This window comes from Lonchura striata, chromosome 5 (genome assembly GCF_046129695.1).
Source record: "Lonchura striata isolate bLonStr1 chromosome 5, bLonStr1.mat, whole genome shotgun sequence".
Taxonomy (NCBI): domain Eukaryota; kingdom Metazoa; phylum Chordata; class Aves; order Passeriformes; family Estrildidae; genus Lonchura; species Lonchura striata.
Genome location: NC_134607.1, coordinates 58,595,513 through 58,849,573, shown reverse-complemented (window position 1 = coordinate 58,849,573; position 254,061 = coordinate 58,595,513). Strand labels below are relative to the sequence as shown.

General features: G+C 41.6%; 3 protein-coding genes across 4 annotated transcripts; 2 read left to right on the top strand and 1 right to left on the bottom strand.

Annotated features, from left to right (window-relative positions):
• Positions 1–17,212: 17,212 nt before the first annotated feature.
• Positions 17,213–157,476, top strand: SLC2A13 (solute carrier family 2 member 13). Its single transcript, XM_021539109.3, has 10 exons — positions 17,213–17,874; positions 43,599–43,758; positions 47,562–47,770; positions 80,954–81,062; positions 112,421–112,584; positions 116,641–116,761; positions 129,137–129,262; positions 149,540–149,661; positions 149,782–149,934; positions 151,087–157,476. The coding sequence occupies exons 1-10, from the start codon at positions 17,328–17,330 to the stop codon at positions 151,311–151,313; spliced, it is 1,938 nt and encodes a 645-aa protein (XP_021394784.2). The 5' UTR covers positions 17,213–17,327; the 3' UTR covers positions 151,314–157,476.
• An 8,456-nt stretch (positions 157,477–165,932) lies between these two features.
• On the bottom strand, positions 165,933–179,494 carry REDIC1 (regulator of DNA class I crossover intermediates 1). 2 transcript variants are annotated; one of them, XM_077783138.1, is made up of 12 exons: positions 179,475–179,494; positions 177,252–177,387; positions 175,840–175,972; positions 175,282–175,348; positions 174,636–174,836; positions 172,567–172,673; positions 169,524–170,047; positions 169,212–169,284; positions 168,507–168,567; positions 167,862–167,922; positions 167,088–167,170; positions 165,933–166,550 (listed from the first exon to the last, which is right to left on the bottom strand). In XM_077783138.1, exons 2-12 carry the CDS (start codon positions 177,352–177,354, stop codon positions 165,933–165,935), a joined length of 2,031 nt encoding a protein of 676 aa, XP_077639264.1. In that variant the 5' UTR covers positions 177,355–177,387; positions 179,475–179,494. The 2 variants fall into 2 exon arrangements, 1 of the variants encoding a protein (XP_077639264.1); XR_013339955.1 differs by lacking the exons at positions 165,933–166,550; positions 167,088–167,170; positions 167,862–167,922; ... (5 more) ...; positions 177,252–177,387; positions 179,475–179,494 and having other exon boundaries at positions 175,288–175,371; positions 175,840–175,880.
• Positions 179,495–190,952: 11,458 nt separating this feature from the next.
• ABCD2 (ATP binding cassette subfamily D member 2) lies at positions 190,953–230,001 on the top strand. The gene is made up of 10 exons (XM_021539108.2): positions 190,953–192,040; positions 193,363–193,543; positions 197,995–198,116; positions 200,931–201,099; positions 204,182–204,276; positions 205,700–205,845; positions 216,440–216,585; positions 223,151–223,235; positions 223,950–224,075; positions 225,650–230,001. Exons 1-10 carry the CDS (start codon positions 191,117–191,119, stop codon positions 225,858–225,860), a joined length of 2,205 nt encoding a protein of 734 aa, XP_021394783.1. The 5' UTR covers positions 190,953–191,116; the 3' UTR covers positions 225,861–230,001.
• Positions 230,002–254,061: the final 24,060 nt, after the last annotated feature.

Sequence of the window (254,061 nt, the reverse complement as noted above, 5' to 3'; positions counted from 1 at the left end):
AGCCACAACAGCTGTACTGAATGAGGTGAAGGAAAATTACACAGTGTAGTAGGGGTCTTCTTTAAGGGAAAGGGTATAGATCATAGGTGTAGCACCTCCTTCTTAGTCCCAAAGCCAAGTCAAACTTAGAAGTAGTCCCTAAGCCTGTTGTCTGACTGCTCTTGGTCACTGTCTTGAGTCTCACTCCAGCCCCTTGGGGTAGCCAGGGCTCCATACCAAGTCCCTGTGTTAACCAGCCAGCACAGCTGGTTTTGAAGGCAGCTGTGATGGTAGAGATTCAATGCTTCAAATCTTAGTGCTGATTCCTGGTAACAAAAATATTGCCCTGAACTCAGTTGTTTCTTTTTCAGCCTTTCATTGAAAACAACTCTTTTAAATGGTGAAGTGAAGCACACAGGAGAAGGGTGTCAGGTGCCTATTATTGGGCATCACAGTAAGATATTCAGTATCATGAATATGCTCTGTTTTTTTCAATAGGACATTCAAACTGCTGAATAGATACTCAAGAATATGTTTAGGGCTGCTTGATCCTCATGTTTTCACTACTGTACTTCACAGCTAAATATTATTGTTAAATGCTGTTAAATGCTGTTAAATGTACACACCTATTCACAATTTCTTGACTATGCTGCCTCCCAACATGTTTTCAGTGTCATCTTCAGACAGAAATGTAAGTAAAATATTTGTACTTAAGAAATATATCTGTGTGTATAGACTGAAAATTGTGTCATTGCCAGAAATAATTAAAGCTGGAAAAAAGAAAACATTTAAAATAAATCTTTCAATATGAAATGTAAGAAAAGTGATTTCTTCAGCTTTGAAGGTGATTGATAATGTCATATAAATGCTTACATGTGGGAATGAGAAATCATAAACTTCTCAGTGTTTCAGAAAAAAAGCATAATAGCTTGCAGCTGAAGTTTCCAGCTGGAAGCTGTAATCTTGAAAATGAAGATTTCCACATGTGAGGTAAGTTTTCTAACATGCATGCCCTGTCCAAGGACTTAAAATGAGATTAGACAGATTTCTAAAAAACTATTGAATTCTATCAATTTTAAAATTCTTTTGCCTGCTCAGTGCAAGGAAGTCTAAAAGAACAGAATTTACCCCTATGGCATTTGTCTGTATGTTCTGTGACTAAAAATACTCAGTTAACCCACCACACCTGCACATGGCTTCCAGAAATTAAACTTGACTTGAAAGTCATGGGGCTATGCATTACAAATTCATTATGTGTAAATAAAATTTCAGAATTTCATAGTATTTTTTTTAGTTAATTACATCACCTGAAACTTTTTTTTTCATATATTGCCATTTTTAATCAGCTTTAAATGCTTTTTCATTCATCCCAGTATCTGGCATATACTAGGTTAATTTTCTTTTTAAAGTCAGAATGTCTGTATCTCAGATGTTGATAGCAAATAGCAGCTGTAATGCCATATTCTTATATCGAATCAAGAAGGAAAATGCTGTTAAATATTTGTAATACTTAAATGTCAATATTATTAGTCAGAAAGAATGTTACCTCTTACAGGCAAAACTTCCTGACCACCTTTCTGCAAATTGGTGTTGCTGTTCTTCAAGCCTTGAAAGTAATGGATGGTAGCACACAAGGTCTGAAGCAATTTATACATTCAAAATCTCTTATAAAACAGTTTCTAGAACTTAGCTAATAAAACTGCTGGCACACTTTTGTGTTTGTTTTACTAGCCTAGGATGTTGAAGGATAGTTAAGTTTATATTTGGCCTGTATCATTTTGTTCAGGTAAAGCCAGTCCCAAAAGAGATTGACTTTCATTGAGACATAGCCTTTTTTTATTAAAACTAGTGGTAAATTTAATACCACTTGTCACATGAACTTCAGCAATAGATTTTAGTGCAACAGGTAGGTTCAGATACCAGATCATAACATTTAGGTCACCCTGGAGAATCTATCTGATGCCTTTACAGCTGACTTCTGTTAGGAAAAGCCAAAAGGGTCCTAGCACATGCTACAGCTAAAGGAACGTACGCTTGAATTACAAAAAACTATCTCCACTAGTTGCTTCCTTCTCTCTCAGTTGTGGTGCTTTGAGTCCCATCTGAAGGATGTTTGAGTAGCTCTTTTTTCAGTTATATTTGAGAATATATGACAAGTGGGGCATAAAACACACCAGTTACTTTTTTTTTTTTCATCTTGTTCTTTTTGTCAGGCCTTGAGCACCCTCACCACTGCTGGGTTGTCTGCCTGTGCTCAAGTTTGGTGCCTCTGTGTAAGCTTGGTTCAGGTTAATTGTGTTTAGGTGAGTTGTGTGAGAAACTGTGAGCAGCAGGTCCTGCAGTCTGGACCTGCATTTCAGCTCAGGCCCCTGCCCTTGTTTGTGCCTGAGTTATGTCACAGCCACTCCATGTCCCCTGTCACTCTGCACTTCTGGGCATGACCTTGGATCAGCATCGTTATCATGAACTTGTCCAGCTATCAGTGACTCTTGGCTGTCTTGGTTACTGGCTCACTGGAACTGATCCTGATCCTGGCTTGCTGACTTAATAGTCCTACTTAGTCTGGTAGATTGATGCTCTGGACCCTTGGCTGTGGTTACTGTCACTCAAGCTACTTTACTCATCTTGCTCAAGTACTGGGGGACAGCACCCTTGGCTGTGATGTTCCTATGTGTACCTGCCTTGCTCTCTCCCTCCAGTCTGGTCTCCCCTTCCCTGTGGATCTGTTGCTAGAACTTTTCTCACAGAATAAGTATAATGCCTTCATTTCTGGTTTTCTTTGGTGAATGCTTATCTTATAGTAACTTAATACTTTCCTTTAATGTAGTATCTTCTTTGGCCCATTATCATATCCAAATGTATTTCTGAACATTTACAAGCCTTGTTGAAAAGCCCAGGACTTTTTTCCTGCAGGACAGCAGGTATGAGCAAATCTGAACTTTTAAATACATATAAGTAGTAATTGAAGCAATTGTGACTTCTTGGTTGAATTTTTTTAATTATCAGTCCCCAGGATGAATTCCTGTTGCAGAACATACCTGGTGTGGCAGTTCACAGTTATAACACCACTGCTTACAACAGATGGAATCCCCTGTGCAATTGTTTTACTCTGGTTCATCAAATATAGACAATTTGTGGCCACAACATTTCTCATGACTGAATAAAAAGGAATTAATAAATTACTGGCACTGAGAAATTTGAGGATCCACTGTTACTATTTTCAGGCAAATCTTAATGGAAGATATGTTGCTAATCTGAAGTTGGGGTGTGTTGAGTGGCTTACATGAAGTGCCATAAATGGAAGGACACAAGACAAGAACCAGCAGGCTACTAAATATCTAGAGATTCCGTGGTACCTGGGTTGCCTATTCAACCTGCCTTCATTAATGTGGTGTTCAGCACTGCATTGACGAAGCCTCTGTCTGAAAGGCAAATTAGCCTGAGTAAGGCTCTGGCTCAGGTGGCAGGGTGTGCCCTGCTCTAGTTCATATATATGTACTCAAACCTGCAGCATGTGCTGCAGATGTACTCTCACTTCTTCAGATGCCAGTTAAAGCTGCTCAGTGCTGCCCATTGGAAATAAAACATGGCTGTAACTGTTAGATTTCAGTTTGTCATTTGTCTCAGTCTCAATTTTTCCTGAAAATGTCAGTAAATTTTTTCAAAAAGGAAATTATAGAAAAATATGTTGATTTGACCATGTCAGTAAGCACATACCCCATCCCTTAAATCTTAGGATGGAGACCAGCTAGGTCTTTGCTTTGAACTCGGGTGAGATGATCATGGCTGACAGAAAAATCGCACAATCAGATGAGTTGGAATAGACCCTCAAGGATCTTCAAGTCCAGCTCCTGGCCCTGCACAGGACAACCCAAGAGAGTACCTGAGAGCACTGTCCAAACACTTCTAGAACTCTGTCAGGTTTGGTGCTGTGACCACTGCCCTGGGGAACCTGTTCCAGTGCCCAGTCACCCTCTGGGTGAAAAACCTCCTCATATCCAACCTAAACCTTCCCCAACACAACTTCAGGCCAATCAGCTGTCTGTTTTGAGATTTTTTAAAAAGAGACAAAACTTTTCAGAAGGGAAAAGTGATTGAGAAAAAAGTTTTTAATAGAGACTGGTAATCTTCTCAGCTGCTCAGAAGATTAACCTGGTGTGAGTATGCCCTAGTCCAGAAAGTGTGGCCTCAAGCAGGTGTTTGTATTGCTCCTGGGCAACAGGTATGCTTTGGTGCTTTTCATAAATTCGTTTGTTTTCTCAAGGGGTGGGTCAAAGTCTCTCTAGAATGAAGAGTTCACCCCTTTCATCAGTGAAGAGACCTTAAATCAATGGTCCAACACACCATGTGACCAATCAGAAGATACAGCTAGAACAGGGTGTTGACTCTTAATGTTGCATGAGAAAGGGAGGGGGAACAGGGTTCCTAGAGAGCAGTGTACCCACACAGGCATCTCAGCACCTAGACTCATCTCCCAGAAGAGCTCCAGCTGTCCACCCAATGTAATAGGGTATAAAGTCAGGTCCCATCCCAAGTTACCAGTCCTAAACATCTTTCCTCTGAGTCTGAGGCTGACAGTAGTAGATTTGATGGCCACAGACAATGTAATACCTGTGAGGAAAGAACATTGCTTGTTTGAAGTCCTACCCCCAATACAACAAATCAGTGGTCTACTTTAAAAGGTTTATTTTCTTTCATTAGGAATTCTTTTCCTTGAAGATTTCCCGCACCCATGGGGATCCTCTCATCTCCTCTGTTTTCCTAGGTCTCAGATACTTTCTCTCATGTCTGTTGATGAACCCTATTACCCAAATCAGTTATGAGTATTTGATGACTAAACATGAATTTTTTGTCCATTCATGTAACTCCCAAATAACTGATTCAGAAATTTCAAATGACAGGCACTGATGCATTAGTACTACAGAAAGTTCCAGTGTAATTTGCAGTGCTTCAATGCCTCTCTTCCCTGATAATTTTTCATGAATGAATTTGAGGAATCAGCATGCCTGTAAAAAATAATCCATCTCACAGCTTAGAATAGAATTTTCCTTCTATTTCCCTCATGGGGAACAAGGAGTTATGTTTAGCTAACATAACTGCAAACTCCATTTTCCCTATCTCTGTTTTTGCTTAAATGATAAACTTTCAGACCAGGATCTGTTTTCTAATAGTGATATTTTCTCAAAAACCTAACAGTGTTTTGAGGCCCTACTGGTCCCAAAACATAATGTAATACACACAGCAAGCTTATTAAGGAAAATAGAATGATCATTTTGATGCTGAAGTAATATTTCCTGTTCAAATAGAATTTGTCAGCACACTGGTTCATGCAAAATGTGCTGCGTGGAGGTACAGAAGGAATGGCATTGTCAGAGAGATAATTTTTGTGTCGAGAGCTGCAGACAGACCAGTCTGCAGGGACCAAAGTGCATCTGGCTGGAAGGAAGCTGCAGCTGAGGAAAGCCATTTCTCATGAGGAGGCTGATCCCTGTAAAGGAGTCAGAATCCAGCTCACAGCTGTCTTCATCTCTTTGTCCCGTAACAATGGTTGCAGAAACCCAAGCCTGGTTTGGTGGTTCCCTACCCTCTTCCAGCAGCAAGGAAGGGCTGGAAGGGACAAACAGGAGGCCCAGAATAGTGCATCATGTGCACAGGTCAAGTGGGCTGCCCCTTTCCAATGGGCTCTAAACCCTGCACCCACATTAAGGGGTGGTGCAAGGGCATCCAAGTCTTTACCTACAAATGGCCACTGGGATAGTTGATCTACTCCCATGTGCTCTGCATTGGCTCCAAAAAGAAGATGTGGGTGCTGAGCCAGCTTGTATCCTCCAGCAATTTCAGCCTTCAGGCATGGGTTGAACTCTCAAGTTGGGAGGGTACTAATAAATGCTGCTCCTGCTATCTGAGTTGGTGAAGGCTGCTGATGTTCAGAGAAAGAAGGTTCCATTCCCTTGTCCCTGCCTCATAGTGGAGCACAACACTAGAGAGCAAAAGCCAGATGTATTGTGCCTCACAAAGGGCCCAACTCACAGAAAGGCTTGGGAGAAATCCTACTGGAAAATCCCCTGTAGGCCTGGATGTGGGGCTGACACTTGGAGGCAGATCTAAAAACCACCCATCTGGACTGTGTGTCCCTGCAAAGAAACTTAGAAAATATCTGTCCTGTGCTTCAGCAGACTTTCTTAACCAATACCAGCCTGGAAGCTCTTTGATACACAGCTTCACCATCAGATTACAAACACATGGTGTTGAGGTTTTGAAGCAATGTCAATCCCAACAGCAAGAGGGAGTAGAGAGAAGGATTGTACCACAAACAATTGCTTATTTATTCCTCTTCTTTTTCTTCAAATTATCTTCAGAGTTTTTTGCCTCAAGAGCAGCTGCTTGTTGATTGACTCTCTTGATCTAACCCAACTGAGCTGGAATCAGTGTCTAAAACTCAGATTTCTACCTGTTTACTCACCAGATCTTTTTTCTCCTGTCTGTCTTTTTTTCCATCTTCACTACTTTAAAGTTTCCAGAACTATTTGTTTTATTTTGGTTTTTTATTTTTATTCTGACTTCTTCCTACTGTACTTCAAGATTTTTTTTCTTCATCTGCCATTTTTAACCTCTTCTGTTTATTTTTATTTTTTTCCCCTCTCACTCTTACATTATGTTATCTACAATAGTGCTATCAATGCACACTTCTCTAATTGCCAGTTTTGGAGAGATGAATGCAAGACAAATGACGTTACAATGATGGATCTTTCTCACTTGCCATTGGTCCTACGAAGTAACCACCTCATTATTCACAGAACTGTATCTTTGATAACATTGGTAAATATATTCACCAAATTGTGTTCCTTGAACAGTTCTTGTTCATTTAGAGAAGGTCCACCTGTTTATCATTAGAAAAATATAGACCACTTAATTTCCCACTTATTAGGTATTTCCCTCTGAAATCAAATTATCACAAAGATTAGCATACGGGTGCAGATTTGTAACAAAAATGTAAGTTTAATAATCTTCAGTGTTGAGAGTAAGCACACACATTTCAGTATAGCCAAACCTTTCACACTTTCTTCATGTGTTTACATTCTGATGGTCTTGTGAAGAATACCAGTGTCATTGCACAACTCTAGATGCAGTCCTTAGTGTATTCTGTTACTCCCCAAACCTGTACACTTACATGCCTCCCTGTGGGCTGTTTGGCTGTGCTCTCCTAGGACATATCTACTTTCGATTAATAGTGGGTACTTGCCATTTCTGTGTTAGCTGCTCACTTAATGTCAACTATGTGTGTTACTGTCAGAGCTAGAAGTTCCACGTATCCTAAACTGCACTGTCAATGTCTTAGAGGAAACTGAATGCTACACCATCCTTTTTTACCTCATCTATTTCATAGTAACACATTATACAAAAAGTAACTTAGTCTCTATTGACAATACCCTATGTTGCATTCTGTAATTCAATACCTCACATTTATGTTGGTATTGCATGTGGGACTGTGCCCCTCAGGGACATCATTTTCTGTAGTAGATCCTTTAGTACAGGCAGCATGCCCAGTTGCCTACATCAAGGTGGGTATTGACATAGGCAATGTAAGCAGGAGTGTTTGAGGCAGGAGCTACAGCTGCCTACATGGTCAGCAGAGAAGCTCTTCTGCTCTGCTAAACAAAGTAGCACCAGTGAGAGAAGTCACATGCTTATCCATAAAAGGTGTAAGTGCAAAATTGTAGATCACTTCAGTCTCTGTTTTGGAGCAACCAAGAGGACCTGAACCAAATCCTGGGAGTGGCTGGGGATACATTGCTCCTGGGACCATTCCCAGCAGGGAGTATGAACATGGCTGCACCAGTTGTGGCTTCCTATCTCACACCGTCATCCAGTGTAGTCCCAGCACTTCTTGTACCACATTTGCTCTTGGTGATGTACAAACACCTTTTGTACAGAGGGCAAAGCTGTCTTCTTATCCAGCACACCCCTATGCTCCCTCAGGTGAATGTCCCAGGAGTAACAAAGAATGCCCTGTCCAGGAATCATCCAGGACTGACCTACAGTTCCCTGTATCTTGTCTTGCCTTTAAAAAATAAATGTAACATTAACCATCTTGCAGTCAGCAGGGCCTCTCCTGCTTGCAGGATTTTCCATAGATGAGAGACAGTGACCTTGCTGGCCAGCAATGTCAATGCTCTTGAGTGACCACCACCTGATTCCATGGGTTTGAATGCCCACGAGACATCTCAGTGCTCCCTAACTGCTGCTTTCCCACTGCCCTTCTGTTCCCCACCTGCAAAGACCAGACAGCACAATTCACATGTGCCAATTAGTGCAAAAAAAGCTGCTGATTACTTCAACCTTCACTGTATTGTCTCATCCACCTGTCTACCCATGTTATACCAAATCTATCTCTTTTTACCTTACTACCCTTTATGTCCCTCATTAATTTTAGTTCCAGATGGGCTTTAGCTGCTCCGATTTTTCTCCTCAGTGCCTAAGCAATGCTTTTTTTTCCTTCTTCCTGCATATTCCCTCTCTGTATTGTAGTTCACCTGGATGGTCCTTACCTAGCTCATGGGCTGTCAGCTGAAGCATCCATTGTGCTCCTGAAAAATGGTATAGTTCTCTCAGTAGCTCTCAGTAAGTCTTCTCTAAAAACCAGTTAGCTCTTCTGGGGACTTTTCCTCTTCACAGCGGCTTCCCACTGGCTATTTCCTGAATAAGTCAATCTGCTCACCCAGAGTCTTGTGGCTCACCTTCCTGGCTCTGCTACATCTGTCACTTCATGACTGCTGCAGCCTGTGACAAACCACCCACAGCCTGACCAGTGCTGTGACCCCTCTCACCCCCACTTCCCTGCTCCTCAGCAGAAAGCCAAGCCAGCATGAACAAATCAGTCATGACTGCCCTGCTCTTGTGCCAGGAAAATGTTACAATTGCACTCTAAGAACATCCTGGGTTGCCTGCCCAGTGTTGTGCTGCCCTTCCAACAGACAACCAGGAGGCTGAAATCCCAAGTGAGGCTGATTCCCCAGTGAAGGGCTCCAAGCTGGAGGCTTCAGCCCCTGCCTCCCCCGAGTCTGCAGTCTGTAATCCTCATCTACCACAACATCCCCCAGGTTGCTCTTTGCTGTGATCTTGACCCAGAAACTCTCAGCAGGTCTGTCTCCAGCTTGATACCTGGGCACTTGTCAAGGCATTTGTCAAGGAGCTCCTTAATGTAAAGCATAACACCCCCAGCTCTTCTCCACCTGTCCTTCCTAAATACTGTGTATCCATCCATGGGCACATTCCAGCTGTGTGCAGTGCACCACAAAATCTCTGTGTCCCTGACCACAGCCTGTGTAACTGTGCCTGGCAGTGCAGCTGCTCCTCCTGATTGCCAGGCACTGGACATCACTGAGGGCACCTGAGGGAAGATTTGGAGTGCCTGCCTTTAGATGCAAGCAAAAATGGGATGGGCTCAAATCTGCCCTATTTAGGCATATAATTTGTAGCTGTAAAGAGAAGCAGGTGCAGAAATTTTGCGTCATTAGTGAAAACAGCCTGGTACCTTGGAAAGCTGCTAGAAAGAGGTCCTGTGTATTTAACTCCCATTCTTTCACACAGAGCACCGTCAGAAGTACCTCCTACATATATCCAGGGCCATGTGTTGCTAGTGCCATATTAAAAGCAGTGTCCTCACTGAACTTGCAGATGCTTTTTAAAAGTCAGTGGCATTGCTTTGTGATGGGTATTAGTGACTGTTCAACAATTCCTACTGGCAGCCTTAACCTTCCCAGGGGATTAGTACATCCACATATCAAATGCTTTGAAGGGGTCAAAATCACTATTAATGCAATTTTCAAGAGTCTTTAATGTTATATTTAATATTATCACCTTGGCTGCTATGCTGCTTGTCAGGGAATTGTTAAAATTTCTAGAGGATTTTACAGAAAACATTTCACAGAGGATCTATTCTAAAGTGCAGCAGATTTTAATACTTAGAGAAGAACAAAATAGATTTTAAAACCCCATCCAGCTACATTGGTAGAAATAGGACTTTGGAAGTACAGACAGAGAAAGAAATAAGCAAGGAAACAATTACAAATGACAGTGTGCTGCAGCTACATCCTCTTTCCCAACAATGGAAAGTGCTGGTTTTCAACTTCCACATCCCAGTATGATGCCTGGCATGTGACAGTCAACTTTGGGCACCCTCTGAATGTATTTTGCCTTTGTACAGGGAATTTACATGGTACAATTTCCTTCTCAAAGTAGCTCATCTCTCATGGTACAAACCTCTCAGAAAAAATCCCACTAAACAAATTTTGATGGATTCATAGTCTGTCAGATCCAAAGGGTCAACCAACTTAATGAATCAGTAACTGGATTCTTCCTGGTCTGATTCCAGTTCCATTTGCAAACTCGAAAAAGGCACTTCTGTACAGTGTCCTGCTCTGAGGCAATGCAGTATCAGGGCTGACTGCAAAGCCAGCTTTTAACTTGCAGCTTATAGGAAGTTCTTGGAACTTCAATTTGATGGAAATATTTTGCATTGATGAGGTTAGAGTTTATAAAGTAGCGAATTCATGCCAGGTCAGATGCTACTTTTCCAGGGATGGAGAATAGTATTTAGTCATAAATAAGCCTGAAAGCCTTTCTGATTTATTTTTCATTAAAGAATAGACAACTGATGTATATAATCCATGGAAGGATTTGGTTTAGAAGTACTGTCCACCTTTTACAGAAATGGACTCTCATAAATAAAATTTGTTTAGTGAACAATAGAATGAAGGAGGTTTGGACCAAACTTAATGGGTCTGCATGTAGCTCTCTTCTTCCTGTATATGTCTTCCATGTACACCAGATGCTAGGTGTGTGCTGGAATAGAACATTACTCTGATTCCAGAAGTCTGAACTGACTGAGAGATGGCCTGTTGTTGTTCTGGGCTTACCTGCAGCATTGAGGAGGTTTCTGTTTGGCAGACAAACAGCTCTGTGTTGGCATACATCAGTTTGAATATACAGTGTATGAAGAGCATTCCTGGTATTGCTGGAATCTCATGGGTAGTGTTGTGCCAAGTCCTTGATTTTCATGTTGCCAGGCGTTGTAACTAAATAATTATAACTTTCACAGGGTAATAATGACTTCATAAGGATTGTAAACTGGCAAAGCATCTTTGCAAGTACACAAATGTAAAAAATACAAATTGTGCAATGATAAAAGTCTACATCCCCCTCCACCCCACTCCCCATTTTGCACTGCCACTGGCTTTTAGGATGTGCTGGGCCCTAAATTTTAGAGCAATGCATTTAAATGTGTAGCCTGACCCTCACACCTGGACACCTGCACAGAGGTCAGTGCACAGTTCTCTATTTCATGGCCACAGATGCAACCATTGGGGCACACTGAATTTAGCAGCACGTTTTCACATGTGTTGCTGCTGCCTGTACCAGAGACTGTGTTTCAATCAAATCTTGTTAGATCTTCCTTTTGACAGCGAAAGGAAAGCCAGAAAGGAACTCTTCTCCTGCCAAAAACTGAGTCCCTGCTCTAAAGCATAAAAAAGTTTTAGATTTTAAAAATAGAATTTGAAAAATGTGTTTCTTACAATTGCATTTTCAATAGAACTGAAGTGGGTTTGCTGGAATTCATATTTATAGAAAGAAAGAGAGTGAAATTATGCAAAATGTGAGCCCAGATGATTACTCTGGTAAGGTTACCTGGGATTGAAACAGCCTGTGATGTGACGTCTTAGCAAACTTAGCTGTACTGCTGCCAGTCTGTCAGGCAAAGAATGCTTCATCTCCCAGTTTGTCAGCTTCTTTCTGCCATCAGCTATCATCCATACCCTTCTCCAGTGCTAAGGCTGCAACTCTTCCTACTTTTTAAGCAATTTATCTCTTAACACTTGACCAGTAGGATTAAATGCATGGACAGCACGTTCCTTATTAATAAATGATGCTACTTTCATTTTGAAAGGATTTTACAGAGAAGGTCAATAGTGATGTCCCAGTTTACAGTTTCAGATAACTGCAGTAGAAGGTAAATAACAGGCTAAAATAGTCTCACTGCAGACCAGGACACTCAGGAATAGAAGTACTATATAGCAACATCCAGTCACTGAGAGGTTGTGTATATGAGAGGCTACTTCTATTGAGATATTGGAGAAGAATCTAATCAGGATCTGTAAATGAAAACCCAAATCAAACACTGGAAGGATTACAAACAACTAAACTGTATTGAGAGCTCAGAGATAGCACATTCAGATAAATGAATGACTCTGTCAAGATAGAGAAAATGGCTGGAGAAGGACACTATAGAATATATCTTGAAGTGTCTTCTTTCCAAAGAGACCAAAAAACATTGTAGTAAGATGAAGTTTGGAACAAAAGGAAGTCTTATAGCAATGCCCTGCTTATTTCAGATAGTTTCTAAACTCCTATTTTCAGATCTTGTTTTTCTCTTTTAGAGAAATCCTTACAGTCTCAACATTGTTACCCATACATGTATGCAAACTCAACAAAGTGGTGTGATCATGGGTCAGGGTTTGTGTGTTCTCAGAGGAAGAAATACTTCAGTAAAAAGTTGTACCCCACCATGGCACATTGATAATGTAAAATTCTGTGTACAGAAAAGGTTTCTGAACCTTGAGACTACAAGCAAATTTAACTTGTAAGAAAAGGTTCTGTCATTGCTTTTCCAAGGTTTCAGACATTATATAAGCTGCTGTTATAAACTGCATTTGCAGATTTTTTTTTGCATATGCATCTATGGGATTTCACTCAGCCCAGCACAGTAGCATTTCTCAACTCATATAGCAACTCATAACAGTAACAAATAAGAAATTTGTTCACGAACCTAAAAACAAAGGGGGTAGGACACTGTATTGCTGAAAGCCACATGAAGCTAAAGACCTCATGCCCACCCCCACAGCACCAACTGAGATGGGAAGAATTCTTGGTTTGAGGATTTGCTCCTTGTATTACTCTTTTTTTTTTTTTTTTTGGTGAAACTAGTTTTAGGCAAATAATATAACCATCATTGATAAAGTTGACCTTCTTTTGCCACAGAATCACACCTTTTCTGCCTCACTGTCTGTCTAGCCCCCTGGCTCTTACATTGTTGTCTGCACATCAACCAAATTTCCCTTAAGAATCCATCTTTTCTCTATTGAACCTATAATCTCTTTGAGAGGTGAGAAAGAGATTTCCTGGGTCCTGAGTCCTGTGCTGAATCAAATCCATTAATCTGGCCTCCTGCTTGCTGGGTGAGGCTACTGACCACCAGGCTATCAACAGACCTACAGCATCTCTCTGTAAATCTTGGCTGGCCTGAAGTCACCAGGAGATTTCAGCACTCATCCAGCTACTTCTGAGTGTCTGCAAAGACAGGAGCTAACTCCCCTGTTCTGGTCTGGCAGAGTTCTGGGCACATGTACAAAGTCCATGGTAATTTTCTGGAAGACATTTTCTGATGTATGCCATGTATCAACAACATAAAAGCAGTAAAATCCTGTGATTATTCTTGCTCTCTATGAAACACAAAACTTTGAGTTTTTGAAAGCTGGACAAGTTCTTTGATCTACTTCACAACATCCCAGCAAACAATTGTGCAAACACACCTTAAAGGAGACAATGAGACAGTGCTGTGAATCTAAACAGTGTTTCAATTAAATATTCAATCTCTTGAAAGCATAACATGATACCTAAAATCCACTCAAATTCTTATTTGAATCTGATGCCCTGTCTTAGGTTACTGATCATATCTACTGCATTTTGAATTAATGTGAAATAAGTCAGCTTTTATAATGAAATGCAGTAGTATAGAGAGATGATCACAATGATGAAAATCTACAAACCAAACAAATCCTCCATCTTTCTTATGAAGTCAGTCTTCAGTGTAATGCATCTCAAAGCCCAACTTTTTGTTGTCTTTCTTCAGGGAATCCTTTTAAGAGAGAAGCTTGACAGCATGATCTGATGAGAAATTATGTCTGTTTGTACTTGTGTTGGGCCATCAATTGAAAAAAATAAAGGCTTTTTGTTAGCTCTCTTGAGTTTCTATTAACTGCAACATACAGAATGCCTCCAGCATCTGCTGTGGCTATTAAAAAGACAGGTTGTTTTTGTGACAGCCAGCTGTTGTGACAGTATTCTGTAAAAGCATTCCTTCTATCTGGCTAGGGAGTTGGTGTGAATGTTTTCTGTTTCATGCACTCTGTCCCACATTTTTATTTGGGGCTTACATAAAAAAAACTAGTGAATGTTATGCTTGTCAGGCAAGTCTGGAGACTTCTGGAAGATTACAGCTTCTCTCCTGCTTGTGCTGTAGAAATGTAAGCCAGTCTGCTCATGGAGAGCCACTGGGCCTGAGGGGACAGTTCCTGGTAGCCCACCTATTTGATCAAGGGAAAATGGTTGATGTAATCTTTTTGGATTTCAGTAAAGTTTTTGATACTGTCTCTCATAGTATCCTTTTGGACAAAATGTCCAGGATTCAGCAGTTCAACCAGGGTCCAGGATTCAGCAGTTCAACCAGGGGAAGTGCCAGATTCTGCATCTTGGGTGGTGCAACCCCGGATGTGTGGACAGACTGGAGAATGAGACTGGAGAGCAGTGCTACAGAAAAGGACCTGGGGGTCCTGGTCAATGGAAAGTTGAACATGAGTCAGCACTGCCTTGGCAGCCAGGTGGGCCACCTGTGTCCTGAGGGCATCAGGCACAGCATTGCCAGCTGGGCAAGGAAGAGGTTTGTCCTGCTCTGCACTGGGGTGGCTTCATCTCGAGTGTTGGGGGCAGTTTTGGGCACTACAATATAAAAAAAGACATTAAACTATTAGAGAGTACCCAAAGATGGTGAAGGGCCTTGAGGAGAAGCTGTATAAGGAATGGCTGAGGTCACTTGGTCTGTTCAGCCTGGAGGAGACCTCACTGCAGTTACAACTTCCTGATGAGGGGAAGAGGAGGGACAGACACAGATCTCCTCTCTGTGGTGACAGTGACAGGACCTAAGGGATTGACCTGAAGTTGTGCTGGGGGGATGTTTTGGTTCAGTATTAGGAAAGGGTTCTTCATCCAGAGGGTGGTTGGGCATTGGAACAAGCTCCCCAGGGCAGTGGTCACAGTGCCAGCCTGACAGAGTTCTAGAAGTGCTGGGACAATGCTCTTAGGCAAACAGTGTGACTCTTGGGAATGGTGCCATGCAGGGCTCGGAGCTGGGCTTCATGATCCTGGTGGGTCCCTCCAAACTCAGCACATTCTGTGATCCTGTGATAACTTCATTCCTGATGCTAGAACCTGGAACTGTTTCTTGGCTTTAGTACTGGCTTGGCCCCTATTGGTCTTTATCAAAATAAGGAATGGCCGGTGCCAATCATACCCTGTTACCCAAATATTGACTAAAAATAACTGAATGTTAACATGCATTTAATTATTATCTAGTTCAGTCTTCTCCCATGCTCAAACATGCAAGCTCACCTATAGTATCTAGAAATCCACCACCACATGTGTCTCTAACTGGATTACCTATATAGACATCATTATACCGTTATTATAATTCATTTTAGTAACTACAGCTCACTATTTTATTAAGTTGATATTATCTGGACCAGCATTAGTATGTCACAGCTTGCTTTGAGGCAGAGGCAAACCACCAAATAGGCTATGTGCAGCTGGCCATGTTGGACTTTGCTCCCTCTTCTAATTTGTAAATTCACATGGCTGTGACTAGTACTGCTCAGAAGGTGTGGGCTGCTAACTGATACAGTTAATTACCAAAATTCTCTGGGTACTGGCTGGCCTCATTATAAGAATCTCTACAGAAGACAGTTAAGTCAGAAGGAAAATTTTGTTTTATCCATATACATGCCAATATACAAGAAGTACGAATTATGTGATATTATGGCGTATCCTTTTCCCCAAAAATGCATTGCATCTGGAAGGACCTTCAATGCACACTAGCAGCAGAGCTTGCCTGGGTCCTCATGGAGCTGGACACCTCTACCTGCTGACAGGATCCGCCAGGCTCTGCATCCCGGCAGAAAAATCCCCAAAAAGACTGTTTAAAGGTGGAATTAGTAAAACACGATGCTCTACCTCAAGCACAAACACGAAAACAAGCTCCAAACTCTGCTTGTACATGGTAAGAAATCTGTCCCCCTCTGAACAACTGCTGGAAATTTCCTTTTTTTTTTTTTTTTTTTTTTTTTTTTTTTTTTTTTTTGTAACAGAATCACAAAATTGTTAGGGTTGGGAGGGTCCTCTGGAGATCATTCAAGGGTTACCTAGAGCAGGTTACAGAGGAACACGTCCAGGTGGGCTTTCAGCGTCTCCAGGGAGCGAGACGTCCCTGGGCAGCTTGTTCCAGCGCTCTCGCCACGCTCTGTGGTGGCAGCGCAGCGCCGGCTCCAGCTCCCGGTACAGCTGGCAGGGACGGGGGCGGGCTCGCTCAGAGCCCCCGCAGCGACAGCCAGGGACTGCAAAGCCATCAGGGCTTTTTGGAGCTGTGCAGCCCCAGGGCCCTTCCTGTTCAACGTCCTGAAAAGAGGGAGAGCAGGGGAGGTCGGGACAGTATCAATCGACGCTAACGATCTGAAACCCCGCAACTGAGCTTGGACAAAGAGAGCCGGGAGATCCCAGCAGTGAAAATCTGCTACTTCCGTGCTCGGCAGCAAGCCAGCGTCACCCAGTGCTGCAGAAAACGACAAACGCGGACGCGGAACGCTGTCTCCGTTCAAGCGATCCAGTTATTAAATCAACTGCGATCCTTACGCGTGCCTGGCACCCGGACAGCGCTCCCCAGGCAGCGCGGACACCGCGCAGCGCGCAGGCGGGCAGCCCCGGCCGGCGGCCCCCTGCACCTCATGCAGACGGGGGCTGCCAGCGGGAACAGCTCCGCGGGCTCGGGGACCGGCCCCCGGGCTTGCGTGGCGCCCACCCGCCCAGAGCTTCCTTCCCGGCTTCCACCCCGACTTCCTTCCCGGCCCCAGCGCACACCACCAGCCCCGGCGCCCGCCACTGAGCGCGGCGGGGACGCCCCGTGCGCAGGCGCTCCGGCCGCGCCTGCTCCGTTCCGCGAACGGCGGGGGGGCGGCCGAGCCCGCCCCTGCGCCCGCCGGGCCGCGCTCGGCGCTGTCCCCGCCTGCCTCCGCCTCCAGCTCCGCCCGGGCGCTGGGAGCGGCGGCAACTTCCCCTCAAGTCCGCCCGGCGGCGGGGGGACGATGCGACCCAGCTGAGCGCGGCCCGGGAGGGGCGGGCGCGCTGAGGACGGGCAGCGTCGGCAGCAGCGGCAGCCCCGCCGCCCTAGTCTGAGTAGCCCGGGAGCCGCCCGCCTCAGCCCCCTGCCCTCCCCCGGTCGGGGCGGGAGCCGCCGCGGCCGTCCCATGTCCCGCAAGGCCAGCGATAATGTGGAGTACACGCTGCGGAGCCTGAGCAACCTGATGGGCGAGAAGAGGCGGCGGCAGGCGGACGGGTCCGCCGGCTCGGGCGCGGCGGCGGGCGAGCGGAGCCTCATCGCCGCCGAGTCCTGTTCCAGCCTCAACAGCGCGGCGTCGGGCGGAGAGCTGGAGCGGGCGGCGCGGCGCCAGTTCCAGCAGGACGAGACCCCCGGCTTCGTCTACGTGGTGTCGGTCTTCTCCGCCCTGGGGGGTTTCCTCTTCGGCTACGACACCGGCGTGGTGTCGGGGGCGCTGCTCCTCCTCAAGAGGGAGCTCAACCTGGACGCGCTCTGGCAGGAGCTGCTCGTCTCCAGCACGGTGGGCGCCGCCGCCCTGTCCGCCCTGGCCGGCGGCGTCCTGAACGGGCTGTGCGGCCGCCGGCCCTGCATCCTGCTGGCCAGCGGCCTCTTCACGGCGGGGTCCGGCGTGCTGGCCGCCGCCCGCGACAAGGAGACGCTGCTGGCGGGACGCGTGGTGGTGGGGCTGGGCATCGGTGAGTGCCGCACCGCCCCGCCCGCCCCTCTCCCGCGGGGACCCGGCTCTTGCCCGGCGGGAGCAGCGCTCCCCCGGACAGGTTTAACCGAGCCGGGAATCGCCCGTCCCTGCACGCCCGCAAACCCTTTGCGGTGAAGCAGAAGGCGAAGTAGTCTCGGAGTGCCCGAGGTCGGGGAGCTGGCGAGGGGAACACTTGGCTGAGCGAGGTCCGGGGCGGGTGTCCCATGGCATCGCAGTGCAGTGTGTGTGCTTGCCCTCTTCGATTTTATCACAGGTGGTGTAGTCCTGCCCCGTTGCTGGGGGAGTTGTATTTGTACGAGGAGAATGGTCTCGTATCCTTTCCGCGGTTTCATGTTTAGGGTGGTCTGTCAGTGTCAACCCCGCACGCCGCAGGCTTTGCATTTGAGGGGGTTTGGGAAGTCAGGAGCGAGGAGATCACGCCTGTCTTTCTGAACTCTACTACTGGTAGTTAACACCTCTCTACAGGTTCGCCGCATAGCTTTACTTGGGCACTAAAGGAATGCCTCTGGGGCAAAATGAGGTGGTAATCTCCCTGGTCTGAATAAGTTAACGCTTGCTTTGGAAGGCTTTGGATTTCATTAATGATATACTGAACGTGAATTGCTGCTCTTTATTTGCCTTCCTATATGGGTTGCAAGCAGTGGGTTCTCGTAAAACTTTGTAGTTGTCCCAAGGAATTTGCAGTGATGAGGACTGTTTTCTCTGACCTATGAGACTGTATCCTAAATAGCCCTCAAGCTTGGGTTGCTCTTCAGCTTCAGCTGTCATCCTATCTGTCAGTAATTGAATTATACTCATAATCTTAGATGGACTGTATGAGGCTAATCAGAATTCTTGGACTATAGTAGGTATAATCTTGCATCCCTTTCTAACTGAAAGCACAAGAACAAATTGAGAACTAAAATTGTTTTCGTCTGTATGGCAAAGTTATGTTTCTTAGCCATTGGATAATTTTTTGAGTCCTCGGGCTTGTTATAGACACACTTTCTCTGATGCAAATCCTGGCCTTATTAAGGAAGAAAAGTTAGTGAGTCATAAGGGCTGTCAGAAATAAAATTGTCTCCTTCAATGAAAGGGCTCATGCTGGTTTTCCCATACAGCAACATCGGTTGCAGTTTTCCTACCTCCGTTGGATGGGTTTTGAATGCTATCTTTCTGCATGTTTTTTGTTTTATCAAGACTTCAGACTGCAGAATGGTGATAATATTAGTCATGAAGTTCAGGAAGCAAAACTGAATTTGACTATGAGATTGCACACATAACAGGAATTTTGATGGCAATATGTAGTACATATATTTAGTACTAGATACCAGAAGTACCAAATGTGATGTCTTTTTGTATTTGTAAAGCTTGTCATGTTCCTTTACTGTAACTGGTTACAATGACAACTTCAGGGTCTGTAGAGAAATGAAATGGATGGATGGTTTGTTTGAATCCTGTTTGTGGGTATTTTGTAGAGAGATACATATGCATATTGGTATTGTCTGACAGTAGTGCAAATAAATGATATTCGAGTTGTTGGAGAGATATGAGACCTGGGACTTCATATAATCAATATATAACCAAAAATGAAAACTAGGAGCCCTAGATCTCTTGTGTGCACTGGGGAGAGTGATCTCTCTTTGGCTTCTATCCACATCAGGGGCAGAGGTGGTGGTTCTGCTGGGACTCTGGAGAGCTGAAATGAGAAATGTTCTGAGGATTTTGGAGCACAAAGACAATAATTTGTGTTTTAAAAATGTGATGTTTTCTGGTTTTTTTTTTTTTTTTTTTAATCACTTATTGCCTTTCTTTATGTGATGAAGCTCAGGGCCAGAAACAAAGCTTTACCTGAGATTGCTGTGACTGAAGCATGATAAGAGACTTCAGGAATTGCAGAGTCCAATTGTAACACGGTTTGTTTTACAAAAGAAAAAACCTCTTGTGGTTCAGAGCTATTCTCATATAGCAAGCTGGAACAGTCTCTACATTAAATCCCCCACCAGAGGGAGCCTGGATAATTTAATGAAGGCATTAGGAATTGGTGGAAGTTTTTCTTCCCTTTCATTTCTGAGACTTCTGACTATCATTTTACTGCCCAAACTAAGCCAGAGCTTCGAGTGTTGGTATGAGAAATCTATTCAGTAACGTGACACTCCAGCGATAATACAAACTGCTAAAATATGAGGGTGCAGTGGTGTTGTGTTATGAATGCTTTTCTACCTGAAAGCCAGTAAAAAATTCTTAATTGTGCATAATTTTATACATTTCTTAGGTTTCTTTCCTGTAGCTCTCTGCAAATTGCCCATCAAGACATCTACTCCAGATACATGTGGAGTTTTTTGCATTTACTAAGTGAATTACTGTGTTATGATCAGTACTGTGGTGCTGTAAGAGCAGATGTGGTGATGTTCCTTCTGCCCTTGCTGCTTGCCGGGTAGATCAGTGTTAATTTTGTCTGTGTGAGAAAATGGCTATGACTGTGATTTATAAAGGAATAAAGTTAAACTTTCAAGGATGAAAACCAGAGGATATACACTGAAATGAGGAACTTCTCTCATTTGTCTGTCTTGTCCATTTTTTACCATTTTCCTTAGAGCTTTTTTGAAATGGAAAATTTGTCCTTTTTCTACAGCCATTACAGAATGAGATGTTTCTGGAAATAAAAACTTTCTCTCAAGGACAAGGCTAAATCCTCTTTTGTTGTAAATGTTGAATAGATTTTTTATGGTGGAAGCAGTTATGTTCCCTTTCTGCCCTTCTTCCCCTCAGTATTAATACAAAATATAGAGAATGCATAAAAAGGGAAAACATGTTGAGTATGAACTTAGAATATCCTTAGATCTTTTCAGATCTGAATTTTTAAATACATAGTTCATGTCAGGTCCAGGCTAAATGGCTTAAAAACAAGGTTATGGCCATTATTCCTTCCCACATGCCCATTTCCAAACATATCTGGTGTCCTGGACTCTTTAGGAATTTGCCTGAGCCACATGTCAGGAATGCAACACTTGGACAGATACTCATTACAGAAAATGGGGGCAAAATCCAAACATTTAGGAAATTGAATTGCATGTGCTTGGTAACACTTAGTATGAGCTTAGCTAGGTAAAGAAGTCATTGGTACAATATGTGTTTGGACCTTTGGCATCTGATAATGGTGAAGGCCTCCTCCTGTTGTCTTGGCTACTGTAGTTTGGCTATTGTGCTTGACAGGAAAGCCAGGTTCTTCACTTGGCTTGTATTTGGTCTGTCCCAAAGCCTGTGGTTAGGCCAGAACTGAAATATAAAAGCAAAAACAGGGCATGACTGGAGATGAGAATTATTTCTACTGAAAACTTGCTGTCTTGAGAAGGAAGGCAAAGAGTGGGAACAGAAATCACTGGGGCTAAACCAGCAGAGACTAGAAAGGATAAAAATAAACAGACATGTTTGCAAAATCACTTCTTTCTTAGGTTGTGATCAGTCCAATGTCCTAATTTGCCTGAACCCATTGGCCATGGTTTGCTAACAGCTCATCTGTCTGCAATGGGAGTTGTTTATCTTTCTGTCATCTGGGGATGCTGCAGGTTTTAAGCTTACAGCTGGTGTAGGTGGGTGTTGGCATGGTGCTTCAGGTAGTGAGCTGTTCAGGTTACTTTTTCAAGAACCCTTAGATAACACCTGTGGAAGGAAAGCAGTTTGAGCAGAGTTCAGGAAGTGACAGCATTAAGCTTGCTCCTCCATAACTGATCTCTCTCTTGATGTACAGTCATTAGCTGGATAATTAGATACTCCTGTCTTGTTTGGCATGCAGAATGAATGGTGCTCATTTAATGATCAGCCTTTCAGGGTTTTGTTTTCTTGCTGAATGTGTGGCTTAGACTTTACTTAATGCACATATCACCCAAGCTCTCATGAAAACAGAGTTAGGATTATAGTATGTGTATTTTACTGAGTCTGCAGTGCAATGGGGACCTGCTTGGTTAGTGCCTTATCTTCTGCTTTACTCCTGTCTTTCATACATGAGGTTTCTTCTTCAATGCAAGCCTACAGTGCTTGCTTTGTGCTCAAAATGTCTGTAGTATTTTTTTTAAGGCTATATTTGAATCTGGCATATGTAGTGCTCCTGGTAGCATCTTTTCACTACATAAGTAGGTCATTTTCTGAGCAGAGGAAACAAGACTGTACACAGAATTAGGCAGGAGTGAAAAGTTCTGGCATATGGTTGTGGCTCCCCTGGTGGGGCTGGCTTCTTTTGACAATAAGGTTCAATGCCAAATGACAAAAATAACCAAATTTATCCAAAGGACTTGCATCATGTAGTACAAACTCTGTATGATAGTTGAAGTGGTTAAATAAAGGTCTGCCATATAATTTGGACTACTAGATAATGCTTGGAAATACTAGAAAATAACTGGTATGACATGTTGCTTATGAAAGATTAGGATATGTGTGCTAGTTTTTATTACTACTTTTTTTTTTTTTTTTTTTTTTTTAATACAACTGAGCGTTTTCATGTATTTTTCAGTGTATTTTTATCTTGGAGAACCAGATTAATCTTCTCATCCTCCCTCAGCAACCCGATATGGGAAGCTCTGAAGCTTCAGTCTGTTTTTGTAACTGAGTGTTCACTAGCTGTTTTTTAAAGGAGTTTACACCTTGGTACATCTTGGAGTCACCTTCAACCCCAAATATGCTGTGCTGCTTCTGACAGATGCTTGTAATTTTCAGTCCAGAGGTACGTAGGCTATTTTTACCTCTGGAGACAGTGGTTTGTAAGTATAAGCTGGCAGTAGGGATGGATGGGTTGTTGCAATTGGTTCTTGTGCTGTCACTGCCCACAGATGGTCACCCAAGCTTCCAGGATCTAAAGGTACTGACATTACTGTGTGTGCTCAAGATTCAATCTTTGTATTTTAAGAGCTTAATCTATTCTTGTGCAAAAGCATCTGGAAGGATACATTAACTTCTGATTGGAGCTGAAATATTTCAGGGTACCAGGATTAATTTAAGATTAAAAATGGTATCTTTTGAAGTCCTCTAATTTTGTGTGCCTTGGACAGGATACTACGCTCAGTTCTATGCTCAGTTCACTGTCACATCAACAAGCACTGACTCCATTATTGTTTTGTCTGATAGTATAATACAAAAATCAGCAATTTGCACATGGATGTTGCTACCTTATATTTAGTGACCATTTCAGAATAAAATATTAAGTACACAGAGTTATATCTAAAATAATTTTTGATTCTTCTGGACACTCTTTAAAGTCATAAGGGAGGTGTTTTGGCTTTTTTGCTATTGTTTTTATTTAACTTAAAGAAATTAATTCCCATAGTTCATAAACTTTGTATTTGTTTTCTGTCTTTAAAACATGGGAATTTTTCTAAAATAATTTTCCCTGTACTTGGTCAAACTGTTCTATTAAAACATAATCCCTGTTGGATTATAAGTATCTTTGTTTATTCTGGAAAAAAATAGAAAGCACCCATTTCATAGCTGACATAAAATTAAAGTTATGGTCTTCTACTCCTGATAAAAAGGCAACTTGAAGGAAACACAAATGTTTCCTTACCTTGAAAAATTCATGTGGGCACTGTAGGTGCGCTTATTTTCAAAATACTTTGTTTGCTAAAGGAACAGGAGACCAGTGGCATCCACTTACTGTGATGTTAGAGACATCATCATTCAGCTGAAACTCTTGGGTCTGAGTGACTTTTTTGGCTGAAGTTTGCACCAGTCTTGTCAGCAGAGGCACAAGTCAGAGATATTGGAGGACAGTCCAAGCAGCAGATTCAAGGTGCTCACTTCTGTCTCGTACTGTGCACTGTCAGAACTTGCACTTAATTTTTGTTCTGAGCATACTGGTCTGTACTTTGCCAGTTGTAACCTGAGAAGCAATGAAAAATGTGAATCGCTGAAAAGGAGGTGCTGAAAAGGTGGTCTCGGATTCAGTCAAAGAAAGAAACTGGGAGTTTCTAGCCAGGCAGACGCCTGGGAAAGAGCTGGAGAAGAATGTAAATAATTCTTTATCTCTCTTGTTTTTCACATTGTTTATAGTTAAGTTCTATCACTGTGTGTCAAGCACTCTGCACCAATGCTGTGGATTGTTTTCACTTCAGAACCAATAGATTTGGTCCTTGCGAAGCTCTGTGTAAAAGAGCAATGTATTTTGAATAAATCGGAGTTTCTAGTATTACAGTCTTCTGAGTCAGAGTCTCTTCATTCCTGTCCTGCCTCAACAGCGACAAAAAGGTCTTTTAAATTATGTTTTTCCTTATCTCATTATCAGTAGACTTCAAGATTAATTATAGCAGATGTGTGCTCTTAAGTGGAGTTTTTTAGAATACATCCTTTTTAAAAATACATTAATTTCTTTTAAAAGTAGTATTTTAAGAATCTTGAGGATTGTTACATTCAAATATGGTAAGCTTTTGGGTTGCAAGTCCTACAGAAATCCTGAAAATTGGTGATTTCTATTAAGATGGTTGGACTCAATGTGAGAAACTGTGGCTGTGTGGCATGTTGACACCACAGAGGTATAATGGGCCTGATGGATAGCTTTGTTTGCAAAATTGCTTTATGGGTCTTCATCAGTGGGCTTTCACATCTGACCTGTACAATCAGTGTTTCTGGTGTGAAGCTTGTGAAGAGCCTTGGTCTGCACTGAGCTGCTGGAAGCCTGAAACCAGTGACTTATGGACATCAGGAGAGCAGAGTTCTGCCTTTGAGCTTTTCTTTGCAATTATTATGCCTGTGAACAAGTATCAAGAGAAGCAGTTGTTATTTCTGTTGTAGAGATCTTGTGTAACATGGCTCTGGATGAGTCTGGAGCCATCTGATTATTTTAGTTAAACTCTGTAAGTCTTTGATGCAACTTGGGTACAAACTCTTCTAAAATTTATTTTGCACATGATAGTTCTAGAAATTAAGGTTTAAAAGCACACATTCCTGTTCTTACCATTTCTGATCTTCCTCTGACTTGTTGTCAGATTTAGACTGGTTTAGTAAAGGATTTATTCAAAGTAAATGCATTTTCTGAAAGGGATTTTTTCATAGGTGGTTTATTATTTTGGCTGTTTATATACCCAGTCACTGAACTTAGGTTTCTTAGCTCAGACAGTCTGTCCCTCCTTCCTTCACAAGTCCCTTCCAGACATGCTGCTGGCACAGGTAAAATGCCACACTGTGACTCCAGAGCCCTTCCCCACCTATCTAGCTAGCTGTGGATGGGCCACAATACCCTTTCAGCCATTGGGTTGGCCACTGTGTTCCCACCTCTCCCTAGGTTTGGTTTCTTATTCAGCTGAACAGTAAGGGTGTCTGCTTCTTCTGCAGTTGGGGACAGACTTACTTTTGTGTCTTCCTCCCTTTCAAATTGCAGATTCTTGTTTGAAGTCCCCATATGTGCCCTAGGGATTGCACCTGGGTTGACTTTCTTTGGAATTCTGCCATCATTTCATGTGGGTGTGTGCTAGTGAGCTCAGACACTGAAGCAGTTGTGTAAATTTAATAAATAAAAGAAATAAGTGTATATTTATTGATAAATGCAACTTTTTGCCTTTACCTTGGGCTTATTCTTTAGTTGTCACTCAGGGGTTTTCCCCCACTTCTCTGTAGATGAGATTACAAGACACCTGAGTGTCTTGTAATCTCATCTACTCTCCTGAGTTACAAGACACCTTCCAGCCAAAAAACTTTTCCAGGCAGTGTGGAGTACCACAGGAATACCTGATGCTTTTAGCACATGGGCTGTTAGACACTGCAAGGCTGAGCAGTCTTCAGGGAGAACTAAGGAGTCCCTTTCTTCTCCCTGAAGGCCTGTGGCAATTGCTTCAGATGTCAGTTCTAGAACTTTCTGGTCTCTTTTCAACACTGTATTTGAAAAGATCTAAGTTCCACAAGTCTCTTCTCAAGTGGTGGCTTTGAGGAGCTCTCTAATCTAATGGACAGCCAGCCAAGTACAGACAGCTACATGCTTAGTTGTTTCTGAGGCAGGAGTCAAGTGGTTGTCAATCTCCAGATGATAGACACAAAACCAGGAGATGCCAGAAATGGTGGAGAACCTGCTATATAAACAAAAATGTATAGCTAAAATTAGTCCCTTGTCATCACCATATTTTTGTAGTCTAGACAAAATAAAATAGTTCTAGAAACTTGGTACCATAAGTGGGAGCCCTATGGCAAGAGTTTGCAAGCCTTTTCCCAGAAGTGGGAGCTTCTGCCCACTAACCTGCAGAAACAAGAAGTAACAGCCCTTTTGTTTCCCTTTTTATTTGTTTAGAAGCCTCATGTATGTGGTTTTCTGTACTGTAGCTTCCCTTGAAAGGGAAGCAAAACCAGTGATTGTGGTTTTAATGTGTCTATGCGTATAATCACTTCAGAAAAAGATTGTTTTCCAGCAGCTGGAAGTATTCAGGATGTGTTTGTGTTTAGCCACAGCTCTTCTACTTTGCTGCCTTTCTCTGGAAATACAGGGGCATGCATTCTAACTTGGAAAGAGCAGAAAAACCTGCCTGGGGTTACACAGTTTGTATTGCCCATGCTGTGGGGTGTATGGCCTTGTAAATAGGGAATGTGTTCTGGTGAGTGCTGCTCTGAGAAGCATCTACTGAATTGATTGCTGCCATGTGCCAATGGAAGAATCTTTTAATTTCTATTTGCTTATAAGAAATTCTCTCTTTTCTGTGCAAGAACCCTACAAAGACTTGACCAATCTCACTTTCTTAGTAACACTGGATAGTTCTCTAGGTATGTTTTTGTAGTTTCAGCACTCCTACTCTTGGTTCACCAGATAAGAACTTTGAACTTAGGCCCACTCGAAGGTGCCAATAATTTGAACGTTAAATCCATCTTTAAGGAAGTGTTACATGATCCGATGCTGAAGGCAACGAACTTCTGAGTATGTTGCAATTTTTTCTCATGCTGTTGTAGCATAGGTTTCACATTCCAGCTGTAAAAATTGTCAACATTCCAATTGTAAATATTACCAGGCATTATGAAAAGGGGAAAAAAGCTACTATCTTAAAGGTACCTAAAGAAATTCAGAAACAAAACCTCTTTATTGAAGCGAATAAATATACTTAATAAAGTACTTATGAGATTTTTATAGGAAAAGTGGTAGATAATTAAATTATGATGAAAGCCATGACAAGAAGGCTGGAGCAACTTCAGCAATCTAGAAATATAACAAGCACAGGGCCTATATGAGGTGTTGGAGCCAGAGAATATTTTTACTGCCTCTTTGAACATCTTACTGGAGTGCAAGTGGGAACAGGGAGAGCTGGGAGTCTAAATTCTTGTATAGCTGGTAGAGGATGGTGTACCAGAATCCCAAAGTCAGAGACCTCAAGTCATATTTAGTACTCCTTTTTTCAATAGGTGATAGTAGGAAAGAAATACCCATTCTTATGGCATTTTTTGTATGTTTAAGGTTCAAGTCAGTGTGCTTTATTTGCTGTTCCTAGTTGTATGAACACCTACTCTGCCTGTTATTTTGAATTTACTTTTCTGCTTGTAACTGCCTACCTAGGAAGCTTTGTTTATGAGGTTAAGGAGATAAAAATCATAGGGACCCACCACTAATACTCGCTCTCTGATTTGCTTAGTTAATTTTTTTAGGATTGTTGGTTGGAGCTCTGATGGAGAGTGTGGAGAGTCTAACATCTGTGGAAGGCAGTGTGGTAATGGATGAATTGGAGCATGCTGAGCATAGAGGAAATAGTGGATAAATCCAAAGCTGTGTGTACTTTAAGCATGCACTTCAGCAAATGTTTGCATACAAGTGACTTTTTTATTTGTTCACAGGTCCTTGATTATTGAACTGTTGAGGTCAGTAGTAGCTATGTCAGCACAGGAATGGGGAATCTGCCTGAGGGGAAAAGGTAAGACTGGTTTTATTCACTATGGAGTTCAGCTAAGTCTTTTGCCTGGTAGACTCCCTGCTCCTGCATTAATCATAGGTGCTGCTGACCTCACCAGTCCAATTCACATTGGAACAGCTTGGTACAAATGAAATCCAAAGCCACCTGGGCAATTTCAGGATCCTGAAAATAGAGGTGGAAAAGGCTAAAATGTTGCACATAGGCATTCATGATGTTTTATCCCAAAAAATCAATAACTGTGAGAATATTTTGAACTAGTACTTGTGTCTGGTTTTGTGCTGTGTGTTGTTCTTAGGAGGAAAACAACAATTTCTCCTCTTAGGAGGAGAAATAAAGCACAGAACCTTCCTCTTGCAATGATTGACTGGTGTGTTCTTGGAAAAACTAATCGGTGCATTTAACAGAAACGTGGGCACACATTGAGTAGAGCATTATACAAATAATGTTAACTTCTCTTTTAGTGAGTGGGAATGTACTTTACTAAGTTCTTTGACAATTTGGATGAGAAGATACTATTTATCATAAAATCTAACATTGTGTAGGACACAATATTTGTTTGCACCTATGTGATCTATGTGATTTCCTTTTGCATCTTGCCATCCTGCAGGTTTAGGGCTTCACTCTGCTCCTGGCCCCAGTCTGCAGATTTTCTAGCTGGGCTACACAAAATAATATAATGTTCATCAGCCTGTGTGCTTCTGAAAAAACTGGAGTTTCATGGCGTATTTTTTTAGGTCATGCTTTCTTGTTTTACCTTCTGTTGTGTCTCTGATGGTGACTTTAGAATGAGAAGAGATTCTGTTTGTGTTTTGGCTTTGATTCTGCCTACTCTGTTCCCACTTACTCCTTCCCTTCATTCAAAAGCTGTCTGTTCTGTCAGTCTGCAGGCCTCTCCCTGATTCAAAGTTAATTGCTTTTCCTGACATCCGTGTAATATCTGGACTATTAATCATTATCCTCTTAGATGTGGAGTGTTTCCTTGCACAGGAGGAAACAGTGCTCCGAGCTTATTATGCAGAGTGCAGAGAAGGCTTCTCCTCATAGCTCAAAACCAGCAGTTCCTGCCTCCTCTGTAATATCAGTTGGATCTTTAGCAGGATCTGAGCCACCTCTTTAGAACAGTTGTGCTTAATCTTTCAGAAGCTAATTCTCAGTAATTCACCTTGTAGTGGTGAAACTTCTAAGGGACTGTGTGCATGTTTTCTGGTGTTCCTTGTCTAGAATATTAACATATTTCTGACTGACTTAATAAAGCTTCTGCTCATATGTTCCCTTGTGTCTTTGATCCCTGAGTATGGATTTATGTGTGTAACTGTTTCAGATGGGTTGTTGGGACATCAGTCTCTATGGCAGTGTGCTGGTTGGATGAGGGCAAGCCATGCTGCCTGTTAGCCTGCTGTCTCAGGCTTTGGTATTCATTCTGCTTTTCTTCCTGGAGACTCTTCATAGGATACACGGAATGGAGCTGTGCTTGTGTGTTAAGTGTGATGGAGGCTTGTTATGAACTACTTTGCTACAGTCAAACTAGTCAGTTTTCCAGTTTTTGTAGCTACAATGGCTTCTTACCCCCCAAGTTTCTTCAGGGAATTTCATTTAGGCTGGGAGGTAGGGAAATCAGTCCTTGTACTGGTGCATAGAAGGAGGAACTGGAAGTGTGAGTGCTAAAGTGCTATTTGAACTTCAGTAATTCATCTGCCATATTTGTCTTTCCTGGCCCGTGTTGGTGAGAAACAATGTCTGATCCTGGCCTTCTAGACAGCCACGATGGGAAGTGGGAAGGAATGCAGACATCTGGAGAGTCCCACATGTGCGTGTATGCACAGAAAGAATTGAGTAATGAAATAAAATTATATTGCTGAGTATTTTAATTAGGAGTTGATTGTATTTATTTGGTGGGAAAAAAGGAGATTGAAGATAGTTATGCAAGAGGATACTGTAAACCAAGTGTACAGATTTTCAGGATTAGTGTGTTTCAAACAGATTTTGCAGCTGTGCTCTGGAGGACAGAAGATATGAAGAATGGCTTTGGGGCATGGGGCCATTCTTTCTGCTTTTAGTGGCTGATACTGCTAACTAATAGAAACACAAGCCAAAGAACACTCAGAACAGCTGTGAAAAGCAGACAGAGTAAAGCAAACACTTCTCAACCTATTATTGCTTTAGGGATACATGAAAGGTAGATCTCAAGATGATGAGCAGCAGACATTTAAAGTGCTGAAAGTACACACTGCATTGGAAGTATAGTCCATGAGAAGCTTTTCTAGCTGTTACATTAATGCAGTAAGTTACAGGTATTAGGGAGGAGGATTCTGTTATTAAGGAGATTATCTTTGGTGACAAGAAGAGTAGCATTCTGCTATAGCAGTTTATTCCCAACCTCATTGACAAAAGCCTGTCATCAACATGTGTGCTTTGCAATGGATAGTAAAATTTTATGGGGAAAATACTGTGATTTTATTACTTACTTATTATTTTCTTACTATATGCAAGTATAAATAATACTAACTTGGCAGGTAGTGACTAACTTGGGTAGTGACTAATTCAGAGATCCAGTCACCTATGAGCTGTTTTGTGCTTCATTGTAGGTTTCTAGTGCTTTATTAGAAGCTATCACAACTGGTTCCATTCCTACTCACAGTTACTTTATTAGTGCTCAGTTTAATGATTCTTCCCCAATAGGTAATTAATTCTGCTTTCTGATGTTTCTCTCTTGCAGTATTATCAGCAGTCCCTACCTTTTGTTTTGGGAAATAAGAAAGAGGAAATAGGCCAAAAATGTTTTAAAATATAAATAAAGTCATTTTTACTTTTGAGTGGAAATTCAATTATATGTAGCTAGGTTTTACCATAATTGATGTTTCAATTAAATCTTGCTGTATGAAGATTTAATTAAATACTTTCATTAAAAAATCAGGTGAAATGTGATATAGGGAAAATCAAGATGGGAGATAGTAATTATTTGATAGAGTTTCTTTGGAAAGAGTCCTGTGAGGATTCAGATATCCTTCCCTGCTCTGGTCTAAGACTTTTCAGTTATCCTCAAGTATGGAAATTTCTTTATAAATTTTTCTCAGTAAAAGTGGAGTAATGCTGTAATCACAGGGCTTGCAAAATTTGTTTTTCAGAAAGATCCTGGAGTTAGTTATTTTTCTCAGTAGTAGCTCGTGCATGAATCTATTCACTTAAAGCTTGAACCTTAAATGAGAATGTCTTGTCACTTTGAAGGAGAATGTGGATTCATTTTTAACTATAAACTTTTCAGTTTTAAGGATGGAATCCACTTATAAGTGGGAGCAGGTATGAAGGAGTTAAAGTTTACTACTCTCTAGTAGCTGTGCCTCAAGTACAAAAAAGCTGGGTCACTTGGAGGCTGGCAGACAGCAAACTGAAGCAGTGGAGTATTTCATTGCCCAGCTTGTTATCTGACAACTTACACTGATTTATTGCAACTTGTGTAGTGCAAGTTCCAGGAAAAGCAGATTTTATCCTAGAGATAATTGCTGTATCTGTGTTAATTGGAATGGGACTGTCAGATACACTTTTTAAAGATGCAACTCCTAATTTTTCTTAAATTTTCTCATTTTCAATATTCTCTCACTGTATAGGGGCAACACAGCAGACTGACAGATAGGAGAATCAGTGCAGTGTCCTGAGTTGCAGAATGGCACTTCAGATACTCATCTTTATTTCCTCTTTATCTTGAGGTTACCTAAAGTTATCAGAATCTTGTATCACTTAATGAGGTTTTCCAAGAACAATGCAGTGCTTGCCCAGCTTTTTCTGTAGGCTGACCTGGAACTCTGCCTGAATCCTCCCCTGCTACTGTGCCTGGAGAATGAAAATAGGGCAGGAAAGAGCTGCTCTGCAGGGGACCTCAGGAGTTGTGCTTGGTGCTGAGTAAGCAAACGTTGAAGTGAAGCAGCTGTTACAGAATTACATCTGTTGCTTGGAAAATGACTGTCCATCACAATGCATCTAGAGAACTGCAAGTTGTCAAAAATTGAAAGCATGAGAGCAACACTTCCCAGAAAGCTCTTTGGCAGTTCATTTCCCTGACAAAATTTAGCAGTAATTTCTTTCCACCTGCAGCATCCATCCACTCCTGCTTGGTCCCTTAGATGTTGGTAATGGAGTAGTTGATCTGTTCTTTTTTTCCTTTTAGCACTTGACACTACTGTCTTGCTTTTCTCCCCCTCAAGTGCAGCAGCCTCATTCTTCACTTGTACCTTTTTGGTTTTGGTCAGTATGAGCCACTGGTGAAAGTAAATACACATCAAAAGTGTGTAAAGTAACCTTGTATCCCTTGACAGCTGGAATACTACACCATGAATGCTGCAATTGTGACAGTCTAGGAGAGCAGTCACAAATCATTTCCATGTGTAAACCTGTGTGACATGAAGAAGTTGGCTTATCCCTCTGCTAAGAGCACTCTAATGCAAGATCCTGGTGCTTTTAAAACCCTCTCTGAGAATACCACTTTTCTTGAGAGATTTTTACTTGGGATTCCTCCCTAGGATGCTCTTCTATTACAGTTGCATTGCACTGGCACTGAGCAGCTGTTATTGAATTGTTAGCAGGGAAACTCCAGATCATGAGGAGAAGGACACTAGATATCACATTTAAATATCTAGTGGCAGCTAGAGTGAGCTGCTTCTCTTAAAGCAAAGAATGTGCAGCACTGCTTGGCTTAACCCATGTGCACTGGGAAAGGCCTTACTCTCCCTAGCATGCAAAATGTGGGTGCTACAGAAGGTGCCTTGAAGAAGAAATACTGAACTGATTTCTACCACCCTCCAATACTGCAAATATTTTCCCATATTGTCAAAAACAAAGGAATTTTATTATCTCTACACAGATCACTTGTGTTTGTAGACACAAGCTTGGTTGTATATGAATATGCTAGTGTAGAAAGAAACTGAGCATACATTACTGTCATGAGTGCTACTTGCATTATAAAGGCATAATTGAAACTTAGATTTTAAAATCAAGCCTTAGGCTGTAAAAGGCTTAAAAGGCTTTTGTTTAATTTTTAGAGTAATAGTTACAAAACCATATAACTGGTACCTATCTTGCTACCACTCATGCTGTTTTCTGCACAAGTGGATAAATATAGCAATTCCTATAAAAATATAGTTCTGTGTGTTGATGTCTGCAATGTATTTACCCATGGCAAGTACAAAATTACTGGGAATATACATTAGATAGATAGTATTTTTGAATGGCTTTCCTGAATAGGGAATGAAATAATTCAATGTTGCTTTTTCTCTAAAATGTTAGTTTGTATCTCTAAAACACTAAATTTGCAATGAGATTAGTCTTTCTAATTTTTATTTTTCTTTTAATTAATTGGAAGTTGTAGGTAAGAAAATGTGTTCTTCTGCTCATCTTCATCTGAAGCTTCATGTTTGGAGACAGTTGCTAGACTTTAAACCCAGTGAAACCTAAAGCAGTTTACAGAGAAGTTAACCAGTTTCACTGTTTTGAAAGCTGTACTTGTAGAAAGAGGCACTGTTAAAAACAATTTAGGTCTTAGTTGAAGAGTATAACTACAGCTTTCAGGTATAACCTACAGGCATGCTTTTGGCTGAGTTCAGCTTCCAACGCTTGTTCATGTTTATATAGATGTCACTTCTCTTAGAATACTTTTAAGTTGGGTAAAGCATCACTGTAGTAGAAATAGAGAAAAAATGGCATATAAGCAGAAGTGTAAAGTTAGAAAGAAACATTTGTTTTCTGTATAGCTTTCAAACCATTACCCTTGTCCTCTGAAAATAAAATTTTTCTGCACAGAAAATATGTGCTAATCCTTGAATCATTCAGCCGTTTGTTCTGGGGTTTTTGATGTAGGATTGTTTTTTTTTTTTTTTTCAACCGTGTAAAGATTGTGTTTATAATGCTGACTTTCTGTCATATATGAATGGCTATGCAGATGAGACCTGACAAATCTTTCTAGGTCATTATAAAACCATACTTCCCTGCTGGAAATTCCAGTTTGTGTGGCTAAGTCAGCAGAAGGAGACAGATTGGCACCTTCAGCCTCTCATTTAGTGCTTATGATGATCTGTGCCTTAGCACAATTCTATGACAGCCACCAGACCAAAAGCCTGCAATGGCCAGTTGGGGTAGCTGAGATGGGGATGCTCATCCAGACCACCTGCCTTGCTGGACAGGGAGCAGCCAGTGGATGGGGAAGCAATTCCACATCTGGCTGGGGCTGCCTCAGGACCTGAGCACCTTCAGTAACTGCTGGTTCTTCCTAGGTGTGAGTAGCACATGCAGTGCAGTCTGCTGGTGCTGTAGAATGTCTGCAGAAAAACACTGCTTATCTCAATTAGTATTTATTTAAACTGAAACCACTCTTGAAGCAGATCAAGTAGTGTTTGACTTACGTGTTCATACAAGCTGTCATAAAGAAAACTACTATGTTGTATTGAAAATTTTCAAGTGAATATAAAAAAAAATGCTCTTATTTTCTCAAGTGAGAAGTTTTTGCCATGTGGTAAAACTAAGTGTTGAGTGGTATAAACATGTAGGCTGCTTTACTCTTTCACAATGAAAGGTCTGCATCTTACATTGCAGTTACAGATTTTTGCAAATAGTTCTTGATCAAAATTAATTCAGAAACAGAACAAATTAGAACTTTTTCATAGTTGTTTTTGGTAGCTTTGACTCACTTCTAGGGTTGATGGTTATTCTAGTATTGCTATAATGATTCAAAAATGCATTTCTCCATGATTTCTTGTATCTTTCTGAAATGAGATCTCACAGATACGAGCTACAGGCACAGATTCCCAGTATGGCATTCTCAGTGGGATACTCAGGGACACAGACAGCTGGGTGGGGTTTGTCTGTGAGTTTCACAGCCTGGATTAATAGGAACAGATGGTAGCCATAAAGAATGACTGAATACAGGTAACAAATTCCAGTTTACTGGGAAGTGTAAATTGACATCTGTAGTGCTAGGTGTGGTCATAGGCTTGGACGGTTGCAAAGAACTTTGCTTCACATTTTCTGGATAATTATCTTGATTATTTTGCCTCTGGTTAATTAAATCCCACTCACTGATTTTGTCACTCAAGATAAATTTCCTCTTCACATTATTTTTTAAATTATTATAACCTTGAATAATCTCAACATAATTTTGAATAGAAAAAGTTATCTGTTTAAGAATATTTTCTTCCCAAAATGAGCTATTCCACAGATAGTGCTAATGTTGGGTTTGAATAGGACCCCAGATTAAGATTAAGATGGTTCTAACACTTAGAATCATAGAATATCCTCAGTATTTTTTAAATAATGGCCTGTTTGTTATTAAAGATTACTACATTATTTTTATAACTCCTAAACTGTTTTCTTTTAATAAACTGAAAAAAACTAAGCTTTATTGTAATAAACTTTCACACTGTAGCCTGTATATGGTTCTTGTCTGTCTTCCCTCAAGTGTCATGGCTCACTTATTTCCATTTCATAACCCCCAGTTTCCAGATGAAAAATATTCCTTGACTTAAAGAATTTCAGTGTAAGAAAACCAGAACCTGATAAATAGTACCTCCTTGAATATGCTTTGTTGAATATTCATGCCTCTTTATTAGATATGATTACCTTAGGCTATTCTTCTGAGATACTGTCCTGGAGATGCCAGAGAAAGGCCTTAACACTTTAATTAGGGAGGAATTGTATTCTGTGTTGGCATGTTCATTTTGTTATGAGCTGGATTTAATTCTGTGTCTTTTGAACAAGGGAGAGCTTGAAAACTTGAAACTACTCTTGTGGAAGGCTAAAGCTATCTTCTTGGGGCATTGCATTTACTATATGACAGCTGTGGTTGTTTCTATTGGATGCAATTTGAGGTTTTCTGAAGTGAAGAAGGATTTTGTGGTTTTGATCCATGCTGATAGCACACAACAGTAAAAAAGCCTTCTTGTGGTCATTAGAAAGAATTATTTATTCAGGCTCATTAAGATATGATTGTTTTATAAATCTGAGACAATATCAACTAGTGAGGAGCTTAATTTGCATTTCTTCATATTGCTTTGGTCCTTGACTCCTTCACAGTTGGATGCCACATAGTAACATAGGATTTTGGTTATAATTGCAATGTTGATCACACAGATTTGGGCTGGTGGCTAGTTAGGGATGTAAAGGTCTGGAATTACTTCATCTATTAGATGCTCAACAGTACAGGTTTTTAGTTATGATGAACCAGCTCTCTACAATTCAGTAAATTAGTGTTCAAGTACCAGACTTAAATGAAGGCTGCTGATGTTGAGCCCCCATTCTAGAAGAGATGGACGTAAGTCTGTCCATTACTGTGATCTGTGTTCTCATGTGATTTTAGTGCTGCTGGTTTGTCCCACTGCCCTTGTGCTTTCAGTGCTCTCCTGTAGCCAAGTACAGATGTGCCACAGCTAAGAAATTGACTTCTACTAATCTGACATAGGGGAGATACTAAATGGGGAAGTGTGCTTCCAGTCATCCTTGAAATAACTTTCAGTAACCAGTTATAAACTGCTGATAATGCCTTTACTAGATATGTGCAATGGGTGGGAAGCCAAGATATTGGAGAGGACTTGAGCTTTCATTGATATTCACACTCAAATACAAGCTGTGCAATGAATATTTTAACTTTATCTGCTAGGGAGATGGTTAGTGTACTAGAACAGCATTCAAATGCACTGCTTTCTCAAGTATTTCCTATTAGCATGTTTAATAAGGCACTCTGTTATCCCCTTAGGTTGGCTGTCATTACTGAAAGCTGAAGTGTTAACTGTAACAGCACAAAAGGACTCTATGAGACTATAAAAAGGCTTAATTTCTGATTAAGCTGAGCACTATAATTGTAATATATTAGAATGGGAGGTGGCTGATTGTTGATAGCTTCTGTATGTGTGTTTGTAAAAGCTTTTAAAATAAGTATCCTTTGCAGTTAAAATGTGTCCCTTTTGTCAGTGATGGGTTTATTTTCTCCACAAACTATGTACATTCATTTTTGTTCGATGTAAATATTATGCAGTTATTGTAGAACTTTTCAGTTTTTTCAGGAAATTAACCAACATGTTGCCCCTGTCCTCCTGAGTTTTGCTACTAAGATGTGAGCAATATTCTAAAATTATCAGTTGGTGAGAATGCTGGTTTTGTCACAGTAAAGCAAAAACCTTAAAGTATAATTTTGTGGGAACACAACTGAAAGAAAATACTCAATTAAAGTCTTCTTGTCTATATAATGTGACATATTTCTGGGGTCAATCCTATTTCCAAGGCACTAAAGTTAGATTGTATGTCCAGTATCCAAGATGTAGGAAAAGTACCAGATTTCCTGCAAAGTTGCTGTGAGAAAACATTAACTCAGCTGTAGGTTGGGAAGTTTCCCCTTGTCACCTTAGGAATTTGCTGTTATTTATACTCCTGTCACACCCCCACAAAAACTCACCTTGACTTTGTATTCAAATTTTTTTATGGCATAGCAACCTCTGCTAATATTTAATTCCTAATTCTCTTTGCCATAAACTTGCTTCTTCATCAGGTTTGCCTCTATAAATCCCCTGTCTGTGGAATCACTTGCTGCTTGGAATCCTTACCATTAACACAAACCATTATGGTTTCTTCTTAATTAAGTGAATTTTAAAGTTCGCAGTATTAAAGTTTAACATTTTAATGAAAATTTGCTCTTGCAAGATATATGAAATATTTTACCTTGGTTAAGTACCTCAGTGCAGCTTTATGTGTTAATGAAGGATGTTCTGAAAGGAAACTTTAGTTTATGCCTGTTCATTTGGAGCTCCTAACAACACAAATTTTTATAATAAGCTGTGTATGTTCTTTGTTTTTAATAGAGATTAATTGCTGAGTTGCTGTACTCTGAAAGAGGATAAGAGATTTCTTTGCACTTTTTTTATGATTCCTTCACATTTTAATTTTGGTTTCCACCTGGACAGTCTGGAGTCCCATGGTGGTTCAGGTTACTCCATTGTCATAACTAGTCCTGCCTGGGGGCCAGTATAGTCATCTTTGTGAACTGTTTAAAGGAGATAAATGGTACAACCCCCTTGAGAGGCAAGTGGATATCCTTCCAGCTGGTTGTAATCCCTGGTTTGCTTCGTTTTCATGCAAAGGGTCAGCACAAGCTGGACAGGAGGGACAGATACAAAGAGATATCAGCTCCTGGATATGCCTCCTTAGCACTTCTAGTTAACTGTCAGTCCTCTTTATTACTAAGCATGAAAGACTAATTGAGTTGCAGTAACAACAAAAGTTTGTCAGAAACCCTTCCCTGTGCTTTTGCTGCTCCTGACACTGGTTATTGGCTGATGCCAGTGAAAAGACTGACATTTACATTTCTACTACCTTAGAGCTCCTTTATTGTGCTAGCAGTAAAAGTGCATCTCATTCAATAGCCTGTCTCCAGATTTTGTTGCTCATCTGTTGTTCTTATGATGCACCTTCCCTCCTATCGGCTGGAGACATGACAGGAGCTGTGGTGGAAAGCCTGATCTGGACAGGGTACATTTGTATCTGTCTGATCTTGCACAAAGAAGTCTTTAAAATTATTCCATTTCCTTAGCATTAATGCTCAAATGCATTTTACAAACAATAACTTGGATTCCTTTTTTTAGTCCTTGTGTTTTCTACTGTAATCCTATTTCTTGAAATATAATTCTAATTATCATAGGAACTCTCCTTCATTGAACTTTTTATTTCTATTGTCAGTTGGTTTGTTGACTTAATTTCTGAACTTTTTAATGAATTCTTTATGATGCTTACATGTTCATATTGGAAATACTTTCTGGATTATAAAGTGACTCTAAGATGTCTTTTCGCACCTCTGGTCTGTTGATTGTCTTAAAATTGTCTCTGCAGACTTGTCTCTGCTTTCTACTGGTAAGTCTTCAGATTATAATAGGAGCCCTAGTAATTAGTCTCCTAAGTGATTTTAGGAGTGGAAAAACATTTAATATGATGTTTTCAGCCCATTGTGCATCTGATGCTTCCCATATAATAATTATATGGATCTTCTGGTCAAAATTTAAGGAACCTTCTGTTACGTTTTTTTTAAGCTTTATCCTTTAATGAGATCAGAAAGTTCATGCCTTGGGTACTCAAATGGATAAAGACTGGACTTCCCTGCTCTCTTTTTTCACATTTCATAGCTGTGGCGCACAATGTAGAGCTTCAGCCTTCTCTGACAGATTTCCAGTTAATTGTTTTAATTTTCTTTTTTTTCATGTCCTGTCACTTATCAGCTCTACTAGTTAGGTAGTAATATACTTGCCTACAGTCAGAATCTTTTATTTGGTATGAGCAATTTAACAGTGAGAGCATATTAAAAAATGTCATCTAAATGAAAGCATTCTCATATGAGGGATTAAGGAAAGATTCAATTTCAGCTATATTTGTTTTGCTAGGAAAGCTGTTCTTTGTTTTCAAATTTCTTTTATATCTGGCTATTAAAATAATTACATAACAAATACTCCTTATGCATTTTAGAGATTTTTATACTTGGCTAGTGCATTGCTTCTGACTATGCCTTTTCAGAAGAACTTACTCTCCTGTGTTCTAGTGTGTCTTAAATGGAAATCAGAGGAGGAAAGTCTGGAGAACATAAACGCATTCTACGGCTGCTAAAAGCAAATGAATAATGCAAATTTGAATTTAAATGCAAACTTGAGAATTTAAAATATTATTTCTTTAAAGTAATGTGATTTTTTTCTCTTATTTTGTTCAGTTTCAGAATAGCCTTTTTTCACTCTTGGTGTTTTTTTCAAGAAGAACGTTGTTTTTGTATATGAATGCTTGCTGTGTGACTGTCAGATGACCGAGGAAGGCTTTCCTAATTGCCTCCTCCTGTTCCCTTAAACCTCCTGCTGTACTTTTTCAGACTCAAAGTAGTAAAGCATATGTTTTGATATTGAAATTATAATTGAAAATATGTAACAAATGTGTCTTCTGAATTGAAATTTTTGCTTGAATGTTTTTAACCTGTAGGTTTTGGGGCACACAGTAGAGGAAGTAAGGTCTGAATAGAAATCCATAAAGGCTGTTTTTAGACAGCAAACATTGTCAACACATTTCTCAGGGCAAGAAAGCTGGCATGGAAGCTGCAGAATTAGAGAGTCATTTTTGGTTGGAAATCCACAAATGACCATCAAGTGTCAATGCCTAACAGAGGATGGTTCTGGGCAGCCTGCTGTATCTGTCCCTGCCCCTGCTTGAGCAGTGGTTAGACTAGATGATCTTCAAATGTTTCTAGCAGTCTAAGCAATTCTATGTGATTTTGAGCTAATACCCTAAATCCTTAGGTTTCCCCGAGAAATCTAGTGCTATTTATTGCAGCTTTGATAATAAATAATTTCAGCTATTGTATTAATGCCAGCTGAATAGCTGATATCACTGGCTAGCTTGTGACAGGACTGTTGGGGTTGTGCAAGCTTCCTTTTCTCTCTTTATTCCTGTAGTCATCAATCTGTGAGAAGAATGCAGCAGAAACAATTAATCTGTTGTCATGATGCCTCTTGCTCAAGTCTTTTTACAAATACATGTTAACTTTTGTATCACCTCTATGTTATGCGACAGGTTTTAGTTTCACCTGTAAGAGGCAAATGTTGTAGCTGTGGCTACTAGTGGTTCTAGCAGTGTCTCAGGGCTCGTGGTGTGCTCTGAACAACAGTGAGAGCTGCTGGTCTGGACAATGGTGTGGCTCTGCTTTTTGGATGCTTGAGAAGCATTTTTCGCTGGTATACTTTGAACAAGATTCCTCTGGAGGTGGTGGTAGAATCAGTATTCATTAAGAGTTGAAAGGGGGTAAAAGGTAGCTTTTTTACAAAGCATATATTGGTTTTGTTTGTGCACATCTTTCTGACTGCTTTATAGTAAAAACCACATATAGGTGTTGCCATCTTTACGTCTCAAATTAGCTTCACTACATCATTATGTGTGTCAAAGACACAACATACAGTCCCAAAGAGCCTATGGGAAGATGGCCACACCACAGTGGGGGAGCAAGCAGGGGCATTGGAGGTGACATGCCCAAGGTAAAGGGTGGCAGGGGGAGCAGGAAGGCTCATCCTCACTAGGCCAGGGCTGCCACAGGTGTAGGGCCCTGCCCCTCTGCTCCAGTGGCCTCACATGAGTCCTCGGTGGCTTTTGTTTGCAGCAAGTGGACTCATGCCCGCGCTTTCCCAAAAAGGATTTGCTGTTATATGTGTGCAGTCTCCATCACTTTAATAATCAGTATTTCAAATACTGACATGAAATATGGAAGATACACCCCTAATGGTGGGCTGGGCTTGAAAATTCACTTCTCTGTCAAATACTATACAAAAGACTATTTGAATGCTTCTTTCCATGGTACATTCTGGTTGCCTTTGAAAATTGTTGAAGAAATTTTTAATGCTCTTTTTTCTTCCCCTGACATTTTTATTTGGGTTTTTTATTCTGTGCTGGTTGCTCAGTTGATAAGAAAAGGAAGCATTGGCATGTCCTGGGAGGATCTGCTGGGAACTGGGTTATCATGCTGAGAGGCTGCTGTGAGTGTTTACCTATCACAACAAAGGGTCTTCTCATGCCATTTTATTATTGAACAATCTGTATTCCTCGCTCGAGCTTTTGGAGGCTCCCAGCAATCCTGCCAGGCTAACCTTGTTGCTAAAGATGATTTTGTGCTCTTAGTTTGGCGAGTCAGCTGGGCAGTGGATGTTAGCTAAAGCCTCTGTCATCCCATGATGAAGCCCTTCTACTGTGACTCAAGTCAGGAACCATAGCTGTGCTTCAAGAGCCATGTGCTTGCTTTTAGGTGACCCTATTTCTTGATGGGGCTCTGACACTGACCCGTGATGGTGTGGGGGTGTCTGTATGGAGCTGGTAGAGCTGCCCCAGGCTGGAAGATGTGTTGTGTCTGATGGTGCTTGGCTGTGCTCACTGTGCTCAAGTTGCATCACAGCTGACTTCAGTCAAAATAGGTTTTTGAGTGGCTGCTGCCAGTGTATTTCTAGTTTTAACTAAAAAAAATCACTGTTGCTTGTTGTAAGGAACTAGGGATTTCAACCACCAAAGCATGTGCCGCACCCAGGTGTGCTCTTCATACACTGTTGTACTGTTTTTACAGTTTGTGTGTGGACATTTCTGTCTTTTGCACAAATGACTCGTTGTCTAGTTAGTAGGAAATAGGACAGAATAAAAAGCAGCTGTGGTTTAGCATTAGTTCTTGATTCCTTATGGTGACAGAGTTTTTTGCATTGAATCACAGAATGGATTGGAAAGAACCTTAAAGATCATCTAGTTCCAATCCTTCTGCATTGTCAGGGAGGCAACTCTCTAGATCAGGTTGCTCAGAGCCCAGCCAGCCTGTACTTGAAACAGCACATGGAATATTTTTAAACTAAGTCAAGAAAGAATTTGTTCTATAACAGTAATGAAATTACACAATAATAATAACAATAATAATAATAATAATAATAATAATAATGCTTGGCCTTGGTTTTGTTTCTTGTTGTGGAAACTATGCTCAAATTCTTTTTAAACAGTTTTGTGAACACCTGATGACTTCAGTTAGTCACTTTGACTTATGTGTGCTTACTTGGAACAAAGCATTTCTTTCTTTTGAAACTATAGTTATATCTATTCTTTTATTTAATTTCAGTGTACACACAATCTGAATTGAATAAATTTATTCTTTGTATCATTACATCCAACCTTGAAATTCCAATACAGCTGCTAGCAACCATTTACTTTTTGTATGCTTCTAGAGTTTGTTAGTTGCATTTTTGTTTTCATCCTTTGAAAGTCAGAAATCAAATTGTCCAGCTTATTTTATTTAAGTGTGTGCAGATTTTGCCTTGAATAGAGTTAATTTTGTAAACGCGAAGTCCTAAGTTTAAATCCAAAATGTAGCCCATACTGGCTGCTATGAGGAATAGTAACTCTACACCAGCTGAAACCAGCACATTCTTCACCCTTATTCTATCTAGATTCAGTTCATTCTTATTACCCAGGAACCCTCTTCCCATTCTTTGATGTAATACACAGATATCATTCCTGTAGTCTGTGGACCACCCCTGTGAAATGTCTGTAAAGTGCCCATAAATGTCCATTGAGTTCCTTTAGTCCATGACTTTGGGCTCCATCTGTTAGGGTGGTCACTCAGGGCAGGAGAGGTTGTGTTTTCTGTGGAGTTACTGGGCACCAAAGCCAGCTCAGTTTGGGTCTCTGCTTGTCATGCCCAGCCTTGGTCAGAAACTCACCCTGTGTAGCTGCTCGCTCACTCCCTGCTGGTAGGGTGGGGGAGAGAACTGGAAGAGTAAAAGCGAGAAAACTCATTGGTTAGAATAAAGACAGTTTAGTAGGTACAGCAAAAGCTATGCACACGAGCAAAGCAAAGCAAGGAATTCATTCACCACTTCCCATGGGCAAGCAGGTGTTGAGCCATTTGCAGGGGAGTAGGGCTCCACCATGTGTTACAGCTGTTGGGGAAGACAGAATCCACAACTCCTAATGTGCCCCCTTTCCTCCTTTGCCCCTAGCTCTGTATGTTGAGCATGATGCCATGTAGTCCGAAATATCCCTTGGATCAGTTGGGGTCAGCTGTCCTGGCTGTGTCCCCTCACATCTACTTGTGTGCCCCCAGCCTCGATGATGGGGTGGGGTGAGAGGCAGAACAGGCCTTGGCTCTGTGTAAGGAATAAAGAAAACACCCCTGAATAGCTAACACTGTTTCCAGTACAAATATGAAACATAGCCCTATACTAGCTACTAGGAAGAAAATAAACTCTGTCTCAGCCAAACCCAAAATAGTACTTTATGATGAAAAAGCAATGTACTATCTCTTTTGATTTAATAACTGTAACTTAATTTATTCTTGTAGGTGTAGCATCTATGACTGTGCCAGTGTACATTGCAGAAGTGGCCCCACCACACTTACGAGGCAGATTGGTCACCATTAACACTCTCTTCATCACTGGAGGGCAGTTTTTCGCAAGCGTCGTCGATGGGATCTTCAGCTACCTCGCGAAGGATGGATGGAGGTGTGTGAGCCTTCCTTGCTAAAAGCAAATTGCCATAGTTGTGATTTGGCTGACAGCTATTATCATTCTTAGTGGTAAAACAGAATTTACATAGGAAGTGATAAAACTGTATAGTAAAATGGAACTTCAGTAATTAAATCTTGCCAATATAGATCCCTACTGCTTTTGCTTAAGCTTAATACTCACATTGTGTGCAGATTTTTTGACTTTGCTAAACTTTAAAGTGGGAGAGTAATAAATATGCATCACAAGCATGAATGATTGTCATGATGTTTATGAAGGTAGCTTGCCTTTTGCATTTACAATAATTACATGCTGATTTTTCAAAAGGCAAATTTCCAGTAAGAAATATGGTATATGTGCAAGATAGAGGTGAAGTATGAATATTCTTAATCTGAGCAGTAGTAATCTCTAAGAATTAAAGGATATTGTAGCATAAATTTAGAGTTAAAAGTTCATGTTATGAAATAATAAAAATCTATTTTCTAGGCAGCACAAACCCAGTTATCTCAGCCTCTTCTATGTCACATGCTTCAGTTGTGCAACCTCTCTTAGTGATCCATTGTTATTCCTGGTTTGTGGCTTTCTCTTGTATTTGTAGTCTTAGTGCAGCACAGTGTGTGAAGTAGAGAAGAGCAATAATTTCTGCAGTCTGCGGGCACGTGCTGGGTGACTTTTGCAGTAATGCTGTGTTTTATGTATGTGACAAATACTGCTCTGTTGGATTGAGTGGAGTGAAGAAACAGGCTACCACCTCAGTGATGAGGTCTCCAAGTATTCCAGCTGCAATGCTGGAGCTGTTAATTGAGTTTACCATCCTCAGCTAGTTTATTGCAACCTAAGGCTGAGCAGGGAAGAGTACAGATGGTCTGTCACCTGAAAAGATTGGCCAGCAAACATGTGGGGAGAAATCACAAGTGTCTACCCCTGAGTCATTGCATATAAGAAGGAACATTGCAGCAATTATTGTATCTCTTACTGACTGAATGGCTTAGCACTGGAGTGCTGTAACAAACAATAAGGAATTTTAATTTTTCTTGGCTCTGCTTATTCTTGGAAATGCTGGATATTAAATTAAAATAAACCAAAGAAAACAAATATTTAACATGACCCTTAGGTTAGCTTTATAAACCCTGCTAATGTTATCGTAATAGTATTGCAGCAGTATGTCAGAGAAGGAGAAATGTTACAGCAGACTTATTAAATTTCATGTTGGATTTTTTCAGGTCTGCTAGACATCTGGCTTCAAACACAACGTCTTGTAATCTGTATAGGAAAGAACTATATTAGATTTCTGAAAGCTGGCTCACTGTGTGAAATGTCTAAAATTGCCTGCTTTTACTCTAAATTGATTATATCAAAATGGCTTGCTCTGAAAAATTTCACCAACTCTAGAACTTGCAATGGATGTTCCCTGTCAACTAAACATTTTCCTTCTGGCCTGTTCTTTTTACTCAGCTTTGACCAGAATTTTGCAAATTGGAAACTAACTTCAGTGAGGGAGCACTGTCTGTATGTTTCTTGTCTTGCCTGTGATAAACAATCCAATAGAGTCCAATGGGTATGAATCAAGCTTTCAGGAGCCTTAATTGATTTTGCCTCCTAAGATGATTGCAGGCACCCAACTGCTTAGTTCTGGAGGCTCTGCTGCATTTAAGTGATTGAAGGACTTTGGAGGAGAAGAAATTTAAGCAACAAGAGTCTGAAGGACTAAATCTGCATACTTAGATGCATGAAAACGTACTTCAGCATGCACTTTGACAGGATACAGCAGTTGTTTTTTAATCTCTATGAGTTTGTTTTATGCTTCATTTGAAATAGAAAAGGCTTTCTAAATATCACTCCAATAAAGATATCAAATCTACAATTTGGTGAGCTTCAATGGTCTATGTATTTTGTGCACAGCTACCAAAATGTTTGTGGAGAAGGAAAAGTGTAGGAATAAATGAGGCCATTATTGAATGAGAGCATTAGTGAATGAGGAAGGAGAACATTAGTGGATTAGTGACAGTTAGATATGTTGACTGAAGACAACTCAGCTAATAAGCCTTCCACCAACTTTATGGTTTGAATTTATTTTCTTTCTTATGCTTTTCTTTTTTAACTAATAGTGAGCTATATAATTTTTTAAAGTGTTATCAAAAAAAAAGAGAGCTGCTAACTGAGCCCTTTCCTAGACCAAGTTTTGCTTGTATGACCTTTGGAAATTTTGACTGTTTTTAAGAAGAACTTGTGGGCTCAGCTGGGGGTGGGAAGACTGGTCTGAATGCTCATTGTCCTGGGATGGCCATCCACTTTGCATTGCCTTTTGGGTATTCTTTTTACCATTCTCCACTTTTTTGCCTGTTGTACTGCCCATGTTTTTCTTTGTTAAATCCACAAATGCCTCTAAGAAGGCATTTATAATGTATTTTTCCTTTTTTACTCAAAATGCATTTGAACTTGACAAATGCATTTGGTTCATTGCCCTAACATAAGGTTTGCAATAATAGTTCTCTCCTTTCTACTCAATTAGCAATCTGATGCATGCTTTATAAAAAGATCTAGGTAAGAGGTTGCAGAACCACCTGTGAAATCATGCATCCTGGGGTGTGGAGAGAGGAGCTAGAGGAGATTAGCAAATCTCCTTAATTTCCTGACTGATGTCAAGGTATGAATTTGTTTATGAGTACAGGCTACTTCTATATTCAGAGGGACTGGTTTCTGGAGGTGTTTAACGATTATATCCACTGATGTGAAAGCTGTGATAACTGCAATAATGTACAGGTGACACCAGCACTGTTTGAAGTCTTTAATGAAAATGAAAATAATCTGGGTGAGTGTAAATGGAAAAAAGTCAGATTTAAAAAGCAGAACAAAATTATACATTGTTCTGCAGTTCTTTTTATCCTTTTATTGTTTTATTGAAGAAATATAAAAATGTGATGTGTATAAACCAGAGCCACCCATGAAAATTTGTGGTGTGCTTGGCTTGCACAGCCTTTTCCCTCACTTTGGATGGAACAAATAACCCTGCTTGAGTGTTGCCACAGATGTCAGTGCAGATCCCTGGGAAGCATAACTGTGCTTTTACCAGTGGTAATTCTCTGTTAAGTAGAGAAATAGCCTTAATGCTGTAAATAGTAACCCTTGGGCATCTAAAATGCAGTTTTGATTTAAAACCTCACACTGCATCTGACTGAAGATTTAAAATCAGTCACTCTGAAAGATCTCCTGTAAATTGCTGTGCTGGTGAAATGAATTTTTTCCAGTGTTTTTGCTTATTGTCAGAAATTTTCAAAATTAAAACTGGCAAATGTGTCTATGTCTATGTACTACTGACCAAATTATGCATTGTTTTCTGGTTGTTTTTTATTGTTGTTGTTTGTTTGTTTTTAATATGTTGATTAAACAGCAGGATTTCAATCTCATCTTTGTCATCAGCAGTACTTGGTTTTCTCCATGCATTTGCTTTTTCTTTCTCTTGATTATTGTCACTGAAGGGTTTATCAGTTTCCAAACCAGTGTAATATATCAGGTTTTTTATTTAGTCTACCTTAGTGTCCTCAGGACCAGTGATACTAGAGTCAGTGGTGGCAGAAGTTACCATGTCCCTGAGATTCCCTGGAAATGAAAGAGAAATCATGTTTTCTAGAATACCTGCAAAATATTATCCTTGGCCCCTTAACTTACAGTGAGAAAGAATACGAGGGGTGGGAGATTTGATCTGTAAATACAGCTTGACTAGCTGTAACTGAATCTTCTAATAGTGTGTTTTTGTAGGCAAATAGTAAATATTTATCTATTTTCTTATTTAATTCCAGGTACATGCTGGGCCTGTCGGCTGTACCAGCAGTTATACAGTTTCTTGGGTTCCTGTTTCTTCCCGAAAGTCCCCGCTGGCTCATTCAGAAAGGCCAGACTCAGAGGGCACGCAGAATTCTGTCTCAAATGCGTGGCAACCAGGCAATTGATGAAGAGTATGACAGCATCAAAAACAACATTGAAGAAGAAGAAAAAGAGGTTGGAGCAGGTATGCTGAATACTTGTTGGCCACTGTATCTATCAATGAGAAGATAAAAATCAGAAGACATGTTGACGTTGTAGCCTGTGGGAGCTTGATGCTTTTATTTATCAGTTTGCTCTTTGAAGTATTTCTTGTACTGATAGCTTCAAAAATGAAGAATTTCTATGATCCTGCACTTTCAAATTAGGTTCTGATTTCTTAAGTGAGGGAAGAGTAAAGTTGTGTAGGATTCTAAATTTATGCCACCTACACTTATGTGAGAATTGTTTTCAGAAAATGGGTAAGTTTAAGAATGCACATCTTCAAGAGTGAAAATAAATAAAATAAAGTTTGGTTTCTTTCATCAGTGGAAAAGGCCAAACAGACACAAGAGAGGTCAGAAGGCATTGTACATGCCTCAATTATCCAGCAAACTGCATTCTAGACAAGAAGCCTTTGAAAAGATGTACAAAACAAGGGCTTAATACAGAGATTCTTTTTCTGTAAAAGCAACTTCTGAAAGTCCTTTTGATCTGTCCTCAAGAGAGTAAGGCACCTAAATCAGATCCTTTTTTTCACTCTTTTGAATCTTTTTGTCATACTTGCTCAAAACTTTGTGTTCATGTGTGTACTTAAAAAACAAGATTACCATTTGATTGACTTTCTCTACTCTGCCTATTTTTTCTGTGCTTTATGTCAAGTAAGACTCTTAAGTAAGAGTTATCCTTGACAGGAAAATACTGTAACTTTTTAGAGCTGGTGGAAAGAAAAATGGATGTTACTTTACATCTGTGTAACCTGAGATTCAGCATCTGATAATACCTATTCTCACTGCCTTATTGAGTTTGTCTTTGAACCTTACAATAAATAATTATGTGTCTGGAAAAAGTTATTTGACATATATAGTTGAAAGGTTTTTAAAATATTCATCACTAGTGTGAAGCACAGCTGGGTTTTTTTCCTTACATTATGTTTTTGAGGCTTTGGATACCTTTTTTTTTCCCAGTTCTTTGGGGTTGGGAAATGAAGTTCATGAAAGCTAATTTGATAAAAAGATGAAGAGGGTATTCATAGAACAGCTTGGGCTTAAGAGTCCTCTGCTTAGGACTTCTTCATTCTAATTAGGGATTGGGCTATTCACTTCTGTGGAAAACCACTTAATGTCTAGTATTAAAGTTTAACACTTTGTAGAAATAAAAGGAGCAGGCATTTGGTCTACTCAATCCCTTGTTTTTCATCACTGGGCTATAGGCTATGACCTTGCTTATTGCTCTTAAATCTTCTGCCATTATGCTTTTTGACAATTATGAATCAAATGTGGTGTTGTAGGTACAGTAGGATTGGCTCCATTGTTAAATAAGTCCTTTATATATTTGTAGTTTTGACTGGGACATTAACTGTGTCATCAATCAATGAGATTGTTGTCAGGGATATGCAGGTCTCTTGGTTTCCCCACACACTTTCCCCAAAACTTAATGTGTTCCTGGAGTTTAGTTAAATCAATCACATTTCTTAGGAGAAAGCTTGGTGACAGACAATCAATGTTTTGCTCTCAGGTAATCTACAGCTTCAGAGTTGTTACCCAAGGGCATTATAAAAATGAGGGTAGTTACAAGTATATGCTGTCCCATTTGTTATAAATTCTTAGCAGTCAGGCATTGGAAAGCTATGGTCACTTTTGATTTTGATTATAATTGTATTTAATCTCATTTAACTCAAGACCTTCATTGTTATAAAGAGGTATGTTGTATGTCAGCATCAAGACATACATTGCTTTTGTTACCTTTCTGTGACTTACAGGTGGTATATACAGGTGGTGTTAAATTGTAATTGCTTTCATTTCTTGAGGAGTTGTCTGGATCCCCAGTATTGAATTTTGCTTGTGTAGTGCAAAAGCAACTTTCTGTTCATGGTTTCATTGGCAGGTTTTCAGGTACTGACAACTTAAACATGTACATCTGCAAAGACTTTGCATTTTATTTTGCTATGGGTATATTGCTATTAGTTTGGGTAAGGTTTTGGGGTTTTTTTGTGTGTGTTTGTAGTTTTTTTGGTTTTTTTTTTTTTTTGGTGGGGGTGCTTATCTATATTAATGTGAAAATTTTTTTATTAATTTTTCCTATTTGTGGCAGACAGTGTTTTAAAGTGCTAATTAATAGCAATGACAGATGACTATAATTCCTATCAGAAATTTTGAACCTCATTCCAGTTTCACAAAAAACTTTAATAAACCTGAACTGGCAGTGTGTGTACATGACATTCAAGGAAAGATGATTTTGCATATTGAAAATCATCTGGCTTGCTTTTAGGTAAAAGTGCCATTTCCTTTGCTGTCTTTTTATTTCTTGAGAAAGGACAGATATTCTTTTTCATTGACTGATGCACAAGCATCTTTGCCAGTTCCTTAGGGCATCACTTTCTAAGTGAAACTAAGGCTGTGTGTACTGCAAGGGAGTAACACAATGCAGCCATAACACATTCTCCAGTCCCACATTGAGGAACTGTAATGCCTCTTGTAACTGTTTATCAACTGTTCTCAATCACTGAGGAGTGAATCGTCAGAAACTTCATCTGTATTGTTTAAGCTATTTTAAAGTTTGGCTTAAATATGTGTCATAAAACTAGAGAACTTAATTGCATTTTTCACATGGTCATCAAGCAGCATCTGTCTTCAAAATGAAAAAAACACCTTCAGCAACAAACTTCTGCTTCAGAAGTCTTCTATACAGTTATGGGATACCTATTCAGTGAATGATTCACATTTCTGTGTCCTTTCCAATACATTCAATCAAATTAATGCTGCTGATACTGATAAGCAGCTTACATTTTTTTCATTTTGAGATTGGCATCAGGAAAATAATGTATCTTTTTGACAAATACTTTCCTCATGACTGGTTATACAAATGACATTTTTTCATTTTTTTTCTGGCAGCCATGGATACTGCTTTTGTGTGCTCTGTTATGTACTTGCAGTATGACTTCTGGTGCTGTACCCTTGCATTTTCTGAAATGGAGGGGAGGGCATTGCATTCTGCAGTAACATTTCAAGACAAGTCAAATCTTTGTCATCATCTAATCATCATCTGTTAACATCAGCTCTCAGATGCTGTACTGCAAAAACCAGGCTGGTGATAGGAAAATTGGAATTAAGAAGATTTTAGAAACAGTGTTCCCGAAGAACTGAGCATAGTAGTTTTAGTAGTTTATAGGTGCAGAGTGACCTTCTCCCTCAGATATGCTGTGAGTCTCACAGATTCCCAGTGCTTGGCTTAAGTTCTGAAGCCTCATGGGGAGAAAAGGGAGAGAATGGTCAGAAGGGGTTTGCAGTTGAGAGAAAGATCAAAGACATTGCTGGGAGAGTATTCTGGCACACCTTTTCCTAGCAAAACAAGTCTGACTGCTGAATTGTAGTTTTTAGTACAGTTAAGGCAGAGTTCTGTAGTGCACTTCAGTTAAAAATAGGCAATCAAATCATAGCAATGCAGCTAAGCACTGGCACAGGGGCTTAATTGCAGAATCAAAGATCATGGCATGGTTAGGGCTGGAAAGGACCTTAAAGAGCATGTAATTCCAATCCCCCTGCCAAGGGCAGGAAACCTTCTACCTGGAGACTCATCCAGCCTGGTCTTGAACACCTTCAGGGATGGGAAATCCAAAACCTCTCTGGGCAGCCTGATCCAGTGCCTGAACACCCCCACAATAAATTATTTCCTTTTAATAGCTAATCCAACTGTACATTCCTTCATCTTATGGCCATTCCTGCCATCCTGTCCCTACATGCCCTTTTAAAAAGTCCTTCTCCAGCCTTCTTGTAAGCCCCCCCAGCTCTAAGAGCTCTCCAGAGCCTTCTCTTTTCCAGGCTGAACAGCCCAAATTCTCTCAGTCTATGTTGACAGGAGAGGTGCACCAGCTGTGTGGTCAACTGATTCTCTCGATTCATTCCAGATCCACATCTGTCTTGTGCTGAGAGCCCCAGAGCTGGCTGCAGAACTCCAGGTAGGGTCTCATGAGAGCAGAGTAGAGGGGGAGAATCACCTCCCTTGACCTGCTGGTCACATCTCTTTGATGCAGCCCAGGATGTGGTTGGCTTTCTGGGCTTCTGGCACACACTGTTGGTTCATGTCCAGCTTTTTTGTCCAGCAGCACTCTCAAGCCCTTCTCTCCAGGGCTGCTTTCAATCCATTCTTCACCCTGTCTTTGTGCTTGAGATTGCTGTGACCCTGCTGCAGCACCTGGCACTTGTTGAACTTCATGAAGTTCTCACACACCCACCTGTAATTCTTGTCAGGATCCCCCTGGATGATATCTCCTTCCTCCAGCATGCCAACTGCACCACACAGCTTGGTGTTGTCAGCAAACTTGCTGAGAGTGCACTTGATCCCACTGTCCATGTTGCTGTCAGAGCTGACGCTGTACTGATCCCTGTGGATTGTCACTCGTCACTTCTGTCCACTTGGACATTGAGCTGTTGACTACAAATCTTTTAATGTGACCATCCAGCCAATTTTTTATCCATTGAGTGGTCCATCCACCAAATCCACATCTCTCCAAGTTTGGACAAGGGTGTAATTCAGGATGACGTCAAATGCTTTACACAAAGTGGATGATAGTTTTTACCCTTCCCTTATCCACCACTACTGTAAGCCCATCATAGAAGGCCACCAGGTTTGTCAGGCTGTGAGGATAGATGAAGTAGCTTGTGTTTTTAAGCAAATTAAAGTGTGGGATTTGTAATGTTAGTTCTAGAGCAAGCACTTAGGTGTGAACTTAATGTGGTGGTTTGTGCATGAAAATAAAGCTGTCTAGCAGACCTTTTGTAAAAGTTTTACTTGTTGCCAGTCTAGTAGTCACTTCTGACTGGAAAGAAATAATTATAGCATCCAAGTTGTGGTGTTTTCAATAGATTGTTAATTTTACATATGCTGGACAGTACTACAAAGTTCAATACAAATTGGAGAAAAGTATCTGTTTGTACTGTCTTTTTGGGTGAAAAGTGTCTGCAAACTGCATGGCTTTTCCTCCCACCCCTGCATGTAGCTGTATTCAGCTGTGATGTGTCAGGATGCATGGATGGTACTTCACACAAAATCAGAAGTGATGTTTGGTACTAACTTAGCATCCTGATGAAATGAATGTCATTTGCATTAAGACTAGACATTTATTTTTGTGTGGATGAAGGCTGTGTAACTGTGAATTGTAATTAGGAGAGCAGTGTTATCTCCCCCAGCCTTATTTTTCCCACATTTCTTTAACCTGTGAATTAGGGTTGAGATTCTTGACCTTATCTGCTCTGCATGTGCACCTTTGCCTTTTGTTATCCGTTGTTATCCATGTACATGTGTCTGCTTCTGATCATGAAGTTGTCTTCTTTGCACATGTTACGCTTACTGATTTTGCCATGTAAAACTGCTGGGGCTCAGCAGTGCATGGAACCATGCTGCTTCTGTGAAATTCAGTGAGACATTTATAAAATTTGTCATTGCAATTGTTTAACCTTCCATTCTGTACCAGAATGTTACATAATGAGCACTGCTTCTAGATTAGGCATTTTCCTGTGCTTTCATTATTTAATGCACTTTTGTTATAGCTGAGCTTTTTTTGTGACACCAAGAAAGATGCCATTCTTTCAGTCTTATAGACTTGACTCACTTAACATTTTTGCTGTATTTCCTATTTCAGCAGTGAGTCAGGCTCCTTTTTAACGTTTTGTATTTCCCTGTTGGAGATAAATGTGTTATGACAGAAAGGTAAAACCACCTCATTGCTTTTGGGTTTCAACTTGTAATTTTATCCATTTAACTGAGAGTTAAAATATGACATTATGAGGCAGGAGATCTGGACCCTCAGTCTTTCCTGGTTCCAGTGTTTCTATTTCTTGCATCTTTTCTTCTTAAGTAATATTTTAACTTGTTATATTCCTGGTTGTGGCTTTGGCTGGAACCATTTTATATGCATCTTTCTAGGGAGATACTTAGAAGTTTGCAGTTTTCATTCTTATTCGTAATTCTTCTCTTGCTTCTGGGAGTCTTTTTTATGCCAAGGCCATTGCCTGACATGCTTGATGTTCAAAAAGTGATAGCCATGCTTATTATTATTGTACATCAGCTGTAATCTTATTTAATGAAACGTGGTAATACTGGAAATGGTGGTTAATGGCCAGTCTGAGAATCACAGATCAGTTGTATGTTTTGGAACAAGCTCTGCTTTGCCTGAATTCCAGACAGATTTCATGTATGGTAGTCCTAAAGGGCAGGAAAAGTAAAACTTCCTCTAGGCATAGGGAAGAACTGAAAGGCAGGACATTTTCAGGTTTAATTTAGTTTAGTTTACTTTTGTTAGATCCACTATGAAATTTCTGGAAATAATACACTTAGCTTTTTATTGACAGCATTAATAAGCTTTTTATTGGGTCACAGCTTCTGAAGCCTACAGAGAATTCAAGCTACAAGTCTGGAAAATAAAATTAAAAATACTTCATCTTTTATCAGTTCAACAATAGATTTGATGATTAATGAATTTGCTTTAAGCCAAATGACATTATTCACAGATTGAATCTGAATTTGCTTGTATTTGTGTAGTTCAGAACTGCTGCTCTTCTAAGCTTGATTGTGGGACTGCATGTCTGGAAACAGTATTGGAATGCAGCACTGAACATTCTGCTGCACCCCATACTTTGTTTAGGAACAGGTATCTGTTTTGGGAAAAAAAAAAGGGTTTCAGAGTGAAAAGATGTTGGAAGAAAAGACTACTAATTAACATCCTTTTATCAGAGACAGTGGTTTTTCTAAATCAAAAATTGTTTAAAGAAGAGGCAGTGAATATAGATAGTGTGTTTCAGTGAAATCCAAGTGAATAGGAATTTGTTATTTGTGCTACAAAACCAAACAAATCCCGATGCTTCCTCCCATTGCCCTTTGGACAATTTAAAATGGAATAGCTTATTTTTCTTTCCTAATATGAGCAGCCAAAATTAGACATTTTCGGCTGGCTCTCAAGTATTAAAATTATCTCTGTTTCATGTTTATTGTCTGTTTGGGATCGCTGCAGAAATTTGTATTTATAGAAAAGTATCTATTTCTTTTAATACAAAAGCTACTTGTTTTTGGACTTAAACAAGTTGTTCCAACTGACTTGACCTGGATGAGCTGCTAGAAGCTAATGGCTACTGGCCCCAATTTCCATGTCTTTTCAGAGCTCAGTTCAGTGCTGGAAAGTGATAAGCTAGACACGTTTTTCGATTTTCTAGAAGTAGTGCTTGGACTGTTATAAAAAATCTTCTATATAATAACATAAATTTCAAACAGTATTTCTTAAATTTACAGTAGTGCCTTCTCAGTCAGAGGAAAACCCCCAAAATAGTGTGGTGTGTGAAATTTTGGAAAAGCTGGACAAAAGATTCCTGCAAAGTTGAACTTGAAGGGCTTGGTGGGGCAGGGGGAATATTCTTGATCAACAAAAAGAAAAGTAGATGTGTATAACATGAGTAATAGTAAAAGAAACAGAAAAAAATTAAAAAGAATCTGCCAGTGTGCTGGAGGGCAGCTTGGGTGTGAACTGGGGTGCCAGCAGTGTGGTAGCTTGGTTGTGTTAGAAATGGGAAACCACGGCTTTGAATTTCCTGCGCACTCTTGTGGGAGAGGTGGGCACACACTGCCTTCACAGTACATTTGTGTTTTGGGGCTTGTTTTTTTTCTGGCATGGTTACACTGATGTACTTGTTTTCCATCTGAAATTGTGCATCTGCTTTTTCTATTTCTGTATATCTTTCTTAAGGAGTAATAAAATTATGGTGCCTCTAGAGCTGCTAATGGCATTCAAAAGCTCAGTTAATTAGAAAAGGGGGAAAAAAAAAGCCCTGGTTCTTCATAATTTCTCTGCTGAATCCAGCATCTGCTCTGAATACACAATTCTAAGTCAAATACTCCTGCCTGAGCCTCCTGTTTACATGCAACAGGGATTCAGACAAAATATACAGTGTTATGTGAAAATGTTAATGGGTATAGGAGGAAATTTTTTTATAGACTGCTGAGGAATATTTTTAACGCTTTGCTACGCTTAGTTCTATGGTTCTTTGAGCTAGCTCTTAGAGCAGGTTCTGTTTCAAAACTTGGAGACAATCTTGCTGCTTCTTTGCTCTCAGACCTTGTGAAGAAACTCTAAAAGAAATTTAAGGATTTTAATAACAATATTGATATGTAAATGCTCCAGACAGGTAGTTGGGCAGTCTTTATCTATTGGTTGCACTTTAGCCTTCTCAGTATAATAATAATTTTTTTTTTTTGTTTTAATAATGTTGTTTTGTAGTGTTGTATGACTCTTCCTCTGCAGCCTTTTATGTGACAGGCTTTGCACAAGGGTGGAGCTTGGTCCACCCAGCCGATGTTAATGATTCTGTAATAGCAGTAGTTTTGTTTTGATTCAGTAGTCAGGTGAACCCAGTGTTTATACAGCCTGTTTAAATTAAAGGATTTTGTTTATAGGAAGAAGGGTTATAAACAGTGTTTGTGCTTACTTCTTTTACATAAGGTCACATTCTGCTCCTACAATATAATAAAGTTTTTTTCTTCCTGGAGACCTTCACCCAAGGTATTGTCTGCCTGATTTTTGTCCATCCTCATTTTTCCCTTTTCTTTTAAAATAATAGCAGTGGGTGTTTTTGTTTTTGTTCTTGTTTGGTTTTTTTTTTTTTTTTTTTCTCTCTGCTGCTTTCCAGACACTTTGTTCTTCTAGTGAACTTCAAGAGTTTGGTTCAGAATAATCAGCTGTCCTTGCACAATGCTGATAGTTAATGTATTCATTCATTGAACTTTTTGGTAAATCTTGTCAAACAGTGTGACATCTACCATAACTAGCATGCTGCCAGATGTGGATTGTGTTTTGTTTGACAGAAGATGGATTTGAGAAAAAAAAAACAACAAAAGCTTTAATGTTGTTTGTTGCTGTGTATGTTGCTGCTGTGATTTCCAAACGACCTGTGCTTCTTTACACAAATATTTTCAAGCTTTCCTTGGAAAGAAAGCTTTGCCTTTTAAGAAAGCAAGTTGTTGGGATTATTACTTTGAAAAATAATTGAAAAATTGTATGGTACTTCCATGTTGGCTGTTTGACTAGAATCAATGTATATAGGCCTAGTGCTGTCATCTAGGAGAGAAGAAACAGATTCTTTCTTTACATTAATTTTGTTTGACTGTAGTTTTTAGAAATGGTGAACCAGTTCAGAATTTTGTTTTATTCATAACTTTTTGGGCAAGAAAATGTTAGAATTCTGCTTTCCTTTTCGGTTGTGTGCCGTTTGTTTGGGTTTTTTTAAGTCATATCCCATAAGCCATTGTGATGCTCAACAACTGTAGTATGGTAGCCTTGCTCTTGAGCCAAATTCCTAGGAAAGAGCTTCCACTGTGTTTTATTTCACACCAGAACAGGAAGGGTAAGATTAACCTCTTCCTTTTATCATCTGGATGAATGTGTCTGGGGGATTTCTTCTTGTTGTTTTTACTATGAATTCTTTGGAAATCATGGCTTTCACAAATATTGAACTGTATTTCAATCATATTCTAGAAATACCTGCACAAAAAGCTCTGATTAGCTCAGCTAACAATTCAGAAAACAATTAAAGAAAAAAAAAAATCTGTATGACTGGTCCCTCTCCACCCCTATTTTCAGGTTTTCCTTTTCCTGAAAAAAACCAACCTAACTTCTCTGCAACAAAAATCCTACCCCTTCCATCAACAATTCCTTCACCAAAAACCACCGGTCATTTTTTAGCAATCTCTTTTTTCCCCCTCAGGAAACCACTATTCTGTTAAATATCTTTACTATGAGGAGAGGATCACTGTTCCTATAGTGGTCAGTTTGTGTATGTTTTTTTTCCTTTGAGCAGTTAGAGTAGTCAGAGGTAAATATTGCATTTATGGGTAATGGTGGTTTTGAAAATTTTTCTTGTTGAGTATTTCTATTTAAGAAGAAATAATGTTTTCTAAGCTGGTATAATTTAATATCTATGGATATTCAAATATTTTCCAAAAATCAGATGGAAAATGTTGTTATGTAGTCAAATAAGTTATCCTGCAGTGCAGCCATGGTGATTTATTAATTAATATTTTTTAATCCAATATTATGAATTATATTTAGAATTGTTCTGTAACTTAATGTGGGGGAAACTTGAATTTTTTTTTCCTTTTCCCAGCCACACATAGTGAGTATTCTATTCCTCCCTTAGATAGTGGACTTCAGGCCAAAATTTAGCACTTGTAAACCTTACATGCTGTTATTTTTCCCCCACTTTTGTTGCAAGGAGACTGTAGAACTGCTGAGAGCTCAGATTGCTGTATTGCATGTAAGAGCTTAAATATCTCCAGTTGGGCATGCTGGATGTTTACTCTGCCTTTCCTGGTGAAATGACTGGTTCTCCCCTTTCACATTTTATTGTAGAGGTCACAAACCAAGCATCTTGAGCTTGTGCTGGTCCTGGGGGGTCTGTGAGCCCCAGCCTGTGAGCTGGGGCTGGGAGGACTTCAGGAACATCTTTGCCTTGTAGAACAGCACTTCAGTACTTTACAGGAATAGTTTAGAGCTTTCTTTTGGTACTAAAACTGCATTAATATATTTGGGTTTCTATTAGCATTGGATGTCTTTAAATTTTTGGTGTGCATTCTCCTTGGTGTCAGTGGCTTTAAAGAGAACAAAAATACCATTTATTAGTATGGGTTTTGACGTGTTTCCCATCTTTTATTGAACATGGAAAGGTTTAATTACAATTATTTAATAAAATGGCACTTGATTGCTCTGAACATTACATTACTATTGAAGTAAAAGTTGGCAAAAGTATACTTGAAATGGGGTTGATTTAAGAACATTAATAATTTTAAGGTAATTCTGTCCTTTTGAGTTTATATTGAAGTAATCAATTTTAATATAAATGTTCTATAACTATCTTCTCTAACACAAACCACATGTGATTTTTCATAGTAGCTGAGGTGGATGTAGCTTATGTTAAAAGTATGCAAGTATGGATGTGTAAATGAATAAATTATGTCTTCTGTAGTGTATGATATAGAAAGTAGATAATTGAGGCAGAAGACTTCATTTTTAGTTAAAGCAAATATACGTTTCTATGGCAATAAAAAAGCAAATTTAAAATGTAGGTGGTTCTGACTGTTGCTGGTCTAAAATAAAGGTGGCAGTTGCAGAATAGTACATTCCATAGCCAAAAATATCCAAGAAAAGAAAAATACATCTATATTGCCTTAATTAGTTTGCCTTAATTTTTAAAATTTTTTTATTGTAAGCTCATTCCAATATATGTACTTTTCCATCCTTTAATTTTTCCTTTTTTCTACTGTGTGTGGTAAATAAATATATAAGATGTTCATATATGCAAATCTTTTCTCAAATAGATTTTATTAAGTATATTTAAATGGTGATACTACCTTTGCATCTTTCGTAATCTGTCAAGACTTTAAATTTTTAATGCTTGTGAAATGATGATTATTTTTAGTAGTACTCAAGAGATAGGAGGCATGCGATTCTTTTATCAGAATATAAATTAAAGTAGGATTTACCAAAGAACACAACATTGGTGGGGTGGGTAGGGGATAGCAGGTTGCAAATAAATAGGGTAGAACATAATGAGAAGTGATAATCCTACTCTAATTGGAGTTTAGGATAAGAATGGAGACACTATTTCATTCAAGACTAGGTCGTTCAGGGCTTCACATCCATTGAAGCACATTATTAGAACAACCCATTATAGAATACCCAAATATCTCCTATTCATGAGTGAGTTGCCTCAAATTAATCATCCTGTCCTATCTGTCATATGTATATCATTCAAATCCATAGCCTAGACTACAGAGAACTCAAGATTCAGTATATGTGGAATTTTGTCTTTTAAGAAGGGAGTATGGGCAGCCTAATTTGTATATTATAAATTATATTTTGCAGCCAAAATTTCCTATTAAAGGATAGTGTGCATACATAATAAGCAAGTGGTATCTTTTTGGTCACTCATACATTTTGATTTTTTGTGCCATACTCTGACAGAGCTTTACAGGAGCTCAAATTCATTTAGCAGGATAGGAACATGTGGCACTAGTCCAAGGTTGAAACTGGGTCTTTCAGTTGATATAATGTCAGATTTCATAAAGTTTCCTTTTTTAACAACAGTCAAGATTTTCTTAAAGTTATAGCCTGAGAATATTTTGTGTGAAAATATCAACCTAAATTTGCAGAGATTCTGGCATTATCTACTAGGTAGACAGTGATTTCCCTCATCACAGTGGGTGCTCACATGGCTGTCCTTGATAATTCAAATAATTGGTGTTAACTATTCAAATACAAGAAATTAAATAGCTTGAAAAGACATGGGGTTTGTGCTACCTGGTTGCTGCCTGTGGTACTGGGATAGTGGATTTGTGCTCCAGTTCCTATCCAGCAGGAACAATCAAGACCTAAGCAAAGGGCTTTGGATATCTGAGCTGCTGGTAGCCAAGGAAGCTGTTGGTTTTGAATGCTTTATCACAGAAAGACAGCCAGTTTTATATTATATAACTGTGAACAAATTCACCAAATTATGGTTGATGAATAATTCTGTAAGCCTAGAAATAATGTATGTAGTCCAAGGCTGCATCATGGTATGTTGACATGCAGTATTTGATGTAAATCCTAGAAATAAACAGAAAGACATATTTTTAAATGTAGCTTAATTTATTCTATATTTGAATGCAACTGCAGTGTAACCAAGCAGCATTACAGAGGAGATAGAATTTTGTTGTTGTTGTTATTTAATTGCTTTAAGGCAATTTGTGTGTATTTTACAAATTTGAGATTTTATCACACAGTTTAGTGTTCTGTTCTGATCCAGGAAACATTCCCTACTATCTGCAGCCAGGTCTGTTGTGCTGTGAAAGCTTGGCTCAAAACACAAAATATCATCTGGTTTGTCTTTGACAGCTCCTCCCAACTGTGGCTGATGGAGGCCAAGATATTCTCTGTTCAGATGCAGGCAGATACATTAAAAACATGAATTCTGAAAAACCTTCATGGGTCTTTCACGGATTTAGATGCATTTTACTAGACTGCAATTTTTAATGAATATGTTAAGAGACGTGGCATCACAAAAAATATTTTAAAATGAGGTCTTCTAATATGCTTTAATTTTATATTTTTCTTCTTTTCAGCTGTTCAATTTTAGCTCAGCAGTTTCAAAGCAGATTTCTTTTATTGTGACTAGGATAATTTCAAAGTCTTCTTTTCCTCCTCTGGTTCTTCCTACATGTATTAATTTTATTTGGTGATAAAACTTTCCCTTTAAGTTTTAAATGTTTTTGCAAATTTGAATATTGTTTTATGCTAAAATCAACCTTAGAACCACTTTTTGCTTATATTTCATAATAATGATATTGAGATACTAGGGTTATATTAGACAAAATTTGTGAGTTCTAATAGCAAGACATAACAATAGATAACTACTCAGTACTTTTGTGTAAATCCATATGTATGATGTAATATAAAAAGTGTAATATTTTGATGCCATGGTGATAGGCACAGTAGTTTTTTCAAGTTTTTTGTAGCAGCTTGTAATAGTTGAAGTAGCTGCAAAGGAAAAAGTGTTATCTGCAACTTGAGTTCCATTGAGAATATAGGCCTTGAATGACTTACAAACTCCTTTTATAATAGAAGGTGCCTTTAGGGCTTGAATTGAACTAGTGCATCACAGCTAAACTTTACCTGTAGAATAAACTTGGATTTGACATTTAAATTCATTCAGGAAGGTTTTAAATTTATTTGTTCAATTGGAAGAAAAAAATTGCTAGTGGCTTACTTAAAAGATTTAATTACATGGAGTACAGACCCGTGTTTTTCTTTAGGGAGTGTCTGTGTGGGTTTTTTCAGTGATTCATTTTACTGTGTAGTGAGAGCAGAGAATGTTTGGTGTAGCCTATAAGGGCTCTGTATATTTCCCTACGTTATATTTCTTAGTAATAATGTGTAAGAACATCTGTTACTACAGTAACTGCACCACTACTGTGATAATAGATCAGCAAAGTTTTTGTGTTCCATAAAGTAGCCTGTAATTGTGAGCTACTGGTGAGTCTTAGAACCAGATTTTGCCCTTTCTTCTCTCCTTAGAAAAAGCATTTCTTGTTGAACTCTAATGTTGGAAGGCACAGCATGGCACCAAACTCCTTAACAACTTAAGCAAACCACTATTTTGTTCCATTTGGAGTGTTTTGGACAGAGGGTGTGTAAGATGGGCTGGAAATAAAGGCTTCAGTTCCTCTTTTAACTCTTCCTCTGGGTACTGGATAGCCTCTAGGTAGTGGTTCTCACTCAGCTCCCAGTTCATGGGAGATGAAGATCAGCTTACTATTTTACAGGATAAATTGTTGAGGTGTTGTGATTTAATTTCTGGTAGAATTGGGAATAGACTCAAGGTATCAAGTCCTCTGGCTTCCGCACATTTCTGAGACACAATATACTTCACATACTGTAGGTGCCACCTAAGGAATGTGCCTACACCATTTACTATTCCTGTTACATTGCAATAAATGTGCTGCTAGATGACTGTTTTTGTCTCATTTACTACAGATGATGAAGGGACTCAAGTGACTGCAGGCAGATAGTTGCACATTTGGGTTTTCTTAATTAACAAAGTGCATGTGTTGGCAGCATCAAAAGAGCATTCAGAGTAATGTTAGAAGGACATGCAGAAATGAAGTGTTCACATTTTTATGGAAATGAAAGCATTAAACTGTCTGTAATTCTGCTCATGTGTTTGCTTCTGTAGTCCTATTAGCTGTGTCTTGGTTCGGCAGGAGTCAACAGCAAATGTCTAGGAAAGAACAGATCTTGAGCATTAATGGTATTTTAGCTAAGTAAATATCACAGATATATATCTGTATCTATTTCTATTTATCTGTGTACACACACTAGTTTCTGGTGATTTTGGATTTATTATCCATGAAACATTCTGGTCACATGTAAACTTTTAGTACATTATGCCTATTTAAATGCTAGCTGTTGGTTAACTCCAGTATGGAATGTGAATGTTTGATTCTATAACTATTTTTTTTTAATGTGAGGTTTTTTCATCTTTTCATGTGTTCCTATGCATTTAATCTGGTTGGGTTTTTTTAGGGTAATAACTAAGTTTTCCAAAAGTTTACAGGAACTAGTTTGGGTATTTTGAACAGATTTTTTTTTTGTAATTTGTCTTCTGTTAACAAAGTTCTTCAGTCTGCTTCAGAAAAGAAGTATTTATTGTTTTGCAATATGATTAGGAAATGCCTCTATATAAAAATTATGCATCTCTTGATTTCTGAAAGACTGTATTTTCAAAATCCTTCATGCAGTAAATTTCTGCTAATCCCACTTTACAGAGAATGAACAGACAAGGGCCTGGCACCCAAGGAAGTTTCTAAGGATTGCCTGAAGCTTGTGATGGGATTCCCACAAATACCCCTGGCAATACTAAACCATCCTCAAAATTTGAAGCTGAAGTATAGGAGCACGCTGTGTGCACTTTGAGGGGAGGGCAATGGGTATGTGCCAGCCGTGGGTGGAAGCTCTTCAGAAGCTCCAAGCGTGGATGTTGACAGAGCTGGCTTCATACCAACACTTCTGTCAAATGTACCCACGTGGGTGCTGCTAAACTGAGCAGTGTTCAGGCTCTTATTCCATGGTTCTTGAATAGAGTCCCGCTTCATTCAGGGTGACATTCTCTTGTACATCATTGTTTGGAGGCAAGTTTGAGTAATCTCTGTGCAGGTAAAACTACAACAAATTGTCTCTGTGTTGTTGCTGGATCCTAGGTGCTGTGGGGGGGATTTCTCTGTGGTCTGCACATCTCACACAAGTCTGAAACAACCAGAGGGGGTGGGACAGGGGCTGTCTCAGACATCTGCTTCAGCTGGCTTTACTGTTGTGTTTGAAGCTGGTGCTTTGACGTGTGTTCTTTCACAAGCTTAGGGTGCTGTAATGCTGTTCTCAAGTTTTTTAGAAACCCAACACCATCAGTGGAGCCTGTTCCTGTGCTCTCTAGGTGTTAGCTGAGCTGCCATGCAGAGAAACAGTAACACTTACATTCTCTTTAAAAATTAATACTAAACAACACAAAGGGAAAAACTTAAGAAGCAATTGCCAAAAATTGCATTAGATGGCTAACTAGGTCAATGCATCCCCAAAGACAGATGCAGACAATCACTTGCATTACATCTTGACTGGTTCTGAGGTGAAATGTAATTTATGTAAAAGGCTGTCTAGTCAAAACTGGAGTCGCAAATTAATCCCTGTTGCATGTTTGAAATACAGACCTCCTGAATGATGAGTTCTAGGGAATGCTTGTTACCCTGTCACTTTTAGTTGATTCCTATGTCCTGCATTTTTTTAACCCGTTTTTATTACTTCTTGAGATTTTCCATTGGCTTTTCATTTCTTTAAATGTTATGCTACTTTGTCAGGATAGGTATTGCTTGTTTCTTCTGCTGCTTCAGTAACAATGACTAATGAATTGGTATCTGCAAGGCATGATTAGGAAAAATTGAGCTGAGGCTTACTACTCACAACTGCAGGTTTACAAGTTCGGTGGTACCTTAGGGAAATTAGAACTCCAAATTTTGCCCACGCTTACTTTTGGTCCGTATCTGTCATGTCAGCCTACATTAAATGAATTTTCTTTTCTAACTTGTTTACTGGAGGTTAAATCCAGAAGGGTACAGAGTCATGTGCATTAGTCATTGAGAGCAATGTCCTAAACTTTGCCCCCATGTTAGCAGGAGGTAGTGATCACCTCTGTGTTTAGGCTGGTTGTTTGATGCTTTCTGTGATAGCATTGTGCTATCAGGTAACATTTTTGGTGAAATAGTTTCCATTTAGTGGAATGCACCATTTGTGCATGAGTGATGTGGTGGTGAATCTCAGTATCTTACCCTGAGTTAACTTAATTCCCAAAGGATCAGTCTGGGCACTTTGCACATGCTATGACAATGTTCCCATAATAGAAGAAAAAATTTGGACTTATAGAAGCCACAGCTGAAGTTCCCCAATACTCTGAGAGTCTCTGTAGTCACTGAATATGAACAACCAGATTCTGAAAAAGAGCCGGGAGAAGGGAAGTACTTTTTCACATATTAAAAGTGTAGTTTAAATGGCACTGTACTTATTTCCCCTCACAAGGTTAAGTTATTTAATGAATCTTTCTGTTCAAAACATTTTTGGGATATCCATATCCAGAAAGATTTTTTACTTCTGGGACAAGCAAAACCATCAGATGCTCTTCTTTGGTATACATAGGAGGGATGGGTGAAATGTTAATTCTGAGTACATATTTGTATACATTTACAGGTAAAATTTACTTTTTTTCAATTCTTGAAATTTTATATGTGCACTCAATGCAAGGAAAATGCAATTTAAAAAATGCATTTTTATACTGCTTTTAAAATGCAGTATATGGATTTTTTCTTCTTTTATATATAAAATATGAAGTGCACTTCAAGAAGTAACTGAATTATTTGAAAAGTCTTGCATTTACTCAGTTTACTTTTTTCTTTGATGCCAAATCACTGGTATCACAGTGTCGCTCTTTGAGAAAGCAAGAGCAAGTAAAAAAAAAAATTGTGCTCCTCTTATTAACTGAAAAGTTATTATCATGATGGAATTTGTTTTGGTTTTCAGTTCTTTAGTATCTGCATGTCTTTGAGACTTGCCTTCCAGCATGTACCAAATGTGAACAGTGAAAATTCACTTTTTCAGTGACAGATTAATGTCTTTATTACCTTCTTAGATATTTCCTTCCATTCTTGTAAAATAAGGGAAGATCTTGGGGATGCAGATGTTAGATCTGTATCACAGTACTTGAGACTGGAATAACTTACTTTGTTTTTAGTGTAAAGACTTTTCTTGTTTAAAGTTCTACAGTGCATTTGTAGAAAATTTGTAATCTATACAATCTTTGCAGTTGGTCCTTGTAGGGTCATGCCACAGGGAGTTAGTGTCATTGATGAACTTAGAGCTTATAAAGCAAATATCTGGGTTTCTGGAGGAGTTTAGTATACGTAGAGTGTAGTGTTAGGAAGGGCGTTAAGAGACCTGGTTTACATGTTGAAATTGGGTAAGAAATGCTGAGCCAGGATTGTTCTCCTACAGCAGTATGTGTTAGGAGAGCTACCTTGGATGAAGAGTCAGGATGGTTCAGTGTCACCTTGCACAAATGCGAGGGCCCGCTGGCAGTCTGAGATGGTCACTCAAGTGTTGATGTCTCTTTTCTAGACACAACTATATGTTTTTGCTATTATTATGCCATATCAGCTGCTTTTGAGAGCAGCTCTCTACCTGAGGCCTGGGAAGAAGCATGTCACGTAGGTGACATTTGTGATGATTGTCTTTGTCCACTGAGAATAGAAGAACCTCTCATTTTAAATCAGTGTCATTGCAATACCATCTATCAGACGTGAATGGTGAAGTGAAATACTGCTCTTTCAATCACAGAATTGAGTTGCTGTCCTTCAGTGAGCAAGGTCACATGTTTAAAATCTGAATTTTTTTGTTGTAGCACTGGGGGATGACATTACTTCAATTTCTTCTAGGTGTGCTCAGAGGTTAGTTTACAGAGTGAGTTATCTAGAAGAATCAGTGTAAAAAAAGGCTCTCTTCTTATAATAAATAGTATCATGTATCACATCTTTGGAGGCTTGTGCTTCATCCATAAAATTTGCGTTATATGTGGTGGATACTGGTGGAAGGCTTGAGCACACGAGTGAGGCATGTGGCAGGGGGTTGTTGGGTGGTTTTGATGTAAGCACTTGGCAGTGGCACAGGATGACATCTGTAGAAAGCACAGAGGAAAGAGCAGTTGCCTGACTCAGCTGCAAAGCTTCCTAGTGCCGGAGCCAGATCTACCCTTCTGTGTCCTTTTCCAGTAAGGGCAGCATGTGTTGATATCCTTTGTTGGTATGTGTGTGGGATCATGCCTCTGGATCATTCCTCCCCCACAAGCTTCTGCTTCCCCAGATCTTTTTGTTGAGGATCAGGGTTTTTTTTTAAGAGGATTTGTTGTTTTTATGAATTTTAAGTGTTTTTTCTTATCGAATGTTGCTGGATCCCACATCTTTCCACTGTCTCTCTTGTGGGTGGTGACTTATGGCCTAGCCTCAGTACTCATGGCAAACCTTTGTGCTTTTATTTAATAAGTGATATTGGACCACTTCCATTTTCATGTTATTCTAAACAGGTAGAATATATTGTGTTGTATTTCTGCAAAATTCTCCATTCAATCACATGGCTTTCTGTATCTTCTGCATCCCCTTTTCTGGCAGCTGCTGCCCCAAGATGCAGAGTAACTCCAGCTGCTGCTGGGTGCTGCCACATCTGGTCTAGAAGTGAAAGAGCCAGCATGTCACCTTCAAAGGTCTGCAATGCACCTGGAAGCAGCAGCTGTAAATGCCCTGATATGCTTTGAGTCAGTGTGGGAGAATCAGTTGTATTTTTGTGGCACAAGTAAACACTTTCTCTTAATCCCTCTCATGTGACAGCAGCAAACATTTTTCTTCAAAACTGTGGAAAATGCAGATTAAATTATTGGCTCATTGAAAAGATTAAATTGAATACTATATGTGTTATGGTTATTTTGTAATACTTTATTAATCCTTTTTAAGTAGTGTGTTAAATATAGTTTTAGCTTATAACATAATGTTAAAATAGAAACTATGAGATGTAAGATATTTTTTACTAGCTCAAGAAAGGGATAAGATAATCAAGAAACTTTTCACACAGAGATAACAGCAACAGGATACCTGAAGAGTTACAGCCTCCTTATCAGAAAAGACAAACATTCTTCTACTTTCACTCTATCATTATGGAACCACCAGGATTAAGGGGAAGAAGTTGACAAAAACCAGAAAAATTCTTAATTTGCAAGGAATTTATGCATCATGTATGAAATATATGAATAAGCAACAGGCTATTGCTTTTAAGGGTTATCCCTTTGTTCACAAGGCATGTTTTTGGCAGCTTAGTGCTCACAAACATTGGACATCGGTAATTCTTTGCTTTTTATTGTCTCGTAGTGTCCTAATCCTAATTGTCCAAAATTTTATTACTCTAATTTTATTACTCCTTTTATAACTATTTTATTACTAATAAACTTCTAAAATTTTAAAAAACAAGTGATTGGCATTTTTCACTGCTGCTTAAAAGCACAAGTTCCTTCTTTCTGTCCCACTTCAGTGCTGGCTCTTGCTCAGCTGCTTTGGAAGTTTTGAAGGACTATCTTAATACTACAAAGGATTTTTTGCAACATGGAAAAACTAAAAAGAATGTCATCTTCAGTCAGTTGTTAACTGAAGTCATCATTATCTAAAGCCAGTAGAGAGTCCTCTTTCCTGCAGTGTTTGTGACTGGTGAGGGAAGCATGAGAGGCAGAGGAGCGAGGCCTCATGAGCTGCTGTGCAAGGCCAGAGCTCTGCAGGGTGCAGTGGGGAGGGGGCCGGGAGCTGCAGTGATGCTGGGATGCTGCAGGGGACAGTGAGGGTGGGATGCCTGCCTTGAGACTTGTGTTTCAATAGTCAGAAGGTCTATGCTGGTCTGACAGAAGAAAATTTGGTGTTGTCGCTTAGGAGGAAGTAGAATGATTTGTATTTGATGTGAAGGATTGTATCTGAAACTATCACATTTAAAATATATTGCAGTAACATTGATATGCTAATCTCTTCAGTGTTCACATTGCTGTTGGCTTTGTAACAATAATGTGTACCTAAATATGTTTCCATTGGAAAAGTTTTTTTCTTTCAACTGAAAGCATACTTTTGGTTTCCAAAAGCTTTCAGTAGCAACATGGTGAACACTTCTTTAAACCCATTTAAAAAAGTAAAAGCCAATTGACTGAACCTTGCCAGACCTCTTCTGAGCAACCTATACCAAAATTATAATTTTTTTTCCTCTAATAGTATATTGGTTGTCCTTGAAAATCAAGAATGAAAGAAGAGGGCATAGAACATAACCAGCTCTTAAAACTTGTCTTTATTTTTCTGCTGTTGCTAACCCAGCCCTCATGTTTTATATCACTATTTACTAGGCTTGTTTAAAAATATGTACAGCCCTAGTAAGGGGAATAGGACCTTACAATTCTTCTGCAAAAAGAAAAAAAATTGCTCTGCAGAAAAAAAGCATTCTTCTGTTTCTTGTCAAAAGCTACGAACAGTAATGATGAAGGACATGATGTGCTTCTCAGGTTTTATACTGAATATGCAAAACTAATAATAAGGAGGAAACTAAAAAAAGACAGGAAAAAACTCCCAAAACTCAGACCTCTAGGGAGCTGCTGCACGATTGAATACATTGTGCTAATGTTACAAAATACTGAATTAATTTTGTCCTATATTTCTTCCAAATTAATTTTAATTAAAATGTAATAGTTCATATGAGCAGTTTATAATTGCTTTTTTCCTAGTGTGATTTGTACAGAATCATTCTAGCTGCTCTCAGTAGAAGATGCATTGACTGCAGCTGCATTAGCATTTTGCCTTTGAGCAGCAGGAGCTCTGCAGTGAGTCTCTCACATCTCCCATTGCCATCCCCACATAGTTTTTGATAAGATCAAAATGTGGTGTCAATTCCCATGGAGTAACTTCCTCCAGGGAATGTTAAACCACAGTTCTGCTCCAGGGATTCATTCTATGTGCTTGGATTCTGTTGGAGATGTGAAGGTTTAAATCAGTGATAATCTCAGGGCAGCTTCTAACAGTCCATGCACGGCAATATTCTGCTTAGGGGACTGGCCTAAATCTAGTTAGACATAAAACCTAAAAATGACATGTCCTGAACATCTCTGACCTCAGCTTCAAACAGCTTTGACCTGGTGATCCCTGCTACTGCTCTGCCTTACTTGCTGAGATGCACACGGTCATACTGCTTCCTAAACTGTGCAATGCCCAGAGGAATTAATTCTCTTTACAAATGAGTGATCTTCTCTGTTAAAATATATTGTGTTGTTTAGTGTGCAGGCATATTGTTACCTGAAAGATAATTGAGGGCAGGGGTTATGTGTATCCTTCTCTTACCTCTGTCCAACTTAGCACTTCTCCAAGAGTAGGAGGATTTCATAATATTTTCTCTCCCTAAGGGAATTACTTTCTTTTGTGGTGGAATTCATCTCCAAGTTACCAGGCAACAGCCAAACTTTTCTTGTAGCTTGCTTGTAGTTGAGTGTGCCAGATGCAGAGATCAAATCGTGTCTTAGTATTACTCTGCAAGTTTTACTTTATTTGATTTTAAATATCCACCATTCCCTTTAGATGAATGTTAAGGTACTTGAACAGTGATTAATGTATGCATTTGCTGGCTGGTAGTTATCTCTGGCACACTTGCAGAAATGCATTTATGACTGCAGACATATTTTGCTTTTTCCTTCTTCAATGATTGTCTGCTGGTGTCTTTTACCTGGCTGTGTAGGTACAAAGTTCATAAAGCTGTATATAAGTGGAGAATTGAAGTTAATTAGCTTCTCAGATTAGCAGTGGTGATTTGTCTTAGTGACTAAGTGACATCTCAGAGAAAGCCAGCAAACACAAAGTCAGTGAATGGAGGTATTTGGAAATCCAATCTAAAACACTGGTAGCTTGAATTCCACAGCTTTTTTTCAGCTTTGCACTCCCTATATTTTTGTTTACAGTTTTTGTTTACAAGTTACAAGAATTTTTCCTTCAGCCTGCTCAAAAGGCTGGTGGCAGCTGGCAGAAGGCACAGTTAGGCAATGATGCTTTTGCTGAGAAACATGAAAATATTTTCTGTATCCACAGAAAGATGCAGCTGCTTCTTCTATCTGACACTGAAAATTAACTTTAATTGTTTCCTGACCCAATCCAATGCCAACCAGACTGTTGTAACTCACTGGTGATATGAAGCAGATTTGTCTTTTACATTCGTCACTCTCTGCAGCCTCACAAAATCTAAGTTAAGTAATTGCCCTCTCCCTTTTTTAGTTAAACAGGACCTAGGACTTGATTTTTTTTTCCTGTTTATTTTAGTGCTTATCCTTTAAATATCTGTTTTTCATAAGAAGTTGTTTTGCCTCTGGCAAGTGGTTAAACATCCTGGAAAAGTAGCTCCTGTGCATTGTAGGGGATATGCATATCTGAGTAAAATTCTGTCTCTTCTCTGTGCCACAGGTAATCTTTATGGCTGGTCATGGGTGAGAAATCTACAATTTGCCCTGGAACCAAAAAGGTTATCTGAAATTTCAGCTATGCTAGTGGTAGTTTTTCCTTCAAATTTAGACATGTGCTTCTTGGGACACTGAAATGCTATTTGGTAACCACTTGTTGCTGACCACATACTTCCACTTGGATGTTCAAGAGTATTTGATGTTTGTCTGCAGCATGTTTGACTTCAGGTAGTGTAATTTCTTTTAGATAATGGTTAACTTGGAAAGGGTTGAAAAGCAGCATAAAAATCTACTTCACTGAAATTATGAGGAAATATCCCAGAATTCCTGTATCTTCTTGAAAAAATGGGTCTCAGATCTCTAAATAATTTAATACAACCTTTCTGATTGTCCTTTCTATCGAGAACTTGACTATCTCTAAAGGTCCTGTTCCAAACCCCTGCCATAGGCAAGTACACCTTCCCCAAGACCAGGTTGTTCAACCCCACATCTAACCTGTCCTTGAACACTTCTAGGGATGGGTTATCCACAGCTTTTCTGGGCAACCTGTTCCACTGCCTTACCACCCTAATAGTAAACAATTTATTTCTTATATCCAATAGAATTTACACTCTTGTACTTTAAAACAGTCACATCTTGTCCTTTCACTCCAGACCCTGGTACAATGTCTCTCCCCATCTATCTCATAAGCCCCTTTTATAAATTAAAAAGATGAAATACGCTCTCCTTTATTTCTTGGTCATATTTCATACAGTTATGGAAGTCATCAGTTTAGTATTCTACACTTGCTGTTTTCAATATTGATCTGTATCTTCTGCAGAGATTACAAATTCAGGGTAAAAGCTGTCAGTCAAGTGTGACTGACAGGTTCTTGATTAATGAAGCCTAGTACTGAAACTGCAAAACATCAGCTGTTGGCAGTATGGAGATGACTGAGTTTTACAGGATTTGTATGTAATGATGCTTTTCAGTCACTGTTATTTAAGATTACCATGAAAAGTGCCAAACCTACTTTTTCATTAGTACTGGTTGTAATAACTAGTACCATCACAGATCTTAGGAATGATGTATGTTTCATGTACAAATCTTGTGTATGACATCTGAAAGTTCTCTAATCCAATCCTTAATCAAAACAGAATAAATTAGAGCAGATTGTGCAGGAACTTTATCAGTGAAGTTTTTGACCATGACCTGTTTGCATCTCTCTTTCTGTGTTTTTTCATTTCCATGTTACAAAATAAGCAGATTTCACATCTGGGCCAAATTTACTCCATCCCAACTTACCTGTTTCCTTTGTTTTACCCTTGCACACCTCTGAGAAGCCTGGATCTATTTTCTCCTTGCTCCTCTGCTAGGTGTCTGTAGACAGCAGAACCTTTTCCCTTTACATTCTCTTTCAAAGTGGAATGATCCCAACTGCTTCAGCATCTGCTTGTATGTCATGTGTTTCAATCCACCCACCTTGGTGGTTCTGCTCCAGGCTCAGGCAACACTGGGATGTGCTGCTCCTGCTGCAGGGCTTGCAGCTGCAGGGTAGAGAGCAAAAAATGTTTTCTTGACATGCTGACAATGCTCCTGCTCCTCCTCCCAGAATGTGATTGGCCCTCTGTGATGAAAAACGTGGTAATGGTTGCCTTAGAGCCCTGGGTGTTTCTGATATGAGTTGGTTAATACTAAAATGCAATAAATTAACTAGTACCTTGAGGTAAGGTGTGATCTTGGGCTGCAGTTTGGTGAAATATTTAGATGTGTATCTGTCACTCTGTCTTCAGTTGCGGCTTCCGGGGGTCCCTTGTGGCTGTCCCCCGGGACCCTCCGGCTAGCTGTCCCCTCCGGGGCCGGGGTTTTCCGCGGTCCCGCTGCCCTGGGCTCACCAGGCAGGGCTGGGTTAGCACGGTCCGAGCTGCGGCGCTGCCTCAGTCGCCGCTAGGATTTGAGATAAAGAGACCCAGAGAGACCAATGGTATGCTTGTCCAGAGAGATTGTATTGCCTGAAGCGTTGCAGGGACCAAAGGCCCCGGGCTATTGCCCAGATACAGTTTTATACAGCAAAATTAGAGATAAGGTCTAAACAATAGAGACAGTGTTCAGCTAAGGCACATCAGAACCACCCCAGGGGCCAGGTCCAATAGGAACTGCTCAGGGGTGGGGAGAAGGGGGTTCACAGAGAAATGCTGAAGCGAAACAATGGGGCATACATAAGTGTATCTTTTCCTCAGTTTCCCATTCCCAAGGCCTTTCTAAAACCCTTCCTCCACACTACCATGCCAGCATGATAGCAACATTCGGTGAAACTCAGCTATGTGCCCAACTTCAAATGCTTTCCTTAAAATAAAAAAGTTGAAGCAGTTTCTTAAGACGTACTATTTTCAGATACTCACTGTTTTGCTGTGCTGTCTGTTAACTATATATCCATTGATGGTGATGTCCTGTTCTTAGGAAGCCAAAGTTATAGCACTTTAACCTACTGTGACTTTGATTTTTCTCTCTTTTCTCTCTAGGTTTTGGAATTCAGCTGAGCTGTGCTAAAATTGTATTGATTTCAAAGCAGATTTTTACAATCTGTTTAAATGTGGATCTCATCAGTATTTTAACTTTTTTTCTTTTTCTTTTTAATGAAATTCAGATGCTGTTAGCATAAGAGTTTAAAAAAGTGAGAGGATTTTTTTAGGTGCCTGGATAAACTGGGTTTTTACACATTTTTTAAGGCGATGGTCTAAGCTAAATATGCTATTAATAAGGCAAAATATTAGAGTGGACAACTGATTGTATTAATAAATTCCCATGGAGACTTTCAGTGACCTCCAGGCTCCTTTTTCAGTTCTATTAAAATTTCCTTTTTCCCTGTTCCCTCCTGGGAATGGGTTCCTGAGTCTCATTCTTTTGAAGGGCAAGAAGTATAAATATGTTTTTACTGTTAAACTACTGCCTTCAGGCAGAAATAAAGCTATTTCATTTAGAAACAAGGGATAGAGGGGGCAAAATAATATCACTAAACCAAGATTTTTGGCAGAAACAAATTGCAAAAAATGTAAGGCTTGAAGTGTATTGTCCAGAAAATAAAATACAATATCTATATAGGTGTTAATACAGTAACAGCTGGGAAGATAGGCTTGAGAGTAGACTACTGACTAGGGGGGAACTCTTGAGTCATCAGCTTTTTTGGTGCTCTTTTAATTGAAAAGGAATAGCAACAGCAACACACACCCCTAAAAAAATAGCAGTCCTGAAGCTGCCCTGACTGCAGTTTTTTGTTAAGTCCCTTTCCTCAATTTAAAAGGAAAAAAAAAAAGCATTCTAATTCCAGGTTGCTAAATGCTCTGCCCTGTACTTCACTAGTTGATGAGAGAGTGGGGTGGGAAGCCCTTCAGGCTGTTACAACGCTTGGCTTATTTTGGTTGGTGCCTGCGTAATGCTCCTACGTCATCTTATCTTTCCTCCTCTGCTTTCTGCAGCTTTAAGTGAGGGTCACATAACTGTTCCCTGTGTAAGGCAGGAGTTCTGGAGCAGACCCTAAAAAATAAATGCTGATTTACAGACTGCAGCTATACACAAGTCTGCCTTAGTGTTTGCTGCCTTATTTCTAAGGTATTTTCCACAGCCAGAAATAAATCGTAATGTGATCCTTGCTTTTCTCTGTTCCCAGCCCAATTTTCATGTCAGTGAAACAGGAAAACCTTGCCCTGACTCATTCCCCCACTCCACAGGTCTGACAGTATCACAGTGCAGATTCTTGTTGGTCACTGTGGCCACTTCTCTCAGCTCTCTCTGGCATCACATAAATGGCCACTCTTTGTTGTCTGTTTTGTTGTGGTTTCTCTAGTTTTAAAGGACTTAATCACAGCAGATTCTGTTTTCTATAGAGAACAAGTCATACAGACCCAAAACGCAGTCCCTTTTTTTTGCTTCCCTACTTGCTACTGCTTCTTGTTCTATTCAGAGGTGCTATTAATTGCTGCTGCTTTTGTGCAATCACTCAGTCATATAGATTTTCCATCACCAAAGCTTTATATCAAAGAATGTGGTATCAAAGAAAAGATTTTTTCCTTTTACAGATAAAAGAAAATGTCTTTATTTTCAGAACTCCCAAAGACCAACTGAACTTGCTGTCAAAACAAAAAAAAAATCTATATTAGACTTTCTTTTCACAATGTGTGGATTAAAAAAGATCATTTGAAAGAGCATTTATTTGAAATCCAGGTTTCCTGAGCAAACAAAAAAAGCCCTTCCAGTTCATCTAGGCATGGGAAACCTCCTTGCACCACCTAATTTTCTAGAATCTAGGTGGTTATATCTCATTAGCTTTTTTTTCCCCTTTTTGACCAAGCTGTCTGGTTAGAATAGAATCACAGAATGGTTTGAGTTAAAAGGGACTTTAAATATCATCTAGTCCCAACCCCTCTGGCATGGGCAGGGAATCTTCCATAAGACCAGGTTGCTCAAAGCCTCATCCAACCTGGCCTTGCACATTTCCAGGAATGGAGCATCCACAGCTTCTCTGGGCAACCCCATTCCAGTATCTCACCACCCTCACAGTAAAATATTTCTTCCTAATAGCTCATCTAAATCTCTCTCTTTTTAGTTCAAAACCATTCCTCTTAGTCCTACCACTATCTGCTCATGCAAAGAATCCCTCTCCCTCTTTTCTATAAGCCTTTAGGTACTAAAAGGTTGCCATAACATCTCCCCAGAGCTGAACAACCTATTTTTTCTAGGCTGAACAACCCCATCTCTCTTGGCATGTCTTTGTAGGAGAGGTGCTCCAGCTCTCTGGTCATCTTTGTGCCCTGATCCTGCTGCTGCTTTGGACCTGCTGTGCTTCAGTGTTTGTCTCGTGTGGGGACCCGAGAGCTGGACACAGCACTTCTAGTGAGGTCTCATGAGGGTAGGTGGGCAGAATCCCCTCCCTCACCCTGCTCCCACGCTGCTCTGGATGCAGCCCCAGACACTTTTGGCTTTCTGGCCTGTGTGCATATATTGCCAGGTCATTTTTCAGCTTTCCATCCAGGAGAATCCCTAAATCTTTCTTGGCAAGGCTGTTCCAAATGAGTATTTCTTCCAGTCTGTATGCAAACCATTGGATGGTTTTGTTGTGGAAAGCTGAAAAATGCTAAGACTCAGCTGTTAGGCAAGCTGACAGTATTTTTCCCTTCTTGGCTGATGAGAATCTGTGCTGTAAGAAAAAAAGAAGGAAAAAAGTCTCAGGCTTTCTCAAAGGGTTAACAAACTATATGAGGTAGGAATTTTCTTGTAGTGCTGGGAGTGGTTCTTCCAATGTTACTGGAAACATTATTAGATAGTGAGGAAGAGCATGGTACTAAAGTAAAATTGTTTTGTATCTTCACAGGATAATTAATGCAATTTTGATCTTAAAGCTAATTCTATTTTATTTTGATTTGTTCAATTTTACAGAAAGGAAAAATTAATGAAGTTGATACTTCTAGGATATAATAATGTAATAGGCAAGGGGAAGAAAAGTGAACTTTAGTATATTATTCTTATACAGGGAATAATACCTAGCTATAAGTGCTTTAGAGTAGGAGTCATAGGTGAAGAGAGATTCTGCAGGAAGGTTCTGCAGGTGATGCACAGAAAGCTGGGCTGGAAGCTGTCGTTTTGTAAGGAAGGGAAAACCAGAAATAATTCCCATGTTTTTCCTTTGTTATTGAGATCACCAGCCCAAACTTTCTTTCCTGGTCCCTGCTGTAGACCAGTTCCTTGAGTGGAAGAGAGGGCATTTGAATAAGAAAGATCCGGAAAGCTAATCTGAATTTTTAGATTAATTGATGCTAAACTGGTGAGTGGCTGTGTTGTTGCTTGGCTAAGCCTGCCTTTTTTGGAAATGCAAAGAGTACAAAATGCTGGCAGGAGCCCTATAAGGTTTTAAGCTGTTGCTACAAGCTGTTACCTAGATGAGCTGGCAGAAGAATGTTTGAACCTGCAAATGACTTTGGCAGGGCCCAGTCTCTAACCATAGATTTCTGGCTGCGAAATCTGTCCCGTTATTCTACTAATAATTTGAAGGATGGGGAATCACAAGGTTTCCAGGCACCAGATGTCTGCCTGCCTTTGCTGTGGGACTTTTAAGTTGGTTTTATGTCTATACTATAATTTCTTTTTTTCCTGGAAATGATTGCAGTCCTTTTTGAGAAGGAGATATTAAGACTTCATTAATACCAATTTTTCTACTTTTTAGCTTTCATTATATAAGCTCAGTTTAGAACTAGGGTTTTTGTTGTGTTGCCTTTGAAAATCATCTCATCTTTTAGTTGGCTGTGGATCTTACCCAGGCTCTTATAAGTGCCATACAATCCATTTTGCTCATACAGATGAAAATCAAAATGCCTTACCAGGTGATTCATAATTCCCAAGCCTAACTTGGGAATTATGCCTAGTAACAAAGATAACTGCTAAAATATAGGAAGCTGCCATTAAAAGTTTCAGATAACCAGTTATAAAATATAATGTTTGGAGTATCACTCACTTTCAGAAGTAATGTTTTGACAAGAACAGCTTCTCCTTCCCTGTTTAGCTCAGTGTAAGCTAATAAGGGGTTTTTTGGATATGAAGCTAAACTTCCCAATTCTATTTTTGCTTTTTGCTTATAAGGATGAATTCTATTTTGGTAGACAGATTGTGCTATGAAATATGTACTTGGATCACAGCAATCCACTTCGTGTATCACCACTTCAAGCAATGTCACCTTCAGCAGTATCCTTGTTTTTCCATTGCTCTTTATCTCATGTTGTTGTTTTGCATAGAGGAAGGTCCATCTGCCCTTTACTTTAGCATGTTTTGAACCTTTGTAAATATTATGTGTTAAAGAATTTTACCTCAGTTAAAGTAATTACCAGAAACAACAGCACAATAAGTCCAACCAAATCTGTTCTCATTAAATTCATCAAGGCATTAGGAGGTCTCATTATTCTGACTTCATTTTTATTTACAGATTAGAAGAAGGAAAACAGGCATCTTGGTGTTTTCTCAAGTTCAAATCAAGTGATTCTGATGCAGTAATATGTCTAAATATCTTAGATGAAAAGAAAACAACAACAATTAAGGCAGAAGTATCACTAACAAAAACATTGACTTTTTGGAGACAAATACCTATTTTGTTCTTTATAAAAATTGCCAAATATTTTTTTGCTGTGGCATATGTTTAAATAATCTGTTTCCTTCTAGTTCTATGGGCAGTTAAGTTGTTCCATTTTTTATAGGTGTAATGGTTTTATTGTTTAGTGCTATTTTAATCTGTTGTCATAACTAACAGCATATTTAACAGTTATCAGAAACTTCTGAAGTACCATTTAAGTTTTCCGAAGACTTATTTTCAGGAGAAAAATGTATTTAATTTGTTTTGGTTTTCATTTTTTAGTTGAAACCCATTTTCTGTTACTAAAATCCATAGGATGCATAGAGTTGTTTATTTTTAAGAACATGGCAACATATTAACTCAACAATATGGATGGAAGGATTGCTGATAAGAAAATGCAAATATAGTATAGCTGGTTTCAAATCTAGATAGTTTTAATAAAAAGTTTCACTCTCATTTGCTGTTATAAGACCATTTATTTCACAGTCAAAGTCCTTTGGGCTTTTGAGTTTGTGAAGCTCCTTTAATACAGAGATTAGCAGTTTCTTTATTTCTTTCATTCAATTTATTGGTTTGTAAACCTGAAGGCTGTGGATTTTATGAAAGAAAATCCTTTAATTTTGTGTATGCCTATTGGTATGTGGTGGTTGCCATGGTACATATTTGGAGCAAAACTTTTTAAATGCAAAGTTGAGTATTATAGTTTTTAGCATAATTTTTCTGATAAAATTAAACAGAAGTCTGAAAAATTTCAAGTACTTACCAAATTTAGCTTGACTGGATGTTCTAAAGGTCTAATGTGTAAAATTCTGACATAAAGGTCTAAATTTCACCATGTGGTCTCAGCATTTCTGCAGGGCTGCACTTCAGATGCACAAACTGATTTGTGTGATGGAGCTTTTTGAGTTACTTTTTTCCAACTCCTTCTGAATTGCAAACCATTGTCTGAGAGCAGCTGCGGTTTTTTCTCACTCTACATTTTAGTTGCTTCTTCCCAATTGTCTTGCACAATGCTCTATTGTGAATAAAGTTTTATAAACATCTATCAAATAGCTGAGTGGTTCAGGAATTATTAAAATTCTTGCATCATCTCCTTAGGACATTTCTGCCTCCTTTCCTAACAGTCCCTGCTGTAGAGTTCCAGCTTATTCAATGAGCAGGATCATTAATGATGTCAATTGTCTAAAATGTCCCTTGAAAATAAAGATAGATTTTCAGCTCAGTTAAGGACCTTATACAGAGTTTATGAAGAATGAAAGATCTCTCATAGGCATTCAGCTGCCTGGATTTACAACAGATGCTGCAGAATCAGTTGCCAGATAAGTTTTTTAAGTCCAAAGACTTGGTGCTCAGGTGTGATGCAGGGCATGAGAACCTTAGGGCTGTTGTTTGTGAATTAAACTTCATGGGTACATGTATTAGTAAATGTTTTTTCTTTCTGAAATTTGAGCTCTGGAATACTGCTAGCTAGCAGCTGACTTTGGTGCTTTTCCACTGAGGAAATGCCACTTTTGAGTATGGAATCCTTGTCAGCCCACTGAGCTCATGTGTCTTGCCTGAGAATATCATATGAAATCTATGGATTGACTATATCTGTCACTTGATTTTACTTGGAGACTTTTTGAGGTAATGATGTGGCTAAATGGCAGGACATGTGGGACTGTGTGCTGTCTGAATGTTAGTACTACTTCGAAACCAGCTAGAAATTTTTTCAGGCTGTATTCTGATATTAAAGGAACAAAGTTAAATGATGATACAATTAATATATGAATTAGAAATACTATAATTTTAAATGAAAATAAGCTTTTCTTAAGCAGGTCTGATGCTCTTTCAATGAAGAAAATGTTATTTAAACCCTCTTCTTGTCCAACTCTTGAAACTCTTCTTAGCTTACCAGCTATCTGAAGCTGAAATTCTGCAAATAAATTCTTTTTACTAACAGACTCATATAAGGTTTTTTACTAAATCAATAATTCTGATATTATCTGTATATTCAGAAAACACTGAAAATATAAAAATGTCGATCCCCTTCACCTCTCTTTTATTTTTCTTTGATGGCAACTATTTTGACTTATTCATATCGTGATTAGATGTTCTGAGTGAGTATACTAGATGTGACAAGCTGTATAAAACACAGAATTTTTCACCAGACTGTACTAGTGAAAAAGCACTAAAAACACTACTCTAGGCATAGAGAAGTTCAAGTAGATTCTGTGGTCAGGGATTTTAAATTTTTGCTTATTATCCCATAGCCTTCTGTATTATTGTTTTTTTATTATTATTAATAGGATATTTTAAAAGTCTTAGAGTTTAGAGCTTGTTAACCAGAAGTGTTTGTGCGTTTTTTTTTCTTCATTGAATCTTAAATTCAGCCTTATGCCATTGCTACCAAAGGTATAGAATAAATGTAATTAATTTCTGCTCCCTCCACTGGCCTTTGAACTGTGCAGAATAGATCTATCCCGTGCCTTCAAAGTACCCACACCTGCAACTGGTCTGTGGAAATTGGGTCTTTTGGGGACTAAGGAGAACACTTCATCTCCAGTATCTAGACCTGAGCAGTGAGTAATGGCATTTCTGAAATAACCTCTCAATAACTCTGGAAGCTTTTAGAAAGGAAACAAGAGTGATGTTATGTGGTAACTTTTGAGTACATTCAGTTGCAGCTGATGTGTAACCTGTCAGTGTGATATAAGGAGAGCTGTACATTTCACACCAGTAGTAGACACTGTACAAAAATGGTTTCATTTTTTTGCTTGGGCTTCCTGATAATACTCTTTGTAGTACAGTGCAGAAAAGCAGAACTGAAATGACCAAATTGTTCAGAAATAATTGAAATAATACAAATTTGCTTGAAACTAAGGTGCAAAGTCTGCTATGCCTGGCAACATTGTCTTGACAGCGATCACTTAAGAACTATTATGTATTTTTTTTGTTGTTGTCTTGTTTTTTTTTTAAGCTGGACCTGTGATCTGCAGAATGCTAACATACCCTCCAACTCGAAGAGCCTTAATTGTGGGTTGTGGTCTGCAGATGTTTCAACAACTGTCAGGGATTAACACCGTCATGTATGTATTTCCCAATTGCTTCTTTTTATAAAGAATTAGAAAAAAAAAAATCAGTTAGACCATTAGCAGTATAGATGGTCTTCTGGACAAAGTCTGAAAGGTGAAAAATTGAGTGTGAGAGCTGGAATGCTGGTTTGAAATCCAGATGTTGACATATTTGGCATCACAGTAAATGGGTGCAAGAGGATGTTGGTATAGGGTAAACATTTTTATGGACATGAGAATACAAACTATGCTCTGAGAGATGCATTATTGTGTTAGGGTTTATGGTCAAGGCTATGTATATCTGGACAAGAGAGCACATTTATTGTTTGAATATGTGTGCAAATAGATCACAGTAAGGTGAGGGTTAGATTAACCATGTAAATTAGGTGGAACATTACTGTGATGTGCTAAAGGATGCTGAGGGAAGAAACATTTCCTGTTTTTACAGGGTTTTGTTATGTGTATGAGGACTCAGTAAATGTGAAAGTGAAGAATGATGTATTGGGTTTTCTGGCAAGCTGTCAGCACATAACAGGAGTAGCTCTTGACAAATGTGCAATGTGCAAGGCCTTGTTTAAGATGAAATTATTGTTGGGCCACCCTACAGGACTAATCATAATGAATATAGTTGCCATATTGTTTTAAGAGCGAGTGTAAAATATGTTGCCATAACATTTTACAGAGAAAATTATGCCTAAGGGAACATACATGTTAGGAAATTGTTAAAAGAAACAGCTTAAAGGATAAGCTTTTAGTGATATCAAGAGCTACCATATTAAATGTTAGAGTAAACACTGCCATCTGCCATACTGGAAGAAAAAATGCCCCAGACTGAGTGTTATTAAACTGCAAAGGAAGGAAATCTCTAACAGGTAAAGAAAGACTTCATCAAGTAGGAATTGTAGGCCAATGTGGGAAACACTGGGACACAAAACTGCTAAGTTATGTGTGAAAGCCAGAAGAAAGGCACAGAAAGAGCTTTGATAAATTTTTCAGACACATCAGAAGCAAGAAACCTAACAGTCTCCAGGACCAGAAAGGATCAAGACATCAGCAGTACACTAGCAGAGGATAAGTATTTAGCACCAAATCTCACAAAGACCCTTTTTGCATTTGTGTTAATTATAGAGGGTATATGAAGCTTTTTTCACTAGCGTCTACTTAAGATGTCTCAGGTAGTCTGCTTGACACTCAAGTATTAGGGGAAAACGTCTATAGCAAGCTGATTAAAAAATTACAAATTAATCAGGGTACACTCAACAGGTCTCGAGTAATTTGCATCCATAATCACTGAATTTGGAAATGTAGTATAATTTACATGAAGCTACAGCCCAGAAAGTTTTATTTCTGTCTTTGTAAAAATTAATTAAAACTTCATAGAATCAAATAAGCCGTGTGTTAATAAATACAAAAAATGATCTGTACACGTCCAATATAAAACAACAAAGAAGAGCCAGCATGATAGTTGTAGACAGATTACAGCTTGCTTGGATGTGAGTCCGTGGTTGTGTTAGAACTGTAAATCCCACGTGGATTAACCATTTTAAGCAACCATGACAGCTGCAGCCAAAGAACTTACTTGAAGAAATCATATAGTTATAAGTAGGTGAGAAGTCCTGTCAGGTAAATAACAATTTAAGGTAGGAGAAAAAAGGATGAGAATAGAAGATCAGTTATCACAAACCAAGAATAGACTCCTACGAAGATCTATATGAAGATCTTTGCTGCTTTAATAAATCTGTGAAAGCAGCTAAACAACAAAATAGCAGCTTAGATTTATACAGCATTGACAATATAAAGATCCCCCAAATCTGTGAACGTGAAGAGTTGTGAGAAGATAATGCAAGATAGCAAATTAGTGGAATGGCAAGTGCATTAACTATACAATGTTATTCAATAATGCCTGCAGGAGGGAACTGAGTAACTAACATGCATGGCAGTCTAAGTTGTTACTGCTCAAAAAAGAGGGCTTGCAGTTGCATTATTGTTCTATACAAACATCATGACAACATCCATGGTCCAGCTGGAGTAGTGCAAACAGCTGCAGATGTCCTTTCTTTTAATAAGAGCAAACCAGGTTATATGTGGGGAAAGAGATACCTGTGTTTGAACAGGATGATGAGAACTCTGCAGCTTGGAAAAGAAATGAGGTCAGAAGAAATACAAGAGGTATATAAAGCTACCAATGTTATGGACAGGATGGGGAGAGCATGATTACTCATCATTTCTTCTAACACATTTTTGGTTACTCCTAGCTCTTACCCAGCAGTAGGTTTAAAATAAGCATTTTTTCATGCAACACATAATTACATATTGGAACTCATTGCCACAGGATATTACAGATGCCAAATGTAGAAATACATTTAGAAGTTAATTAGGGAAACTTACATAATAAGCGTTATTAAAATGTTACGAAATGTGGTGTGCATGCAATCTCTGGCCAAGGACAGTCATTCTCACAATTTGGATCTTAATACTTTGAGATGCTCTATTAGGCTAGAACAAGAAATGGACAGTTCACAAGGCTTATGGCACTGGTAGGTTGACTGTTTATTTTATACTGACTATGGTTTAAAATCTCAAACTGCTTTCTATATAGGAGGTTTTACAAATAGGTTGGAATTGACCTAATTTGCTTGTGGATGTGTAGGAGGACAGAATTACAACTATAAAATATGGTTAAATCTTAGCTTTAAAATAATAAAATGCCTGTAATAAACACATGAAGGCACTGTTGTTAAAGGACTGGATTGTCAACCATTTGCTATATTCAATTTATTTCAATATTCCAGTATAACAAAATTTTTAGTTATCAGGTATGCAAGACAAACATTCTCCTGCAAAAGGACATTTTTCAAATATAAGTAAGCAGCTGTCTGTTGATGGCTTGCTTGCATAGAAATCAGTAAATGCCTTTTAATGCTGTAATTAGGTGGTACCTTAAGGTACTGTCAGATTGTATTAACTCTCTAAGCACTAGTTTTCTCTTCATAATGTTTAGTTGTGTCCTTCTGGGATTGCTGTTCTCTTGCAGCATGAAAGCAGGCATTGGTTATGGTTGGAGGGTCTAGTATTGTGTGGACTTTCCTTCAGTGGTTTCTCAAAAACAGATATGGAAAGTATTTTGACAGCAGATGTTCAGTGTACCTTTGGTGCTACTGTAAATCCTTGTTTGTTGGCCCTTTTTAGGCCATAGAAGAGGCTGATGACCCCAACTTGCAGTTGCCTGGCTTTCCATGGCAGAGAATTGCCTCTGGTTGCTCTCTGACCACTTAACAGGGCAGCTCCCATGATAGGCCCTGACTTGTTCTAATCTTCTGACTTGAAAGTTCTGCTCTTTCTGCTATTTGTTTAATCTTGTATTTTACTGTAAGAAAAGTGAGGCTATCAGAGTGAATTTGTGTGTGTCTGAAAAGCTCATTTAAACCCCCGTAATCAAATCACAAAAGGACATGAAAACATAAAAAATAACACAATTGTAGAATGATTTAATACTTGCCCAGTTTGTATATGCTTTACTGAGTAACTCATCAATTTTAGTAAACAAAAGCTTGAATCAAAAATTATGGGTGTTACAGGAATTTTGCAGAGGTCTAAAAATAGTCACTGAGTGTACCCAGTAGAAGAAGCGATGCTAAAAAGCTAAAATTACCTGCAAGAAACATATGGTGATAATAAAAATCTAGAGCTTCCATGCTTAATAATTCAGTATTCTGGTATAAATTTTCTGGTTAAAAACTGGATATCAGTATTGAAGCCAGTGAGAGCAATGAAGTCCATGTGTAGGTGGAATTCTCTTCAGGATGGGGAGAGGAAAACCAGAAGAATTGCTGTAAGAATTGTTGAAGGCTATGCTCAGCCTTTTTAATTCTGCAATAAACTGATCTGGTTTTTGCGCAGAAATAGTTTCATATCATATTTGAATCACATTTGTTATACACATGTGTGTGTATAACATCTAGCTGTGAGGAACCAGAAACTAATCAGGAACAGGATGTTACTGAATGGGTGAGAACAGTATGTGGAGCAACCTCTGCATTGAGGACGTAGATCTAAAAGAGAAGCAAAATGTAAAAATAGGCTAAGGAGGTTGTGACTGTCACAGGAAAAAAATCTAGCATGATAAATTTAGTCAGCAAAAGAATAAAGCTTGGTGACCTATAGCTTTGATTCCTTTTTTTCTCCTTAAGAACAAGAGTATTACTGATGTCTGATGCAGTGCCTGACGCAGAACAAATGTTTCCTTTTTGTCCTGGCTTTTGCCAGCTTAACTGACCTCTTAAAGTCATACAATTTTAGACAAGCATCTCTTATCTCTCAGACATGTGTGAGCAGGTCTGAAATGGTTTAACTTCTCAATTTCTTACCATTCTAGTGTTTCCTCATGTCAAAAACAGAAGCTCATTGTTTCAAGCCTGGAGCCCAAGTCTGGTTGGCAGGAGACTGAGAAAAGCCTTGTGAAGAAAGTTATATTCCTTCACAGGGAATGTTCCAGGGGAGTAGTTACTAGAAATTTAATATAGTAATGGTAATATATCCCAGAACTTGGTTAAATCAGTGATGTTAAGATATTTTCAAGCCCAAAGTTGCCCATAGTTAAAACCTGGGGGAAGAGGATCATTTTGAGGTAAAACTTGAAAGTAATTTTTCCGATCAGTTTCTTATTAAAAAAAAAAAAAAAAAAGATAAAAAATTGAGGAAGTTCCTTTTTTTTTTTTGGGGGGGGGGGGTGGGTAGAAGGAAGAGGGGACTTGAAGGGTTTGAACTGTTTCACATTGTGTAGTGAAAACCATCAATGGATGTTTTATCTCATGTTCCTGCAAAACCAAGACTTCTGAAAACATTTCTGGTAATGTGAAGCTTTGTAGCAGTTAAAATACTTCCAAACCATGGGGAAGAAAGATTTTGGAAAAAATCCCAAGTTATCTTGAATGCTAGGCAGTAATTTAGCCATAATTGGAGGGAGTTCAGTATTGTCTTGACAAAATTGCTTGCAGGTGGTATGACCTGTGCTGGAGATTCTGCTGCTCTTTGAGAGGTTTGTTGTCTGTTCCCAAAGACTGCCTGTGCCCTCAAGACTATAAATCTGAGCTAAGATTGAAGAGACAGCTGTATCATCTTGATTATTCTTACTCTCACAATACTTTAAGTGGACTTGATGAAAGCCAGAGAAAGTACTTTGTTCTGCAGTTGAAACACTAAGTTTGATGTGGTACTAATTTTGTAATTGGCCATTATCTTTTCACATTGTGTTAGAAAAACTTTCTGCAACAGGAAAGTGGTATAATGTGTCAACAGGGAAAGTATATGGCCTTCAGCATTTTTGCTAAGCTATTTTGAAGGTGTATATGATCTGTTATTCCTATTTAATAAAATGTTTTTTTTTTATTTCTGAGATATCTTTGCATCTCCTAAAAGTGAATACACATCTAAAATGTATTGCTGCTTGGATTTGATCCTCAGATGATTTTGAGCTCTACCAGTGTTGCTTTTTTTAATTTATGCAAGCAAACAAAAGACCAGAAAAAAAGGATGATAAAAAGAATAATCTTTTTTCAGCTGGCAAGAAATAGGGAGGGGAATGAAATACTATATGGAGAAGGAAAAAAGCTCAGAATAATGAGAGGGGGAAAAGAAGCTGGATAATAGAAGAAAAAGACAAAAGAAGACAAGAGGAGGTTATGTAACAAGTGGAAATTTAGGGTTTGAAGATAAGAATATTCGAACAATTAATATGAAAAGTGAAAAAATATTGTACTGAATGTGAATGAGAGAATGAAAGAAAATAGGAGTGAGACTGGAAAAGAAGTCAGGATACTTCTGGAGTTGAATAGAGACCAGAGAGGAGTTTAGTGGAAAGCCCATTTCCCATTTAATTGCAAGGTCTGTTGTGCAGCAGTTTGAGAGCTGACACCTGATAACACCTCACTGTAGCCTCAGAACCCGCCGGTGCTTCTGCTTGGCATCAGTGTGCAGCTGAATCCCCAGAGGGGTGGTGAAAGTCAAGACCCAGAAACTCATCTTTAAATTCCAGTTTTTTAACGTCTTCAAAATGAAATACTGAAGAGGGAACTTAGGATAATATCTGACAAATATTATCCTAATATCTTTTCATTTCTTAAAGATCATTGAATAAATACCTTATTTTGTGAATTACTGCACAAGTAGTAGCAGCCTTCTCCACTCTTTCATTATCGGCAGCAATATAGAGATTTATAATTAATTACTAAATGTATTTATCAGTTATGACAGATTTATATAATGATAAGCTGGTCGTTGAAATGAGGTTTTCCTAGAGCATTGGTTGTTTTGAATATTGGAAAGTAGTTGCTGAGATCTGTAAACAGAAGTTCTACTGGCAAAAAGTAATGGTGATTCACATTTTTCTTATTATTTGTATTCAGGCATTGACTTTTAATGTGAAGGTTTCTGTTGTGCTCTCTGACTGTGCATTTTAAACAAAATCCAGAAAGTAGCATACTATATTTAAAAAAAAAAACAACAGACAAAACAAAACCCGAATCTGACACAATGCTAAATGTCATCCAAGTTGCACAGCAGTTACTGAAGGAGAGCATCTTTTACTGTACTCTTGACTTAAATTCAAATTGGGCACAGTAACTCCCAAGCAGACTGCCATGTGGCATTTATTTTTGGATGTCCAGTAACTTGTTGTCTCAGTTTTTCTTGAGTTGTCTCAGACCCAACTGGGCTTTTAAGTTTGACTAAAGGAGGGACTATTGCATTATTCCCAGATACAAACTTTGTAGAATTGTCAGGATAATTGAAAAGATTTGGTAATTGACAAGTCTAATTTTCTTTGATGACTTTATGACATTAAGGCTGCTGCCTGGTTAGGTTTTCATCCTTCAGTATTTTGTTGTGGGTAAACTGTCCAGTTTATATCTTTCTTTTAAATTTTGCATTTTCATCTTAGACTTTAGGATATGTTTAATAAAACAAAAATAAACTCTATGTTGCACATCCACTTGCTTTTCAGATAATAATCCATTAGAGATTTTTTTTATTAGGTTTTCATAAATTCTTCCAATAATTTTTTTTTTTTAGGAATGACCCTTCATTTCATTTCCTTCATATTGCAAGATGTGCAAACTCATCATGTAAAATACTTCAGTGGCATATAGATGCTTTTTATATAGGCTGCAGATATTTTTGGAAGAACAGCTAAACAGAAGTCTAGTCTGGTCAAACATGCTAGGTGAGGTGAATCTCCCATTACACCAGCTGTCTCTGTTGTATGTGCTATACAGAAATAATATGATTAACTTGTAACAATTCTTGAGAAGAACAAATTGTAGTTAATAAGCAAAATAATTTCATATTACTCACTGTAAATCATTCTAAATGGGAGTTTATGGAAACTGCCTATATCAGTTTAATAGTACTTGAAAAGGAAAATGAAACTCTGACTCAGGCTTTTTGAAAGTTTTTCATTTTCAGCAACCACTTTTACATAAACAATATACTGTTATCACAGCTGAGCTTGTTTCTTTTAAGTAAAAGTATAAAATATATTAAAAAAACCCAACTTCAAATATCTGATGGTCACCAAGTTGTACATACTGAACACAAGTTTATTGTGTACAAACAGGCTTATGCAGTATTTTTTCTAAGCCCTGTAATTTAGGTGATAATGATTTTTATTATCATTATTACTAAATTTTAATTCTTTTTCTCCCAGTAAAATTGTAGGTCTGAACTGAACAATTAGTTTGTGAAAATGTGTCCATTAAGTTTGAAAAATTGTCACACAACCTATAGAGGGAAGCAGTGACTTTGGAACTCAGATTTGGAGGTGAAAGTGGCTGGAGGTACAGAGCCCTAGGCTGGGCAGAAGCAGTTCTTGCCAGCAGTTGAGATGCTGGTTGTGTGGGTAACAAGAAATGTAGAATTCCCTTTCATCACATGCTCTCAGCAGGAAGCCTGGGCAGTATTTACAGCAGCTGTGACTTGGCAGAGCCAATCCTCTGCATCCCCTCTTTGTTTGCCTTCACCTCTCCATCAGTGCAGGCCAGGGAGGAGCCCAAACACAGTTTCTCTGGACCTTGCTCTGATGTTCTTCCTTCTTCTCAGTCATTAGTAAATGCTGATGTGGGGAGGGAATACCACCAATAAGGGGAGTGTGCCAGAGTAAATCTGCTAGGCAGTGGCTGAAACACAAATCTGGTCATGACAGGGTGCCAATAGCTTTATCCCTTGCAGGTAGTAGTGACTTGGTATTCAGAGTTACAGAGAGGGATGGGAAGAGAAAACAGCTGGGTCATACTGCTGGGCATCCAAGGTGGCTCTGCAGCTGTGCAAGAACAATGAGCAGTGTAGGGCCTTTGCCTTTGTTCTGCTTCTGTGCTTACCAACAAACTGCACAATTTATTGACCTGGAGGGATGTGGGCTGCAGAAGGCAGCTCAGTAAACTTGAACAGTTTTTAAGGGAGTTATATTGCTAAAGTTTCTGTATCATTTACTGTGTTTTAAAGATAGCTCCTATGATTTAGAATTTTTGTTTAAAAATTGAAGTGTTTTTGTTAAATATTCTTTGTGTGTTTATCGGGTGGCCTGCAAAACCCTGGAAAGCTTAGGGGTTTAATGATTTAGCTCCAAAGGCTGTATTTTATCAGTTGAAATAATTGTAAGAGGGTAGCTAGGGTACAAATAAGAAACTGAACTTGCATTAAAAACAAGTCACCTGTGTGTCAACATTGCTAGCAATAAATCCACACTATGCCAAATTTCTACTAAAATTTTAAAAATGAAACTAAAGGCATTTTTTCCTGTTGTGCTGCCCTGGTGGTTTAAAAGTTAATATGAGTCTGTTTAAAAGTACAGATTTGTAATTTACCATAAAACAAAGAAGTTAAAAGTTGAAATTTTGTTTATTTGGCCAAAGCCATACATCAATCTTCAAGATTCCCTCTTAGGCTGAAGCTACTCACTGCAAATGCCATTTCTCTGTGCATATTGTGTTCTTATTCCTTTTGAAATAGAAAAGGAAAATCACAGCTTTATGCCACTTAAAAGGAAAAAAAGAAAGATGCAAAACAAAGCAGTGAATTGCAATGGAGTTATTAACTAGATTAAAGCTATAAAATACATATCCTGCTTAAGCTGCTTGCCATGTTGATCAAACTAACCAGAGTTTTTGGAGGATAGTTTTTACAGGTACATCCTCGTTCTAACTGTTGGAGATCAAAGGATAGGTAATTCAGGTATAAAAGTTTTGAAGGTTTATTGGAAGATCAAGGAAGTATTTAAAGGTGCTATGTAATGGGACTAATGGGATGAAATTATGTAAAATGTATAGTGATTAGTAGAACATAGTTCAGTGCTTAGAGGTACTGTATTGAGTGTCTCAAGGGAAGTAGGAAACAATTGTAATTTCTAATTGCTTAAACTGTTACAACAATAGAGAAAGTATTAGCAATAACATACTTAGGGGTTTGGTGTTGAGATTAGTGGACAAACAATAACAGATTAATATAAATTTATAAGTAAAGGTTTATTTCCTTTAAATTAAACTTTTATGCCCCACATCTTCTGATAATTCTCATAATCTATCCATTTATTGTTTAAAAAGTAGAAAACGAAACACATCCCCCACCTAAAACCTAAACTTAAAAAATCCTAGACCACCGAAAATATCAAATTATATAGAGGTGGATTTATTTGTATTGTAAATTTTGTCAGGCTAAAAAATAAACAGTGAAAAACCTGAAATTGCACAGGAGGCAGGTTCAGGGTGCTGATGTGAGGTATTGTAATGGGCTTTTAACCATAGGCTCTCATTCTCATTTTTGAAGCACTGGAATTTTTTTTTATTTCATAAATCTTTTAAGTATTACTGATTTTCCTTATTTGGTGCTGAATGTCTGCTTAATTGAGAGAATTTTGTGGTTTTTGGGTTTTTTACCTCCAAATCTGGACCTTTAAATACATGAGTTGAAGAATGACCACATGATATATTTTCCTTATTTACTGTATTTTATGAGTTCTATCCTGGGTTACTGGTTAGAAGAATATGTACTAAATAATGCAATAGCATGAAAGTAAAGTAAGTAAAAGTAAACCTCATCATGTGACATCTGCAAATTATTTGCCACAGTTGGGATCCATCTACTGATGGTTTGGTAATAATTCTTAAAATGCTGCAGGTGTATTAAAAAGGATTTGAGTATTAACTGATACTTCAATTAAAAACAAAAATAAGTCTTCAACAAAACCCTAAATTAAATGCCTTTAATAAATAGGTATTTTTCAGTGTAATGCTTTTACAGAAGTAAATTCCTTGTAAATTTTGTGTTGACTGTTACTAATACAAAGGCTTGTATTATCTTTATTTGGAAATCAAAGTTTATTTTTATAACATGTTCAAAAATACTTATTCAAAGCACTGTATAGGAGTTAACATGCCAAATTACTTTAAAACAAATCCTGCTATCTATTGTCTCATATGGCATGTGTTTTGTTTGTAGTGGTGCCTGATCAGAAGGGACTATATGCAGAAGTGCACAATTTTACCCCCAGGTTTTCATTTATGAAATCTGTTTAAAAGCAGTCAAAAGGTTGAACATTTATTTTAAAACACTGAAAATCAAGCCAGAGTCCTGTTGATTGTACTATTTGTTTTACTTTACTGTGGTTTTCTTATTGGTAAGTGATAATATCTGTTCCTACAACTCTTCAGGCTGCAAAAGCATATTTAAATAAAGACGGTCGCTTTGGATTTAACTGAAAACCAAAGTATTTCTTTAAAGTAGAAATATATTTGAATCCATATTTTCTAACATTTCTTTAGATGTTATTGAAGGATTTGTGTATTTAATAGAAATTTTTCCACATTTTTCTGCTTTTGATTTCTACTCTCCCTTTTGCCTGTAGTGAATTCATAACACTGTTTGATTTCAGTCTGTTGCCTTAGTAATAACTTTCAGGACACAAATGTAGTGTTAATTTCACTGCAGGGCATGCAGGAGAAATTGTGTGAAAATGTCTTTGCCTTACATGTGGTACATACACAGGGTAGCTGTTAAGTCAGATAAACGCATCTCATTTGGTTTATTCATATGTAAGGCCAAGTAATCAAATGAAGTTAGAGCAGTGATGCTGTTTTTAAATCATTCATGAATGATTGCTGAAGGAAGTTCCCTAAATAGCACTACTGGTTTGTTTGTTTTAATGTATTATTTGCCTAAACAGCTCCTGGAGCACAGTTTGGTCTCAACAGTTTTTCTTCTGTAAACATTTCTAAACATCTTGTAAAAATTCCTGTTAATGTTTAATATGCATCAATGTGTTGAACTGTACATTCTTCTTGTCTCTAGCATTTATTTTGAGACCTGTCAGGAAATCGGATACCAACCACTGACCAATTTATTTTTTTTCTATAAAGCACAATAGAATAATAAGGGGAGGGCTTGGTTTATGTTGTAGGTTTGCTCCCTTGGCAAAACCTAGAGGCCACATATTATTCAGATATTGGACTGTATTTGTAGCAATAAGGAAGTGTCTTCTTCTTAGATGAAAGAGAGGGAATACAGAAATGTGAAACAATTCGAAGTTCACAATGTAATCAATCTCGAAAAGACACAAAAGAGTAAAAGGTCACCTGGTTAGGTGCTGCCTGATACAGCAACATGAACAACCTCAGTGAAATGTATTACTGATGCCATTCAAACATAGAGTAAGAGATATGATGCCCTTTAGATCTGTTTGTTCACCTTTACTTTAAGAGCACAGGAACCAGTCCTGTAAATTGGATTCTTTAGAGTCTGTCAATAAGAGTTAAGCTGCCACAGGCTAGTCAATATGCCTTGTGCCACAGATTGGAGACCTGAAAAAAAAAAGAAAGGTTGAAAGGTTATGTGCATTGCAAAGATTTGCTATAAATGAAAATAATCCAGAAATGAACCGTGAATAAAACATGGTGGTGTCTAAAAGTGAATCCAGACCTTGTTACTGGGAGCAATCTGCAAAACAAACAGATGGTTGCGGTGAAAATGGGCCATACAGAAGGTGTGATATGGAGCACAGTCACCAAATTGAAAGAAAATAAGAAATCACTGATGAGACTCTTAATTCCTCAGTGTGGGGAGGAAGAATAATGTCTGTAAGGCCAGCAAGGAGGAGAGTCCAGGGAGGGAAGGGGAACTAAACAACAGCTGGGTTCTCATCTTTTGGAGGGGCTGGTTCTCTCCCAGAGGGTTCCAGCAATCGGGTGGTGTCAGAGCTGGAGGGGGGCCAGTTGAGGCTAAGTCTCTGCAGGTGAGAGGGGTCTCACCTATGACTGCTTAAAATGTTTGGGGATTTTTTTCTCCAGAGTTCTAACAGTCTGGGAGAATGATTCAGAGAAGGATTTTAAAACATTTAAATCAAAGAATAAAATCTCTTTTTGATATTTTATTTCTTTTTATTAGTCACTTGCCCAAAACATGTTTTGCAGACATCTTGAAAATAGGAAAAGAATGTGAGAGCAGATTATTATCAGCAACATTTCATATGTTAGACCAGGGGAAATTGGAACAGAGATGTACTGGACTGCTGATTAAAACTTCTACTTGTTGGAGGCCTCTTCCTCACGTAAACTTGAATCTTTTGGTCAGTTATGAATGGAAGAGGCTTTTTTTTTTTTTTTAGAAGAAAGAAGGAGATCACTGTTAGAAGCCAGGAGAGGAAACAAAAAAAAACAGTTAAGACAATTTGGGCTTTCTTACTCTACTTCCTCGGTTATATAATTTAAATTGTATGTTTATAGACTGGGGAAAGAGAAGAGAAAATGAGCTGCTAAAATTTAATGTTTTCAACTTCAGGTCTTTAAATAATAGATTTAAATGAAAGTACTGAGTTAGTTCTTGAAAACAGGAGTTGACAAAAGCTAAAATTTTCTGTTACTAAAGGAATAGCTATTGTCCTTGCATGTTGGTGAGACAGAGAAGCAGGTAAAAGTACTGAAAAAAAGTGTACTAAATGACTTGTTGGTGCTGTAAGGAACATGCTGGCATGTAAGGAATCAGGTAAGATCTCATTTAAACTTTGACCAATTTGGCTATTTTTAAACAAAGTTTTGAATGTTACTTTTTTAAAATCTCCTCCATTCTACATATGAGCCCTTAATGAAATGTGACGACTGAAACTGTGTACCCATAATTTAATACAGATGACAGAAGAATTTGGCCCAGATGAGATACAAACTAAAATAAATCCTAGCACTACACTAAGCCAGCAGCTCTGTCCCATTTGCACAGGAATGAGGGAAGAAAGGGAAGCTTATCAGAATGAGTAGTGTAAATTATGCTTGTTAGTGATGGCATGTTCCAGGAATTTTAGATTTTTCAACCGTCTTAATATTTGAGAACCAAATTTTGTTTCAGATTGTGACACATGCCTGTAATGTCACTAATTTACAGTGGAAATAAAAGAGAGGATACAATTAATATTTTTCTGGTTCATGTAGGAATGGAGAATGACTTACTAGTGAAATGGAACAGCTCTCAAGGGAAAAATGTATAAATTCCAAGTAATCTTTCTTTCTTTTCTATTTCATATAATAGTAGAGAAATTATGTGTGTTAACACATGTATAGTTTGAATATTATTAAATATATTACAAATCTATTACATCTATTATAGTAGTCCTCTCTATCTTATATGCCTTATTAGAGTTTTGAGTAAGTAAAATTAGTGAAAAACCTCATTGTGTTTTTCAGGGCATATGGTCCTATCTTAAATGCTTTTATATTACTGCAAACCCCAGTTTTTTATGATTCCTGTCACATTGTGGTAAACCAACTCAACCCTGCCATAATTCTGAACAGAAGCAGAATCAGGATGTATCATAGTAAAAGAAAAAACAAAAACAAACCAACCCCCTTTCCCCCCACCAAAATCACAATTGACTTGGAACATAGGCTCTGCAAGATAATGGTCAAGTCTCCACAGATATTGTATCTCACTATATATTGATTTATCATATATGTTAAATTAAACCAGCTAGAAAATAATTTAAACACATGCCCATATTGCCAAATCCCTTCTCTCCTGCAAACTCTTCAATGGTCACCTCTTTAAGCATCTTTGAAAAGGAGGATTTTGCTGCCCTACCCTGTGCTCACTTGAGCAGCTCCAGTGGCTTTTCCTTGCATCAGTGGAGGAGATGCCACCATCTCTGCAAACTCTTCAGTGCAGAAATGCACATTAACCAGGCAATAAATATGGGTAAGCAGTTTGAGATTGTGGACTTCTGTCCAATTTTGGAAATCTTAATTCCCTTAACTGTGTAATGTGCTACTGTTGACAGCTGGTGTTGGAAGACTAGGCAATGCTAGGGAAGCAAATTAAAAAAAGGACGTACAGAAAGAAGAAAAGCTCATCAGCTGGGATGGACAGTGCTTTAAAATGTCCTGTAAAGCCACTGCTGGAAAAATAAATTAATTCCATGGTTAGAAGCTTGGCTTAATTGCCCATCCTCTCAGCAAAATCTAGGAGCCCTGTATAGGTTTTTGCCTTTTGAAAACTGAACAAGCAGCTCTTGGTCATCTGTGACAACACTTGAGTCCTCATTTCTGTTATGTTTTGTTAGGGTATGCTGAAGCAAATGGTTTTGTAAAGAAAAAAGATTATATTGTAGAATTTTTTTTTCCTTTGCAGGTTGCTCTAAAAGCTGTTCTGTTTTCTATTAAAAAAATAATTTTTTGGTTGTTTTTCTGAGGGAATGTTACTCCTGAGACTTACTCAGCTGAGGGACAAATGAAACTAGTAGATTCTGCAAAGAACATGTTATCTTGCCTCCAGTCCTTCTTAAAATTACTTCAAAATCCTTCGCTATACACTTTCAAGAAACTTTAAGCACATTTTCTAATTCAGACTTGCAATTTACTGGCCTTAAGTGACACATTTTAGCTTCCTGTTGTGTGTATATTACAATAGTATTCACACAGAGATACAATTTCATTCTTCTGTATTTTTCTAACTCAAACAAGAGACTTACCTGAACTATTACCTTGGAAAAAAGATTGTGTTTCAGCATCTGTACAGCTCCTGATGATGACTCAGAGGAGTCTCTTGGTGCTCTGAGTATGTGCAGGGTCATGCAGGGTGGCTAGAGCTGTATGGCTGTCACTGGCCTGGGCAGCTCCATGGTCTGTCTTTCATCTTCTCTTCCAATATCAAAGCTGATCTTTTCAATAAATCAGTTTCTGGGTTTTTCTAACAATGTAATCTTGCAGTGATTCCATGCTTGCTGCACTGTAAGCCATCATATACAGGAGCATTGAAATATATTTGCTATACACCTTCTAATATTTTTATTTTTTTAAGTATTTTTGTCTTAGATTCTGTGCATTGGTCTATTGCTTCTTCTCTCTAAATAAAGTTATGAAGAACTTATAAGCAACCAGTATTTATGACACCTCTCTAAACTAGATGTTCTCTGTAGAGAACCCATTTGGGGATTTATTCTGGTTTCATAAAAGACATTTTCCTTTCCTGACAGCAAAATTCTCTGTCTGGAACAAATTAACTGCCATTCAAGGACTAATCTCTTCCTCCATGGCAGAAATTTCTTCCTCTGTGGCACTGCTCTTCAGACTGACTGCTGCAGTCACTGTCATAGATACTCCCCAGAGGTTTCAGACCAGAATCACATCTGCTGCTTTGAGTCACAACTTCATCCTATCTGGTGGGATTTCAGTGTTCATTAGACTAATTAATGATTAGGTGCAGCAATATGACATGGCTTGGCTGTTTTGTCATGTCAATCAGCTTTCTCAAAAATTCACAGTATCAGCTATTTTCTGAATGTTTGGTTTTGTGCAAGATTTTAAATAGGCAGCTTTCTCTTGTTGACACTAAGTTCAGAAGTGCACTGCTGTCTGGTATAATCTCGTTTGGGCTGTTCAGAGGTATCTAAACCAGCAAAACCTACTTTTGTAGAAGGAAACGTTTGGGCAGACGCCCCTCTGAAAGGGGGATCTTTACCTATGTGAAATTAGAGGTATTATGAGGAGAGAGGAGCAAAAGCAGGAGAATAGGAGCAAAATGTAATGCTAAAATTGAATTACTTTCCTCAGAAAAGCAGAACAACACATAGCACTGAATTTGCTGCTGCTTCATTGTGGCCCTGTGGTTTTCCCTCAGAACAGGTTATCCACCTCTGCTTAGGTACTCATACTGTTTTTCCAGGTTTTTAAGAAAAGGTGTTTTGTAATTCTTTTCAGGATAAAAATGCCTAATTATATTGTGTGCATAAGTAATTATTGTTTATGTCTATTATTAATCTGTGGATTGTTGTGGATGAGGTGATTGAATGTGTCCTCAGTAAATTCACAGAGAACATCGAGCTGGGTGGGGATATTATCTGCTGGAGGGTAGGAAGGCTCTGAAGAGGTTCAGGCTGGATGTCATGAGGATTATACATTTAGAAACCACTGTGTGTCTGAGTCAAATAGAAGCCATTGATGGTAGTATGGCACTGTCTTCATTGAAGAAATTAGGGTGATGACCCATCTCAAGGGCAGAGGTTTACTAGCTTTTGGAGAAGATTGAATAACTCTAACCTGGTGGTGAGAAGGCATAGAGCAAATATTTATCTATCCATCAGGTTTTGACCCTGCAGTTTTCTAAACCCATGTTTTCTGCAAATCATGCTTGAAGTCTGACTTGGCTGGGAGAGCGTGACCAAGGCTTCAGGAGATGCCACCTTACCTGCAGGATCAGATTTCCCCAGCAGCATTAAGAAAGGCTTCTTCTGGTTTCTAGTCTTTCTAGACTAGTTTTCCCAACAAAGTCAGCTAATTTTTTTGTGAATTATGCAATAATTAATTTGTTGTTCTTGTGACACAGCTGTTGAGAAAAGTTGTATTCCATGATGTATCTGCAGGTATCTGAAGAACAATGAAGAGTGGCTACAAGGCACAGTTATTTGCTGTGTGCATACTATTACTTAATACAGTTTAAATGTGAAATTTTTGAATTTTGCAGCTCACCTAGACAGGTCTGACAGATAAGTATTATTTAAGGGTTTTTTCAATGTATTTTTAATATATGTAGTCTCTGGTTTTTTTCCATGCCTCCCCATGTGAGAACATGACTAGCAAAAGTTTACATTCTGTCAGTATTCCTTTTTCAGAAGCTACCTTTGTATCACACACTTTTGCCTCTTCTCAAAACAGTGTAAGTTCTGTTTTTCTCTGGTCTCCTCTTATGTGGCACTCTTTATGCCTATAATAAATGCTGACAGCTCCCAGCTCAACAGTTATTTCCATCCAATGCAGACTGTTACGTCACTCAGATTTCTGAGTGCCAGTCTGAGATAAGGACTTGAATGAAAAGGCAGCTGTCATAAGGTTTGTGTCTGAAGAAAATGTTACTGTGTCTGCTAAGGCAGCAGGAGCATCTAAAGCAAGAGCAGCCTTAACCTTCAAGGGGTGTCCAAATCCTCAGCATTCAAGGGCAGAGCACATATTCTTTTGGCTTCTCTCAGTATTCCTAATAAATATTGTTTTGAGAAGGTGAGAGGTGGTGCTTGTTTCTTTCCAACATGAAGATGCCATGATGATCCAAGCTTTCAACACCCACTGCTCCAGTGTATTTTGATTAAGATAAGTATGTTGAGTTTGGGCTTATTCAACATGCAGGTTTCTGCCAGCCAGAGGTGTCCCTGTGGATAGCACAGGTTACTGTAGCCACTGGGCTAGGCATAAAGAGCTCAAAAGCTTTAGGGTTTTTATGTTCTTTGCTTGTTCTCTGTAGAGGACAGAGCTGGCAGGCAGATATGCTGTGCAGTTGTATAATTGACCACTCAGGGAAACTGATGTTTCCTTTCTTTGTAGTAGCAATCCTCCCAATACCAGTTGGGTATTGAGTCATGCCTCTCACCTATGTTATCTACTGAAAGCTCTCAGCCTTTAATTTCCTTTTTCCTTGCAATGGAAGTTCTCTTCCTGAAAGGGGTTCTTAAAAAAAAAGGCACCCTTCTCAGAGCAAAATCTTTGTGAGCAGTAGAGGTTCATGGTATCAATGTGCTGACATGGTCTCAAGTCAGGGTTTAGTGGTGCTTCCTCATTATCTCATCCCTCCCCATCTGTCAGCATCAATTTGGGTTTTTTGCCTTGTGTTTATATTGCCTTTATATTGCCTTGTGTTTATATTTTTGGGAGAGGTGATTTAATTGTTCTGTTTCTGAACAGCACTTAGCACACTGAGTCCTTCCCAGTGCTGGAGACAGATATTTCAGTAATGCAGTCAGCCTTTAGGAATAAAGTTTTGTGATGCACTGCTTCCAACAGTGTAATTTTGCAGACAGTTCTCTTTTAAGTGTAGAATATAATGATCTGATTTCTCCCCTCCTCTTTCCCCATAATTGCTCTGTCTTTATCCAGGCTTTCCTTCCAGAAGGAAGGTCATAGTCTTGCACTGCCAAATGTCACAGACAGCAGCTTCTGCACTGGCTGCAAGAGTCTCATTTCTCTAATAAAATCTTTCCATTTAAAGGAGAAAAAAAAATCCCACATAGTTAATCCTTTGTATTTATTGCAGTGAGAGAAAGGAGCTTTGCTGATGATATGTGACAACATTTTTAATAAACGAAGCTCAGATTTTAAATTCTTTGTGAGAAATAGCTACATGGCCATTTTTTTTGCCAGTGCAAGTAAAGTCTGTCATTTGCAATATCAGTGTTGGTGTTTGAGGGTACAATACATATTAGAATTTTACTTTTTAACCCCAGAATATTTGTATTTGATATTGCAGCATGCTATATTTTACAGTGATATATTTATCTTCTGCAAAGAGTGCTAGGCTCTCCCCTGGTCAGGAGCCATGGGCCTGCTGAAACCCCAGTGGTCATGGAGTTTTGCATGCTCTAGAGAGGTGTGGAGAGTCCAAGGCTGAAGCTTGAGGTCGGTCTGAGAGGAAAAGGTAAAATTCTAGGGAAAAGAATGCACATATAATATGTGTGTTGTAGAACTAGAAAATAAAACTGCAACTTAGCTTTAAGAGATCACTTTTGCAGAAATTTTGTTTCAAGAACTTTGTTAACTTAACTTTTCAGCACATTAAAATGTGGAAAGAAACTACGTTGTTGCAGGTATGTAGTTTATTAGAAATAAGTTAGGAGGAGCAGTGAATCTGCACGTGTGAAGAGTCTTGCTACTGCATATGTACCTATTGTTTTTCTTTTGTCAAGGATCCCCAGACAAACTTCAATTTGAGAAAGTTGGTGTTTTCCTCTTGGACTTGGGTGGATTCTGGGTGTTATTCTTGATGCAGTAAGTAGATCCTGGGAAGGAATTAAGCCCCAGTAAGAAGCCAAGAAGAATGAAGACAAAGGCAGCAGTCAGGAGGAAAAGCCAGACAGAAAGACAGTCAAGAAGCTGGATGAATAGTGGGGTTTTTGTGTGCTTATATATCTATTAACTGTCTCTTATCATGGCCTAGGAAATATTTGAAAATTAAAATTGTATTTTATTAAATGTTTTTTTGTATCAGATAGTAACACACCGTTGATTTTTTTTGTGGGATTGTGTTCTACATTTTTAAAGTCTGGCTTTTTTATTGTGAGCCAGTCACTGTTTGGCTGACCTTGTGTGTGACTAATCCAATGCCATCCATGTGATTGTACCTTTTAAAATCTTGTGAACCCTTACAAATCACAAAAGGTGGGTTATGGCAAAACAACATTCAGATTTAATGGCTGGGAATATAGAGATGACAAAAAGACCCAGATTTCCTATGTGCAGAGGTGCTTTACTCTGAGTGGGAATGAGCAGAACAAAGGCAGTGTCATCCTACTAGTCATTCACAGTCACCTGCTGACAAATTGAGCTGTTTCTGACCTTAAAAAAAGAGAAAGGAAAAAAATAAATGAGAAGCTAAACTACTAGGTCCTAGTCCATGAAACAGGTCTGTTAACTCTTCAATAAATAAATAAAAAAAATTTTATATATATATATATATATATATATATATATATATATATATAAAATAAATAGTTTCATAAGTAATTTGATCCAAACATTTTAGGCCATATCTGAGGAAGTTAATAGGGTCAGAAAAAATAGTGCAAAATATCAAAACAGTCTCCCAGCATTTAGGTGAATTACCTTTATTGAGGACTATTCCCACTAAAAGGGGAAAAGCCTATTCATGGACGGCTTTGCTTGAGGAGGTTTTTTACTCTTCCCTTGCCTCATAGGCCAAGTGTGTCTGCTCAGTGAACTGCTGCTGATTCATATTTTTGTAGATCTCCATCTTCCATTTGTATTTTGTTCTCCTCTTGTAAATGAAATCTTGCTCAGGACTGCCAATTGTAATTTCCTCAGGCAAGAAGATCTTTCTTTTGTGCCAATGAAACTCATAGAAATTTCATATATGTGATGGGTTCTTTCATCTTGGCTTTACTGTTCGTGCTCTTCTGGGATTAATTTATCTTAGCCACTTTGAGAAGAAAAGGATTTTTATTCCAGTGTTATTTCTGGAGTCCTCCTCAGGAGACCAACAAAGCCAGAGCAGTGAGGATACACAGTCAGAGTGCTCAGGTGCCTGATGCAGAATGCTTGCTGAAGCAGTCCATCATCTGTCTTGCATGCTGTGATGGCTCAGTTGTCCTCTGTCACTGAGCTGTCAGGTCAAGATGCTGTTTTTAGCTAAGGTTGCTATTTCTAAAAGGACCTCTTAGAAGAATTGACTGTCTGAAAGCTGATGCCTGTTGCCCTGTAATTGTTACTTCATTAAAATATTTCAGTTACAATCCTTATATGCCCCTAAGTTCTCTAGATACCTGACATGGAAGCTGTCAACTATAAAGTAAAATTTTGTTCAATGTGACATTTTAGAGCAAAATCCCAGTTGTGGGATTTGAGTTAAAGCTGTCAAGAAGACTGGCTTCCTCTTGAGACCTTAACCAACCCATCTATATTCTCACATGAATTTCTATACAGTTCTATACTTCAATCTCAATAAAAATTTCATTCTGATTTCCAAGTAACCTGTCTAATCAGAAGTGAAAGGTATTTGCCAGATTAGCATTTCAGTAGAGCCTACTGGATGAACTGTGAATATAAACTGAAAGGAATTAATAAACATTGCTGCCTAAAAGCACTGAACACATCATCACCATCATCATCATCAAAGACAGAAATTAATTCCAGAAGGAAAAATCAACATTATATTTTGCATTTTTGGTAATACATTTTTGCTGGAGTTTTAGATTATAATCAAAACCAGGTACAATAATTACTCTTTTGAATGCATTAGAGCTGAGTTACCTTCGCCTCAGACAACATTATGCTGTTTTCAACTAACTACATTGTTAATATAAAACCTGTAAGATTGTTCTAAACAAACCTTGCATATGTTGCCATTTATTCTTATGTGCTGAGAGTGGTTGAGTGTTGAAAAATGTGTATAAAAACAATTACTGTGTCAAACACAATCTCACAGATAAGGTAATGGCACAGTCAGTGTGGCAATAGGACTTTTTTCCTGTTTTCTGATTCTATGAATTTGAATATTTGACTTCTCTGGCTTTCTGTATACGTTATGTTGTATTTTATATACTTGCTATTGTTAAATAAAAAAAGGGAAAAAACCCCACAATAACTAGTGTGTTAGAGAAGTCTTGAAAGTGTAACTTTTTTTTCCTCTTCCCCCATTCAGGAGTAGCTGAATCATAGGAAGATTCAGAAAGGGAGACCATTATATCCATTGACAGCAGTAATTACTATTGGCATATGAATACAGAAAAACATAAAGCTGTTTCATTAAATGAAAAATTTTGTGGTAGCTGGCCTCCAGGCTAATAAAATGTATTTGTGTAATTATTGCATTTTAAACCCTTATTTGAAAAGTAGGATAGTGCTGCACTGAGTGATGTAGAAATGTAAAGCAGAATAGGTCTTGGTTCAAGTGATTACAGTTAGAAATTATCAAATACAGGAGTGCAAGCAAAAAGAGAAGAAATATAATTAAAGTGTGAAGAATAATTAGATAAAATAAAATGGGATAAATAAGATACAGTGCATTGATTTTATAAAGAAAAAATCTAGCTGTAGAGCAACCAGATACTTATTCTTTGAACAAGTAAGTGATTTTGATAGAACAAGAAAATGTTGAAAATTTCTTTTATCTAGAAACTTTTGATTTTTTAGTTCAGCTTTAGTTTGAGGATAGGTGGCATTGCTTAAGAACTATAAAATGAGTAAAAGTATAAGAAAAAATGTTGTTACAGAAGGTTGTGAAAAGAAGCTATTGGAAAGACTAATTAACATTATTCATTTCACTGTAGTCCTGTTCATACTTTCACTGAGTTTGATACTATCAGAAATCAGATCTTTCATGTTTTAAAGTTATGTTAGAGCTCAAAGAGGGAAACTTCCTACATAATATGCAGCAGATGACCTTAATATGAAAAGTGTTATTTTCAATACTGTTAAATCTTGGTTTTATTGTAAATATACATATTAAATGTATATGTTGATACATTGAAGTAGTATTAACATAGGAAATTCCAGGGCCTTCTCATCATACTAAGGTGTGTATAATAAATCTTTATTTCAGCAGCATATTTTGCTTAACTCCCAGTGGGGCCCTTTGCTCTGTACCTGGCTGAGAATTGTAGCACCCTGGGTGCTACTGTTTGGTACATTAAATTCATTTCCAATAAGGAAATATATACATCAGTGGGTATGAAACAAATTGTGTAGTGTGGTTATGATTAGATTAATTTTTCACTATGTTGTAGCATTAATATACAACTAAAGAAATGTAATTATTCTTCCTTATTCTTTGTTTCCATTTCTTTAATTAAGTAAGAATACGTTCATTTTTCTTCACTTTGCTCTTGTGCTTAGTGTTTGCCAAGTGCAAGGCTTAGTGCTGATGCTATTACTGCAGCCTTTTGAAGCATTTTTCAAGTACTTGTCATTTGAGCACATAAATGCTGAAGTTGTGTTGAGAATTGTTGCATGTTATGTTCAAAGCAGATCCAGTCTGTCAGGTTATTCTTTCCAGAAGAGGCTCCTCATATGGAGAGGAAAATGACCTTGACAACACTTTCTTAATGAGTCTGAAAGGTAGCAAAAGACAATTCTAGCTTCTTAATACTTTAAAAGAAAATATCTGGATTTAATTTTTATTAATTGCCCTGAAGAATAACCTGAATAACCTCTTCATCTCCCCCTTTTGGACATTTCCCCCTGTCCAATTTATTTCTAAACTGTAACACAGACCTCCACAGTGTACTCGTAGTGAGCATAAGGAGAACCGATCAACACCTGCTTTGTCTCCATTTTCTTTTCTGGCTGATTTCAGGTATTATCCACACATGAATCTTCTCATGAGAAGCATGAAAAGGTATTTAAAACTTTGCAGAGAACAAATATGAAGAAATTAAATTACATCTCCAAGGTTACAAAGTCATAGAACTGAGATTAATATTTAGATGTTTTTATCTTGGCATTGAGCTCCCATGATGAATTCTGGAGGACAGAGAATATAAATTTAGTGTAGTCAAGCTGTCCTTCCACATAGAATAATTGGTCTGAATTGGATAAGCTGCCAGGGATTTAAAACTTGGCAGCTTAATTAGTTGCGACAAGGAAATGATAAACATGAAAGCAATCTTTACCTAGAGGTAACAAAGGAAGACTGTGGATGTGCAAAGTATTTGCTCAAAGCAGTTGAACACAAAGACTCTTCTGTATCTATCCTTTATTAGGTGTTTCCTAACAATGATTTGTTTCAGAGAGAAGGTAAAACGTATTTTCAAAAGGGACTCTTAAACTAGCATAGAATCTTTTCAGCTGTTTATTGACTTTGTGTTGAAGTTTTCCTTCAACTTTATCTAAAGTTTTGTTTTATATGTATTTTCTAGTGGCTTCATTAAATTTTAAATGCAAAGTATATATAAATACTACACATAAGACAGCAGTAAATGGTGATAGCAAGTTCTCTCCTATGTGGTTGTCATATACTTAAAGAACAGCGTAAGATGGTCTGTATAAATTTAGAATGGAATTTCCCTGTTGAATAGAAGTATACAGAGTGTAATACACTCCAGGGATTATCAAACAAATCTGATGTGCAGCGTATGGTTCACAGATTAAAAGGTTACTATTCTGCACTGTAGAGAATGTAGCTCTATTACATTAGCCTTTAGCTCTGTATTACATCAGTCTTTGCTCTGCTTTATAAAGCTGTAACAGTTTTGATGTGGTGCTGAATTGCTCTGTTTTGTGCTGAAGAGAAGAGCAATGTGATTGTCCCTTTCAGCAGGTGGTGCATGCACAGCACCTTGCTTTGCTGCCCTTGTGCTGGCTATGCTGAAACATTTCTCACAGCACATTAGAAATGTATTGCAGCCCTCTGCTAGAGTTTTGTTTCGTAGCTGCTTTAATGACAATTATTCTTACCATTTATGAATGGCAACTGGTGCAGATGTCACCAACTTCACAGCACTGGTGAAATGTTTTTGCACTCACATAACAAATAAGAAAGTGCAAGCTAAAAGCTAAATCCTTGGAGGAGTGAGTAAATTCAGTTTCCTCAGGTAAAATTGCTGAAAGAAGCTCAGCTTCTGCAAGGGGTTCTCTAGTGGTACTAAAAGCTTGTTCTGGGTCTTTACAGCTGATATATTTTTCTATTAAGGGTTTTGAACTGGGAATTATAGTGGAATTCTCACCTCTGCTGTAAGCAGAGCATCTCTACAAAGCATAGTCAGGACACAGAGTGAAGCAGCGTGGGTAGAAAGAGGTCTAATGGAATTCTTGGGCTAGAGCATCAAAAATTGAGACTGATGCTTTGTTTATTGGCAGAAAAACAGAAATGCATAGTTGGGATGCTTGCAGATTCATTTTTAGTAAGTGAGAGGGAAAGAATGAGGCTATTCTGATAAGCTTTACTGTTGAAACTGAAGAGGAAGTTTCAAAAGCATCATCCAAATGCTGCATTCAGGTAAATTAATCATTCAGACATCAGAAATTAAATCCTTTGAGTTTTTTGATTGTCATTTATATGCTGTGTTAACATAAATCCTATGTTTTTATCCAACCTGAACATAAAATAAAAAAAATCTGTCTGCATTGGTGATTCCACCATAAGACATTTTTTGGGTATGCTGTGATTTTTTCCTTTCTCTGCTAGAACAGATGGGACAAAGGACAACAAAAAAAAAAGTGTAATACAAGCAGACACTGCTGAATTAATATTCACACTGCACATGTTTAAGTTTGCTGTGCAATTGCTTTTGTTTTCTAAGCAAGGCGAATATACAAGTCTGTTGAGATCTAGATGATGTGCAGTGTATGTCTGAAATATATCACAAGGGTAATATTTGGTTATATGAATATTAAAACCTGAGACTTGATTTAGAAATTTCAAATAAATCACCACAAGTGAGTGGCAGGGATTTGAAAGACACTGAATACCTGCCATTTCTTAGAATTTGATTCCAGAAAAATCTAAAAATACTAATTCCTGAATGCAGATTTAGAATGGTCAGTTGAGGTTGTCAAAATAGGATATTTTTGCCAAAACTTGTACTCCTGAAAAGGATCTCATCTGCCATCACAAATATGAGCTCAGATGGAGTAACTCCAGAATTATGCTTTTGTGTTTGTTTTGTAAACAGTCCTAAGATGACTTTTGGTAATATGGGTGCATCTGTGCATTTAAGTCCAGGGAAGACTTTTGTGCCAGCTATTTCCCATAAACCTTTTTTTTTTTTTGTTTTTAACAGAGGACATATGCTTAAAAATGTTACTAGTAAGGGCATTGTGCCCAGTAGTGACTGCAGCTACAGTGTACTCATGTGCACATATGCATGCTGCCATTGCTCATTGCTCATCGTGGAGTTTTCCCTGAATGAATGTGGGATTGGTGCCAATAGGTTTTAAGGGGTTTTCTGTGTGTGTGTGTGTGTGTTTGTGTGTGTGTGTGTGTGTTTCTGGTGCTGTAACGGGCTACTTAAGAATGAGCTGAAAGTGTATATTTAATGTAACGTTGTTAAAGAAGGCTTCCACCATTTATTCCAACATCGAGTGTCGGTGCTGGGGTCATCACAGGGGCTTTAGGTGCTCCTCCCTACCAGTGGAGCAGTGCCAAAGGCTGCTGTGGCTGCTTGTTCTCTGTTTTGCTCTTTGTTCTTCTACCCCACCCTATGAGCTAGGGCCTTTCCCAGCCTCACCTTGCAGAAGAGTTTTTTCTCACTGAGCCTTTAACTGTTGGCTTTCTCAACTCTCCGGCACTTTGTCCAACCCTGTGTCCCTAGCAATAGGGTCTGAGATTGGTTATATTTTTTCCATTTATTTTCTTTTCAGAAGGACAGTTTGTCATCTCAGTATCTTTACTTGTGGTTAAATTACTTTTTTCTGTTTTGCATCCTCTTGCCTTTCCAGAAGTGCAGCCCATTCTCTGGCTTTTCAAGCTGTGCAAGAAAAGCATTTTTAATCCAATGTCTTCTAATTAAAATTGAAAAGCATAGAATCCTAGAATGGTTTGGGTTGGAAGAGACCATAAAGACCACCCAGTTCCAGCCCTCCACCATGGGTAGGGACATCCTCCACTAGAGCAGGTTGCTCAAAGCCCCACCCAACATGGCCTTGACCACTTTCAGCTTTCAGGGATGGCATGTCCACAGCTTCTCTGAGAAACTGTTCCAGTGCCACACCACCCTCACAGGAAGGAATTTGATCCTAATATCTAATTTAAACCTACCTTTCAATATCCCATTACTCTAAGCATGCTAGCTCCTGGCTCTTGTGAGACTTTTTTTTTTTTTTTTTTTTTTTTTTTTTTTTTTTTTTAGTGCTATGTACATTCTGCAGGTCTATTGATTTTAATGAGGACTGATTTCATTTTTTGGGATCCCAGAGAACTTTCAGCAGGCATTAGAATACCCTGGAATATTAAACCTGATTTAAATTTAACTGAAATTGTCAGAATAAATGAATAATTGAACAAGGTATGTTTTGTGAAACACCTGGGGGATTTTCTTTCCCTGCTTTTATACTCAGTAATTTGCAGACAGCACTTATCTGCATTGAGACTCGGAATGTCATTATTCTGCTGCAGGTAGTACTGGTGGATAGCTGTGAATACTCATTCTTCTTCCTCCTCTTTCCCAAAAACCCTAGTGGTCTCCATTTATAAAACAGGGATGACAGTGGTAATTTTCTTTCATAAAGGTTCTGGTGAAGAGTTAGGCACTCATATACTGAGTAAAGGCACTAAAGACAATGTGGAAAAGTTGATATTACTTTGCTCTTTGTTGCAGTGCAAAACACACAAGTGTTATGGACTCCAACCTATTTTTTCTGTGCTGGAAACTGAACGCTGTTTTAGGAAGAGAAGGAGGATGATAAAGACTTTGTTCCCTCCAGTGCTTTCATTAATCTTCAGCTCTGCCTATTACTTTTCAGTTTACCTCTTCAATAGATTTTAACTGCAGGGTTCTGTCTAAAAAAATTACAGAACATTATTTTGCAGACTGATGGATAGTTTGGTATTATTTTCTTGCCTAATATTTTTTTCTTTTCATAAATAGATCCAGCTCTTTGTATTTTATTATTTTTCTATTATGAAGAACAAAACAATTTCTGTCCCCTAAAGTTTCACATGAGACCTGTGAAGGACCCACATGAGTAGGTGAATTAAGTGAGGGTGAAAAGTACACTGACTGTTGGCAAAGAGGTATCTTGTGCAGAGCAAATAAGTTAAAAAAAAAAAAAAGTTTGGATTTTTTTTTCAATCTCACAGTACATACTGCAACAGTATTTTCATCTGACCCAACAGGTGTGTGACAGTACTGTGGTAACTTAAGGAAGTGAATTTCTTTGTGTATCTTGATGATCTTAATCCTTAATCCTTTTTAATCCCTGTCAAACACTGGTACACTTATTTTGCTTAAGAGCTATAGAGTTTAGTCTGTTTGGACACTAAAAAAAGTCCTGTGTTTTCTTAATTACCATAATTACTTGGTAATTTTGAAATAATTTTCACATATGTTGTACATGGATAACACATGCTGAATCAAAGAACCTGTTGGATGTATATATTTATCTGTCAAGCAGTACTAAATTTTGAATGTTTGTATTACCATAATATAATTGTATGATTGTAATAAGTGGCATTTACTATGTCATTTCAGTCTGTGCTGAAAGCATTTGTAACACAATACACCATTACTGCCAAACAGGGAATTTGAAGGTTTAACTTAGTTTAAGTGTACAGTGGCAGCTCAGCAGGTTGCCTTCCAGGTAGTGATTCTGAAAAATCCATTATAGAAGTTGAGATGATATGGCAGCCTTTTCCTTGAAAAGCTGCTCAGGTTTCTCTAAAGAGAGATTAGATTTATTCATTACTTTTACAAGAGTTATAAATTCTGTCTAAAAAGGCTGAAATCCTGAGGCAGAAACTTTGTTGGAGTGGACTTAGTACGACAGGTGGAGCAGCATCTTGTGGAAGGTGGGGACACTCAGAGCAGTGATGGCACCTTATCAGCAAACATTGATTTTCCCTGGGAGCTACAAAGCCTGGCAGGGTGGGCAGCTTCCCTGCTGCTGAAGATGCTAAGCTGGGAACCCTGATGCATCCAGAGCTGTCTGTAAGATCTGCTTGAAGGGAGGAAATTATCCTTTTCTTTAAACCTTCAACATTGTACCTTTTAAAAATCCTGACTTATTAAAAGGAAAAAGGGAGGGAAAGTATTTTCGGGTTCTTAATTTCCTTCAATACTTTGCATTTTCAGTATAGTCAAAGGATTACTCTGAAGAGGCTTGAATGTGGATGTGTTTTTGGTTTATTTTTCTTCAATGTACTGCAGCTTTTGATATAACAATTCATAATGTTGAATTTCTTCATAATTTTGACATCCTCAAATATCAACTATATTAAAAATCTTTCTGTGTATGTCCAACTCAGTTACTTTGTGTGGCTTTGTAATTGCATGTATTTATTTACTTTCTAAGATACAGTATTTGCTTTAGTATTTCAAGGATTCACATGTTTTAAATTTTCTTTATGTTTTAGAAAATAAGCTAGGATTGCCCAACTTTGTCACTGAAGCTGTATTCCCTGCAGGACTTGCAGTATTAGCAGTGTTTGTATAATACCACAATTTAACCTTTTCCTACCATGTAGGTTTTGTCCCTTGTCAGGAAGAACTTGAAAAGACTGATGTTTTGTTACATTAATATACAGGCAGGACTGCACAGACTTATACAAAAACATAACCATACTAAAAAAGGTGAACTTGAGCAAATATATTTAGTAGTTGTTATAATCTGTGTAAGTGCCCTTTTAAATTTTGGAAATTTGGTTGCTATGCTGTAATAACTATAAACATCACTGCTCAACAGCTAGGCTTTGGTAGTTTAGCATTTGGATTTGCAGATTCTAAAGTTCCCTGGTTTGTTTACCACAGGAATTAAATATGCTGTTTATTTATGGACGAATAGCAAACTTCTCTTTGAAAATATGTAACCTGTGAGTGCAATAAGCAGTCAGAAGGAATGATGGGGGCAAATGGTACATGTTTGTATGGATTAGGCAGTAGACATCTACATGCTTATATGTGATTCCTTATCCTTTGCACATTTTTTACTGCATAGACAGTACATTTTACATTGTTGTTGACAACTGGCAATTTCTGACTTCCCAGTAGAACTGGGTTTTAAGGAGATTTAGGCATGTTGAGTTAAATTTGTCTTCCTGAAACCTTGTGTGATGGAAGTAAATAGGAGTTTCATAGTAGGTGTCAGCAGGCCAACACTTGACATTTGTTATTTTCCTGCCCTTATGTAGAAAAAGAAACATGTATTGGGAAATCAGAGTCGTTTTGGTGGCTGAAACAGTGCAGGTCTCTGTACCTTTTGACAGTTAGTGATTTAATTTAGGGTGCCTTAGGACATGAGGACACGTTAATGTTTTGATGTCTATTCTTCATGAATCTTCTCTCCCTAAGAATCACAGCCTGGCTGGGTCTCAGGTGTGCAGCTCTTTGACAGGAGCTGAGCCTGCCTGAGTCCCTGCAGTCACCCAGGGGTGGGCAGAGACCAAGCCTGGCTCAAAACCACGTGCAGGGACTGGGTGCTCAGTCCCAGCAGCTCACCTGGAGGCCCTGGTTGTGTAGGCATTGCCTCACATGGCTGCACAGGAGAAGAGGAGCTGGGGAAATCTAAATGTCTTGTGGGTGAGGGGGTAACATCCAGCATAGTCATGGTCAGTTACGGGTGGTACTGTCTTAAATGGCATGTCAGCATATTACCCCATCATGGGTTATTGATGTAAAGCAAACAGCAGAATGTGCTTGGGATAGAGGAATGGGAACTGCTAATATTCCTGAGGCTAGCACATCTGGGTGTTAAGACAACAAGGGAACATAAAGCAAGCTACATATTGACCAGAGACCAAAAAAAAAGAAGTTTTTATATTCTTGATGGTTATTCCTGTGTGATAGCCTGTTGACTGTGAGGTGTAAGAGGGCTGGAGTATTCAGTATTTGTCAGCAAAAATTAATACAAGCTGTTCTACAGCACCAACAAAAGTACTTGTGTTTCCTTGGGCATTTTTTTAGCTCTCCCTGAGAACATGGGCACAACGTCTGTGTTCATTTGATTGCTGTGAAAAATGGTAGAAGGCTTCCTCTCTCCTCCCTTTTAATTTTGCTCAGTTCAATTTTTTATGAGTTATTGTGTGTGTGGAACAATTGATTCCATTTAGAAAGCAGTAGAACATTCTGTCAAATACTCCTGTTGGGTGCAGATTCACATCCCTGCAGTGTGGTGCTAAGGCATTTCAAAACAATCATTTTTTGGTTAAAACAAAAGCAATGCCATAGAGAGAGTTTTGTGCTCTTCAGTGGCACTCAAATGAGACTGCAAAATCTAAAACCAGGAAGATGCAAGTGTCAACTTGCAGCATCTTGGATGCTGTAGATTAATTCTGTATGACCTTTAAGAGGACTGAAAAATCTATTTGATTTTGAGCTGTCTTTCCCTAGACAATATACAGACTGCTAAAATCCCAAAAAGAGCATAAAGCAATGGATGAATATGAAAGGCAGATTAATTTAAATTAAAAATGCAAACCCTGTTCCTAGCAGAATATGATTGACCACTGAAAATACAAACAGCCAAGAGAATGGCAGTTCATCTCTTGATATCCTCCAGTCAAAACTTTAGTCAGGTGCAAGTTATGCCTTGGTTATGCTTGATTTCCCAGGGTGATTGTGTGTCAGTCTTTAACTGCATTATTCAAGAGGTCACACTTGATATTTGTTATCATCTTTTTCAAATTGAATCAAAAACTATTACATGAGCCAAATTGAAATGAATGGTGTTCTTATTTGTTTCTCCCTCCCTTCACAGGTACTACAGTGCTACCATTTTGCAGATGTCGGGAGTAGAAGATGACAGGCTTGCAATCTGGCTGGCTGCACTGACAGCATTTATAAATTTTATTTTTACCCTTGTGGGAGTCTGGCTTGTTGAAAGAATGGGTCGCCGGAAACTTACACTTGGTAGCTTAACAGGTGAGTGTCTCATTAGTGTACTGTATTTTCCTCATTGTTATTAATTAAAGGAAAATAAAATTTCAAGTGCAATTTTTTCCGAAGTACTCCTCTTTAAAATTACAGTTTTGATGCCATCTCCTCTCTGAAATCTTACAGGTTTTCAAGTCTATTAGTAAAATACCACAACTAGAGGCTAATTTAAAATTGACAGGTGATTCTTTTTTCAGGTGCTTTTCTTCTTGAAGCCGTGTTTGACAATGTTTTCATTTAGCTTTTTTTTCCAGTTTAAGGAATCAAATGCCTGGAACATCACAGGTGGTTAGTTTTTAAATCTTATATATAATTTTGGGCTTATTAATTGGAATTCAGAACCACTTGATGAAGGTGTACCAGAGAAAGCATATTGCATAGCCATTGCAGCACTTTGTACAAAGTAATGCAATTCTCTGCATAGTTACCTCAGAGACAGTACTGTAAATACCTTGCATACATTAATGTGATTTTAATTCACCTCCTGTATGAGATACAAAAGACAGAATTCTGGGGGTTTTTTTGTCCAAATACTCAAACACCATAACTCATCACATAGTCTTTTCTTAAAAGCATGGAAAGGCAGAGCAAGCAGCCTTCCTATGTTCAGTGTATCCTGTTGTTAGGATGGTAATTCCCTACTTGTTCCCGCCTTATGTGCTTGTTTTTGCTGAAGTGATCTGTGACCAAAACTTGCCTCTGGCTGAATGTCTGGAAGGTTCAGATGTTTCCAAGAACAGAGTTTTGTAAAGAGAAACTCTTCCTGCTCCTCTTGAAATAGTGTTCACAAGTTTTTAGCTGTAAAGGTTTAATGTCTTCATATTTTGTGCTGCTGTTGCTGTCAAGGATCCAAATTTCTAGTTAGTGCAACCCAGCAGAGAGGGATACCAGCTGCCATGTCACTGGATGTGCAATTCCCAGCTCTCAGCCGTGTTAATCTACGCTTGAGTATTTGAATGTGTTTATATATAGGCAGAGCAGCAACAGCACAGAGACAAGAGTTGTTTGGTACACAGTTACTCAAAGCATGTTTCTCACATTTTAAAAATATGAAACAAAATCTCACATTGCTACTTTCAGTCTGTTTCACATCAGTTACAATACATCTCCCCTGTATGTCTTTCTGTGCCTCCAGAATGTTTGTGGTGTGGATCCCTCCAGGCCTTGCACTGACACTTCTGAATCTTGGGTGCTGCCTCTCCTTTAATGCCTATTGAAACAGAGGATTGATTGATTGATTGATTGATTGATTGATTTGTTTGGCCACAGTAATTTCATATGTCTGGCCAGCCCCCTTGAGGAGCTTATTGCTTATTTGGACCCAGCTGTATAGCTGTGGTAACCAACATGGACTTTTCATATTTTCAGAGCTCTTTCCTTTTTGGCTCTGCTTAACATATTCAAAGTTTGTACATACGAAATGTAGATATAAATGTCTCTTACAAAGCATGTTAGTCATGGATCAGAGGAGAATAAGACACAGAATTATAATAATGGAGCATAATGCATTTAAAGAGTTATTTGTTAATGATGTTTGCACACAAAGTAATTGTAAAAATGGTCTTTTTTTTGTGGCTGGTTGCTCGCTGCCTGTCTGCAGTGTCACTTGAGCCAAGCTCTAATGCTTGCTGTGGTTTTATCCTACAGTCCCTCCTTAAAGGATAATATAAATAATGACAGTCAGGAAATCATACATCATCCCTCTATACTAGTTAGAATTTTGTCAAGCAACATTTGATTTAGCTAGTGGTGGATATGATGTGTTTTCCTTAGCAAGGGGGCTGTGTAATAGAATGATTACTATATCTACTGATGGATTTGTTTTCTGTGTTGAGTTTTCCTACAGGGTAAGCATATCTTACTGCTCTACTTTGGTTTGCATTTAAGGACATTACAATTTACACTGAGTTATTACTGGCAGCTTCTCTGGTCTTTGGGGAAGCCAGGTATACCCCAGTCTCCCATTGCATACAATGAAAACAAAACTACTGCTTTTGCCTGCTGCTGCTGCAAGGATGAGGGGCTTTGTTTTTTTAATAAAGGCTAATTGATTAGATGTTTATTAGATAAAAAACTACAAGTATAATCAGAGAGTAACAATAATACTTTGATTAAAAGCTAATATGCTATAATTTAATTTTGTAATCTTGTGCAACTTTTCCTGCTTTCTGAAAACACTTGGCAGAGATGTTTTAGATTTCATTATGTATGTCTTTATCATTCTCAAAATATTAGAAACTTTTGAAAAATGGAAGCTTCCAGACATCATTATGAAAAATTATAGTAAATTTCTGAAAAAAATCCCACTGTTTTAGTTCTCTAATTACTGATTTGTCTCAATTTCCTGTCCATTTTATATCTTTCTTTATATTATCTGTATAATTTCTTTATCTTTCTTCTGCTCTTTTTCTTTCGCTAATTTTTTTTTTTTCAAAACTGTTAGTTGGAAAGCATGCAGGAACTCTGACAAGCATATCATTAATTTTATTTGTGTTTTATTCTTTCCCTTCAGAAATTTTCAATTTGAAAGGTACTTGGTCATTGTACAATTTGTATCTCCTTTTGTAACAGAGGGTATCTAAAATATCTTCAGGATATTTCCTTTTTCTTTTTCCCACCTGAGCTAATGATGTACTGTGATTGTTTGGTTCAATTCATCATACAAAAACATCCACAGCATGAAAACATATTAAACTTCATTTTCCAAGTTTACATATTCAGTACTTTTCCAAAGAAACAAGATACTTAGATACTGGAAGTGAGAGTTAGTGTATTTGGTTAACTTAAAAGACAGAGCATATTTAGAATGAATATAAGTAAGATTATAGACCCTGTCTAAATATATTTGCTGTCTGGTTTATGGCATTTTGGAAGTACAGGATATCTAGTGCAATATCCAGCCTGCCCTGGAAACTGAGATTACTAGTGTACCTATCAGCCATAGCTAGAAGAGAGCCAAGTAAGGAATATCTAATGGAAGGTGCTTTCTGCACATATAGTTTGTGATTGAGTTTAAGCTCTTAGTTGCCTCATTTTGTGTGGTCCAGCCATTCCTGCCTGTTGGCTGTGGCTGCTGCACAGCCATATTCACAGATAACATTATTACAGAAATATTGGTACTTCAGATATTTTTATCTCTGAGAAAGGTTTTCACATACTTTGGTGTGTTTTTTCACATACTTTTTTCACATACTTCTGGTGTGTTTGCCAGCTAGGAAACTTTTATGCAACACAGATCTCAATGAGTCATCAAGTGGCAAGAGGTAAAGTTTTATAAGTCTGAGTTTGAGGCAGTTGCAGTAGTATCATGAGTAGTGAGGTTTATCTATCTTCATTAAAATGATACAGTATATTGTGTGTGTGGCAAATAAGGTAGGAAAACTATGAGTTATCTTCCAGTAACTCATAGTGGTTAACTCAAATGGCCTGTTGCACAAAATGTGAATGTTTTTATCATCTTCTTCTTGTCATTTTGTCCAGTTTGTGCACAAGGTATTTATTGGGGGAAACGGAAGCAAAACTATGGAAGGGGATTTTTTGAAACAATATATGTTGCACTTTTTGATGGTGTTGTTATGAAAAGTTGAATTTCTCTAGTTTCACAAAGGGAAGTAGAGTCAATGAAAAAGCTGATGCTACTTTCTGTTTTACAGAAAAGCCTACAAGTCTGGGTGTGGGAGTGGAGAAGAGTATGGTGATTTCAAAGCCACTAATAAATTGCACCTTTACAACATTATTTTCAACACAAATAATAATAATACCTGTTCATTCAAGCAGTCATCACAGATTAAAAGAGTCTCAACCTACTAATTTAATATCTGGACATGAAAGCTGGTGCACTTGACTTTAATATCGAACCTAATTTGGGATGTGGATGTCGCAGAGGGTACTTTTCTTAGGTTCTCAACTCCTTAGGGAATGCTGTATGCATAATATGCATAGTGATGGGGTGCCTTGCTTTCCCAAGCAGAGTTCAGTTCAACAGAGAACTATTTCATGTGCTCTGGAGAAAAGTGTCACATTGTTCTTTATCTGTATTTTTAGGTACTGCTGTAGCACTCATTATCCTAGCTTCGGGATTTTTGCTATCAGCTCAGGTCTCGCCAAGAATCACACTTAATCCAACAGATCCTTCACATCAAAACTCTACCTGCACAAAATACAGGTGAGATTTCATGGTCATTCATCCAATCTTCTTGAAGATTGTTTCCAATTAATTGTTACAACCTAGTGTGATTAACAGACAGTTATTCACAAAGTCTAATACAAAGAACTAAACTAGACAGCTAAATTTCAAATCCTAACTTCCCTCTGTAGAGAAAATTAGGCTTTTTGATTAAATTCTCTGAGTATTCCTTTGGAATTTCTTGGTCAAAGTAAGGTGGTTAAGTGACAAATTCCACATATACCTCTTCTAATATATCATGCCTGCTACAAGCTACAGTGTACACAAAGTCGGGAATATTTTATAAGGAATTTATAAAAATACTTTCTGTTATTCATCTGCTTGTCATGTATGACAGCTTTAAACACTTCAAGAAGATGTGTTCCTTGCCTGTTGTTTTCCTGAGCAGAAAGAAGTAATGATCAGATAATTGCATACCAATAAACAATTACAAGAATGTGCAGGTTTTGACCTATTTTCCATATGCAGTCATGGTTTCAAATAACATTAATTCTGGGGGGGGGTCTAAGAATGTGTCATTTTCTATATTTTATATTTTATTCACATGTGAGTGCTCTTATGTTCATTTAGCTGACAGACTAGAAAATTAACCTATTCAGAGAAGACTAGTTCACTGGCTGAAGAAATTATGTTCAAAATCTGTTTTTTGGTAGTAGAAATAAATATCATTAAATGAGAGGTACAGTTCTAATTCTGTATTAATATTGGCTAGAAATATGGTTCATGGCTTTTCTTATGCCAGAGCAATGTCTTAGGTGACAGACTGCAAGAATCTGAAGATTTATAGAAAACTATGGAGGGGATGGAAGGTCTTCACTGAGTGTAAATAGTTACAAATAACTGCAACACAGGATATAACGATTCCTATACTGAAAATGTATATTTTTACTTGTTTTCTACCTCAGAGTCAGCTATAATTTGCAATTTTTGAGGTGGTCCTGTCTACAAAATGGCAAGTAGTCTGGTTAAAAGAGGTAAAGGGGGAAGATGCTCTCCTTTTGGAGTCAAATTACATTAAAAGAAAAATCTGAGGAGGACTTGCCTAGTACTTCCGTTAACTGTTTGGAAAGGGTGTCTGGAGAGAGGACATGCAGCCTTTCCAGAACTCATAATTCATTATTTAATAAAGCTAAATGGATAATGTAACTTGAAACAGTATAAAATTTATGTACAGGAAATATGGATAGTCCTACTTTAAAAGAATGAAAAATTTTCAACAGAATTTTCATGTTCCAGTTGACCACAGCCAGTCAGGAAGAAAATTTTCATGGCTTTCATGGTGTGCACTTCTGGGCAAAAGCATGAAAAATTAAAGCAGATAGTTCTCAAAAAGGCATGTTGTTTCATGCATTATTGGAATACTTGTAATGTGTTGTGATTTCTGTTTCTGATGTGAAGTGGGCAAAAGTAGATAAGATAAAAATTCAGATGTTCTGGAAAAAGACCAATAAAATCATTTAAATACTTTCATTTGAGAATATTTTGAAATAGAAGGAACTCTCTTTGTTTGAAGATCAAAGATAATGGAGGGGAAAATAATGAGCAACATATGGGAAAGCTTTTTTTTTTCTATTTTAACCTTATGCTAAACTTTAGTAGAGAGATGCAAAAGCCAGGAGAGCTGAAAATAAGAAATGGATGCATTTGCCCACAAAGCACAGAATTAGGCTACAGCATCCAGTATTTAAAAGGATTATGCAAAAAGGTAGGGATTGGTATGCCTCATAATAACTTTCACACTTGTATACCTAAAACTGTATCAATTTTTATGCTTCAAAACATAATCAAACTGTGATCCAGATGGAGCCAAAAGAATTCCTTCAGCATCATGAATATTAGTATTAATTGTTTCTGAAGAGCATGCCATACAAACATATATTTGACTTGGAAAAGGCTGTTTAAGGTCTGACTGTGCATGCTTTCTATGCACATTGACAATAAACTGAATGAAATATAAAATACTGCTTTTGTCATGAGAAAGTAGATGGTGTTTTTAGCATTCCACTTGGGTTAGAAGCACATCAGTATAACATGCATGGTCTTGCAAGGAAGAGGAGACTGGGGACTGCAAACCAGAGAAAAGCTGAAGGCTGAGCTTTACATTGTGACTCACCTCTCTCTCCTTTTTGGGCTTGGAGGTATTCCCCATGACAAAGTTGAATCATAAAGATTCCCAAACCTGAGGATTTGGAAGTAAAAGTCTGCTCTGTATAACATCAATCTTGCATATTTTCTTTGCTACTCTATAATGGGTATCTTTACTGTACAGATGCCCACTGTGTAGGGCAGCAAGTGTTGCTGTAGAGACAGTTACAAACAGAATATCCAATCAAAGTAAAGGGAAGTAAATTAATGACAGTGGTCCCTTGCTCCTTAACCCATATTTTAGTTAGTTCTAGTAAAACTGCTGGTGTCTCAGATTGCTTAGCATTGTATCTTGCAAATCTTCAAGAGGTCTCAGAAAGTTTGGGAAAAGCAAAAGGCAGCAGGATTTCAGAAGATGAACACATCATGCCATCTCCCTGTAACTGCTTTAAATATTGCCTGCACAAATACAGCTCGTAGTTCTCTTCCTCTTATGGGCCACAGTGCTTCTCTGAGCTGAGGTAAATTTAAAGTCTAAACCTTTGCAGGCTGGGCATTTCAGAGTGTCAGGCTGTTTCCTAAATATAATTTGTGTTTGTCTGTGTCAAAATGTATTTATTAGTTATAAAAACGTATAATTTATTTTGCTGACAGAAGTTTCACTGCTACTGTGCAGAGTAAAAATGCTTTTTATGTTAGTAAATCCATTGGGTTAAAGTGTGAGTGTCCATTAAGGAAGCCTTAGAGCTACTACAAACAGTTTGTTTGCTTGTTGTTCCTTCAGATCCATATTCCTCTGCACAGACTAATTCCTATGCTAGAATAACAATGAAGATAGAAAGACTAGCAGATAAAGAGCACAGTCATTGTCCTAATTCAAAAAAGCACAGAGCTTGAGTACTGTGTTCCCAAACAGCTGTGCCATACAAATGGAGTTACAAGGCACCTGTACATGGCTGCAGAAAACAAACCAGTCAGATATGCTGTGCGTAAAATAAATCAAATAAAGTATTTTCATTTGGTTTAGAAATGTACAATATTATAGTTGAACAGCCAAAAAATAATTCATTAATCTGTGAAAAAAAATTGAATCATGGAAATACCTCAACTTCAACAGAGCACTCCAAACACTGTAATTTGTTTTGCCTCCTTACAGCTGGAAGTGGGTGTGTACCTCACTGAGGAGAGGCAGGGTTAATGCTCCTCTCTACACCATCCATTAATCAAATTTCATTTTCACACTCGGTTGTATAAGGTTGTGTAGGTATTTGCAGTGTGACCACCTGTTTTATTTGATCTTAATCTCCTCAGCAGCTGTAATTGTACTTATCATCAAGGCCACAGAAATCTCTAAGGTAAATTTAAGAATACAAAGCAACACCATTCCAAAATCTGTCACCTTAGAAGTGAAAAGATGAACTATCCATTCCTATGATTATTCTGACTACTAAAACTCTATAAATGTTGCCACTTTTACTGGGAACTTGGCTGATTTTGGAAGGAGGTTTAGGTTAGGGCATGTGTATTAGCTACCCTCCCACCTTTTCCCAATCTTTAAAGAATCAGTGATGTGACTGTTTTGGACATTGAGCCATTTCTGTAAAATGACTGCAGTCCTGCTGCCCTGGACTCTTGTTTTGTGTCTGTTCGTGTCTTTCTCTGCACTTCTTGAAACTTGGTCTGCTCTAGAAGACATAATGCAAGCCTGTTCTGCCTAAGCAATATTTTTCATGTCAGTTACTATACAAAAATGGCAAATATTGTGTTAAGCTTAGGTCAACTCTCATATCTTAGGGAAATGATACCTGTGCACACAAAGTTTCTCGGAATCCTTCCTGAAGAGATTGTCTTCAGACTGATTAAAATAATACAGGCAGTGCCAGCTGTGCTGGGCACACAAGGACTCTGTTGTTCATTTTTGAATTAGTCACCCTCACATGGTTCATGATATTTTGTACAAATACACACCACCGAGATGAAGGCAACAATATTTAGTACTCCAACATAGCCATTTAGTAAGATAGATAATGCACAGAAATATATATTTTCTTTATGAATGTAGCAGAAGTATGTAATTGTGATCAGTCCTGAAAAACTCAGCTAACCTAGTAATTGAAGCTGGTTTTATTGTATTTAATAGCCTTAGGATGCATATAGTAGGTGTATTAGGTATTGTATTTTATTTTATTGAGAACTCATTGACAATCTGTGATTTATCAGCAAACTAGGCATTGCTATTTTTCATAATGTCACTGTATCATGGAACCAGTATTTGTTAACTGTGATCTCATTTTCTCTTTCTAATGTCAAAGTGCCTGAGCTACTGGTTTTCTGATAACTGAGAATTGCAATAATAAATATAGTAATGTGTTTTGGCCATTGAGGTCAGAAAATTATGAATATATAAAGAGATAAACATGTCGGAGAATGCTTTTGCCAGTTCTTATGAAGTATAGTTAAAATTCTAATAGTTTATGTTGCAGAACTGTGAAATGACCTCAACATAGTCTTGAAATTTATTAAGTAAAACATATAGTGATATATTGCTTAGAAATTATTTTCCCTGTGCTGTCATGTTGGTCTTATCAATCAAAAGTTGTAATTTAATTTTAAATTATAAAGGATAGGAAGGAATATGTCAGTTCATGTAGTAAGCATCTTTAAAGTGAGTGAAAAACAATTTTTGTCATCAATTTAAAAGATGATGATCTTTTAAAAGACAAAGATCTGAAAAGAAACTTACCTCAACTATAATGCCTGAGTGCAATGCAGTTCCTGTAACCATTGTTAAGTTTTCCACGTGCTTTGACTCAAACTCTGCATTAGTGAGGAAGAAAGGTGTTATTCATATAGTAACCTATTAAGACTTTTAGCACTTCACATCTTGGCTAGTAATTCTAAGACACTGCTGTTTAACAAAACCCAAAACAATTCTTAGGGGATGATTTTTTTAAATTTGAAAATATAGTATCTACATGTAGGGTCTCTTTGAAAAATAGTTTTGAAAATAAATTATGCTACAGAGACAACCACTCTGTCCAAAATAAAGGCATGTGTAAGTCAGTTGTTTCTGTTCTTTATTGTCAGTGTTTCTCAGTTCCAGGAATAAATCATGAAGCTCTGTAGTTGGAGGCTCTATAAATTCAGAAAAAATGATCATCAAAGACAAGAAGCAATTGATACCTATAAGAAAATAGACCGGGACACTTCTCATCTGATGTCAGCATTTCAGCAGTCTGCTGCCAAGGTGCTTGTAGCAGAAGGGGGATTGCCCTGATGATCTAAGGACTAGGCAAGGTTTGTAGAGTCATTATGCTCATAGTACTATGATAGGTGAGGAGAATAGATGAACCTTCACATCCTCACCACATCTAAAGCACAACAGCAAACACCAAGAGGATGAGAACAATTTCTGTGGGGCTATGTAAATTATGTTGCATAGTTGAGGAATGGGAGCCTTTGTGAAGAAGGTTTAAAGAATGTTTGAATAAAGCTGATGTATTTATATGTGGCTGGCATATCAGGAAGGGCAAAGATTCAGGGCTGGTCTGAAGTTTTAGGAAGGACACCAAAGAATCATTCCAGTGGAACAGATGGAGCAGGAGCCTGATTTGAAGATGAGAAAGGGTTGATCATTCTTGAGCATAACTGTGATTTAGATCTGTTGGAGTATCTGTGTGGTAAATTTCAGAACTGCAATTAGCATCCAAGTACTGTGATTATAAATTATAGCTTTTCCTTATGGACACCACTAAATAGATAGATGTGTTACCTAGCAGAGTGTTGGTAGAACTTAGCAAATACATTTCTGTTGGTTGGTCTCTTTTAATAGCAGGAAAGTGTTCCTGAAGTCCAACTGGATTTTTCTAATTTTTTGTTAATTAATTTGTTTCCTATGTCCCAGATACAACAGATGGAAGTGGTATCTGCAGTTAGCACACACTTTAGCTGCTAAAAGCATTCTTTATATTGTTGTCCAGTTATATGTAACCTGAATTTAGTGCTTCACTTCTGGAAGCAACACAAGAACCATCAGAAGTATAAAGAAAGGGTTGATTTCATGCCTGAGGTGCAGTGAAGCCTGTGCAAACAGCAGAAGCCCTCAGGTGCAACCATCAGGCAATTTTAAACATGGTCCTGATACCTAACTGAGATGAGTTTGTGTATAAAAATGAAGTAAGCCATTTGTCAAAAAATCCCAAAGATCCTTAATTGTATATATGTCTGAAAGTATCAAAATCCTAACATGTCAACAGAGCTAATAAGTCTACTGCAGTGTTTGTCCAGAATATCTACCTTGGTTAGATATTTTGTTGTTGAGCTCAACACCTTGGCTCTTGGGAGTCAGCAGTTGTCCGTGTCCCTTGGCGAGTCCAGCTGAGCAGGCCTGGCCTGGGCAGTGATACTCAGCTCAGCTGCCTTGGCCGTTTTCTTTTGCTCAAGGCTGGAGGAAGAAGAGAATTGTCTTGTAGATAGAATACAAGAACATAAGCAAGGAAAGCTGGATCCCAGCTTGTTGTTCTGGAGGGAGATGTAAAGGAGCATGCTAAGGCAGGCAGAGACTGTGTACACAGCCAACCTTGAGAGCAGAGTGAGCTGAGGGTAGGATGTAAAATCCACCTGGCCTAGGGTCATGCTTCTAGCGTGGCAAACAGCAAGCTGGAAATAGGAGAATGCAGCACAAAGTGGCATTCCTTCAGCCTGCAATGATTTGCAGCTTATATTCTCTCTGAGTGGAATGTGCTTATCCTCAGTAGGTACTGCAAAACCCTCCTGGCCCTACATTGAACCTTTCCTGCCTGAGTCAGTTTTTATTGTTCCTGCAGTTCTGTGAGGAAAACCATCTTCAGGAATATGAATATTTGCATCATACAGAGCAGGAGCAGTGGGTTTAAAAAATGCACAACAGTGGAATTTACTCTGTGGACAAGACAGGACATGAGCAAATTGTCTTCAATATAATATCTCAGGTTGGAAGGGACCCATGAGGATCATCAGGTCCAACTAGCATGTAGCAGATCAATCAGATTTTCCCATTAAAAGTCTTTTTCACATACTCAGGCTGATTCTGCAGCATATACTCAGTGTGAATGATGGATCTGAAAGTGGAAAGAGCCTGTCCACAAAAAAAGTCTGTATTTGGGGATGTTTTGATGCTCTGAGAGGCTGTTCTGCTACTCATGCAGTAGAATATTGTGAAATCAGGTGCTACATTCTGTACAGCTACACAGTCCAGAATTCATGATCAGGTTCAGTTTGCATTTCTGTAGCTGGACAATAGGAACATACTGATATATTTTGTAATTGGATAACAGAATATGGAGAGCAAAGTTGAAAGTTCATTAAAATGTGGCAAAACATTAAAATTGATGAATTTTTTTTAATTGAGGTTCAGCTTGAAAAAGTCAAAATAGTATGAGAAAAAGAAAAATGGTGCTTGCAGAGCAAAGGCACTGGGCAAAGGTCTTTTATTGCTAAATTACTCAACAAAAAGTGGCAAGGTAAAGCTTGCAGCTCAAATTACAAGACTTCTGAGACTTGTAGGAGAGTCATTACTTATAAGGTCATTTTGCAAATTTAAAGTGCAAAATGTAATGATGAAACAAACATAAATATGGAGTATTCTTAGTGGAGAGGGAAAAACAGTTGCAAACCTTTTATCAGCACCTGCAGAATCACTTTGGCAGGTCAGAGATTTTATTCAATATTTCTAGAGACTGCATTAGAGCCTGGTAAACTGCACTGTTAGGAAGAAAGAAAACAGTAATTTTGGTATCAAGAAAAATGTACACAGCTAGCCAATTAGTAATTCATCCATGTAGTGTAAAACCTCTGTGAGAGAGGATGGCATTGTGGCCTTTGTGATCAACCTCTACCCTCAGGAACAGTTAATAAGGCAGGCTGATCCAGAGCAGAGCATTCTGAAAGTTGCTGCTGCTCACGCTGGCAAGAAATTGCTATCAAAGAACCTCAAAATTGGAGCTGTCAGCCTTTCTGGATATCAGTTTTCCTGATATTCCTGTGGAAAATCAGTTTTCCACAGATTCCTGTGTGGTTGGATGAAGGGAACATATGTTGAGCATGTTGGCAGAATCAGAGAGGAATCACAGGGGATATCTACTCTGCTGACAGTCTGTCAGCTCCTCAGTAAACATGCTGTGATGTTTCAACAGGAGCCCAGAGATCCCATTCCATGGCAGTTCCCATAAACGGAGAGGCCAGGCTGCTTTGTTCTGCCACTGACCTGCAAAGAAGCTGGGCATTTTTGGGCTTCTGGAGCCTGGGAGTCCTGGTTGTTGTTATTCTGCCTCATGAGCTGCAGCAGCTGAAGTCCAGCCACTTGCCTTCCCTTGGGTTGCCTAGGAGTCCAGCTGGCAAGCAGGGAGTGAAACAGGCTCCTTGTAAAACCTTTCTGCTCTAGTGCTGCCTGGTTTCATCCAAATCAAATAATCTCAATCTTGGGTTGTCAATCTTACCACCAGCCTACCTGGGAATTTTGAATTGGCTTTTCACAGATGAGTTTGTTTTCAAGACACTACCTCATAAACTTAGCACAAATATCAATATTCAGGATAACTAGAGGAAGCATATCTTCTGTTTATAATTGGATGCAAATTTTCTTTCCTACCTAGGCATCTGAGTGTACTCTCATATAGAGCTTTCAAGGCCATAACTGATCTCTGGTGTAGATTTGAAGAATTACCAATATTTTAAAAAATTAATCCTCTGACATATATTTCAATATAAATATGTATTTCAATATATATATATTGATAGGACTGATAAGGTACTTCTGAGGACAGAAGCTCTGTAGAGATAGTTTCATGTTAATAAGTATTAAATAGTGCATTTCTTTTCCTGGTATATTCTATGTCCTATATTATTTATATCACTATGAGCATATATGTTGGAATAAGTGCTCAATTTCAAATTGTTAAAATAGTTTAGCAGATAATAATGGGGCTAGAGGGAAGAAGAGCATAAACCTGAAACTACTATATATTTTACTTGTAGAGTGAGCAGCCTCAGCACATGGTATCTTTGTTTTTAACTGCTTCTTTAAAAAAAAAATCTTCCTTACTTATTTCATGTTGCATCTTCTGTTATCATTAAACTTAGTAACTGATAGAGGTTTCTTTATTATGTTATTAAACAATTTTAATGTATATATGCTGGGATTTTGGAGGAAAAAAACACTGGTCTTCATCTTGGAAAAAGCGATTACTATGTACCTCATCAAAGACAACATAAAATTTTATATCAGTGATAAAATAGGGCACAGAAGAATGCTAAATGTTCTGAATAGCAACTGCCTGCTCTTAGTCTGCTGGGAGTTAGATTTGATGTGGCTTTAGGTTTTGTGTGTTAGATTTCTGTTTCCTCTGGCATAAATTAGTCTTGTCTCAGAAGTATGAAGTCAGAGTGAATTTATGGACTCACTATATAGGATGACAGGAAACCCTAGCCCAAACATAAAGGGTTTAGAAAGAGCTGTTATTTAATTGTTCAATCTGAAAGACAAGCTTCAGAAAAAAAACATAGAAAATAATAATTTTAAGTTATTTAAATTGTTAGGAGTAACTCTGTATAACCTCTGACATTTGGCAAAACATGAACTCCAGCAGCCTTTATTATGTTGAATGCAAACAGGAAGACCAGTTGGATTTGTTGGTGTTAATGGTCCTTTCCAACCTAAATTATTCTACAATATCCAATAAAGCCAGTGGATCAGCTGAACCAGCAGCCATGTAGACAGACACTGGAATCAATACTCAAATCTCTCAATTTTTTTTCTGGATGGGAGGTAGGAATAAGTAAGATATCTTGTGCTTCCCACTCGACTGGTTCCTGATACAGGCACTACCTGAGGTTATGTGGAGTTACCAGCAGGATGGAACAGACAGTGCAAATTCAGCTCTGCTGTTCATCTCTGCATTGATTCTTGTGCAGACGCTGAGGGACACCAGTCCCTGTCCCGTCCTCCACTGGTAGCACCATAAAGATGACCCTAATCACTGTGTCTTTTTAGAAATTCATGTTGCTTACAGGCACTTTGATAACATCATTTCAGTGAAAAATGTTCTATAGTTTGAAAATCGTATGTCACAATCCTGTTTGATATCATTAGATTCTTTTCAATATAAGAAAATATTTTAATTTTATACATTTTTTGTGTTATTATTGCATACTTGAATACATTTGTGATTTAAAAAACGTTTTCATTCTCTTGCAGTCTACTATTCCTATAAACTCTTGGTTATTGCCCACTGATGTATTAATATCAATGTAACAAAATGCAACTGTCTCATTACTGTAATAGGGATATTGTCCTTGCCTTTGAAAATTGCTAATTGCAGAGTTAGAATTTTCTCATTTATCTTGGCTAGAGAATAAATGTTTATTACGGTTAGATAAAATTATTGACTTTTATCTGAAAGTTTTGTTTCATCTCCAATGTAAAAATATTTTCTGTAGTCTATATCCCAATTAAGAGCAGATTTAATGCAGCTTTCCTAATTAAAAAACCCCAAACTGTTTAGACTGGAATTTGACCAATCAGTTAAGCAGAGGAAGGTGTGTTAAAATAGATTTATATTCTAAATGTAGACAACATAGAAATTCTGCAGTAATTTAATAATTTAGAAAGAACACAATAGCAAAGAGCACACTGAAACTTAGGAGAAATAGGAATATTTTCTTAACGCAGTGCAAGCCCTTTCTTTGCCATCTGCCATGTGAGCTGACCTTACAATTATTTTATAAACATTATAATACAGAGTCTGAATAACTAGATGTTAAGCATAGACTGTTACACCTTTTATATCCATAGAATCTGCTTTACTTGAAACTTTGTTATACTGTTACTTCTACTTTTTCTCATAATGATTAAGTAGTTCAAGCAAGATATTCCTTAATTCACAAAGTCCTTCTTACACACTCAGAAAATTATATTTCCTTGTTTTTGTTGTTACAGGACTGTATGTTAAAGCAACTTTGGTCACCTTAATTATATATTTCCATATGTTATATTACAAAGTTGAATTTTATTTTCAAATTTCCAGGCTTGCTCTGTGTTTTACAGTAACTAATTCTTTCTAGTTTTTGTTGCCTAGAGTTATCCCTTAGATATTCAAGGGCTTTACTGGTGAAAATGTGTCTGAATCTAAAATGGCTTGCAGGGAAGATAAATACCTGTGTGGTTTAATCACAGGAGCAATGAGCGAGTGTTTGCAAGGCTTTGTGCCAGCAGCTTTCAGGTAACTTGCACTGCATGGAGAGCTTTGGAATTCCATTGTAACTCACATACCTACATCCCCAGCAGTCAGATTTTAGAGACAGATTTTAGTCTGACTCCTCAGTGAAGTATCTGTAGGGCCCTTGGTGTCTAGGCTGCCAGCAGAGTCAGTGGGGATGTGGTCAGTGCAGCCAAGGGTATCTAGAGAACAGTTTTGCTCTCTAGTCCCTTGAGCAACTAACACAATGGCATTGAGGAAACTTGGCCTCAATGTTAGCATCTCGTGCTTATTGAGGTTCCCAAGGAAATCAGAGACATCTGTACAGAGCTGGCAAGTGTGATGCATGGGAATAATCTGCAAGAGCACTGCACACTCTGCAGTGACAGGTAAGGGGCAGATGGGATATTTTTGGACGCTAAATGCCTGTATGTGAATTGCCTCCACTGACATAATGACTCCTTCCATCAAATGTAGTGGAAATTCAGGTGCCAAGTTTGCTTATGGAGACAGGTGGTATTGTGATCTCTGACTGACTCACATCCATCGATGCTCCAATTCTAGTTTGGTTGTTAGGTATGATGTATGGTAGGACAAGGGGGAATGACTTCAAACCAAAATGGAATGTTTAGATTAGACATTAGGAAGAAACTTTTTTATTGTGAGGGTGGTAAGCCACTGAAGCAGTTGCCCAGAGAACTTTTGGATGACTCATCTCTGGAACTATTCAAGGTCAGGTTGGATCAGGCTCTGAGCAACCTGGTCTAGTAAAAGGTGTCCCAGCCCATGGCAGGGGGAATTGGAACTTGATGATTTTTAATGTCCCTTCAGTCTCAAGATATGCATTACCAAAATGTGTTACAGAAGAGGTTGAAAGCAATATGTGATGCTTTTTGGAGAACTTATTGGTCTTGTCTCCAACACTGAAAACTTAGCTATGTGCATTGCAAGACTTAGTAAGAAATGCTGTTGGTTTTGACATCCACTAATGAATGAAGTGTTGCTTAAGTTTTTTTCTCTTTTTGTTCTCTTTCAGTTATTGCAATGGATGTATGTTAGATCCAGATTGTGGTCTCTGCTACAAATTGAATAAATCAAGTGTTGTTGAATCTTCATGCATTCCTGTTGATAAAGATTCTACAATGAAAGCAGCTTGGGGCAGGTATGTCACTTGTTAAGATGTTTTAGCTTTGTGCTCTACAGAGAGTGTGTTTTATGCTATTGAGAACAATTTTGCTTTTACAAAAAGTGTTAAATTCTTAAGATGTTCAAGGAAGAAGATAATTTGGCATTGTCAAAAATGGGTGATTACTTCCTAACAATAAATAAAAGCCTTGACCTGATGTGTGCAGACTTTTTGGTGTAATCTGTCACTTAGGAAGCTTGGCAAAAGTACACTAGAAATGAGGAAAATCACCTTTCCTTAATGTTTTTCATTCCCTAGTTATATACTTAAAGCCCTCTGAATTAATTTTATTTTTAAGTGCATTAATTAAACCACACTTTTAATATTGGCCTACCATAGAAACAATTACCTCAGCTGAATTAACTAAAATTAGCAAAACCTGAAAAGTTCAAATTGTCAAAAGCATGGAGTTTGGCCATAGATTTCTGTGATTCTGTGCCTGAAAGGGGTGTCATGCCATACGTTGCACTTGAGTGTAAAAACATGTGCATTCATAGGCACAACTGCAAAATACATCACACCTCTTTCTTGAGCAGCACAAAAACTTCCTGTGAAGTCACAGCAACCTTCAAGTTTTCTAAAGTACTGACTATTCCTAAGGAATAGCTTTTTGAGTTGGAACATTGTCTTGTCGAGGCTTTATGAATATTTTGGTAATGATTAGGGCTTGTATTAGGGTTTAGAATGGTTCAGAGGCATGAGGGAATTATGTAATTACTTCTGAGAAAGCCACCTCGACATAATTCATCTCAGCTGCCCACACACCATGAACATACTTAGGGAATAGGCAAAGGTTTGTGTGGTGGTTTGGGCCTCTTTTTTCTTTTTTTTTTTTTTTTAATTAACTTTCATACCTGTTTCTCAGAATTTAAACCAAACTGTCTCAAAGACACCGAGTCATATTGGACAGAGTTCGAAAAGTATGAAACTATCTACTCATTGTAGAATCACTAATTTAAAATTACTCTAAAATTGCCCTCATTTTGATTTCAGTACCATTAGGCCTAGTAATTAATTCCGGATGCAGGAAAGAGAAGCTTATATTTTTTGTAATTCTAATTTAAAAGCACTGTGATTATTTTGGGGTTATTACAGTTAATAAATAACTGTGAAAACTACAAAATCTTATCTGACCTGCTTGTTCTGTGAATAACTTTAATGTCACATTATGGAATATACCCCTTGCATATTGCCTGATACCCTGATATGATCTGCAGCATGTGGACTCTCATATTTGTAAGGTAACAGATGTGTCTTTATACTCCAAGTCACCATTCATTTCCTATATGCTGTAGTTTTATGTAGATTGTCACACTAGAATGCAGAAAGATATATATGCAGACAAAAACTTGTTATGAATAGTTGATAGATAAAATTGAACTTTATTTCATTAGCCAGTGCTATTGTTTAGCATAGTAAATGTGGGCACAAGCAATTATTTCATATTCATGGTTCAATCTCACATAGACTCTTTGATGTACAGCCTATTGGAGCAAATTAGATAGGGAAGAATAAATATTTCATTTTCATATTGCAAAATGCAGTCTTTCTGTGTGCAAGAATTCCATACCATGTGGACCCTGCTTGAAATCTTTCAAAAGGAAATGAATCAATTTTATATACGTTATATTGGTAGTCACCACTGTGAAAGTCCTGCCTAAAGATAGAAAACCAATAAAATATCCTGATCCTTCAAGCTGTGCAATGTCAGGTGTCCCCTTCTGTGCCTTCCAAGCCCTGTGGAAGAGGGAAGCATTTTGCCTTCTTTTCCTTCTGCTCCTTCTTTTCAGGTATGCATGTATTTCTGCTTACTGGCCATGGGGAATCCCCATAGGTTTTTGTTTCCAAGGGCTCACATTCACATACCACCCCCCAGCTCCATTTACTCAAATCCTGAATCTGCTTTACAGCAAAATCAGTCCCACAAAGCCATAGGATCTCCCTGCCAGGGGAAGATTACTGCAGGGAAAGCAGCATAGTTCCATCCTCAGCTGAGTCTCAGAGCAGCCAGAGGCATCTGTATCCCCTGGCAGCACAGGGAGAACAAGTGCCTGAGACAAGCTAACAGCACTGCTGAAGGAAATTGCAGCCCTTTCTTTCACAAAGTTACTGTGTCACAAGCTAGACATACAGGGGCTATTATTTTAAAAATACACATGGCATTGTGGTGATCAGAAAATAGTATAATAATTGGAGAGATGATTTTGTGAGTTATGGAGAGCTGATGGCCATAATTACCCGTGGCCTCTTTTGTAACTCTTATGTATCCTGATGGCTTCACGCATCTGGTATTGGATGAATGAGTTTAAATGTCTTAAAACCTCCGGGGTTATGCTTGGCTCATGGAAATCCATTTTGTCATTAATTTTGCTCAGGAGAGAAGAAAGACCTGAGCTATTTGTTTGGGACTTGTTGGAACTCAGATATCTGAGCATTAGAAGAAGCAACAGCTCTCACAACGTTGATGAAGGAGTTAGAGAAACAGCTTCTCCTGGACTCAGGCTGACAGCATTTTACTGCTACTGTGATCCCATCTTGTTTATGATTTCCCTGCTGGAAAGCTGGGTGCTGCAGCCATCTGAACCCCAGCTATCCTGACATTTACTCAGGGGCTTATCTATTCCTGGTGGTAACCTACCACCAAGGTGAGAGGTGCTCAAAAGCACTGACAGACAAGGCCTTGTCATGTGTTTTTTAAAGCTCTTTGCAGCCATGCAGACTGACATAGAAAACTTCTGTTTATGTATCTATAGCTTTGCACTGTTTTTCACTGTTGGTCCCAAGGTATTTCGATAGCACTGATGTAGAGGGCAATGCTTTGACTATTACCATAAAATACTGTAATGCATTTTATTTCCAAGACATTTCCCCAGTGCCAGCAAGGTGTAGTGGATACCACCTCCATTGCTAATTGCATTTATTTGGTTACGGTATGTTCTACATTGAGAAGTTCTGGGGAAGGGAGGGAAGAGAGCAGAGATTTCAGTCTCCTGTGGCTGCCAGCAAGACTGTTTATGTTGCTGTGGTTGTCATAGAAACCCAGGGAGACAATTAAAGCATCCACATATTTTTCAAGAAGAATATAGCATTTGGGTTCTGTTGAGCATTGGTAGCTCAGTGGCTGGCAGTGGCTCTGGGGGAGAGACTGTGCAAGAATAAATATGACCAAGTCATAGCTTAAGCAGTATGACTAATGTGCAATGGGTGTGCCTGTAAGGATCATGCATGTACCACAAGCAGTAGAGATGTATTTTTCAGTATTTAATCAGTTACATAAGCGTGAATAGTATTAGAATAACACAGAGTGGAGCATCTTGCCCAGGGCACCAGCACAGGCAGGTGTTTTGCTGCCCTTGGTATTTCTGAAGCAGTTAACAAAATAGCTGTTGACATGCAAATCTTGCTGCCTCCAGCTGTGCCCAGGGACACATAAAGGATGGTTCTAAGACAGTGAGCAAGAATATTCTTAAATTATTTACTTTGTAGCAAAAGAAGAAGAGCTGTGTCTCTTCTTTCAGTGTGATCTCACGGTTCTGCTTTGGGATTCTGTTTTCCAAGATTTAGGGAAGTTTTGCACATAGCAGTAGCCACAGAAAGCCTTGCAGTTCTGTTCTTCATGAACATTGAATTATGAAATCCCCATGAATTTAATAAAAAGCATTATCTCACTTGTACAGATGGGGTTGCAACGAGAATGTTCCCATATGAAGTTCAGGTGGCACAACAGAGGTCATGGGCAGAGTACCTCTCTCAGCCAGGACAAAATGTAGAGGTGATTGCTTTCAGGGCTGTGCTTTCTGAACACAACCCAAAATCTAAGGGTTTTCCCCACAGTTACAATTACTCCCACGGTACTCATAGAAATTTCTCTCTTGAAATTTCTCTTTGTGTAATTGCAATCAATTCTCCTAAAGGTCAGCCAAGAATGAAGAAACTTTAAATTGCATTACTACCCTTACAGATGAAAGAATAAGTGCAAGGGAAGGAGGTACTTACAGTGCCTTGATGTGACATTAACCTTGACATAAGTATGTTGTCAAGACGACAGCAGGCCCACAACTGAGCTGAAACGCTCTCACGAGCAACTCTGAGCAATCTTCCTCTGGAGAGAATGATGTTGATTTTATACAGTAAACAATTATGAAGAAATAATAACATCATCACCAGATCAGAGACAAGCCTAGAGCTATCCTGTCCACACAATTAGCTGGCAGGTCTCCACAGTCCCCGAAGGAGAATGATTTGGAAGAGAAATCTATAAAGAGAGAGGAGCTGTGTGATTTGCTGTTTTCAGCCGTTTTTATTAACTTTGTTAGAGGAACATCTCTGTGCCAGGGGAGTTTAATGCTTCATGGAGAACCCTGCTTTTCTCAATATAAAGAAGCACTCCCCTCTCTAAGGGCAGCCAGTGCAAAGGCGAGAGTGCAGAAGAGCTCTGTCTTTGGGAAGCTCTGTTTTCCTTTAGCCAGTGCTCTCCTGATCATCTTCCTTCCATGTAAAATTAATGGCATGTTTACAGATGCTCAGTAATGCTGTTATGTTTCACTGTGTGCCTGTTGCTCATATCTGCTAGTTTGCTGAGGGGTTTAAATGTGTCTTGGAAACCCGTTTGGGAGAAAAGTGGGTTTGGATTGCCTGTGCAGTGAGAGGAAGCGGGTCAGGCAGGCAGTCAAACCCTCTTTCCCAGCTTCAGGAGTGTGCCTAATGACCTTGGCATCTGAACCTGGATGCTAACTAGATTCCACTGATTAGAAAAAATAAATTCATGGGAGTTCATTAGCTGGATTCTCAGACAACAGATTGGTTTATGTCCAACAGGGGACATGCCAGTGTCTGTCACAGACTTGAGAGTATTCTGGGGAGCTTTACATTCATGCAGTGCTACCTGTTGTCTAATGCATAACAGATGAGACTCTTAAAATTATTAGAATACTTTTCCTTTGTAAGAACATTAGATTCTTCTAAAAATACCATGTTACTTTTCCCTCTTGTAGATAAGGCAGACATATAAGTTTATTACACTCACTTTGCATCATCAGATACATTTGTAAAAGTTCCTGTGACTACTTTACCAGTGCAAAAAGAATGTATGTGCATATTTACACATTTGAAGACTGAGAATCTGTTTTCAGTACATCATGGGAAGCAGCATTACAGACCTCTGCTGTTACCACAGAAAGATTAGCCCTAGAGCAATCTTTCAGGAATTAAATACTCTGATGTCCATGGGTAGATGTGGCTTGTTTCGTCATGCAGAAAGTATTTCTAGAAGGTTTTATTGCTGAAATGATTATTTGAAGCCTTTCTACAAGGGTCAGCATTGAAAATTTATGCTTAGTAATCAGCAGTAATTAGAAGATAAACTGGTATTTCCCTTACCAAGTAGTCAGATCAATAGATGAAGATTATATATAGGATTATGGTTCTCATATTTACCATGTAAAAATGGTAGTAAAGGGAGTAAATGATTCAGGAAAGTAGCAGGATCAAGAGAATATTCACATCTTCATGTATGTTGGCAGCACTCAGAAGAGTTGTGATAATAACCAGTAGTCTTAGAGAAACTTCTTGATAGACAATATGGTAAATGTTTGCTAAATTGAAATATTCATAACTTCATAAATTCATAAAACACCCCCTCTCTGCCTCAATATTGTTTAGAAAAGAAAATCAAGATATCTGCAGAATTGTATTCTGAGTATCTTCCCCGGTGGTAGTAAATGTGAAAACCTGGAGCAGTTGTGTGGCAGGGCACAATCCTATTTGTCCTGTTTGGGGTATGTACTTCAGCACAATAGTATCAAATATATATTAGTGATTTGTGTGAAAACAGAAATTAAAAGAAGATCTGAAACTGATTACAGTCTTTGTCAACCAAAATTCCAAGGCATGAGGTCTTTCCTGGGAGGAGGTTACCAGACATGTAATCACAGTCTAATGGTTGCATATGCCAGTGTGATTCGTGAAAGGGATGTAGAAGAGGAACTGAAGAAATCTCGTATGCATATTTTAAAGCCATTTCTGCTAACTGGTAAGAGCAAAGAGGAAGAATAGAAGGATAAAGTAATACAGAATACTGTGTCCTTAATCCTTGATGAGACTGTCTTATTGGTAATGCAGGAGTAGGTAGTAAAATAAGGGGAAATGTTATGTTTAGATCCTTCCAGCCATTCTTCCTGCTCAAATCTTTAAAACATCACACAGTAAAATTATTTTAAAAGGAAATTGTTTCATGGTGGAGTTGAAAACCATAATAAGCTCCTTTAAAGCATATATAAAGATGGTGAAATCTATATATGTACTGAAATATTTTAAAGGGTGTAATTAAATAATTGAGGGTGGAATTTTATTGTAACTTTAATAGAAGATAATCTTGTCTTTTTTTAACTGTTTAACTTGCTGAAGAGGGAGACATTCTTTTAGCTATTGTTATAACATAATTCTATTTTAATTTAATGCCTGTACAAATAAAGTACTTTGTATATTGTAGCTGCATTTTAGGTTTAAAATAATGACCAGAGTAACACAATAATCTAACCTGAAACTGTTTACATTTCTTTCAGATAATTACTTAGAAATTTCTATTAATAGCTCTAGCACAATATTTATACTGAACCAGTGGCAAATTCTGGATGTTTGAAAAGTCCTGGTATGAAGTGAATGTGTTCTGACTAGGAAATGTTTAGTTTTTATACCAAAGGCAGAATTTATTTGTTGGAGACACCCAGCACAAAATAGGATTTTAAAGCAAGGCTGGTTAGTTTGAAACATTGTCTGTACATTTGTTCTCTACCCATTCCTTTTTATTGCACTTTGCTGCTAAACATGCTTCTGAATCGTACTCCAGGTTACTAGTTAAAAAGCATTCTGGTAGGGATTGCCAACTGCTGTTTGGGTTACTTGGTACAACTACTTCATATGCGTGTAATTAGAATATAAAAAATATAAAAAAGTGGCCCTTGAGTTAAAACACTATCTATCAAATTCTGGTGTCTGGAAAAAATTGTGTTATTTAAATGGAAAAATGTTTGAGTCAGTGTTCTTCGTTTTAGAAGTGGTCCAAAGAAGAAGATTATATGGTGTTCAAATTTAAATATACATCTGCTGAAGAAGCAAGCCTTCAGCTTTTTTCATTCATTCTCTGGTCAGCTGAAGGGGAGCTAAAAGGAAAATATTCTTGTTCCCTGTTGAAAAAGCACGTTTGCTTCCATCTGATGAAGGAGGTAGGAAAGCAAAGGAGAAAAATGCCAGTGTGTACAAGAGAATTGTCAGTCTCTCATCAGTGTGCTTAGTGTATGAGGATAATTCCTGCAGCTTTTCTCTCTCCCTTATGAAATGTACATTAGAGAGTCTTTTACTGCCCATAGGAGCCTGCTGCTCATTAGCTTCTCCAGCTGCTCACCTTTGGGACAGAGAGAGCATCCATGCCTCCCTCCTGGGGCTGTGCTGGGGCAGGGCAGGGCCCTGCTCTGCTCATCCCTGGGCATGCCACAGGGGCAGAGCAGAGGAAGCCTGCAGGGAGCTACTGTGGCACAGGGATGGGCATTTCCCCTTCTGCCTTGGAGTGAAGAAAGGCCACTCACTCATAGCTGGGAGCATGTGGGGTCTTTTTCCTGAGGGGAGAATTTCCAATAGCTGTTTTTCACATTTCTTTGATTATTGACTCTGAAGTTTGAATTTAAATAAAAATAATTTGTGAAGACTGTCTCGTTGGATTCTTTAGGCTTTTACACTGTGAAATGGATTTACTATAATTAAGTTTTCTCTGTTTGGAGGGCGGAAAATATTTTGGAAAGACCTATGTGATAGAGGATTTTTACTGATAAAGACCATTCAACAGGGCCGAACCCAAACCTCCATACAGCAGCTTGTATCTTTAATTAGCATCGCTAATGCACATCTTACATACCTTTATTCCATACTAAGTAGTTCTTCAATTATCACAACATTGGATACAGTAAAATTTTTGTATCTTCCCTTCTTAAAAGAATGAAGTTTTTAGAGTTTTGGTGTTGTTGTGGTTTTTTTTGGGTTTTTTTTGTTTTTTTTTTTTACTTTTGAGGGAAAATAAATCAACACATTTCTGCAGTAGGACTGTTGAATAACTCAGTATGTTTGATAAGTTTAAGTCATAGAAATTACTGTATGTGCTGTTTGTATGTGTGGTTCATTTTTTGAGAATGGAGGCAGGAACATCAATCCCTCACTGACACAAAATGAACTGGAATTATTGATTCCTTTGATTTATTACTTTAACTCAGCTCTTTGGTTAGTGCAGGCTAGGAAGTGGGCAGTCTGTGAGGTGGCAGGTCGTACTTCCCACAGCAGCTCTTTGGGCATTTCTTCCTCCTTGGAGGGTGCATAGTCTTCCTTTTGTCCTGTAGCTTTCCACAGCCGTCAATCAGCTTTGCACAGACAATAGTAAGGGACATGTTTGAGATTCTGCATGATTATTGAGCTCTTCAGACCTGTGATTCAGGTGGGGTGTGTTCCCATTTAGCATATCTTCTTGGAAAAATAACTATCCTTAAAAGCACTTTTTAATGTAAAACTCTTTTTAGATGTCAGAGACCATGAAAGATAGATAATTACTTTGATTTCTGCTGAGTTCTTTGACTGTCACATCCCAGACTATTGAGATGCCTATAACAATGAAGACCTTGGTATGCAAAGTTCATAAATTTCATAAACCAGCAATAATTAAACCACTTACCATATATGTATTTTATAAAATTAATTAAATTAGGCATGGGTTTTGCACCTGCATGCACAAATCAAAGCAGAGCAGCACTCTATGTTAAGTGCTTGCTCTCACAAATCAGGCATGAAATAATTATCTTGTTTTAAGTGTTCTTAGAGCCTTAGGGCTCCATTTTCAGTTGCAACATTAATGATTTGCAGTGAATTTTAGGGTTGACAGCAGAGGAATCTTCTTTGGAGAGTTCTGTTGGGTGATTTAATTCAGAAGCTCCCCGGTACAGCAGGCATGGGTGGGGATGCAGTGCTTCATTCCCCTTCTGAAACAGGTTTGTCTGAGCTTTTTAGGGCAGAGCTGTTGCCATCTACTGGAGTCAGGGAAAAGCTCTGCTTAAATAATACTGTTTCATCATCTATTTAAAACAACAAATGCAAGATCTGAAGTATTGTCTGGCTGGATTTCAGTTGTGATGGCAAATAGTTGCTGGCAGTAGTTAAAATTTAATATTTGTGTCTAAATTGCTGTTACAGAAAATGAGTGTCACAGTTCAGTACTTAGATGGAAGGTTATGATGGTCAAAATGTTATTGTTAGAACTGTTGAAATACAAACTTTATGTGTATGTCAGTAACGAGAAATTAAACAGAGCAGGGAAGTGCTAAAAAGGCATGCTAATGCATGTAATATTGATCTCTATTTTAAACTCCTTGTCTTTATGTGGTCTTTTGTCTCAGATTCAAGAAGAAAAGCAAATTTAGAAAGTTCCCCCTCTGCCACTTACCTTTTGTTTCAGTAAAAATTTCCAAAGGATTGATACTTTATTGTCCTTCATTTCCCACTGAAAAATGTGATTAACTGAGGTTTTAAGGTATTAACAGTGCTATGGAAAATTCTTTCTGCACAGTGCTGCTTTGGCTGGGAGGTACAGGGTCTGCTGCCTGGAATAAGTAAGAAACTGTCTGTAAGCCTCAGCAGTGTGCCTGCAGACACAGAGCAGACCCAGGCTGTGTTGGAGTTGTGTCACCACATCCCATCTGTGGTTTGAGTTTGGGTTTGGGTGGGATTTACTTTGTTTTTCTCAATTGAACTATAAAATCTTGCCATTCCTCACTAACTTCACATACCAGGTTTCAACATGAAAGTACAGTTTTTATTGTGCCTGTGTATGTCTAAAACTTTGGGGTAGTTAAAGCTATACATTTTTTTCTCTTTATTGTTTTCTGAAGTGTTTGGAAGCATTCAGAAAAGAAAAAAGATTGTAATATAGAACCTATTGCATTTGGAGGATGTACTTCCAGTGAATTGTTCTGAGTTACCTTGATAGTAAATTATAATAACTGGTTTGATTTCTTTGGTCTTTAATTACCACAGTCTTGAAAATGCTTTTCACAGTTGTAACTCAAGGGATGCTTTTGACATTATGATATTCCTTTGACACTGCCACTGGCATGTGGTGGACAGCACAAGCATCAATAAAGGTTACTTTTATCTTTAAGTAAGAATAGGAAGTCTGGATGGAATTTGTTTCAATCAACTTCAGATTTCTAAAATTGTGACCTTGAGCTGTCTTGTAGTTCCTTGACTAATGAAGTAGAAAATGTTCCTTTTTTTCCTTTGCAGGTGGTCTTTGCCTGTGTTTTAGAGAACAGACTTTCTTATGCCATGCCAGCAGTTCTTGCATGCTGTTCTGCTAATATTTCTTCAGTTAATATTAAAATGTTGATACTTATTATTATTGAGCCCTACACTTAGCCCTTCCCACCAGTATTCATTGGAGAAATGTCTTTATTTAGCATTCAAAAGAGGCAACACCTGGGAGAACTGATATTTCTGCAGTGATTAGGCAGCTGGTTGATATTTCTGTTATAGACAAAAGAACTTTGTAAATTATAATTATTAAGAAAATTAAATGTAAATTCAGGTGAAAAAACAAATGGGATGAAATATCAGGTGGATATTTATTTTATGGTAAGCCTGCATGAAATTCCAAAGTGTTGCATTTGACATCATAATCTTTAGACCAGTTTGTTTCAGTAATTTTACTATTAAAAATAATAAAATAGATAATTTTATTATATTGATAATTTATTTATCACTCATTAATTTTAATGAGTGGTGATAAATATTATTATTTATTATATAAATTATTATTTATTATCTCAATTCTGCAATCAGAGAGATTAAAAGCTTTTAAATCTGGAAAGAAGAGCTAGAAGTTCTCCTATCCTATTGCCCCAGTTCTATCAGTAGTTTGATTGCAGCCTGGTGCTCCATCTATAAGCTCTCAAACATGCCAGAGCAGGGATGACCCAGAATTTCCACCAAAAACACAGGAGCAGCAGAGCAGCTGCAGTTCAGGGAAAGACCAGGAGCACCGAGGTACAGCGAGGGGTCTGCACACAAGTGAAATTCTTACTGAGCTAGTCTATCACAGATGTTCAATGCCAGTGTGTCTTTAACAAAAAATACAAAATTTTAGAAGCATTTTTGTCCTGAAAGAGCTCCAACAGAATGAAGCCTGCCTGCCTGTAGGCAGGAATAGAGTGTCTAAATCTGTCTAGATTTTGCTAGAAAGCCTTGGGCAGCACAAGTTATCTCCAACAGCCCCCAAGGTGACTGATAGACACTTTCCAGTTAGTGCTCATCTCTGAAATTCCCTGAAGGTTTGCCTTTCAGAAGAAATGGCCAAATCATTAATGAGCACTCCCTCCTTTCAGAGGAGTAGGGGAAGCTGGCAATGACTGGATGAAGCCAGACTGGATGTGCACTGCTGAAATGGATTGTTCCAAAAGTGAACTATTTCTGTATAACCACAGAAAAGCCACTAAACAATCTTTAAAGCCCATTCTGGGATCACAGGGAGTCCACAAGTGTTTCTCAACCATGATGGCTGCCAGGAGGGAAATAATAGCTGTTTCCAGAATGTTTCTGTCCTACCTTTTTGCTGGTTGTCATGCAGAGACAGCTTTGTGCTTATATTTTAAATCTGTGAAATGGCATCTACTTCACAAGTAGTTAAATATTCCCAGATGTCATTTCCTACAAGAGTTTGCCACGTGCCTGTGCCCTTACTGTGCAATGAGATGTTTCTTTACAGTTTGATTGCAGTGAACATGGTTAAATGGAGCTTTTGTGGCAGCCATCAAGGTGGTGGGAACAGGAATTCTCATGTCCCACTTGTCACTCTGTGGGCAAGTGATGTCACTGAGCCACAGCCCCATCACACACCTCACATCTCCATCCAGACCTGCACAAGAATATATGAGTATAAAAGTGTTGTAACACCCAAATTGTGAGTCCTTCCTTCTACCACATCATGGAGTTTTTCTCACTCCATCTGGTAGAATGCAGCATGTTTCTTATATTTTTTTTTATTACTGCTCATGGCAAAGGCTTCAAAATGTTGGGTAGTATCACTTCCATCATACTTACTCAAATTTCTAAACATTCTTTGCTGATCTGGACCTCTGAAAGTTCTTCAAGAGTTGATAGTATCTGAAAGAAATAAATAGTGGGAACTGCAGCATTTAGCTGAAGTCTTTAAGTATGAGAATTAGGACTGAACTAAGCTGTTTCTTTATCTCTTACTGCATCTTTCTTACTCTGAGCATTGGCTGAAATGTTTTAAAAACAGCACTGGAATCTGGGAGGCTTCATGACTTACTGAGGGTGCTCTGCTGGAGCCCACCTTTTATAAAGCATTTTTAAAGTGGTTGGGATTCTCATGCACATCATTAGTTTGGAAGCAACAAGAAATTGTAGGACATGTCTTGAAAGAGAATAAAAGATTTAGGGTTTGTAAAGTTGTTCAAGGACATGAACAAATAAATATTTGTGATGAGAGGTGAAATCTCAGTGGATCACTGAGCACAATTGCTTGTAGAGCCACAAACCTTAGCAACAGCATATGCTGAAGGCACAAACATAAGATTTTTATGCATACTAAGAATATTTCAGTAAGAACTTTCAGACAGTTTAGTGATTGTGAAACACTCTGTGGTTATTTTTAATTTTTTAATCAGTGTATTCTACATATGAAAAATCAGAGAAAGTTACTGCAGATCTCAGTCTTTAAAGTACACAGATCTAAGTTTTCTCTAAACCATTGGAGTGTGTCCTTGACAGGGGGAAAAGGGCAAAAATCTTATATTGCTTACTGTTGCCTTCTGAACCTTACCTGAAATGGTTCATTCTTTAATTGTTACTTTTTAATACACTTTTTTAGCTTGCAAATACATAGAATTATGCTTCAAGTTGCAAAAAATATATTCTTGTGTCTTCTCATGAAAACACTCTGACCTATTATCTAGTGATTGAAGTAGTTGAAATGATGACAGGCAGAAATGCATGAAGGACAGTGACATTCAGCTAAGATGCTTATGCTCAAAACTAATTAAGTTTTTGCATTTTGATCAGCTTTTAATTTGAATTCTGCCCATTAAAATTCTGTACTTATGACTAGGTATTTGTTAAGTGAACAGTTGATTATGTTTCATAGTTGCATGACCTCTCACAAGTTCCTGTGCTATTAATATAATATTTGAATTATTTATGATTATGAAATCATACAATTTAATTATTACTAGTTAATTCTAATTTTTATGGGAGTTAACCAAGTGTGTCCAGTCAGAATCAGAATTAGAATTAGGAAAGGACACTATAGAGCACAGAGACATCAGATGGTTCCTGACACTTTTTGTGACCATCTGATACTTTGGAAGAGTAGGAGAAGGCTTGGAAAGAAAAATATGTCAATCTCTGTGTAGTGTGATGAAGATAATTTTGTCTCCTATAACAAAAACCTGGTATATATGTATTCCTGCTCCCAGTTTTTGAGTGTACTGTCAGCGTGTACTGTCAGCTGCTGTGAGGTCTGAAATGGTTGGGCTTTAACACTGGGTAAGAATTATTCTGCATTTCCCTGGTTTGAATCTATTTCTCAAGGTAAGGAGTGCACAAAAGATGATGGAGAAGCTTGTTGGACAGAGTTCTGGCAGTAGCAGAGATTTGTCTCTCTCTCCCCTCCTGGCAGATATGATGAAGAATGAAGCTTGAAACTCTTGGGGTGTGACAGCAGAGTGGGGAATTGTAGCTGACAGCTTGGAGGTAGCCACAAGGACTTGCAAGGTGCCTGTATAGGATAAAAGAAGTCTGAGGCAAATCCCAAACTGCACAACTTTCCCTGGGAGATTAGAGTTATCTAATCCACCAAAGGTGCTTGCTCAGCCCCACAGCTCAGGGGTGTCCAGCTGGCACTGTCAGACAGTCGAGTTTCTTCCTTTGGCAACAGACACAACAACTGTGTTGTCCACACTTCATAATCCACTGATAGGTGGCTACAAAAGTACTGAAATGTCCAGATCAGTAAACAGTTAAGAACCCCTTTGATGTCATTCTTTTTGGGCAACTATTTGTCGTGGGGAAAAATTGCTTCTGTTTCCAGGCTGTCGCTCAGTCTATTCAGACTGAATAACAGCTCCAGCAATCAATTTATCAGGCAAATTCAGATGCAGTTGCAAAGCTGAAATTTCTCAGCTTGTAAAAGTGTTTGAATTCAAGCTTAAAGATTCTTATGTAAATAAATAATAATATTAAAAAATTAAAAAATTATGTTCATCTGTGATCAGATAGTCAGGACAGAAGTAAATCAGAACAGTGTGCTAGGTTTCTTGCAGGTGTGTGTTCTGACATGACTGAGAATCATGGAATCATTTAGACTGGAAAAGGCTCTTAAGATCATTAAGTCTGTAGTTAAAGTGGATAGATCCTGTATCAGGGGGGGTCAGGGTGATAAAGACTTTTTCCATCCCTTGCAGATGCACCAGTCATCTACTGAGGTACAATTTGCTGTCTTTGCTGTGAACTAAACTAATTTTCCAGGTTTTTGAAACATATACTAGTATTTTTTTAATTCTTTGCCAGTTATAGCAAAAGGCTTCACTAAGTGTCCCAAAACTCTGTATGTTATGCAATGGACGTTAAGCAATGTGTGTCTGAATCCCATGAAGTTTTATGGCAATAGGTTTTCAAGGCTGTATCTGTTTGTTCTTTTCTGGTTGTATGGGATTTTGTTGGTTTTTTGTTTTGGGGTTTTTTGTTTGCTTGCTTGCTTGCTTGTTTGTTTGTTTGTTTTTGGTTCAGGGATTTTTAGGTGGCTTTTTGTTTTTCAGTTGCTATCATCTGGTGTAAGAAGCTTCATCTGTAAATTTTTAGGTAACATCTGGTTTAATGGATGAATTATTTCTTTGTGTAAATGTAAAGTCAAAGTGATAAATGCAAACTTCTTCAGAGAGGTGTGGAGCTTCTGAGGCGTGGACAACAGTAGCTATGGAACTGTGGGAAAGCTTAGAAATTATTGATTCAGATATTAGTCAGGTTTAAAGTAATCTGTTTGCCTTCAGGTTGAGTTTCAGTTCACTGATGCTTTAGACAGTAATCTTACAGTGTGTGTAAAAAAGGAACAAGGATTTTTCCTTAAAACAATATGCTGATTTATAGTGAAATTATTCCTCATGGTTTAACTGGTTCCTATGGGTTGTGCTAATGTAGCTATTTTGGATGTACATGGGTGGATTTGGGAGGCCACTTGATGGACAGGGTAGAGGCGGTTTCCAGAGTTCTCCTCAGTTACGTCTGACTGCCACTAAGTTGTGATACAGTCCATCTGGTACTTGCTAAATTCTGCCCTCAAGGGTAGCTGGGGGTTTGTTCAGACAACTAAATACCTTTTGCAGAAGATGAGGGGCTTGAACTTATGAGAACTAATCCATTTGTTGAGATTCAAATTCTTTTACAGGATGAGTAATTGCTTATGGATAAATAATTTAGTTGTTCCCAAGCATCATCCACAAAAACCTTCATCCATCCAAAGAGCAGCTACTCTAAATTTTGTCTCTTTTGTCCTCTGTCATTTCTGTGACAGACTTCAGTTGAAAACATGACTCAAAAAACTTGGCATAAATTTATATTGTTCAGTGGATTGCCATTATATGAAAGTCAGCACTGTAAAAATCCTTGAAGGAGATTTTTAGTAAATCAAATATATTTGTTTTACACTTGAGACTTAAATTGGCAAATTGTTGATTATCATCGTTCTGATAACCCAGGCACAAAAGGCTGGCATAAGAACAGTCCTTAAGTAGTTTTACTTGTGATAGAACAAAGAAATGGGGGATTAGTGAAACTGTGAATTAACTATAAAATCTTTGTGTGCCATCAGCACCTGATGTCAAAGTTTATCTCAGAGCGGAATGTGCAATTTTGAAATATGCTTGTTCTAGCAAGCATTTTATGGAGGTGGATGATCACATTAATGTTTTTCTTCAAAAATAATTTCCTTTTCCTGACTTGATTTGAATTTTGACATTCTAAGATTTTTGAACTAAATCTATTTAAGATGATTCTGATCGCTTAATAAGTCAGCAGCTTTCATATTAAAAATATATGAACTGTTCACAATTAAACAATTCATGCAAAAGCTGTATCTTTAGGGCTAGTCAGTCCTCATTGTATAGCAAAGCAAAAATTAATGGATATTTGAGAAGAAAATCAAATTGGATTCTGTCTTGTGCCTGTGCTATGTCTTGCCCAGCCATTTCTCACACTGGAGTTTTCAGTGTCGGGCTTCAGAATTACTGTACAGCCAAAATGGCTCGAGTATTACAAAAACTTACATTGATTATCCAGGGAAGTGATTTCATCCTGTTTCATCCTCCTGCTATTCGCAATAATACTTTAGATTCCCCACACTGGCTCTTTTCTTACCTTCTTTTATGTGCCATATGAAGGTAATTAGAGGAAATGGGGAGCAAAACTTTAGTTCTTTTGAGTTTCAGACCATATCTGATAGAGGGTGGATTCTGTGATTTTGAAATAATGCTTGTAATTTGAAAACCTACTGATCTCCTTTATTTTCAATCAGTTGAATTTTTTGCTTCAATTGTTGGTAGGTCAGGCTTTCATTAATTACAACTGATGTGCATCTTAAGTAGCCTGTAGAAAACACTTAGCCAAAGAGACTCAGAGTAAAGGTTTTCAGTGTAGCATTTTCATGTTTTTGAAACATCTGGCAGTAATTTCAGAGGCTATGATGTGGTGTGTCTTCACTGGTTATACCAATGTGACTATTACTCAGCATATTGGTACATACAAACTTTGCACCAGCACCTGACTGCATTTCACTTGTACCATTTACAGGGAATTGCCTGGATGGTCACTTAAAGTGTTGCAGCCAGCAATTTAATGACTGAGTGAGCACCAGTGACAAGTGGCATTCCTCAGGGGTCAGTACTGGAGCTGGTGTTGTTTAAGATCTTTGTTGATGGCAGGGACAGTGGGATTGAGTGCACCCTCAGCAAGTTTGCAGACAACACCAAGCTCTGTGGTGCTGCCAACATGCTAGAGGGAGGGGATGCCATCCAGAGGGGCCTGGACAGGCTTGACAGCTGGGCCCATGTGAACCTTATAGAACCATAGAATCATGAAGGCTGGAAGAGCCCTTTAAGATCAAGTCTGACATCAGCCCAGCACTACCACTGTAACCACTAAAGTACATCACCCAGCACCAGCCTCTTAAACACCTCCAGGCATGGTGACTCCAACACTCTCTGGGCAACCTGTTCCAATGCCTGACCACACTAACAGGGAAAAAAACTACTTCTAATATCTAACTTTAATCTCCCCTGTCTCAGCTTAAGGCCATTTCTTCTGGTCCTCCTACTTCAGTCACTGTAGAGAGACCAGCTCTCATCTAACTGCAATCTCTTTTTGGGTAGTTGAAGACAGCAATGAGATTCCCCCTCACTCTCCTCGAGTCTGAACAAACTCAGCTCCCTCAGCCATTACTCATAAGATCTGTTTCCTAAACCATTCATGAGCCTTGTTGCCCTTGGCTGGACATGCTCCAGCACCTCAATGGCCCCTTTAAAGTGCTGATCCCAGAACTGAGCACATGACTCGAGGTGCAGTACAGTGCTGAGTACAGTGGGGTGATAACTGCCCTACTCCTGCTGGCACCAGTATTCTTGATACAGGCCAAGATGCCATTGCCTTTCTTGGCCACCATCAACAGGGATGGTAATAGGCTGTGGAACAGACTGCCCAGGGAAACTGTGCATGCCTCATCCCTAGAAGTGTTCAGGGACAGTTTAGATAGGGCTCTGAGTAACCTGGTCTAGTGAAGTGTCCCTTTTAATTTTGTCAGTTAATAAACTGTATGCTAATTATAAGTTCTTCAGCAAAATCTTAAAGAAACAGTGGTACAGTAGTAGAATTAGCACAGTAAAAGAGCTTGAACAAACTCCAGCCTGGAAGAAGTGTTATTTTTTTAACATTCCCAGCACTGCAAGATGCCAGCAAATGCAGATGTCTTTGCCTTTACTATGTGTACCATGCTGGTTTACAACTGGAGGATAAGCAAAGCACAGTTTATTACTGCCATCTTCCTATTTAATCTAGTCTCAAGTGCTGTTTTTCCCATTTCACTGCACTGAAACTGCTTTTTTTGCAACACAATTTCCTCTCTGTTAGGGGCAGACAGTGGAGAATTGATGAGTGACTCAGTCACAGGAGGCTTCGGAGGCATCTGGTTTTCCCTTTTATCATTTGTGTTTCAATCTGTCAAAAGCAGGACACAACTGGGGAAAGATGGCAGAGGAAGGAAACACACTGACCTGCCTGCAGCTGTGTCTGCATGAATCAGCATGTTGGTTTGTGCTCAGGGAGATGGATGCAGGATAATAAACCAAGTATGTCTTTGTTTACAGTTTTGTTTGAGAGAAAGCTTGAGGCCCTCTCTGCAGAGCTGCCAATCTGCCTGGGCAGAATGGAGAAATTCATCTCAGCATCAAGATGCTTAAAAATGCTCATCAACTTGTATTCATTACAAACACCTGCAAATGAAATTCACATAACAGCAAAAGAAGCAAAAGTGATGATGTTGAAGCAGTGTGAAAGTGAGCACTCCTGTGTTCTGCAGTGGGCCAGTCTGTATCCAGGCACAAAGGACTTGTCTTTGAGAGGAATGTTCAGCTGATCTGTTTTCTATGTTTTCCACCTCAAGAGTGAAAATGAATCAATGCCCTGGATAAGATGGCCTTTCCAGGGGAACTCAGCAAGGCAGAGCTGTGGAAGGGTGGAAAGGTGCACACCAGCACTGGCTGCATTGCCAACCCCAAATTAAAGGCTCAGCATTTTGTCACTTGATCGAGTGCTGCTCAAGTGCAAAGTGGAACTGCAAATGTTACAGGTTACTGCCATTAAGGAAGCATTAGGGTTTTACCAAGGTTTCAGACCTGCATTTTTCCAGTATTTGTAGGGTTAACCTCTCTCTTTTAAATATTTTGGAGCTTTGGATTTCCAGCTGTCCTGAAATTGGGTCTGCAACTTCACCATGATATCCTGCTTTAAGTGTTGTCCTTTCATCAGTAATGACAAAGGGAAGATTTCTGTCCCAGGAGTGCTGGTGGGTTGGTCATCAGTGCCTGTGCACTTTGCTGTTCAACTCTGAAGCATTGCAGGGTGGCTGTTACTTCACCATCCACAACTTGTTGCCCACCTATTGCCTGTTGCAGGCATCTTCATTCTGGTTTTCCCTACTATCCTTCACATAAGTCTCAACTGATCTGGAAATCATAACCCAGGCAGATGTTCAGCTCTCTGTGATTTCTTCTTTGCAAGTAAATACCATTGTTTGCATATGAAAGACTAGTGTCTGCTTAAGTCCTCTCTCCCAAAAGTGTAGGGTTTTTCATCTCTAGCAATTGAAGTGGTGGCAGCTGAAAACTTTCACGGTTACATTTATGATTTGTTCCTTTAAACAAATGTTAATTTAAAAAATTATAACAAAAAATAAAGTTGTCAGTATGCCTAAAAAATACTATATTTTTGGAAGTCAGAGGGAAATACCTGATCTTATACTGATTCCTTGAAATACGGAATTACCACACGGTCCTTGGAATAGAGACATATTTTCTTTCAGTAGCTAATTACAAGCACAACCTTCTCCTAAACCATTTCACTGTGTAGGAAGGAAAATTAGCTCTTCTTTTCTTTATAATTGCACTTGACCTTGGAACACTCCACTGACATTGCTGACTACACCTGAAGTGTGCCACATGTAGTTGGTTCAGCAGTGATGCAAGGACTAACTTCCATCTAAACTTAAATCCTGGTGTGCAACATCTTTATCTCAAAGTCCTGCTGCTGCAGCTGGTTTTGCACTGTGTGATATTCCTGTGAATTGGTCTTGATGGCTTTGGGATCACCATTTCTGTAGTAGCAACTGGTTGTTTGAAGGAGATCTGTAAATGAAAGGCAAGTGTTTAAATTCAGAGATGTTCTGGTTACTCTTCCTAACACCAGGCTTGAGAAAAAAACACGTTTCTGAGTGTAGAACTTTGCTCAAGGACCTTGATAAATTTACAGGGATTAAAGTTTTTTTAATCTTACATGTATATTAGCCAGCTTCTGTTAAGACATTACTTGCCATGTTTATATAGTAATGTCAACTAGTGCCCTGAAAATTCGTTAATAAAAAGGAGTTTTGTTGATTTTCAGGTGTTCAAACGAAACCGTATTCAAAAAGGAAGATTTATTTTGGGCATACAATTTCTGCCCCACTCCGTATTCTTGGACAGCACTTCTGGGCCTTATTTTGTATTTGGTTTTCTTTGCACCTGGTAAGAAAATAATTGTTTTTGCATAAAGGTTTAAAATGTCAAATAGTGAAATTACATGTTAAATTTCTTTTTGAGTCCAGCCATTAAAGTTGGATTGATATTTTTATTCCTAATTCCTAGGGATGGGTCCTATGCCCTGGACTGTCAATTCTGAAATTTATCCACTTTGGGCTAGAAGTACAGGAAATGCTTGTTCTTCTGGAGTCAACTGGGTTTTCAATGTGCTCGTGTCACTGACATTTCTGCATACAGCTGAATATCTGACATACTATGGTAAGTAACAGTTCGTGTCCACATGTGCAGTACTGCCACTGGCACTGAGATTTTCTCTGGATTCTGGGTCCCTCCACTGGTTTTGCTATGAAGTGTCAAAGCAGTGTTCTCAACCCACTGTGGTTTCCTAAGACTAGAGATCTGCTTGGATCATAGAGTTTAGTCTGGATTTCATAAGAAGCATTTATTTTTGTCCTTAACTGATAACGGAGACAGCTGATTAAAACAGAGAAGCTGGATAAAAAACACTTGTGATTTAGTAAAATAATGCTGACTCCCACTTAAGGTGACAGCATCTGCAGTTTTTCACTTTATGGTGACATCTAAGGCCAGTATCAGATGGTACTTGCAGAAATACAGCTGTTGATAAACTGCTGTCTGTGGGACCCTGTGGAGTTTGTCAGGTTACTGCACAGCCACTCCAGTACAAGTAATTTAAATCACATTAATCTGCCAGGGAGCTGATACGACCTTCGCATCCTTACTAGTGCAGAGCCTTTTAACTCTACTTGTTATTCCTTTGAGTCATCAGTGTAGCAACACTAGGTAAAGGTTTGCTGGTACTTTGCTACCTGCTCTGCCCCTCTAGGTATGGTGGACTGTGGGCAGCGACAAGCTCTTTCTCAGTATTAATTGTCACCACAAAGCAGTTTAAATAATAATTAGGTGTAAAAGTCACAAACATTATTTTAATCCTAACTCATTTCTTTTGCTAGAGCTTTTCATTTTGAGGACTTGTCTTAATGTGTCCTTCACTGTCAAGACAAACCAAGAAAGCTCTTTCCTTTCACATCTGTTTTTTTGGGGTTTTTTGTTTTTTTTTTTTTTTATTTGGACATGTGATTGTCTAATTGCTGTTTATTTTAAGAGCAGAATTACTTGCCCAGAAAGGATGTGTATTATTTTTCACATGAATTGGAATTGCCTTTGTCAATTTGGAATTTCCTCTTTGGTGAGGAATGAGGCAGTAAAGAGTCCTTCTCCTACACCCCCAGCCCCACAGCTCATTGTTGTAACCCTGCCACTCCAGCCTTTGCTTTCACACTCTCTGTTGAAGCCACAGCCCTGCTGCTCCTGTCACTCCCCCAGCTCTGGCACAGAGGAGGGATGGGAACCTCTGTAACTGACTGTGACAATGGTTTTACATTGCAGGAGCCTTCTTCCTCTACGCAGGATTTGCTGTCTTGGGACTGGTTTTCATCTATGGCTGCCTTCCTGAGACTAAAGGGAAAAAACTGGAGGAAATTGAATCTTTGTTTGAAAACAAGCTATGTACATGTGGTATGTCAGATTCTGATGAAGGGAGGTATATCGAGTATATTCGGGTGAAGGGAAGTAATTACCATCTTTCTGACAATGATGCTTCTGATGTGGAATAATTTTCAGCTGCTGATGTATTTAATCATTTAAAAGCCTTCTGGGGGAAAAGCAGCTCTCTGATGACCTCACTGCCCTGCTTCTGGTCTGGTTCTCCTTTTTACTGTGTATTTTAAAATGCCTTCATGTTCAAAATGCTCCATTTGGGAGGAAATTCAACATGCTAGCATTTTCTTGATAACTGAAAGCAATGGCTTCCAAAAGAGATTGAATTCCACAATTATGTGACTTTACCAAGTGTGTGTGACACTGCTCTATCCCCAGATGTTTAGTAGGGTGCACTGTACCAGATGAATACAGAAGGCTATCCTGGATGGTCAGAGGCTGTCCTTATCTCCAATACTGACAAAACCTAAAATAATCAAGTGGCTGATGAGAAAGCAGCTGACAGCTGTTGGATCCCCATCCTGTAGGAGCCATGGAAGAAGCTCTGCTGTGCAGTATAAAAAAGGATGAATGCATAAGCTGCTATAACAGTAACCATTTAAAAGGTTTAACTGATCATGAAAATAAATACAAAGACCTGCTGTATCCATTAGAGGGATATTTCCCAAATTTACCCAAAGAGAGAGAACTTCCATTATTTATTTGAGACAGCAAGTAGAGAGCCGTACTCACCTGGCTGGGGGTTCACTAGGGTGGTGTGTGTCTGTGCTACACCAGGGTACACGCTGCAGTTGGGAGTTTATGTTTGTGAGAAAAATGGCCAAATTTAATTACTGACAGCAGGAAAACAGAGCTCAGTACATGGCCACGCGTACAAATGCACTGCTACGTATTGCTAGGTACAACATAGAGGCTTTGGCTTAAAAAAATTTTTTTTTTTTTCCTTTTTAGCATATGAACATACTGGTTTGTGCCTAGTTTTGAACACAAAAATACCATTATCTAAAAGAAAGAGAAGAAGGGGAGAGGGTTTGTGCTGCTAAATGCACAGTGGTCATCCCTCCTGCGCCTTTTGCTTGTGAATAATTATTGCCTTCAGTTTATCTCCGTATGTGCCGAGTAAATGACTCCCAGCACATTTTTCTTCAAATTTCCTCAGTCAATTGGTGTCTTGCTGGATCTAAAGAGAAATATTAGCCATGGGCAGAAGCCTGCATCTCATATTAATTGCCTTACTGAAGCATTGCAAACTTGTCAAGAAAATGTCAGGCACAAAACTAACTTGGCTGCCTTTAGCATGGTAATGAAAATATGAATGGTATTTTATTCACTTGCTATGATTACTTGCCTTGGCAAATTGAATTTTATGCAGCTACATAAAAATATTCTTTGTTTTTTCTTTGTCCTGTCCTCGCTGCTTTAAGTCTCCAAAGGTATGAGTTTGAAAGTATCAACAATTCAAATTCTTATCTTTGAAACATTTGCTTCATGAAAGAATGTGGGAAAATTCCTCTGCCTGTGGGCTGATGCCCATTTATTTGGTAAAAAATACATTTATTTTTCCTTGTGTAAAGATTAAAGAAGTCATTAGGTTCATTAGCTTTTATAGATTTGGTTTGTGGGTTTTTCTTGGGTTGAAAAAATATTTGTAATGCTGGATTGCTATCAAAACCAAGCCTGGACATTTGTTACTAAATTATTTTTATTGGATAACACGAGGTTTTGTTGTTGTAAAGAACTCTGGCATTATGTTATCTTCTATGGGGGGAGTTCTTATCTCCAATTATTGACCTTCAGGGATTGGTTGTATTTTGGTTTATTTTCTTTTTTCTTTTTTGTTAATCAGAGAAATATTTTTGGAAAGAAAACATTTTAAGGAATCCTTCTGTGACTTGACTGGGGCTAAAAGGGAAAAACATAATAGACAGAGGGAATTTCAAATTGATCTTTGCAAAGAGCAGCTCGACCTTGAACGTCTTCTGTGCAGTGAGAGGGCTGGATTCTCATGCCTTCCATCTTGCCTGCCTTTTAAGCGCACAATGTTTTTATGCTTGAAAGCACCAGCTGTAGAAAATGCTGATTTCTCCAGATCCATCTATTGCAAATGCTGAGGTCCTTAGACCTCTCTACAAATGCCCCTGCTGCGGGATGTCTCCCTTTGGCTGTCACCTCCCTGAAGCCTTCACTGAAGGTGCAGTACCTGAAATGAGAAAAAGAGATACTTGGCACAGAGAAGAATAAAATTGTTTCATGGAGAAATTAACTTTTTTCCAAAACCAAAAAATTGTGTTTGAAGACCCAAACTGGAAGCAGTTTTGTTATGAGAGGAGTGTGTGAATAGGTGTGTAACAGCCAATCTGTGCTTACACAGTTTAAATGGTTTAAGTGAGAACTTTCTGGCTTCAGGGGATGGGGACTTAGGGTTCTGATGGCTCCAAAAAGCACAAGCCCACACTCACCTTCACACCTCTGAGCATTCCCTTGCTTGGTGTGTCTGGAGCGGGAGCAAGGTGGGAGCTGATGTCCCAGCGCCAGCCCCATGCCAGCGCTGACCTCACTTGTCCCACAGGGCGAGGGAAGCTGCAGGGATTGGGCATAACTGAAGGAAGGTCACTGGGAAGGTCACTGGCATGAGGTCAGCAGCCTCTTCTGTTTTGCAGGCAGTGCTGGGGCTTTTTAGCAGCAGAAGATCATCTCTCTCTGCCAGCCTTGTTTCGTGGACTTTCCCAAAGGGGCGCTCAGTCGCCTACAGCACTGGGCTCATTTTCTCACGCAGGTTCAGTCTTACTGAAAACGCTTTTCTGAAGGTTTGTATCCCGTCCTTTCTCCCAAGACAGGGTGCTTGGTCCTGTGCATAGGAATAATGATTGAAAGATGCATTTTATTCCTCACTGCTACTGGACATGAGAGTACAAAATACATTGGCTTCTATATTGTCCCTCCCTGTTCTATACCTACAGAGAGCAGGGTTTAAGTCTTCCTTTTAGGGTTTCTCCACACCAAGAAAGCATTCCATACCTTACAAACACTGAACATAGTACCAAGCGTCATGAGTATTTAAAAATCAGATCAGATACTTCAAATTAATCTTATGCTGTTAGGGTTTTATTTTTAGAATTTGTGAAAATTTAGAATTTATTAAGAAAGTTAGAAATATGTTTTTATTTTGCAAATATTTTTTATATTTATGAGTATTTTCAGTTTGAAGAGATTTCTGCTAAAGGTAGACTTAGTAACATTCCAGATAAAATAATAAAAATACAGTGTAACTGAATAATTTCTTATTACAAGAATTTCATTTATGAAGTAGCATAAATAATATGTCTAAGCACAATATTCTTTTGTTGAAAGCTCTTTGCAGAAGATGTGAAATTGTTTCTTCGCAAGGATTGCACACAATTCAGGTATTCTCTGCATCAGGAATGTTAGAGTAATGCTGCTGGTAGAGTTGGGCATATTGATTATACACAACAATTTGAGATATTTTAATTCTGAATTATCCACCGACTCTACATGTTGTGAGCCAACACCAGCTATAAAAGAAACAAGTCCTGATGCAATTTTAATATTTTTAAATTTAATTGATGTTAATTTGCATGCAGTAGTTTGCTCATCATGCTGAGTAATTTGAGATAATTTGGCACTTTATTCTTCCCCTTGTCACTTTGTTGATCAAAATAATCTTTTAACAAGAAAACCAAACCTGTTTTGAAAATAGATAAAGTCAAAGCAAGGCCCAGGAGTCATTTTGAAGGCTGGAGTTTCATTGCTGTGTGGGCACCTTGGATCAGTCACTCTTGTAGGCATTTCCTTGGGAGGTACTGCGACAACGCTGGCAGAAATGTGGGGCAAGAAGGGATAAATCACAAAGGACCATTGTTCCACCACTAGCTTGTTTTTGGATGGGTTGATAGTGCTGCATTTCATTTGTGTATGAGTTAGGGTTGGGAGGGCAGAAGAAGGAAATGATGCATCGGAAGCACCACAAAGTCAAGTTTCAGTAGAGATGGGTATTGTAGCCAGCAGGAACAGCCTCTGACTTGTCTCCCTTGTGGGGTGAGGATGATGGAGAGAGGGACTTTCCTTGTACTGTGGATAGGAATGGAGGGGCTGTCAGGGGAAGAAGCACTCTAGTGTTGCTCTCCCATGCCTGTGTGTAGGTGAGGACATGCCAGTGGAGTTGGCAAAGTTGTACGTTTTTCCTTGTTGAAATCTCTTTTGCCATTAATAGGGAGAAGTTTTGACCTTCAGGGGCTGCTACAGGCCCTAAGCAAGGGTCTTGCCTTAGGTGGTGGGAGTATTGGGTGCAGTCCCACAGGCATTCAGTGGGCAAGGAAAAGACAGACCCTGTACTTCTCCACTTTTTACCCAGCTTTCTACTTCTTGGTGATGTTTTTCTAACATGGTCATTTTGAAATTTTACTTGCATTGTTGGCTTTGTTGGCTGAACATCACTACTGCAGAAGAGGCAGAATCTTTACAGAAGAGAATGATCTTGGGGTAGAAATCAAGGCAGAAGAGATGATTCTGCAAAGCACTTTAAAGAGTAAGATATGTGTGCACTTTTTTTCTGAAAGAATTAAGATAACCAAACCCATTCCTCTGCACTGGGAGGAAAATCAAGCTTTGTGTACCAGGCCAGAAGCAGATAATGCCACAATATGTGCTTTATGGCAAAATGTGTTTTTATTGCGGGTAACATTTACAGCTTACATGTAGCTGCTGCCTATAAAGTGACTCAATTGTTCTCTGGATTTTAACAAGTCATACTTTTGTGCAAAAATCTTAGTGGTTTTCTATCAATCTTCATCACCTTGTGTACAGTACAGTTAAGCATAATCCACAGTGGTCTAGATTGTGGCAGTGTTTCAAATGTCAGCACAGTAAAATTCTAGGTGAACATTGTTAAAGAAATATTGTTGTTTGTGATACTGGGGGTTAAAATTCCTCAAAGACAACTATATATAGATTTTAAAAGTCTGAAAAAAAAGGCAGTTCTTATCTATTTTGTGTATGTTTTCATATAGAGAAGGAGTTTTTTATGTGCCAATAACCATCACTGTAGTGTTTTGTAAATGGGTGTTAATAGTGTTGCAGAGTTCTGTATATGAGAATATACTTTAGCCACAATGACCTGTTAGTGTGAACCAGTGGCATGTTTTTAATCTTACATCTCTCATCAGAGGTGCTCACTCGTTGGCTTCAGTAGAGCTCACTCATGCCAGGGGAAGTTTGGCAAGAGTCAGGCCTCCACAATACAGACTTCATCTAAATCCCTGCTTTTTCACATTGTCCCTAGACAGTATGTTACATGTGAATGATCTGGCACATGTAATTTTAAAGCTTCAACTCCAGTTCAGTTACTCTCCTTGATTTTGTTGAGAAAATGTTTCTCAGAATTTGCTTTGGCCTTTCATGACATTTATATAAATAAGGAGCATACTGATGAATGATGAATATTGTCCACCTATTTCAAAAGGAACCATCTGTTTCTGAAGTGATAAAATAAAGGCAAATTTCTCTTGCTGCCTTAAACATTACACAGACTTTGGAGAGGACTGAATGTATGACCATCATTGTGACTTCTGCAGGAGAAGCTTCATGGATCCTCAGCAGGTGAGAAACGAGGTGGTTTCATGGTGCTGGAATGCTGCGTTACACTGCGGGCCCTGCCTCGTGCACGCCTGCCATCTGCTTGGTTTCAAGTGTTCCAACAGTCCCTGTGAAACTGGTGGGATTATTCATGTGCTTGATATTCTTCATGTGCTCAGTGTCCTGCTGGTCCGGGACGTCACTGGGAAGTGGCACGGGTCATGTCTCTGCTTTCCTTTGTGAATCTCACTCCTCTACAAAACGGTTAACCAGATCTTTGTGTGACAGATGCCATCTAGAATATTTGACACGTGATTAGGGACCAAGTTGATAGTAATAATTCCATGCTGAATAATGTGCACATGGTGCCATCAGGCACACTGTAATCCCTGGGCATGGGTTATGGTATGCAGTACAAAACAGTTTTGGTAAAACAATTTGCTGGGGTTGTCCAAGTAATTTCTTAACCACATCGAAAATGTGCCATTTCCATTTCCAACCGGTCAAGCCTATAATGTATGAAAGTGTTGTACATTTTCTGAAACTTAAGTGATGTAAAATGATTTAATTGACTTATGATTGCTTTAATGAAGTTTGGTCTTTACTTAAAAATAAATATCTTCAAAGAATTGTCAGTGCCAGAAGTGTAAATGAACAAAATAAAAAGTGAGATACTTAATTACAGAATTTTTCTCAAGATTTCATTTGTTTGAGTATTTGGGTCACCTTTTGGAGTGACAGCTTCGCATTGCTCAGAAAAATGAGCTCAGATAGGCCATGGGCTTTCCTGAAATAAGGGAAGGGTAAGAACAGCTTTGAATATGCTCTTAATGTGTTTTTCAAATCAGAGAATGGTTCTGTGATACCAGGTAAGTGTCCCTTCCTTTCTGGAGGATTTGTGTGAAGAGCTGAATGCAGCTATGCAGAGCTGCCAACTGTCCCAGTGTGCCACCATGAGTTTGCAATGTCCTCTGCCCAAACAGACTGGTTTCCTTACAGCAATTTGTACTATCAGTCTTGATTATGGACTGGGAAAAGAGCAGGAGTTGGTGTTTCCTAATGGGGAATTCTGTGTGTCCTAATTCTGTGTGTTTTATTAAGAAAATTGCTGGAATCAGCTTGAAAAAAGCAGCATGACCATGACTGTGTGCTGTGCTGGGGCTGCCCTGGTTGCACACCCCAGGGTGACAGGAATTGCACCCACAAGAACAAATGGAAGATGGTTCTGTTACATCCACCCACCACAGGTACCACAATTGAATTCTGGTGAGATCCAGAGCTGGCTCTGACAGAGCTGAAGCCTTTTGGTCCAAGTTGCAGAGAGATCACAGCCAATGGGCAGAAGCCTGGCAATTCTGTATCTGTGGTAGTGTATATCTCCAAGAGGGGAGTGAGGCAGCTCAGCACTGTGCACTGGCAGCTTCTGTTTCTAGGTTTCTGGCTGATAGTGCTTATAAAGGTGATGAGTGACTGCAGTTCATATTACTTGTCACCAAAACTACATGGCAGCTTTGTGGGACAATGAAAATCTGGTGGCACTGTTGTTAAACACTCCATTTTTTGCCTTCTACCATTTCTCTATGCTCCAACTACTATTACAAAGCAACTACTGATGGATTGATTTTTGCCAAATGCATTTTCCCTTGTGTAGAACTGAACTGCAGGCAGTTACAGTAGTTGCTCTAAATCTTTGTGAGCATTTTCAGGATCAGGTCTGGGTGATGCTCCATCTGAACTAAAGTCACCCATAGAGTGCTGTGTGGCCTTTGCTTTGTGCAAGGCACAAAGTGCTTCTTTCAAGGCTCCTACAGTTTGTGGGAAGTAAGTGGGGAACTTAAAGGAAAGCTTAAAAAAAAGTCCTTTTTCTCTAATCTCAGTGGTCACCTGCTGAGTTGCTCTGGGCTGGTTGAAGAGACCTGCTGCCAGTTGTCCCCTGAGCTGCTGTCACTCAGTTTACCCCTCATCCACATACTTCCCCTGCAAAATATACTCGGGCACTTCAGCTGCTGCAGTTTCACTTCCACTTGACCCAAAATGAATGACATCTCAGCTCTTCTCCTGATGGACAGTCTAACACATTCAGCCCATCAAGAAACCAGCTGAACTCTGTGGGAACCAGTCACACACACTTGCCATCAGCACTTCCACAGTCTCATCCTGGAGCTGTTTGTTAGCTGGTCTCCAGGGCAGGTTTTCACTCCCTGGTTTAATGTGTTACCTACCCCATACCAGCGTGTGTGTGTGTGTGTGATTGAGAAGGTCTGCATAGACCTGAAGTTGAGAAAGCTTTTGCCTTTTGAGAGCTAACTTCAGAATTACCAGGAATATTCCCTGCATCTTGATTTTGACAGAAAAATCTGGAGGGCGGTATGAGTTTAATTTGGTTGGATACTTTTATAGGAGATGTCAGGATCTGGGTTTCAGAAGGATACAAGGATCCATCTGTTTTTCTGATGTGTGAAACCTTTGCCTTAGCTAGCACACTCTGATTTTGAGTGCTGTGATATCCCATGAAAGCTCAGATAGAATCCTTAATGCCAAACAGAAAAGCAGGGGGTCATACACGGAGCAGTAAGATGTATTTTGTGAAGGAAGAAAGAGAAGCACACATCAAAATGACCTGCGCACAGTCTTGTAAAACACTAACAGCGACACCACACGGGAGGCTTAGGTGCCTTTTATTGCAGGCAGAAAAGGGCAGGGAAATGAAAGGCTTCCAAAGCAGCCCTGTTCTGTGGATCATTCTTCAGAAGATGAGAATACACAGATCCTTACAAAGATGCAGGATTTATGCTCAGTGTGAAGAGCATAGAAGCTGCAGTGCACTGATGCCAAGGGAGCGCATCCCTTGAGGGGGCTCAGGTGTGAGAAGGGAAAACAAAGGCCCCCTACTTTCACAAAAGCAGTGAATCACATGTCCATCCCCACTGGAAAGAGAGTTAGTTACATATCATTAAAGGTGGAGAAAGGGGGCTGGAGAAGTGGGGAAGATCCCTGCCTGAAAGAACAGTGAGAGTTTGGGGGCCCATCAGGGAGGCAGTTTGAGATGTATCTGAACAGTTTGAGGGCAGAGGGGGCTGGATTAGCTAAACTTCATAATCAAGGTGATTTGTGGAATGGAGACTGGATCAGGTTGCTAGGGCAACATGAGCAGGAAAAAACACAAAGCAAATCCTGAGCAGAGGCTGGGGGAAGGAAGTAGGACATAAGGTATGGAGGATGGTTAGTGAAGTGTGAGTGTGGGGACATAGCATCTCTGCCACACCACTGTGTGATGTCAGGGGACAGTGTCAAGCTGTCCTGGGTAGAGGAGGGCAAAGTCAGGAGGCATCACTGGGCTGAGAAGGCAGCTAATTCAAGATCTAAATTTCTCTCAAAAAAACAAGGTTTTTTTTTTCCCAGGACTCAGATTCATAGGCTTAGTCTTAATTTTTAAATTTTTTTTTACACTTCTTGAGTGCTGCAGTGCACTTTGTTAATTGCCTAATCTATCAAAATTGCATATATACAGAGAATTAGTCCCCATTTTCATGGCCAGCTCTCTGTTTCCAGCTGCATCCAGTTCATGCATGGCGGCAAGGCACAGGAACAGGGTGTGCCAAGCCCTGCTCTTCTGGCACATCCTGCTCTTCTCCTTAACATGTGGCATTTTCAGCCTTCCCATCCCCACAGCTTTTCCTTCTCAAAACCATTTGTACAGCTGAGGCTGGTAAGACCCCATGTCCCCATCCAGCTGTCACCAAATCACACATACAGATTTTCCACCTGAAGCCTTCACTCAGGGTCACTCAGCATAGCTGTAGTTGCAAAGGGGAGGCTGTTGGCAGTCATGTAAGGAGCTGTCCTGCGAGTGCCAGATGACTTCCCCATCCCTAAAGTGGCAGTTGTAGCCTGCAGTAGGTGGCCAGGTCCCCACTGGGAAGTGGTGCCTTGGAATAAGCATTGCCATGAAATTGGTACTTGTTCTAATATATTCAGGGTGAGATGGCATCAGAACTGTCTGACTGCTCCCAGTGAGCTCCTTCATTGTCCAGGATGTCTGATCAGTGTGCCCTGTCACTGGTTTGTCACAAGATGTGACTGCAGTCAGTCAGTCTCATGCTGTATGGCTTCTCCTGTGCTCTCCCTGGTTGGAGGTATTCATAACCTGGAGGTAGGCTGAGGGGGCTGAGGGAGAGGTAGATGCCCCGTGAAGCTTTGGAACTAAGCTGGAGCTGGTGTCCCTACTGCTCTCCTCTCATGGGCTGCTAAAAATGATGGGAAAAAAGTCAAGAGCAAGCAAAGTTTTTGTAAGCTGGGTGAAGGCTAACTGCTACCCCCAGCCTGGTACCAGATGAGCTGGCTTTTGTATTCTCTCTATGCCAAGCTTTCTTGTGGCTAGTGGGATTCACAGGGATACTGGGGGCATTGGGACCCTCACAGTTCCTGGTGGGAGAGTGATGAGTGCCTGTAGTCAGTGCAGCCCAAGGCTGCAGGGCTGCTGGAGGAGCTCTGTGGCTGTGCACAGACAAGCAAGCTGGTGTTGGGGCGAAACACTGCTGCTCTTCATTGCTGCACAGAAATGTGGGTGAGGAGAGGCAAGAGAGGCAGGAGTTGTGCTCTAAGGAGGTGGAGCAGGCCAGGGCAGCAGCAGCACCCAGCCTCCCTCCCCACACACCTACAGCTCACCTTCCTCCAGCCCCAGGCCCTGCCTTGCTCTCAGCACAAGGAGGAAATGGCTCAGGCAGGGGCTGCCTCCATCTGCTGCAGCTGCTGTGAGCAGGCACCGCTTCCCTGGAGCTCCATACCTGGCAGAGCTTATTCCCCAGCCCCAGGCTGGGTGTCAGTGATAGCAGCTGGCCGTGGCCCAAAGTGCCCTGCTCCAGCTGGCCCTGCTATGAGTGGGGCTTGTACTGGGCAAGCTTGGAGATCCCTGCCAGCTTCAGCTGCTTTGGGGTTCTCCAAAAATTCATTTGTTCGCATGGTGTGCAGCTTCTCTGGAGAGCAAAGGTCCTTACAGATCTCCTGTTTCCCAATAATGACTCCAGCCCAGGAAATGAAATAAATCCTCTGCAGTAAGACATGTTGGTTTGTGCTATGTGATCAGCCACAGGTCTGGCTCCTTGGGCCAGGCCAGCACCCATGTGCTGAGTATGACACTGGCACTAAATCACAGCACTCTCTCTGCAAACGAGCATAAATAAATTGTTCATTTGGACATGTTTTCTCTCAGCTCTGTTAAATAATTCAACAGGCCTCTTTTGGCCTCCTGCCCTCATCTTGACTCACTCACTCTCCACCCTTCTGTGTTTGGGCCCAAGATCCCCCATCACCTCCCACAGAGCAGCATCGGCACCCTCTGCAGCCGTGCGCTGTGCGAGAGCTCACCGCCAGCTGCTCCTGTCGGCTTGCCCGGCCAGAGGGCCGTGGCACAGAGCAAGCACATCAGGGTGTGGAGCCACTGCAGCAGGGCTGGAGAGGGAGCAATGTTCAGTATTCAGCTCAGAGAGTCAGGACAGCTGGCTGGAGTTCCACAACACCAGCCCTGGAGAAGCAATGTGATGTGGGTAACTGGGATTGTCACCTCTAACCTGTCAGAGGCTGTCAGGGAGAACAGGCTGAAGAAGTGTTGCAGAAAGGGCATTGACTTTTCATGAGGACAGAGGAGGCACTGAATGCAGAGGGTTAGTTTTTTTTTTTTTCAGGGAACATTATCCTCTCAATCTGCTATCTGTTAAAACCCTTAAAAAACCAATTCACAGTTTCTACCAGATAAATAATTACTAGTATGAAGACTTCAGCCTCTCATTTCCTATAATGATAATCCTTCATGAAAATGAAATAAAAATTTCTACAAAGTTTGTGGAGGCTATTGGCAGAACATCCAGCAACAAACTGCCCATTAATAACCAAACTTCTTTTTGTGCTTGCCCAGAAAACCTTACCCTGCAAGTTACTAGAGCTGATTTTGGAGGGAAATTAAGTTATGAGCTGCTTATTAAAACTGATTCTGACTGAAGATTATGGTAGTATTTTCAGTGAGAGTCTTTCAATCTCTGCTTAGAAGCACTGATTGCCACCAATTTGCTCTTTTTTTTTGGTTAATTACAGGTACCCTTCTGTCCTTTTCCCCAACAAAAATTCTACATATAATTGATGCTTACCAAGCAGTTAAAAATGTGTATTTCCATGGCCTCCCTGGAGGCCCAGCACACTGCCAGTAAGAATGCCATGGATGAAAAAGGGGTGCCTGTGCCTAAACTGTTGCCTCAGAGAAAGCTGGTGGTGCCTGAATGCATTTAGTGAGATGACAGCCATTACTGTAGACTACAAATATTAATGGATTAATAGCATCAGCTGCTGAATTATCAGCTGAAGAAAGCAGTTTGAGGTTACTACTTGCTACTAAACCCAACTCAGCTCTTCCCTGAAGTCACAAAAAAATCAAGGGGAAGAAAGCACCCAAGCAGAGGGGCAGACTGGTGCTGAGCTGAGGAGAAAGCACAAGCCTCTTTAATTGCAATAATAGTAATGTAACTTCTTTAGAATATTTGTCTAGTGGCTAAAAAGAGCATGCAGCCTTAGTTGTCATCATTGCCAGCACATAAACCACCACAAAGATAGTTTTCTTTATTCTGATTGCTTTGCAATTAGAGGTAAAAATGGGAATGTAATTTGAATTTATATACACTCATCCAAAGTTTTTGGAACATGATTATCTACAGTGATTGATATCCCAAGTGGGGAATTACTGCATTAGAGACATATATACAGCTCTTATGTACAGCCAGTCAGAGGATGAGTTTCTGATACTGAGCAGTGGAATTTCAGTGCAGTCCAGGCTGAAACATGGCCGGAACCGGACAGATTGTGAGATCTTCTGTATCAGTGGCTGAAGTGAAAATAAGCAATACACACTGAGAGGCTTTTATAGATGATAAATATGAGCAATAACTTAATAAAGAGCATTTGAAACCCTGCACACATACATCCATATGGTGCAACTGTCCCTCTGATCTGGAGTATCTTCCTGAACGTGGGTAGCTCACTTCAGTGTAAAACTAACCACGGCTTAAAAGTCCCAGCAACAATGCCACCATCAGAGACATCAGGAGCAGAACTTCCACTGCAAGTTAATGGCAATTAATCTCTGAGTCACCAGCACCTCTCTCATCCAGACACCAAAGAACTCTTTGGCCATGAGGCAATTTTACATCTGCTGGGGTAATGAAACCCCTCTAGTCTAAAGCATACAGTGCTGGAGGTTTTAGCTATTATGTGCCACTCTCTGGCCTCTGGCACAGTGTATTGCAGGCTGGCAGGCCAAGTGCCTTGGGGACACATCAGCTGTGGGGGAGGCTGGAAGCTGGACACACACCACTGGAAAGACTGGCAGGTGTGTACCAGGTGTGAGGGACTGTTGGGAAAGCAACATTCAAGCCAGCATGGGCCACTGCTGTCAATCTGAATTGACTTTGTCATACTGAGTGAAAAACTATGCTTTAGAAACCATGGGTAACAGCTGAGCTTTCAGAAAATCATAGCTGTTATTCAAATAAATTATATCTCCTGTGAAGAAGATGAATATTGCAACTTAAAAAAAATTAGGGAGTTTGCTTTGACAACAAATTGAGGCAACCTAAAAAAGAAAATCTGCTTATGTCAAGCCTTAGGAAGTGGGCAGTGAATTGGCTAAGTGATAGTTATATGGTTTAGAAGTCTGGCTGTGCAAACCACTTCCTATGTATGCAATTTATACATATAAAAGACAATACTATTTTCTTCCAAGTACAGAACAGCCCACTGAAATTTATGAGCTGCTATTTTAAAAAATAGCACTGCCATAAACCTACAAACTGTTGAGCAATGTAGACCTTCTTTTAAAAATGGCTCTTAGCTTAAAAAAAAAAGAAAAAAAAAAAAAAGAGGCAGCAGCAAAATAGCCACTAGTTTGATGATGAGAACAGAGACAGAGAATGGTGACAAGTCTCATCCAGGCTGAGTGCCACTCACCCCTTCTACAAAGCATTAAAAAACCCCTGACCTGGAGGGAATAAGGACAGTGAATCTTTTGACAGCAGATGCCAAGGGGAAAGCACAACATATTAAACTTACAGAGGCAAATCTCCTGTTCTGTTTGAGGAAGTCTCCAGCACAGCTTTTGCTGAAGCCCAGTTTATGAAGAAGAGGAACCCTGCATGCAGCCAGGTGGCTAATGCCAGCACAGCATATACACAGCAGCACAGCATATACAGTATGCCAGCACAGCATATACCATAGGTATACGTATATATATGTACACACACAGGTTTATATATATATATATATATATATACATACACATAGTTAAGATAGAGAGATATCTGTATAGAAGTGAAGGTGTATGGAACTGTAAGTAGATGTTGGTATCAGTGAGTTTCCCTGACACCTTTACCAGGAACTTTTTAGAAGGCAAGAATATAACCTAGAAATAGTATTATCTGAAACTTTTATTTGTTGTGATTTGTAGCTTCACACAAATACTGAAATGAAGATGCAAGTAGTTGAGATTTTCAGTTCGCAGGCAGAATACAGAAACACATGGAAGATTTTTTTAGATTAACAGCCAGAAAATAAATGAATGCTGTAGAAAGAAAATTGAGTATTTAAAAAATGTAATAAATTAGCTCTTTTAAAATTACATTCTATTCTATTCTATGTGTGCAGATGTACATTTTCTGTTTCCCATGTTTGTGTTTAGTATGAACGCATGACAAAGGCAAGTTTTTCTGTTAAAACGGGTGAGAATCAGACAATGGCTCAGAGCCACACTAAATATTTTTTGAAGTAGAACAACATCTTCCCATTACCTTAAAAGAAATAGTCAATCAATTTAAACTAAAGAATCCTACAGATATATGGTGAGGAAACCAATATAATTCCTAATGTTTTTATTTACCAGGATATTGTAAAATCCTTTGTTAATAGTTGGATATCTATAGAAACCCATACTTTGAAACAGCAGTGGGTAGACAGACACCCCTAATTATTGATAGATAAAGCAAACAAACAGTAAAAGTATATTTTGCCTAACCATGCTAGAAAAATCAGAATATGCTGGGTGAATGAAATACACTGAAGAACAGGATGAAACTATTGTGTTCCTAACATGGCATTACAGTTGATCACTGCTTATCTCTCTCCTTCATTTTATCAATGTAGTTCAGCACCTCTAGAGTCCTCCTGCCAGCCAAACTCAGGTACTCGGTCTCAGAAGAGAAGGCGTCTGTCCCGGCCGCGCGGCCGGAGCCCGCGGGCTGCGGCGCCTCCTGCGCCGGCCGTTCGTGCTCTCCTGCGGGGCCGGCAGAGCGGGGAGGAGAGAGCTCGCCTGGGCTGCGGGCAGCTGGGAGGGCTCCGCCACAGCTGCACACCCCCAGGGTGCCACACTGGGTGCCCACATCCACTTTCTCTACGGTCACAGAGCCCTCGGTCTGCGACCAAGCATCGCACCTGGTGCTGCTAGTGACATGCTCCCTCTTAAAGGCAGGGTGTGATGGGCCCTGAGACAGAGCTGTGTGAGTTTTATTTTCTTCTTCTGTGGCACAAAAATCAGAGTCCTTCTCCTGAAGATTGTTTGCTTCTTTTCTACCCAAAGTACTTCTGGGCTTCATAGCCACACTTTGGGTGTGAGAGCTCTTGGTGGCCTCTCTGCTTGCTGAGGCTGAGAATAGCTTGGTACCATGTGTCTTCAAGGACGGTTCATTCAGATATTCCATCTTTTTGGCTTTGTCTTCCTCTTCAGACTGTTTGAACAGAATTGTGCAATTGTAACTGTTCAAATAGTTCAGTAACTACGGACTAAAGTAATGACTTGCTAATGGCTAAGTGAAATAAACATAAAGGCCAGAACGGTCTGCCTTTGGTTGTTTGCAGATTTTTTCATTCCTTCTCCAAGGATGGCTCTTGGTGAAGAGAAGGTGGCCAATGCAGACCTCCACTCTCACATAAAATTTATAATCATACACCATGGCATTTTTGTGTTCAAGAATGACTGAAAACACAGTGTGTCAAATCATTCTGCTTTACATACAGGAAGAGCGCAGAACATTGCTTAGCCTCTTCCCACAGTCATGCTATGTAATTCCACAAGGCCAGTCATTATCAAGAGAACAGACCACAAGTCTGTCAAACTACTTATGAAAATTTACAGCTCATAATTTCTTGTCCTCATCACACATGAAGTTATCTCATACAAAACAAAACAAGATTCCAGCTACATCCACTCGGGCACAGAGATATGATTCAAATAAAGCCCTGCCAGCCCACAAGGATTTACTCACTGTGTCAGGACTAGAGCTCAAATAGCTCTCAGTCTGCCTTGGAGCGTAACTGTGAGACTGGCTGCTGAGTGGTGACTCCATATCTTGAAAAATTAGATGGAAAAGAAAGAAAAGGTTACTCACTGAACAATCCCCTAAGATCCAACTCTCAAGTACAGCATATAGAATTAAACATTACTATTTCTGATGCAGTTTTAAGATACTGTATGATGAACAAAATGTTAGCAAGGTCAATCTAGTTCTTAGTGATAATTCTTCTCACATCTTAACAGAGATTGTGAGATGGATCCCCCAAAGCCTCAGCTGTACTGTTAATCAGCTTCAGAACTGTGCTACCCAAAAGGAGGAGGGATTCTAGAGCACAACCTGCAAGAGAGCGCAGCAGACTCCATGTGCACATTGGCTGCCATACAAGTTATCTATTTCTCTCTTGGAGGCCTCTGAAATGCAGCCAGCACAGCTGACCCTACAGCTACTGAGGGAGTAGGAAGGATGTAGGATTGCCTCGCTTACTCCCCTCTCTCTGCCCACATGTGGAGTGACAGCATACAGTCTAGTGGAAGAGAATATCTCTTCAAGGAAAAGCAAGCACAGCTAATTCTTAGTTACCTGGTAATGCTAGTTGTCTTTTTACAGTGCTGTGTGAATCAGAAATACAAGCCCTTATCAAAGTTAACATCCTAAAAAGTCATTCTCCCTGGCTTTAAAAGTAATTGTTTCAGTTTCACATGTGGAGAAAACATTTTTAAGTGATAATATATAAATAGTACTAACCTATCTCATGAAGATATGAACTCAGTCCAAACTTATACCCTTTCTCTTGTGCTGCTGTGAACTGCTAAAAATAGTAAGTAAAGTAAATAAGTAAAAAATAAAAGGTATTAATAGTGAGGGTTCAGCTGGATCAGCATCTCAGGTTAAGAGAGGAATATTCAGTTTCTGTATTACATAAAGGAGTCACTGCACTGTACCACAAATCATTTTAAGAGGTATTTTTACCCCTGAGTAGCACCATATATGACTTCTATAGGCTTCTACAGGCAAGACATCTGAAACAATTTTTATATGTATACTGGCACAAAGTTCCTTTATAATACTGAAGCATCCTGCAGATAATGTCTGGGCATTGTGTGCAGTACCTGATACTAAGTGTTGATGGGTAACTTACACAATGTCTTTCAGGCATCAGCCAAAGTGTGAATGAGACCATGTGAACTGTGGACCTCTATCTGAGCCATGTCACTAGCAGCAGTTCTTTCTGAATTCCATATATAAACCATGATGGAAAAGAAGCTTCCATCATAGTTAATTCAGTGAAGCTATATTCAGTTTCTAACTGTTGTGGAAAATCCTTCTCCACCTCAAATGAATCATGCAAACAGTGGGTTTGATAAAAAAATACGTATTTTTAAAAGTTACCTCTTCAAATACAAAGACATGGTTCTGATTCCAGGCTGTTTCTTTCAAAGACCTTTCATCACTGAGGAATGAAAACACAAGTTCTCTAGTAAGTGATTTTTCCCCAATATTTTTATTTTCTTTCTGAGTTAAAGTCCTTACTGGTGACTTTTCAATATTTATTCTGTCTTCAGTAGCCATTAAATGCTTCCCACTACTGAGATCACTGGACTTATCTCTGAACCTGAGATTTAACACCAAGAATATGTTTTTCATAAACTTTGTTTCAGTTGAAATGCAAAATGGAATTGAAGCAATGACAGGATATAGTGCTGTTTTGTAAAAGGGAAGGTGCTATGTATCAGTCTTTGAAAAACATGTATTTAGTAAAACAGAGCACTCACATAGCCCAGTAAGCTGGCTCTGTAGCCAATGGAATGAGACAGAGTATATTAAAGGACAAGCCAGATCAACAGCTTAACTTCAGGATCTTCAAATTTCAAATTTCTGTGTGCTTATTATGGGAGGATACACAGAGGCATAATGGGCTTTTCTGTGCATAGATTTATTCACATTGTATAGTACTATTTTAAATAAGTAAACTTGAGTCCTTGGTAATACTGGTTAGAATGTTGCCTTCTTGTGCTCTTAGCAGGATTTCTCCAATTCAGCAAAGTCTCTGCAGTTATCACTGATTAACAGATTGGTAATTTCCATGACACTCACCTTTTTTTTCTTGAATAACTCTGCACATTCTCCTTTAAGCTATTCTGCTGATCATGGTGATAAGCAAATATCTCTAAAATTAAAAAAAAAAACAACCTTGATTTTGAAATGCAATAGAATAAACACAATTTATATAAAAGTTTCTGTCAAATTTTTAAAATAATTTACATAGTTGGATTTTAAATTATGTGGCTGCATTCTGAATATTCATGATATTTTCAGTTGGGGCAGATACATCTCTGGTTATAAGAACATATGTCTTTAAAAGGAGAAAAAAACCCAGAATATATGTCCTTAAAATACGACACACACCTATTTTTTCAATGTTTGCTCTTCTTTCTTTCTTTTCACAGGGCAGGAAGTAGTGCTGCCCTTCGTGACAGTTCTGCCGGTGTGTTTTATGAAGTGCTCTTGTGTCCTTGTAGCTTGTACTTGACACATTGTTGCTTTTAAAGAAAACCTGTTCTGGAGCTGTGAAAATGCCTTCAAGGGGTCTGTCCACAGAATCTTCTTTTGCATTGATTGCAGGATAAACCCTTCTAGTGTCGCAAGAATTAGTTCTGTTGGTAATTTGATTTTGAACATCAGGAACAGTGAAAAAAATGTCATTATTGCTTTGGTTAAAAAAAGGATAAAAATGCTTTGTAGAAGGATTATTTTGTATTGGCTGACTCTCATCTTCAAATAGTGCCAGAAAGGAAAAACCACTTCCATCTTTCAGTTCTGCAGTTTCTTTTACAGTATCAAATATTGGTTCTTTGATTCCTTCACTGTTTTCTGGTTCATTACTGCCTATTATCACTGGATTTTTTCTAGCAGAATTCAAGTAGTCTGGCCTGGGGGTAGGCAATGAGGTATAACAAGGGTAGAAGAAAAACATTTTGCTGAGTACACAAACAAGCAAAATACTGTTAATAGAACACCTTATGATAATTTGATTATAAAAATAGAAAAAACTTCACTGCTCATTACACTTGATTTTGTCCTAAATATACAGTATTTCAACTGAAAAATTGTGTATTTTATTATGTTTTATATCTGCTTCATGGTAATACTGATTTAAAAGGGGTTCTATTTCTTAATGTCTCCAAATATACAAAGTCATGGAGCACATCCTCCTGGACAGAGAATTGTGATTTATAAAATCAGCCACAGTATGTCACTGCTGCTCCACCAGCTGACCAAAGGCAGCCACATCAGGGAGAAAAAGAAAAAGAGGAAGATAGTTTCTTCCATTCATAAAAGTAGTTTACTTAAGACTATATTTCTCTTCCATACTGAAAGCCCATAACAAGTGACTTTCATTTGTACTTGAAATAAGTAATCCTGATTCAGCACAGAGTTTTTCTGTTCAACTGTCAGGAGGCCAGTCAGACATTTTGTTATGCCACTACTTCCCTACCCCACTTCTGAGAGTAGTTGTTTTGAAGATTTTAGCATGTGAGCATCATGGACATGAAAACCATGACGCTTTCACTTACTTGGCTATTAATCTAGCATTTTCACTGGTTTGTTTTCCAGGCTGGATCTGCTGACTGACCTTTCAGAAAGTCTGAGCAGAAAGTTGAGATTCTTCTGAAGGACAGAGATCTGGCAAAAAAGGCCGTTCAAAAAAAGGCTCTTTCTTTAAAACGTTCTGAGCAAGGCTATCAATAGAACTTGAAACTGAAATGTAGTACAGGAAACTCTTACTGGAGAAAATGCCTGGGGTGTTTTGATCAGCAAACCTGGAATTGGATAAAGATTCTGTGGAACTTAAATGAGAAACTAGTTTTCTCTAATTACAGAAACCTCACCAGGACAGTTTTAGAAGGCTAAACACACTAGAGTTTATTACAGAGGATACTTGGATAGATCTACATGAGGAAGGTAAAACCATTTTGTGAAGCAATTCAGAGAGTCTTTCTCAACTCCAGCTGAATATTTTGTTATGCAAAATAAAATTTAAGAGTAGATGAGGAAATATGACATGAAAGCTTTTAATTAATATTTAATAACTTTGAGGTGCTACAGGTCTCAGAATTATGCACATCGATTACATCAATTACTGATGACTACATCATCAGTATGTTAAATTAAACAATTGTATAAATTGACATCCTACTTTTCACATACAGTGAAAGAAACTCCCTTCACAGAAGAATTGTGATCTCTTGAGGAATAAGAATTTATGACTACAATGGATGAAAACAAAATGAGGACAATACAAAGAAATAGATCTGAAGAACAGCTGGAAAAGAAATGTTGTTAGTGACCCATGAATGGGTAGAAGATGAGAGGATGTGACATAAGCAGATAAGTGCAGGCCTGATAGCTGGTGGAGAAATGAGAGATGTAGGTGATATAAGGTTATATAGGGCTCAGTGTAAATATATTATTTGGGAATTCGCTCAGATGTACGGCAAGGTGAATACCATGCTCATTTTAGGTTTTGCTGGAGAAATCCTGGAGAAGTCACAAGAAAAGTAGAAGTTTAAGGGGCTGATGTGTTTAGTTATTATTTGTCCAGTGATTTTAAAGGTCACTTGACTCCCCAAGCAAACAGGCCGCAGACACTTCAGGAACAGCAAAATACTGTATGGCCTTTTTATGTCTCTATCCAGCCTAAGCTAGAGATGGATAGGAACTTTCAGCCAAATGGCAGGCTTATGGAATAGAAGGAGTAAAGTAAGATTAGCTATGTAGGACTTCTGGGTCCAAGGGAGAGCCTCTGGAGAGAAAATTAAATAAAATGTTCAGTACAAATGAGTCTGGTCCTAAACCATCTGTGATTGAAAGATTTTTAATCAGCATATACAAAAAGAAATCTATTCTTGATTTCTATCCATTCTTTTAAAAACAAAGTGTATATTCTCATACAAGTATTATTGAATCAATTATAGGGAAAAAAAGAAAACTAGATCACATATGAAAGAGAAGGAAAAGAAAATGCTTTTTTCCTGGAATCCCTAGTATAAATAATGCAGGTGCAGAGGCTCAATTCTATTGCATCATGATTGTCAGAAAAGCACTTGCAACGCTGCCTGGAACTAATAACACCTGGGGCAGCTGCCCCCTCCTCATGGCCTCTTAGTAAATCTGTGCTATCATTCAGGGTGAATTAAGCAACACTATAATGTCTGTGACATTGCAAAAAATAGATCATGGTTCCAAGTGCCTACCCACAATTCAGATTTTGCTGCTTTTCAGCAAATTTAGATAGCTTTGTATGTTTAGTATTTCCATTTGATTTCAATTTCTATTTGAAAAACTGTCAGTGAAAAAAACAAGTAACAATAAGTTTCCAAGTATTTTAGTATTTTTCTTAATTAAACCTGACTGTTATTTTCCTCATTAATGTAAAATCACTGCCTACCTATTAAATGGCTTGAACAGCTCCTGAGGCACTGTATCAGACTTCCTGAAAATACACTGGCTTGGAGGTTTTGTATTCCAAGGGTCTTGATCGAAGCTGTTGCCTGGCTGAGAAAACAGTAGAAGCTGTCAAACTGTGAATATACATAATTGTTGCAGTCTTTAAAACTTTCAACTTGGGTTTGCAAACAATATACATATTTTCCCACTATTTTTATTTATTTATATTTTTACAGCAGAAGCCCAAACCTCTTTACAGCCCAATTGTTGCCAAACAAAATTTAGCCAACAGAACTAAATTTTGAGCATGACAGTAACAGACAGTTTTTTCTCATCCCATTGTCCATTCATCTGGTTCATAGCTGCCCATTTGGGTTACTAGAATCCCATAGGAAACTTCATCAAAAGCCTTCCTAAAGTCAAGGTAAATAATGCCTGCTGTTCCCTCCAATTCCCAGAGCTACTAATTCCATCACAGAAAGCAATTGTGTTCACCAGGTAGAGTATGACCTTGGAAAATCCGTGGCTGTTTGCAGACACCTTCTTGTTCCTCATGTACCTTGGAATTGCCTCTGGGAGCTTAGCCCCTTAATCCTTCCAGGGACAGAGGTGAGATGATGCTTCCCCCATTCATGCTTACATTTTTGCACATGGACATAATGTTTGTGTATTTCTTCTCACTGGGAAGCTTCTCTGATTACCACAGCCTTAAATGGTGATAAATATCTGCCTTGCAGTGATGTCATCCAACACCCTGAATATACTAGGTTGAACTCTGTCCAGTCTCATCTATTTCTATATTGTCCAGGTCACAATGGATTCTCTAACTTGCTCCTTCCCTACTGGTTCATTCAACTCCCCGCAACTCCTGACTGCATTTTAAGATGAGCCAGAGAGCAAATCTTGTCTGGAAAACTTGAAGCAAAGTAGTCTTGGAGTACCTCAGGCTTTTCCATGTCATTTTTCACTAGGTCTCAACTCTATTTGGCAGTGGACAGCGTTTTCCTTGATTTCCTTTCTTTGATGACAACTTGCAGAAGTTCTTGCTGTTCTTCTCACCCATTGTGATTCTCAGCTCTGACCATCCTAATGCCATCCCTCCAAGCTGAGGAGATGCTTCTGTCTTCTTCCTGCATTGCCCATCCCTCCTTGCACTCTTCCTCTTTGCATCTGACTTCAGTCAGGGATTCCCTGATTCTGCCAAACTGGCTTCCAGAGTTTAATAATTCTCTTGCACATAGAGGTGGACTGTCCTTGTGTTTTGAAAACATATTTCTTGAGCTTCTTTGCTCTTCAGGTCAGATTCCTGTGAGTTTCAGCCTACTCATTCCCTGAACAACCCAACATCTCCCCTTCTGAAACTCTTAGAGCATTTCTTCCTCGTTTACCTCAAGACTTCAGAATACCACTGAAGACCATTGCTTCTGAGTGGTTTCATAATACCATTGGTGAAACACATTTTTTTTTTTATTATTTCCATTGAATAATATAATTGCTAAAAAAGCATATTATATTTGCTATCACTTTTCTAAGGATGGTTCTTTTAAGAATCACAAAGTTAACAAAACCAAAAAATAGTAATATGCATCAGAACAAATAACTTTCAACTGTTTTTAAAAGTAAAGAGTTAAACAGCAGAACACTGAAAATACTGTAAGAACTGTGTTAATCACTGAGACATTAAAAGATAAAAAATTAGGTCATGGGATCACCTGGGATCATGCAACACTCAGTTACACTATGTTTAAGAAAGCTGTATTTCTAATTATAATATATTTCAGGTTTCTTTAACCAAATTTATAACCCAGAAACAAAAGAAATCCACTGGTAGGTGATTCTCTATTCTCTTCAGATAACAGCAACACTGAGAGTTCAGTGAACAAAAGCTCAAGTTGAACTTATTTGAGGACAATAAAATAAATATATTTGTATATACATAATATTCACTGCCAACAGCCTACAAAAAATGTTGATCAACCATAATTGCCATCACCATTACACTAGTTTTACACACCAAATAAATGAAATTTAGTTTAAAGTAATTCCATGGTAGCAAAACATTAACCAAACCTGGTTTTGCATCTTCTTTTCAAAGATTTGTTCCCAATTGTTGCCCATTAGCTTTGTGTTGAAATTTTCTTCTGAAAGCTGTGTACAGTTAGAGAGCTGAAAACCAGAGGAGGACAACGGACAAGCACTAAATACTCTTGCCATGTTTTCTTCATTTTCCATACTAGAATCAACATAGCCTAATTCCATTACTTGTGACAACTAGACAAAACATAACAAAGAGATTTTTTTATTTATCTAAAACTATTTTGATTTAAGCATAAAGTTCACAGTAATCAAGCCATTCCATATTTTTCACATCTCTGCACATAAACCACAAAGAAAAGAAAATTTTCTATATTCTGATATGACTTTTCACTAAAAACTTAAGGCAATAAGGGCTTATTTCAGGGAAACATGTAAGTAATTACATAATTTGAAGCATGCAGACAAATGTTATCCTGATGAGAGATGGATATAAACACATCTTTAGCTTTTTTTCAATTAATATATAAGACGTAGCATGAAAATAATTTATCAATATAGTCTTAAAGAGCGAGAAGACTCCATGTATTTAATGAGATTTGTCCACTCTTTGAAAAATCACTTAAAAATACAGTAATTACTGCACATTTTTAGTCTTATATCTTAAGAACAATAAACTTACCTTATGCTGGTATTTTACTCTTTCTGAGAGATGCTGTCTTCTGCTGTCCAAAACTTGTTTTTGTAACCTTGTTAAATGAATAAAAACAGCCTATGAAATACAAGATCCAAAAGATTAAAATATTCTGAATATTAATTTCAAAATAACTTAGGAATATATTTCCACACATCTTAAAACAGCCTGGCTTTTAGGCAGTTATGAGCAGCCTATCTGTGAGTCGGTCACTTTAGGGTGTCCAAAGCTGGATGGGAAAACAGTGTAAGTGGGTAATACTGTTTGAATAACCTGCTTCTTGAGATAAACTTAATATAAGTACCTGACATGAGTACAGACACATAACCTTCTAAAAAAATATCTCAACTTCATGTGCAGTTTTTTATTCAGAATTCATTAATTACTCCTTCACAAAAAGAGTATCACTGGAATAACAGGAGTGGTTGTGAAACTTCCCTGTTTACAATGGTATGTTTTCTTAATACCCCAAATGTTGTGACTATAATGAAATACCTCTCCCAAAACCTCACTATTGCATAACTATTGCCTATTTTATACAAGTACCTGCTCTGAAGATCATCTAAGTTTGATTTATGTTGTGTACGTAGAGGTGACCTGGGGAGCTCTAAGTTATGTCTCTTTATAGTTTTTCTTTCATCTTCAATGATATCAATGTGGACTGGCTTCCTCACGTTCTCTGCAATGAATGTATTTGTTATGTCAATGCTGGGCTTGGAGAAAGTTTTTAGGTTCCTGAATTTTCATTAGAGTACAAAAGCTGTTGTTTTATATTTCTTAATATATTTAAAGCCATATTTGTTTCTTTCTTTGCTACTAACAATACAAAAACTCTATTCTAAATGGCACAATAGTATAAAATTATTGAGTCAGTCACTACGTGTGTACAGTCTCTGTTGCCTTTCCTCAGTCATCTTCTACTCTTCTGAGCATAGGACAAAAAGCATTCCATAATCTGGTTTATGAATATGTCACAGATTACAAGAATCATAGAATCACATTTAGGTTGAAGAAGACCTTTAAGATCGTCAAATTCAGCCATTAAACCAGCACTGCCATGTCCACCATTAAACCATATCCTTAAGTACCACATGTACACTTAAGAGCTAGGACTCAAGTTTTAGTGATGTTTCTTAAGAAGTTTAATAATGGATTTTAAGAAAGATAATCTGGGTAGAACTGACAAGACTATTCCAAATGCTTCCAAAGTTATGAAAAAGGAAATGAATGGGAAATGGACCCACTCAACAGCAAAGCGGAAAATAAGTGAATGTGGGGTTAAATTAATTAATAGAATGGAGAAGGTAGTAAGTGTGTGCTGTGGTTTAGAAACAGTATTCTCCAATTTAGTGTTCCCACTGAAACACTTCAAACCATGTGCCGCTTGCTCCTTCTCCTTTCCATCTCCCTCTCCTTTTCCTTCTTCCTCTCCCCATCACTCTGCAGAGTATGGAGAGGAGAATTGGAAGTAAAAAAGGTAGAGATCACGGGTTGAGATAAGAACAACAGCAATGAAATAAGAAATTATATTCATAACAGAGTGATGATTCACAAGCAGGTGTTCACCACAGGAAGCACAACATTCCCCGGCCACTGGCTTCCCAGTGCCCTGCTGGATGGGACTCCTTCCCCTGTGCATGATGTGAGGAGGTGCAGAATCACCTCAGGGTCCTGGCCAGGCCCGTCCTACTGCAAACATTCACCCTGGCCTGGCCTGGAACCAGGACACTGCATAAGGCTTTAAAGGTGAAGTAGGTAGGAGCCAAAGTTCTTTGATTCCTCTTATACCCGGATTCTTTATTCAGCCATCATTTTTGTATTAACATACAATTTTTTACTTTAAAAATAAAACAACATTTACTTGAGGGTTAAGTTGTAAATGGAAGAACAAGAACTAAATAACAGCAGTAATATCTAAGAATAACTACTTCTGATGTGTCAGAATACCCAAAACTCACCAGTGTTGTCTTTTTTGGTTGATAGCTGGTTAACCACATACAGATTAAGAAGATCCAAACTGACAGCTGAACTTTTAGGAGATGATACTTCCAGGAGCTTCATGTTTGACTTAAGTTTCTTTCTTTCAAAGTATTCCTTAATTTTTTAAAGGACAGAATAACTTTTTGACAGAAGCTTCAACAACACATTACCAGTATAGGTAACTCTTTTGAAATTAGCAAGCAAGACTTAGAAACTATTCCTAATATAAAAGCACATTTTTAAGTATCTCTGAATTCTCACACCTCAGTTGCTCTGAATTTATTTTTATTGCCTTGAAAAATAATGCAAATACAATTTGGTCATATTCAAAACGAATAATTGTTATCTTGATGCCAAAAATTTAGTCCTTAAATGCTCACTTCTCAATTTTGTGTACAACCACTAAAAATATTTCTTAAAATAAAAGATTCCAAATGTGGCAAGGACAAAGTCCTAAAAAAATTTAAAGGGTCTTTTCAGGAAGAATATAAGATAAGCAAATCTTATATTAAGCAAATCAGCAAGATTACATACACTAGATGTGCCATCTATAATGACACAAAGAGTTTATTGTTCTCCAAATTTGGCTCTCTTGACAAAGAAAATAGTCTTCTGACAAAAAAAGAAAAAGGCAGAGGAAAAAGTAAAAAAGAAAGTCTCTACGATTCAAAAAATCCAGAAAGAATTTTTGTTACAAGGAATAAAAAGAGATATGATTGACACTTTAAATATATCAGGATAAGAATACAGGAAACAAGCCTCTCCATTTTGCAGAGACTATTAATAACCATCCTAAAATCATTAAGTATAGCAGATGAATAAATAAACCCAGTAAGATTTTTTTTCTAAACAAAAGAAGGATATTGAAAACTGAAGGCTATGCCAAAACAAAAAATAGCATTGGCTTTTCTTCTGAAATGTAATCCCTGTCATGATAGCAGGTTGCATGTAACTAATATACCTGTTTGGTATGTTATAGCTAACATGTTGGTAACTAACTTTTAGTATAATTTATTATTATCTTTAGCTTCCCAGGATGATATTATCTATGGAAAATATCTGTTCTTCAGTTAAGACTAATATCTTCGGTAAGGTAAAATCATCCTGTATACAAATCAACACTTCAAACTTCATGTTACTTTAGGGTCCACACCCCCAAAATGTAACCAGTTCCCTTCAGTGTTTTTTCCCCAACATCTCTAAATTACTAAATTACTAATAATTGTATAAGGGCAATTAGAAAATTACCACTGTGTTTAGCAATTTAGTACTACATTAATAAAAACAATCCTGTCTTTTCCTGTTTTCCCTCTCCACTGAAACTAATTACATAGTTGTAATATAAATTATGTGCCTTAGGCCAGTAATCCCTGAGAAAACAGAGAGCTCACAGGCCTCCAGGAAACTGGAAAAGCGATGAGGACAAGCTGCTGATTGGTCCCACATTTCCATATATAAATGTTTTAATTTGAGTAATTGTCTCTGTACAGACAGCCTGCTTTTTCCTCTACCTCTATATGTCTGTGCACCTGCTCTGGGTATTGGAGTTATCAGCTTCAGTTGTGGAGCATCCCTATACAGCTTCATTCTTCCCTGCTGCTGAGGAGGAAACTGACTCCACTTATCACGGTTATAGCCTTTTTCTCTTACTGTTTTCTTTCTCTTTCCTGTTTGAAATCTCTTCTGCTACACCAGGGATATGTTTGATTTCCTTATTTCACTTTCAAGTTCAAAATACAAATAAGCTGTCCTCCTTTTGCAAATGCCAGAAGAAGGACTTTAATGAGCCTAACATATTTTTACATGGCCTAGAAGAATCACTGTGTATGTGTGCATTGGGCCATCTGACCACATGTTATCACCTGAGGCTTCAAGCAACCCCTTGTGTCCCCACATACCAACACAACATGGTAACAGAAGTAATCCAGGAGAACTAAAACTGGACACAGGCTAATTAATTAATTCATTCATTCATTCATTCATTCATTCATTCATTCATTCATTCATTCACTCCTTCTCTTCTTGTAATTCAGTTTAATAAATCTAGAATAAGACTTCTCCCCTAAAAGTCAGGGAAACACATTGTAACTCTTTAGCTTCTGTTTTGAATCTCACTCCAAATGCTTTGAAAGTTTTACCTAAGTGAACCCACTAAAGTTTTACGTAACAACACAAAATCCAATATGGCCACAATGGTTTACCTTTTGTTTTCTCCTTTCTTGCTTTAATATGATTCTGCTTCTGTAAAATGCAAATAATTATAATTTTAATTGCAAAAGTATAATCTTGAGTCATGGCTTGAATTAGTCATCAATGGTTCTGAGGTTTTACGATACAATACGTTAATGTTATATATTATGTAATGTTATGTTACATGTTATGCTATGTTATGTTTGTTATGTTCTAGTGGATCAAACCTTCAGGTAGTAAAGTCAACATATGTCTGTTGAAGTAATTTTGACTGATCCCAGTTTACTCCAGTAGGGTTAAGGCCACATACAATATTAGGCTACCAAACACATTTAACATAAAAAAAGAAAACAGAAAAAGCTTTTAGTAATTTGACTTGTAATGCACATTTCATCAATTTGTAATTCCTTAAAACTTAAGGAATTAACTTATATTGTCAATATATTATTTTCTGTTCATTTTCTTTGTCTTGCTGCAACATAGCTACAAAACTGTATTAGCAAACAAAAGGAGCAATATATGAGCTTTTATATTTTGGGACTTTCCAGAATATTTGGGACCGTTTGTAAAATAGGAAAGCAAACTAGATTTACACTACAAGTTGCTGTTGTTTGTGCAATACAGGAGACAGTTATACCTCCAACTTCTTGTCTCATCTGTCAAATATAGTCTTATGTGAAATGCCTATAGGACTTGGTGTATAAAACTGGAAGTTGGGGTCACTGATCAATGAGCAGAGTGAGCCTGGCTGCAGTCGTTAGGTCAGTAAGATTAGGACTACTTGTGAGGGTTAAAAATATGGAATTGCCTTTTGCTTAAAGTTAGAGCAAACTTTCCAAACACATGCATATAACATTCAACCTTGCAGTGGGAGGAACTCAGTGATGAGTAGTTTTTCTGACTTCTAAAATATAAACCCCAGATTCACCCAAGAAACCCTGATAGATATGAACAGCAGCAGCAAGCAGCAGGTTGATTTGTATTTGCTAAATGTGTGCAGTACTCCTATACACTGGGTTTTCTTATAGAGGGTATGGGAGACAGGCATTTAGGACAAAGCTTAGGTTGTTTTTTTGGGCATATTTCCATGTGAAACTCTCCCTTCCTCCTGCTTCACAGAGGCAACATTCAGAAAACTCAATTTGCTGGGAAGACTCTCAGATGGGTAAAGTGTTAGTTTGATTCTGCATAGAGCCTGGATGATTACAAAGCTGTGCTCAGCAATGCTGCTTCCCAATGGCTGACAAAATCTGTAGGGTTTACATTTCTAGTAGATTGGCAGAGGACACAGCACCCAAAGAAAGAGAACATAATCTTTTTTTCTTTCTTTATCATTACAACTCAGTTTGTAGTACTTTACTATTTCAGTGAATATCAATACCTGTGCATCCTTTTCCCCAAAGAGTAACCACTGCTTTTTGTGAGGGTGTGAGAAAGCCTCATCCAGCCCCTGTCTGCGAGGGACACTGAGCCCAGACGTGACCCCGCGCCTGGGCGGGGAGGGCAGCCACGCCGCCTCGCAGCCTGGCTCAGGAGGGGCCTGGGGCTGCCACACACCACGGCCTGCCTGAAACACACACACCGTGGCACTGCTGCTCCACGGAGAGACCACAAACACCACGTTCGGTCACAAACACCACGGCTATGCGCAGTTTGTGAGGGGAAATGAGGCCTGAAACACACCCCATGGCTGTGCTCAATTTGTGAGGGGACACCGTGGCTGCCACACACAACATGGCAGTGCCTGGTTTGTGAGGGGCCATCAGGGCTGTTAAACACACCATGGCGGCGCCCAGTCTGTGAGGGACACTGACACAGCACGGAGCTGTTTCTGTCGCCTTTGAAGAGTTTCACTTACCGACTGCCACCCACCCAGTTCATGTTGGGCTGCTGAGGAGCAGGGAGGGAGGGCTGCCCTGGGCGCCGCTGGCACTGCGGGTAGAGGCGATGGCTGCCCCTGGGTTCGCAGCCCCAGCAGGGCCACGGGCCCTTCTGCCGGGCCTCCCGCTCCCTGCGAGCACCAGGACAGCCGCTGTCCGTGCCCCCGCTGGCAGAGGAGGAACTGGTGGTACAGGGATTGGCAGACAAAGGGAAAGGATGCAGAAAGCCAAGCAAGGCAGCTGATGGGGAAGAGGCGATGCTCTGGTTGCTGCTGCCCTTCTTCTACCCCTGGTGTTTCCATATAGGCTGCTGCCAAAGCCATCGCCCTTTCCCAAGGGAGTCATGAACATCTTGTTGTCCCAAGTGAATTGATTTGTCTTTCAGGTCCAGCTCATCTCTGCTACAACCACTGTAATTTTTAGATCAAGAGAGCACTTTCCATCCTGCTCTTTCTCAGGTATTTTAGGGGCAACAGGGGAAGCAATAAGCATTTTCTACAGGCAGATGTTGTTGCCTTTGGTCCCGCTTGATGAGCTGTTGTGTGTAAATGTGACTAACTCTCAAGGAGGGATGCAGAGCCACTTGGGGAATCTCAGCAGCAGCACAGCTCCACTCGCTCCCTTCCCTATAACTCACTTCCATTGTCTCAGCAAGTGAAGTGACAAAACACCATAAAAATTCTACATGAATCTTTTCCTGTGGTGTTTCTTTCCTGAGTTATCTTTAGCCTAACATTTTTCAGGGCACTGAAATTTGATTAGCATTAGTACAACAATGTAAGGAGTGTTAAGAGTAGATATTAGGAGTTTAAAATTAAAAATTAGCCAAGATGTTTCTCCTTCTAATACTTATATTTTGGCTAGGCTGTTTATAGAATCTGATAAGTATGCATAATTGTTTCTTGTAACAACACTAGATTAAAATTATCATGATAAATTATATCTATATTTTAAGTCTATGTTTCTTACAGATATGACAGATGACAGAATGAAAATTTATTTAATTTCTTCACTTCAAATAATAATTTTTATTTTCAATTCCATCTAGTGTAAATGTTGAACTTGCTAATATATGTCTAAGATGTAGTTTCACGTAAAACCTAATCAAATCCCTTTAAAATGGTTTTTTTTTTTAATATATATTTTATATGGCACCCTTACTCTTATTTTTTCACAGTATTGTCTATATTTAAAGGAAAAAAATGTGGGATTTTCTTTGTTTTTGACTTATTTGATATGGAAGTTAGCAGTTATTTGTAGAATCCAGGAGAAGTTACATGGCAGCTTCAATTATTTATTTTTTAATATAATAAATCTTCTCCTCCTCAAATTATTTCTTGCAAATAAACCTAATGACCTTTCAAGCAGTCATAAAATAAAACACCAGTTCCTTTTTGAGGAGGGCGAAGTAAAAAATTAAATAAGAGCTGAGATGCCTATGATTACATTTCCAGTGTTTGCATATTTTGCCTTGACTGTCAACATTTTAAATATTTCAAATAATTTATCTGAATTTCTGAATGATGGCAAAATTTCAAAGAGTTTTATGACATAATTATTAATTTTTAAAAGGTCATGAGAATGAGTTTCATAGAGCTTAGTTGATTCTTTGAGAAGTGAAACAACTATAGAACAAAGAGCCTTCCTCTATTTGTCAGAGACTAAAGTTTAAAGATTTCCCGTTTTTCTAACTTTTATAGCCACTCTTCAGAATAACTATATCTCATGTTCCTTTGTTAAGAAAGTGTTATACAGGATCTTCTTCAGAACAGCTTTCCAACCTTCAGCACCTGAATTTTCCTCTCTGACATCTTCATTATCAGATCAGCTCTAGATATAAGAGATAATTCAAAGCAGCCCAAAGCAGTCTAAGAAAGCATTTCTTCAGGGAGGCTGGTGTTGAAATGTTGACTGTGCAACTTTTGGCACCCACCTTTGAGTAGGTCCTTACAGAACTCCTGTATAATCAAATAAGAGAGATGGAAGTCTTCTGATGGGTGACTCAAGCATTTATGTTATGCCCCGACTCTATGTCCCAACACACCCAGAGAGGAAGCAGCTAATTTAGACAATGAAACCATGAATTCAAAGTGTGCACCAACTCTGTCTGCAGCATTATTGCACCCTGAGGGTTTGAAGATGCTTCATTCCCTAAACATGTTCCCTTGAGTGGACAGACACTGCTTATGTAAAATCATACTCACCAGAGACAGCGAGAGAGAAACAGAAGATGCATTTACAAGAAATTTCTTAGAACTAACTGCATATATTTCTCATGTTTCTTAATGAATCTTCCTCTTTCCAGCAACTGTCCTACTCTAGAGCTCATTATAAAGGAATTACTAAAAAGATGAATGTTAAGTAAAAAACCCGAAACAAACCCAAACTAGTGACTCTCACAGTTAAGTTTAAATATTTTACAACATTTGTGATTTTTTAAAATGTTAATTTAACATGCTTTAACCTTGATTTTTTGTTTGATCTTGATATCCATCATTAGGTAACTAAATCCATCTGTAGAAAACTGCATAAAAGATATAGGGAAACTAAAATGCTTTCCCATCTCTATCCAGGCTGAGAATTTCTGGCACTTTTAAATACCAGGATACACTTATTTAGATCCTTAAATATTGACCTAATTATTTTATGCTAGGAATGCATTACTAAAAAAAGCTTGACTCTGTTCCAAGTTGAAGAATTTCTGTGGCAAATGCAGTGCTTAAACTTTGTTTACAGAGTTGCATGGCTTTCCTCCAGGTCTTCCATCACCGCCTTCCATACTCAATGCCATTGCCTTCCTTGAGAGATCAGCTTATGGAGAAATAAAGCAATGCTGACCTTGTGGTGTTTTATAGTAACCTGGTTGATGGTTTTGCTCCAAAGAGTACTTTTTAAAAGATGACTGTGAAATTGCAAAATCATGACAGAGTCTGAGGAAGTTCAAAACAGAAGACAAAGCTTTATTTAAAAACAAAGTTTCCCCTTTTAAAAGTAGTTCCTCTCGAAAGACAGATCTCTCTTTCAATTAATTTAATGAAAAGTCCTTCCCCTATTCACCTTTGAAAGGTGGAGAGATAGAAGATTGTAGCGAGGCTAAATAGTTTCCAAACACAGCAAACTGGCCAGTCCAGGGAGAAGCACCTAATCTACCTAGGTCAAAATTCAATGCTCAGCTGGGAAGAACATGGGATTGGATCCATGTGGGAACTACCAGCCAGGACAGCACTACTGACAACAGTAGGTTGACACATTACTATATGAAGCAGATGCCATTCTTAGGTGGTATTATTTGCATGGAATAATTTTTTAATAGAATGAACTCTCAAGACAAAGTGCCAGCCTTGGCTTGATGGAGAACAGTGTATGAGATCTATAACAGAGTCTTATGCTGATAAACCTCACTTTACAAAAACAGTATTTCTATAGAGATTAACAAAGACCAAAGGATCCTCTGCAGATGTGCCAAACTCCAGTTAGGGAACAGGGTCAAAAGCAAATAAGGAGAGCGAGATAATTAAATTCTTGTAAGTGACTAGGAAAAAGCTGAAGGATACCAGACTTGACTTAAAGAGACAGTCTTAAGGATAGCAAAAAGAAGATGACAGGGGGGATAACGAACTCAGAGAAAAATACAAATACAACAGGCCAGAAAAAATTGGGAAACAACTAGGCAAAGTAAGCAAACCACTACATATTTTTTCTTCACATCGACTAGGAGCAAAATCTTTCTAAAAAGTCTAAAGGGATTGATGGCCAAGGAACAACACGAGCGTTCAGAAGAGACATGGATGTTACGGAAAAGTAAAGTTAGGCTTTTTGCATCAGTATTCATTGATGAGGCAACTGGGGAGAACTTTATGCAGGAATCCTTCCTGGGGAACTCAGTGACAATCTGTCCAAAGTGAAAATAACAGCAGGCGAGGTCAAAATGATCTTATAAAGGCAGACTGAGGAGCAGCAAAGCACGAGAACTAAATGGTATTCAATGAAGAGCTTGGTAATGCAGCACTGTGGAAAGGACCACTTGAATTTGGAGTCATCTTGGAAACCAGAGGATAGCAAATGTAACATAATTTAAAAAATAAGAATTTTGTGGCAATCTGGAAAGCTCACTTCTGCACAAAAGAAAAAAAAAAAAAAAAAAAAAAAAAAAAAAGATTTCCATATAGGCCAGAATGTGAAAAGCCAGTGGAACTTCTAAAGACGGAAGGTTGCTGTAGAACACATGTAGAAAAGTGATTGCTGCTGTCTTGATGGATTTAATTAAGGCTGTTGACAACATCTGTTATTGAAGGTTTTAAGAAAATAAAGAACTTGTGAAATAATGGGGAAGGTACTGCCATTGAATAAAATGCAAAAGGGAGGGAAGAGACTATCTAGTTCTTATTTTCATGCACTCAAGCACTGGAGACTGATATGGAACAGAGGTGACAAACTCCTGAATGGTATGGGGAAGTTGTGGGGTGAGGGAAGAGGGGTAGAGAGTGAGCAACAGTGAACAGTGTGCCTCTTCCACAACAAGCACAGGCAGACATAAAGTGGAGCTTGTGGGAGCCATTGTCAAAGTAAGCAGAAAGGAGTGTTTCTTCACATATTAAACATCAAGTCTGAGGAATGGCCTTGTCAGATGTTCATATTTATGTAAGTGTTTACAGGATTTCAAAAGAGACTGAACAAGTAATTTTAAGAGTAATTGTAAAGAATGTTTAATAGAAAAACTTCCCAGTCTCACAAAATTCTCACAGCTTAAAATGGCAGAGATCGGGAGAGTTTGAAGCTGCAGCATCTCATTAAATTGCAATTTTTTTCTCTCCTGGGTATCTGTTTAGAGCAATTGCTAGAGACAGAATACTGTGCTGGGTGAAGCACTGGCCTCTTTGTTTTTGGTTTTTTGTTTTTTTTTTTTAATATTTAGAAGTCTCCCAAATAAGAGTTAATAAGTAAACTGCAGTAGATGATATTTTTGTTGTCATACTGAGCAGCTGCAAACCCTCAAATAAATCCTTGAGTCAAGACAAAAGGATGGCAGCAGATCCCATGTTTGGGACTAAAATAATGGTTTTTCTGGATTTATTCCTGCCTTCACTTTTACAAAGTAGAAAACTGACTCTGTGGTGGGCAGTGACAGTATCACCATTGTAAAGTGACACCAGCTACATGATTTTACCACTAATGTCTGTATTCTTGCACTTGGCATGTAGCTTGTTTAAAAAATTTACAATGCACTTGAGAAAAGGTTTAATAAGGTAGCATTTGAATTTTCTTCACATGATCTGAGAATATAAAGCTTTGCAGATTTAAAACAAAAGCTGAAAAACATACTTAATGTACTTGAGACTTCTGAAGGCATAAAACACACATCCTGGTTCAGCTGAATTATCTGTATGATAATGTATGTATGTATGGAATAAGTTTAACAAGAAAAAGAAATCTAGATATTTAAGGCTTAGCTATTAAAGCCTAAATATTAAAGTGAAATTCCTTGTCTGAGAACATCATTTGACAGTTTTCCATGCCTGGAGCAGCTGACATTGACCTCCACCCCGCCTTATTTCCCTCTCCCTCTCACTTTGTAAAGGGAAAATAACTTGTTTATATTTCTTTCTAGAGCTGCATTCTCTCTAGAACACCACTGTTCTCAGAAGTCAGAACTGTTAGTGATTGATCTGCTATTGACTGTCCTGTCACAGAGAATACTCAAATCCCTTCTGGATAAATTATTAAAACCTACAAGCAATGCAGGTTTCAAATTTACAGCAGCAAGTGTGTATCTCCCTAAGGACAGAATAAGGGAAAAAGGACTTCTGGTGCAGGAATGCACCCCATTTATAGCATCTTCCTGTTTTCTCTCTCTTCTCTTGTGGTAATACAGCTCTGCCTAGTCTGGGTACCCCTACAGCCTCATTAGAACCAAAAGAGTTAGAATCAACTGCCTGGTAGGATCAGGCCAGTCTCTCCACACTGACACTTCTTCAACAAGCTTCCACATCCATGCCATTAAAACTGAACCACCTGTTTGTCTTAGATCTCCAGATCTTAAAGGATTTACAGTGTCTGGATATTCTACTGAGGTATATGAATACAGTCAATAGCTTCTCTAAACCAGACTAAATAAACAGATAATTTCTGCTGACACAAATTTGAAATCAAAGGTCAGGGTATCTTATCGCCCTTTTCTGATAAAGACATTTAATTTGCCATTGGTGTGCCTTGATGTTGCAAACTAATTCTGTGGGTGTATTTCTGTACTTATGTAAGTGATGACATTAAGGTAAATAGAAAGTTTGGAAGTACTTCAGAGAAAGGGATTTACTTGAATAATGGCTTTTATGTTCATACTCTGTTGAATCTGACTCAAATGAAATCTTACTATTCCCACACCACCAGGCAAACATATAGCTCAAAATTAAAGAAAAAACCAGATGTTCCTAGCTTACCATATTACAGTACATCATATTTTGGACATTATTTATAATTCACTATTAGTAATTGAAAAGAAGCACTGTGTGGATTCATGTTACATGTTTCACATACACTCCTCCATATGAAAACCTCTGTGTACTGATGCATGACCTACACGCATCTCAATCCTAAATAGCAATGATTCAAAACACAAAATTTATATCTATTTTTCAGTACTTTTATTTTTTTATTTTGTATGTCCTTATGGCACAGTGGATAACTCCATAAGCAGCAAGGAAATTTCAGTTTACTACAGACTGATTTTATAGGTATTGGATCCTCAGTTAGGATCATATAAGACATCAAATAAATGGTCTTTTGCTTAAAAAAATTGCATATAATTTTGCAAACACTAAATCAAATGGTAGAAAAAATTATTAATGATTGATTATTATTATCTCTTGCATAATAACCTGCATGTTCCAATTCCACTACCTTCATCATAACCACAAAGTTATGCAAGGATGTAGTGCTGGTGTGGGCACAAAACAGAAGATAAAAAAGAGGCATCAGCTGTCATGATTACACTCTAGTTCCTGCAGATACAAACATTCATGGACTTTAGTCACCCGGATACTTATTGCTGCCATATATTCTTCCTCTTCAGATATTGATTCCTATAATTTAAAAATGCACACAACTTATTTTAATGCATTTGATGAATTAAAAAACAATAAAAAATGAGTTTCTCCTTAAGAAAGGATAAATCCCCAAATAGTCTGGATCTAATATCAACATCCCTCCAATTCCACAGCTTCAGTTACTCAAACTTACTTGATTACACACATCTCCAGAAGTTTATTATAAAGTTAGTAGAAAATGTGGAGACTACAGAGCACAGAACACTGCACCAATATTACTGCAGTTTTGGCAGTTATTTTTCCAGTAATATTGGGAAGTGTTATTATGACTAAATGTAGTAAAATTCCTGCCTTCAGCAGTTAAAAAAAAAAAAAATCAAACACCTAAGGCCATACTCCACAAAGAGGAGTTTGTGCATGGATTACTGAGCAGGATTGTGGCACAGTAAAACTCTTGAGACAGCAAGAACAGAAGAAAGAGGGTATTTAAAACAACAGTTCAGTCTTTTCTTCATCCTTTCAAAAGAAGGAAATACATTCCTTTTATTGACTGAAACACTGTGTGGTTAGATTTGCTTCACTTAAATGTTCCCACAGATCTGACTGTGGGGTGTACGTCTGCACTAAGCACCAAATCACCAGAAGTTTCAGTCATCCAGGATCCTGTGAAGTGAAAGGTCAGCAGATACGCAAAACTGAAAGAGATCTGTGAACTTTCCCCTTGGTAAGAAAATGCTAGAGTAATGGAATATTGCAAATAGCTGTGGTTTGGCAAAATCTAAGAGTATGTTGTGCTACACACAAACCAGTAAGGGAAGTATCGAATGGAGATCATGATTAAAAAACTAAGAAGCCATAAGCAAAGCAATTTCTTAGCCAGTGTATCTTATATCTTTCTGCACTGAAAAATGTATTTTACTTACAAAATAATCTGCAGTGAATTCAGGCTTACCTACCAACTGAATCTCTTCTGCACTACACTAGGTTAGATTTTGACATTTTTCTAGCTTTATTTTGAGTTGTGCATTTAGGGAAAAAAAAAAAAGAAAAGAAAAAGAAAAAAAAGCTAGAAGAGCCTGTGTCCAATCTCTGGCCTGTGCTCACTGGCAAAAATGTAACGCACTTAAAGATTTCCCTATATCCTCTCTACCTAACTGTCCAGACTACTATGGGCTGAATTTTTGCAACCTCTTGGGAAGAAATGAGAAATAGATCTCCCTTGCTTCCTTCTTGTCCTGCTGGTCTTGGTTTACTGGACTTCTTAGAAGGCATCTAGATGTTTTGATAAGTCGTGTCAGATTTTTAAAAGCAAACCTCACTTGCTCTCAAATCAGTTACATCATTCCTTCATCCTGAAGCTTGTGTTGCTATCTAAACATCATCACTGCACTCTGTTCAATGGGGGGGAGGGGGATTGTTTGGGGTTAACAGCAATGTGACTTCTTTAACACAGTATTTGTTGAGTTACTGTGAGGCACATGGCCTCATTCTCCATTTTTAGGGAAAAACGGGTTCTTCACCGCCATAAACGCCTAGCATTACATTTTAAAAACACACTTTTATATACACATTCTAAACAAATGCTTTATCATACACTATCTTACGCAGTTACCATAGTACTTTATTTTCAAAGTGTAAAAGTACCAGAGTATGTAAGTACTCTGATCCTTGCCCTGCAATTTCGGTACCTTTTCCAAACAAGTGAAGCAACAGAAGTAAGTAATTAAGAAAACAAAAAATAAAGCAACAAGACAACTGCCTTTACTATGGATTTCTTTGTGTGAAATTGGCCGGGCTTTTCTGCAGGGGCCGTGCGACTCTGTCAGGGTTATTTTGGGCTAACAACGCTGCCAGTGCACAATACCGGCTTCCTTTCGGCGAGAGGACAGGAAATAAATTACGCGCAGCGTGCAGGCGCTGTCCCGGAGACGCCGAGCTGCCCGCCTCCCTCCCGCGGCCGCCGGGCCGATTTCCGACCCGGGGCCGCCCGAGGCCACCGGCCCGGCTGCGCCGCCCCGTGCCGGCGTCACAACCCCCCGGCCCGGGGAGCCCGGGGAGCCCGGGGAGCGCCGGGACTGAGGCGCTGCCCATCCTGCCGGCGCTGCCGCGGGACCCGAGCTCTCTCCGGCGCTGCCGCCCCCCGCCCCGCTCCCCCCTCGCCGCTGCCGAGGCCGTGCCGGAGGCGGAGCCTGCTTCGCGGGGCAGGCGGAAGGAAAGGGCCGGCCGCAGCCGGGGGCGAGCCGGCGCGCTGCAGGGCCGAGCTCCGCGGACCCGCCGAGCGCCGGGGGATCAACGGTGCGGCCGGAGCCGAGCGCCGGGGGACCCGCCGTGAACCCGGAGCCGAGCGCCGGAGGACCGGTGGTGCTGCTGCTGCTGCTGCTGGTGCTGCTGCTGCCGGCGCCGCGGCCGCGCCCCGAGCTATAGCGGTTGTGGCCGGGGCGGCGGCGCTGAGCGGCCGGGCCGCTGCCGCCGCCGGTGCCGCCCCGCGCGGCGCAGCCAATGGTGGTCGGCGGGGCGGGCTGCGCCGCGCGGGGCTGCGTTGTGCAACGCGCCGCGCTTTGAAGGCACCATCACCCCGGGAGGCAGCGCTCACTCGGCATCTGTCACGGCAGGGCGGCCGGCGGCGGGCCGGGCCCAGCGCCCCGATGAAGACCCGGCGGGACCGGCCTTCCCAGCGAGCATGAGCCACCCGCGCTAGGAGCGGCACGTAGCGGTGCCGAGGCGGGCAGGATGGCCCACATGCTGCATGCGGCAGCCCGGCGGGTGCAGTGGAGCAGGGCGGGCGCCGCGAAGAGGGCTGCGTGCCTGCTGGCCGCGGCGTACGGGCTCAAAATCCTCTACCCCATCATCCGCGGGCGTGTAAAGCGGGCGAGCGGCAGAGGCGGCGCGCACGATGAGAGGGGCCGGGCGGTCCCGCACCGCGCCGGCAGCCGGGGCAGAGCCTCTCCGGCCGTGGACGCGGAATTCTTCAAGCAGCTGCTGGAACTCCGTAAATTGTTCTTCCCGAAGCTGGTGAGTGCCGAGCTGGGCTTGCTCTGTCTTCACTCGTTTGCTCTGGTATCCAGGACCTTCCTCTCCATCTATGTGGCCGCCCTCGATGGAAAAATAGTGAAGAGCATTGTGGAGAAAAAGCCCAGGAGCTTCGTCTTCAAGTTAATCAAGTGGCTGATGATCGCAATCCCAGCAACTTTCGTGAACAGCACCATACGGTACCTGGAGTGCAAGCTGGCCCTCGCCTTCCGCACGCGCCTGGTGGATCACGCCTATGAGACCTACTTTGCCAACCAAACTTACTACAAAGTGATCAGCATGGACGGGCGCCTGGCCAACCCTGACCAGTCCCTCACCGAGGACATTACGATGTTCTCACAGTCCGTGGCGCATCTCTACTCCAACCTCACCAAGCCCATCCTGGATGTTGTGCTCACCTCCTACACCCTCATCCGCACAGCACGGTCCCGGGGGGCCAACCCCATCGGGCCCACAGTCCTGGCTGGTCTCGTCGTCTATGCCACGGCCCGCGTGCTCAAAGCCTGCTCGCCCAAGTTTGGCAAACTGGTGGCTGAGGAGGCTCACAAGAAGGGCTATCTGCGCTTCATACATTCACGCATCATTGCCAACGTGGAAGAGATTGCCTTTTACCGAGGGCACAAGGTAAGGAGGAGAGAAATCGGAAGCACTAGGGTCGCTCCTGCATGCCGGGGTGGACTCATGCTTCCCCTAATACCCTTCTTAACATTTTGGGTCCCTCTGACATTTAAACTTGTTTACAGCCTGGCACTTCCCATTTCTTAGGAAGTCTCACAAGCAATGTCTCGGGGGAACAAATCACAGTTCCCTTGAACTCTGACAGTGTTGTGGTTTTGCAGATGGATTTTATGCTTATCTAGAAAACTAATCTACATTGCTGTGTTTTCCCCACCCAGTCCCTTCTGATGAACTTTTCCAGACTTTTTTTTCCAAACATGTGTATGAACCACCATATTTAATTCAGCAGAAACAGCAACCATGGCACACCAGAAACTCTGTGATGGCTCAGAGCATACTACAACCTTTGACACTCTTTCACATAGACAAGCAAAGATGTAGTCACCAGTCTTAAAATAGCATAAGTACAGTACTTCTGCAATCACAGTTACATAAACTAGTAGCTTGTTTTAAAGCCACCTTATTAAGGGACTCTTCATATTTTTATTAGAAGTAAATTTTGGCTGTAATACCTTTCCAACATGATTGGGAAAAAAGTTGTTTCATGCAAGGTGAAAATGAAAGCTGGAAACCAGCCTGAAGTACTACTCTTTCAGTTCAAGCAATGGTTATATAACATCAATGGTTTATTTTTGAAGACAGAATCGTTCTCAAAAGCTGCCTCTAGTAATGTTTTAAGTGCAGCTAAATTAAACATTTTCTCAATTCCCACATATATGGGCTTGAACTGAATACATATCCACTTGCAACTGCCTTTGACTTCTTAAACCTCCTGGGATAGTTCTCTCTTTGCTCAGACTGCTTGCAAAAACAAGCAGCGTTTCAGGAATCAACTCTGCAACTTTAAGTCACTGAAGATAAATGATCCCCAAATGCTTTCCAGTATAATTTTCGGTTGCTGTGAAACTCTACAGCTGCAACTTTATTAAAAGGATGTGAAATCTATCTTATTTTGATTGTTAGAATTAACTGTTGTGACTGCTATGTTGTTCTTGTATGTATTAGAGATCTTAAAAGAGTTGAAAACCTTCCAATGCTCTGTCAAGGGACAACGGTGTAAATGAGAACCAGGTCCACTGATTTCCATAAAGCCGTGCACTTTTGCTGTGAGACTGCAGCACACTGAGTGTAAAGTACCACATGGCAGATGTGATTCAGAAGTGACAACTCTGGGTACCCCATTATTTCACGTACCCATGTGAACATATCTTGTGCTACATGTCCATCTTTGTTTCATTGTATAAATTACTTTATTATTTTAACTGTAGGTAGAATTGAAACAACTGCAAAAAAGCTACAAGGATTTGACAGATCAAATGAATCTCATTTTGTCCAAACGTTTATGGTACATCATGATAGAGCAGTTCCTGATGAAGTATGTCTGGAGTAGCTGTGGTATGATCATGGTCGCTGTGCCCATCATCACCGCAACAGGATTTGCAGATGGTGGTAATAACATCTTTTTTAACATCTGATTTCTAAATGTTTCTTTAAAGTTATGTCCTCAAAAGACCGTAGTTCCCTTGAGTGCTGTTCACATTGGTTTATTTTTCACAGACTTTCTTAAAACATCTGTGTCTTATGTATAAGTTGCAAGCATAGCAAGTCAGCTGAGCAAATGATCCAACTTAGAGTGTGTGATAAATAGCATGAAGTCAGGACTTAGAGGATCCTTGTATCACACAAGATTGTAATGATTATTGCAGTCTCCTTTTTCATTAGTCACTGTTGGAATGGCAGGCTGGTTTTTGCAGTATCTCCTTTTGCAAACGATAATATGAACTTTCCTAGAGTGCTTATCTTCTCCTTCCATAAACCATAGTGTAATTATAGGTAATTATAGGTAATTTTTCTCTTATTGTTGACCTGTTGGAAACCGCTGATTTTCCCTGACTCTCTGGGAGAAGAGAAGGAAAAATTCAGATTCCAGGTTAGGACGGTATAATTTTTGACATCTTATCACAACTTTCCTAGAAGTTAAATGAGACTCAAATAATGTTGTTATTGCAGATGCTGTTAAGGAAAAAAAAAAAAAAAAAAAAAAAAAAAAAAAAAAAAAAGGAGAAAACAGGAGAGAGCAAAAAAGAAAGGTATTAAGGAGGGCTGTTGGTTAATTTGGTTTAACAAGCTTCCTCATGAACAATTAGAACTTACTATATTACGAATTTCATAGGATTCCTACAGCATGAATCCTGCAAAGTCTTCAGAATGATCAGTTCTCAATTGTGTACTTTGAATTAGGAATGAGCAAATTCTTCTCTGCACAGTAGTTCTGTTTCTTTCATGGAAGTTACATTCCAAATCAGGACTGTCCAAGTGGACACGCTTGGTGTGAGCTGTAGGATGGCTTTGTGCAGTGCCCACGTGGTTTAGTTGTTTCACTAAAAAGTTGTGCTGGTGCAGGGCTGGGTGCTCAGCTCCCTGAGCTGCTGCCCATCACGTGCCTTAGGAGGGCACTATATCAGCACCCTGGCTGGCATTCTGGGAACAGCTTCCAAAATATCAGGATGTCTTGTTCCAAACTGAAGAGGCTGTACAGAGGCATTTCACCTCACAGTGAAGGTTATCAGCACAACAGAAAAAGTGATAAGAGTCTTTCTGCTGAGATGGGAATGGGTACAATCAAGAAAAGGAGCATTTAACCACATGTTGTAAATAACTCCTTGGTATTAGAGCATGAATAAAAAAGGACTTGTACTCATGCTAAACTAAATAACATTCCTGTTACTCATGTTTATTCTTTTGTTCTCGTAGCTTTTTTTTTTTCTCCCACATTTCAAATGTGGGAGCAACCAGCAACCTAAACTATTAAAACACAGGGTTTAGTATTGAGTCTTGGGGCTTACCATAGTGGTGGTTCACAAACATAATACTGGCAGCACTGTCAAGACCAATTTGAGGTACTACAGGTATTCAAAGAATCAAGCACACCAGAAATTACCTGCTTGGGAAAACAGTGCATTTTGCCTCAGCAGATCAGACGCAAATTTGTTAACATCTCAAGGAAGAGGTAGTCGATTTCAAAATAACAATCCTATTGCTTTAGGATGAGTCAAAAAGGACAGGGAAATGTACAAAACTGGTACCATGGCCAATTTGGGATTACAGGTGTAAAGCCATACATTTTGTTCACTTCTTCAGGAAGGAGAAAGAAAAAGTAAAAAAATAATTCTTCAGTAATAAGAAAAAAGAACCTTCTTTGACAGCAATACTTTTAACTGAAATTTAAAAATTATGTTATATATTTCAGTGAAGAATTTAGGTGGCAAAGACAAGATTTCTCTTTGATAACATTTCTCATTCTTTTTGTATTAAATCATATTCCAAATGTTGTGTCTCAGTTTATAGAGAGTATTTGGAGAGTTTGTGGAGACTATTTTTTGAAGTAAGACTTGGATTTCTCTAGACATGGTGAACATTTATTTTTGTTTATAAAATAAGTGTGACTATCAATTAAATAAATGAAGAGGAAAATGGACGTGTTAGCTTCTGTATGAAACAGACTGTCTATCTGTTAAAATGTGACATTTTCAAACACAGGAGGCCAGCCACATGAAATATATTTTGGACAAAAAGTTAAAGAAAAATTATATTGGTGGGTTATATAAGAGTTTGTCTTTTGGGGCTGTGAAATGCTCATAAATTCTATATAATTTCAATTTTTTAAATACCTCTAATCTGACTGATGCAGTGACTTGCAAAGATCCTTAAACTCTTGCTAGATGAGCTGGCCTGGGTGCTGGAAGCAGCCATCAGTACATACTGCATTTACATGAGGGAGGAATGTTGCATTGATGTAGTTAAACCATAACTGATTCCTAGAGGATTATTTGTGGTGGTTCTATATAGCATAGGCTGCATGTGCCATAATCCCAGCAAGATCAGCAAAAATTGATTGTGTCAGAAGTAAACAAATTTCAAAACATCTTTTACTAATGAATTAACTGAATTCTTCTTGGAGTGTATTCTTCTTGGAGTGGAAATAACGTTTTGAAGTGAGAGCCACATCAGTAAGAATTTTGTAATCTCTCCTTTGCAAGAGCTTTTCTGTATTTTTTTTTAAAACATGTCTCTCATTGTGTCTCAGCAAGATGCATACAAGTAGTTGACAGTGTGCTGATATAGAACTGAAGAGAAAAAACATCATAAGTAGAACCAGGAAAAATAACATAGATGTTTTATGTGTTTATACATACACACACACACACACACACACATATATGAAAAGTTATGATATAGCAATTTTTAAGTTTTTCATTCACTATTTCACTGTATTTCAGTGAAATACAGTGAAATAATTAATTCAGTGTAATTATTATTATATTAAATCATTACTCCATTGTCCTTCACTGTAGTAATAATTAAATAAGAAATAATTACTATATAATTAATAATTTGTTAATATATAATTAATTATATATTAAATAATTATTCCAGTGTATTCCACTGTAATACAGTATATTGCAGTGATCTAGTTATGTAGGAATCTTTCATGAATGTGTAAATGAAAACAGAATAACATTTAAATTTAACGAGTAAAGACAGAAAGATGTGTCTGACTTTGGTACTGCCTGTAGATTCTCAGACACCAGATTTCTAGAATCTGATTTGTGAGGGAAGTGAGAGTAAGAAAATGCTGTTTGCTCTACTCTTGCATTGCTTGACTTAGCCTATGAAATTTATGGTTGCATTACACTTGCAAGGAATTCCTCCTAGATTTTCCTGATCATGAGCACTGTGGAAACATGGATGCTAGTAAAAATTGCTAGTACAGGAGTTGCCACAGTGGATCTACTTATTACCCTGCCTAGAATGATTCCTAGCATCAGCTTAGTTTAAAAAAGAAGCTTAAGAAAGACTTTACAAACTTCAGGAAAAAAATAATATCTAGATCCCATTCTGCAAAAGATTTAAGCAATTTATGGAAATACATATAAAGTTATGTGATGCAGAAAACCCTTTAGATCTTTCATTGTAAATTTTATATGTGGAAAATTTTTAAGAGTGGTTTGCTACACTACTGGTTTACTACACCAGTGATTTGTAATTGCAATTATAAACACTGAAACAACATTTAGCTTCCAAATAGTCAGGCACTTCTTTTTAAATCTTGTTTCCTTCGGGAAACAAACTTGCAACTTGAATCTATGAGACCCATGGTAGCAAGATGGTATATGTAGATATGTTAAGTATACTTAGTTCTCATATATCTCCTATAAATTCTGCTGCTGTTTTCTCTTTACCTAATGCTGCTGACATTCTAATGAGTCCTTTCTTTGGAGCAAGAATATTGTTGTTAACAGGATTCAGTTTCATAAATAAAGCCTCACAACTTTGTTGTGAGGCTAGATGAAGAAAGAAACATCATTGTGAGGGAGAGTTATCCTACTGAAACCATGCCTTTGATACCAAGAGAGTTTATTGCTTTCTTACAGAAATGTAATAGTGTTGCCAGATTTACACTGTGAATGTGAATGGTTCCTTCTACACAAAGTCAGTAAATAAGTAAGGTTGAAAATTAATAATCACAAAGACGTTAAAAATTATGTTCAAAATCTGTTTCAGATCATTGCTTAGGTTTCACTTTCTTAATATTTTGAAAAATTCATGTTGTATGATGACACATTAAAAGGAAAATGATCCATGTAGATAAATAGATAAAATAACAGGATGTTTTGCCTAACAAGATTAATTCCATATGCTCCCACTTACTCTTTTTGACTAAGCTATGGTAGTTACATTCATCAGTTCTTTTTGAAAGGTTGTCTTCATAGAGTTAATTTTTTTCTTAAAAAAAGAAAAAAGCTGCTCTATAGTAGCTCACATTGCAACAATAATTTAGTTTGTAGAGATAATTATCAGCAGAATATTTTAACAAAACTTTTTGTTTTTACATTCAGAATTGGAAGATGGGCAGAAACAGGCAATGGTTAGTGAAAGAACAGAAGCTTTTACTACATCACGAAACTTGCTGATCTCCGGAGCAGATGCTATTGAAAGGATTATGTCTTCATACAAAGAGGTACTGTACATCCTGCATGCATGAAACAGAAGAGAAAAAAAAACCCAACTATTTGTATTTAATATAAAATGTTAAAAAAGTAGTGCAGTTTTTAAAGGCAAATTCTATTGCAATTAAATACATGGAGATATTTGAACTGGTAGTTTAATCTTTAGGGTTAAGTTGACATAGAGTCTAAAGTGCGCAGTTGCCTGTATGGTGCAATGTGTAATGTCATTTTTAATACTTGAATTCAAATGTCAGCAGAGAGCATTGAAATTCCTGGAATGTCAGTGATAAAGGTTCAAATTCCTCTTATGTTTGGAGCACAGTCCTGAATTTGGGCTGTCTGCCATTTGTGTACTGGGACTCTTCTGTTAGAACTGTCATAAAAGCATATAATAATTTAGTTGTAAGAGTCTTTAAAGGTCTTCTACTCTTCTACTCTTCTCCTCCAACCCCCACCCCCCATGAACATCTTAAACTATTGTTGGATTGCACGGAGTCCCATCCAACCTGACCTTGAATGTTCCAGAGATGGGATGTTTCCACCGCACTGGGCAACCTGTTTCTGTATGAAAAACAAGGATAATTGAATACTTATTTCTGTGCCACTTGAACTGTAAGGCAGTTTTCAGTATCTTGTGAACCTGTTAAACCTGTGAACCTGTGAGTAATTTTTCAAAATAGAGAAATTTTAGCAAGAAAAAGTTCATCATGGGAGTACAAGTGGTCTAGAAGTACAGAATGTTTATCTAGAAGATCAGAGATGTTGTTTCAGGTCCTTACCCAAATTCCAGTAAAGCTATGCTTTAATCTGTTGTTTCTCTTGTGGATTTCTTTAAATGCCAGCTGTTAAGACAAAGGAAAGTGAGTCAGTGCTGTTAATCTCAACATTTCCTTCTGAATATTTGTTCTTCATATTTTAATTGGTGTTTGCTCGTCCCTTTGGTGGGAACCCCTTTTCCCAGTGCAGTGCGAGGAGGAGCACATTGGCTAGGCAGCTAATCAAAGACTATGGATTCTGCTATTTGGAATCCAGCCATAACAGCTACAGCTTTGTAAATTGTCAGAGGAGGGGTAGTTTGGCACCTTCAGATACAGACTTTGACAAAGCCAGTGTCTGTGCTGTTTTCAAAAGTCCTTCTAATGGGCTGTGATTTTTAACCTATTCTCTTTGAGCTGTTTCCCTGCTTCATCTCTGGTGTCAAGATACTGCCAGATAACCTATCATACACTGATGTAAAACGTGTTTTATTTTCAGCATTTAAGTAATATATATAATGTGCATGAGGACTTAGAAAAAGTTTATTTTTTTTGGCAAAAAAAGTACCCACAAAATAGTAGAGGAAGAACTGAACAAACTCACTTTGTCTATAACATGGTAAGATATTGAGACAGCATGAGACCAAAGAGTGGTTCAATGAATTTCCACCTTAATTTTACATTTATGCTTCTCTTCAAAAGACACTGAGTACTTCAGCCACATTGTCGCTCCCATTTTGTGACTCAGGCAGTTTCCAAAGCACAGTGTACTTCAAACCACGTGAAGTGGTAGTGCAGTTCCAGTTCTTGCCCACTTCCTCCACCAGGGCAGTCTCCTTCAAGTCAGTGTAATTCACTGTGCAGATGGAGTGGGCTCAACTTTTCTTTGCAGTCAATGGTTTAGGTGGTAGTATTTAGTGTTTGAACAAAGTGAGTTTCTACAGTCATGGAATAGAAACTTACTACATGTTATGGTTCTCCTGGGGTACAGCTGGTATGAGTTTCATTTATCACATGCAGGATTCTCTCCATCATCCTGTGGTGAAATAATGGCCCTGTGGCAAGAGCTAGTACTCACTTCTGAGTCTGGCACAAACAGTGAAACTTACAGAAGACTTATGGAATTATTTCCAGTTCTTTCAAATAATCTTAGAATTATGTACACCATAGTGGGTGAACTCAGTCATGGGGTGTACATATTTAACCACAGCAAGCCAAGGATTTTATAATCTTGATCTAATTTTGTGGCTATTCTTGTCCTTTCTTCATTTTGTATAAAAATGTATCCTTTTAAAACCATCTAATAATACTTTTAAAATAAAAGGCCTTGGCTTAATTCTTTACTACCAGCAGATGGAGGCAGTTCTTTGGTAGCTCTTAAAAATCCCATAAATATGGAATTACGAGGTGCAGAGATCTGTTTTTTCTCTCTTCACCAGGTGAAATTTGTGACAAATGGACCAAAAAAAAAAGGAAATGGAGAAAGCCTTTTAAGAGACCTCACCATCTTAAAAATGCCCAGTTCTATTCTGAGGTATCAGATTTAGCATGCAGTTGACAGAAGACTCATTTCTGGTTTGTACTGTATTTTAGGTTAGGGTGGCCTGATGCTGCCTCTTTTACACAGAAAAGCACACTTCTCCCACTGGAGGTTTCAGGAATACAAGCAAGTAAACATAAGGAATTATAGATGCCATTTTTTTCTCACTTCTGTGGACTTCTGTTTTTGCTGGAAAATGCAGAGATTTTTATTTTTTTTTCTTGTGTACCAGCCTCTTTGTTTTCAGATATGTTAGTAGTTGTTCTCATTCATTGAAAATTACAGAAATCAGCCGTCTCTACAACCTCTTCATTTACTTGAGTGTTATCATAGCTTACATGGGCTTAACTCAACTGTCCTGTCTTCTGATTGGTAGGTGCTACAGGTGGCCTATGGGTTAGCACAGAATTTCAGGGAATGAAAATCGATAGGTGTTGATCAGCATTGTTGCTCATGTTGATCTTTGGCCAAACATTTAATTTGTAGAATTTGAGAAGTCTAACTGAAATGAGGCATTTGTTGTTTCTCAGGTCACTGAGCTAGCAGGCTACACTGCCCGTGTCTACAACATGTTTTCAGTCTTTGACGAGGTGAAGAGAGGCATCTACAAAAGAACTGCTGTTATTCAAGGGTCTGTAAGCAACAGCAGGAGTGAAGATAAGGCAGAGTTACACATTGATGGGCCCTTAGAAATCAAAGGTAATTAATTCATATTTGTATGAATTTCCCAGGGGTGGTGGGGGAGGCATGGAGCAGTGGGACAGGAGGTATACAGAGGTTTTTTTTCTGTAACTAATCAGCCTCTCAGCCTTAATGCCCCAGAGGTCATGTTGCCTTTCATTTTAACCCCCTGCTTCCTTATAACTCTCTCCTTATGGTGTGCTTTTCTAATACACAAAATGGCTCTAATGTTTTCTGTAAAAACTTTTAATAAAAAGGCATTTCAGCTATACTATTATATGTGATGGTGATGTTAGTATTCTTACACTGACAGTGTCTGTTTTCCTCAAACTATTCATTGTTTTTCAGAAAAAGCTGAGAGTGTAACATTTTCATCTTCAACCATCACATTATTTCCTTTGAGTAGGAGGAAAAAAGATTGGTTTCCCCAAAAATACTGTGCTTTCCATGTTTAAAGATCAGCCTGTGCTCATTTTTTCATAATTTAGTGGGAATCTTCAACTGAAAATGACAACTTTACCCTTCTCCCCATATCCCAAATGATATGATCAATATATACTTTTTCCCTCCTGACCTGTGTTTTTCTGGTGCCACTGTCTTTCTGTCTCCACCCTCCCTGTAGCCACCCTTCCTGGAGCATTTTCTATGTACATCCATTCCTTATTGTGCCACCTCTCTTTGTCTGTTGCATCCAGCTTCTCTCTGAGGTACTCAAAGGCACCTTTTGCAGTGGGTTTTTCCTCATTTTCCCAACATACCGTTTCTGGTACTGTCCTCTAAGGTGTGGAAAAGCCTTGTTATCTTCCTTTAGCTTTTGAAAAGTTAAGCCTCAGTAGAGTTACAAGCCCCAAAGGGCTCTTTGTGAAATAACTTCTTGCAGCAGTTTCAACAGTGCTGCCCTTCAGCTCATATTTCTCAAAGGTCCTCTGACAGGGTTCATCATTACAAAGTGTGATGCAGCATGGTGGATAGGTATGGAAATAGCTGATGTCTTAATCTTTTGTAGATCTTGGTAATACTTGGCTGATGTTAGAAGAAATGGCATTTTTTAACTGTTTCATTTTGTCATGTGCATGAGAAAAGGTTTGTAGCTCCTGGAGCAATGAAGTAATTTGGGGGCTCTTTTTAGATAACTGTTTAAAACCAAGACCAAATGCAGTTCAGATGTGCAAGTGTGCTCTTCGTGTTCCCTTTAGGTCTGCTATATCTAAACTCCACTCCTCTTTTCTCTGCAACCTTTTCCCAAGATTTCATTCCCCTACAGTCACTTTTCATCCAGTCTGAATTCCTCCTAAGCCATGGTGACTAGCATTTGCTCTTGTGTAGTTGTAGCTCCCAGAGGCAGCTAGCCAAGACCAAGCATTGTGCACAAGGATTTAAAAAGAATTTAGGCCAGATGAATCTAGGCCACAGGCTCCACATTTTTTATGACAAGTGCTACTGTAATACTGGTTTTCCTTCTTTATTTCGGTTGCAATACTTCAGAAATCCCTGAAGAGTGGATTGTGCATGATAAAAGTACATGTGCTCACATACCTGTGTGTGCCTGCGTTGTTAGAAAAGAAAAACCTTAATATTCCGCTTCCCCGATGGCTCTTTGAACATGTAATACTTATTTCCCTTTGAATAATCCAGTATGAGTCTTTGTAACTAAGCAATGTCTGTTTTGTGCCTTGCATTTACTGTTGTCAGTAAGTGTGAAAATATGAAATAATAATAATAATCTTCTACAGATAATAATATTCTCTTATAGCATATTTAATAATTCAGAATTTAAAAAATTTAACAGAATTTTGTACATCTTGTACAAATGCTGTCAAATTGTATTTCTAATTACACATAAATATACTTTAAAAGCATGCTAAAGTTGCAAACAAATGCTGTGAAATAAGGATTAGGAAATGAGAATTAAGTCTACTTAATTCTTACTAGCTTACTATATTTTATCATAGATTTATTTTAACTACAGTGTCTCCACTGTATCAAAGTAATTTCTTTTTAACAGAAAAACACTTCTTTCCTCATAATGTCATGCTGTTTTAAGGAAAATTTATTTTATGAAAAAAGAATGCTTGGACTGATACATGGCATAAAAAATTCTGCCCAGGTTGTTATAGTTTGGCAAAGTTAAAAGCAATAGAACAAAGCCTCTAAAGGAAGACTGTAAGACTAAACTGTGAAGAAAATGCTACAGAGCCTTCTATAATTAACTAACTAACTTGGTCTTTGTTACATTTTTCTTTGTTCAGATTAGTTTAAGTTATAAATAAACAGCTTTCTAATACAAAGAGAAATGTCTTTTCTTTGTATCTTGTCTATAAAGGTAATTTATAATAATTTTCTAGGAATCCAACTGTTTGGGTTCTGTTAGACAAGACCATTAGCAGGTGACTGAGAAGTTAGTTTCATTTTTTTACTCTTTCCAGGACAGTTGATATCAAAGTCCTTGTATTACAGAGTATCTGGATTTCCAATAGAGATTGTATATTTAATTTGCCAGGAGCCCAAATGCCAAGTGTATCTACCTGACTGAAATATTACATGAGTTTCTGCAAATGCTTACAAGACACATTTACAGTGTCTGTGGCATCAAAAAGAGATGGAAGCAAGCCATTAAATGTTTTCTCCTTTGCTCTCATTGCTGGAGGAGACTGAAAGATACTCCAACCTTCATAGCTGGTAGTGAGTCCTAATTAAATCCTCAAAGTTTAACTGGTTTGCCTGTGGCTAAGGCTGTCCTTGAGCTTTTTTACTGCTTGGTATTAAACAGCTATTTAAAACAGAATACAGAAAATACAAGAAGAATTTGAATGAACACATCTTTATCGTGCATCACATATTTATGATGAATAGTGTGCATTGTGTTTAGGATCAAATTTAGGTTTCATTGCACATTCTTGGCTACTGTTGACAGTGCCTTTTGGACTAGCTAAGATTTATTATCCAGATTTTCCATTGGGGAACCTGGAGCACATAAAAGAGCTGTCTCAAACACCAGTCCTTACTTGAAAATATACTTAGTTGTGCACAGAGGTTGTCACAAGTGATTGCTTAATGGAAGGTTTCACAAACTCTAATTTTTTGGTTTTTTTCTTTGTAGGGAAAGTAATTGATGTTGATCAAGGAATTATTTGTGAAAATGTTCCTATAATTACTCCGAATGGCGATGTGGTGGTTTCCAGATTAAACTTCAAAGTAAGATGATATGCAAGAATCTTCTGATTATTGCCATCACATTAACATAAACAGCACAGAATTCTTATACCTTATGTTAAGTACTTGGAGGAGCATATGGATAAAAGGGGAAGTCCAGAAAGGTAGGCATAGTAGCTCAATAGAGGCAGACATATGTAGTTTGTCCTGCTCAGAGAAAGAAAAGAGAGGATTTCTGTTGCTGTTGCCAGGTGAAAAACTGACCTGAGATTTTCAAAGGTGTATATGACAGTATGCATTCACCTTTAGTTAAATTCAATCAAAATGGGGTGCTTTACTCATAAAGGCTCCTTTAAAAGTCTGAGGCCACAGCAACAGTGAAAAAATCAAACCTGTAGTTTTTCCTGATCACCACAAAGAGCAGTTCTAACTAATAGCTGGCAGCATGGTTCACAAGTCCAGTTGGGGAGCATTTACTCAGCAGAAACTTGTATTGTTTTTAAAAACCTACTCCAGACACCTCCTAGTACCTGCTCACAATTTTAATGAGTGACCTTTACTGAATTGATCCCAAATGTATCCTGATCTTACGTTCCAGTGCAGATGTTGTTCTTTTTTAAAAAATTGAAGTCATCAGAAATAAATTTAACCATTCCAGCAGATCTTTTAATTTAGGTAAAGCAGGATTTTTCTTGAATTAGGAACTGGGAGGAAATGGTTCTAGCTATGGCAAAACTTGGAACAAACTCAGTGTAGGAATTTCAGAATTGTAAAATTACAAGAAAATTACAGTGATCTTGCAGACATTTCTATTTATTCATTTGTCTCAAGAGACAGAAACAAAATAAGGAAGTCAGTATATTTCTGTAAAACATAGATAATGACATTATGATTATGCATAAATATGCACTCATATATACACAGGGTAATAGTCAGATGAGTAAAAGAAAAATCACTTGTCATCACAACCAAGTTAACATAGGTAATAAGGTGGGAAATGGCAGTCTGAAGTAAAGTTTACAAATCACTTGATTGGCCTCCCATACCTGCAATTAATATCACAGATAACACAATACTGCTTGAAACACTGTTAACACCTTTGGACCTAATCTGCATTAGAACAATTGATTCTGACTGTGATGTATTGATGCTGTAATGTAATCATATTATATTACATTATGTGTATATAGTAATATATTACTATAAATATTACTGCTATATACTACTGTAAACATTAGTTTATAGAGATATTCAGATATAAAGGAAATTATTTTCATTATCTCAGCCCACATATTTTATCTAATGCTACTGTTTCCAGAATAGTTGCATGAATACATGCAGCTAATCAATGAAATTGGTTGATAATTTTATATAAATGCTTATGTAATCCTTCTTAGGGGTCTTAGAATCTCTTGTGCCAAATACACTATGTCATAATATCTTTGCATTTTCATCCCCTTTGCAGGTCGAGGAGGGGATGAATCTTTTAATCACTGGACCCAATGGCTGCGGAAAGAGTTCGCTCTTCAGAATTTTAAGTGGTTTGTGGCCTGTGTATGAAGGAGTTCTCTACAAGCCCCCTCCACAACACATGTTTTATATACCACAAAGGTATGTGTCTTGGTGAAAGGTGGTGCCTCTTACCTGGTTACAATAATTTTGACCCTTCTTCTCGTATTACTAATCTGTGATATGTAGATCCAAGTTAACAAGTGGTAAGTGCAACCTCAGGTGTATGAAGTGTGTTTATAAGGAGAGATCTTTTCTCATTGGTGATGCAACATGATTAGTCATCTGAAAGGGTTCAGATATACTTGTGTTGAAGCCTGTGTTCCTCAGATGGCTGAAGTCCTGGATAATTGGGATCATGGGAACAGGCTGGAGTCTGAAAGAAATTTGAAGTGGACCTAGTATATCTCAAATCTGATTTCTTTTAAAACAAAGGATTGAAACAAGTGAGAGTCGTTTGATTCTTAAGTATCAAAGTAACCAAAACTTAATTTTCACAATGCAAGACACAATCCTATCCAACAGTAACTGCAGATTGCCTTTTTAATAGTATGTGCTCATTTAACTAATGGAAGCTTTCTTTGTTGTGCTTTCTTTGTACTCTGACATGCTGTTGGACTCTCAGTATATACTCTTATGCAACTGTTTCTAGAATATCTCCTTAGAGACCTCTGACTATGTTGTTTTGCAAAAGCAAAGTCGAACACTGAATCTTTGCCTCCTGTAGTTCATTTCTTCTCATGGGCAAAAGAAGTATTCATGATAACAGTTTGTAGCCTTGTTTAAAAAGTACAAGATATTAAGATGAATGGAATATGCTGAATTGATCAGTAGATTTTCCTTGCATTAGGTGAAGCTAGCAAAGAACACTGCTTTATGATTTTTTCAAATATCTGTATAATTTATTGCTGGCAATTGTCATTTTTCTGATTCACTCAAGATGTTTATTCAGGAATTTGGGGCAAAATACTTTATTAAATGTTTTTAAAAAATCTCTTTCACTTGTAAGGAAACAGATTCTACACGTGTTGGCTCTCATTTCCTTAGTTTGATATAAGTGCCAGCAAATTTGCACACCTACATACCTGCAGGTTACATTGACAACAGCACAGGAATATTCCTCAATATCTCTGCACCCTAAATTGAATAAATCTCTAATTACCACTGAGTTATTGATATAAATGTTTAATAATTTTCTGTCTGCTGTGTCATATTGTCTAATTTGCATGGAGAAATGCCTCCTGCAGTCTCTGTTAGTTCCATAACTTTTGATCATGACTCTTGAGTCTTCCTAGCACAGCACATATCTAAAATGTCCATCAGCATTTTCTCTTTCTTGAGGAGTGATTCCCATAGAGCCTGGAGTAATACACTGTAATTCTTTCTCCTCATCCACTGTCACTGCTCTTTCTCTCCAGCTTGCTTTTACTGTAATTTGGGTTTTTTTGTGAGAGGTGTCATTTTTCAGTAGCATGCATGGTTTATTTGTTATTCTGTGTGCCATTCTAGTAGAAGACCTACCCACTTTCTCAGCAGTCACAGCAATGGTCCAATCCTGTATTCTCTCTCCCTTGCTATTGCTCATTCAAGTAGATCTCTAACATTTCTTTCTTTCAACACCAGGGTTATCAAATGCTACAAGGGTGGCAACCGAAGATAAACTAGTATCAAATGTTGTTTGTTCTTTCATTTAAAATTTATATACCTATGTCTTGCTGCCTTCTTAATAATGCTAGGGCAGTCTAGAATAGAACAGTTTAAAGATTTATCTGGCCCTCCTGAGCTGTTTGGTATTGGATACATCTGCTCTATTTCTGGTATTTTATTTAGGGTTTGTTTACAAGTATTTTCCTATTTGGTATTTTTCTTTCTATATTCTAAAAATATCTTTGGATACAAAACAAAATTGCATCAGCCACAGAGGTATTTTTCCTCTCCTTACCTCTGTTGAGTAATCCAAATGTCTGATGTGATTTGCCTCAGGTAGTCCAAGGATATTCATCATGTGGATGAATGAAGCAAGAATGTTTCAGTTCTAAGTGATGTAAATAACAAAGTGATTAAATAAAAGTAAATTTTACATTATAAGCACGTGAAAATTTGAAGATTATAGTGCAACTAAAATGTTGTTTTAAGCACGAAGTAGTTATTAGTGGCCACTCTCATCCTGAAACAGTTCTTGATTGTGTAAACAATTTAATATTGACAAATTGCTGTGTTTCCCTTTCAGATGTGCTCTATGACATACATATATTTGTGCAAATGGAGTATCTATGTGGTTCTTCTGTATCAGACTACTTTCTTGTTAGTGTGTGGTCTGCTGGAGAAGTAGACTGAACAAAGTGCTGTGCAAATGCACCTCTGCGTGTTCTGTTGCCTCATCTCGTTTAGCTTGGCTCAGATGTCTCTGTCCTGTGTTGTATTTTGTTTTCAGCTAATACTGTTCTGTCTTTAACTATGATTGTTTTAGTTGAGTCAGGTGGAGTTAAGCTGTACTCTGCAGATGCCAACACTGCACCAGTGGTTGCAATTGCCCTTCAGCATTTTGCTGACAGTGCATCACCACACTGACTTGTTCCTTCGATACTTTGCCATTAGTTAATACCATACTGTACAGATACCTGCTCCCTGGCACACTGGATCTGTCTGTGGACTTGCTATTATCAAGTTCGTGATGGTCCTTTTCCATGTGTTTATTTCCAAAGTTCACCACTTATCTGACAAAAGAGAAAAAGGTCTCTGATAGATAAGCATTAACAAAAAACATAACACAACACACTTCATACTGTATGCAATAGTTTGCATACTATTTTGCTATAGACATGGTTTAAAGATTGCCTGCTACTTTGTATCTTATTTTTCCTCTTTTAAGATTAATCAGTTCCAGACAGTTTACCTGAGTTCTGCTGTTAGAAACTGCAGTCTGGCATCTGAGAGGGCTGTCAGGCTCTCTCCTTGTCCAGGGCACAGCTTCTTCCATTTCATCTTTTTGTCATTCCTATAGAAATTCTTGCACTTATCCTTCCTGATTGATGAAAGTTCCATCTTGCCTCATCTAGAACAGAAAAGTTCTTGCCTTGCTGCCCTCTAGGTTGGTGGAACCTTTGCCTGCCAGGATCTCTATGAAACCTCTCCATTTCCACTGAAGGCTCACTCAGAGCTGTAAAGTTTAAATGTTTATTATTAAGTCTGTGTGCTGACTGCTCACAAGTAATGGCAGTACCTCTTGGTAGGACACTTTGTACAAAATTCACCAACCCTGATAGTCAGAGGTGGAAAATGGTTTTGTGGATTAGCTGTTACTCCCCCACAAGCCATGCCAGATGTCTTCTCTACCGTCCAGACACAAGACTCAGCTGATTAAAGCACAGTTTTTAGGTATTTTCTATTATTAAGGAAAGTGTTGCATAAATTCCAGACTGAAGTATAGTCAACTGCTGCACTGGGGCTTGCCTTAGGTTTAAAATATATTTACATAAATCCAACATTTAAGGGCTACTGCTAAACTGATCTTTGTGAAGGACTTCAGCATTCTCCAGGGTTTTGGTCCCTCAGTGCCTTCAGACTGGGGCATATCTGGAGCAAACTGTGGCTATGGGAGATACCAAGAGGACCAAATGTAGGTGAGGAATTGAGACATGTTCATATATACTCAACTTCTACTCCAGTCATCTATGTACCAGACTGTTTATGAAACTTCATTCAAAAGCTAAGAAAAATAAGCTTTGAACTTTTTTTAAGTACATAGTCAGATTAAGCTTGACAAACATTTTGTAATTACAAAGCCATTAATAAGAAGCCATTCAGTAAGAACTGAATACATGGCTGGTGTTTATAGGATCTATCCTGCAAAACAATGACAGTCTGTTTAATCTGTGCTTGTTTCATTTTGCTGATACAAGCAGTTCACAGAATCATAGCATGCCTTGGATTAAAAGGGACCTTTAAGACCATTCCAACCCCCTGCCATGGGCAGGGACACCTTTCACTGGACCAGATCGTGCAAAGGCCTGTCCAGCCTGGCCTTGAACATTTAACTTCTTTTGTGGATAGTAATTTAGTTTTGTTAGTAGTGCCAGGGGAACAAATTCAAAATGTAGTTTTGATAGTAGTACCAGGGGAACAAATTCACCTAGAGGTTAACTGAGGATTTGGTGTAGCTTAGCAGTGGTATAGACAAAGTTGCATGTTAGGGAGTAATATGGTGGTTGCATTTACATGATCTAGTTTCTGCACTAAGCTCCCATTACTCTGTCCAGCTTGAGCAGTTACCTCCAGCTTAATGCACCTGCCCTGAAACTGTGCTATAAAGGATCTGTGACAGATGAACAGAATGGCAACTGTTTATTATTTCAATAATATTTTACGTAGGAGCTTCATAAAGCACGTTTCAAATGCTATATGCATATCAAGTAATGAGAATCAATTTGGTTACCTAACAATGGGAAGCACTGGGAAACATAAACTATGAAATCTGCCTGACATAAAAAGCTTGATATGAAAAGACTAAAAGGATGCTGGCTTTTGTAAGGGAAGAACACCTGAAGGCTCTAATAACAACTGGTATCAACTTCCCTGAGAATAAGTCCTTTCTCCTCCTTCTTACTATAGTTTTCAATCAGAAACTCCATTATGGTGCCCTATGCATTTAAAAATCCAGGTAGTAGACATAGCCAACACCTCCTTCTTGAAGTGAAGGTAGTAATTCTTGCCATGCCCTTTAGGCTTTGCCATTTTCCTGACCCTGTGTCTTGGGATCCAAAACTCCAGGACTCCAAGGTCATTCAGCCTTCTCCCAGCTTCTCCATGGTCTGCTCACTCTGTCACATTTCTGAAGTTCTGTGTTTAACTGCCTGCAGGCTAAACCTGTTTGCCCAAGACCATGTCCAAATAGCTTTTGAATATCTCCAAGGATGGAGACTCCCCAGCCTCTCTGGGTGCTTGATCACCCTCACAGTGAAAAATTGTTTCTAGATGCTCATTTGGCATCTCCTGTTTCAGTTTGTGCCCATTAGCTCTGATCCTGTCACTTGACACCAGCAAGAAAAGCCCAGCTCTGTCCTCTCCACCCTCCTTCAGGTATTTATATAAGTTGATAAGATCCCCTTGAGACTTCTCCAGGCTAAACACTCCCAAGTCTCTTTCATCATAGGAGAGATGCTCCAGTCCCTTCACCAGTTCTGTGGTACTTGAATCCCATCAAGATTCATCCATGCCAGGAACCCAGCACTGTGCAGCATCAGACAGACATCTAGTTACAGCACAGCATATGCTGTGCTTGGGCCCATCTGTGCTAAGGTTCTTTGGCACTGTGCTAAGGTTCTTGAGCACTCTGGTAGGATTTTCTTAGGAGTAAACAATGCCATTTGTTGCTTTTACTGTCAGACCAAAGGATGTTACCATGAGAGCATGCTGCTTCACTTCAAGATAAAGACAAGGACAAGCCAGCGGTGTTATTGCTGGTGTCAGGTGGGAGCTGCTTGCAGGCTCCTCTGTGAAGATCAGCTGACAAAGTTTATCCTGCAGCCAGGAGATAGGTGCAGTGCAGCACAGGCCAAGCTGGATGTACAGCACAGCCCAGCACAGTGCAGCAAAGTACAGCACAGGCCCGTGGCCACTCAAGGCAACTTTTCCACAGATCACCAGTTCTGTAATGCACAACAGTCTTCAGCTGGGGTCACTGCAGCTGCTTGGCCTAGGTCCTAGGACCAGTTCACTGGAGAACACCATAGACTACAAAGAGGGCCAGGGGTAATTAACTCAGACTTACATGAGTGACTTCTAGGTGAGATGAGTCTTTTCTGCTGACAATGCACATTAGTCCCCACAAGACCAGGTTTTCACTTCATTCTTCTTTAGTCATTACTTATGTCATGGTCTCATGGTAGAATGTAGCAGGTGGGATTTTTTTTTCAGTTCATCATGTGTGCACCTACATAGCTTAGATGGGAGTGTGGCTTTTCCAAGAGGGAAAACTTTTCCAGGCTTGGTTACTTGCCTTATATCTTGCATTAATTATACCCTGTCAATCTCAGTTTCTGAGATTACTACAGCTCCCTTGAAGAGCCATGTCACATACCAAAATTTCTTATAAAATGTCTATAATACATGTTCCATGCATCCATATACATGGTGTGTCTCTGTTCTGTCTTGTTCTGTCCTGTGTAATGCAGTGTTTCACAGCAGATAAGACAAGGAAGTCAGTGCAGTGTGTGGCTTCTCATTTGTTAGCAGGTGTTTGACTGCAGACACACTATTGCTCTATGAATACTTGTGTATTCATATCACAGTGCATGGAAAAAGTTATGCCATGGGCAACTAAGTACTGTAGAGACCCAGAGCAAAACCAGCCTTTGCTCTAGAGGCTTTGCTGTCTACAATTCCTCTTCCCTGTGAAATGAGGTGTCACTTCTCATCTACAAAACTGTGAATAATTTGGGATCATTCTAGAAGAGGGAGACTGCCTTGCTCATTGTGTTACACTGCTGTGATAAAACTCAGAAACACCTCTTAGGCTGGAGTAGGCCTGGTGGGACTGGCAGGCTAGAACCTTGTCCAGAACAGCTCATTGTTCTTCAGTTCATTGATCTTCATGATCATCCATCCAGATAATCCTTTTATCATCGGTCCTGTAGTTTAAGAAAAGGACGTATTTTCTCTTCATTTGATTGATTTGTTGTAGGTGGTATAATTATTTCAGAATGCCTTAGCTGCTAAAATTTTGAATTGTTATGTTTTGATTTTAATTATACATGTGTTTTTGTGTTTTCTCTGCCTATCACAAGAGACAAAAAGATTGAACTGAATAATTATGTGAATTGCTCACCTTAAACACTTTTTACTGTCTGACTAGTTCTAGTAATATTCTGTCTATGATCTAAGTAATAGTAAAAAAATCATGAGATGAGATGATACCTGAGTATAAATAGCACTTTTCTCCTAGATTGTTTTCTTGTAGAAATGTGCACAGCTTTGCTGCAAGGAAAGAAAAAAATCCACAGAGTGATTAATGTGATTTTTTTTCAGCCTTTTATGTCAGATTCTAATTATATGCATTGAGAATTCAGATTTTCATACTGTGCATTTCATTTCCTGTTAACTATATTCCTTGGCATTATGGTCTTTAGCACTCTGTAGGATTTTCCAATAGGTAACTGATCTATCTGAAATATTTAGAGGATGTTTGTGGCCACTTCTGTATGAGGAGAGAGCAAAGTTCAGGGTAGGGTAGTTTAGAGACAGATCAATTATTTATATATTTAGAACAGTTACTGAAACTTTAGCTGGCCCTAAAATCCCTTGAACTAGACACAGTGTGATAAACAAACAGCCTGTTGTGGTTTTTAAATTTTCATAAGTATTATTTGTTATTTTTTAACTCATTGATGATAGCACCTTCTGGTCAAGAGCAGTGGATACAACACTATTTAAAAAGAACTTAATTCATGTTCATTCAAGACCTTTTATTTTCTCAAATTTGCAGTAATGGTGCCATCTTTTTTTTGTTTAAGTTTTATTAATGTAATTGAAGAATTAAGAATTCAGTTACTTTAATTACTGGAGGCTTTTGTTTCTTGTTGATCACTGATGATCAATATTTGCTGCTGGTGAAAACTGGAATTTTTACTATTAATCTAAACCAGAAGCATTGCAGTAACTGGAATTTTGTTGAGGTGATTTCAGACAAAATATAGCAGCTTGTAAAATTATGATCTTTATAAGCAAGATTATAGAAAATTCAAATATGGGGGGGATGCCCTAGATGTTCAGGCCTTTGGAAAATGGTCCATAATATCTATGTAGTAGGTAAAGGGAGCCACCTAGAGTTAACCTATAGGAATCTCTTTGTGTAAATGTATGTCTCATCTTCTGCCACTTCCTGCAGCTTAGGTGGCAAACGGAGAGCTAAATGTTAAACCCATGTATCTCTCCTGAAAGCAGGCACTTAAATAAGATTAGAACCTCCTTTAAATGTTTCTACAATGCTATTGAAGGGTTATGATAGTTACTGGATTTTATCTTCGAGAGCATTGGGAAAAAAAAGACTGGTACTAAAGTCTCCCTCCTTCTAGTTGAGGACTCTGACTGTATATACTTTATATATAGATACATACTATTATATACTGGTATAGAATATAATTAAGCTCTTTCCAGTAACTCTCTCTTTGGACACATGATTCCTGCCTCTTAACAGTAGTTTCTTTGTAAGCCATTCTTATTTTCTGCTAGTTAGTAATTGATGGGATTTGTTGCTCCACTGCAAGCTGGGCTTTTCTGTAATTTTTACAAACTAAGGGGGGAGAGGCGTGCTTGGTAGTACCGGTGTGTTTAGCTGCAAGGCCAGAAGGAAAATGCATCTGTGCCAGGAAGCAGTGCTGGTGACTCAGGAAACAGCGTGGCACCAAGTGTCCTGGCACAGTGCGTTTGAGCATCGCTTTTCCTGGTTTGCCATAGGTTAAATCTCAGAGCTGCTAGTCATTATGGGATCATACTTCACAAGAGTAAGGTATTAAACCCCAGGCAAATTATATGATAGGTACTTTGTCCTCCTTGCCCTTAACTGCAGCTTCACCTAAATTACACAGCCTTACTCGCTGATTTAAACCTTTCTGAGCCCAGGTGGAGTTGTTGTTCTGTCCCGGAGGTGGCAGCAGTCTGGAGCAAGTGCAGTGATTTCTACACATGCAAGAAGTCAAGCCCTTTGGGATTTTAGATGGAGAGCATTGTGGATGTGTAATAGCTCATAATTTTATGAAGTTACTTAATGTTTAGAGTTGAGATTTTGCAATATGACAATTAATGTGAGTGGTTCACTGCAGTTGGTGCAGCAGCCCAGAACAGTGCTATTGTCACAATAAGCAGAGAGTAGAACAATGAGCAAAGAGGAGCAAGCAGTGCTTGTATTTGACTTGTGGTTCTGGTTTTGCTCCACCTGGGTGCTTGCCACAATGCAGAGATGACCAAATATTTGCAAAGAGTTCAGAACCCCTGCCCTTCCCATCCTCACCCATTTGGTGGTGAAAGTAGTTTAACCACAGGCGGGTACAGGCAGTTCACCATGGATGTTTGCAGCACTAAAACCAATGCAGCTGATGCCAGCTTGCATGAGAATTTTAGTTTATATGGCAGCTTGAATTCTGTAATTCTTCAATTGTTGCGCTGCGAGTTCCTTCACATTATTCTGTGGTGTATTTTAGGGACTCTCAGAATAACAATGGATAGATCCACCCTTCTGCAGACACCTCCAAGGGAAGGGAAGAAATCTGCTGAGGTATTACACATCTCTGTCAGGCAAAGCCTCTGCATGGCTGAGACCTTCCTACCATGTGGGTCCAGAGCATTTTAGGGAAGAAAACCGACTGCTTTTTAACACACTGTGAAGTTGTTGGAGGCAGTTCTTGGTGGTAAGAGCAAACTGCCTGGAAGCCTCCTCATTGCTGGCCCAGTTTTAACTGCTCCTCTCTATCATAATCCCTGGCACTACAGCTTTAATAAGACTAGTATTGTTTTAGCAGATGAACCCAGAGGGAGTTGTGGAGCACTTGGCGCAGAAAGCAGGACAGAATCTGGAGCCTGACTGTTCTTTGGCTCTGACTTTCCCCTCCAAACTCAAAATCCCACAGACTGTGCCTGAGGTGTTTCCAGTTTCCAAGACCTATCAGCAGTGTCTGTGAGACAGGATGAATATTTGTCCTTCACAATAAATCAATAGACTAGCAAAGGAAATTGTTAAGTAGATGTGTCTTAGGTTGCTTTTGCTGTCTTAACCTGAATGGCTTGATATCTTTTAGAGAGCTGTGAAACTATTCTTTCAGTTTTCTTTCTTTTGAGACTAGGAGGATTTTTGGTTCCTGGGCTGTACCAGAGGCTGGGCACAGCTCATGATATTGTGGCAATTTGCCATAGCCATTCCCCAGCCATGAATTGGGACTCTGGCTTCAAATAGGAGACAGTTTGTTTGAGTAAGATATATGGTTATTACCCGGTCTGAAAATAATGGTGATTAAGAAGCTGCTTCACATACAAGCACAGCCTAGTACTTGGCAAAGGGAGGCTGGTGCTGGGAGGTTTAAGGTGACCAGCTTCTTTATTGTGTGCTACTTTGCAATTCAGAAGTGGTACACTGGCAGCTAAGTTATGCCCAATCCAAATTCTGCACTCCAGAATAATAGAGAAAGAAGGGTTTCAGTGCAGAGGTTTTCAGTGCTCCCCTGTCTGACTTGTGTGTCTCCTGCTGCACCATGGAGTTTTTTACCAGTTTGAGCTGCGATGTTTTTGTTACAACTTGATTTTAATATATGTGCATTTAAATAAATTTCTAAATCTCTTAAGAGTACCAAACCTTGGATACAGGATAACTCTGCTGATTCAAAGGGAAAGCATTCAAAATAGGTTATAAAGTGGATATTTTTGCTGCCTAATGTGTCATTGTGTTTCCATGCTACCTACCCTTGTTGTTACCATGTCATCAACAAAGGTACATTGTCCCTAAGGTAAGTTAAATTGTCCCTTAGGGACAAATTAATTGTCCCTAAGTTAAGTTTAGAAAAACGTTTACTCACAATGCATCCACTGGATAAATTCAGTTTTAGCAACATAGTGTTTTAAAGCTTTAGACTCTGTTCTTAGAACATCAGCAAGATGTGCTCACCTGAAGCCATCCTCAGATTACCAGTTTACTTGTATTGTCCCCCAGGCCCTACATGTCCATTGGAACACTACGAGATCAAGTCATCTATCCAGACTCAGTGGAAGACATGCATGAGAAAGGCTACCAAGATCAAGATCTGGAGTCTATTCTGCATATGGTTCATCTCTACCACATAGTTCAAAGAGAAGGAGGTAAATTGCATATTTTTTTAAAAAACTTGACAAAATCCATTCCTTGCATGTGTGTCTTAGTGTGACTGACCTTTACTAACTGAACCAGCAAAACTGGATTCAGACCTTTGCGGCTGTGGGAGCTGCACAGACAATGGTTGTTGCTCCTGATGCTAACAGAGGGAGAAGAGCTGTGTGCTCCTCCCCTCCCCGGTAAATCTATGCCCAAACTGAAGATCCTCACTATCTTGTGATGGCCAGTCTTTTCCTGGTATTGTGGGATCAGTTACCTTCCTTGATTTTCATAAAAACTGTCTTAAAACATTGTAATATCACTGACTACATCAACTTGAAAGCATGTGAATGAAGGGAGTCAGATCTGCTTTCACCTCCCTAGCTGTGGGATCAGCAGAGCTATGTGCTGTAAAAAGGAGTGTGTGAGGCCACCCCACCAGAGTGAGCAAGTTAAAAATAACCACGCAACACTGGCTGGCAGTAGAATGTTGCCATCTACTGCTTGCTGTTCCAGTTGCCATGTGTTCTCAGAGTTGGGGACAGTGTGTGTGTATATATATATATATATATATACACACACACATATACACATACTATATAAATATCAAGATGCTAAAGGCTTCTTTTGTATCTAAGGCACTGGAGCATTTAATGTTGTTTTTTTTTCCCCCCAAGCACAGCAATTTTTTTTATCTTTTGGTTGCTGTCAGATATTAATCTCTAGTTTCAATTTCCTTCACATCATTATGCTTTTAAAACAGACATAGGACAAAGTTGGTAACCTTTAGAGAGAAGAAAAAGGATCTTCAGACCCCTTAAGGAGGTGTGCTGAATGTACCCTGCCTTTCTCTGCCAGCTGTCAGTGCTGGTTTTGATCAGGTACTTTGCCTTGTGTGTGCTTGGTGAGTCTCAGGATTGTTCTGACAACACGGAGTAGTACCTCAGCCACTGGAAATCCCAAGACAATGTCTAAATTCCCATTCCTGGATGGCAGCCTGCTGTTCTGTAAAAAGGCAGAAGCTGTCTTTTTTTCTAAAGTATGTGTAGATACTTTAGAGTCTTTTCTGCACATTTTAGAGTGGGAAGCAGTAATCATTTACCATAGCAATTGTATACCTAAAGATACTTCTCCACCATGGGTTAATGCTTCTTTATTAAGAATGTAATAATGACTGTTGCAATAGAGAATAAGAATCTGCCATTATTCTGATTCATGCTATTAAAATCTGATCCTATAACACAAGAAAAAGAAGGCAGAGCTAAGCTCAGTGACTAGAACAATTGCAGAGGAGGCCTTTCCTTCCTACACTAACACTACAGCTATTCCTGTTAGTATTCCTGAGTCACTAACTTCGCTAAGTGAGGTGCTCAGATTGCAGAAGAACAAGCAGGAATGTTGGAATAGGCAGCTGGAAAAGGAGGAGCAGTTAAATTGTCAGTGGCAAGAAGTCACTGCAGAGGGTGTGCATTTATGGTGTGCTGGTACTTGTGGTTGGATGGCACAACACGTGACTCTTGGCAGCCAAAGCCACCACCCCAGCAGTCTCTGAGTGCACGTGGTTGTGGTTTCTGACCCTGAAGCTGGAGTGTGTAACTGCTGATGGGGCAGTCACTGTGCTCATGTCCAAGATGCCGTGGCTACAGTCACTGAAACCCCAGATTTGGATCAGTCTTATGCTGCTTTCTGTGCCAAAGAGAGTACTTATTGCTGACCCTGTTCTTCTGCCTGACTGCACATGCACAACACACACAATTTATTGTAAAGGCTGTAGGACACTGTGAATGTTCACTGGTGCTATTTGAAGCTCAGGATAAGGGCATCCTTTGCAGAAGTTTGCACAAACATATGTTGGGCAAAAATGTGTCTTAGGTGCATTGTAATCTAAAGCGACAGAAGAGGGCAAAGCTGGAAAACAGGGAGAGAGATTACCACATACCAGGAAGTTTTTAGGACCATAATATACTTACTTGTTCCCTTTTCTTCTTGGGCATTTACAGGAGACAAGTGCCAAGGTAGGAGCAGAGAGGAAATCTGTGACATATGATTTGACATATTACATGGATTTCAAATGCTTAGATATTTTTTAAAGCTGCCCTGGTCTGGGATAAAGACTCATGTTCTGCAGTTTTTTGAAGCAACAAGACAGAAATACTTGCTGAAAGTGAACAGTTGAAATTTTTAATTTATGTATAGCTTAGTATTTTTTAATTCCAGTTTTTATTCTTTTATTTAAAATAATATTTTAAACTAAAAATATTTTTATTGAAAATGAAAAGTTTTTCTTTCTGAAATAATGAAAAATCCCATATAAATCTCTTGTGCTTTAACTGATCACAAATGTCACATCTGTATAATCTGATACTTTGCAGTTTTGTGTTGTGCTCCTTGTGGGCAGTTATGAAAAAGCCAGATGAAGCCAGAGGTGCACAACTTTGGCTCAAATTGTTTGTTCTAGAATGATGTTACTGTTTTTAGCTGAGTTACTTCCACATTGCAACAGTACAAGGATTGCCGCATTCCAAGTATTACATCTGATGCTGTTTCTGTTGCTGCCAATGACAGAAATTCCTCTCTTTTTCTGGTATTAAGGTTTGACCCAGTTGTAAATTAGTAAAATAAATAGCCCAATTTGACATTTAGCTTCTCTGCTACCCCCATGAAACATTTTTCAGTTGGTATCAACAGAATACATCAAATCCACCAAAACAACAATCCCCTCCCTGGCACCACTGTTCTGGATGCTCCTGAGCCCAAGCCCTCAAAGAACCCAGTGCAGTGACTGTTGGCAGTAGCCCCCCTTGCTGCTGGAGGTAGAGCTCCCTTTCCACTGAAGCCCACAATAATGTTTTTCTCACCACCTGGATATTAGACGAATGCTGTTTTGTTACTTGCCTTTTTATTACCTGTAAGGTGCTCCCATCAACACCTCTAAAGTTGTTAGCTCTGCCAGAGCCATAATTTTATACAAAAAGAAGGTTGTATGCACCATGTGTGATGAAAAAGCATGTCCAGAAATGGGGGCTAAAAGCATGGAGATATGCAATACATACACATAAAGTAGTTCCTTCTGACGTGCTTTGAAAATCAGTGTATATTTAACAAGTGTCAGTGGAGATGCAGCCCTAGGCTGCTGACAGCCTGTCACACCAGAGGAGCCATGAGGCTGTGGAGCTGTGCCGTGCGCGCGTGACTGGGCCTGTCCGATTGGGGCTGACGACATTACTGAACAAGTTCAACCTGTTTATGGTTTCTCAGCACCCCAGATTATAATTATTCCTCATTATTTTGCGCATTTGTCATATCTTTGGGTGTTGTCCAGGGAGCCTTTGTGCTAGGCCATGTATAAACAGACGGACAAGCCCGTTTCCTCTCCCTGAGATTATTTCACCCGATTGCTTTAGCCCTGAATTTGCTTTTGTTACTGGTACCAGCAGGAACTCCTGAGAGCTCTGCCAGCTTTTCCAGTGGCTTTGAAATCCGGAGACACAAATCCCTGCAGCTGAGCTGGGCCTCATGCAATCCATGGTCTCTTTGTTCCTTGCTCAGCTCCGGGTTGTCCTTGCATATTCATCCTGCGCAGCACTGGGCTCTCTTTACATACACTGTGAAAGAGTCTTCCCTGCCCAAAAGCTCGGCAGGGGTGAACTCTCTGGCTGTGAACTGCTGTGTCAGCCTTTCTTCTGTCCTTCAGTCCATGTCTGATAAGGTGCATTGGAATGTAGATCAGAAAAAGGAACTTTCAAGCTTATCTTTTCATGGCAGCTGAATGCTCGTGAAAATGCAAGGATTCACAAGGACGTAGGATGCAGAGGGCTATGGATTCCAGGAGTAACCCATTTGGGTTTTGCCAAATACAGTTTGCATTTTCCTTCAGAAAACTGAGATTAAAGGAATTATAAAAGAAGCTGTGCAAGAAAATGAAATGCAGCTATCCTGAGGCTATCACTAGTTTTTGCTGGCAGCTGTATGTATTTCTGCTGCTGTTACCCCAGCACATAAAACATACTCTTTGTCTTACTGGCTGCAAAAGCCATAACAAGAAGGTGGGCAAGGAATTTGGACTCTGAAAGTGAGGATTGTGCTTGCACTTACTGAGAGATCTGTGCTGCATTCATGGGTGAGCTATTTCATTTCTTCATTTCTGAAGTGCATGTAGTTATGGGTGGCCTAAGCCACTGACTTGGCTGATATTTCCATAACATTTAAGTACCTTCACTGACCTATCATATCACATCCTCAGGAAGAAACAAGAGACAAGTAGGTGCACTATTTTTAACAGACAGGGGGGAAGCAGTTTAGTGTGAGTTACAATGCCTAAGTGTTCAGGCAAAATTATTTAGACATCAGAAAATAGTTTTTTAAGGGATAATATAAAATTGCACACTTTCTTATCTGCTGTTTGAGGCATTCCAAGTGGAAAACAGGAGAGTTCAGGGAGGGTGCTAGGCAGGAAGAGACAAGGTGCACGTATCATACTCAGTTAGAAAGTAAATTGAAGTAACCACAGAGATGACCATTGTATCCTGGCAAACAAAGGTTAAGTCTTACACCTTTAGAGGAAATAGAATTATTTTGCTGACAAGAGGATGCTTCTTTTTGAATTTCATTCCTTTTTTGTCGTTTAATAACCCTTTATAAACCAGCTGATCAGGAAGAAACTGTATGAACACAGGCGCTGCTCCCCCACGCACATGTGCACACATGCAACACCTACCCACACCCTAGCTCAGATACAGATCCTGAAGCTCATCTGTATTCTCAGCTTAAAAGTAACAGAACATAAGCAGCACCTTGAGTGTTGTCTTCAGAAGAATAGTTGTTTCTATGGCTTTTGTGAAGAACCATTCCCATCCCTTGCTAGAACCCTTTGCCAAAAGGGAGTGCTCCAGGTGTTCTACAGTGCTTTTTGGAAGCTCAAGGTGTTGGTGGAAGAGCACTCCAGCTCTCTGTGAGGTCCCAGCACTGGGACTGTTCAGCAATAGCAGCCTGTGTGTTTATCTGTTCCCTTTACCAGAGTATATCCAAATGTTGATTCAGTTAATCACTACACAGCTCCATCTTTGTTGGGAGCCTGCTCATAGAAAGCACTCTGTATGCTCCTGGGAGGGTACCCACTGGCATCCTTAAACAAGAATGGAAGGAAAATAGGGAACAACTATAGGATCACTAAAGGTGATGTATTTCTTGCATATGCCTGTTTTTTAAATCTAACTTTATAAATATTGATTTAAAAATCATTACATTTTCTAATTTTATGTAGAGCATAATCTTGAAATTTAGTCTTTGTCATTATCAATTACTGGTTTTGGTCTTGCAGCCCCCCATCAGATGTTTCACTGATATTTATTCAGTCCTGTCCTGAGCCCTGTATACCTGTCCTAAGCCCTGGTATAGCACCAAGCACAGCAGAACAGTACCAAGCCTCCTGCACCTTCACAAGCCCCACTTCTCATATTTGTTCAGGTATCAGAAATAACACAGCCCACCCTCCTTGCTTTATCTTATTTATAGTCTTTTCTGGAAAATATTTATTTTAAGTTTGGCAATGACAGAAAAGGGTTTTTGACTGTGTTACTAACTTTTTAGTTTCAGTATTTCTGGGGCTGATCTGAAAAAAATGTTCAATTCCTCTCAGCCCTGCTTCAGCTGCTTGTCTCATGATTAGATGATCTGTTGAGAAAAATGGCTTACCAGATTTTTTGCTACATCCACACTGTTCTTTTTGAAAACTCATCTATTTTGCTACTCTATCCATCTGGATTGTTTGACTAAAAACTTATTTTCAGTAAGGTAATTTGTTACTTTATTTTTTTCAGTAGGAGGAATTAATCATGCTCAAGTACTCACAGAACACCAGTCTGCTGTAAGATCACAGATGAAATGCCTCATGCTCCTGTTGCATGTACCTGAAAGTGATAAAGAAATAAATCTGTTAGAGACCATGCAGAATATTAAATAAGGATGCCCCATGTTATAGCATAGTTGTGGGTTATTTTTAAATACAAGGTAGTAGGAAATTTTTATAGAAGACTCTCCTGTCTGATTGCAGTTTTGCTGTCTGTCTGTGCTCACAGATACATCCCTTTGTCTGCAGTTGTGTTTTGGTTGGGTTTGCTGACCATTTTCTTTGCCTGACTCTGCTCTTTATTTTTTATACTTGATTTATTTTACTTTGCTTTTAAATTTCCACTCATACCTTTCAAGAAAAAATAGAGAATTGTTCCATGAAAGAAATATGACAATAAAATTACTAGTTATATACAGGTCAAAGAGGTTTTTTCAAAGAGATGGTAAGTAAAGTTTTTTGACAATATATATATGACCAAAAAGTCTAAATTCCACTTCAAAATTGTTGTGATATAAGGGACATTTTTCCAGTTGATTGCCAGTGGATAGGCATTGGGGTATTTCAGAAGATGTGATTCAGTAGCTTGAGATGTCTCTTCTGCATTTGAAATGCTCTTTATGATTCTGGTTACAGATTGCAGAGGTGTTGCAAGTGAAGCTGCATTTCCTTCATAAACTTATATTGTCCTGACTCATTTTGTTTGCATTTTTTTTTTTTTAAAGGCTGGGATGCTATCATGGATTGGAAAGATGTCTTATCAGGAGGAGAAAAACAAAGGATGGGCATGGCCCGGATGTTTTACCACAAGTAAGTGTTAGGGTTCATTCCTTAAGAAGCATTTGAAAATGAGAAAGAGCTTTGCAGATTTGCTGTTATAGTTTGAGCAGTAGTAGACTATAATCTGCACACAATATTCAACACTGTCTAGCATAGGAACTGCATAAATCTTGTTTATTCATTCAAGCTCTGGTTTGGATAATGCTTCTTAAGCTTTGCTTTTGGCAACATAGCATTACCTTTTTCAGATATTTATTTCTTTGACATCTCAGCTACAAGCATCTTCCCTCCTACAAATGTTGCCAAAGTGTGATGGAAGTGGGTTGCAAGAAGCTCTTGGAGTTTGAAAGTGAAGCTCCTAAACCTTTTGATTTTGGAGACTGCGAGCACATAAAGGCAGCCTAGTCCTTACATAGCAGTGGATAGGAAGCTTCAAGTTGGCTTTAGCTACTGCATAACTTGATGAGTACAAAATAATACTAGGTCAGACTAGGACATAGAAGTTAGATCACTGTGTACTCAAATGGGACAGGAAATAAACTTAATTTTTCCTGGAAGTTATCTTTTCACCTGAATAATGCATGGAAACTTCATGTTGTTTCTAGCCAGCTTCCAGCTGTAAATAAGAGACATCTGTCTGGCAGAAATAGCTCTCTACTTCCTGTTGTTCTTTCAATTAGACCTTGTACATGGGAGTATTGTCCAAAACCTAGAAGAGTAATGTTCTTTATGTGCTTTTAAAAGGCCGAAATATGCATTGCTGGATGAATGTACGAGCGCTGTAAGCATTGATGTCGAAGGAAAGATATTCCAAGCTGCAAAAGCTGCTGGGATATCCCTGCTTTCCATAACACACAGACCTTCCCTTTGGTAAGTATATCCAGGGCTTTGTCATGGTCCTTGCTTTTAGCTCTCTGACAAGCAGTGGATTGGCTTTTGTTCTTTGTACTGGGGCAGTTGTTTAGTCAATATCTACTGTAGTTTCTAAGATAAGTTGTCTACAACAGTAGTGATGTAAATTAATTTAGCATGGATTTTTTTCATTCTTTGAAAGGTATTTATTCATCCTTCTTATTTTTTAATGTGTTTCAGTTATTAATATGCAGAAGTCTAAAAAGTAATTAATTACTCTATGCCACAGCCAAAACATGTATCATCAGATTATTCTGTAAAGGTGACAAGATACATGAGGTGTCCTGGGGGAGTGTACCAATGCAGGGAGAAGATGGGAAACATGACAAGTGGTTAAACTATATTTCTTCCACAGGAATACTATATCTGTTTTTTAAACAGTTGTGCTCTCTATCTACAGCATTTAGCTTCTTGATTTCTTGGGAGTTTGGTGGGAGAAAAATAGAAGGATGGGTTAAGCATTTGGTATCAAAAAGGATAATATGCAAAAAGGGATGAATATTAGTCTTTTCAGTCCCATGTCATAAGCCACTGAGTTTATTAAAACTCCCACATTCCCTGGATGAGATTTACAGTCAGTGTTTTATGATGCATTTTACCTTCTATAATTTATAGTGATAAATTATCTAGTCATACCAGCAGCTCTGAGGGAACTCTATGCTCTTCCTCTGGCACCTCCTGAAAAATGTTTTGTCAGGTCTTGACAAAGTCCACATGTACACCTTTGAATATTTTCAATGCATGCACCCTGATACTCACTGAAAGATTTGTTACTCCTATACAGACTTTTTTATTTTGGCCCCTTGCAAACTGAACCATGTTTTAGGAATAAAGTTACCTTTAGCCAACCTTATAAGACACAGGGGAGCAAACTGAGGTGTAATTTGAACAAACTTGAGTTTTATCTGTAGGATCAGGTGCATCATTCCTGCCTCACTGTATTTGCTGCTAGGAGATAAGACATCTATGGTAAATGAAAAAAATGGGATTAGAATTCCTGAGGGAGAAATGAACCTTGTCTTATGCTGCTGTTATAGCTCCTGGGGAAAAAGGCATCTGATAAAGTTGTAGTGAAGGGATCTGTAGCCACAATGTTTCTAAGAAGGAGGCATTAAGAGGGGGCCACCATCTTGGCCAGGGGCAGCAGATGATGAGTGGACCTTCCATGGCCCTGCTGCCTACACCTGCCAGCATCCCTGCAGGTGAGGGGCTCAGAGCCTGGCCATGTGGGCTGCAGAGGCAATGACTGCCCTGGCTGGGAGCCCACACCAGTGCTGCTGCTTCCAGCTGGCACCCGCTGAATTCCACTGTTGGCCTGGGGCAGTCCTGGCTTTGAAATCCCTAAAGCCCATATGAAAGAGTGTCCTGGGATGACAAGTCATTGAAACAAAAGTGTTACCCAATGATCCAGAACTGGACAGCTCAAATTCCTGAGAGGCACCTTTGAAAAGAGACACATACATCCAAATTTGCATGCAAGAAGGAACCATCTCTTCCGTGAGCCATTACTAATGTTTTAATTTCTGCTGCAGGAAGTACCACACTCACTTGCTGCAGTTTGATGGACAAGGTGGCTGGCGTTTCGAGCAGTTGGACACCGCTATCCGTTTGTCATTGAGTGAGGAAAAACAGAGACTGGAATCCCAGCTTGCAGGAATTCCTAAAATGCAGCAGAGACTGAATGAACTGTGTAAAATCCTGGGAGAAGATTCAGTGCTTAAAACAATGGACAAAGAAGAATAAATAATTTATGGTTTATGTTTTTAAAAGTATTTTTTTAGTTAAAAGCATTACAAATTCAGCCATTATCCTTTGCATGCATTGTGACAGAGGCTTAGAGCATAGCAAAACACAGCCAGCAGAAAATAATGCTCTGAATGCTATGTAAGACTTGAGTGTTTTAGTATTATGGAGGAAAATGGTTGAACTGTGAAAAGAAAATAAGCAAGTGCACAGAGTATAAGATTAGTCATTAAAGCTTATGTTAATTCCTAGTGAAAGCCCAATTCACTGCAAGAAACGACCAACACACTTAGGTTTTATAGGTGAATTTTTGCCTGAGCCTTGGCCAGCAGAATGTGCTCTTGTACTGGGTCACTGTGTGCGTATGACATGCCTGCTATGCAGAGCAACCGGGCAAGACACTCAGGCATGGAGCACAGCAGGGGCAGTATCTGGGTGAGTATGCAGATGTATGCAAAAATCTCATTTGGGTATAAGAAACATTCTCTCAGCCCATGTAAAACAAGACTTCTTTTCTACTACTGAATAATATACATGCCTTTACCTGCATTTCTATAGGAAATAATGTAATAGGCTGACCAGAAGACAACTGTCAGAGCAACCCACTGCCCTCATTACAGAGAAACAGGGATAGAGCTAAACATGTAATATGCTTTATGCCATTACATATAGCTTCAGAGGCTCTTTGCTCTTCGTGATACATCAGTTCCTTTGGGGGATTATTTATGTCCCTTACTCGGTAACCTCTGGTGGTATGGGTGGAGCACTGGGCCTGGCATCAAGTGACTTTGTTTTGGCTTGACTAAATAATTCATCTTCTTTATGGGTGCAATCCAGCTGGCATCCATGTCTGACCCAGTTCCTCCATTGGCATAATCACAGTATAGACACTTGTTTGTTCCATGAGACACTTTGTGGTGGGAAGGACTGTAGGAGAAGGAAGTGGCAGTTTCTAACAATATGCTGAATTCTCAGGCATGGCTGTCCTGCCAAATGAAATGCTCAGCACTTATAAAGGTCTGTGAAAAATTAGAGCATTTGGTAACCACTAATGAATACATCTGCCATATTTTTGGTGGAGTGGCTGAACATTGCCCTCCCTGTGAGCAAATACACTGGTTAACAACCTTGCTTTCACATGCACTCACTGATTGTCCCATCAGCTTTTCAGTTCAGGTCCCCAATCAGTCAGAAGCTGCTTTAACAGAACTGCCTGAGACAGTGCTGGCCTGAGTGTCCTGCTGAATGCAAAAGCTGGGAAATTAGAAATAAAGATGTGAATGTATTTAGGAGGTCCTGTTCTCTCTGACTCCAAGTGCATGGCAAAAGGGCAGCTCAGGAGTGAAGATCAGGAGGGGAAAGAAGCTTTGCAGATGGGCAAATGAGCCTTAGCCAAGATGTAGCAATCCTGAAGTTTGTTGTTTGTTTGTTTTTTTTTCCCCTATAATTGTGTGATTCCTTAGAAGATTTCTGTCTGTTCTTAGTCTGAGTGAGACAGCACATAAACTAATAAGAGCTGTTTGGAGAGGGGAAATATATTAGGGGCATTTGCTGAGCTGGAAATGTTTGAGCACCTTAATGTTAGTATTTCTTTTTTTCTGATTGCTTCAAGAAAAAGAAGAAGGTGAATTACCTCCATCTGCCAAATCCCAGTCCAGTGCACTAACCACTAGCCCATATTCCTTCTCAGTGTGCTCAGCTTGCTGCTTGGTATAGCATTAGCACCAGAAAATGGAGCAAGTCTGCTCCCTCCAGTGTCTGCAGCTTGAATGTAACCCTGTAATTTACCCTGGTAACAACAGTTGGTTCCTTTCATTAGTTTTTTTTCTGTAGAGCCCCCAGAGACATCTCACTGATATAGAAAGGAATGCTCCTAGGAACCTTTGAAAGGGCTGAAAAATTAAGGTTCAAGATAATAAAATGTGTCGTAAAGCACAGATGGAGGTCACTGCTGGGGTGGCTGATGTGTATGCATTTTAATTTGCAAATGTCTGTGCTTGTCCCTCTCCCTGAAGGTGAGCTTTCCCCTTTCTCATCTTCAAAGCAAAATTCATAACTACTAAGGAAAAGAAGAAGTCAGCCAAGAATCTGTTCTCAGTGAACATAAACGAGATGACTGATGAGTGTAAAAGCTTGCAGGTTTCTGATGTTTCTGTAAGATGAGATGAATGAGGGCACACCATGTGCATACCCTTGTCCCAGCTGCAGTGCATCCTGCTAGCACAAGGCAGCCTCAAAGCCACCTTTCCACAAGCCTTTCCCAAGCCAGGACGTGAGGTGGAGGAAGGGGCATTGCTGTTTCCCACCTCTCCATTAAGCACTTTAGCATGTGGCTGGGAACTAAACCAGGGTTATCCACTCCCTGAATGAGTGGGATACTGAAAGGTGCTGAAGAATTGGCCCAGTTTAGCACAGCTCCAGATATCCCACCAAAGCTCTGCCCCTGTTCTTTGACTTGCTGGGAGCCATTATGGGCAGCACCTGAAATCTGTTGTATGCCTTACAGAGATCAAAGCTGGATATCCCTTATGGCACAAAACAAATCTCTTCTAAAGAAACCATGTTTAATAGGAGAAAATTTGTTTGCTGTTTGTTTTTTTTTAATGAGATTATGCATAAAACATACAAAATTTATGTTACTGAAATTTTGACGTTACAAATTTTTATGTTGTGAAATTTTGATGAAAACTGCAATCAGACCTGGATCAATCTAATAGTATTTTCTTTGAAGTTCAACATTTATTTCTTGGATCCAGTAATAGACAACCATTCCCATTCAGCTGTGTAGTGTAAAATACCCTAGCATCTCACTCAGCTATTTGTGTTCATGTAGGCATAGCAAGAACATTTGAGGCTGCTATGAGAAGAAACATTTCTCTAAACAAGAGCTTCCTGAGTGATACCTAGGTGGTTTTAGAAGGAATTTCTCTACTAGTGGCTCATTATATTTCAAGTTAGTTTTGTGGCAGGAAGAGAAGCTGCTCTGGAGTTATTTTCTGCCAACTTTCTGTGTTGATTCAAGGGCTCGTTGAGACTGGAGTCTTAGTTTTTGTTTTTGAAGAGTTTGACAGGTCATAGTCCAGCTCATTTTGTGCTGCTTTGGGCCCAGCCTAGCAGAGGTGCATGCTCCCTGCTCAGGAATGGCTCATGGAGGCAGTGTTCTGGAGCTAGGGCATGGGGAGCACATGGCCCTGGCTGTGCAAGAGGGTCAGAGTGGGATGGGATACTTTGGCAGAAGTTTTTTTTTTTTATGGTGCAATGACAGCTGCTTATGAATGTTCATTCCCTTTTTGGTGTTGAGGAGCTGTGGCTCCCCAGGAGGCTGAGGAAGTGACTTTTTTGCCTCCTTTCTGCCTTTCATACCTATCTGGAGCTAGCCAGACCCTGTCACAGTGTCTGTGCATTCAGGGCTGGGCACTGCCCAGAGCTGAGCACACCCAGCCCTGTGAGCACCCTCTCACCCCCCCAGGCTCAGGGCAGACTGGATTGCCTGGGTCTGTTTGCACCTAGAAGAGCACAGGTGATGACCAAAATTCATACCTGCCTCAGGCAGGTATTATCTGTACAACAAAAATACGCGTTCTCCACATCAGTGTGTTCAGAGAATGCAGAGTGTTTTTGCAAGAATCTTCAGAATGAAAGGACACAAATTTTGTGCATGGGATTTCACTATTTTAACCTGTGACAAGTTTTTTTACTTAGTTTTGGGGTCAGACTCATTCCTGGTTTGGACTTGCAAGTCCTCCTTCTGCAGGGACAGAAAACCCCATGTATGTTTCAAAATAATTTTTCAAAAGCAGTGGGATTTGTATTTATAGGGAATGAAGGACTGGGTATTAAATGGGATATTATGGAGAAAATTATATATTAAAGCAAATTAACACATCTGCAGTCCACTCAAACTTATGAATGGTGATAATGCATGTCAAAGTCAAATTTCTGAGCCAATCATATAAAGAAATCCCCCTACTGAGCTGTTCATGAAGCTTAGGAGAACTGAACTGTTAATCAAATGTGTCTTTGTTTTGTTTCTGTTTGATATTAATACCTTTTAAGAGCAGACAATTTATAAAGCAATAAAATATGCTTTACAGTTGTAATTTATTCCAACCTCAAATAAAACATGTTGCATTTACTTCCAGTTTACAGTGTTCCTTATGAGTCATTCACAAAGCAGTCAGGACCTGCCTGCATGTGCTCTGGGAGTCCTTTCCCAACCCTTGTTTCTGTGATGGAGGAGGAAGGCTTGGGGTGGATGCTGTGCATTTTCAAGTTAAAACAAGTCTTTCATTCCCAGGTCAGGCTGGCGTCAAAGGCTGCTGTGAGGTTTCTCATTTTTTGTGCCATCCACTTTGGTGTGTACCTGATTGATGACAGGAAGGTGACAAGAGCTGCCACCCCTTGCTGGGGTTTCTACACCAAGCAGTGGGCCAGAGGACGGTGTCAGCAGTGCAGCATCGGGTGCCTCGGCAGCATCACTCCCAAGGTTGTAGTTAGGGTCTTTGTAAGACACAGCTATGCACAGAGCATCAGTGCCACAAACAATCAACAAGAGCTCACCATGGCCTAGCAGAGGAGCGAGTTTTTTCTTAGGGGGAGTGTGAGGGCAATGGTTGTCTCCTCAGCAGCCTTGACACAGAGCTGGCTTGTGTCCAGCCCCTTTCCAGCTGTGTAGCAGGGTGTGGTGAGGTAGTGTGTGGTACAGGACCTGGATTATGCAGTTGGAGAGCCAGTGGATCACTTGAGAACTAGATTCTTACGGATGACAGGAATCCAGTACCCCATACCTCCCTTGCAGCCACTGCACCCACTCAGAGAGCACTGTCAGAGACTGAAGTCCAGGACATGAGCAATGAGAAATTTATTTTTGGGTGTCTCTGGGTGGGCTGTAGGATCAGGCTGGGGCTGATGCATCAAAGTATGTTAGTGGAGAAGGTGAGCTGAAAGCTGAGGTTGCAGTTCAGTTTCACGTTTTTTGACAAGAAATGCTTTGGTGTCCACTCCTTGGAGAGCATTCCTGCTTCCTGATCAGCAGGACTGGTGTCTTGGGTTTGATGTGAAGTGTCATAGTCCTGAGCCTCTGCCCAAGGGTTAGGTATTCACAGAAGAGAGACAACAGCAAGACTCCTAAAGCAGACTCCCCAGCCCTGCTTACAGGGACCTGGGGCTGCCGCTGGGGACAAAGGTCGTGACACGTGCCCCGAGTACAGGGCCGGCACCCTGGCAGGTCACCAGCAGGACCGCCAGCGTAGGCACACACCCAGGCCCAGGCTACAGGCGGGTCACGGTGCCCACGCTACCGCTAAGCTGCTCCGTGCCCTCCTCAGGCCGCAGGGGCAAGGCCGGACGCGTTCTCCACCCGTGCCTGTGTAGGGACCTCCCCTGTGACCGCACAGAGCTCCTCTTTCCCTCCTGGGAAGTCTAGGCTACTCTGCTCTATTGCTAAAGGGGGGCTAAAGGGGGACAAACGCACTTGCTCACTCACACCAGCTGAGGGGAAGGCCGGGGAGGGAAGGAGGGAGGGCAAGGCAGTCCCAGAAGAGGGAGCAAGTTCTGTGCGGGCAACCTGCTCTAGGGAGCCATCCCTACCGTCGAGCGGGAGAGGAAAGCATCCGACCTGCCCCTGCAGCCGCAGGCGGGCGGGGCACAGGAGCCTCGAGGCGCTGAGGCGCTCGGCGAGGGGCACGGGGACGAGGGCGGTGACGCACCCCGAGTACAGGGGGTCACGCTGGCCAGGGGCCAGCAGCTGGCAGAAAGCTGCTGGGGCCGGGCAAAAGGCCCGGCCCTGCTGACAGGGAAGGCGGCTGGGCTGGGGATCGGGAGAGCTCCGTTTCCCCCCTCAGGTGCAGAGACAGGGGCTCTCACCCTCCTTACAGGGTTGCCCCTCTCTCCGGGCAGCCAAAGGAGCGCAACGGCAAAAGGCCAACGTCAGCAAAGACCCAGCCCTGCTTACAGGGAGGTCGCCCAACGCAAAGCCAGCCGCGGCACCCCGAAGGTGCCCTGGCCGTGCCAGGAAGGCCCTTTGCCCAGAGGGCCTCTCCTGTCCCCTTCTTCAGCTCCCAGCTCGCTCTTGCCTCGCCGTTCCACTCTTGAGCTCGAAGCTGCTGCCGCTCTTGCCTCGTCGTCCCGTGGCTTCTGCCAATGGAGCACGACACACTCAGGCCGGAGAAGCTCCGGCTCCTGTGCCTGAAGGGAACCGCCACCCAACAGCCCCGTGGCGAGATCCTCAAGCAGCCACCCACAGAGCCCCCTGGGCAGCCCCCAGTCCTCCAACTTCAGCTCCAAGCTGCTGCTCTTACCTTGCCCTTCCACTCTGGGGCTCAAAGCTGCCGGGCCTCTTGCAGGCTCTTGCCTCGCCGTTCCGCTCTTCTGCTCCGAGCTGCAGCCGCTCTTGCCTCGTTGTCCCACGGCCTCTGCCGGTGGACCACGACACAACTCAGGCCCCAGAAGCTCCAGCTCCCGAAGGGCACCGTGACCCAACAGCCCCACGGCCAGATCCTCAAGCCGCCACCCACAGAGCCCCCCGGCCTCAGCTGCGCCCAAAAGCCTCCAACTTCAGCTTGACTCACCATCACGACGTCCAGCGCAGTCCCATGCGGTGCGGGGAGCCAGGCCCTGTGGGCAAATGAAGCTGGGCATACGCCAAGCAGCGGCCAAGAGGCTGCATCCCTGCTTACAGGGAGCTCAAGCCGCTGCCTGGACTGCAAAGTGCCCGGGAATCCAGAGCACAGGCCCCGACTTACAGGGCGGCCCCGGCCCCCAAGGCCTACGCAGGCTCCTTCTCTCCGCCGGCTGCCAGCTGAAGGGAGCACAAAGGCTCCCAGACCCGCAGCCTGCTTACAGGCCGGTCCACACCCAGGGAGCCACAGAGCTCGGCCTTTCCCCAGGGCAACAGGAACGAGACTCTACGGTCAGGCTCATGGCCTAAAGCCGAGGGGCCGGGACCCCAGCCCCGGGGCTGGGGGGCACACGCCCGGCCCCATGACTCCTGACCCCACACCTCTGAAAGGCCGGGGCCAGGGACACCCACCTGGTTACAGGGGGTCCCTCCAACCGCCTGCCGAGGGCAGGGGACGCACACAACCCCACTTACGGGGCCGTCCCCCGCAGCCCGGCACCCCCCAGCAAGCACCACGGAGCACAGGCCCCGGCCTGCGCCCCGCTCTGGGGCCGGCCGGGGCCCAGCCGCGGCAGCGGCAGCACGGCCACACAGCCGTCTGCAGGAGCCCCTCGGGAGCCTCCTCAACAAGGCACCTGCCCGAAGCCGCGCCAAAGGCGGGACCGCGCCCTGCGGCGCAGCGCTCCTTACACCTGCGCCCTCTCGAGGGCCCGGGAGCGCTCGTTCCTGTCACCTGCCTAAAGCAGACTCCCCAGCCCTGCTTACAGGGACCTGGGGCTGCCGCTGGGGACAAAGGTCGTGACACGTGCCCCGAGTACAGGGGGTCACGCTGGCCAGGGGCCAGCAGCTGGCAGAAAGCTGCCGGGGCCGGGCAAAAGGCCCGGCCCTGCTGACAGGGCAGGCGGCTGAGCTGGGGATCGGGAGAGCTCCGTTTCCCCCCTCAGGTGCAGAGACAGGGGCTCTCACCCTCCTTACAGGGTTGCCCCTCTCTCCGGGCAGCCAAAGGAGCGCAATGGCAAAAGGCCAACATCAGCAAAGACCCAGCCCTGTTTCCAGGGAGGTCGCCCAACGCAAAGCCAGCCGTGGCACCCGGAAGGTGCCCTGGCCGTGCCAGGAAGGCCCTTTGCCCAGAGGGCCTCTCCTGTCGCCTTCTTCAGCTCCCAGCTCGCTCTTGCCTCGCCGTTCCACTCTTGAGCTCGAAGCTGCTGCCGCTCTTGCCTCGTCGTCCCACGGCCTCTGCCGGTGGACCACGACACAACTCAGGCCCCAGAAGCTCCAGCTCCCGAAGGGCACCGTGACCCAACAGCCCCACGGCCAGATCCTCAAGCCGCCACCCACAGAGCCCCCCGGCCTCAGCTGCGCCCAAAAGCCTCCAACTTCAGCTTGACTCACCATCACGACGTCCAGCGCAGTCCCATGCGGTGCGGGGAGCCAGGCCCTCTGGGCAAATGAAGCTGGGCATACGCCAAGCAGCGGCCAAGAGGCTGCACCCCTGCTTACAGGGAGCTCAAGCCGCTGCCTGGACTGCAAAGTGCCCGGGAATCCAGAGCACAGGCCCCGACTTACAGGGCGGCCCCGGCCCCCAAGGCCTACGCAGGCTCCTTCTCTCCGCCGGCTGCCAGCTGAAGGGAGCACAAAGGCTCCCAGACCCGCAGCCTGCTTACAGGCCGGTCCACACCCAGGGAGCCACAGAGCTCGGCCTTTCCCCAGGGCAACAGGAACGAGACTCTACGGTCAGGCTCACGGCCTAAAGCCGAGGGGCCGGGACCCCAGCCCCGGGGCTGGGGGGCACACGCCCGGCCCCATGACTCCTGACCCCACGCCTCTGAAAGGCCGGGGCCAGGGACACCCACCTGGTTACAGGGGGTCCCTCCAACCGCCCGCCGAGGGCAGGGGACGCACACAACCCCACTTACGGGGCCGTCCCCCGCAGCCCGGCACCCCCCAGCAAGCACCACGGAGCACAGGCCCCGGCCTGCGCCCCGCTCTGGGGCCGGCCGGGGCCCAGCCGCGGCAGCGGCAGCACGGCCACACAGCCGTCTGCAGGAGCCCCTCGGGAGCCTCCTCAACAAGGCACCTGCCCGAAGCCGCGCCAAAGGCGGGACCGCGCCCTGCGGCGCAGCGCTCCTTACACCTGCGCCCTCTCGAGGGCCCGGGAGCGCTCGTTCCTGTCACCTGCCTAAAGCAGACTCCCCAGCCCTGCTTACAGGGACCTGGGGCTGCCGCTGGGGACAAAGGTCGTGACACGTGCCCCGAGTACAGGGGGTCACGCTGGCCAGGGGCCAGCAGCTGGCAGAAAGCTGCCGGGGCCGGGCAAAAGGCCCGGCCCTGCTGACAGGGCAGGCGGCTGAGCTGGGGATCGGGAGAGCTCCGTTTCCCCCCTCAGGTGCAGAGACAGGGGCTCTCACCCTCCTTACAGGGTTGCCCCTCTCTCCGGGCAGCCAAAGGAGCGCAATGGCAAAAGGCCAACATCAGCAAAGACCCAGCCCTGTTTCCAGGGAGGTCGCCCAACGCAAAGCCAGCCGTGGCACCCGGAAGGTGCCCTGGCCGTGCCAGGAAGGCCCTTTGCCCAGAGGGCCTCTCCTGTCGCCTTCTTCAGCTCCCAGCTCGCTCTTGCCTCGCCGTTCCACTCTTGAGCTCGAAGCTGCTGCCGCTCTTGCCTCGTCGTCCCACGGCCTCTGCCGGTGGACCACGACACAACTCAGGCCCCAGAAGCTCCAGCTCCCGAAGGGCACCGTGACCCAACAGCCCCACGGCCAGATCCTCAAGCCGCCACCCACAGAGCCCCCCGGCCTCAGCTGCGCCCAAAAGCCTCCAACTTCAGCTTGACTCACCATCACGACGTCCAGCGCAGTCCCATGCGGTGCGGGGAGCCAGGCCCTCTGGGCAAATGAAGCTGGGCATACGCCAAGCAGCGGCCAAGAGGCTGCATCCCTGCTTACAGGGAGCTCAAGCCGCTGCCTGGACTGCAAAGTGCCCGGGAATCCAGAGCACAGGCCCCGACTTACAGGGCGGCCCCGGCCCCCAAGGCCTACGCAGGCTCCTTCTCTCCGCCGGCTGCCAGCTGAAGGGAGCACAAAGGCTCCCAGACCCGCAGCCTGCTTACAGGCCGGTCCACACCCAGGGAGCCACAGAGCTCGGCCTTTCCCCAGGGCAACAGGAACGAGACTCTACGGTCAGGCTCACGGCCTAAAGCCGAGGGGCCGGGACCCCAGCCCCGGGGCTGGGGGGCACACGCCCGGCCCCATGACTCCTGACCCCACGCCTCTGAAAGGCCGGGGCCAGGGACACCCACCTGGTTACAGGGGGTCCCTCCAACCGCCCGCCGAGGGCAGGGGACGCACACAACCCCACTTATGGGGCCGTCCCCCGCAGCCCGGCACCCCCCAGCAAGCACCACGGAGCACAGGCCCCGGCCTGCGCCCCGCTCCGGGGCCGGCCGGGGCCCAGCCGCGGCAGCGGCAGCACGGCCACACAGCCGTCTGCAGGAGCCCCTCGGGAGCCTCCTCAACAAGGCACCTGCCCGAAGCCGCGCCAAAGGCGGGACCGCGCCCTGCGGCGCAGCGCTCCTTACACCTGCGCCCTCTCGAGGGCCCGGGAGCGCTCGTTCCTGTCACCTGCCTAAAGCAGACTCCCCAGCCCTGCTTACAGGGACCTGGGGCTGCCGCTGGGGACAAAGGTCGTGACACGTGCCCCGAGTACAGGGCCGGCACCCTGGCAGGTCACCAGCAGGACCGCCAGCGTAGGCACACACCCAGGCCCAGGCTACAGGCGGGTCACGGTGCCCACGCTACCGCTAAGCTGCTCCGTGCCCTCCTCGGGCGGCAGGGGCAAGGCCGGACGCGTTCTCCACCCGTGCCTGTGTAGGGACCTCCCCTGTGACCGCACAGAGCTCCTCTTTCCCTCCTGGGAAGTCTAGGCTACTCTGCTCTATTGCTAAAGGGGGGCTAAAGGGGGACAAACGCACTTGCTCACTCACACCAGCTGAGGGGAAGGCCGGGGAGGGAAGGAGGGAGGGCAAGGCAGTCCCAGAAGAGGGAGCAAGTTCTGTGCGGGCAACCTGCTCTAGGGAGCCATCCCTACCGTCGAGCGGGAGAGGAAAGCATCCGACCTGCCCCTGCAGCCGCAGGCGGGCGGGGCACAGGAGCCTCGAGGCGCTGAGGCGCTCGGCGAGGGGCACGGGGACGAGGGCGGTGACGCACCCCGAGTACAGGGGGTCACGCTGGCCAGGGGCCAGCAGCTGGCAGAAAGCTGCCGGGGCCGGGCAAAAGGCCCGGCCCTGCTGACAGGGCAGGCGGCTGGGCTGGGGATCGGGAGAGCTCCGTTTCCCCCCTCAGGTGCAGAGACAGGGGCTCTCACCCTCCTTACAGGGTTGCCCCTCTCTCCGGGCAGCCAAAGGAGCGCAACGGCAAAAGGCCAACGTCAGCAAAGACCCAGCCCTGCTTACAGGGAGGTCGCCCAACGCAAAGCCAGCCGCGGCACCCGGAAGGTGCCCTGGCTGTGCCAGGAAGGCCCTTTGCCCAGAGGGCCTCTCCTGTCCCCTTCTTCAGCTCCCAGCTCGCTCTTGCCTCGCCGTTCCACTCTTGAGCTCGAAGCTGCTGCCGCTCTTGCCTCGTCGTCCCGTGGCTTCTGCCAATGGACCACGACACACTCAGGCCGGAGAAGCTCCGGCTCCTGTGCCTGAAGGGAACCGCCACCCAACAGCCCCGTGGCGAGATCCTCAAGCAGCCACCCACAGAGCCCCCTGGGCAGCCCCCAGTCCTCCAACTTCAGCTCCAAGCTGCTGCTCTTACCTTGCCCTTCCACTCTGGGGCTCAAAGCTGCCGGGCCTCTTGCAGGCTCTTGCCTCGCCGTTCCACTCTTGAGCTCGAAGCTGCTGCCGCTCTTGCCTCGTCGTCCCACGGCCTCTGCCGGTGGACCACGACACAACTCAGGCCCCAGAAGCTCCAGCTCCCGAAGGGCACCGTGACCCAACAGCCCCACGGCCAGATCCTCAAGCCGCCACCCACAGAGCCCCCCGGCCTCAGCTGCGCCCAAAAGCCTCCAACTTCAGCTTGACTCACCATCACGACGTCCAGCGCAGTCCCATGCGGTGCGGGGAGCCAGGCCCTCTGGGCAAATGAAGCTGGGCATACGCCAAGCAGCGGCCAAGAGGCTGCATCCCTGCTTACAGGGAGCTCAAGCCGCTGCCTGGACTGCAAAGTGCCCGGGAATCCAGAGCACAGGCCCCGACTTACAGGGCGGCCCCGGCCCCCAAGGCCTACGCAGGCTCCTTCTCTCCGCCGGCTGCCAGCTGAAGGGAGTACAAAGGCTCCCAGACCCGCAGCCTGCTTACAGGCCGGTCCACACCCAGGGAGCCACAGAGCTCGGCCTTTCCCCAGGGCAACAGGAACGAGACTCTACGGTCAGGCTCACGGCCTAAAGCCAAGGGGCCGGGACCCCAGCCCCGGGGCTGGGGGGCACACGCCCGGCCCCACGACTCCTGACCCCACGCCTCTGAAAGGCCGGGGCCAGGGACACCCACCTGGTTACAGGGGGTCCCTCCAACCGCCTGCCGAGGGCAGGGGACGCACACAACCCCACTTACGGGGCCGTCCCCCGCAGCCCGGCACCCCCCAGCAAGCACCACGGAGCACAGGCCCCGGCCTGCGCCCCGCTCTGGGGCCGGCCGGGGCCCAGCCGCGGCAGCGGCAGCACGGCCACACAGCCGTCTGCAGGAGCCCCTCGGGAGCCTCCTCAACAAGGCACCTGCCCGAAGCCGCGCCAAAGGCGGGACCGCGCCCTGCGGCGCAGCGCTCCTTACACCTGCGCCCTCTCGAGGGCCCGGGAGCGCTCGTTCCTGTCACCTGCCTAAAGCAGACTCCCCAGCCCTGCTTACAGGGACCTGGGGCTGCCGCTGGGGACAAAGGTCGTGACACGTGCCCCGAGTACAGGGGGTCACGCTGGCCAGGGGCCAGCAGCTGGCAGAAAGCTGCCGGGGCCGGGCAAAAGGCCCGGCCCTGCTGACAGGGCAGGCGGCTGAGCTGGGGATCGGGAGAGCTCCGTTTCCCCCCTCAGGTGCAGAGACAGGGGCTCTCACCCTCCTTACAGGGTTGCCCCTCTCTCCGGGCAGCCAAAGGAGCGCAATGGCAAAAGGCCAACATCAGCAAAGACCCAGCCCTGTTTCCAGGGAGGTCGCCCAACGCAAAGCCAGCCGTGGCACCCGGAAGGTGCCCTGGCCGTGCCAGGAAGGCCCTTTGCCCAGAGGGCCTCTCCTGTCGCCTTCTTCAGCTCCCAGCTCGCTCTTGCCTCGCCGTTCCACTCTTGAGCTCGAAGCTGCTGCCGCTCTTGCCTCGTCGTCCCACGGCCTCTGCCGGTGGACCACGACACAACTCAGGCCCCAGAAGCTCCAGCTCCCGAAGGGCACCGTGACCCAACAGCCCCACGGCCAGATCCTCAAGCCGCCACCCACAGAGCCCCCCGGCCTCAGCTGCGCCCAAAAGCCTCCAACTTCAGCTTGACTCACCATCACGACGTCCAGCGCAGTCCCATGCGGTGCGGGGAGCCAGGCCCTCTGGGCAAATGAAGCTGGGCATACGCCAAGCAGCGGCCAAGAGGCTGCATCCCTGCTTACAGGGAGCTCAAGCCGCTGCCTGGACTGCAAAGTGCCCGGGAATCCAGAGCACAGGCCCCGACTTACAGGGCGGCCCCGGCCCCCAAGGCCTACGCAGGCTCCTTCTCTCCGCCGGCTGCCAGCTGAAGGGAGCACAAAGGCTCCCAGACCCGCAGCCTGCTTACAGGCCGGTCCACACCCAGGGAGCCACAGAGCTCGGCCTTTCCCCAGGGCAACAGGAACGAGACTCTACGGTCAGGCTCACGGCCTAAAGCCGAGGGGCCGGGACCCCAGCCCCGGGGCTGGGGGGCACACGCCCGGCCCCATGACTCCTGACCCCACGCCTCTGAAAGGCCGGGGCCAGGGACACCCACCTGGTTACAGGGGGTCCCTCCAACCGCCCGCCGAGGGCAGGGGACGCACACAACCCCACTTACGGGGCCGTCCCCCGCAGCCCGGCACCCCCCAGCAAGCACCACGGAGCACAGGCCCCGGCCTGCGCCCCGCTCCGGGGCCGGCCGGGGCCCAGCCGCGGCAGCGGCAGCACGGCCACACAGCCGTCTGCAGGAGCCCCTCGGGAGCCTCCTCAACAAGGCACCTGCCCGAAGCCGCGCCAAAGGCGGGACCGCGCCCTGCGGCGCAGCGCTCCTTACACCTGCGCCCTCTCGAGGGCCCGGGAGTGCTCGTTCCTGTCACCTGCCTAAAGCAGACTCCCCAGCCCTGCTTACAGGGACCTGGGGCTGCCGCTGGGGACAAAGGTCGTGACACGTGCCCCGAGTACAGGGCCGGCACCCTGGCAGGTCACCAGCAGGACCGCCAGCGTAGGCACACACCCAGGCCCAGGCTACAGGCGGGTCACGGTGCCCACGCTACCGCTAAGCTGCTCCGTGCCCTCCTCGGGCGGCAGGGGCAAGGCCGGACGCGTTCTCCACCCGTGCCTGTGTAGGGACCTCCCCTGTGACCGCACAGAGCTCCTCTTTCCCTCCTGGGAAGTCTAGGCTACTCTGCTCTATTGCTAAAGGGGGGCTAAAGGGGGACAAACGCACTTGCTCACTCACACCAGCTGAGGGGAAGGCCGGGGAGGGAAGGAGGGAGGGCAAGGCAGTCCCAGAAGAGGGAGCAAGTTCTGTGCGGGCAACCTGCTCTAGGGAGCCATCCCTACCGTCGAGCGGGAGAGGAAAGCATCCGACCTGCCCCTGCAGCCGCAGGCGGGCGGGGCACAGGAGCCTCGAGGCGCTGAGGCGCTCGGCGAGGGGCACGGGGACGAGGGCGGTGACGCACCCCGAGTACAGGGGGTCACGCTGGCCAGGGGCCAGCAGCTGGCAGAAAGCTGCCGGGGCCGGGCAAAAGGCCCGGCCCTGCTGACAGGGCAGGCGGCTGGGCTGGGGATCGGGAGAGCTCCGTTTCCCCCCTCAGGTGCAGAGACAGGGGCTCTCACCCTCCTTACAGGGTTGCCCCTCTCTCCGGGCAGCCAAAGGAGCGCAACGGCAAAAGGCCAACGTCAGCAAAGACCCAGCCCTGCTTACAGGGAGGTCGCCCAACGCAAAGCCAGCCGCGGCACCCGGAAGGTGCCCTGGCCGTGCCAGGAAGGCCCTTTGCCCAGAGGGCCTCTCCTGTCCCCTTCTTCAGCTCCCAGCTCGCTCTTGCCTCGCCGTTCCACTCTTGAGCTCGAAGCTGCTGCCGCTCTTGCCTTGTCGTCCCGTGGCTTCTGCCAATGGACCACGACACACTCAGGCCGGAGAAGCTCCGGCTCCTGTGCCTGAAGGGAACCGCCACCCAACAGCCCCGTGGCGAGATCCTCAAGCAGCCACCCACAGAGCCCCCTGGGCAGCCCCCAGTCCTCCAACTTCAGCTCCAAGCTGCTGCTCTTACCTTGCCCTTCCACTCTGGGGCTCAAAGCTGCCGGGCCTCTTGCAGGCTCTTGCCTCGCCGTTCCACTCTTGAGCTCGAAGCTGCTGCCGCTCTTGCCTCGTCGTCCCACGGCCTCTGCCGGTGGACCATGACACAACTCAGGCCCCAGAAGCTCCAGCTCCCGAAGGGCACCGTGACCCAACAGCCCCACGGCCAGATCCTCAAGCCGCCACCCACAGAGCCCCCCGGCCTCAGCTGCGCCCAAAAGCCTCCAACTTCAGCTTGACTCACCATCACGACGTCCAGCGCAGTCCCATGCGGTGCGGGGAGCCAGGCCCTCTGGGCAAATGAAGCTGGGCATACGCCAAGCAGCGGCCAAGAGGCTGCATCCCTGCTTACAGGGAGCTCAAGCCGCTGCCTGGACTGCAAAGTGCCCGGGAATCCAGAGCACAGGCCCCGACTTACAGGGCGGCCCCGGCCCCCAAGGCCTACGCAGGCTCCTTCTCTCCGCCGGCTGCCAGCTGAAGGGAGCACAAAGGCTCCCAGACCCGCAGCCTGCTTACAGGCCGGTCCACACCCAGGGAGCCACAGAGCTCGGCCTTTCCCCAGGGCAACAGGAACGAGACTCTACGGTCAGGCTCACGGCCTAAAGCCGAGGGGCCGGGACCCCAGCCCCGGGGCTGGGGGGCACACGCCCGGCCCCACGACTCCTGACCCCACGCCTCTGAAAGGCCGGGGCCAGGGACACCCACCTGGTTACAGGGGGTCCCTCCAACCGCCCGCCGAGGGCAGGGGACGCACACAACCCCACTTACGGGGCCGTCCCCCGCAGCCCGGCACCCCCCAGCAAGCACCACGGAGCACAGGCCCCGGCCTGCGCCCCGCTCCGGGGCCGGCCGGGGCCCAGCCTCGGCAGCGGCAGCACGGCCACACAGCCGTCTGCAGGAGCCCCTCGGGAGCCTCCTCAACAAGGCACCTGCCCGAAGCCGCGCCAAAGGCGGGACCGCGCCCTGCCGCGCAGCGCTCCTTACACCTGCGCCCTCTCGAGGGCCCGGGAGCGCTCGTTCCTGTCACCTGCCTAAAGCAGACTCCCCAGCCCTGCTTACAGGGACCTGGGGCTGCCGCTGGGGACAAAGGTCGTGACACGTGCCCCGAGTACAGGGGGTCACGCTGGCCAGGGGCCAGCAGCTGGCAGAAAGCTGCCGGGGCCGGGCAAAAGGCCCGGCCCTGCTGACAGGGCAGGCGGCTGGGCTGGGGATCGGGAGAGCTCCGTTTCCCCCCTCAGGTGCAGAGACAGGGGCTCTCACCCTCCTTACAGGGTTGCCCCTCTCTCCGGGCAGCCAAAGGAGCGCAACGGCAAAAGGCCAACGTCAGCAAAGACCCAGCCCTGCTTACAGGGAGGTCGCCCAACGCAAAGCCAGCCGCGGCACCCGGGAGGTGTCCTGGCCGTGCCAGGAAGGCCCTTTGCCCAGAGGGCCTCTCCTGTCCCCTTCTTCAGCTCCCAGCTCGCTCTTGCCTCGCCGTTCCACTCTTGAGCTCGAAGCTGCTGCCGCTCTTGCCTCGTCGTCCCGTGGCTTCTGCCAATGGACCACGACACACTCAGGCCGGAGAAGCTCCGGCTCCTGTGCCTGAAGGGAACCGCCACCCAACAGCCCCGTGGCGAGATCCTCAAGCAGCCACCCACAGAGCCCCCTGGGCAGCCCCCAGTCCTCCAACTTCAGCTCCAAGCTGCTGCTCTTACCTTGCCCTTCCACTCTGGGGCTCAAAGCTGCCGGGCCTCTTGCAGGCTCTTGCCTCGCCGTTCCACTCTTGAGCTCGAAGCTGCTGCCGCTCTTGCCTCGTCGTCCCACGGCCTCTGCCGGTGGACCACGACACAACTCAGGCCCCAGAAGCTCCAGCTCCCGAAGGGCACCGTGACCCAACAGCCCCACGGCCAGATCCTCAAGCCGCCACCCACAGAGCCCCCCGGCCTCAGCTGCGCCCAAAAGCCTCCAACTTCAGCTTGACTCACCATCACGACGTCCAGCGCAGTCCCATGCGGTGCGGGGAGCCAGGCCCTCTGGGCAAATGAAGCTGGGCATACGCCAAGCAGCGGCCAAGAGGCTGCATCCCTGCTTACAGGGAGCTCAAGCCGCTGCCTGGACTGCAAAGTGCCCGGGAATCCAGAGCACAGGCCCCGACTTACAGGGCGGCCCCGGCCCCCAAGGCCTACGCAGGCTCCTTCTCTCCGCCGGCTGCCAGCTGAAGGGAGTACAAAGGCTCCCAGACCCGCAGCCTGCTTACAGGCCGGTCCACACCCAGGGAGCCACAGAGCTCGGCCTTTCCCCAGGGCAACAGGAACGAGACTCTACGGTCAGGCTCACGGCCTAAAGCCAAGGGGCCGGGACCCCAGCCCCGGGGCTGGGGGGCACACGCCCGGCCCCACGACTCCTGACCCCACGCCTCTGAAAGGCCGGGGCCAGGGACACCCACCTGGTTACAGGGGGTCCCTCCAACCGCCTGCCGAGGGCAGGGGACGCACACAACCCCACTTACGGGGCCGTCCCCCGCAGCCCGGCACCCCCCAGCAAGCACCACGGAGCACAGGCCCCGGCCTGCGCCCCGCTCTGGGGCCGGCCGGGGCCCAGCCGCGGCAGCGGCAGCACGGCCACACAGCCGTCTGCAGGAGCCCCTCGGGAGCCTCCTCAACAAGGCACCTGCCCGAAGCCGCGCCAAAGGCGGGACCGCGCCCTGCGGCGCAGCGCTCCTTACACCTGCGCCCTCTCGAGGGCCCGGGAGCGCTCGTTCCTGTCACCTGCCTAAAGCAGACTCCCCAGCCCTGCTTACAGGGACCTGGGGCTGCCGCTGGGGACAAAGGTCGTGACACGTGCCCCGAGTACAGGGGGTCACGCTGGCCAGGGGCCAGCAGCTGGCAGAAAGCTGCCGGGGCCGGGCAAAAGGCCCGGCCCTGCTGACAGGGCAGGCGGCTGAGCTGGGGATCGGGAGAGCTCCGTTTCCCCCCTCAGGTGCAGAGACAGGGGCTCTCACCCTCCTTACAGGGTTGCCCCTCTCTCCGGGCAGCCAAAGGAGCGCAATGGCAAAAGGCCAACATCAGCAAAGACCCAGCCCTGTTTCCAGGGAGGTCGCCCAACGCAAAGCCAGCCGTGGCACCCGGAAGGTGCCCTGGCCGTGCCAGGAAGGCCCTTTGCCCAGAGGGCCTCTCCTGTCGCCTTCTTCAGCTCCCAGCTCGCTCTTGCCTCGCCGTTCCACTCTTGAGCTCGAAGCTGCTGCCGCTCTTGCCTCGTCGTCCCACGGCCTCTGCCGGTGGACCACGACACAACTCAGGCCCCAGAAGCTCCAGCTCCCGAAGGGCACCGTGACCCAACAGCCCCACGGCCAGATCCTCAAGCCGCCACCCACAGAGCCCCCCGGCCTCAGCTGCGCCCAAAAGCCTCCAACTTCAGCTTGACTCACCATCACGACGTCCAGCGCAGTCCCATGCGGTGCGGGGAGCCAGGCCCTCTGGGCAAATGAAGCTGGGCATACGCCAAGCAGCGGCCAAGAGGCTGCATCCCTGCTTACAGGGAGCTCAAGCCGCTGCCTGGACTGCAAAGTGCCCGGGAATCCAGAGCACAGGCCCCGACTTACAGGGCGGCCCCGGCCCCCAAGGCCTACGCAGGCTCCTTCTCTCCGCCGGCTGCCAGCTGAAGGGAGCACAAAGGCTCCCAGACCCGCAGCCTGCTTACAGGCCGGTCCACACCCAGGGAGCCACAGAGCTCGGCCTTTCCCCAGGGCAACAGGAACGAGACTCTACGGTCAGGCTCACGGCCTAAAGCCGAGGGGCCGGGACCCCAGCCCCGGGGCTGGGGGGCACACGCCCGGCCCCATGACTCCTGACCCCACGCCTCTGAAAGGCCGGGGCCAGGGACACCCACCTGGTTACAGGGGGTCCCTCCAACCGCCCGCCGAGGGCAGGGGACGCACACAACCCCACTTATGGGGCCGTCCCCCGCAGCCCGGCACCCCCCAGCAAGCACCACGGAGCACAGGCCCCGGCCTGCGCCCCGCTCCGGGGCCGGCCGGGGCCCAGCCGCGGCAGCGGCAGCACGGCCACACAGCCGTCTGCAGGAGCCCCTCGGGAGCCTCCTCAACAAGGCACCTGCCCGAAGCCGCGCCAAAGGCGGGACCGCGCCCTGCGGCGCAGCGCTCCTTACACCTGCGCCCTCTCGAGGGCCCGGGAGCGCTCGTTCCTGTCACCTGCCTAAAGCAGACTCCCCAGCCCTGCTTACAGGGACCTGGGGCTGCCGCTGGGGACAAAGGTCGTGACACGTGCCCCGAGTACAGGGCCGGCACCCTGGCAGGTCACCAGCAGGACCGCCAGCGTAGGCACACACCCAGGCCCAGGCTACAGGCGGGTCACGGTGCCCACGCTACCGCTAAGCTGCTCCGTGCCCTCCTCGGGCGGCAGGGGCAAGGCCGGACGCGTTCTCCACCCGTGCCTGTGTAGGGACCTCCCCTGTGACCGCACAGAGCTCCTCTTTCCCTCCTGGGAAGTCTAGGCTACTCTGCTCTATTGCTAAAGGGGGGCTAAAGGGGGACAAACGCACTTGCTCACTCACACCAGCTGAGGGGAAGGCCGGGGAGGGAAGGAGGGAGGGCAAGGCAGTCCCAGAAGAGGGAGCAAGTTCTGTGCGGGCAACCTGCTCTAGGGAGCCATCCCTACCGTCGAGCGGGAGAGGAAAGCATCCGACCTGCCCCTGCAGCCGCAGGCGGGCGGGGCACAGGAGCCTCGAGGCGCTGAGGCGCTCGGCGAGGGGCACGGGGACGAGGGCGGTGACGCACCCCGAGTACAGGGGGTCACGCTGGCCAGGGGCCAGCAGCTGGCAGAAAGCTGCCGGGGCCGGGCAAAAGGCCCGGCCCTGCTGACAGGGCAGGCGGCTGGGCTGGGGATCGGGAGAGCTCCGTTTCCCCCCTCAGGTGCAGAGACAGGGGCTCTCACCCTCCTTACAGGGTTGCCCCTCTCTCCGGGCAGCCAAAGGAGCGCAACGGCAAAAGGCCAACGTCAGCAAAGACCCAGCCCTGCTTCCAGGGAGGTCGCCCAACGCAAAGCCAGCCGTGGCACCCGGAAGGTGCCCTGGCCGTGCCAGGAAGGCCCTTTGCCCAGAGGGCCTCTCCTGTCGCCTTCTTCAGCTCCCAGCTCGCTCTTGCCTCGCCGTTCCACTCTTGAGCTCGAAGCTGCTGCCGCTCTTGCCTCGTCGTCCCACGGCCTCTGCCGGTGGACCACGACACAACTCAGGCCCCAGAAGCTCCAGCTCCCGAAGGGCACCGTGACCCAACAGCCCCACGGCCAGATCCTCAAGCCGCCACCCACAGAGCCCCCCGGCCTCAGCTGCGCCCAAAAGCCTCCAACTTCAGCTTGACTCACCATCACGACGTCCAGCGCAGTCCCATGCGGTGCGGGGAGCCAGGCCCTCTGGGCAAATGAAGCTGGGCATACGCCAAGCAGCGGCCAAGAGGCTGCATCCCTGCTTACAGGGAGCTCAAGCCGCTGCCTGGACTGCAAAGTGCCCGGGAATCCAGAGCACAGGCCCCGACTTACAGGGCGGCCCCGGCCCCCAAGGCCTACGCAGGCTCCTTCTCTCCGCCGGCTGCCAGCTGAAGGGAGCACAAAGGCTCCCAGACCCGCAGCCTGCTTACAGGCCGGTCCACACCCAGGGAGCCACAGAGCTCGGCCTTTCCCCAGGGCAACAGGAACGAGACTCTACGGTCAGGCTCACGGCCTAAAGCCGAGGGGCCGGGACCCCAGCCCCGGGGCTGGGGGGCACACGCCCGGCCCCATGACTCCTGACCCCACGCCTCTGAAAGGCCGGGGCCAGGGACACCCACCTGGTTACAGGGGGTCCCTCCAACCGCCCGCCGAGGGCAGGGGACGCACACAACCCCACTTACGGGGCCGTCCCCCGCAGCCCGGCACCCCCCAGCAAGCACCACGGAGCACAGGCCCCGGCCTGCGCCCCGCTCCGGGGCCGGCCGGGGCCCAGCCGCGGCAGCGGCAGCACGGCCACACAGCCGTCTGCAGGAGCCCCTCGGGAGCCTCCTCAACAAGGCACCTGCCCGAAGCCGCGCCAAAGGCGGGACCGCGCCCTGCGGCGCAGCGCTCCTTACACCTGCGCCCTCTCGAGGGCCCGGGAGCGCTCGTTCCTGTCACCTGCCTAAAGCAGACTCCCCAGCCCTGCTTACAGGGACCTGGGGCTGCCGCTGGGGACAAAGGTCGTGACACGTGCCCCGAGTACAGGGCCGGCACCCTGGCAGGTCACCAGCAGGACCGCCAGCGTAGGCACACACCCAGGCCCAGGCTACAGGCGGGTCACGGTGCCCACGCTACCGCTAAGCTGCTCCGTGCCCTCCTCGGGCGGCAGGGGCAAGGCCGGACGCGTTCTCCACCCGTGCCTGTGTAGGGACCTCCCCTGTGACCGCACAGAGCTCCTCTTTCCCTCCTGGGAAGTCTAGGCTACTCTGCTCTATTGCTAAAGGGGGGCTAAAGGGGGACAAACGCACTTGCTCACTCACACCAGCTGAGGGGAAGGCCGGGGAGGGAAGGAGGGAGGGCAAGGCAGTCCCAGAAGAGGGAGCAAGTTCTGTGCGGGCAACCTGCTCTAGGGAGCCATCCCTACCGTCGAGCGGGAGAGGAAAGCATCCGACCTGCCCCTGCAGCCGCAGGCGGGCGGGGCACAGGAGCCTCGAGGCGCTGAGGCGCTCGGCGAGGGGCACGGGGACGAGGGCGGTGACGCACCCCGAGTACAGGGGGTCACGCTGGCCAGGGGCCAGCAGCTGGCAGAAAGCTGCCGGGGCCGGGCAAAAGGCCCGGCCCTGCTGACAGGGCAGGCGGCTGGGCTGGGGATCGGGAGAGCTCCGTTTCCCCCCTCAGGTGCAGAGACAGGGGCTCTCACCCTCCTTACAGGGTTGCCCCTCTCTCCGGGCAGCCAAAGGAGCGCAACGGCAAAAGGCCAACGTCAGCAAAGACCCAGCCCTGCTTACAGGGAGGTCGCCCAACGCAAAGCCAGCCGCGGCACCCGGAAGGTGCCCTGGCCGTGCCAGGAAGGCCCTTTGCCCAGAGGGCCTCTCCTGTCCCCTTCTTCAGCTCCCAGCTCGCTCTTGCCTCGCCGTTCCACTCTTGAGCTCGAAGCTGCTGCCGCTCTTGCCTTGTCGTCCCGTGGCTTCTGCCAATGGACCACGACACACTCAGGCCGGAGAAGCTCCGGCTCCTGTGCCTGAAGGGAACCGCCACCCAACAGCCCCGTGGCGAGATCCTCAAGCAGCCACCCACAGAGCCCCCTGGGCAGCCCCCAGTCCTCCAACTTCAGCTCCAAGCTGCTGCTCTTACCTTGCCCTTCCACTCTGGGGCTCAAAGCTGCCGGGCCTCTTGCAGGCTCTTGCCTCGCCGTTCCACTCTTGAGCTCGAAGCTGCTGCCGCTCTTGCCTCGTCGTCCCACGGCCTCTGCCGGTGGACCATGACACAACTCAGGCCCCAGAAGCTCCAGCTCCCGAAGGGCACCGTGACCCAACAGCCCCACGGCCAGATCCTCAAGCCGCCACCCACAGAGCCCCCCGGCCTCAGCTGCGCCCAAAAGCCTCCAACTTCAGCTTGACTCACCATCACGACGTCCAGCGCAGTCCCATGCGGTGCGGGGAGCCAGGCCCTCTGGGCAAATGAAGCTGGGCATACGCCAAGCAGCGGCCAAGAGGCTGCATCCCTGCTTACAGGGAGCTCAAGCCGCTGCCTGGACTGCAAAGTGCCCGGGAATCCAGAGCACAGGCCCCGACTTACAGGGCGGCCCCGGCCCCCAAGGCCTACGCAGGCTCCTTCTCTCCGCCGGCTGCCAGCTGAAGGGAGCACAAAGGCTCCCAGACCCGCAGCCTGCTTACAGGCCGGTCCACACCCAGGGAGCCACAGAGCTCGGCCTTTCCCCAGGGCAACAGGAACGAGACTCTACGGTCAGGCTCACGGCCTAAAGCCGAGGGGCCGGGACCCCAGCCCCGGGGCTGGGGGGCACACGCCCGGCCCCACGACTCCTGACCCCACGCCTCTGAAAGGCCGGGGCCAGGGACACCCACCTGGTTACAGGGGGTCCCTCCAACCGCCCGCCGAGGGCAGGGGACGCACACAACCCCACTTACGGGGCCGTCCCCCGCAGCCCGGCACCCCCCAGCAAGCACCACGGAGCACAGGCCCCGGCCTGCGCCCCGCTCCGGGGCCGGCCGGGGCCCAGCCTCGGCAGCGGCAGCACGGCCACACAGCCGTCTGCAGGAGCCCCTCGGGAGCCTCCTCAACAAGGCACCTGCCCGAAGCCGCGCCAAAGGCGGGACCGCGCCCTGCCGCGCAGCGCTCCTTACACCTGCGCCCTCTCGAGGGCCCGGGAGCGCTCGTTCCTGTCACCTGCCTAAAGCAGACTCCCCAGCCCTGCTTACAGGGACCTGGGGCTGCCGCTGGGGACAAAGGTCGTGACACGTGCCCCGAGTACAGGGGGTCACGCTGGCCAGGGGCCAGCAGCTGGCAGAAAGCTGCCGGGGCCGGGCAAAAGGCCCGGCCCTGCTGACAGGGCAGGCGGCTGGGCTGGGGATCGGGAGAGCTCCGTTTCCCCCCTCAGGTGCAGAGACAGGGGCTCTCACCCTCCTTACAGGGTTGCCCCTCTCTCCGGGCAGCCAAAGGAGCGCAACGGCAAAAGGCCAACGTCAGCAAAGACCCAGCCCTGCTTACAGGGAGGTCGCCCAACGCAAAGCCAGCCGCGGCACCCGGGAGGTGTCCTGGCCGTGCCAGGAAGGCCCTTTGCCCAGAGGGCCTCTCCTGTCCCCTTCTTCAGCTCCCAGCTCGCTCTTGCCTCGCCGTTCCACTCTTGAGCTCGAAGCTGCTGCCGCTCTTGCCTCGTCGTCCCGTGGCTTCTGCCAATGGACCACGACACACTCAGGCCGGAGAAGCTCCGGCTCCTGTGCCTGAAGGGAACCGCCACCCAACAGCCCCGTGGCGAGATCCTCAAGCAGCCACCCACAGAGCCCCCTGGGCAGCCCCCAGTCCTCCAACTTCAGCTCCAAGCTGCTGCTCTTACCTTGCCCTTCCACTCTGGGGCTCAAAGCTGCCGGGCCTCTTGCAGGCTCTTGCCTCGCCGTTCCACTCTTGAGCTCGAAGCTGCTGCCGCTCTTGCCTCGTCGTCCCACGGCCTCTGCCGGTGGACCACGACACAACTCAGGCCCCAGAAGCTCCAGCTCCCGAAGGGCACCGTGACCCAACAGCCCCACGGCCAGATCCTCAAGCCGCCACCCACAGAGCCCCCCGGCCTCAGCTGCGCCCAAAAGCCTCCAACTTCAGCTTGACTCACCATCACGACGTCCAGCGCAGTCCCATGCGGTGCGGGGAGCCAGGCCCTCTGGGCAAATGAAGCTGGGCATACGCCAAGCAGCGGCCAAGAGGCTGCATCCCTGCTTACAGGGAGCTCAAGCCGCTGCCTGGACTGCAAAGTGCCCGGGAATCCAGAGCACAGGCCCCGACTTACAGGGCGGCCCCGGCCCCCAAGGCCTACGCAGGCTCCTTCTCTCCGCCGGCTGCCAGCTGAAGGGAGTACAAAGGCTCCCAGACCCGCAGCCTGCTTACAGGCCGGTCCACACCCAGGGAGCCACAGAGCTCGGCCTTTCCCCAGGGCAACAGGAACGAGACTCTACGGTCAGGCTCACGGCCTAAAGCCAAGGGGCCGGGACCCCAGCCCCGGGGCTGGGGGGCACACGCCCGGCCCCACGACTCCTGACCCCACGCCTCTGAAAGGCCGGGGCCAGGGACACCCACCTGGTTACAGGGGGTCCCTCCAACCGCCTGCCGAGGGCAGGGGACGCACACAACCCCACTTACGGGGCCGTCCCCCGCAGCCCGGCACCCCCCAGCAAGCACCACGGAGCACAGGCCCCGGCCTGCGCCCCGCTCTGGGGCCGGCCGGGGCCCAGCCGCGGCAGCGGCAGCACGGCCACACAGCCGTCTGCAGGAGCCCCTCGGGAGCCTCCTCAACAAGGCACCTGCCCGAAGCCGCGCCAAAGGCGGGACCGCGCCCTGCGGCGCAGCGCTCCTTACACCTGCGCCCTCTCGAGGGCCCGGGAGCGCTCGTTCCTGTCACCTGCCTAAAGCAGACTCCCCAGCCCTGCTTACAGGGACCTGGGGCTGCCGCTGGGGACAAAGGTCGTGACACGTGCCCCGAGTACAGGGGGTCACGCTGGCCAGGGGCCAGCAGCTGGCAGAAAGCTGCCGGGGCCGGGCAAAAGGCCCGGCCCTGCTGACAGGGCAGGCGGCTGAGCTGGGGATCGGGAGAGCTCCGTTTCCCCCCTCAGGTGCAGAGACAGGGGCTCTCACCCTCCTTACAGGGTTGCCCCTCTCTCCGGGCAGCCAAAGGAGCGCAATGGCAAAAGGCCAACATCAGCAAAGACCCAGCCCTGTTTCCAGGGAGGTCGCCCAACGCAAAGCCAGCCGTGGCACCCGGAAGGTGCCCTGGCCGTGCCAGGAAGGCCCTTTGCCCAGAGGGCCTCTCCTGTCGCCTTCTTCAGCTCCCAGCTCGCTCTTGCCTCGCCGTTCCACTCTTGAGCTCGAAGCTGCTGCCGCTCTTGCCTCGTCGTCCCACGGCCTCTGCCGGTGGACCACGACACAACTCAGGCCCCAGAAGCTCCAGCTCCCGAAGGGCACCGTGACCCAACAGCCCCACGGCCAGATCCTCAAGCCGCCACCCACAGAGCCCCCCGGCCTCAGCTGCGCCCAAAAGCCTCCAACTTCAGCTTGACTCACCATCACGACGTCCAGCGCAGTCCCATGCGGTGCGGGGAGCCAGGCCCTCTGGGCAAATGAAGCTGGGCATACGCCAAGCAGCGCCCAAGAGGCTGCACCCCTGCTTACAGGGAGCTCAAGCCGCTGCCTGGACTGCAAAGTGCCCGGGAATCCAGAGCACAGGCCCCGACTTACAGGGCGGCCCCGGCCCCCAAGGCCTACGCAGGCTCCTTCTCTCCGCCGGCTGCCAGCTGAAGGGAGCACAAAGGCTCCCAGACCCGCAGCCTGCTTACAGGCCGGTCCACACCCAGGGAGCCACAGAGCTCGGCCTTTCCCCAGGGCAACAGGAACGAGACTCTACGGTCAGGCTCACGGCCTAAAGCCGAGGGGCCGGGACCCCAGCCCCGGGGCTGGGGGGCACACGCCCGGCCCCACGACTCCTGACCCCACGCCTCTGAAAGGCCGGGGCCAGGGACACCCACCTGGTTACAGGGGGTCCATCCAACCGCCCGCCGAGGGCAGGGGACGCACACAACCCCACTTACGGGGCCGTCCCCCGCAGCCCGGCACCCCCCAGCAAGCACCACGGAGCACAGGCCCCGGCCTGCGCCCCGCTCTGGGGCCGGCCGGGGCCCAGCCGCGGCAGCGGCAGCACGGCCACACAGCCGTCTGCAGGAGCCCCTCGGGAGCCTCCTCAACAAGGCACCTGCCCGAAGCCGCGCCAAAGGCGGGACTGCGCCCTGCGGCGCAGCGCTCCTTACACCTGCGCCCTCTCGAGGGCCCGGGAGCGCTCGTTCCTGTCACCTGCCTAAAGCAGACTCCCCAGCCCTGCTTACAGGGACCTGGGGCTGCCGCTGGGGACAAAGGTCGTGACACGTGCCCCGAGTACAGGGCCGGCACCCTGGCAGGTCACCAGCAGGACCGCCAGCGTAGGCACACACCCAGGCCCAGGCTACAGGCGGGTCACGGTGCCCACGCTACCGCTAAGCTGCTCCGTGCCCTCCTCAGGCGGCAGGGGCAAGGCCGGACGCGTTCTCCACCCGTGCCTGTGTAGGGACCTCCCCTGTGACCGCACAGAGCTCCTCTTTCCCTCCTGGGAAGTCTAGGCTACTCTGCTCTATTGCTAAAGGGGGGCTAAAGGGGGACAAACGCACTTGCTCACTCACACCAGCTGAGGGGAAGGCCGGGGAGGGAAGGAGGGAGGGCAAGGCAGTCCCAGAAGAGGGAGCAAGTTCTGTGCGGGCAACCTGCTCTAGGGAGCCATCCCTACCGTCGAGCGGGAGAGGAAAGCATCCGACCTGCCCCTGCAGCCGCAGGCGGGCGGGGCACAGGAGCCTCGAGGCGCTGAGGCGCTTGGCGAGGGGCACGGGGACGAGGGCGGTGACGCACCCCGAGTACAGGGGGTCACGCTGGCCAGGGGCCAGCAGCTGGCAGAAAGCTGCCGGGGCCGGGCAAAAGGCCCGGCCCTGCTGACAGGGCAGGCGGCTGGGCTGGGGATCGGGAGAGCTCCGTTTCCCCCCTCAGGTGCAGAGACAGGGGCTCTCACCCTCCTTACAGGGTTGCCCCTCTCTCCGGGCAGCCAAAGGAGCGCAACGGCAAAAGGCCAACGTCAGCAAAGACCCAGCCCTGCTTCCAGGGAGGTCGCCCAACGCAAAGCCAGCCGCGGCACCCGGAAGGTGCCCTGGCCGTGCCAGGAAGGCCCTTTGCCCAGAGGGCCTCTCCTGTCCCCTTCTTCAGCTCCCAGCTCGCTCTTGCCTCGCCGTTCCACTCTTGAGCTCGAAGCTGCTGCCGCTCTTGCCTCGTCGTCCCGTGGCTTCTGCCAATGGACCACGACACACTCAGGCCGGAGAAGCTCCGGCTCCTGTGCCTGAAGGGAACCGCCACCCAACAGCCCCGTGGCGAGATCCTCAAGCAGCCACCCACAGAGCCCCCTGGGCAGCCCCCAGTCCTCCAACTTCAGCTCCAAGCTGCTGCTCTTACCTTGCCCTTCCACTCTGGGGCTCAAAGCTGCCGGGCCTCTTGCAGGCTCTTGCCTCGCCGTTCCGCTCTTCTGCTCCGAGCTGCAGCCGCTCTTGCCTCGTCGTCCCACGGCCTCTGCCGGTGGACCACGACACAACTCAGGCCCCAGAAGCTCCAGCTCCCGAAGGGCACCGTGACCCAACAGCCCCACGGCCAGATCCTCAAGCCGCCACCCACAGAGCCCCCCGGCCTCAGCTGCGCCCAAAAGCCTCCAACTTCAGCTTGACTCACCATCACGACGTCCAGCGCAGTCCCATGCGGTGCGGGGAGCCAGGCCCTCTGGGCAAATGAAGCTGGGCATACGCCAAGCAGCGCCCAAGAGGCTGCATCCCTGCTTACAGGGAGC

Excerpts from the sequence above, each read along its gene's own strand:
- REDIC1 (XM_077783138.1), bottom strand. The coding sequence starts at position 177,354 with ATGAAGCTCCTGGAAGTATCATCTCCTAAAAGTTCAGCTGTCAGTTTG. Across the intron at positions 175,973-177,251 it reads AACCAAAAAAGACAACACTG|AGAACGTGAGGAAGCCAGTC; the intron begins GTGAGTTTTGGG and ends CATTCATTGCAG. Across the intron at positions 167,923-168,506 it reads ATGTCTTTGTATTTGAAGAG|TTCACAGCAGCACAAGAGAA; the intron begins GTAACTTTTAAA and ends TATTTTTAGCAG.
- SLC2A13 (XM_021539109.3), top strand. The coding sequence starts at position 17,328 with ATGTCCCGCAAGGCCAGCGATAATGTGGAGTACACGCTGCGGAGCCTG. Across the intron at positions 116,762-129,136 it reads TCTACCTGCACAAAATACAG|TTATTGCAATGGATGTATGT; the intron begins GTGAGATTTCAT and ends GTTCTCTTTCAG. Across the intron at positions 149,935-151,086 it reads TGAATATCTGACATACTATG|GAGCCTTCTTCCTCTACGCA; the intron begins GTAAGTAACAGT and ends TTTACATTGCAG.
- ABCD2 (XM_021539108.2), top strand. The coding sequence starts at position 191,117 with ATGGCCCACATGCTGCATGCGGCAGCCCGGCGGGTGCAGTGGAGCAGG. Across the intron at positions 204,277-205,699 it reads TTTCCAGATTAAACTTCAAA|GTCGAGGAGGGGATGAATCT; the intron begins GTAAGATGATAT and ends TCCCCTTTGCAG. Across the intron at positions 216,586-223,150 it reads CATAGTTCAAAGAGAAGGAG|GCTGGGATGCTATCATGGAT; the intron begins GTAAATTGCATA and ends TTTTTTTTAAAG.